Source organism: Tiliqua scincoides, chromosome 10 (assembly GCF_035046505.1).
Source record: "Tiliqua scincoides isolate rTilSci1 chromosome 10, rTilSci1.hap2, whole genome shotgun sequence".
Lineage (NCBI taxonomy): Eukaryota > Metazoa > Chordata > Lepidosauria > Squamata > Scincidae > Tiliqua > Tiliqua scincoides.
In genome coordinates, this window is record NC_089830.1 from 63601 (window position 1) to 345490 (window position 281890).

At 50.6% G+C, this 281890-nt stretch overlaps 8 protein-coding genes and 1 long non-coding RNA gene across 15 annotated transcripts in view; 5 read left to right on the top strand and 4 right to left on the bottom strand.

The window, feature by feature from the left end:
* Positions 1 to 6740, bottom strand: part of C10H1orf232 (chromosome 10 C1orf232 homolog) — a 16778-nt gene extending 10038 nt beyond the window's left edge. The window contains exons 1-2 of the mRNA XM_066639078.1: positions 6679 to 6740; positions 3678 to 3764 (exon numbers count right to left, since the gene is read on the bottom strand). Of these exons, the coding sequence (XP_066495175.1) occupies positions 3678 to 3746 (69 nt within the window). The 5' untranslated portion in view covers positions 3747 to 3764; positions 6679 to 6740. The remainder of the gene's footprint in view (positions 1 to 3677; positions 3765 to 6678) is intronic.
* Positions 6741 to 8964: 2224 nt separating this feature from the next.
* ZNF593 (zinc finger protein 593) lies at positions 8965 to 11466 on the top strand. Its single transcript, XM_066638682.1, has 3 exons — positions 8965 to 9196; positions 9379 to 9441; positions 10907 to 11466. The coding sequence occupies exons 1-3, from the start codon at positions 9006 to 9008 to the stop codon at positions 11088 to 11090; spliced, it is 438 nt and encodes a 145-aa protein (XP_066494779.1). The 5' UTR covers positions 8965 to 9005; the 3' UTR covers positions 11091 to 11466.
* A 27518-nt stretch (positions 11467 to 38984) lies between these two features.
* CNKSR1 (connector enhancer of kinase suppressor of Ras 1) lies at positions 38985 to 66659 on the top strand. The gene is made up of 21 exons (XM_066638698.1): positions 38985 to 39355; positions 39447 to 39669; positions 40185 to 40387; positions 40817 to 40901; positions 43892 to 43933; positions 46143 to 46262; positions 47498 to 47557; positions 48081 to 48149; positions 50102 to 50230; positions 52512 to 52597; positions 53063 to 53196; positions 54644 to 54831; positions 55269 to 55299; positions 56250 to 56422; positions 58145 to 58218; positions 59779 to 59850; positions 60492 to 60565; positions 61282 to 61346; positions 62359 to 62497; positions 63571 to 63752; positions 65099 to 66659. Exons 1-21 carry the CDS (start codon positions 38985 to 38987, stop codon positions 65288 to 65290), a joined length of 2712 nt encoding a protein of 903 aa, XP_066494795.1. The 3' UTR covers positions 65291 to 66659.
* Positions 66660 to 68279: 1620 nt separating this feature from the next.
* Positions 68280 to 90537, top strand: CEP85 (centrosomal protein 85). 4 transcript variants are annotated; one of them, XM_066638474.1, is made up of 13 exons: positions 68280 to 68327; positions 69858 to 69959; positions 72816 to 73474; positions 75314 to 75447; positions 76285 to 76402; positions 76596 to 76781; positions 78071 to 78223; positions 78428 to 78582; positions 79217 to 79334; positions 80081 to 80131; positions 80217 to 80324; positions 89184 to 89409; positions 89735 to 90537. In XM_066638474.1, exons 2-13 carry the CDS (start codon positions 69905 to 69907, stop codon positions 89896 to 89898), a joined length of 2127 nt encoding a protein of 708 aa, XP_066494571.1. In that variant the 5' UTR covers positions 68280 to 68327; positions 69858 to 69904; the 3' UTR covers positions 89899 to 90537. The 4 variants fall into 4 exon arrangements, with proteins under 4 accessions (XP_066494571.1, XP_066494570.1, XP_066494574.1 ...); XM_066638473.1 differs by lacking the exon at positions 68280 to 68327 and adding an exon at positions 68579 to 68841; XM_066638477.1 differs by lacking the exons at positions 68280 to 68327; positions 89184 to 89409 and adding an exon at positions 68579 to 68841 and having other exon boundaries at positions 89735 to 89863.
* A 1879-nt stretch (positions 90538 to 92416) lies between these two features.
* Positions 92417 to 95722, top strand: SH3BGRL3 (SH3 domain binding glutamate rich protein like 3). Its single transcript, XM_066638646.1, has 3 exons — positions 92417 to 92550; positions 93060 to 93227; positions 94941 to 95722. Exons 1-3 carry the CDS (start codon positions 92503 to 92505, stop codon positions 95004 to 95006), a joined length of 282 nt encoding a protein of 93 aa, XP_066494743.1. The 5' UTR covers positions 92417 to 92502; the 3' UTR covers positions 95007 to 95722.
* A 2370-nt stretch (positions 95723 to 98092) lies between these two features.
* On the bottom strand, positions 98093 to 118440 carry UBXN11 (UBX domain protein 11). 4 transcript variants are annotated; one of them, XM_066638644.1, is made up of 15 exons: positions 118422 to 118440; positions 116951 to 117040; positions 116097 to 116134; positions 114706 to 114816; positions 111462 to 111562; positions 109622 to 109676; positions 109171 to 109250; positions 108351 to 108465; positions 106782 to 106999; positions 105159 to 105236; positions 102884 to 103004; positions 101835 to 101938; positions 100529 to 100599; positions 99749 to 99895; positions 98093 to 98298 (listed from the first exon to the last, which is right to left on the bottom strand). In XM_066638644.1, the coding sequence occupies exons 2-15, from the start codon at positions 117013 to 117015 to the stop codon at positions 98139 to 98141; spliced, it is 1464 nt and encodes a 487-aa protein (XP_066494741.1). In that variant the 5' UTR covers positions 117016 to 117040; positions 118422 to 118440; the 3' UTR covers positions 98093 to 98138. The 4 variants fall into 4 exon arrangements, with proteins under 4 accessions (XP_066494741.1, XP_066494738.1, XP_066494740.1 ...); XM_066638641.1 differs by lacking the exon at positions 118422 to 118440 and adding an exon at positions 118084 to 118194; XM_066638643.1 differs by lacking the exon at positions 118422 to 118440 and adding an exon at positions 117529 to 118061.
* Positions 118441 to 120321: 1881 nt separating this feature from the next.
* On the top strand, positions 120322 to 122951 carry LOC136661651 (uncharacterized). Its single transcript, XR_010794942.1, has 2 exons — positions 120322 to 120456; positions 121956 to 122951. It is a non-coding gene; the product is annotated as an uncharacterized lncRNA (long non-coding RNA).
* A 7570-nt stretch (positions 122952 to 130521) lies between these two features.
* CRYBG2 (crystallin beta-gamma domain containing 2) lies at positions 130522 to 159843 on the bottom strand. Its single transcript, XM_066638700.1, has 19 exons — positions 158080 to 159843; positions 155841 to 155885; positions 155584 to 155702; positions 152700 to 152853; positions 147820 to 147959; positions 146104 to 146230; positions 145385 to 145420; positions 143393 to 143529; positions 142794 to 142920; positions 141837 to 141979; positions 141111 to 141237; positions 140290 to 140322; positions 139255 to 139367; positions 137166 to 137295; positions 136267 to 136406; positions 134528 to 134651; positions 132072 to 132230; positions 131590 to 131749; positions 130522 to 131015 (listed from the first exon to the last, which is right to left on the bottom strand). The coding sequence occupies exons 1-19, from the start codon at positions 159841 to 159843 to the stop codon at positions 130927 to 130929; spliced, it is 3867 nt and encodes a 1288-aa protein (XP_066494797.1). The 3' UTR covers positions 130522 to 130926.
* A 44325-nt stretch (positions 159844 to 204168) lies between these two features.
* LIN28A (lin-28 homolog A) lies at positions 204169 to 237819 on the bottom strand. Its single transcript, XM_066638951.1, has 4 exons — positions 237789 to 237819; positions 237420 to 237619; positions 207502 to 207686; positions 204169 to 204382 (listed from the first exon to the last, which is right to left on the bottom strand). Exons 1-4 carry the CDS (start codon positions 237817 to 237819, stop codon positions 204169 to 204171), a joined length of 630 nt encoding a protein of 209 aa, XP_066495048.1.
* Positions 237820 to 281890: the final 44071 nt, after the last annotated feature.

The following is a 281890-nucleotide window of genomic DNA, read 5'->3' on the forward strand; positions in this document are numbered from 1 at the left end:
AGACTGAGGATGAAATGGGTGGCCAGAGGCATACCTGGGGCGGAGCAAGTGGGGTAAATGCCCTGAGTGCCGACCCTCGAGGGGGCACCACAGCAAGCCTTGCCCCCTCTTCACCAGTCTGTCCTTTTTTCCAAAAGGGAAAGAAGTCAGCAGCTCCGTCGGCTTTTCTCCCATTAAAAAAAAACCAAAAAGCCCTCCTCCCAATGGAGGAGGGCAGCCCAGAATCGCTGCTGGAGCAGCAGCCAGCTGCTGCCTCTCTGGCAGCGATTCAGCAATGGACTGGGCCGCCCCCTCTCCCCTCCTCCTTTATAGGAGGAAAGAAAATAGGGGCCCTAGAGAGGCAGCACACCAGGAGCTGCAACTCCTGGCACACTGATGTTCTAGGGTGCCCGTTTCCTATCCTCTACAGGAGACAAGAGGGCACCCTAGAGTGTCAGCGTGCTGGAAGTCACAACTACCAGCACGCTGCCTCTCTAGGGCATGGTCTTGTCTCCTCCTATAATGGAGGAGGGGACAGGGAGCAGCCCCAGTCCAGCGTTGAATCGCTGCCTCTCCAGCAGTGATTCTGGGCACCCTCCTCCGTGTCTGAGGGTGTCCCTCAGAGAGGCATGCGAGAGGAGACACGCGCAGCTTCCCAGGCCACAACGGAGCCTTCCGCACCACTTGTAAGTGGTGTGGAGGGCTCCATCGGAGCGGTCTGAGGCTGCTGGAAGTGGTGCCCAGCAGGGAAACGCTGCCCACCTACTGGAAGCGGCTCTCGCCTGTCTTGGATTCTGCTTCCAGCGCCTCCAAAATGCTCCAATGGGGCCCTCTGCACTGCTTACAAGTGGCACAGAAGTCTCTGTTGGGGGCCTTGGCTATCTTCTCTATTCCCCCTTTCTTCAAAAGGGAAGTATCCATGCGGAAGTAATTGCAGTGACAATGACATCACCACAATTACTTCCTGGTCAGAGGCGGGGCGTAGAAAAGGGGATATAGAGGGGCAGAAAATGGGGGGTTGCCCCAGTTGCCAGAACCCCCAGGAACACCTGTGTGGGTGGCGTAGCTTTGGTCTGGGAGTTGGACTTAGACCCAGAAGATCCAGGTTCAAATCCCTGCTCAGCCACAAAGCTTCCCGAGTCACTGTCCTTTAGCCTCGCCTACCTCACGGGGTTGTTATGAGGACAAAAGGAGTGGAGGAACTATGCACACCAACCTGAGCTCCCTAGAGGAAGGGTTGTAAAACAATGAGGAAAATGATAAATAATAATAGATTTACAAGATGCAGAAATTCCAGCTTGGGTGCTGGAAAAGCCCCAACTCAGATCTTAGCAAACACACCACAAGCAGTTGCAGGCAGGAGAATGTATCTTTGCTCCCTGGTCCCGACCTGTACTTACTCAGGTGTCAGTTTTCTGGACTCCAGAACACTCCAAGCCCGGAGAGGTGGGTGAGCTTCACCACACACAAACTAATCCTGAGGCAGGCCAGTGGGACACACATGCATCTCCTCAAGCTGGGCCTTAAATAACCATGGTGAGTTTACAGTCTTGCCTGGTGTTTGCTGACTACCGGAGTAACCCACATCACCCCTTTCTTGGCAGGACTGGGTAGGCTTAGATGCTCAAGCTGCGTGCAGGAGGTGGGACGAAGAAGGGGAAAATTTTGCTCATCAGTGTCTGCTGCCAAAAAGATGTTTGGTGCCAAACAAGTCACCTCAGGGAAGCTTTCCATAGATAGGGGGCCATGACTGAAAGGCCACTCTAACCCATCTAACCACCCATAACCACCCATCTAACCATGGGGGGGCAACAGAGAAAGGCCTCTGAGGAACAGCAGGTAGCTGGGGGGGCTCACATTGTAGAAGATGGTCCTGCAAATTGGAATGAAGAGTAGTTTAAAAAAAAATTGCAACAGGAATACAAACATCTTAGAAAGTGCCCAGCCAGGTGACTTGTTTGGAAGCATCCCCACAGCATGTCTCTGCCCCAAAACTATGAATAACGCACCTCTTTGCGAAAAAATTAAAAGCCAGTCACTTCATTTTGAGCAGTTTTTGCTTCGTGCCATTTCACCTTTGAGGGCTGTGAGCTCTTCCTCTCCAGCTCTCAAGTCCACACCTCCCACACAGTGGCATAGCTAGAGGGGGTGCAACACACTAAGGTTTGCAGGGAGCCTCTCCACAGTGTGCAAGAGACACCTCCCCCTCCCCTCCCCTGATTTTAGAAATGGGCTACGTCAGAATGCCAGATGCAAGGGAGGGCACCAGGATGAGGTCTCTTGCTATCTGGAGTGCTCCCTGGGGCATTGGGTGGGCCGCTGTGAGATACAGGAAGCTGGACTAGATGAGCCTCTGGCCTGATCCAGTGGGGCTGTTCTTACGTTCTTAACTACAATTCCCAGGAAGCCTTGCAGGTCTCTTGTTATCTGGTGTGCTCCCTGGGGCATTTGGTGGGCCGCTGTGAGATACAGGAAGCTGGACTAGATGGGCCTATGGCCTGATCCAGTGGGGCTGTTCTTACGTTCTTAACTACAATTCCCAGGAAGCCTTGCAGGTCTCTTGTTATCTGGTGTGCTCCCTGGGGCATTTGGTGGGCCGCTGTGAGATACAGGAAGCTGGACTAGATGGGCCTCTGGCCTGATCCAGTGGGGCTGTTCTGATGTTCCCTTTGGAGCCATTCCAGGCAGGGGGAGCAAAATGGAGGCATACGCCTGGCTCTGAAGGGGAGGGGAGGGGCTGCTTGCATGCTGCGGTGAGGTTCCCTGTAAAACTTAGTGCTTTGCACCCCCTGCAGCTGCACCACTGCTCCCACAATGTTTTTTTTAAGAAGTCATTTTCCACCCCAGCAAGTCCTTCCAGTGTGTGGGACGGCACTGTGGTTGGCTGGCAATGCTAAGAGCTGTGGGCGCAAGCTGTTCGCCCCAATGGAAAATGCTCTTCTCTGGGAACATCTTCAGGCAAGCTGAGCCCTTGCTGGCTCTGCATAAAAAGGAGGTGCTGAGGCTTGCCGAGAGTTCCACCCCTTTCCCAGGAGCCCCACCCTCGCATTCAGGCCTGAAGAAAAGCTCTCCACGTCCACCCATCAGACTCTCAGGCAGAATCACACAAGCTGTGAGCTGCCGGGCTGACACAGCCAACTAGGGAAACAGTAAACCTCCCATTTCTGCTGCCTGCCTCCGCTTGCACCAGAAACCTGTCAGCCACCTAGCAAGCCACACAATTCGGCAATCCCTTTACTTTCATCCACTTGACTTTCGTTGCTTTGCTCTTTCAACAGTTTTCAAGAATAACTACATTTCAGATTTTGTCCATGTCCTTCCCCCTTTTGTCCGATTTCATCCAACTCTCCATGACCTTTGTTGGTATTCTTATTTTTTTTAAGATTCCTGTTTACTTAGGTTTTGCACACATTCACACTTGTCACATAGTTAGTTATTTACGCTTTTGCTGGCTGAAAGAAATTTGCAAGCCAAACAAGGCTGTGCTTCCACATTCATCCATTTTTGACTTTCATCCATGCTCTGGTCCTTAACCAGACCAAAGTGCCAGGGTATAGCTGTACCTGGTGAGCGAGTTGGGTTAAGCTTGGTGAGCCAAAAATCCTACAGGTTTGCCCTGGAATCTCATGCCATTCTGAAACAGCCTTGAGACTCAAAAGCCACTGGGGTTCCAGTATGGAATCACAACTGCTCCTTACCCGCCGTGCTAGCTGTGAAACAGAACTTGATCCTTCCTCTGTTAGGAGTGTGGAGTCCGTGGTTTCCATCAGCTCGGGGATCTCTCTCTGAAACAAGAAAGCGATTCTGGGAGCGGAGCCAGCAGCTCCTACTGCTCTTCTCTCCTGCGCTGCCCCCTTTGCTGGACTGAGACCACAATATCATCCTTTCCTAAATCTTTGTCATGTCCCCACAAGTTATCTTCTTTCCAGAAGAGCTCCTGCTTTTTGTAAATGCAACAGTTACATGAACCATTTTTTAAAAAAACATTTTGATCAACTGAAAGTTTACCCTGATTAATCAATCGGCAGATTTTTTTAAAAAATTATGATTATTAATAAAAAGACATATAAAAATGGAGATGGTGAGTGCCCCTAGAAGAGCATTTCCTGTTTGCTCTCACACTATCATAGGGAATGCCTCTTCTCAGGTCATGTTGACTGCAACCCATTAGTGAATCATCTACAAAGAATGTAGGCCTTTTTAAAATTATTCCTTTTAGAATTATTCCTTTATCTTATAGGCAAATATATATATATATATATATATATATATATATATATATATATATATATATATATATATATATATATATTCAAATTTAAATTAGTTTGTTAATCACTTAATTAAGAGCCAAATCTGATGCATGAATTAAGAGCCCAATCAAATGTACTACTCAGAAGTAAGTCCCATTGAGTTCAGCAGGACCTACTCCCAGGTAAGCACATATATGATTGCACCCTAAAACTCATGCAACAAATGTCCTTCTTTAAGAGGGTCCCATTTAGCCCAGTTTTCCAGGCTAAAAAGTCCCTTTCCCAACTCAAGTCCTGCTGCTCCTCCCCTGCGCTTAGTGGCCAGGTGAGGGAAAGGGACCTGGCTGAGAAGCTCTCTACCTCATCTTGGAGGTCCTCATCCTGCAACTCTCCGCCAAGGGTCTGCAGCACTTTGGCCTTGTAGACCTTCCAGAACCCCTGAGTCATCCTGGCAAGCAGCTGGTCAGCAACCTCCGTCTCAGCTGACTCAAGTTCTTTTTCCAGCAGAAGGAAGAGGGGCAGGCAGAGTGAACTCCTGAGGTCCCAGAAGCCCCCAAGTCTTTCAGCCAGTGCCCGACTGGTGTGGATCAGGTCCCAGTTGTCATCGTGCCTACACACCCAGCTGCTCCCAAGGCTCTGCAGGGAACCAGGGGCTCAGACAGATGCTTGAGTGCCTTGCAAATTCACACCTGTTGCTGGCGGCTGCTGCCTCCCGTGATCTGGTATCTTCATTAAAATTTCAGGAGCCTCCAATGTACATCTCAGACAACAAAGCGGAGCCAGATCCATGCCTGACCCAGAACTCCAGTGGACTACTTCGGTGAAGGCCCTGGAACTGAAGGGGGCTCTGTGGTCCTGGATTCCAGGGATCTGTCTCCTTGCGCTGGGCCTGCATCTCATCTCCCCATTCATTCTCCAGAGACACTTTCAGTTGTCTTCTCCATCGCACCCTTGGAATAAAGATCCCCACAGGGTGGTTACCTGTTAACATCTCCCTTGTCCACGTCTTTCGTGGAGCCCCTTCATCTTCAGGATAGTGATGTCCCCACCCAGCCCAAGAGTCGTCGTCCCCACCAAGAAGTCTCTGCTCCCACTTTGAAGCTCCAAGGAAAGCTTCACTCCAGCATCGCTTAAGCTCTTGCATTACACGCCATTGTCTGTGCCCTGTAACCGATCTCTTCCCAGAATGGACCTTGGAACGTGGTCTCTCAGCAACAGGCTCAAAATAGTCCCTGGCCGCTAAATTATTTCTTAGGGCCGACGGCCTCACAGACCTGCTTCTTCTCCGGCATGGATTTAGTTTCCGCCTGAGGCTGAGAAAGGTTTTTCCTGGAGCTAATTTGTGCAAATTGCAAGCGGGGGGGGGGGGGGGTTCAACTCTATAAGGAAGGAAATGACTCTTCTGCCTGCTGCACCCCAAATAATGCAGGGGGTGTGCAGGAGAAGGAGTGGAGGGCTCTTGTTTCCATTACCCCCCTTGTTTCACTTGTCACTGCTGCCTTTCCATGTCCGTATGCATTATTGATTTTCCTGGCGAGTGCAGTAATGTGATCATGAGTAGTTCACTGACTGGCAGCTGTTCCTTTGTCCCGTACCAACAGCCACAGCACAAATGCAAAATCCATACTTGCCACGCTCGATGCGGCCATGATGCTCCAACATGTGACTCTCACAGAGCTTTGTTGCGCTGCAGTGCTCAGGGTTGGATGTTGGATAGAAATCTGAGGGCTCTCACTCTTCAAGCCTTATTCAGAGTGAAACGCCTGTTGCTGGGTCAGCACTAACTCAGAGTTAGAGTTAACCTAGAGGTGAGCCAGGGCTGGAGCCAATCTATGTCCCGGGCTCCCTTGTGGCCCAGGGCAATTCTTCACACACACACGTACCCAGATGACCATTGATTTTACTTGGCCCAGCTCAGCGTTAATTCCTTCCAGGTCAGAAGCGCTGGGTTTCGTCTTGCAGCGCAATCCTATCGAGATTCCCGCACTGCAGTGTAGCAGAGCCAAAATGGCCTGCGCTGTATCCAGCACGGGAATGGTTGGCAACCTTCAGTCTCGAAGACTATGGTCTAAGCCTACAGCACCCGGTATTCCCAGGCAGTCTCCCATCCAAGTACTAACCAGGCTTGACCTTGCTTAGCTTCCGAGATCAGACGAGATCGGGCATGTGCAGAGGCTGCTAAAGGTCTCCCTGAGGTAAGGGGACTTGCCCCTTTTCCTGGGGCAAGCCCCAGCACTTCTATGGGGCAACTTGATCTAATGCCAGCAAAATTGCTGGTGCAAGTCTGAGCAGATTTGTGTTGGTGGCTCAGACCTGGAAGAGGTGATAGGATATGATGGAGGCCTCTGCCACCAGTCCTGCCTCCCTCCTGGGCCCAATCCTTGCCCTCCCCTGCCCAGTTACCCCATTCCCTTCCCACCCCATCCCCATCCTTTCATCAGCTTACCTGCTCCAGCACACGCTGGTCTTCCACTGGCACCGGCAGGCTGGCACAGGCCTTTCTGCTGATGCCAGGAGCCTCCATGCTGCTGCAACATGCTTTCTCGTACATTGTGTGATCGCACAAGTGCTCGTTCTGCAGGTGCTGGGCTGGTCAGAAGTGGGCTGTTGTTTTGTTTTGTTGACTAGTGCTTTCCCCAGACTAGACTAGACTCAGCTCTCTAACTTGAGGTGGTGGCAGCAAGAAGTACCCATTCCAATGGTGATGTGGAAGCAGGGAAATAGGTGCTGCTTGCTGGACATTCAACACTGCAGCCAACACTGGTCCTCTGTTCCTGACATGCTTACTTGCTTTTAGTATTCATTACAGTGTTTTTTATCTTGCCCTTCCTTCAAAAAGCTGAAGGTGCGGAACATGCCATTTTATCCTCTATGAGGCACTTTAGGCTGAGAGATCAGGACTAGCTCAAGGAAATTCAGGAAGTGTCATAGCTCAGTTTGGATCAGAACTCAGGTCCTTGGGCTAGAACAGCGCTCTAAGTGCTGTATAATACTCACAGCACAATCTAAACCACTGCCTGAGCTGGCACAGCCATCCCTGACTGACTCAAACATGCTGTAAAGCAAGTTTGTGACTACTCATGAGCTGGCAGCACCAGTGCAAAGGCCTGTGCCTGCCTGCTGGTGCTGCATTCAGGAGCAGCACCTGACAAGGGAGGTGGGCTTGCGTCAACCAGTACAGGGGCACGGGGAGGGTGGCGGGGAGGGTGTATCAGGGCAGGGGAGGGCATAACGGAGCATAGATTGGGCGCAGGAGGGGGTGGGATCGGCAAAGGGACTGAGTGCTCTACTCGGCACTCTCCTCCACGATTCCTCTTCCTTGTTTGGGACTGAGGAGAGGAGGAGGGTGAAAAAGTGTTTTGCAAAACTGTTTGGCTTTTCTTGTGAAATTTAAAACTGCTGGCCTCGTTTCCAGAAATCATCAGGATGCTTCAGTCTAGCTGAGAATCTGACTTATGTGGAGAGTCTGTCTATGCCGGACTCACAGCCCCCAAACTTGATCAGGCCACCGTTTCACAGGTGAAAGACCGTGTTTTCAAGAAACCTGGGAATTTGGCTATCACCCAGGTCTCTTTAAAGGCAATCGAGAACACGTAGGCAAGAGACCTGTGTGACAAAGCATCATCCAAGAACCACTGTTGTCAAGTATGAGCAGATTAGGAAAAGTCTGGGGAGGGGGTTAACTTCATTGCAGGAGGAGCCCCAAGAAGAAGAGGGACTCTTGATTCCAGCCAAGTCCGCAGGCACTTGCTGTGGAGCAGGGCGTGCCTTAAGGAGAGCAGCTCTTGCTCTGCTGAAGTCTCAAAGGGCTTTTCACTCCATCCAAATCGCTGCTCACTATTTTCCACGCTCATATCACCTTTCGTGCCACAGATCCTGAAGCCTTTCTGGAGCAAACGTCAACGTGCCGGTCCCTGGGCAGTCGCACAAAGGACGGGCTGCGGCTCTGGAAACAAAGAGCCCCGTATCCGATTCTCACTGCAGGGAAAATAGAGGTCAGCGGCCTCCGGTGACCAAACCGACACCCGACTGGGACACCGGTCGGGGCCTCTGCGCGCAGGGAGGGCAGCGGATCTTCCCAGCGACCGGCCGGGGCTCCGAGGTCCTCGACAAAGCGCGAGCGGAACGCCAGGGAGGAGAGCGGCAGCTGCCAAAGCCTCCCTGCGGCAACCGCACCCCCACCAGCGGCGAGGGCTCCGCAGGCTCCGGGGAGCAGTCCCCTCAGAGGCACTGCTGGAGCTCCGGGGAAGAGAAAGGCTGGAAGGGGGTCTTTCGCTCCCAAGCCTGCGGCGAGGCCTGAGGAAGGCCCTTCCGGGCGGGAGCCGGGCCTGGCTGCCCCAAGCCTCAGGCGTCCTGCCCCACCCCGCCCCAAAGGGTCGCCCGCGGCTTCCTGCCTCCGCCTCGCTGGCCAGGCGGGCCTGGGGCCCAGCCGGTGTGGCGCGACGGCCGCCCTCCCCCGAGACGGGCGCAGGCAGGCAGGCAGGCAGGCAGGCGCTTCCGGGCCCGGCGGGCTCTGCTGCGCGGCTCTCCCGGGCGCAGCCGTCCTGGCCTCGGGAGCCGGTCGGCTCGCGCCTCGGCACCTCCTCGCGGCGCCTGCGCAGGCGCGCCACGTCCCGAGCAGGGCTGCTGAGGGCGGGCTGCGGGCGGAGCCGCCTGCGGGGGGCGGGGCCTCCTCGGAGCCGGCCTCCGACTCCCCCCCGCGGCCTGCGCTGCGCTGCGCGCGCTGCCCTCCCCTCCCCTCCCCGCCGGAAGCGCGCCCTCCCCCTCCCCGACATGGCCCCCGGGAGCAGCCGCAGGACCGGCGCGCACCGGGCGCGCTCGCTGGGCCGGCAGCTGAAGGCGAAGCGGCGGCGCCCGGACCTGGACGAGATCCACGCCGACCTGCGGCCCGGGAGCGCAGCGAGGCTGCGCGAGCCCGACCCGGACCTGCCCGGCGCCGGCCGGCACCGCTGCCTGCACTGCGCGTGCGTGCGTGCGTGGGGGGAGCGGGCGGGGGCTGCCCGAGAGGGGCTGCGGGCCGGGCTGCGGGCGGGTCCCCGGCGAGGAAGGGCTCCTTCCCGGGCAGGGTCGCGCGCCGCGTCGCGGCCTGCTGCCGTCACGCGAGGGTTTCGCGGAAGTGCCGCTCAGCCTCGCCTTCTCCCCGCAGGCGCTGCTTCGTGGACGCCAAGAGCAGGACGGAGCACCTCCGCTCCAAGGCCCACAAGAAGAGGTGAGGCGCGCTCTGGGCTCGCGCTGCGCCCGGGCATGCGGAACGCGCTTCCCAGCCCGACGCTGGGGTGGAGCGGAGCAGCGTTTCTCCGGCTGGGTCGGGACCCACCAGGTGGGTCGTGAGCCAATTTCAGGCGGACCCCGTCCATTGCATCAGACTTGACGTGGCTGCATGTGGGGAAACGCAGACCTGCGCTTTCAAGCAGCCGCTGTGCGTATTCTTCCAGTGGAACCTGCTCCTGGGTAAGCGCAGGGAGGATTGTGGCCCAGGATTGTCACAAATGCTCCTGCTTGATGATGACGCTTCCGGTCATGACCTCACTTCTGGTGGGTCCTGACAGAGTCCCATTCTAAAAAGTGGGTCCCGGTGCTAAATGCGTGGGAACTGCTGAATAGAGGGTGGCTGCTGGGACTTGTGTTCCCACCACATTCTCATGAAAATCTTTATCGAGGAAATACCTGAGCCTTCTATGGAGGGGCTCTGCAGTCCCCTCTGAGAAAACACAGTTTAGGAATGTGGTCCCAGGCAGTCCTTTGGAAAGCAGTTCTGCAGCTCTCTTAAGACAACTCGCAGGAAAAAATGCCCTGTGCAGGTATTAAGTGCTCAGAGCCGCCTTGTCTGCATTCTCAGCAGTCCTTGAGGGAGGCCAACGTGGTTTGCCCTTCGGTGGTGGAGGAAGGCTAAAGTCGAAAGGGTGTCTGCTCCTGGCTGAGCTGATACAGAGCCTTGCAGCTCCTCGGTCCTGCACTGAGCTGCGCTGGCTTTGAAACGTCTGTTCGTCTTTGGAGGGCATATTTTTTAATAGCTTGCTGTGCCAAACTGTGGCCTTTCAGACTCAGCTGAGTCAGTCTTAGACTCGCTCACTTGTTCCTTATTAAAGCTGGACTTTTCTGATCTTGCTGTTGGAACTGATGCTGATACGAAAGAGCAAGTACATTGTGTCTTAAAAAAACACATTTCTCTTTCTACAAATACATTGTGTCTTACAATTAACATTTGCTATTAATTACTACTGTACCAGACAAGCTGGACAATTTCAAAGTTGTGATTAGTAACTGCTCTAAGTGTGTGTTGTTAACTTTTTTTTCTAAACCAGGTTTTCATTCCAAATATTCTGGCTACAGGAGAAGCTTTTGAGATGTATGCAGTGTGTGTCATGGCATAGTTTTTGTTTTCTGTTTATAGTACATTTGCCAAACATGCAAAATCATGTCTTGGAGAATTTAGGGCATCAGAAACTTTTCCTGTTCAGAATTTCCTGAGCAACCACTTCACTGATAAGCAATGATCCTTGGAAGTCTGTGCCACTCCGGTGATCAAATGTGTCTAGCAGTAGCAGAGCAGACGCAATTGCGGAGTTAGCCCTTGTGTAACCCTTGTGTAGATGGGTTTGAAAGAGAGACTGAAGGCTGCATGCTGGTTGGACTGAGCTGACTTGCGTGTCTTTTTTGTTTTTAATAAAAAGATTGAAACAGCTGAGTGAAGAGCCGTATACCCAAGAAGAGGCTGAGAGAGCAGCTGGAATGGGGTCCTACATTCCTCCCAAGAAAGTTGAAGTCTGTATGCAACCCCTTGATGAGATGGAGGAATCAACTGTGACTTTCACAGGCCAAGCAGGGCTGCCCTCTGGTCCTTCTGAAAACCTTTGACAGAATTGGGACCACCGTGGCGGTGCTGGTGTAAGTGACATGGGGGGGGGTTGCATGTCTCCAAACACCACTGTTACACAGCAAATAATCTTCACCAAAGAGGGGAGCTGCCTCAGCTGCACGTTTTGCTTTTGAAGAAGCCGTTGTAGAGGCTCTGTTCTCTGACAGTCATCAGAGTTCATCGGGAGGTCTGAGAAAGGGCAAGCAAATGTCCTGCTGTCATATTGGCCTCGTTATGTAACTAGTCAGTCCTCTTACAATGGCTTGCAATTATAAGCAGTGGCCGTGGATTTTCTGCAGTTTGTTCTGAACGTGACCTTTGCTGCTTCTCGTGTAAGTCCTTTTAAAATAAATGCTCTGGCAAGTTCCCAACTGACCCCAGGCTGTCTGCTGTGCCGCTTTCATTAAATGCGCTTAAAAGATGCTTTCTGGGGCCATGAGTGGCTGGTGCCACACAGGGTTTCACATTAGTGAGGATGATGAGTTCCTCCTGGGGAAACTGCCCTGGTTCTGCACTGATTCCAAGTACTCTGAAAATGGTGTTTCTCTGAGCTATCCAGATTCAGTCACTTGTCGTCACTGTCTAGCAGCAAACCATCGGGAGGGAGGGTTCTCTGATCCAATTTGTGGCACTGGTTCTTTTGCCCTGAAGTTTGAATGGTAGACACAGAACTCTTGGCACAGCCCAGCTATCTCAGGTGAAGAGAGCAGCTGCGGAAATGACCTCCAGCAAAGGCTGACCATCCCTTCTGTGCCTGTTTTGCACCGTGTCCCCTGCTGGTGTGGATCAACTTACACGTATTGGGATATGCGTAAAGGAAGTGGTCTTTAAGTACCTAGATATACAGTGGACGCTGCATTTGAGCCTTCCAGGCCACGCAGAGCTTGCTTAACGGCCATTCTAATGCCTCTGTGAGGCAATCATGCCCAAGTGTATGTATAATGCACACCTCTTGTGCATGCGAATGATCTATTTAGATCTTATAAAGCACTGGCACAATAAGGATAGAAGAAATCCTTTGCGGCTGTTGGTCATACATCTTCCTGCAGGGTCGACAGGCACGTGATTGTTGTGGATCAGCAGAGACTAAGGGCGCAATCCAAACCTGTGCTGGAGCAGGCAAGCCAGGAGGCTTGTGCTGCATCCAACGCAGGTTTGTTGGCTGCAGCGGCTCAGCCAGGAGCAAGGGGAAGCTCTTCTCCTTAGGTAAGGGCTGCTCGCCCCAATGGGTCTCCTCGGACCTGCGCCACCTCTGGAGGTGCTGCAAGTTTGAGGAGAGCGGAGTGGCTTGGAGCGAGGAAGCCGCTGTGGAGGTTTTTGCCGGCCTCTGCGTGTCAGCGCATCTACGTGCACCGACGCAGCTTCCTCCTGTGGAGGGACAAACGTGCTTGGCAGTTGATAACATGAGCAGTATATAGCCACGGTCACCTTAAAATGAGCAATGGCCAGTCTGATGACCAGGCAATAAGTGAAGTATTGCTTGTGCATCACAGCTGTGGTGGGCAGGTGGCATGTTTAGACAGAATCATACATGACATACAATATTTCATGACCATTTGGCTCCACTATTCCAAACTGTCTAAAAATATCCTCCATCTGCTGACTGCTGGGTATTCTGCTAAATGGTAATAGACCCTCTGAAAACGCAGGTTTGCAGCACAAGCTTAGGCCTGTCTGCTTAGAGGCAAGTCTCTGGAGTTCAGCAAGACTTACTCCTAGAAACTTGTGTATAGGATTGCAGCCTTAGCCTTCTGTTACCAGAAATTCCAGCCCTACCTGGGCATGCCTAGGATGGAAGCCGGGAGTGGGGCCTTATCCTTGTTCTGCACAAAAGTACCAGTTCTGCATATGTAGTGAAATCCTTATTTTGCATAATTTTTCCTACTTTGCATCACTTTGGTTTTGCAGCAAACTGCTGTCCCTCCTTAACGACAAGAAAGCTTTTTAAAACTGATGTATTTTAGACAATGCAACGTAGATCATCCCAGCATTGCTGGTACAAGCTGAGATGGCAGAAGGCCTGTGAGTAGAATCCAGGTATGATGTCATTTGTCAGGAGCCTAATCTGGAGGGCACAGGGGCCGAGTTTCCTTTAGACGCCTGGGTGAATCAACCAAACCCCCTTGAAGGAAATATTTAATTTGCTTCCCCCCAGGGAAGGAACATGCCCCAAGCCACACCCTTGGGTGCTTTTCTGACCATTGACCCATTTTTAAAATGGAAGAACGTTAGGCTTAAAAATCCCCTTTTTCTAATCCTGAGCTATGAAGGTGAGATTTAGGTCACAGCTGTCCAGCCACGTGTTCTGTTATGTAAAAAGCTGTCTGCAGCTTCAACTACTGTCCCAGCCGAGTGGGGGGAGCCGAAAGCAAATGGACTCATTCAACCATCGGTAATACAATCGCTTTGCTGTCTGTGCAGCACATTCCGGTCCTCCCTCTCCCACCCCCCGCCCCATCTTCTCCAGTTGGAGGGATGTGTAGGGCCCAGCAGCCCCTCTTTTTGGGAACCTTGTAAGGCAGTGATCTTCAGCCTTTTCAGCCCCAGCCTGCACCTTTTTGTAATACATGTCTACTTTTGGTCATTCCTGTTGTTTCCTCAAATTACCTTCCATTGACTGAAAAAAAAAGTTGTGGCCACTGGAATGACCCATCTGAGGACGGGCTCACTCGTGGGTCCTGACCCACCTGTTGAAGAGCCAGTGCTGAAGGCAGCCACCTGTAGGAGGCTGTGTGTAACTTGTTGTCTAGGAAGGGGTGGATTTGGACCAGAAGGGCAGCTCCCTCCTTCAAAGCTGAGCACCTACTCATCTGTGCGTATACGTAATGGAAGAATAGGCACTGTTTTTCCTTCTCCCTGCTGTGCCCTGTTCTGCTCTCACTGCCATTTCCTGTTCCTCTGCAATGATTGTAGGACAGCAAATCTGCTTTCCTGGTTTGGCAGAAAGCTTCTGGGCTGGTTACTGCGAGGTGGGACAGGACCTCAGCCTTGCAACCTGCAAAAACTGTTATCCCCCCCCCCCAATGCAAGCATCTGCCTCTCATGACAGATGTACGACCTGAGAAAAGAAAAGCTCCAAGTCCCTCCCAATGCCTGAAAGCTTCCTTGCTGGCTTACTCGCCCAGGTGTCGGGGCAGGGTTGCAAGGCAAGGGTGGCTGACTCCTCACTCCCTTTCCATGTGCCCCCAGCTGGCTTTGTCCAGCTCTCAGCCTCAGATCAGGAGGGAGATGTGAAACCTTGCCAGGTGGGCAGTGGCCCATCAAACGAAAGTGATGCATGTTGGGAAACAGATGGGTCCAGGAAAAGAGAACGCTAGTCGCTGCTGGATGAAGGAGCCCAACACTGCCACAAAAGCAGGAGAGGTGACGAGGCAGCTCCTGGGGAACTGGCCCAGACAAGAACGTGCCTGAGTGTCCATAACAGACATCACATGCGCCACAGAGGCAGTGCCAGACTCTCCTCCCCCAGAGCCGAGCATCAGGGTTCTGGGTCTGGCTTGTCCTCCTCGCTCATTTGCCGGATGCTGTAGTAGGACAGGCTCAGCCCCATGGCAGCCAAAAGCAGTGCCAGCTGATTCATCAGTCGGTCTTGAGGCTTCAACCTGCGTCCACTGGCAAGCTGCATCTGTGTGGGTGGAAAAGAAAGGTGTGTCCTTAACAGAGCAAAAGCAGCCTCTGGGGCTGAAGCAGATGGGACAGGTGCGAGGAGAGGCTGATGCAGGTGGGGCTGGAACTTGGGAGGGGGGGAATGTAAACTGAGCTTTACTGCAGCAAAACCGGATTGCCTTTCACAGCTTTGCAGCTCTTCCTTTCTAGTAATAAAGTTTCTAGACCTCATGGGAGTAATGGGATGGGAGGAGCGCCACTTCTTTTTTCTTCATTGTATATCAGTGCCCCCTTCCTCCAAGGTGGTCAAGGTGGTGCACACAATGCAGACTCCCATTTTTTTCCTCCCAACTACTACATGAGGTAGGGAGGCTGACACAGTGGGAGAGTCAGGACCAGCTTCATGCTTGGGGGGAAACTTCAGGAGGTGGGCATCAAGTGAGGCCCCTGGGTGGTGGGCTTCACAGGGGGGCCTGCCCTTTAATGGCAGATGGGGCATTGATGGACAGCTGTGCAGGGCTGCTGTACCTGTACCCAAGGGAAGGGGCTGTCCCCACCCAGCTGCCCATGGTCACGTGACAGTGCAGGGTGCTGGGTGGGTGAATAGGGGCCTTCCTCTCCCTTTCAAGCTTGAGCAGATGAGGAGGTTTTGCAGCAGCATGTCCACTCACTGCTCTGATTATAAAAGGAGGGTGGGAGCAAGAGAGCAGTAGAGCAGGGCACTGGGTCCTGCAGTGTGATGCTTCCTGGAAGGCAAGGGAAGGAGGCCCACTCAGCTACCAGGTGGGTCAAATTCTCTTGGGGGGGGGGAGTCAGGGGCAAGATGGGTATCTGCAGTGGGCACTTTCAGGTGCTGTGCCCTTTGGCAGCTTCCCCATATTGCCCCCATGTGGTGCTGGTGACAGTGACATGCTAAAATGTCCCCTCCCTCCCAATGCTCACTGGGCAAATTTGTCCCAGCCACCACACCAGGCTGGCTCTCCAGCCCTTGTCCCTGCCCTGCACCTGTGATCGGGGAGAGCAGGTGTGCTGGAGTCGAGCTGAGGCTGGATTCAAATTCCCAGCATGGGTGTCCTTGGACAAGCCAAGATCTCTCAGCCTAAACTACCTCATGGGTTTGTCATGAGGATAAAACAGAAGAACTACAATTAGTACAGAATGCGGCGGCCCGTGTGGTCACCGGAGCCAGGCGGTTTGACTCTGTCAGCCCGCTTCTCCGGGGGCTGCATTGGCTGCCCATTCGTTTCCGGGCCCAATTCAAGGTGCTGGTTTTGACCTTTAAAGCCCTATACTGCTCTGGGCCAGGATATCTTAGAGACCACCTACTCCCGTACAATCTGGCTCGCCATCTCAGGTCATCAGAGAAGGCCTTTTTGCAAGTGCCGCCACCCAAGGAGGTCCGGGGGGTGGCTGCAAGAAATAGGGCCTTCTCGGTAGTGGCACCAACATTATGGAACTCCCTTCCCCTTGATTTGAGAATGGCTCCCTCTCTTGAGAGCTTTCGGCGAGGCCTGAAAACACTGTTGTTTAAACAAGCCTTCTGATTTCTGGCCTTCTTAACTTTTTATACATCTTTTAGTTTTACAGGCTTGATTCCTCGGTGATCTGCTCTTTTACTCTTTTAATCTGACTACTGTTTTTATGGCCCTGTAGTGTGTTTTTAAATGTTTTTATCTGTTTGTATTAATGTTTTTTAAATTCTATTGTTTTTTAATATGTTGTTAGCCGCCCTGGGTCCCGTTAGGGAGAAGGGCGGGATAAAAATAAAGTTTTATTATTATTATTATTATTATTAACTTGACTGTGTGCTTCAGGGAGGGTACAAAGAATATAGGAATGAATGTGGTCTGTTGCATTTCCACAATGCACTTTTTGGCTTCTCGTTAGCCAGGAAACCAAAATAATCCCTGTTGGGGCGGGAACCTCCTTAAACTTTAATCTGTACTACAACCCAGAACTACACCTCTGCATGGTATCCCCTGGCGCATTAAACATGGCCCACTCGGAGCTGCAGAAACCAGTTGCAGGCCCCCTTCAGCTTGGATGTGCTCTCTCTTGGATCCCAGTCAATGGCACACTTTGTTCCGGAAGGGTGCTCTAGGAGTGCAGTTGGCCAGTCCCACAGGAGGGGCAGGGGCTGCAGCCTTCCTCATCACCGTAGAGCATTTAAATCAGTGTTTCCCAAACTGTGGGTCGGGACCCACTAGGTGGGTCTCAAGACCATTTCAGGTGGGTCCCCATTTATTTCAATGTTTTAGTTTTAATATATTAGACTTGATGCTACCATGGTATGGGACTGCATTTGGGGAAATGTTGCAGACCTGTACCTTTAAAAAGCTACTATGTATATTCTCTTAATATTGTATTGGCAACCTTCAGTCTCGAAAGACTATGGTATCGCGCTCTGAATGGTGGTTCTGGCACAGCGTCTAGTGTGGCTGAAAAGGCCAATCCGGGAGTGACAATCCCTTCCACACCGGGAGCAAGTGCAGTCTGTCCCTGGTCTGTCTCCCTGACTATGGGCCTTCCTTCTTTGCCTCTTAGCCTCAGACTGTTGGCAAAGTGTCTCTTCAAACTGGGAAAGGCCATGCTGCACAGCCTGCCTCCAAGCGGGCCGCTCAGAGGCCAGGGTTTCCCACTTGTTGAGGTCCATCCCTAAGGCCTTCAGATCCCTCTTGCAGATGTCCTTGTATCGCAGCTGTGGTCTGCCTGTAGGGCGCTTTCCTTGCACGAGTTCTCCATAGAGGAGATCCTTTGGGATCCGGCCATCATCCATTCTCACGACATGACCAAGCCAACGCAGGCGTCTCTGTTTCAGCAGTGAATACATGCTAGGGATTCCAGCACGTTCCAGGACTGTGTTGTTTGGAACTTTGTCCTGCCAGGTGATGCCGAGGATGCGTCGGAGGCAGCGCATGTGGAAAGCGCTCAGTTTCCTCTCCTGTTGTGAGTGAAGAGTCCATGACTCGCTGCAGTACAGAAGTGTACTCAGGACGCAAGCTCTGTAGACCTGGATCTTGGTATGTTCCGTCAGCTTCTTGTTGGACCAGACTCTCTGTGTGAGTCTGGAAAACGTGGTAGCTGCTTTACCGATGCGCTTGTTTAGCTCGGTATCGAGAGAATGAGTGTCGGAGATCGTTGAGCCAAGGTACACAAAGTCATGGACAACCTCCAGTTCATGCTCAGAGATTGTAATGCAGGGAGGTGAGTCCACATCCTGAACCATGACCTGTGTTTTCTTCAGGCTGATTGTCAGTCCAAAATCTTGGCAGGCCTTGCTAAAACGATCCATGAGCTGCTGGAGATCTTTGGCAGAGTGGGTAGTGACAGCTGCATCGTCGGCAAAGAGGAAGTCACGCAGACATTTCAGCTGGACTTTGGATTTTGCTCTCAGTCTGGAGAGGTTGAAGAGCTTTCCGTCTGATCTGGTCCGGAGATAGATGCCTTCTGTTGCAGTTCCAAAGGCCTGCTTCAGCAGGACAGCGAAGAAAATCCCAAACAAGGTTGGTGCAAGAACACAGCCCTGCTTCACTCCGCTTCGGATGTCAAAAGGGTCTGATGTGGAGCCATCGAAGACAACAGTGCCCTTCATGTCCTTGTGGAAAGATCTGATGATGCTGAGGAGCCTGGGTGGACATCCAATCTTGGGGAGAATCTTGAAGAGGCCGTCTCTGCTGACCAGGTCGAAAGCCTTTGTGAGATCTATGAAGGCTATAAAGAGTGGCTGTCGTTGTTCCCTGCATTTCTCCTGCAGTTGTCTAAGGGAGAATACCATATCAGTGGTGGACCTGTTGGCTCGGAATCCACACTGCGATTCTGGATAGACGCTCTCTGCAAGTACCTGGAGCCTCTTTAGTACAACTCGGGCAAACAGCTTTCCTACAACGCTAAGGAGAGAGATGCCGCGGTAGTTGTTGCAGTCACCCCTGTCACCTTTGTTCTTGTACAGCGTGATGATGTTTGCATCCCTCATGTCTTGAGGTACTCCACCTTCTCTCCAGCAGAGACAGAGGATTTCATGCAGCTCAGTGACGATGATCTCTTTGCAGCATTTTAGGACTTCAGCAGGGATGCTGTCTTTTCCAGGTGCCTTGCCAAAGGCAAGGGAGTCCAGGGCCACGTGAAGTTCTTCTAGGGTTGGTTCACTGTCAAGCTCTTCCAGCACAGGCAGGCACTCAATGTTGTTCAGTGCTTCTTCGGTGACTACATTTTCTCTGGAATATAGCTCAGAGTAGTGCCCTGGGTGCTCAGTGTCCCTGGGGGCTGGGGCTAAGAATAGGCCCTCAGTTTGGCTGTACTTGTCGTAAGAGGCGACTAAACAGCCACCGGGTAGATGGGACTCGTCAGCCTAGGAAGGCAGCTCATCTAAGAGAAGGAAACTCTGACCTCAAACCTCCACTGCCTTGTGGCTATATCCAGTTCTGGAAAAGGCTTCAGGAGTCAACCTCGAGGCAAAATCAGGAGCCGGAGTCTCTTAATAATAATAATAATAATAATAATAATAATAAATGAGGATAACTCCTGGGTAAGTGTGGGTAGGATTGTGAAAATGTTTCCTGCTTGATGATGTCACTTCCGGTCATGACATCACTTCCGGTGGGTCCTGACAGATTCTCATTCTAAAAAGTGGGTCCCAGTGCTAAATGTGTGAGAACCACTGATTTAAATGATGCTTTACTTTTATATAGTTCTTTAGGACATCCAAAGCACTGTATCTACATTAGCTCAATATTGCAACAGCCCTGTAATCAGTGCAATCTTCACAGTGTGGAACAGGTTGCTGTGGTGGCTTGTCTAAGAACATGGAGTGAATACAAGGCTGCGAGACTGGAAGGAAGCAAGGACTCTCTCGCTTGCAGGTGATGCTCACCAATATGACCTCACAATATTAAACTTTGCAATTTGGACCACTTTTTTGGTTGCTTTCCAAGTGGGAATGGCTATATATGGATGTAGCTGACCAGGCAGAACTTAAGGGAGACAGGTGGCACTTTGGTCTAATTCTTGAAAACAAGAAGTCTGGATTTGCCTATCAGCCATTCTCAAAATTTTGCAAGTGGAATATTTTGGAAAACTGGAATCCAGCTTCTTCCTTTGATTTATTTAGTCTGATTAAAAAATGTCTGATTTATTTAGTCTGATTAAAAAATGATGTGCTTCCAGAATTTGAGAAAAGTTAGCAAAGGGGACACACTGTTGTGGGCACAACATGGATCTTTGGGTTCAGCATAAACCTCCATTCAGACTCCCTTTCATGCCCAAGACCTTTAGTATTAAACATTGCAGAAGAGAGAGAGAATCGCACCCAAATGAGGAACCTTCATCTCAGGGGTGGCAATGGGAGAGCTGCAGCCCCATCCTATGAGGCAATACAGTGGCACCAACGCAGTTCTCACTGTATCCATGGGGGAGTTCTGGCCTCTGGAGGTGTCCATTTGTCCCCTTGCCCTGGGGTAAGCCCCAGCAGCTCCTATGGGTCAACTCAGATCTGTGCCAACTCAATAGCTGGCACAAGTGCACATTGAGCCATGCAGGTGGATCGGGCCTGGGAAGGGGGTTAGGATTTGGCAGCAGTGCCACCACTAAATTCCCCCCACTCACCATGCCTGATCTGCCCATCCCCTGCCCGTTGCCTCCCTGCTCCACCTGCCCGTCACTACCTCGTTCTACTCTTCCCCGCCCCAGTTCCGCCCTCCTGGCTTACTTGCTGTGGCACATGGCCAGCAATTCCCCAACACATGCAGGAATGCGCCAACCTTCCAGCAGGCACTCGGGCAGTGTGCTACTCAACATGCTGGTGCAGCATGCTTTATGGCTGCTTTGCAGCAGCCAGTGCTGGTGGGACTCTCCGCCACTGGGGCAGCCCAGGAGGATTGGGCTTAGTACAACTGTCTGTCCTGCACAAAACGGGGTCCAGAATTCCTTCTACAATGTTTTTAAAAGTCAAATAGAATTGTTCATCTAACAATAGAACTGACTGCATTTGGAGAGTACTGTGATTGCAGTTCAAACTTATTCAGCAATTGGGAATGTGCTGATAAGGGGGGAAAAATCCCAGCACATTTTTTTGTCCATGTGCATTGAATGCCGTCCACGTGCTGACACTCAAAATGCATCTGCCCTGCTCCCTTGAAGCTGAACTCTGACAGACCCCCGGAAAGAAGCTAAAGGTGCCCGATCCATCCACCGCCAGGTGGACGCGGCCTGGCACATGCGTGCACAAAAGTGTTTAAAGGCCTTTTCACCACATCTCCCAAAGGCAGAACGAAGATAGCAACTTACAAGACAGGTCCCAGAAAATGGACTTTGGCACATGTCGAGAATGCAGGTTTGGCCGGTGCTGACAGTTCCATTTGGATGGCCCAAATTCTGCACAAAGCCTTGAACTTTCCGTCAGCATCTCCTCATGTGGCGCTGCACGCAGTGCCCTCCCCGTCCCCAAAGCACACAGCGTTACTCAGGCCGTGGGCTCTGTTGCTCCACATGGATGAGCCGCGTTATGACACATGAGTTACCAGCCAGCATGTGTTCGCCGGAGCTGGGAGAGTGGAGAAGACGGCTTGTTGTGAGGGCAGGGCTCCTGCGTGTGAGCTTGCGTGGAGGCACAGTGGGACGAACAGAGGTTCAGATTTTGTTTGGCAGAGCTGCACAGGTGGGCAATTTAATAAGCCAAGCCATGGAAGGCTGGTTCTTAATCTAGGGAAGAGGGTGATGTCCTGTTCCCCTCCCACTTGAAACCCTTCTCTTGATTTTCCTTTCCCTCCTGCCAAGCCCTTTGCACAGGTAACCTCTTCATCCCTCTGCTACTTCATGCCTCTCCCCTCCCTCCCAAGCTCCTTGTCACCTTCACCAGAGACAGCCTCACCACCAACAATGTCAGAGTCTTCACCTGTATTTACTGTTTGTGGCTGAGAAGGGGGAAATAAAACAACCAGGCCAGGGGAACGGTCTAAGGATCCCATCGGTCTCCTTAAACTGGATGCCTTCTTTGGCTGCTTGTAGTCCTCAGGCAGCCCCGTCCTAACTAGTCCCCAGTGCCAGCGTGGGCTGCGCTGCATCCAGCAAGTGATTTTTGGCAGCTGGAGGTCTCCTTGGGATAAAGGAACATTTTGTTCCTGTGCCCCAGGATAAGCCTCAATGGGTCACTTTGAACCTGCATCAGCAATATTGCTGGTGTAAATCTGCATTTATCCATGCCAACAGATCAAACCCAGTAAGAGGGATAGAATACAGTGCGCTCTGGATCCACTGATCCCACCCTCCTCCCAGGCTCGATCCATCCAGCCTTGCCGCTGCAGTCTCCCACCCCGCTGTACCCCCCACCCCATGCCAGGCTTCCCTGCTCCTGCAGGCATCGGTCCATACGCTGGTGCCTGTGGGAAGGCTCTGCCCCCCCCTTGGCATGGCTAGAAACACACTGTCACAAAGTGCTTTACAGCACTGCTGGTGCTAGTAAGGGGTCGGGCTGGGTCAAACAGCTGATTCCCCATACTTGGCCCCACTGGTCCATGGGACTGATTCATGTCGGATCGAGCCAGGCTGCTTCAGCCTCTGCCCACTCATTTCAGTGCCCCGCTTCAGAGTTGAAAGAGGGCTTGGAAGCCGTCTAGTCCCGCCCACTGCTCAGTGCAGGCAGCATCCCTAACAGGCAGCTATTCCACCCATTCCATTTTAATTTATTTGGGATATATCTCTGGGATTAGGCTGCACAATGCCTGCATTCGGGGTAAATAGTAGGTGCCCGGCCTGCTTGTAGGCCAGTGGTTGGTTTAAGCTGGCGAAGAGATGGAGCTGCAAATCAGGAGGTCCCCTGTTAGAATCTTGCCTCTGCCATGAGTTTTTATGAGGTGGCCTTAGGCAGGCTGCTCCCTTCGAGCCTCACTTTTCCCCGGCTGCAATATGGGAATAATATTTACCTTACAGGGTTGATGCCAGGACTTCTGCATCAAGATAATTAACACAAAACCCTTTCCACACTCAAAAATGGTGTACAAATGCACAGTACCACTATTACTGGTTCTTGCATGTCAGGATGAATACTCTGCCACCCGCGCAGCTTAGAAGCTGATGGGAGTGGTCTTTGACCTGGCTCTGCAGGGTTTGGAAGAATCCTGTGACGTGCTCTGGAATAGCTGTTACCTTTCGAACACTGGAGAGGACGGTGTCGTTGTTCTGGAGTTGGACTTAGAGGTGGAAAATTAGACCTGCTCAGCCATGAAGCTTCCTGGGTCCAGTAACTCTCTCTCAGCCTCTCACAGGGTTGTTGTGAAGACAAAAGGAGGGGGTGGAACTGCATACATCACCCTGAGCTCCTTGGAGGAAGGGTGGTATAAAAACGTGCAAAATAAATAAAATTGTGGGATAAGGGAGAGCTACATCCTGCCATGACTGATCTTCCAGGCTCTGTGTGTTTTATTTGTGTGGAAGTCACCCAAAGAATTCCGCCTGAGAAGCTCAGCCTTTTAAAAAGAAAATCAATTTTCCAGCCCTTTGAGTGCAGAGAGAGGCTTGAAAGTGTGTGAGTAACACCAGTGCTAGGAAGGAATGGGGACACCTTCCCTCTACAGGAAGTCCCAATATCTTCACTGGACTTACTCCTAGGCAAGTGTGCATAAGATGCAGCCTGAAATTTCATGTGAGTGTAGCTGCCTTTCTCTGCACTCCAACTGCCCCACTGAGAAAGGGCATGACTCATGTTTGTTACCTGCGTGCAACAGATAGCCACTCTTGGTGAGCACCTGCCATGAACACCCTAAGTAATGCTTTTCTTTCACGGTGACCAGGCTGGTCCAACTGAGTCCGCTGTGTCAGGCAGCAGCCTGGGAGTCTGCCCACTCACCTTTGACCTTCCCCCTCCCCCTCCCCCTCCCAGGATCGGGAAAAGAAAGAGGAAGAGTGAAGGAGAGGTGGGCTCCTTCCCTCCACATTTCCCCTTCTGCTCTGTCCACCCTCTTCCTTTTCCAACCCAGGGATTGGGAAGGCTGACACATCACCAGGTAAGAGGGCAGCATTCAACATCCCTCCCCAGGCACCAGAAGGTCTTGGCTCAGCCCTGCATGGGAATCATAGGAATGGCCCCCTTCACAGACCCTGCGCAGGGGGAACAGGGCAGGAAAGCAGGACAGAACACCCACTTCTTCTGCACGCCAGGCCTGGCCCACTCCTGTGCCACTGCTGTCTCCCCAACTCCCAGACAAATGGATAGCCTGTTCAACATCACATCTAGTTGGCTAAGAGTCTCAAAAGATTGTGACTATTATTAAGATAATTTATATTCTGCCCTTCAAAGTCAGAGCAATTTACGTAGAAATGGCATGTCAAAAGAACAGTAATGACAATCAAAACTGTATTCAAGAGGCAGCTTAAAACAAAAAGATATGAACAGTCAGATTATGTATTATTATCAGTGATAACAATAGGTATTTGTATAGGACTTTTTGAGTGTTCAAAGAACTTCCTGTACATGACCTCACTGTTTTCCTTCCAACAACCCTGTAAGGCAAGTAGTGGTGTCCCGTTATTGACTGAGGCTGAGTGGCCTTCCTACTTGGGGTGTTCAAGGCAGAGACAAGGCCCAGAGATTCTCAGCTCAGGCTCTCAGCGGCTCTGCTACGTCAGACAAAAGCACCCCAGAAAAGACTCAAGCGCCTGCTGGGCAGGGAGAAGGGCCTTCGCCTGGCTGCCAAGAGGCACTGGGCTGAGTGCCAGCTGAGCCTCCCTGGGGAGAGTATGCTGGACTTGAAGTGCTCCTACAACTGAAAAGACCCCCTCCCTGCCACCATACCTTGAAAGAAGAGAGCCTTTGGAGAGATCCTAACAGTCAGTCACCTGCTAGCCTGGTCGCAAGTCATTTAGGGCTTTAAAGGCTTTAAAGGTTAACCCCAACACCTTTACTGAGCCCAGAAGCAGAACTGGAGCCAAGGGAAACAGGCAGTGCCTCTGAGGAAGGCAGGTGCTTGGCAAGGAAGAAAAATTTCAGCTTACCTGTAGCAGGCGGAAGTACCCTGGGGTGAGTCGCCGGAGGTGGAAGATCATAGTCTGGAGGGGCAGGAAGGGTGGTGGCAGGTGCCCTCTTCCAGTCTCTTCCCTCACACCTTCGACCAGTGATCCAGGATGATTTGGGCTATGGGAGGAAAGGGGGTCCTGGTTAGGGAAGCACAGTGGGTGGGTCCTCGGAAGGCATCTTGGAGGATGGACCTCAGCACCAGGCGCCAACTGTACAGGGTTTCAAGTTAATGGGATGCAATTAGCATTTCAGCGCTCCACTGCAGGGCAGCTCACCAGGGCACCGTTAGGAGCAGTGTTTGGTTGGCACTCACTCTGCTGCAATGCCCAGCTCAATTCCCGCTGGCCCCTGCCACATTGGGCAGCCCCACCTGCTAGCCTAGTCTCACCGCCCATCCATTTCCTCCTCAGGTGCTAGGCAATGGGGGGCATAAGCATACGTACTACTCACCAAGTTCAGGACCCCACTTTTTGCGTGCCCAGTCCAGCCAGACTGCTGGGTGACTGCGTGCTGCGGAGCGTTTAAATATCGCCCTCCTCCCATCCCTGCCTGACGAAACCCCGCCAGCCCCAGGAGCAGCTGTCACAAGAGATCAGCATTGGCTGTTCTGCAGACCGCACACGGTGCACACATCAAGAAGAGGGTTTTTTTCTGGAAGAGAAAAAAAAAAACTTGGGAGCACTTTGGGTGCACATGCCCTGCTCCAAGTGTTTCCACCATGAAGCTGCTGAGATTTCAAGTCAGTCTCCTTGTCCCGCTGCCAACAGCGGTTGCTGTCATTAGTATGGCACCAAATCAGGTGCATTGTGGGAAAGATGCGTGTACACTCAGTGACTATAAGGACAAGACAACACAGAAGGCACATTCGTTTCTATTTCATCTTCCATAAGCTGCACACAAGGATTCATCGCTACATGCTCCTTGAACCTTCCTTTTATCATGCTGTAAGAATGTGGAGGCTTTGGAGTTGCGCAGTCCTGTTCATCAGGCACAATGATCAGTTTGTGTCGCCTGTGCAGAAAGCAACGTTATGTACAAGCACAAATCCTCCACACTTCCTCTTCTGCTCCGACCCCTCTTCCTTTTCCAAGAAGGGAGGAAGAGAAGGAGCAGTGGAGGTGAGTAGGTTGAGAAAGGTGGGCAGCCCCCTCAGTCTGCTGCCTGAGGCAAGCAGTTGTTGGCCCTGCAGATGGGCTGGCCCTGGGGGGGGGGGGGAGCGGAGGTGTTCCTTCCACTGAAGCATAAAAATGGGTGATTTTCTTGATGACACAAATGGCTGGAGATGCAAGAATGAAGCGAGGCAAGAGGTAAAGTCTTGCTCTAGCACAGCTTTTCTCAAACTGTGGGTTGGGACCCAATTTTGGTGGGTCCTATGGAGCCTCGATGAAAACACAGCTGATAAAAAGATCAGATAACACACTGACTCAAGCCCTGAGGGTATTCAAAAATCAGATCGCTGCTAACTGCCCTGCAAAGAGCTGAGCCCTTGCAGTTGGCAGGCTTGTGGGAGGGAGATCCATGTTGGAGCATATTTTTTCTGGTGTGTGTTTTTTCCCAAGTCCCTCAATGACAGATCACGGGGGCAGGCGAAGGCTGGGTCACAGAACGAAGCCCTTCAAACCTTAAGGCTGCTGGTTTGGGCTGCCTTGTTATGAGAAATGAGTTCACTTTTTTTCTTTTTTCTTTTGCAAATAAATGAAATATTACTTGAAAGTAAGTAAGTAATTTATTTCTAGATCATCTTTTTTTGTCTCGTAAAATGAGGTGTGTCCCGATATTGGCATTTTAAAAAGCGGTTCCCAGTGCTAAAAAGTTGGAGAACCACAGCTCTAGTACATCTGCCCTGCTTCTGGGTGTTTCTTATAAACATTGGGTGTGATGGTTCTTCAGACTTAGAACCTTCTCTTCCTCCTCTTGGGTGTGTCAGTTTTGTTTCCAAGCAGCTGCGCATGAGTGGTGCCAGGACAGCCTGCTTGCAAAGCACACTAAGAACATAAGAACAGCCCCACTGGATCAGGCCATAGGCCCATCTAGTCCAGCTTCCTGTATCTCACAGCGGCCCACCAAATGCCCCAACGAACAGCTTCTGGGAAGCAAGCCCAGCCTCCTGGGTGAGCCGTCCACAACGGACAGAGAGCCAGAGAAGATTGGCCCCGCTCGAGAGCCGTAGGAAGGGTGAGAAGCTGCAGAAGGAAGGGCGGAAGGGCAGTGGCTTCAGCTCAGCTCCACGTGACGCGTGCAGGTTCTGTAATCCCGCCCTTCCCTTGGCCCAGGGGCGGGGCCAAGGGGGGCATGGGCGTGTCCTCTCAACATATCACCAGCTGGGAGCTGGTGAAGCAGAGCCTCCTCCTGTGGAGTGGGGGGGCAGAGCAGCGTCCTTCAGCAAGCATAAGAACAACCCCACTGGAGCAGGCCATAGGCCCATCTAGTCCAGCTTCCTGTATCCCACAGCGGCCCACCAAATGCCCCAGGGAGCACACAAGACAGCAAGAGACCTGCATCCTGGTGCCCTCCCCTGCATCTGGCATTCTGACATAGCCCATTTCTAAAATCAGGAGGTTGCACATACACATCATGGCTTGTACCCTGTAATGGATTTTTCCTCCAGAAACTTGTCCAATCCCCTTTTAAAGGCGTCCAGGCCAGTCGCCATCACCACATCCTGTGGCAAAGAGTTCCACAGACCAACCACACGCTGAGTAAAGAAATATTTTCTTTTGTCTGTCCTAACTCTCCCAACACTCAATTTTAGTGGATGTCCCCTGGTTCTGGTATTATGTGAGAGTGTAAAGAGCATCTCCCTATCCACTCTGTCCATCCCCTGCATAATTTGGTATGTCTCAATCATGTCTCTCTCAGGCACCTCTTTTCTAGGCTGAAGAGGCCCAAACGCCATAGCCTTTCCTCATAAAGGAAGGTGCCCCAGCCCCGTAATCATCTTAGTTGCTCTTTTGCACCTTTTCCATTTCCAAAATGTCCTTTTTGAGATGCAGCGACCAGAACTGGACACAATACTCCAGGTGTGGCCTTACCATCGATTTGTACAATGGCATTATAAAACTAGCCGTTTTGTTCTCAATACCTTTTCTAATGATCCCAAATATGGAATTGGCCTTCTTTATTGCTGCCGCACATTGGGTTGACACTTTCATCAACCTCTCCACCAGCTCCCCAAGATCTCTCTCCTGATCTGTCACAGACAGCTCAGAAACCATCAGCCTATATCTAAATTTTTGATTTTTTTGCCCCAATGTGCATGACTTTACACTTACTGACATTGAAGCGCATCTGCCATTTTGCTGCCCATTCTGCCAGTCTGGAGAGATCCTTCTGGAACTCCTCACAATCACTTCTGATCTTCACCACTCAGAAAAGTTTGGTGTCGTCTGCAAACTTAGCCACCTTGCTGCTCAACCCTGTCTCCAGGTCATTTATGAAGAGGTTGAAAAGCACCAGTCCCAGGACAGATCCTTGGGGCACATCACTTTTCACTTCTCTCCCATTGACACCCACCCTCTGTTTCCTGGTCTTCAACCAGTTCTCAATCCATGAGAGGACCTGTCCTCTAATTCCCTGACTGTGGAGTATTTTCAGTAGCCTTTGGTGAGGGACTGTGTCGAACGCCTTCTGAAAGTCCAGATATATAATGTCCACGGGTTCTCCCGCATCCACATGCCTGTTGACCTTTTCAAAGAATTCTATAAGGTTCGTGAGGCAAGACTTACCCTTACAGAAGCCATGCTGATTCTCCCTCAGCAAGGCCTGTTCGTCTATGTGTTTTGAGATCCTATCTTTGATGAGGCATTCCACCATTTTACCCGGTATAGATGTTAGGCTGACCAGCCTATAGTTTCCCGGGTCCCCCCCTTTCCCTTTTTAAAGATCAGCGTGACATTTGCTATCCTCCAATCCTCTGGCATTGTGGCCGTTTTGAGGGACAAGTTGCATATTTTAGACAAGAGATCAGCAAATTCATTCTTCAGTTTCTTAATAACTCTTGGGTGGATGCCATCCGGGCCCAGTGACTTATTGATCTTTAATTTATCAATGAGGTCTGAAACATCTTCTCTTTTAACCACTATCTGACTTAATTCCTTGGTCAGAAGGAGCCGTTCGGACAGCGGTATCTGCCCGAGGTCTTCTGCCATGAAGACAGATAGATGCAAAGAGCTCATTCAATTTCTCTGCCATCTCTAAGTCTCCTTTTATCTCCCCTTTCCCTCCCTCACTATCCAGAGGGCCAACCACTTCTCTGGCAGGTTTCCTGCTTCTAACATATTTGAAGAAGCTTTTATTATTCCCCTTAATGTTGCTGGCCATGCGTTCCTCATAGTCTCTCTTGGCCTCCCATATCACCTTCTTACATTTCTTTTGCCACAGTTTATGTTCCTTTCTATTCTCCTCATTAGGCCAAGACTTCCATTTACGGAAGGACGCTTCCTTGCCCTTTACGGCCTCTCTAACTTGGCTGGTTAGCCATGCGGGCACCCTCCTGGACTTAGTGGAGCCCTTCTTCCTTTGAGGTATACACTTCCGCTGGGCCTCTATTACTGTTGATTTGTGCAACCTCCATGCTCTCTGTAGAGACTGGACTCTTTTTACCTTCCCTTTCGACCTCCTTCTAACCAGCCTCATTTGAGGGAAGTCCGCTCGTTGAAAGTCAAGGGTTTTTGTGAGAGATTTGCCTGGTATTCTTCTCCCGACGTGCATGTCAAAACGGATCACAGCATGATCACTGTTCCCCAACGGCTCCCTAACACTGACATCTCTAACCAGGTCCTGAGTACCACACAATATTAAATCCAGAGTCACCTGTCCTCTGGTGGGCTCCATGACTAGCTGCTCTAAGGCACAATTTATCATGTCAAGGAATCCGGTCTCCTTTTCGTGACCAGAACACAAATTGACCCAGTCAATATGAGGATAATTGAAGTCCCCTGTGATTACAACCCTATCCCTCCTTGTCACGTCCCTGATCTGTTTCCTCATTTCAAGGTCCCCTTCCGATTTCTGGTCTGGAGGATGATAGTACGCCCCCAGTATTACATCGCTCCTCAGGCCTGGTAATTTAACCCACCGAGATTCTACGGTGGAGTCGGACCCACCTTCAATCTCTACTGGATTCTATCCCTTCCTTAACATAAATGGCCACCCCACCTCCAACACGCCCCTCCCTGTCCCTCCTGTAGAGTTTATAGCCCGGAATTGCGGTATCCCACTGATTTTATGCATTTCACCAGGTTTCCGTTATGTCCACTATGTCAATGTTTTCCCTTCTCACCAGACATTCCAGTTCTCCCAACTTTGCTTGGAGACTTCGGGCATTTGCATAAAATCATTTGTACATGGAATGCCCCAGGATGGGCTGCTTATTCGCTCCTTTATCCCTGAATCCTCTCATTGTGCCAAACCATCTGTTGCATCCCATCACGCTACCATTCCCAATTTCTTCTCCTATCTGCCCTTGTTGTTCTCTAACCTCCCCATCCTCGTCCCATAGGGATGAGAAGTCCCGAACCGGATGCCCCTCGGCTCCTGTTGGCTTTCCCCAGGGGTCAGTTTAAAAGCTGCTCTGCCACCTTTTTAATGTTATGCGCCAGCAGTCTGGTTCCATTCAGGTTCAAGTGAAGGCCATCCCTCTTGTACAGGCCCCGCTTCTCCCAAAACGTTCCCCAGTGCCTAACGAATCTAAACCCCTCCTCCCTACACCACCGTCTCATCCACGCATTGAGACCCCTGATCTCCGCCTGCCTAGCTGGCCCTGTGCGTGGAACAGGTAGCACTTCAGAGAACACTACCTTTGAGGCCCTGGCTTTCAGCTTCCTACCTAATAGCCTAAATTTGGCCTCCAGGACCTCCCGGTTACACTTGCCCACATCGTTGGTGCCGACATGCACCACAACCACTACCTCCTCCCCAGCACTATCTACCATCCTGTCTAGACGAGAAGTGATGTCCGCAACCTTTGCACCAGGCAGGCAAGTCACCATGTGGTCCTCACATCCGTCGCAAACCCCCTCTCTATGTTTCTAATAATAGAATCCCCCACTATAAGAAGCCCCCAACTCCCCTCCCGCTGAGGAGTATCCTGAGTGCGTTCGGATACGGGCCCATCCCCTGGAGAAGGGGTCCCCCCTAGGGGATTGTTTCCCTCCTCTCCAGGATGACATCCTCCAGCCCCGAGACTTCCCACCCAGGCAGCTGAGGAGCTGCACGCCTGAGGGTCGGACGAAGCGGATCATCCCCGGAAGTCTCCCCACGGTCCTTCTCTGCCTGCTCCTGCTTCTCCAGGTCAGCCACCAAGGCTTCAAGGGAGTGGACACATTCCCTGAGTCCATGGAGCTCCTTGCACCGAGGACACACCCATGACTTATGCCCCAGAGGCATATAGTCATACATGTGGCACTCAATGCAAAACACTGGATAGCCCCCACCCTGCTGCTGGCTGTCTGACTGCATAGCTCTTTTATTTTGTTTGTTTTTGTTTACGGGTATGTAAAAACCCGTGCGGTGCCTTACCTGGCATTTAGTTCCCGAAGCACTGGGTGTCCCAGAGGCCACGCGCGCTTCTGCAGAGAGGTTCATGAGGTGGCAGGCACTAGCTTTATACTCCTAGCTAGTTCCTCCTCCCTCCCTCCTTGCTGATTGAAAAGGGGCTGGTCTTCCCAGGTGAGATTTCCCTGAATGGGGTGCTTGGATTTGCCTAATGGGGCTCTTATCAATGGCAATTAATGGTCAATTGCTATGACCTAAAGGACAATGACTATGTTAAATTGCCCTGGTTGGGTGGCAACTGGCCCTTCCTAGGTTCTTACCCTCCTACTTCAGTTCTCTGAGGCTGGTCTGTTTTTTAACCTCAAGCTGGTTTTTTATTTGAGTTTAAACTGCACTGGTTTAAGAGTTTTTTGGCTTCGCAGAACTTACACACTAAGGTTTAAAGCCTGTTTAGCCCTGCTAAAATCCTGCTTTTATTAAGTGTGCACCTTTATTTTATTTATTTATTGCTCTCACCTAGATCCTGTGTCCTAATTTACTGAACCTTTAGATTATGTTCTTAGATTAAGTTTAACTTGGGTTAAGCATAGGGTTAATTTAAACCAAATAGAAAAACTTGTTTTCCACTTTATCCTCCTCTGTTTTATTTATTTTTCCAAGTGTCTGTACCTTGGGCTCTTACTCACAAGTAGGACTCTGCTCCTGCTCAGAGTAGACCTCTGTACGCACTTACGTATTTATTTTTATTGCCCTCACCTAGCTCCTATGCCCCAACTTGCTGGACCTCAGAATCCCTCCCTCAGGTTTGATTAGGTGCTAACTTAGGTAAAGCTTAGGTAAAGCTAAGCTAAAGGTAAAGCTAAATTTCAATGTTGATCTAAGGTTGATTTAAGATTAGAAGACAAAGAGTTAGAAAGAGTACACTTACCTTCTCCTTCTCTTCCTCCTCTCCTCTTCACAACTCAGGGAGTCTTCCCTCTACTTCTCCAAAACTCAGAGGTCCACTTGCCTTCCCCTTCTCCTCACACAGATGCTAAACTCGCGGTGCCTTACCTGGCACTTTGTTCCTGAGGCACTTGGTGTCCCAGAGGCCACACGTGCTTCTGCAGATAAGTTGTGATAAGTTGTGTGCATGCAGCCCCATCAGTGTGAATGCACCAACATGACAAAAACTGCCAGTAAACTGACAAGCTTTTCCCCCCAAATGTTCGCTGAAAAAGCTTGTAAATGTCAAGCTGGTTCTGAATTTACTCAAGCAGAGTTTACTCAACATCTGCCAGTTTCCAAAAGGCTTTGCTTTTATGTTTTTGGAAATACAGGTCATGCCTTGTTATCCACTAGGGTTATGTTCCAGAACCCCCAGTGGATTAAAAAAATCAGTGGATACCTTTTGTATTGGCAACCTTCAGTCTCGAAAGACTATGGTATCGCGCTCTGAAAGGTGGTTCTGGCACAGCGTCTAGTGTGGCTGAAAAGGCCAATCCGGGAGTGACAATCCCTTCCACACCGGGAGCAAGTGCAGTCTGTCCCTGGTCTGTCTCCCTGGCTATGGGCCTTCCTTCTTTGCCTCTTAGCCTCAGACTGTTGGCAAAGTGTCTCTTCAAACTGGGAAAGGCCATGCTGCACAGCCTGCCTCCAAGCGGGCCGCTCAGAGGCCAGGGTTTCCCACTTGTTGAGGTCCATCCCTAAGGCCTTCAGATCCCTCTTGCAGATGTCCTTGTATCGCAGCTGTGGTCTACCTGTAGGGCGCTTTCCTTGCACGAGTTCTCCATAGAGGAGATCCTTTGGGATCCGGCCATCATCCATTCTCACGACATGACCAAGCCAACGCAGGCGTCTCTGTTTCAGCAGTGAATACATGCTAGGGATTCCAGCACGTTCCAGGACTGTGTTGTTTGGAACTTTGTCCTGCCAGGTGATGCTGAGAATGCGCCGGAGGCAGCGCATGTGGAAAGCACTCAGTTTCCTCTCCTGTTGTGGGCGAAGAGTCCATGACTCGCTGCAGTACAGAAGTGTACTCAGGACGCAAGCTCTGTAGACCTGGATCTTGGTATGTTCCGTCAGCTTCTTGTTGGACCAGACTCTCTTTGTGAGTCTGGAAAACGTGGTAGCTGCTTTACCGATGCGCCTGTTTAGCTCGGCATCGAGAGAATGAGTGTCGGAGATCGTTGAGCCAAGGTACACAAAGTCATGGACAACCTCCAGTTCATGCTCAGAGATTGTAATGCAGGGAGGTGAGTCCACATCCTGAACCATGACCTGTGTTTTCTTCAGGCTGATTGTCAGTCCAAAATCTTGGCAGGCCTTGCTAAAACAATCCATGAGCTGCTGGAGATCTTTGGCAGAGTGGGTAGTGACAGCTGCATCGTCGGCAAAGAGGAAGTCACGCAGACATTTCAGCTGGACTTTGGATTTTGCTCTCAGTCTGGAGAGGTTGAAGAGCTTTCCGTCTGATCTGGTCCGGAGATAGATGCCTTCTGTTGCAGTTCCAAAGGCCTGCTTCAGCAGGACAGCGAAGAAAATCCCAAACAAGGTTGGTGCAAGAACACAGCCCTGCTTCACTCCGCTTCGGATGTCAAAAGGGTCTGATGTGGAGCCATCGAAGACAACAGTGCCCTTCATGTCCTTGTGGAAGGATCTGATGATGCTGAGGAGCCTGGGTGGACATCCAATCTTGGGGAGAATCTTGAAGAGGCCGTCTCTGCTGACCAGGTCGAAAGCCTTTGTGAGATCTATGAAGGCTATAAAGAGTGGCTGTCGTTGTTCCCTGCATTTCTCCTGCAGTTGTCTAAGGGAGAATACCATATCAGTGGTGGACCTGTTGGCTCGGAATCCACACTGCGATTCTGGATAGACGCTCTCTGCAAGTACCTGGAGCCTCTTTAGTACAACTCGGGCAAACAGCTTTCCTACAACGCTAAGGAGAGAGATGCCGCGGTAGTTGTTGCAGTCACCCCTGTCACCTTTGTTCTTGTACAGCGTGATGATGTTTGCATCCCTCATGTCTTGAGGTACTCCACCTTCTCTCCAGCAGAGACAGAGGATTTCATGCAGCTCAGTGACGATGATCTCTTTGCAGCATTTTAGGACTTCAGCAGGGATGCTGTCTTTTCCAGGTGCCTTGCCAAAGGCAAGGGAGTCCAGGGCCACGTGAAGTTCTTCTAGGGTTGGTTCACTGTCAAGCTCTTCCAGCACAGGCAGGCACTCAATGTTGTTCAGTGCTTCTTTGGTGACTACATTTTCTCTGGAATATAGCTCAGAGTAGTGCTGCACCCAGCGTTCCATCTGCTGCGCCCGATCCTGGATGACCTCGCCTGTGGCAGACTTCAGAGGGGCAATTTTCTTCTGTGTTGGACCTAGGGCCTGCTTGATACCATCATACATCCCCTTGATGTTGCCCGTGATGGACATCGTTGCCGTGATGGACATCGTCGCCCTTCAAGAGACTAGGCTGCCAGATTCCGGATCTATCAAGGAGAGAAATTTCTCATTTTTCTGGCAGGGAAAACCACCAAACGAAACCAGGGAACATGGCGTTGGCTTTGCGGTCAGAAATACCCTGCTGAAATCCATCATCCCACCTACTGTGGGAAGTGAAAGAATTCTGTCCCTGCAGCTCCAGTCATCAGCAGGACCTATCACTCTCATCAGTGCTTATGCACCGACTCTGTCGTCTCCAGCAGAAGCCAAAGACAAATTCTATGATGACCTGGCCACCACTGTCAAGAAAATCCCTGTAAAAGAGCCATTGTTCATCCTCGGCGATTTCAATGCTAGAGTTGGTGCTGATAACAGTTCATGGCCCACTTGCTTAGGTCAGTTTGGCACTGGGAGGATGAACGAAAATGGCCAACGCCTGCTAGAGTTTTGCTGTCATCACGGTCTCTGTGTCAGCAACACATTCTTCAACACAAAGCCCCAACATAGAGTCTCTTGGAGACATCCAAGATCAAAGCACTGGCACCAGCTCGACCTGATCCTCACCAGACGCTCCAGCCTTCCCAGCATCAAGATCACACGCAGTTATCATGGTGCTGCCTGCGACACTGACCACTCCCTGGTGTGCAGCAGAGTGAAACTGCAAACAAAGCGACTGTATCACACGAAAAAGGAAGGAAGACCTCGCATTGATACCAGCAAGACCCGGGATCAGAGAAAAGTGGAGGAATTTGCACAAGCGCTTGAGGAATCTCTTCCAGGCCCGGCCGACGCAAACGCATCCAGCAGATGGGAACATTTCAAGAATACCGTTTACAACACCGCCTTGTCCATATTCGGCAAGAAGACCAACAAGGCGGCAGACTGGTTTGAAGCCCACTCTGAGGAGTTGACACCAGTCATTGAGGAAAAGAGGAGAGCTCAAGCAGCATACAAGGTCTGTCCCAGTGAGCGCAACCTGCAGGTCCTCCGAACTGCTCGCAGCAAAGTCCAACAGACTGCCAGGAGATGTGCTAACGACTACTGGCTCCAGCTCTGTTCCGAGATACAGATAGCAGCTGACACGGGCAACATCAAGGGGATGTATGTATGTATGCAGTGGATACCAAATCAGTGGAAAAATAGCTTTAAAGAACCACTTCCAGGTTTCTTGCTTCTCCATTGCCAAAATGTATTGCTTCTCCAGAATGTATTGCTATAGATGCTATACCAAATTCAGCCACTAGATTGGGGTAAAGAGTGGATTCTAATGGAATGAAATTACAATTATTTAACAGTAGGAAGGAAAGAAATTGGATTTTGGTGCTTTTTTTCCTTGTTAGAAAGTATTTAAAGTGGACCCTGGTATCAGTGGTGAGCCAAATCAGTGGATACCAAGGTCCCACCTGTAAATACAACAAAGATACCACCCAATGGCATAGCTAGCAGGGGTGCAAAGCAGTAAGTTTTGCAGGGAACTTCACCAAAGCATGCAAGGGATCCCTTCCCTCCCCTTTGGAGCCATTCTTGGTGAGGGGAGCAAAATGGAGGCATATGCTTGGCTCAAAGGGAGGGGGAGAGGCTCCTTGCATGCTGCAGTGAGGCTCCCTGCAAAACTTAGTGCCTTGCACCCCCTCTAGCTACACCACTGATACCACGGGTACCCCATCATTTGAGGAGAAGGTTGTGACATACATCTTTTAATGAAATAAACACATCAATCTCCAGCACTCTCTTTCAGAGGAACTTCTCACCGCTCAGGGACGCGAAGATTGCACATTTGTGGGAAATGCTCTCCAAGCTGCTGAGCCTAGTTCTGCTGATATCCTCCTTGTGGGATTTCTGGCTGTGGGATTCTCAGGCTGGTTGTGAAATTACTGGATGCTGTCCTGCATGTGGGTTTCTGGCACTGAGCATCAGGATAATCTTTTGCGGTTGATCTCAGGCAGCTGCTCCCAAAGTCATCTGTAGCTGTCCACGGAATTTGCATTGGGAACTTTCTTCTCTGGAAGTGGGTCAGTGTGCTTCAACTGTTACCCTGCACATGCCTGATCTTGTCTGATCTCGGAAGCTAAGCAGGGTCAGGCCTGGTTAGTATTTGGATGGGAATACTGGGTGCTGTTGGTTTATACCATAGTCTTTCGAGACTGAAGGTTGCCAACCAACCATGTGCTTCAACTCTTCTAGCAGGCTTATCAACCTGGTGCCAAAGAGACATGACACTGACAAACCATCGCCGTCAGTTGCTTGCTGCCTGGTGTGCATCACCGCAGCTCAGAGGTGCTCCACAAAGTGGCACCTCAGCAGAAGGGTGCTACTGAAAGAGTGGCCTATGAGATCAGTGGGCTCTCCCAGTACCACCCTTTAATCAGTGCTGTTTCTGCCGTGTCACTTCACAACTCAGCAGTAGACTGTGGTGCTGGGAGAGCCCGACTATTACGAGGGCCGAATAAAGAGTTTTCGCAGACCATATCTGGCCCATTGCTCTCCTGCCTAAACCCAGGCCCGGGAGGTTATTTGTGGCCCTCAGGGACCCCTAATCTGGCCTGCAGGGAGCTCCCAGACTCCAATGAATCTGTGGCCCACTGGACACTTGCTGAAGCCCACATTGGCCCTACATGACTGCTCTCAGCATGAGAGCTGACTGTTCGACCTCTCGCACAAGCTGAGGGCTCCCTCCACTGCTTGCTGTTTCACGTCTGTGAAGCAGCAGCAGCAGTGAAGAAAAGGCCGGCCTTGTGTGGCACAAGGCCTTTTATAGGTCTTCAGCTATCGCGAGACCTTGTCGTTCATATTAAATGTATTCAAATTTGAACTGTGAATTAATTCTTTTTTCCTGCCCCCGACTCAGTGTCAGAGAGATGATGTGGCCCTCCTGCCAAAAAGTGTGGAGCCGCCTGCTCTAGCCCATCGCCCTCCTCTCCCCCAAGCTGCACCTTCAGTTCCGTCTTCCTTGACCAGAGAGTGGGAGGAGCAGCAGTGGCAGCAGAGGCAAATGGGTGGGTGGAGGCTGGTGCCCCCCTCAATCTGTTAGCCTCACGAATGGGCTGACACTGCCCAGAATTGTTGCTGTTCTTGTTGCTGGAATCACACATCGGCCTCTCCTGAGGTGCGTATGATATTGTTATTCTGTATGGTCTGGTGCAAAAGGAGATCCATCATGGGGATGACACAACGAGCTCTTGCACTGGGTGATGCAAACCCCAGTGACGCCTCTGCTGAGCTGATCAGGTCAACTCGAGGAGCGAAACATGCTGAGCGCCCACAGCAGTTCCCGATTCCAGGCCTGCGCCAAGGAACACAGTGCAAGGCTGCCTGTAGGTTCAGACCCCTTCCATTTAGGATGGCCAGAGGGTCTCAGCCTTGCTGGTTGTTCCTGAAAGCGGCACTGACTGCAAACCGCGGCTGGCCTTCTTCAACCCAGGCTGCATCTCCCTCCAGTGACTGTTAGAGGGAAAGAGCCTTCTGAGCCGTGGCAGAGGGACGGGAATTGTTCCTGAGATGACTCCATTAAGCCTGCGGAGCAAAACGGCAAAGGAGGCTGCCTCAGAGGCTTCGCGATGACCTTCTCCTGTACCAGCCCATGCAGACAAGCGACAGAGTCACAGGCGGCGGCATTGTGTTCACGGTTTCTTTTAACAGAGAGCAGCGCAGGCCGCCCAGCAACTTGGGAGCCAACCTGAAGGCTGCCACACACCTGCAGGCCTAGTCTCAGCTCCCACACTGGCAGGGAGACTGGCGTTCCCCAAGAAGGCCTGCTGGCTCTCGGAAGCGCCAGGCTCCCTGGTCAGTTCGAGTTCTGGAAGTCCCAGCAGGAGGTCGACCCTGAGGAGGGAGGCTCAAGCAGAGAAAGAGGCCGAGGCTGGCCGCTCCAGGGCTCTTCCGGAGCCAGTCAGGGCGGGCAAGGCAGAGCCTGGGAGGGGGGCCTGGGCCAGATCCTCTCCCGCTTTCCAGCCCTGGCGCAGCTGTGCCAGTGGGTCTGTGCTGCATCCTGTGCTGGGAGGCCGTCGCGGAGGCCTCCAGGACTCCCCTGCTTAGGGGCTGCCCTGCAGCTGCACCAGGGCTGGAGAGGGGGAGAGGGCTGGGCCCTCCGCCGCCTGCCTGCGCGCCTCCCGGGGCGGCCCGCCGGAGCTCGGGCTGCTTCCGCCAGCAGGCCCGCCGTGCCGGGCAGCGGCGGGCTCCAGGGAGCGCCCCAGGCTGGAGGGCCCCGCGGCTGGGACGGGCCGGGCCGGGCCCCGCCGGCACCGCGAAGGGCGGGCCCGGCCTGACTGGCAGGCGGGCGGCCAATGCGCGGCGGGCGGAGGCTACCTGCGGAGGCGGGCAGGTGAGCCGAACCTCGCCCGACGTCCCGGGCGCGGCGCGGCTCGGCATGGAGCCGGTGGCCGCCTGGGGGCCGCGGACGGCGCTGGCCTGGCTGCGCGGTGAGGGGGGCTCTGGCTGCCGCGACGGGCGGGGAGGCCGCGGCTTCCGCGGAAGGTGCCGGGCGGGCCGCCTCCCGCTGCGCCCCGGGGCCCGGACAGCCTCCTCCGAGCCCGGCGGGGGCGCGCCTGCTTCGCGCAGGCCGTCGGGGGCGGCCGGGACTCGCCCAGGACTCGCGGGCAGCAGCGGCGCCCTCGGAAGGGCCGCGGGGAGGCCTTGGCTGGCTCGCCCGCCCGCCCAGGTGCTGCCGCCGACTGGGGGCGCGGGACCTGCCGCCGGCTCCGGCCGAGCCCCTCCTCCAGGGCTGCGCAGGACGGGCAGGTGCGCCGCCGCGCGGGGGGGCCGTAGGAGGGCGAGGTTTCCAGCCTGGCGGGTCGCCCCCCAGCTGCGCCCCTCCTGGCTGCGAGCGCAGGTGGCCTTCGCGGGACGGAGCCTCCGCGCGGTGCTGCCCGCCTCACGGCTTCCCTCCCCCGCCAGGGCTGGATCCGGCACTGCAGGACTACCAGCTGGAGACGTGGGGCCTGACTGGGAAGGGGCTGCTCCGCTTGTCCTCTCGCGACCTGGAGGCGCTGGGCGTGCGCCGCGTCGGCCACCAGGAGCTGCTTCTGGAAGCCGTGGAGCAGCTCTGCGCGCTGGTGGGTGCCTCGCCTGCCCCTTGAGACCCAGCGCAATGCGGCCACCAGGCCTCCTCCCTGTGGCAGTGCGGGGGGAGTGCGGGAAGGGCAGGCTTTTATTGGGGAGAAAAGCAGCAGGTGACATCATGCTCCGGTGGCCGCTGCCCCGGGGAACTCTGCGCTGGTCGGGGATGCTGAAGAGGGTCCGAGCACAGCGGCCCCTGATCTCCTCGGGGATCCTCCCCCATAGATACGGATAATCAAATCAGCAGCTGGAGGACCTGAGAACACCTCTGGACGTTGCTCGCTCAAACCGGAAGTGACTTCCGGGTGCGTCCAGGAGGTCCTCTGAGGCCCTCCTTACCCGCCGGCTTGGCATCCGCAATCCACAGATTATATTTTTTATGTCTATGAAAGTGCCTTTCCTGCAAGCATCCAGGGGGCCCCCACCCCAGCGCTACCTGGGCATTGTAGGGCTTCTGCAGTGGCTCCTCTGTCCCTGACTGGGGTAGCTTGGCTTGTCCCCTCCTCTCTAGAACTATGAGCTGGCAACATCCAATCTGCGGACGCGGACGGAGAAGCTGCGCGGTGCTGCCTGGACGGTTCAGGCCTTCATCCTGAGCTGCAGGAAGAGAAGCACCTACAACGGGGAGGGTGTCGAGAGGCCTTCCCCGGACCTCCTGGCCTGCGTGGTGGAGCTCATTGGGGCTGCCAAAAGCTTGTTCTTGTGGCTCAACAGGTATTGGTGCTTGACTGTTCACACCCCCCTTCCTGCCAGCTAAGTGACGACTCGAGGCGCTTGTGATAGATAAAAATGTTTGCTGAAACAAAACACAAAAGGCAGCGCAAGCAGCCTCACCAAAAAGGCCAGTCCTAGGCACGGCTGCTCTGAAATATGTCCTTGAGAGTTCTTTGGGGCCTGGGTGGTCAAAGTGACCACCAAATAACAACACACAAGACCTGTATGGATCTCCATAGCTGCCTTCCGAGTCAGGCTCTTACTCCATCTGGGTCAGTATAGTCTGGCGGCAGTTCTTGAGGCTTTCAAATGGGGTCTTTCCCAGCCCCCACTGGTCTGCCTCAGTTTCGCTTATTTCACTGCAGTGTTGTAGTAGTCTGCCAGCGTGTTGATTCTGTAGCAGTGAGACTTGCTGATCTGTTCTTCCAGGTATCTCTTTTCCCACCTGAATGATTATTCAGCCAGCAGGGACATCATCTGGCTCTGTGGAAACTTGGCGGAGACCATGCAGGCGGTGAGCTGTGGGGGTTGACCAGGCTGCCTCCAAGGGGAACCCTCTGGCTCTCTTTTCTTGTTTGAGAGGTTTTCATTGTGTCGACTGCTTAACGGAATAGGAACAGGTCACCACAGTGAAAATGCCCCCAGTGTTTCTGAGCATGCTAAAACACTGACAGTTTCACTGAACCTTCTTTGGCTTTAGCTGTTCATCTGCACTGTACTCTGGTGTGCACCATCATGTGTGAATGACAGGTGCAGAGTTGATGTTGGGTTGCACTGGGCCCTGGAGCACAACCCGTTCAGAGCACTCATCCATGCGCAGCCCTTCCCCAGCTAGTATTGTCCCTGCTACTGCCCACCTTTTTCTCTCCTCCTGGCTTCTCCTCACCCTGCTGCGGCTTCTCTTTCTTTCTGCCCCCTTTCTTCTGCGGGGTGCTCTCCAACGGCAGTGGCTTCCCCTGTGATATCTCAGTTGGCTGCTGACCTTGCTCCCCTTCCAGTGTATGACTTGTACTCTTTGGCATTTGTCTACCCCACCCCGTTTTTCCTCCATTCCCAGTAGGCATCTGACACACTTTTTTCCTTCTGCTTTCCACGTTGTTGAAGGCAACTCCCTCCCTGACGGCCCCCGTCCCCTTATCTGTATATTGGGTGTGGCAGCAGACAAGGATTTCTGTCTGTATCCTGATGCTTCCACCCCACTAAAGGGAGGAGAGTCCCCACAGCTGGTGCCCCTGGTTGCTGCCTGGACCCAGTCCTCTCCTGGTGGTGGGCCCCCTGAGGTGCTTGGGGCCCCAACAGCTACCAAAGGGTGCTGTTGCTGAGGTGACACTGGCCCTGGTTTCCTAGGACACGACGAGTCCAGATGTGACCGTAGTGGCAAGAGCATCAGTGTGCCCTGAATCTGCCAGAAAAAGGGCTCTAAGCTACGGCATGTAGCTGTGGCTTTCATTGAAGTCCAGACCATAGTTGGAGCTTCCCCCAGTGAGCCGCAGGGTCTCTGGGTTTATAGGGAGACGGTTCCCCTCTTGGAACACATTTTGGCCACTGGGCGCAAAGTTCTCTGGCTTAATGCTGACCGATGGGAACTGAGAAATCAGCTTCTGAACTTGAATGAACTGAGGGAGGCGGCATCCAAGCAGAGAGGGCGGGAGGGGAAGAGTGAGGACAGGGAGGTAAACAAAACTAGAAGAGGAGAGAACGAGTTCCCTCTTGCACAATTAATAACCTATGAGTCACACTCTGGAATCAGAATTGGGGTCAGGCATGGGTGACGTTGGGGGATCTCCGCTGTCAGCTGGACGTAATCTAGCAAAAAGGGAATGACCGAGCTGAGTGAGGAGCGGAGCCTGTTCAGAGGAGCTCTTGCAGGTAGGCTTCTTGGTTACGTCTGCAGGTGCTGGAATCTGTGGAATGAGCTGGAGGGACTGCTTGAGGGTGATAAACGACCCTCTTGAGAGAAACCAAACCGCTCCTTCTCTGGGAGACTGTGCAGGTCAGGGATAGAGAATGTGTGGCTCTCAATGGCAAGACGCTTTCACAGGCCCCGAGAGAGGACAGGCGTTTGTCAGCTTGCAGGACCAACTGCATGGACCAGCCTTGTGTCACAGAAGAAGACATTTGGAAGGCACCTTAGCTGTTTTTTATTCAATGCTGTACATAGATAAGAGGGCAAGGAAGCTGTCTTATACTGAGTCCAGCCATTGGGCCATCTAGCTCAGAATTGTCAACGCTGACTGACAGTGGCTCTCTGGGGTTCCAGAGAGGAATCTTTCTCTGTTCAGACTGAAGATGCTGCCAGAAGTGGAGCCTGGAACTTTTGGCCTGCCTTCCAGGTGCTCTTGGACCAAAGCATTGGCCCCTCCCAGGCCCCTCCCCTTTGTTTTTCATGCTGTTCCTGCCTTTGTGTGCCATTTTTTTATCCTATGCTATTTAGGAGCTGGTCTATCTGTTTTACTTTTGCATGTACTGGTAGTGGGTGTGGGTGTGTGAAAACACTTTCAGACTGTGGGTGTGTGAAACGAAATATAAATGACCAGTACGGAACAGTGTGCCAGGCCTTGACCTGACAGGTAGAAAGGAAAACACAGACCAGTGTGGGAAGTTGGGGTGGCTGTTGGGCAGCAGTTGGACCACAACAAGGGAATATGTGTGAAGTGCTTTGCAAATGCAAATTGTTGTTGGCAGAAGAGGACAGGAAGGGGGACTGCTTCTGCCCCATGGGTCAGGGCTGAGTTGTATGCCAAACATTTCCACTGCTGCCTTAAGAGCAGTCAGAAATTCCTCCTGCCGCTGCCTTCCCTTCCAGGTGCAAACACACATGCTTCTCGGTCTGGTCTTTTTGTGCCTTCCCTTGGGATGCTGGTCAGTGTCAGACAGAGCCTGCTGCTGCCCCATGGACAGGGGATGGCCCCTGTTGAAGCTGGACTTTACCTTTTCACAACTGACTGCTGTGAACTGACTGTTTCACAGCTGAGACTGACTGTTCTCCCTTGCCAGATTTTGGTCCTCTTTCCATATCTTTGTGGGGTCTGTCTTGGTTCTGCTCTTCAATCATCCTCTTCCACAGAAGAAGAGATCCAGGCTGGAAATGAGTGCTGTAGTGTTTCCCTGGGAAAGGAGGCTCAGGGTGGGCACTGTAGAAGACGGCTTCCTTTACTCCTCCCTGCTGTGTAACTGCTAACTTCCTTGCCTGAGGCTTGATTCTGACCCCTGGCATTTGAGATTGGGTGAGACTCTGAGGTTTCGCATCTGTGCCCACTCTTCTCAGCTGCCGCATGTATGAAGTGACTTGGATGCAATTGGTGTGCAACTGGTGCTCCTCGAGTGTGGGTGAGCAGGCTGCACTAGTTGCTCATGAGCTTGGGGGGGGGGGGTTTGCTGCTCCAGGGACAGACTGAATATAAATGGCCCCTAAGTGATATCTGTGCCCCACCTGCCACTCTGGCCCCACAAGGCTTGTGGGGTTGCCCATCAGCTAAGGCTTGTTTGCTCTTGTTCCTGTAGGACTGCACAGTGTCTGAAAGAGAGAACCGGATTTTACTGATTGTAAGTATTTGTGGATTTAACTTAGGGGAGGGACAGGCCTTTAGGGGGTAGGGGCTGCAGGGTTTTCCTTGAGCCTATTTTGGCAGGTCCCCTTAATCTTTTTTTTTTTTTTGGGGGGGGGGGGTTCTGAAATAAACAAAACCAAAGAAATTCACTATGGGGGTAGCTTCTGTTCTCTCCGCTCTGTGGCTTCTGAGTGTTCCTGCTGTGTATGTGGTAAAGCTCTGCTGTCAGTCTCACGAATGTCTTGGGATGTATCAGGTTTGTGCTCCTGGCTCCTGGGGAAAGCTTTTGCGATGAGGGCTGGACCACGAGGTTTTAGTGTAGCGAAAGATGACTGGGCAGGAAATGATCAATTGGTCTGATGTCATAACTTTGTGGAGAGGGACGTTATTCCCGCTTTCAAACCCTGAATACGAATCATCCAGTGAAACCGATTGGCAGGTCATTCAAGAAAAAACTTCCGTATCAATTAACATGGGTAGAGGTGAGAGAAAATGGTTTTATTTTTTTGGCCTGTTTTGGTGTTTTCCAAAAGTTAGAAGTGCAGAAAGTGGTGTTATATGTTTTTATTCAAAATTTATATTCTAATTATAATTGCTTTAAAATTGTACTAGGTAGGTGATATAGGTGGCATTGTATCAGTACAAGCAGCCACAGTCATTACCTTTGCTCCCTGTTAAATAATAAATAACAACCACATAAAACTGTTTTATTTTATTTTGCAGATTTTTTAAAACAAAAATGAGAAGTACAGAAAACACTTACTTATTTTATGTAAATGTTATGTATTTTGTTGTCACCTTTTTCTCCCACCTCTACTTATGATATTTTTTTGCCGCTCGGTTAAGGGTTGGGCAGACTCCTGACTGATGGCTCTTTCAGTGGCTAGGAGCCTTGATCATCACATCTGTCAGAGGGCCCATCTGGTGGGACAGACCCCTGAACCCTCTGCCCTGGTCCAGTGGGAGCACCCCACATGCCATTGAGAAGGGGTGGCATGCACCGTGGGACAAATCCTACATGACCCCCGCCCCCGCATGACCCCTAGTGTCCTGGCATCAGCACTTGGCCTTCCATGTATATTTTGGATCACTGTATGCTGGGGACACATGGGCAATGCCGTCTCCTTCGCTTGTGATGTGTTGGCACAGGAGCAACCAAGGTCTTTTCCAAGCCTATGGCTTTCCTGGCGCTAATTGGATCCACCCTGTTATGCCCTGTGAAGTGAGAAGTTGGGCAGCAGGGAGGGAAGGCCAGATCTGCAGTAGGGAGGCCAAAGTTGTGCCTCGGGCTTCCCAAGTGCTGGCAGACGGGGATGCTCTCTTTGCCAAATAGCAAGATCAGGGGAACTTTCTGGATCTGTCTGGCCAAATTCCTACAGTGGGTCTGATTTTGACCCACAGAACTGAGTGCAAGCTCTGGATAATTGTGGAGTTGGTTGGTATCTCTAGAGCAGCAATTTTCCATGTTTTTCTTCATCCTGATGTTCTCTGACACTAAGTCGGAGGCTGGGGAAAAAATTAAGTTACATTGAAAATTTGAATAAATTTACATAAATCAATACATTAGAGATGGAACTTATATGAATGAATGAAGGTCTTGCAGTAGCTCAAGGCCTTTGAAAGGCCTTGCACAAAGCAAGTCCAGCCTCTCCTTTGCTGCCACTGCTGCATCACAGACATGAAACAGCAAGCAGTGGTGGGAGCCCTTGTCCCACAGCTCAGGTGAGCAGTCGAAGAGTCGTCCTCACACTGAGAGCAGTTGCGTCGGGCCAGCACTGGCTACAGCAAGTCTTTGGAGAGCCAGAGGCTCATTTGGGGCTCCCCATGGGCCAGATTGGGAGCCCCCAAGGGCCACAAGTGGCCCCCGGCCGGGGATTGGGCACCCCTGCTCTAGAGCAAGGTTTGTTGAGTTACCAGAGGGTTTCTGAGTCCAGGGGAGCAGCTAGTCCATGCCCAGAAAAGAGGTCGTGGGCAGTTGTACCTCAAGCCAAGCGCAGCCTTTTGTGCAAATGAGTGGGTGTGCTGTCTGGAAAGCGGTAGTGGGCAGGTCCCATGCCCCTGACCCAGCCAGTAAATAAGTGTCTAGCAGGTGGGGGAGGACTGGAAGCAGCATGCAACTCCCCGGTGACTCTTAGGGTGCCCTGATGGCTGCAGGAACCAACTGTGACTCCATTGTGGTTTCCGTCCCTCTTTGTGCCCCGCAGGGCAGACACATCTTCGGGATCTGTGAGCAGATCTTGACTTACAGTCCATCCAACCTCCTGAATCAAACGGCCGTCTTGGAGTCTGTGGAACTTATGCCAGCCGGGCCGGATGACAGTCTGGTGAGTCTGGCTGGGGAAATGGCAGAGTGCCAAGTTTTCCAGCTGGCGGTTGGCTGCTGTGCTTGTCGCTGCAACTCTTGGCCACTGCATAGAGCAGTGAGTAGGAAGTCGGCTGTTGCAAAGGTCCAGCATTTTATTTGGTACTTCAGGGGTCTTGGAGCCCCCTGTGGCAAGTCCTTGGAGATCAAAGGCCCCCTCCTGAAACTAGATCTGGGGTCTGGTTGGGGAGGCTCTCCAGGGTGGCAGGCAGAGAAGGGTCTTTCAAGTTCTGCCTGGAGGTGCTGCCAGCAATAGATTTTGACTTGCAAGACTTTCGAGTGCTCTCAGCTGAATTGCAGCTCTCCCTTTCCTGCCAAAGGCCAAGCTATTTGCATTGCTAAAAATGGGCTCAGCACAGAAGGAAACGGTTTTTTCTCTACAAAAGATAGCTGGGGGGGGCGGCTTTGATCTGGCCTGAGAGTGAGGTGCAGTGAAGGGCACAAACCCTTTCCCCTGTGCTGTTTTTGCCCCCAGTCCCCCCAGCAGCTCTTGACCACTGCTCATTGTATCCCTCTCTGCCTTGTGAAGGCGCTTGGCAGTTCTGTGTCCTCTTCTTGCCCTCTGGCAGCATTCAGGTAAAGAGCCTCAGGCTGCAAGAAGCACCAGTGTTGTCCCAGACCGGGTGGCTGATCTTGGGCTTGCCGGTCCCGTCCTGCTCCCGTCGTGGAGGGCTTTGAGATGACAGTTAACCACGGGCGGGGTGTGTGTGTCTGTTTCTTGGTGGAACGGATGGAGGGGTTGGATGCCTGGCTGTTGCCCTCCATTGGCCTGAGCATAGCAGGTGCCAGCTCCTTGGCCCTGCTCCTCTTCCCTGTGCCTGGGGAAGAACTGGGCGGCTTCTGCTGGCCTTGTTGGTAGAGCAGCCTCCTGCCTGTATGTGCAGCGCTTTAAGAAACGGCACTGGCAGGAAGGGAAGGGCCTGCATTGAGGAGCCTTCAGCCTACATGTCCCCAGCAGGAGAGTCACCTGAGGTGGGGTGCAGGAGGGCTCGATAAAGGGCTGAACGTTGCCTGGTCCCTTTCAAACAAAACTGCGATGCCTCCTCAGTGGGCGTTGGTGCTGCTTCCCCTGCATTCATCGGGGGGGGGGTCGGTTTTCTGGGACCTGGTGGGGTCAGGCCATAATCTCCGTGCCTGGGGCTTGCACCATCATTCTTATTTTCATAACTGCATCTCTCTGCACCCTTTTCTCTTCAGGGCATTGAAATAAAGTCCTCTCCCTCCTGCCTCCATTTCATATCAGGAACGGCCCCGGAGGTGAGTCAGGAGGAAGGGCCTTATTTCTCATGTTGGTCTCACATCCTCCTTGTGACTTTTGTAGCATTGACTTTGCGCCTTAAAATAAATCTGCACACAAACCTTTCAGTGACGCTGGTCTACGGAACAGGCTGGTGAGGGGAACTTGGCAACTTAGCCGGGGCGTGCAAGTCATCTTCCCTGCTGCCACTGGACCAAGTAGAACATGGTTGAGCCCACCTGGTTGCTCTCCTCCCCCCCCCATGTCTGCGTCAGACTGAGTGCAGCCAGCCTGGGACTTTTCCACTCCTCGGCACAGCTGATTCCTTCGTTCAGCTCGAATTGCACAAAAGGTCACAGCCCGAAGTTAATGCTTAATCCCCTCGGCAGCCAGCCTCCCCCCCCCCACATCTTGACTTTCGCTGTCCAGAAAGCTTCTTACTGGGATTCTGCTGCTAGTGGGGATTCCCTTGCTGGGAGGGCAAGGAGGCAACCTGGGCACCCTTGTCGCTGACCCTGTCCTGTCTTCCCTCCCCTGCTCCAGTCACCCGTTGAGCACTGCAGCCAGGTCCTCCCAGGAGACGAGATAGTGGAAGTCAACGGCCAAGTGGTGGTAAGTCCAGGCCTCTTCCGTGCACAGCTGGCTGCCGAGTCGGCTGTGCGTGGGAGGCCCCTGCCAGACCTGGGCTTCCACTTCACAAACTGGGAAGTGCCTTGGACTGCATGGATTCTCCCTGCCCTTTGGCTTCCAACACAGTGGGTGGGCTTTCCGCACCTGATGGAGGAGCCATGCACCTGTTCACAGCTGTGGAGAAATGCAGAAGACCTGAAACTCCCTCTCAGGGTGTGATGCGCAGAGGCCTGCTCAGATTGGCAGGTTCCGGGTGTGAAGGAGGGATTTCTGTCTCCTCTGCCTGCCTGAGTGTTGGAATGGAGCTTGTCATCATGCTGACCCCTTTCTCCCCCCTCTTCTCGGGGCTTATTTTTGAGTCTCAGCCTAAGTTCAGCACCCAGTGGCTTAGTGGGGAAAGTGCCTCTGAGCATGTGTCAAGTGTCACAGAGGAGGTGGCCATGGAGAAGGCGTCAGCCCTGCCACTGCTGTGCTGAGAACTGAATTGCTCCTCGAGCCCTTCCTCCTCCTCTCCCACCTCAGCCACCACTCAGGTCTCTGTTGTTTGTTTTTTAAATATAAATTGTGAACTTGTTTTTGTTTAAAAGTAGCATAAATACTTTTAATAGTGAGCTGGTTCCCGCTGTTTGCGTTTAGAAGGTTGGTTCCATTGCAAGGCAAACAAGAGCTCTTAGAGTTGGGTTCAGTTCTGATTCGCTGAAACACACACTGACAGAGACCAGGTTTGGACATCCTGCTCAGAAGTCTCTCCAAGTCATACTGCACTACCCGTGGCCAGGGTGGCCCACCCGTGAAATTGACTGGTTGGGGGGGGTGTCTAACTCCAACCCTCGCCTCCACTGCTCTTCCTCCACTGAATTGAAAAAAGAAGAATGGATGGAGGAGAGGAGAGGAGAGTGATGGGCCAGTGTCGCATGACACTCTAGGACACCACTCTGCTCCACACTTGCTCCTTTCCCAATCTAGGAGGAGCAGAGGCTGGCACATCACTGGGTAAGAGGGGCCGCATTTGGCACACTGCCTCAGGGACCAGGAGGCCTTGGACTGGCCCTACCCAGGATTTGTGTGTGTGTTTTGAAGCAGAAATGTTTTCTGTTATGAAACAAAGCTGAGCCTTTGTGCTGTTCCTAGCAGCAAATCTGCTATTTTACGTAATTCTTGGTGAACCCCAAAGTGATACAAATAGGTTTACGATTGGGTCAAGATATCTAAAAGAGTGACGGAACCATTGCATCTTGGAAAACGGTGTCCTGGTCAAATGTGTCCCAGTACTGGACACTTGTATCCCTTCTTTTTGCACCCCAGACATTTATTATTATTATTATTATTATTATTATCATCATCATCATCAGTATTTATATACCGCTTTTCAACTAAAAGTTCACAAAGCGGTTTACAGAGAAAAATCAAATAACTGAATGGCTCCCTGTCCCAGAAGGGCTCACAATCTAAAAAGATGCCAAGGAATACCAGCAGACAGTGCTGGGGTGAGGTGGGCCAGTTACTCTCCCCCTGCTAAAAAAAGGAGCACCCACTTGAAGAAGTGCCTCTTACCCAATTAGCAGGGGACACATTTGTGTCCCAATATATGTGTATATTAGATGTACTTTTTAATTTTTTAATGCAAAGATAGTGTTTGATTGTGTCCTGGTCAAGTGACTGTGACTGGGATGCACTTGACCAGGACACCGTCATCCAGGATGCAATACCTTGTTGTGTCTCCAGGAGAAAGGAACAGAGGCAGAAAGTCCCACGGGAAAATGATTCCAGGCCTCTGGCACCTTCGGAGGTGGGATTAATTTGAATCGGGAGGAAGGGCACGATGGCTTGAGTGGCTCCTCTGCAGCAGAGTCCTTTGGCCAGAACTGGAGCTACACGTGCCCAAGCCCTGAATATCACGACTCTAATGGTACACGTTTCCCTTGACTGTGCAGGTGGGCTGGACTCGGATGAGTCTGGTGAAGAAGCTCCTTGAGACTCCAAGCCATGTAACTTTGGTGCTGAAGAAAGTCCCACTTGATACTTCAGGGTCACCCAGTTCCCCCAGATCTCCCCAAAAACTGGTAAGTGGGGCTGGGAGTGATCCAGACCTGAGAACATGTGAGGCTGCTTTGTACCAAGACATGCTGTTGGCTTGTCTCGCCTAGCATGGTAGGAACATAAGAAGAGCCCTGCTGGCTCAGGCCATAGGCCCATCTAGTCCAGCTTCCTGGATCTCACAGCGGCCCACCAAATGCCTCAGGGAGCACACAAGACCACAAGAAAACCTGCAAGGCCTCCTGGGAATTGTAGTTAAGAACCTAAGAACAGCCCCACTGGATCAGGCCAAAGGCCCATCTAGTCCAGCTTCCTGTATCTCACAGTGGCCCACCAAATGCTTCAGGGAACACACTAGACAACAGACACAGCCTGCGTCCTGTTGCCCTCCCCTGCATCTGGCAATCAGAGGCAGCCTGTCTCTACCTTGCACATACCTACCATGACTTGTAACCCATGATGAACTTTTCTTCCAGAAATGGTCTCCTCGGGTAGGCAGTGGCTGCCATCTGTGACCCTTTTTAAATGGCGTTGCCAGACCTTCTGCATCTACACGGGCATGTGGCCCAAACAATAGTCCTTTCTCTTTGAGGGTGTCAAAGACTGAAGGAAAGGACAACTAGGAAGGTGGTTGGGCTGTGTGTGGCTGGTGGTTTCACACAAGCAGCACACATAGGCTTTTTAGTTTTGGGGAAAGATGAAGTGGGGGACATGATTGAAGTTTAGGAAATTCTGCACAGCATGGAGTAAATGGATAAAGAGAACTTATGGGAGAGAGAGGGGAATAACCCCCCCCCCCACAGGCCACTGTCTGAAAGTAGTAGGTAGTAGTGTTGGAATGGACAAAGGGACAGATCTCTTCACAAAAGACAGAATTTGTGAGATTCACCACCACAAGGTGTGTAAATGGCCAAGGGCTCTAGACGGCAGTTAAGCTCTGGACACTGTGGGTGGGAGGCTGTTGCTGGCACCAGGCTGTTTGCGTCCTGGATGATGGCATCCCAGTCAAATGCATCCCGATCCCTGGCATCCCTGGAAGCTTAAGTCTGTGTTGTTGTTTTTTTGCATCCCACTATAACTGGGCAACAAAACCTGTTACATATCCCAAGCCTCTCATCTCAGTCCTGACCCTGCCTTTTGCGTTTTAAAAATAAAAAAGTATGTCAGTATAAATATGCACATCTTGGTACCCGAATGTCTGGCACACAGTAAGAAGCAGGTGCAAATGTCCAGCACTGTTGGGATGCATTTGACCGGGACACAGTTGTCCAAGATGCAGCGATCCCGTCACTGGCTGTTGCCTCCCAGCAACTCTGTGAGGCGGGCTGGGCCGAGAGGGAATCGTGAGGCTTGGTCAAGGCCACCTTCTGAGAATGCTGGCTGAGCCGAAACCGGTGCCCAGCTCGTCCCCATCCAAGCCTGACCCTCTTGACCCAGGAACCAGCATGGGGATGCAGGGGAGTTTGTACACTGGTACAGATGCAGAGTTGGACGTGGTGACGAGCAGGCACGCAGAAGGCTCCTTTTCCTCTTCCGAACAGACGGGCCTGGTGAGTGGGGAAGGACTTGGCCCTGGTTCCCGGGAACTTTCAAGGAAGGACCCACGTTCGGGATCTTTGTACTTGCTTCCTAACCCATGTTGGGTACATGTGCCATTTGTAGTCGCCCTTCCCATTTTTTCCCCCAAGTCTGCACGGCTTGCCTACAGCTTCCAGGTGGATCCTGAGGATGAGGCTGAACAAAGTTTCAGAACAGAAAATGGTTACTGGGCTGGGGGGGCACCACCCTTATGAGGAAAGGCTGCAGCGTTTGGGGCTCTTCAGTCAAGAAAAAAGGTACCTGAGGGGGGACATGTGCAAAATTATGGATGGATAGAGTGGATCGAGGGACGTTCTTTTCCCTCTCAGGCAACACCAGAACCAGGGGGCAGCCACTAGCATAGAGTGGCAGGAGATGTAGAAAAGACAAAAGAAAATATTTCTTTACCCACAGAGTCGCATCTGTGGAACTCTTTGCCACAGGATGTGGTGATGGTATCTTGACCTAGATGCCTTTAGAAAGGAATTGGACAGATTTCTGGCAGAAAAGTCCATCACGGGTTCTAAGCTGTGTCTCCAGGAATCATCCTGTATCTCTCAGGAAGCCTGTGACTAATCTTGTGGCGCACGCTTGCCTGCGTCAAGGCTTCTTTATGGCTTTCTGCTGTTTACTTCTGACTCAACAGGAACATCACCTCTCGAGAGTGCCTGTGATCCGTGGCGTACCTGTGACATAACGGATTCTCTGCCTTGTCTGTTTGCTCCGTAGGACCCAGGCAGTTTCTTGAGTGCGGAGGAACCCTTGAGCTCGAGGAGCGATGAGTCTCCAGCCAGTGTTGCTTCCTTGTCGTTCAGGTGGGGAGTTCTGCATCTGGAGCCTTTTTGTAGACCAGCCTGAGGAAGGTTGGGGTAAAGGGAGCTGCAGCTTACCTGTGAAAGGGCGAGGTGCAAGCCTAGAGTTTGTAACTCCAAATATTTTTAGTCTTTTTTTTCATCCCCAACGAGCGACTCCGAGTGAAACAATATACAATAAAAATGAAATCAACAGCAAACAAATCAGCAGCACAGTACAAAAAACAAGTTATTATGAGTTCACAAGCGTAACAATCAACTGAACGCTTACTAAATGGACCCCCCCCCCCGTGCTAGTAGAGAGGGGACAGTCCTGATCTCAGTTGTCCCTCAGTGGCATTGATGAGTCTCCCTTCACTGCTGGCGCTGATGTCTCTGGCATTGGCTGGCAGGTGAGCTCCTGGAAAGCAACAGGCAGCTGCCATCGTGGGAGATGGCAAGGCAAAGGTGTGTTTGTTTCCCCCATAGCATGACTGCTGAGCTGGAAGGGAGCCAGGATTCTGCGCTGGATCTTCCTGCTGCTGGAGAGGAACAGGAAGTGATTGATTTGAGGCACCTGGCCAGCAACACCACTGAACTTGGAGAGGAATTCCCCAGTGCAGGTAAGGACTCAGAGGCTGCCTGTGCGGCGGCAGTGAAGACGGCCAATTCTGTGCTTGGGATCATTAGGAAAGGTATTGAGAACAAAACGGCTAGTATTATAATGCCGTTGTACAAATCTATGGTAAGGCCACACCTGGAGTATTGTGTCCAGTTCTGGTCGCCGCATCTCAAAAAAGACATAGTGGAAATGGAAAAGGTTAACAAAAGGGAAGAAGTACTTTTTAATCTCTCTCTCTTGCACAGCATCAAGCATGAGGATATAGTGGAAATGGAAAAGAGAGCGACTAAGATGATTACGGGGCTGGGGCACCTTCCTTATGAGGAAAGGCTACGGCGTTTGGGCCTCTTCAGCCTAGAAAAGAGACGCCTGAGGGGGGACATGACTGAGACATACAAAATTATGCAGGGGATGGACAGAGTGGATAGGGAGATGCTCTTTACACTCTCACATAATACCAGAACCAGGGGACATCCACTAAAGTTGAGTGTTGGGAGAGTTAGAACAGACAAAAGAAAATATTTCTTTACTCAGCATGTGGTTGGTCTGTGGAACTCTTTGCCACAGGATGTGGTGATGGTGACTGGCCTGGATGCCTTTAAAAGGGGATTGGACAAGTTTCTGGAGGAAAAATTCATTATGGGGTACAAGCCATGATGTGTATGCGCAACCTCCTGATTTTAGAAATGGGTTATGTCAGAAGGCCAGATGCAAGGGAGGGCACCAGGATGAGGTCTCTTGTTACCTGGTGTGCTCCCTGGGGCTTTTGGTGGGCCGCTGTGAGATACAGGAAGCTGGACTAGATGGGCCTATGGCCTGATCCAGTGGGGATGTTCTTATGATGTTCTTATGCCTTTCTGATGGATAGTTGCAGGCAATGATAGTGTGTTCGGCTCTAGTCATAGCCACTGCTCTCAAAATAATGCTTAGAATTTGCACAGCACTCTTGAGAGTTCAGGGCTCTTTGCATTAATAATCTTTTTGTCATCCTGACTTGCCTTGCAGGGTGGGTGTGTGAGTCTTCTTATCCCCGTATTGCAGATGGGGAAGGTCAAGGCTCATAGGAGAGTGGCTTGCCTTGGGCTACCTAGTGAGCTCAAGGCAGGGGTGAGATATGAACCAGGGAAGTCCTGATTCACAGCTCAGTCTCGAACCCGCTACACTGCACCAGCTGTCTCATTCAGGCAAGAGGTGTGGGTCTTCATTTGCTGTTTCTTCTGCCCCTTCCCATCTGCCAGCATGGATGGCTGAGCACTAAAGCATCCTTGTGCATTCTCCATGCTCTGCTTCCCATTCTGAAATTGCATGCATTTCTGCATATGTTTCTGCTCCTCACGCTTGCCACAACCACATTGCCATACGTTGTCTTCCCCCTGAGTGGAGCATCTTGCTAGTAGGACATATTTATTCTTCTGTCCTTTTTTTGCCTGATTTCCCCCCTCCCCCAGGAGCATCGTCTGATCCAGCATTGGAAGGTCAGGGTTCTGAGGCAGACTCTATGGGGCACGAATCCCCAGGTGCCTCCACCCCTATCAAACCCAGTACTCTGGAGCTTGGATCTCAGGGCTCTTCAAGCCCTGAAATTGGATTTGTCCGAGGAAGCAGGGGTCCGGGATCCACAGACTCTTCCAAAGAGGTGAGTGTTGACATGCAGCCAAGCTGTGAGTTTCTTATGCCTCAACCCCAGGCTTAATCCTGCTCTGAGAGCATCACACTGTCTTGCAACCTGCTTCTCCTTCTTCCACCACAACCCCAAGCCAGCTACAGTTTATCCTCTCATTTTAGTCTGAAACCCTGTGTGATCTTGGAGGAACTTTGGTCTCGTTTATTGCTTAATTTGCTGGGTCCCTTTGGGGAGAAGGGCGGGATAGAAATAAAGTTTTATTATTATTATTATTATTATTATTATTATTATTATTATTATTATTATTATTATTAATAATTTGGGACTCCGTGGGTTAGTCCTCAGTAGAATGATGAACCTATACAGGAACTGCTTCTTAATAAGGCTATGAGACTCAGTTTTGCAGCCAATAACTATCTAACTTGTATCTCTCTAAACCATTCTCTCAGGGCAGCGTTGAGTATCGACGGAAGCAAAAAGGTGAGTGGTACCCTCTCGTTCTTCATCCACCTCTGCTAAAGCCTTAGAAAGTTTTCATAGATAATGCCCAGATTGATTTCCCCTTTTCCCTTATCTTAAGAAACACGTATGTTAAAAATTGGAGAAGAATAGTGACTTCCAGAATATCCAAAAAGCCTTATTTTGACAACAGTAGTCAGCCTGTTCTGGTACTATTGCACAGTGCAGGTTGGAGGCCTCTGTGGCTGGCTTGTCTTCCAGGCAACTCCACTGTTTTTTCTCCCTGAGAATCCAGTGCTGTAGGATTCTAGCCTAGCCTTCTTCCTGATATGCTAGCTTTCTTCATGAAGGTGGTTTTGCTTTCTTTAGAAGGAACACTAGCGCAAGCCACCCTTTGTGGTGGGGAGTGTGACGTAGTGGTTAGAGCATTGGGTTGGGCTCTAGGGTCCAATGCTCCTCTCATTCATAAAGCTCCCTGAATGACCTGGGGCTAGTCCTGTTCAGAAGTTATTCTTCATGCGGATTGTGTAGGCCAGGAGCACACTGGCAAACCCTGGTCCTGAAGCCCCGTCCTAGTCTGGATACCGGAAATGTTCACAACCAGGGAAGACTCTTTCCCAGGGAAAGCATTTGCAGATTTGGGGACTGCTCCCGTGCTCCTCCCCCAACATGTGGGACCACGAACCCAAGGAATGACATCTGTGCAGGGTGTTCTTTCTCAGCCTGAACTCCCTCTCCAGGGTCTTGGGCTGGAAAAGCAGGGCAAGCAGTGCGTGCAGCCCTGTGCTGCCGCCTCTCATTTTGCTGCCTGTGTGGACAGGTGGGGTGTGGCTGGCTCCAAACCCAGAGTAATGGGCACACGTGCTGCCTGCACATTTGAAATCCCTGCTGTGAGGTTGCATTTCTGCTGAGTTCACGCACACATCCCAGCTCCAGCCATGACTTTTTTCTCGCTTTGTGCTTGTGGCAAGGAATGAGTACCAGGCTGAGCCGACGGCGCATTTCCTGCCAGGACCTCGGGCAGGTGGACTGTGACGGCTGGCTCCTGAAGAAGAAAGATCACGTGGGCTTCATAGCCCAGAAGTGGAAGCGGTTCTGGTTTGTGCTGAAGGGCCAAGCCCTCTACTGGTACAGCAACCCAAGCGTGAGTCTGTCCTTGTTGCTGATACAGTTTGTTAGTAGTATCCTGCTTTTCAAGGCTCTTAGAGAATAGGGAAAAAATAGCAAGGAGACAGTTCTGTGAGCCACACCTACCTGTGGCTGGCTGGCTGGCTGGAAAAGCACAGCAGAGCCAGTACTCGATGATGATGTCACCATGGAGTTCCTGGAAGTGCGGCTCTCGGCAATGACATCATCACCAGGCACTGACCAGCTGAGAGGTGGCAGGAGGTCAGATGCTGGCAGAGCCCCAGCTGCCAGTTGTTTGGCAAATGTTGCGCTCAGCAGAGGGCCAACAGGGCCCCTGGGGGAGGGGCAGGGAAGTAGGAAAGGGGCAGATCAGCCAAGGAGAGAAGGAAAAGGATGTAAAGGTGATTGGGGAGGTGAGGCAGAGGCCCAGGCAAGGGGCTGTGGGGTCCGAGGAGGCCTAAGGGCTGACTTAGGAGGATGAAGCAGTGACCCAACCACTTCATCCACTGGGCAGTGCAGCTGGGGAAGATCTGTGGCAGAACTTTGGCCAGCTAGCCCCTCTCACTGTCACGAGGAAGGTGCTGTCCTGGAGTAGGGAGGGGCGGTTACTGTCCGCTGCTGAATAGAAGAGGGCAACCTGGGGGGCCTTCGTGCCCCATTATTTGTATTCATAGCCATCTTTGTGTGCAGCAGGGAGGGGGGAGAAGTTGGACAAAACCAGCATAGCAGGTACAAGACCAGACAAAATGCCTGTGAGTTTCGCTTGGACAAGCTGCTCGGACAGCGACTGAATGGGCCGAGGCCCTTGGAGACCAGTGCAGTGCCGGACTTGGCATCCGGCCTTGCTCTGGCAGATGCTTGTGGTCTGACCGTGAACGAGCCCTTCCCTCTCCGCTTCCCTCTCCCACTGGGGGGGGCCCCCCCAGGAAGGTTGTTGAAGACAGTGACAAAGAGTTCCCAAGCTCTTTGAATCCTGAAAAAGTGCTGTAGAGGTGCTTGTATGTGCTGTGGTTTTACTCAGAAGGAAGTCCAATTGATTATAGTCTAGTAAAAGAGGGTTTAGGGTGGCGGCCTAATGGTAACTCAGTGAGTTTGTCCAGTTGGAGCCTTTTATCTCTTGGTCATTTTGATGGATTGTCCTGCCTGTCTGGGGGTGTGGGGGGTGGGGCTGTCCTGGTGTAGAAGCTCCTTCCATCTGTTCTTTCCAGCTGTAAAACAGACAGTTGTGGTTCCAGAATGATTTCAAGGAAGACGGAAGCTGCACGAAGGGGCTGGTAGCTCTTGCAGCCTTGAGGGAGAGGAGGAACTCAGTCGTACTTTCTATGGGAGAATTGGGTCCCTGTACTGGGGGGGGGGGAGGTGGGGGAAGCTGTGGCATTTTTTCCGCTACCTTGCTTTCTTTTGGTACCCTCTTCTCCATATAGCTTTTGGTTTGGGCATAATGGGACAAAGCCCCACTGCCCCTCCATGTTTTGACCAGTCGACGCAGACAAGAGGGACCCGGATCTTCCACCTTTCTTTTCAGCACCTGTTGCAACTTAATTCCCACCCACCTCCTGCACTACCTGGATCCTGAATTTGTCTAACAGTATCTGTTCCCAGAGGGTCACTGTGTGTTCTGCAGCTGGCTGCAGAGATTAGAGGTCTCCATACCCATTTTCCTCTGTCCAAGTGGCAGCAGTCGGAGCTGTTCCGTGTGTGACTTGCTTCTCTGTTTGGTTTTGTCCCTCCCTCCCAGGATGAAAAGGCTGTGGGCTTGATCAATGTGTCGACCTACAGACTAGAAAGCACAAGGGAACAAAAAAAGAAATAGTAAGTGTGTGTCTGTGAGACAGAGTGAGTGACTGAGAGGGCCTGTTAGGGGCATCACTGCAGGGGGTGGGGCGGACTGCACCTGGTGATATCCCAGGGAGGGATGACACCAAAATGACTACAGTTGTTACCTGTTGTGCAAAAAGTGGTCAAAAATGGTTAAAAACACTGATTTAAACTCAATTATTAAAGCACCAAATAGTATATAACAGTGGTCTTCAACTTCTTTCGTGCCGTGACCCCAATATATAAAGTATGAGAGTGGGGACTCCATGGTTGATCCCACACCACTCCCAGGACCTTACCCACCTACCCCATTCCCATTGCTGCCCACCCCCATAATGCCTTCCTGGAATGGTTCACTGTAACCAAATGCTCTTAGAGTGAGCAGAAAAAGTTACCAGGAAGCCTGGCACTAGTGGAAGCTCTTCTGGCACCATTGCTAGGTACCTGAACAGACTCCTGGTAACTGAAGGGGTACAGCAGATGCCTCCCCCTTTACCTGGTGGGGCTCTAGTCCAGTAGACTTCAACCTTTTTCATTCATGTAAGTTTCTGCAACCCCATTGGGTCCCAACCCCAAGGCTGAAGAACACGGGTTTATGACAATGGGTTTTTTGTTTTTGAAAAAAAATAGCAAATTTGCATCATAAGTTGCAGGAATTATGATCTGTGAGTAATATTAGTACAAAAAAATTACTAAGGATTTTATATGACCTGGTATGGAAGGAGGTCCATGAGGGTGACACCATGACTTCTTGCCCTGGGTGACACCAACTCTAGTGACACTCCTGGTGCCTGTTGATCTTGGAGTCCATTTCCTTCCCAGGAATACAAGGATCAGCTCAGGGTGTTCAGTGGACAAGCCTGATGTGCATGCAAAAGAGTGTGGCTGGAATCCTTGGCTGCATCCCCAGGTGGGGCTGAGAAGGACCACTGCCTGGAGAGCTACTGACTGCAAGCACTAACTAGACAGATGAAGTATAAGAGCAGCTTCCAGTTGCCTCTTCTGGGAGGAAGCTGTGCACGGAGTGCATTAAGAAGCGGATTTTGCTAGACTAGAGTATCCTTCTGATGGGTCAAGGGTAGGAGCCCCACTCGTCACCCGAGGCCTGGCTGAGGAGCATCTTCCCTGCAGTGGGTTAGGGGGAGGTCGGAGGTCAGCTGGAATCCAGGAACTTTAGGTCTTCGCTATCAAGTGATGGAACCCCCTCCCTGGAGAGGTTAAAAAAACCCAGGCAACCTCATTATCGAGTTTTCAGTAGGGTAGCAAAATAGTTTCCTTCTGACAAGCTGCTGGTTGGTTGGTTGAAATTTCTAGTTCTTCAGTTTGATGTGATTATATGACTTTACTTTTGAACTATTTGGACAGTTGGCTTAAAAGTGTGCTTGGTACTAATAATTTCAATACATTATAATACTAATAATAGTATTGTAATACTAATAATGTAGCCACCTCTGTTTCTCTCTCTCTGTAGCCATATATGACTTCTGCTTATAAGTGGGTGTTATTCACAACAGTAAAAATCGAAATAAATCTCCCACTACCATTTTTCCCCAGTGTTTTCCAGCTCACCCATGAGAAGTACAAGCCCTTCATCTTTGCAGCAGAGACTCTCGCTGATCTGAGCATGTAAGTAACCAGATGGAGTCAACATGAGCAATCTTGAGATTTTTCCCTACAAGTATCTCCAAGCCAAGAGCATCAGATGCATCCCACCCAGGCTTAGAGATGGTGTCGCAATCCTCTGCAAATGCTGCCTGATTTCCCTAAAGATCCAAGAGTGCTGCTTTGTGGTGGCGCTGTGAAGGGAGTGTCCTGGTGCCGTTTCAGTTAGGCTTTGCAAAAGACATGGAGAAACCTAGGAGGTATCCGATATCAGCATTTGCTGTGCTGATAAACTTTGGAGGAAGTGATTCTCTTGCAAATTCCACAGGACCCTGTTTTGTGGGGGTGGGAGGAAGGGCAGAGAGGTGGAATTGGAGCAGAGGTTTGTTTTCAGTGTTCCTGAGACAGAATACAACAGTGGGGAAAACATCGGGCCAAATCCTATCCAGCTTTCCAGTGCTGATGCAGCTGCAATGCAGTCCCAAGGTAAAGGAACAAATATTCCCTTATCTTGAGGAGGCCTCTGTGACTGCCCCCCCCCCCTCCTGCAGGATGCAGCACACGCCCCACTGGCACAGTTGCATCAGTGCTGGAAAGTTGGATAGGATTGTGCCCTCAGTCTGAATCCTCAGGGGAGTCTTGCCTTTTCTCTTTTCTCTTCCTAGGTGGGTTAGCCGTTTGATCACCTCAATGATGAAATACACATCGGTCCATAAACCTGTTCCACACAGGCCAGAAGGTGGGGCATCTTTCTCTAGGAACCATCTGTTTTAATTATACTGTTCTTCCTCCAAGCGCTCAGGGTGCTGTCTGTGGTTCCTCTCCTTCTTTTGTCCTCACAACAATCCTGTGAGGTAGGTGAGGCTGAGAGAGGGTGACTAGCCCGGGGCCATCCAGGAAGCTTCATGGCTGAGCGGGGATTTGTTCTTCCGGGGCTAAGTCCAAGACCAGAACCGCTACACCATCCTGGTTCAAGTTTTATATTTATATAAACAAGTTTTACTTTATATTTTATTTTGTATTTATATTATTTTTAAAAATGTGCATTCCCCTCCACACACTTTTTATAATGTGTAGAAGATTTCCAGGCAGCCTCCATGAATTAAAATCCATAACCTTAAGCTTGCACCTTTGAAAGCTCTTTCCCAGAGAACTTCTCCACTGAGGGAGAAGAGCCCTTTGGTATCACCTGTTTCAAGCTAAACTGTGTGAAGGTGAAATGGACACCTGGTTTCCCAGTAGAGGCAGTAATGCTTACGTGAGCCATTGTGCAGAGGCAGCCTAGCGTGAGTTGGCCCTCGAGATGATGGGCAGGCACCTGAGCTCTGGCACTCCCTGCGGGGTTGTCTGGTGCAACGGAGCTGCCAGTCTAGTGGGATGCAGTTAGAAGACGGGGCAGTCAATACCCATTCAGGGCTTTCTGCTGAGAATTCCTGTCTGGGCTCCTTTCTCCAGATTGCTACAGTGAAACAGAAGCTGAGGACCCAGAGGACGACTCCCCCAGGCACAGCTTTGATCTGGTGAGTATGGTGTTGATGGACTTAATCAATAAAAGGTGTGGGACATGGGGGGAGCCCCACTGCAGTTGTGAGCTGCTGTTCTGAAACACAAGTTGATTGGAGCTGGCATGAGAAGGCCCAAGGGGAGGGGCATCTTTTCCAGCCTCCCATTTCTCACAGTGGCCAACCAGGTGTCCCAACAGGAAGCTGACAAGCAGGAGACAAAAGCAGACCCCCTCTGGCTCTTGCCCCCCCCGCCCCCACTCCTGGTACCCAAAGGGCAGGGCCATCTCTTGTCAGGGAGATCCTGTTGAGCTGCCATGTCTTGTAGCTGCTGTTAGAGTTCTCTCCTCTCTTCTGAATGTTAGTCTTTCTTTAAAGCCAGTGGCAGTGAGTTCCATAAATGCCTATTTGTGTGTTTCATTATGAAAGGGGGTCTCTTGTCTGTCCTGAATCTGCTGCTAGTTGGCTTTGTTGGGTGACCCTACATTCTTTCAAGGGAGAAAATAGGGTCTCTTCACGTTCTTCACATAGTGTATAACTTTATCATGTTCTTCCATTGTCTTCTTTTTCTCTCTCTCCTGTCAAACTAAAACATCCCAAATGCTTTTAGCCGTTCTGCTTGGCACAGATCTGCTAGATTACTTTGGTTGCTTTTATTGTTTGCCTTTCCCACCTATGGCATCTTTTTGGGATGCAATGGCAAGAACGGCACATAGTATTCCAAATAAAACTGCACCAAGGATTTATACAAAGGCATAATGAGACTGGCCATTTTGCTTTCAGGCCCTTTCCTAGCATGCCCCCAGCAGGGGATTTGGCGCTTTGTGTGCTGCTGTGTTGAGTGGACAATTTTAGTTACCTCCAGGCCCTGTCAGTGTATTTAGGAAGTCAGGGAACAAAATAGTCCCAAAATGTTTACATTTACCTATGTTGGGTCTGTGACTGTAAATAAAGAATGAATGAATGATGCATTTACCTCCCTTCTCCAAACTCAATTTCTGGCACTTCTAACACAAATCTTTTCTTGCAGCCAAAGCTGAGGGGATTGGAGCAAACTCAGCTGCCAACAGGTGCGAGACGTGGCAATGAATCTCCAGCTGAGAGCTCCGGAAGCCCGCTGTTGAGACAAAAGGCAGACGAGAGTACAGCTTCCCCCTGCGCTGCCTCAGGTGAGCCCTGCTTAAGTCTTCCCCCCACCAGGCTGTGAGGAAAAGTGCAAAAACCACAATCACACAGTCAGGTGTGAGTCTGGAATCACAGTTCTGGACCCCAAAGAGAATGAATCGGAGGGTGGCGAGGAAGCTGTGCAGGTTGATTTGGGCCTGGTTCTCACAGTGGTAGTCAACCTGGATCTGAACTGTGTCCCTTTGGCTTCAGGTAGTGGCTCACCTGACTGCCCCTACCTATTTAAAACAATAACTTTTTAGGGAGTTCCTCTGCCTTCAGGAGCAGTTGTTGCCCCGGCAGTGCTGGGAAAGGAAGTGCTCTCTTATCAGCTCCTGCAGTCTCATTTGCAAAGGGGAGTTGTTTAGTTGGCCAGGGCTGGCCTTAGGGCAATTTGGCCAAATTTGGCCTCTGGAGATGCTCCACACTGGGGTGGTGAGCAGAATGCCCTCAGCCAGCACCTTGCTATGCAGCTGACGCTCCGACATGGAATCTTCCATGCCGAGGTGTTAGGAGGAGAGTGTGGTGTGTGGAGCATTGCTGCTGGATGAGCCGCCTGCCTGCCCGCCCGCCCCTGACTCTGACTGGCTTGAAATCATTCCCCCCAGAAGCAGTTGGCAGTGATGCCGCTGCCAGGTGCCTTGCTGGTGAGTGGGGAGGGGCACAAAGATGTTTAGCATTAGGTTCCGTAGATCCTCTGTGCATGTTCTCCCTGTGGTGGTGACCATGGTGACTTGACAAGGTGGGGGCTGGGTCATGCTGGTGAACCTGGAATTGGGGCAGTGGAGAAGAACACCCCCCCCCCAGTAACTGGAGCCCCATCCCAGCTGCCCTCCAGTGAATGAGCATTTCTCAAAGCTACCCCACCCTGTGTAGAGCTTATGATGGTTCCTCCCCCCCTTATCAGAGGGTCTGAAATATTTTAACACTTCTGTGGCATGCTGTAGAAAGATTTCCCGCCTAGAGGCAGCAGTGTGTGCAGTGGGGTCCATTGGTAAGAAGGGGTCTGGGCCACTATCTTCATTACCTTGAGATATGGCCCACCCCTGTTCATATCTTCAACTTGTGTCTTATGAAGATCCTGCAGGAGAAGAACTTGAGTCACTGATCGCATGTCTGAAGCAAGGCGGGGTCTCTCTCATTGGGAGGCAACAGGTGTTCACCCGAGAACAGTACCAGAAGTCCTTCATCAAGCGCAACAAAAACCCAGAGATCAACGAGAAGGTGCATCTCATTCGGACACTTCAAAGCACACTCAAGGCAAGTGGAGCATAATGTCTCCCTGGAGGGCAGCTCTGTTTCTGGGGCAGATGGTTTCTGGGGCATCAGTTTCTCGACGCTTCCTAAAAGAGGTCTCGATGTTCCACACCTACAGATGTGTACAGCTACATGCATTTGTGCCACCTCTTCTTCCAAGTGGGATTTGGAGAGCCGTGGCATTTGTGTGAATGATTCTAAGCAGTCAGTTGCCTGCCCTAGATCAAATGAGTCCATCAGCAAAGCCTGGTCTAGGGCTGTGGGACAAAGGGTGAAGAGCACACAACCCACCCATCAGCAGCAGCTCCAATTTCAACTTTCTTTGTGCCCTGATACGAAAATGCTTCACGTGTGAGGCTGGCCTAGTGACGAGGCTGACTGAGGCTTTCATTCTGAGTGGCAGGTGGGGGGGTGACAAGTGAGTTGCTGAAAGGTGCCCTGCTTTCCATGTCAGCTTGCTGCCTCCCCCTAGCCTGTTATCTGCTGAGCCGCTTCACTCGGGTCTCTGATAGGCCCAAATCCTAACCAACTTTCCAGCACTGGCAAAGCGTTGCCAATGGGACGTGTGCTGCATCCTGCAGTTGAGTGTCACTCACGGAGGCCTCCTCAAAATAAGGGAATGTTTGTTCTCTTACCTCAGAGTTGCATTGCCCTTACGTCAGTGCGGGAAAGTGGGTTGGGATTGTGCCCATAGTCTTCCTGCTCACTGAGAGTGAATGGGAAGAGGATCAAGGTAGCAGCAGCTCTCCTTTTCCTCTTAGGGGGTGTGAGGTGAGATGGAGAGATCTGGAGCCCACTCCCTTGTCCTTGGCTCCAGTGCTGCCTCCTTCATCGGTAAGGTCCTGCTTAGGATGAGTGGACTTTCGGCATGCTCTGCTCATCTTGTTTACAACAGGACTTTGTGGAGGAAGGAGGCTGAGGGTCATGCGGCAGGAGCAGGCGCTGGACTGCCAATTCTCACTTTCCCCCCCCTTCCTTACCCACCTGGCTAATTTCCTAAATGGCCAGATGGACAAGGAAGAAGTGGTGGCAGTGGTCGTGGGGCACATGCAAGATGGGTTTCTTGGGTGTGTACTAGCAGGGCTGCCCCAATTCAGGCAGCAGATCTGCTCAGGCTGCTCCTCTTAACAAGTAATAAATAAAGGGTTCCATTTTGACACTTTTATTCAAGGCAGCACACGTGGTTCTCCCCTTGCCCTGCAACAAGCACGTGAGGTAGGTTAGGCTAAGAGAGGACCACATAAGAAAAGATAGTTGCTCCCCACTGTTCTGCGTAAATTATCCTTTAATGTTGGTATACGATTCACTTTTAATGCCTTTAAATGGAAAACGTTCTGTTCTTTGCCTAGGCAAAAAACACAGAGCTCCAAATGCTGGAGAAACTCCTGGATGACTCTGAATTGACCTCTGAAAAATTCAGACACTGGAAAGACGAACATCAGGAATTGTACCAGGATATACAGGCCTGGGGAGCCCAGAGGGCGGGTCAGGACGATGGGGCAAGAACAGACACTGCCACCCCAGATGCTGATACTCTGTGACCTCCAGCCAGAGGACAGATGTGCCCTCTTGAGATCCGCCCATGTGCTGCGCAAGAAGGTCCTCTCATTCTGGAAAGAGGAAAGCTCTTGCTGAGCAGAGGGTGTTTATTCACTGCTTGATGGACTTATCGGTTGTTAAAACTTCAGCAGGACAAAAGGAAGCCCCCAAGGGCCCATGGCTGCTCTGTATGAATTGACAAGGGGGCAAGATGAAGCTGTCAAGTTCAGAGTTGTCTGCCTCTGGGCACACCACTTCCCTTCACGTCGGAGTTTTTATAAAGCAATTCCTGGCTTCAAGTAGGTACACAAACCACCTGAAGGGCATCTGACATAGCGAGAGTATTCCTCAAAATACGTGTGTTGTTTCTAAAAAAGCACTGGGTATGGTTTGGCAAAGATATTGCCTCCATCTTTGCATACAAAATCCTTGAGGTGTATCCTAACAGCTCACTCCTGTGCAAGCCTCCTTAGATGTAGATCCCACTATGTTCAATGGGATCTACTCTCAGGCATGTGTGTGTTGCAGCTACTTAAATTCAGAGGCATCACTGCTTGTGGCTGACTTTAGTCCAGTTTATTGTGATGGTGCCAACTCCTAATGATTCCTTATTTCTATCATGATAAAGAAAAAAAACAAGAGCAGAAACTCTTACTCAAAATTGCTGGTACTCTTTGATACATGCCCTCTTTATCAAAGGATCTTGTTTTTCTCTGCATATTTTTTTCTGCACAATAGGAAAAACTACATCTCCTACTTTGTGTGATTAAAGGGAATAATATTAATCATAATGTCATACTTGAGTGGTCGAATGCCTAGTGGCAGGGAAGGGAAACCAGTAGAGTATCTGATGCAAAGTGCTACGTTTTGCAGGGAGCCTCAGTGTGGCATGCAAGCGGCCCCTCCCCTTCAAAGGCAGGTGTATGCCTCCATTTTGCTCCCCTTGTCCATAATGGCCCCAAAAGGGAGGGCTGCTTGCAAGCCACGATGAGGCTCCCTGCAAAACTTAGCTCTTTGCACCCCCTCCAGCTATGCCACTGGATGAAACGGAACCACCTCAACAATAAGGGAGTCATTTCTGTACCCCTGATGAGTCTCAGATATGCAGAAATATTCACTGACTTTCCAAAACTGAGGGGAAGTTGAGGATTGCGCCACTGAATGTTTAGTGCAGGGCTGGGCACACTTTCAAGTTGAGGGATCCTGAAGCTTTACCAATTGCACAGAAGAGGAATTTCAGCAGGTGCAGCTTCTCTCACTGCTGACAAGCTGCACCTGCTGGAATTCTCTCTCCTAGGGCCAGGACCCCTCAAGTGGAAGGTGTGCCAAGCCCTGGTTTAGTGTGTCAATTTGCGATCTGTTAGCACTGCAGTGAATAAAATGGTACCAGGCGCTAAAATGAGTACAGGCTGGTGAGTCTCTTTTATGCAGCTGAAATGGGCATGTCCCTTCTCCTCATAAGGCCATGTGCTCCGTGGGACCTGTGGGTCGGCCATTCATGGGGCACTCATGGGAGTGCATGGGTGGTGGGTGCTTTGTGTTAACGCTGAGGTTCTAGGGGCCAAATGAGGTCCTGGAGGCCAAATTTAGGCTATTAGGTAGGAAGCTGAAAGCCAGGACCACAAAGGTAGCGTTCTTGGAAGTGCTACCTGTTCCACGCGCAGGGCCAGCTAGGCAGGCGAAGATCAGGGGTCTCAATGCATTGATGAAACGGTGGTGTAGGGAGGAGGGTTTTAGATTCGTTAGGCACTGGGGAACGTTTTGGGAGAAGCGGGGTCTGTACAAGAGGGATGGGCTCCACTTGAACCAGAATGGAACCAGACTGCTGGCGCATAACATTAAAAAGGTGGCAGAGCAGCTTTTAAACTGATCCCTGGGGGAAGGCCGACAGGAGCCGAGGGGCATCTGGTTTGGGACTCTTCATCCCTATGGGACGAGGATGGGGAGGTTAGAGAACAACAAGACAAAGGCAGAGTAGGAGAAGAAATTGGGAATGGTAGCGTGATGGGATGTGATAGACGGTTTGGCACAATGAGAGGATGCGGGGACAAAGGAGCGAATAAGCAGCCCATCCTGGGGCATTCCATGTACAAAGGCTTTTATGCGAATGCCCAAAGTCTACGAGCAAAGATGGGAGAACTGGAATGGCTGGTGACTGGGGAAAACATTGACGTAGTGGGCATAATGGAAACCTGGTGCAATCCCAGGCAGTACAGGACTCTACAGGAGGGACAGGGAGGGGCGCCTGTCCCTCCTGTAGAGTTTTCTGGGCCGTTTATGTTAAGGAAGGGATAGAATCCAGCAAAGTAGAGATTGAAGGTAGGTCCGACTCCATAGAATCTGTATGGGTTAAATTACCAGGCCTGAGGAGTGATGTAATCCTGGGGGGGCGTATTATCATCCTCCAGACCAGAAATCGGAAGGGAACCTTGAAATGAGGAAACAGATCAGGGAGGTGACCAGGAGGGACAGGGTTGTAATCATGGGGGACTTCAATTATCCTCATAGTGACTGGGTCAGTTTGTGTTCTGATCACGATAAGGAGACCGGATTCCTTGACGTGCTGTCAGATACAGGAAGGCGCTGTGAGATACAGGAAGCTGGACTAGATGGGCCTATGGCCTGATCCAGTGGGGCTGTTCTTATGCTTGCTGAAGGACGCTGCTCTGCCCCCCACTGCACAGGAGGAGGCTCTGCCTCACTAGCTCCCAGCTGGTGGTAGGTTGAGGGGACACGCCCATGGCCCCCTTGGCCCCGCCCATGGCCCAAGGGAAGGGCGGGACTACAAAACCTGCGTTCGCCACGTGGAGCTGAGCTGAAGCCGCTGCCCTTCCGCCCTTCCTTCCGCGGCTTCTCGCCCTTCCTACGGCTCTCGAGCGGGGCCAATCTTCTCTGGCTCTCCGTCCGTTGCGGGCTGCTCACCCAGGAGGCGGGGCTCGCTTCCCAGAAGCCGTGCGTTGGCTCGCAGGTGGCCAATGGCGTTCGAGGGGGCTGTGGAAAGGGGCGTGGCGCGGCTCGCATCTGGCGCGGGGGCTGCAGGTGAGCGCGCGAGGTTCCAACGGTCGCTGCGCCCTTCTTCTCGCGGCCGTGGCCACTGCCTGGCTGCGCTGCGCTGCGCTGCGCTGCGCGTGCTGGGCGAGAAGAGCCTGCGCTCGGCCGGTCTCCCTGCCGCCTCGCGAGTGTCCTCTTCGTGGCGCTCCAGCCCCCGCCAGGGCTCGGGGGCGCAGCCTCCCTCCGGGCCTGAGCCCCGGGGCGGCCCTGTGACTCACGCCTCCGCCTGGGGCTCGCTGCCCGGCCCGGGGGGAGGCTGGGCCGCCTGAGGGACGCGCGGCGGCGGTGCCGCTCGGAGGCCGGCCGGGGCCTGGCCAGAGGGCAGGAGACCCTCCAGGGAGCCGCTCCTGCAGGCGAGGACCGCCGCGAGGGCCTCCAGGGCAGACGGGCGCCGCCTGGAGCTCCGAGACGCGCCGTGTGCTGGAGTCGGCGGGAAGGCGGTGCGCAAACGGGGCTCCAGCTCGGCCGCTGCCCGGAGTGCGCTGAAGTCTCCCGCTAAGCGGTACGTGCTCAGAGCGCTGCTGCCTGGACGCTCCTGCTGGGACTTTGTGCTGCCAGTCTGTGACACCCTCAAGCAGCCCTCTTCGGCCACTGTGCCATGGCACGCTGGTGTGCCCCGAGTGGTCCACAGGTGTGCCACAGGAATTTGGGGAAGGTCATTTCTTATTAGGGCCAATAGGGGTGTGAGGCCCCACTGGCAGCATGGTGGGCCTTGGCAATTATCCGGAACCTGCTGCTGTGCCTTGACAACGTCCGTGCCTCGTCGTGTGCCCGGAAGCCTCGCAAGTTCATTTCGGCATTGGCGCTGTTGGAAAGATTTTCAGATTCTTTTACTGACGCAATGCCAAACAGTCACAGACCTTTTAAAAGGGTTTGGAGGCTTTATTTCTGCATAGTAAGTGAATTACACAAGCCAATTGATTCAGTTTGGACTCTTTGTTTCCCATCCTGTTTCTCAAAGAACCACACCCAGAAAATCACATTAAATAATGTGGAATAAACAAGTTACCCATGTGACACTGTATGTCATTTCCACCTCCTTATTGGGCCTATTATGACAGGTTTGGTGCATGGTCCTGGCTCTAATTAGGTGGTCATACTGCCCTGCATCTTAAATATTCCTGGCCCACAACTTTAGTTATACAAGATCCTGGAATTCTCCCTTTGGGAAAGTTATGATCTACATGTTCGGCCAATCATTAGGTCACTTTGACATAATGACCCTCCTATCCTGTTTTTGAGGGGAACTACAGTCATTCTCTTGACTTCAATTTCAGTTATTTTTCTCAAACTAGAGAAAATAAGTTAACCCTCTAAAATCTCTATCAGCCGGATGCCCAGCTCCATTCCCAGAATGGTGAGGTGCATCAGCAGGGGCTGATCTGGGGTGAAGTGTGCTAACAGCAAGTCCTGGTGAAGAAGGTGGCAAGTGGAAGGCATTTGCAGTCTGGAGAGGGTGTGGGAATTCCTGTGTTATGATAACACAGTCTTGGGGTGTAATTCTTGTCTCCCTTTCAGGTTCCAAAATCTGTCTGAAGTCCAGATACTCTGGGTGGAGTCCAGGTATGGCTGCGAATGGAGGTGCACTACCAGGGACCTCGTCCTCAAGCAGCGCAGATGGTAAGCTTTATTTAGGTTCTTTTTTTGTATTTGGAGCCAGCACAAGAAAGGTTCCTCTTCTGCATCAGTCCACTTGTCCCTTTTGTTAAAGCAGTTCATAACTTCAGGTATCTCCCTTTTGCTGATAACTTAGGCTCTCAGACAGGAAAGGGGCAGTTCAGTCCTTTCTGTTGTATGCAGTCTGTGAAGTGTTTTGAACTGAGATTACTTCTTGTTGTGGAGAGTGTCTGAGTTTGAAAGCAGCTGCTGAATTGGTAGCTTTAGATACTTTCTGGCTGTAAAAAGTGATTCCTATGTGGGTAAGGAAGGGCGTGTACCTTCTGCCTCTTTTCAACTCAGGGTCACTTGCATGTAGTGTGTTACCTGCATGGGTATATGGGGGAACCATGCTAGCAATGGGGGAACCATGTTTGCTTCTGTATACACAACTGTCATTTGGTACATGAACCCTGTTTCTGTTAGTCTAACTGAAAAGCCAGCTAGTGGTAGGAGGGTCCCTGATAGTCTGCAACCAACCCTGGAAGATACACCTTGATTGGACTCTGAAGCCCTCAGGCTCTTGAGAATTCCCCGAGGAAGGGAATTTGCTCCTTTACTGACTCCCAAATTTTGACTTTTGGGCACTGACCTGCTAGCCAGTGTCCAGCTAGATGGTGCTTTTGTAGGAGTTCCGTGGAGCAGAGTCAGGTGGTTCAGGTGAGAGAAAAGGGGTTGCACTAAGTCTTCTGTCCCTGTCATCCATACCAGCAGCACTACTTTCCTCTTTCTATCCCTTAGGTGGTATAATGTAAATGTGCAGGATCCATCAAAGAGGTAGGGTGTGGTGTCAACAATGGCCCCTTGCTCTGGCAGGCAAGCATGGGATTAACACCGGGGCCTTAGATTACAGTAGTGTGCTGCACAGCTGCAGCCACTAGAGGCAACAAGGTCCTCAGGGTTAAAAGCAGCCTCTGCAGGAAGGAAAAGGGTATGAGTAGTAAGAGGAGGAAAGAACTGATGGATTAATGGACTGATGAACTAATGGCTGATGGACTGCTGGAACTGCTGATGGACTGACTAAAGGACAAATGGGAGAATGGACTTTGGAGACACTGGAGGTTGGTGTGAGGCTGCCACACCCAAGTCCTGCTGAGGACCAAGGTGTTGCTGTAGTGGCTGGAGAAGCTGCTGTCAGGAGAAGGGAGGAAGGAGGACCTCTGCAGGTTGAGCAGGCAAGCTACCCTGGTGGTGGGGTCCAGCAGTGCTGCAGGGCAGAACTAGGGCCATTGTTGGGGAGCACAGGAGAGCTAATTAGCTAAAAGTGGGAATAGGTTCTGTAGGTAGAGCTGGGCCTGGGAATTTGGCAAAACAGGTGGTTGTCTTCATCTTGCACAGAAGTGCTGCACTGTTTGCACCTGTGCAAGACCCATCACACTTTTCTTACATACTGTCAGGAGAATGGCATATGTGATTACTAGATATGACCCCTAAGTACGTATGTGAAACTTCCATTTTCAGTTTTATTTCTGTAAACATCACTGAATGGAGGGTAAGTGAAACAGTCACAAATGGTAGTGATGGAGCTTTCATACTTTGTCCCCACTATGGCTTTAATTTGATTAAGCAGTTCGGTGGTAGGAGGAACAAGCTTTCATTGGTTTTCAGCTGAAACTTTTTTCCTTTTAAAGAGGGGGGGCAAACTGTGATTGGATCTAGATCTTGGGGGGCAGGTTCAAAAGGCCCCCTCCTGGTCTTGAGCCATTTCATCCCTCCCATGGAAAGATGGAACACAAATTTCTAATAATAGAACATGTGGGGCTTGATGCATATCGGTTAAATTGTAGCTCCATCCTAGATTAAATTTGCCATCCTCATTTCCAGTACCCTGGACCCTGTTGGCTCTTTGCATGACTTGCTCACCGAACAGCTACAGCACTATGCCCTCTTGCCTTTGAAGTGTGGCCTGTTGCGAAATGCATCAGCAGTGCTAGGCTGACCCCGTCTTCTGGTGTGTTTACTGTATACTGGCAGCTATGTCTGCAGATTCTTAAATTTACTATGTGGGAGTTTATTCCTGTCATTCAAATTGGCCTCTATAATTCAGCCTGGTTTGGGTATTATAGACATTTGACAATATGAGGGCATTATCCTAAAATGGGAAAGAAACAACATGCCACAAAGGCAGGCTTTAAATTATATTTTTATTGATTTTGCTGTCTCATATTGGCACCTAAAATTCATGCAGGGATACTCAAGAGTCTGGAAAGGAGAGAACATTGTTGCAAAATCAGGTGCTTTGCCACTTGTTTATGATGCTGTTTTTCATCTGTTGAAATCTGAGAGTTACTAAGAATAACTTCACACTTCCAACTAGTCAGATCTGGTATTTCTGTGTTAGGATTTTCAGTGTTCAGCTCTGCCTTGTTCCATACAGCGTATTTATTTGGGGGGGGGGGGGTCTAATGCCAAAGAGGGGCATCAGTCTCCATAGTTACCTAAGAGGGGTTCCAGACTTCTACTGCTTTGGGTAACATCCAACTTCACTTGATTTGACCAGCAGCAAAGGAAAGTGGCAGTGCTATGGTTTGGAAACGTACTCATGAGCTCAGTTCCTGATTGAGTAAGTTGTAGTCTCTTTTTTAAAAGCCAATGTTACAATTTGTTTGAGCAATTAAAAAGCAATAGTTTTGTTACAGGTTCTCATCTGGTCACAGCTAATCTAGTTGCTTATCTGGTTTTGAGTGTGATCGTATTTTGCATACTGGGAAAGATTACTGTGCAGGTACAGGTGAGTCTTCTTGCTGCTGAGTGAAAAGCTCAAGGTTGGCTTGTGCACCATCTCTTGGTTTTAATGTCTTGATCTTGCTCCTTTCCTAGCATTCGGCAGTTCCGGAGATAGTACTTCATTTCAGCCTATCAGAACCCAAGTGGCCATCCCCACAGCCCATGTCATGCCTTCCATGCTGGACAGACCTCTTGGCTCAGCTGGTGAATTAAGTGCCTCTCGAGCAAGCGCCCTGGCTTCCTTCCTACCAAGATCTTCGGATGATGTCAGAGGGCTGGTGACAAGTCACAACCCTGATGTTCTGAGGGACTCCCAGGTGTTCACCAGAAATCACCTTCATCTGAACCAGACTTCAGTGGAAAACGGCAGCGATCAGTCCTTATTTCTTCCTTCTAGTCGGACAAGCCTGGAACATGCTCAGAAATCTGGCAGACTTGCAGAACTCCCTCTTAACCAGTCTACTGGTCCTTGGTCCCAGCTCCAAATGTGTAATTCGTACATGGCTGCTACTGTCCTAGATAAAGAAACATGTAGAGGACCGGATGATAAACCAACAGCGGAGGCCAGTGGGGTGTGTGAAAGCCAGATATCAGTGGGGCTTCATCCTGCTAGTAAATATTCCAACCCAACAGCTCTTCAGTCTCAGGTATGGAGGCAGGAAGCTTGTGTGCTCCATCCATATGAGTATTGTGCAGCCGGAACCTGGAAGCAGCACTTGGACCACATGCAGCTGCAGCTGGAGCAGATGCAGGTAGAAGGTCACTCAAACAATTCTGTGGTATTGCTGTGTTCTGGCATGTTGTTGTTGGCCTCTTGGTGACTTTAGTGAAAGGTGGGAGAAAACCAAGTTCAGCCTGTGTTCAGACAGCCACTTGTGCAAGAACAAAACACTCTCTAGCCATTGTTCACAGTTGCATATTCCTGGAGTACTTCTGTGACTCTGTGCACATGCATGGCTTAAGCATTCTGCTTTAATTTTAAGGGGAAGTGGTCTAGACCTTAAGGAAGTGTGAAGCGAGGGTCCAGTTGTCAGTCACTAATGCTGCATAGCAGGGGTGGGCAAACATTTTGGCAGGAGGGCACATCATCTCTTTGACACTGTCGGGGGCCAGGAAGAAAAGGAATTAATTTACATTTCAAATTTGAATAAATGTACATAAATGAATATATTAGAGATGGAACTTATATGAATGAATAAATTTTACCGAGCTTATTTATAATACATATGAGAACTATAATACAGGCATGTAGAACCACATGAGAACTATGAACTTTGCCGCACGCTTCTTGCGCTTTGAAACATACAGATCAAGCCAGAAACACATGGAGACATAAGTTTTCAGAAGCAAGGGGGGGTAAAATAATGCCCAGGGAAAGGCAGAAAACACATGGAGACTATAAGTGGCTAACTTGGCCCAAAGTTTGCATCAGGTGGTCGCGACTGGCAGTCCCAGGCCAGTGTGAGTTCCAACAGTCTCCAATGGACCAGAGGCTCATTGAAGACTGGGGGCTCCCTGTGGCCTGGATTAAGTGTCCCTGAGGGCCACAATTGGCCCGTGGGCCGGGGTTTGCCCACTCCTGCTATATAGCGTGTGCTTTCCACTCTTGAGCTTTAGTGAATTGGGTGAAATAAAACAATATATGTTTCCTTGATTCTTGCTTAGTGAGGAGGGAGTTGGTGACAATGCTGGGTTTTGAAGAGAATGGCACCATGCAGGTCTTAAACGGAGGGAGTGCCAGGCATTCATTTATTTGAAAAATTTGTATTCTGCCTTTCCCATGCTGACACAAATGCCCAAGACAGTTTACAGAGCTCCATAATAAATGTACAATGCATCAAAACAATAAGGGAGAAAGAGAAAAAACACATCATAACAAGCCATTAAAACATTAATTTTAATAGTTAAACACTAAAGCATTTTTTAAAAAGAAAGCATTAAAACAAAGCAAAAGCCCAACACGTGTTGTCGAGCCATGGGGAGGGGGGAACAAATTAGTCCAGGGAAGCAGTCAAGCTACAGTGCTATCACAGAGTTGCAGATGGCAAACAACCACCTAGTGTCCAAATGCCATATGAAACAGGTATGTTCTGAGCCCTTGCTGAAAAGCAATGAGGGAAAGAGCTAATTCCTCTGGAAGGAAATTCCTTAGTTGTGGTAAGAATTCAGTATTCTTAGTCTTTAGTCTGTGATGAGTTTGGGGATTCACCAAAGTGCTTATTGAGTCTGCCTTGTTCACTTCTTGCTACTGTGCATCATTAGTTTCCATGTTTTCTTCTGTCACTGTGTGGAAAAACTTGCTGACAGGTAACTGAATTGGCAAAATGAGTGTTTCTTGCTTAGCCTTTTTTTGTTTTAAAGAGACTTGCCAATCCAGTGACTGTTTTAGTGACTCCAGGGAGATGTGTTCTTGTGACATACACAGTGGTCTAAAGTTATCCATTACCTTCTAGCTGTTTTTTCCCCTATAGTGTTTGGATTGGAGTCTGAAAGAGCTATGCATATGTTGAGCCTTTTTCTGTGGCTCAAGTATGCAAAATGGCCTTGGTGGGGATGTGGCTACCTCTGATTCTTTTCTATCATGATTTCAGCTGCAAAATAAAACTCCATGCTACCATCCCTTGGCGAACATTGCTTCCCTGTGCACCCTTGATCCAGCTCAGTGGGCTGGCATTGTGAATGCAAATGAGAGCTTGCTCAGGGAGAAAGAAATCCTCATCAACAGGTAGGAAATGGAGCCAAAGGAATCCTGAAGGAACTAACAATCCTGATGCTGAATTTCCTGCTAGAAGAAATAAACGGTGATAGCCAAAGTAAACGGTTTTAAGGCCTTAGAAGTACATGAGCCTTAAAAGTTAATCACTTTTGCTTCTGTTCTCCTTCAGTGTACTTAATTGACTTTTATTGGTTAAGGTTAGGCAGGGAAGGATAGTTTTTTTTTCATTGACACTTTCCTTCTTTCCATCCCATGTGAATACTATCCTCTGATTATAAGGCATTAGTAACACAGTTAAGAAATAAATGGTGTGGCATGCTGGTGCCCTTCCCTGGGTCAAATTCAAAGTGCTGTTTATTGACAAAAACCCTATATACTTTGGTACCAGAATATCTGAAAGAATATTGCATCCTGCATGCACTTGCTTGCGTGCCGTGATTGTTGTTGTAGAGTCCCTTAACCTGCCAAGATGCATCTGGCAGAGACTCAGGACAGGTTTTCTCAGTTGTGGCACCCGTGTCATGGAAGGCCGTTGTAAGACCTGGCTGGTCTCTTTAGGGATCAAGACACTTCTGTTTGACTTTAGTTAACTGGATCTCCCTTGTGGTGATTCTTGGTCTTTATGGTAGTTATGTGTGTGCTTCATTTTTGAATTTACTTGTTGTGTTATCTGTAAGCTGGTAGTCCCTTTTAGTGGGACGCAATGGTTACAAGTAACCATGATGATTTTAAACATTTAAGTGCAGCATTAGTTGTACAACGTGTCTGTCCTGGCTTCTGATCGTGTTTTGTTGAAGTCTAGATCTGCCTGATCTGGTAAGTGTTGGGACTTTTCTCTGTTTGAAGGCAAAGACAGCACATCTCCCAGCTGGAGCAGCGAGTACGAGAGAGTGAACTGCAAGCTCACAGTGCTTTCTTTGGGAATCCCTCCCACTGTGGAGACCTCTGCCTGGTCCGAATGCAGGTAAACAAGTGCACCGTGGCTTGAATGTCTGTCTGGGAGAGCTGATAGTCCCTGATCTGGCAGTTTGGGCTCCCGTTGCTCATGGCAGCCATAGCAGACCTATCCTATGACTTTAGTGTTCTGGTGTCAGAGTTCTGTGGGTGGTGAAATTTTTGTGAGAGTTGCAGTGATCTTCACTGAGTGCCTTTTGCAGGAGTTGCAAAGGGAGAACATGTTCTTGCGTGCTCAGTTTACTGAAAAAACAGAGTCGCTCAATAAGGAAAAGATTGAATTGGAGAGAAAGCTGGCTGCTTCAGAAGTGGGTGTCAAAGAGATCCAGGAGGCCCACAAGGAAACTGTACAGAAGCACGCAGTGGAGGTGAAGAAGCAAGAAGAAAGGGTAGGCCATCTGCACAAATATGGATTTTTCAGTTTCTGTCTGAGATTGTTGATTAAAGGCAAAATTCTGCCATTCCTCCAGAGAACGTTTTCTGCTTCAGGCACGAACACTGCAGGTAGGAAGGAGAAAGGGCTTCAGATTTATTCAGAGCCCACCCTTGCTTTCTTCTCACAACAAGCAGTGTTTAGATACGGGACCCTGCCCAGCATACCTCTGGGCTTGAAGAGAAGGGGCTGCTTTCTGCCCTTTCTTCTCTGCTCCTGTTTCACCCCTTCATTTTGTGGCTCTTCTGGCACCCATCCCTAGAGCCTCAGAGCATGTGACACGTGCAGATATGTGTCCTCAGCATTGCTATTGGAGACAAAAGGGCTTCTGTGTGGAAAGCTCTGAACAGGGACGGTTATTACATTTTTTATACCGCTGTTCCTCCCAGGGAGCTTGGGGTGATGTACATAGTTCCTCCCCTCCTTTTGTCTTGCAACAATCCTGTGAGGCTGAGAATGACTGACCCAGGGTCAGCCAGGAAGCTTCATGGCCTAGTGGGAATTTGAACCTGGATGTTCCAGGTCTTAGTCCTACTCCCAAACCGGGACTGAAAGCTGAGAGTGTTGGTTTCCAAAACTGTTTCACCAGAGCCGTTCACAAGGCTACTCTGAGCATCAAAATCCACTTGCTGTTCAAAATAAAGCTGGCTCACTGTCAGCATGTCTCGAGGTGGAAAACTATTTTGACTTGGCTGTTGTTTGAGCAGCCTGGAATAGAATTTTTAGCATGCTGTATATGTAGAGGTGGGAGAAAACCATTTTATTTTTTTGCCAATTTTTGTGTTTTCCAAGTTAGAAGTGCAGAAAGAGGTCTGTGATGTTTAAGATTTGCATTATAATCATAAATTATGATCACTTTAAAAGTGTGCTAGTTGGTGATATGGGGGCATTGTGTCAGTAGATGCATCCACAGTCATTACTCATGCACACACCCCATTAAATAATGAAAACCATTGTTTTGTTTTTGCAGATTTTAGGTTTTTTTACAAAAATGAGAGGTGCAAAAAGTGGTGAAGTATTTTTATTTATTGCAATTTTCTCTCACTGTCTATATGACTCTGTCTATATGACAGTCCATTCTATCTTGGAGTGCTGTACTCACAGGTCTATGCATGGAACTTCATTAATGTGCTGCTTGAAGGAGACCAACTCTTGCCCCCAGCTTCAGGTATTAGAGTCTGATGGTTCTCCTTGCATGGAAAAAACTACCATAAGTGTCCAAACATGTGCTGTCTACCTGTGCAGGTAAAAGCAAGAGACAAACACATAGAGCACCTGAAAAAGAAATGCCAAAAAGAATCTGAGCAGAACCGTGAGAAGCAGCAGAGAATTGAGACCCTGGAACGTTACGTTGCTGACCTCCCAATGTTAGAGGATCATCGGAAGCAGTATCAGCAGGTAGACCAGCAACTTCTGGATTTGAGGAAACACTTGGTGTGTCTCAGTGTGTAGTTTTAGGTTTGTGTGGTTAATAAGAATGGCCATAGGATCTGATGATTTGCATTGCTTGCTCCAGCTGTGTAAGAATTCAGTTGCTAACTATGTGAGCAAGAGCCAGGGAAGGGGTCCTCTGTTTGGTTCTGAAGCTCTCTGTACTTCTAGTTAAAGGAATCTCAGCAGGCAGTTGCAGCTCTGCAGGAAACGGTGGTGACCCTTCAGAGAGATCTGGGAGATGTCCGTGCGAGTTGCAGAGAGAAGGAGCTGCAGTTAGAAACACAGAAACGCAAAGAAATGGAACTGCTTTCCACTGTGCATAGGTAACATTCCTTGGAACTAAGGGCTGAAAAGCAGAGCGAAATGGAAGGACTCTTGTGATGTTGTCTAGTGTTGTGCTTTGCTTGTGGCAGTGAAGTCTTGCTGGGAGCCGCATATGCCTTGTGGAGAAAGAGGGAGATAATTGTGGGGAGCTGTTGTTGGGCAGGAAAGAATAATCTCACGTGGGACTGGAAAAAGGCAAAGTGGGCTTTGAGGTTATGTTTGGGTGCAACACAGGATCTGAGATAGCTGGAGGAGGAAGAGTGACTGGGAATGTGAGGGACTACCAGCCACTCACATGAGGGAAGGATTTTCTTCCCAGCCAACAGACCATGTGAGATGTCTATGAAGCGTATCGCCAAAATATTGGCTGTCTTGAGACTGCTTCTCAAAGAAGCTTTTAACAATGAAACTGTCCATTTTGGCTTCCAGGCTAGCAGAGAGAACAGAGCTTAGGGGTGCTTATTTCACCTAGAATTTCTTTTTGGTCAAGTTAGCAGCAGAATTGTCCAAAATTGCTCTGCTTTCTACAAGTCTAGGGAAGAGCAAAAGTGTTATCTGAAAGCAGTGTGCAAAACTGAGGGGCCCCCATGTGACTTTTTGCCTCAGAATTAAATGGCTGTGTTATGTATTTAGCTTACAAGGTAAGGCACAATATGGGAAGACTTCAGCAGCAGACGACTGTGCACAGGAGATGGAAAAACAGAGGGAAGAAAAGAATTCTCTGCAAAAAGAATGTGATCTCCTCAGGAAGGTAACTGCTGCAAGGGCAAGACTGGGCAGTATGCTGGGTCTGCTGCTCTGGGCTAAGCTGAGCACCCGCCCTCCCGTCCCCTCTTACTCCAGCTGTTCTGGCAAAAGCATCTTCCTGACCATTTCAACATGCTTGGCAGTCTAGCAATCTGTGCTGCTGGGCTAGTGCCCCATTATGGTGGCTGATCCAGTCCCAGAGCAGCAGAGGAGTCCTTCATCAACAAAGGATTCTGATCAGAAATTTGGCTTTGTGTGTGTGTTGGGGGGGGGGGGGTCAACAAGAATGCAGTTTCTGCAGTGTCCCACATTAGTGCAAATGCAGAGCAGTTGGATGTTTTCACTGTAATTCAAGCAATACTTTGCTAGTTGACTGGAGAAGTGAATGGAGTCCTTCTTTGGCTCTTTCCATCATCCAGAGGAGGGGGGGCGTGGGAGGCTTTATTCCTTGCCTCCTAGGATGAATATCACACTGAGGATCACTCTACCCCCCCAATCAGCAAGAGAACACACCAGCTGTAAGAAGTCTCCTTCCCCTCCTTGCCTGAAAAGAACAGCCAGTAGCTGTGGACTGGTGAGGTGTTGGCCAGGGGACTTGAGGGCTCCCTTGGAGTTTTCTGTTGTATTGGAAGCCCTATGCAGATCGTTTTGCTCTCAAAAGACGGGATACAAATATTTTTAGTTCATAGTTTTGGCCAAGAGCTGTAATGTGTACATATAGAAATTTTGGGTGCATTTATTTGTTTTCAGATCATTGACAGTCAGAAGAAAAAAATGGATCAGTTGTCTTTGCAAGTAAAGGTGAGGGATTCTCATTGATTGAAGATGAGGCTTGTTTGAAGTTGCCTATAAAGTGATCTGAATTTGTTCACTGTCTGTCTTCCAGGATCTGGATGAACAGATTGCTCAGGAGGAAGGAACCAGCCAGGCTCTGAAAGCAGAAGCCTTGAAGCAGGAGAGTGGGCTGCAACTGCTGCGCATTGCTGTGAAAGAGGTACTTTCATCCCATTTCTTGAAACACCCAAATGAGTGGAACTTGCTTCCTGCAGATCGTGAGCCAGATATGGCCGCCTTCCCTAGCTGTTCTTGGACGCTCTATAACTAACCAAGGAGTTGGAGCACTCTATTGAGGGGAAACTTCTGTGGCAGTCTCCGTACTGTGTAGCAGGAGGTCATGCGAAGATGGGAATAGCTTCTCTGAGATTAGCACAGCCTTCTAAACTGGGCAGTAACTTTATTGTCATTAAAATTTAACTCTTCCGTTTCAGAGTGAAGGTGCTTAAATTCACTTGTGCCTCCAAAAGGGTGGCAGTTGTGCAGCATCTTTACTGTTTAGATAGCACAGAAATAAGGTATCTTCACTGAAAATCTCAAATGGTGTGTTTACTCACAACATCCTTTAGTCTTTCATCCCTGGGCCTCTTCCTCCATAGGCTAGAGCAGGGGTTTCCTCCATAGGCTACAACAGCCTGGGAAGCCCTGTCTGCAGCCCCTTAAGGGGTGGGGAAGGTGCAAAGGCAGTGAAGCAATCCCCAGGATCGCACCGCTGCCAGAGACAAGGGGGGTTAAACTTGCCTAAAGCCAGTATGGCCTCTGGGAGGTGCAGAGAGCCCCACGTAGCCCTCTTTAGTGCTCCCCAAGTCTCCAAAACACTAAAAATAGCAATCAGAAGCCACTGCCGGTCTTTAATTGCAAAACTCCCTGAGAGTTTTTGAACTGCTGGGCTATAGGCATAACTGAAGGGGGGGCGGGGCGTCAACACTCTATTCATGACTGTGACTTTAAGTGACTAATTCTGACATCCAGTCCCTCACATAGATTGACTTAAGCTGCAGAGTGTTGTCTTGTGTTCCCTGCAAAAATTCTGAATGTATCACCCCTGTTAACTACCCTCCATGCAGAGATTTATTAGAGTTATCTTCACACCAATCTTGTGCGTCACTAACCCATAGTCAATACAGACAGGTAATTCAAGCATTCTCAGCTCAAGTTTGCTCTGATTAAAAATTCTATACATTCAGTTTAAAACCAAGCCCAGCCTGTTGCAAAAGACCTCTCCCGTGCATACTGGTGGCTGGAGAACTGGCCTGCCTCCTTTCTCTTACTGATGCGTGTGCGCCCTCTCAGAAGACATAAGAACATAAGAACAGCCCCACTGGATCAGGCCATAGGCCCATCTAGTCCAGCTTCCTGTATCTCACAGCGGCCCACCAAATGCCCCAGGGAGCACACCAGATAACAAGAGACCTCGTCCTGGTGCTCTCCCCTACATCTGGCATTCTGACTTAACCCATTCCTAAAATCAGGAGGTTGCGCATACACATCATGGCTTGTACCCCATAATGGATTTTTCCTCCAGAAACCTGTCTAATCCCCTTTTAAAGGCGTCCAGGCCAGACGCCATCACCACATCCTGTGGCAAGGAGTTCCACAGACCGACCACACGCTGAGTAAAGAAATATTTTCTTTTGTTTGTCGTAACTCTCCCAACACTCAATTTTAGTGGATGTCCCCTGGTTCTGGTGTTGTGAGAGTGTAAAGAGCATCTCCCTATCCACTCTGTCCATCCCCTGCATAATTTTGTATGTCTCAATCATGTCCCCCCTCAGGCGTCTCTTTTCTAGGCTGAAGAGGCCCAAACGCTGTAGCCTTTCCTCATAAGGAAGGTGCCCCAGCCCCGTAATCATCTTAGTCGCTCTCTTTTGCACCTTTTCCATTTCCACTATGTCTTTTTTGAGATGCGGCGACCAGAACTGGACACAATACTCCAGGTGTGGCCTTACCATCGATTTGTACAACGGCATTATAATATTAGCCGTTTTGTTCTCAATACCCTTTCTAATGATCCCAAGCATAGAATTGGCCTTCTTCACTGCCGCCACACATTGGGTCGACACTTTCATCGACCTGTCCACCACCACCCCAAGATCTCTCTCCTGATCTGTCACAGACAACTCAGAACCCATCAGCCTATATCTAAAGTTTATATAACCCATCAGCCTATATCTAAAGTATATCTAAAGACGGGTGCCTGCCTGGCTATTTGTGTCTCTTGCCGATCAAACCTTGCCCCCCCCCTTGTGCAGTGCATCACCATTAATGTTCTCTGTAATCTCTACAAAAGAGGAGGGTTGGGGTGAAAGTGTATGCGCGAGAGGGTGCCCAGCACAGGCGTGGGGGAAAACTAAGTGAACACAACACATAAGGCTGCAGAACTTGTTTCCTGCTTTCATACTGCAGAAATTAAGGTGGTAAAAATTTTTGGTTGTTGAGTGACTTTTTATATACATAGACATCTCAGAAACAAGCTTGATTTAGGGTATTTCTCCCCCCCCCAGTACCTTCTCCATGCCAGTTGTCTTGTAGATAGGACAAATCGTCCTGATATGAGAAACAGAATGCTGCTGCTTCTTCTGCAGAGAAAACTGGTACAGAAATCTGGAGCTTGCGGCTTTCTTAGTTGTGAAAGCCTAGTATTAGAAGTCTGGAATCCAGTCTCTGGATTGGATTCTACTCCCTAACCACTCTCCCCAAAGTAACCTTTAGTAATTTTAGACTTGAGATTATGTGGTGTAACCTTATGCAGGTTTACTGGCTCTCTGTCTCTATTGTGGAGCTGCTATTAGTCTCTTTGGAACAGTGTTTGAGAACCTAGAAAGCAGATGTTGTCTTCTAGTTTGTAAAGTTACCCTGCAAAGCTTTGAGTACTAATGTTGCAATCTCCAGAGGCTGTGTAGCCATTGTTCTTCCCACTCACTCCAAAGACAGAACCCTGCTATCTAACCCTGCTAAGTTCCCATGGTGCTGTGGGATACAATTACACTTCCAGTTCCAGTCCTGACTCATTCCAGAACAGATGTGTTTGTGGGTGGTGTTGTCCTAAATGTCCCTTCTCTCTCTCCTCTCCCCCAACACTTCCTCTTAGTGTTTGGATAGAGTGGAAGGAGCAACGGACTCAGGGTAGGAAGAGCTGAGCCTGTATCCTGAAGGCTTGCTCTCTGAGAAGTCCACCCTGTTCTCTAGTAAAGGACCTGCAGTCTGGTGATGTCAGGGAAGAGAGTGAAGACCACAAACAAGGCTGATCACAAGAAGACAGGCAGCAGTAGTGAAACATGAGGATGCTTTGGCACATCACTGCTATCCTCTCCCTGCCAGCTGGCTGCAAGATGAGCAACAGCACAGTGTAAGGCCTAGGAACACTGGCAGTAATGTGGTATAGACTTGTGAGAGGCACTGCATCAGAGCCTGGTAGGGTCCTGAAGGCTGCACTGCCGTATAAAGGGGTGCTTTGTTCAGTCACCAGAATCTCTGCCACCAAGCAGGTCTCCCCCCCATAGCTTTAATCTGGGAGGGATAGTCCCAGGCTCTGCAAGGGGGACACATTTATCATATGATACCCACCAAGAGGCACTGCACTGGAAGGTGGTGCAGGGCTTTTGAATATGTTGAACCTGCATTATGACCTTAAGCCCTCCCCCAGCGGCAGGAGAAAGAATTGCATGAAGGGAGCTGGTGGCTCCAAGAAGCCACCTCTGGAAGCAGGAAGCTGGCTAGCCCATCATGGCCTTTCTCGATATGGATATGTCAGGGGGAGGACCAGGATCCTTTGGAGGTTTCCCACAGAGCCGAAGGGAGGTGGCTGGATGTAGAACAGCCAGGTGCCTGTTCCATCAAGACCAGTGGTTCTCAGACTGGTGGGTTGCAACCCACCAGTTTGTGTAAAGGTCCCCTGTCCCTTTAAGGGGCAGGGGGAAGGGGAGAGGCAGGGAAGTGATACCCAGGATCATGTCCGTATTGGGGGGGGGGGGCAAGTGACTTACTTTATGAAGGCAGAGCTGCTGCAGGAGGTGTGGGGAGCCCTGCGCAGCCCTCTCAGTGCTCCCCTAAGCTTGGAAGGTTGAGAAAAAGTGGGTGCAAAGCACTTCCGTTTTGCAGGAGTTGCTTTGTGCCTGCTATTACAGAACATTCTGAACCTTGGAGTGCTGCAGAAGGCTGTGTGGGGCTCTCCACACCCTGCAGTCTGCTGCAGCTCTGCCTTCATAAAGGAAGTCACAAGCACGGTTCGGGACTCCTCATCCCTTCTTGTCTAGACAGGCTGGTAGACAGTGCTGGGGGAGAGGTAGCGGCTGTGGTGCATGTCGGCACCAACGACGTGGGCAAGTGTAGCTGGGAGGTCCTGGAGGCCAAATTTAGGCTTTTAGGCAGGAAGCTGAAAGCCAGGACCTCAAAGGTAGCGTTCTCTGAAGTGCTACCTGTTCCACGCGCAGGGCCAGCTAGGCAGGCGAAGATCAGGGGTCTCAATGCGTGGATGAGACGGTGGTGTAGGGAGGAGGGGTTTAGATTCGTTAGGCACTGGGGAACGTTTTGGGACAAGCGGGGCCTGTACAAGAGGGACGGGCTCCATTTGAACCAGAATGGAACCAGACTGCTGGCGCATAACATTAAAAAGGTGGCAGAGCAGCTTTTAAACTGATACCTGGGGGAAGGCCGACAGGAGCCGAGGGGCATCCGGTTCGGGACTCCTCATCCCTATGGGATGAGGATGGGGAGGTTAGAGAACAACAAGACAAAGGCAGGGTAGGAGAAGAAATTGGGAAGGGTAGGGAGATGGGATATGATAGACAGTTTGGCACAATGAGAGGATGCGGGGACAAAGGAGCGAATAAGCAGCCCATCCTGGGGTATTCTGTGTATAAATGCTTTTATGCGAATGCCCGAAGTCTACGAGCAAAGGTGGGAGAACTGGAATGTCTGGTGACAAGGGAAAATATTGACATAGTGGGCATAACGGAAACCTGGTGGAATGCGGAGAATCAGTGGGATACCGCAATCCCGGGCTATAAACTCTACAGGAGGGACAGGCAGGGGCGTGTTGGAGGTGGGGTGGCCCTTTATGTTAAGGAAGGGATAGAATCCAGCAAAGTAGAGATTGAAGGTGGGTCCGACTCCACTGTAGAATCTCTGTGGGTTAAATTACCAGGCTTGAGCAGCGATGTAATACTGGGGGTGTGCTATCGTCCTCCAGACCAGAAATCTGATGGGGACCTTGAAATGAGGAAACAGATCAGGGAGGTGACAAGGAAGGACAGGGTTGTAATCGTGGGGGACTTCAATTATCCTCATATTGACTGGGTCAATTTGTGTTCTGGTCACGATAAGGAAACCGGATTTCTTGACGTGCTAAATGACTGTGGCTTAGATCAGCTAGTCACGGAGCCCACCAGAGGACAGGTGACTCTGGATTTAATTTTGTGCGGTACACAGGACCTGGTTAGAGATGTAAACGTTACTGAGCCATTGGGGAACAGTGATCATGCTGCGATCCGTTTTGACGTGCACGTTGGGGGAAGAATACCAGGCAAATCTCTAACAAAAACCCTTGACTTCCGACGGGCGGACTTCCCTCAAATGAGGAGGCTGGTTAGAAGGAGGTTGAAAGGGAGGGTAAAAAGAGTCCAGTCTCTCCAGAGTGCATGGAGGCTGCTTAAAACAACAGTAATAGAGGCCCAGCAGAGGTGTATACCGCAAAGAAAGAAGGGTTCCACTAAATCCAGGAGGGTGCCCGCATGGCTAACCAGCCAAGTTAGAGAGGCTGTGAAGGGCACGGAAGCTTCCTTCCGTAAATGGAAGTCTTGCCCTAATGAGGAGAATAAAAAGGAACATAAACTGTGGCAAAAGAAATGTAAGAAGGTGATAGGGGAGGCCAAGCGAGACTATGAGGAACGCATGGCCAGCAACATTAAGGGGAATAATAAAAGCTTCTTCAAATATGTTAGAAGCAGGAAATCCGCCAGAGAAGCGGTTGGCCCTCTGGATGGTGAGGGAGGGAAAGGGGAGATAAAAGGAGACTTAGAGATGGCAGAGAAATTAAATGAGTTCTTTGCATCTGTCTTCACGGCAGAAGACCTCGGGCAGATACCGCTGCCCGAACGGCCCCTCCTGACCGAGGAGTTAAGTCAGATAGAGGTTAAAAGAGAAGATGTTTCAGACCTCATTGATAAATTAAAGATCAATAAGTCACCGGGCCCTGATGGCATACACCCAAGGGTTATTAAGGAATTGAAGAATGAAGTTGCAGATCTCTTGACTAAGGTATGCAACTTGTCCCTCAAAACGGCCACGGTGCCAGAAGATTGGAGGATAGCAAATGTCACGCCTATTTTTAAAAAGGGAAAGAGGGGGGACCCGGGAAACTATAGGCCGGTCAGCCTAACATCTATACCGGGTAAGATGGTGGAATGCCTCATCAAAGATAGGATCTCAAAACACATAGACGAACAGGCCTTGCTGAGGGAGAGTCAGCATGGCTTCTGTAAGGGTAAGTCTTGCCTCACAAACCTTATAGAATTCTTTGAAAAGGTCAACAGGCATGTGGATGCGGGAGAACCCGTGGACATTATATATCTGGACTTTCAGAAGGCGTTTGACACGGTCCCTCACCAAAGGCTACTGAAAAAACTCCACAGTCAGGGAATTAGAGGACAGGTCCTCTCATGGATTGAGAACTGGTTGGAGGCCAGGAAGCAGAGAGTGGGTGTCAATGGGCAATTTTCACAATGGAGAGAGGTGAAAAGCGGTGTGCCCCAAGGATCTGTCCTGGGACCGGTGCTTTTCAACCTCTTCATAAATGACCTGGAGACAGGGTTGAGCAGTGAAGTGGCTAAGTTTGCAGATGACACCAAACTTTTCCGAGTGGTAAAGACCAGAAGTGATTGTGAGGAGCTCCAGAAGGATCTCTCCAGACTGGCAGAATGGGCAGCAAAATGGCAGATGCGCTTCAATGTCAGTAAGTGTAAAGTCATGCACATTGGGGCAAAAAATCAAAACTTTAGATAGAGGCTGATGGGTTCTGAGCTGTCTGTGACAGATCAGGAGAGAGATCTTGGGGTGGTGGTGGACAGGTCGATGAAAGTGTCGACCCAATGTGCGGCAGCAGTGAAGAAGGCCAATTCTATGCTTGGGATCATTAGGAAGGGTATTGAGAACAAAACGGTTAGTATTATAATGCCGTTGTACAAATCTATGGTAAGGCCACACCTGGAGTATTGTGTCCAGTTCTGGTCGCCGCATCTCAAAAAAGACATAGTGGAAATGGAAAAGGTGCAAAAGAGAGCGACTAAGATGATTACGGGGCTGGGGCACCTTCCTTATGAGGAAAGGCTACGGCGTTTGGGCCTCTTCAGCCTAGAAAAGAGACGCTTGAGGGGGGACATGATTGAGACATACAAAATTATGCAGGGGATGGACAGAGTGGATAGGGAGATGCTCTTTACACTCTCACATAATACCAGAACCAGGGGACATCCACTAAAATTGAGTGTTGGGCGGGTTAGGACAGACAAAAGAAAATTTTTCTTTACTCAGCGCGTGGTCGGTCTGTGGAACTCCTTGCCACAGGATGTGGTGCTGGCGTCTAGCCTAGACGCCTTTAAAAGGGGATTGGACGAGTTTCTGGAGGAAAAATCCATTATGGGGTACAAGCCATGATGTGTATGCGCAACCTCCTGATTTTAGGAATGGGTTAAGTCAGAATGCCAGATGTAGGGGAGGGCACCAGGATGAGGTCTCTTGTTATCTGGTGTGCTCCCTGGGGCATTTGGTGGGCCGCTGTGAGATACAGGAAGCTGGACTAGATGGGCCTATGGCCTGATCCAGTGGGGCTGTTCTTATGTTCTTATGTTCTTAAGCAGCTGCCCTCGCCCCCCCCACACAGACACGATCCAGGGGTGGCCTTGCTGCCTGCCTCCCCCACAAAGACTTACTGAGAGAGTGAGATTCCCTCAGTTTGAGAACCACCGATCTAGACTCCTGCCTGCAGAAGACTTGGATGCTCTTGGGAAGGCTGCAGAATTCTGGATCCAGACGCTTCTGAGCCATACAGACAGGGGCTGCAAAAGATATTCCAGGCACGCAAAGGGGAGCACTGAGGGTTCCCTGCCTACCATTACTTCAGAGTGTGATGTCCTTCAAATGATGAGTGCAACTGCAACAGCTTCATGCTCCCCTGAACTGCAAGCTACAAGCTCCAGGTTCCCCAGCAGATGCTCCAGCTGCCACCTCTTGTGTTGGGAGTGCTGGTGGCAAAGGACGACAAGAAGCATTAATATTCAGGGAAATCACGTGAGGTGTTGGCCTTGTCCATAAGCAAAGCATCTACATCAGTGCCTCAATCCTGTGAGTCACAGTATCTCAAGAAAATGGCCAACTCTACCAAAGCCTTAAGCTACCCAAGGCTGTGATGATTGTGCCCTGGATACTCTTCAGCTTAGTGCTAGGGTCATACTGTCTGACATGGATGCATGCAGGGCCATGTGGTTTATGACTTGACAAGTGGACTTTGCATCTCTAATCACCCCCTTCAAGGAGGAGGAAGTCCTAGTGGCCATGAAGGATGAGCAAAATCTATGCTCTCAAGCACCAAAAGCAGGAGAGAGGACATTCAGAGCAACTCTTTTTCCTGTTATCCCTCTGGATTTTCCTTTCAATGTGTGAGGAGATCCAGCAAAAGCCCTCCTGGGGATGGCACCACTGCTGAACATCCCTTTCATGAACACCCTCCTCCCCTGGAAAACAGAACACTGGGACTTGTTGGATAAGTTCCCTCTCTGCAGTGAAACAGAGGAAGAGTCCCAACGTTCTGTTCTGTGCACAGTTACCTGGGAATAAATCCCACTGTTAAATGGCAGTGTTGGTCACCAAAGGCTTTAAGTCAGTAGTGCCTTTATTGGACACTGCCTTTAGTTTAAGTTCCAAAATGCATGACTGTTAATCTCAGCTTCACACCAGAGGACAGTGAGTGCCAAATGCTGGTTGGTCTCTAGTGTGCCAGCACTTGCATGTTCTCTTTATTTAGCTGTCGGCACAGAATCAGGAGCTGATGGAGAAGAACCTCACTCTTCAGGAGCAGCTGCGGCAGACTGAGCCAGACCAGTTGCTGCCTGGTGATGCAGCTTGTGTTGCCCAAGAGCTGCATGGCGAGCTGGCCAGCTGCCTGCAGGACTTGCAGTCTGTGTTCAGTCTTGTGACTCAGCGTGCTCAAGGAAAGGATCCCAACTTGTCTCTGCTGCTGGGCATTCACAGTAAATAATGTTGTTGTTTTTTTCTCTCTCTCTCAACTAGCTGCTGAGAAAATGTAAAGCCTGGTCTGGCTTTCTGGCTGCCCATTCAGATGTTGGTTTATAGCAGGCCTTGGGGTTTGCAGCGAGGGGGGGTGTCAAACCTAAGGCCCATGGGTTAAATGCAGCCCCTAGAAGCAATTTATCCAGCCCAAATTTATTCATAAGAGCTAGAGACTTGTTTTAAGGGGAAAGGAGCTGATCTTCCAGTAGGTGGTAGTATTTTTATTATTGTATATTCTTTGTAAAGTGAGCTGAGGCTAACTTCTGTTTCATTCTGACCTTGCAGCTCTGTCGTGCTCTGCTAAGGAACAAGAGGACTTTCTGAAACCAGACATGCTTGCAACCAAGCTAGATGATGTTAAACAGCTGCGCAGAGAGATTGAGGACTTGCGGACCGCTATATCTGACCACTATGCACAGGACATGGGGGACAACTGCATCACGCAGTGAAGGCAGACAGATGGGGGTAGGACTGAGGTCCAGGTGAGGGACTTGGAAGTGCTGGACAACTTCTGATGCAGGGCCTGGTGAATCAAGCTTCCTGCAACAGGAAATCCAAGTGTGCCTCATGCAGGCAATGCCTCCTAGCAATGTGGCAACTTCCCTTTTGCTTGCTAGACCTGGTGAGAATGACACATCGGGGGAGACTATGGAATAACTTGCTCAAATGTTGGGCTTAAATGCAGCCAGAGTAGCAGTTTTGCTGAAATTGGTCTGTTTCTCTGAAGTCTTGTGGCATAGAAAGGATCTAGCGAGAGCTCTTTGCTGGAACTCTAACAGACCTTGCTGCCTTGACAGATCTCTAGGCTGCCACCCCTTCAGAAGCCTCTTAAATCTCCTTGTAAGGGCTCCCATTTTCCATAAGCTGAACTAGCCTTTCTTCTGTCTTTGGGGGGGGGGGGGAGAAGCAACATGACCTGAGCTGCATGAGTGAAACGTTTCCAGGTCAACAGCACACATTTAAGTGGGACTAGTTCTTATGCAAATGCACCTTCTGGACTGCATCTTTTTGATTGTACAAATACCAACTTGACACTGTGGATATGTGGATTGAGTGCCTTAACTTCTTTCTAGAAATAAAGTATTTGACAGAGCTGCTGCATCCTTCAGAAGTGCCTGTATCGATGCCCTTAATGGATTATGCTGTCCCCCACCCCCACTGAGTGGTTCTTGGTACCCTTTTTCCATTCATCTACATCAGGGGTGCTCAATAGGTGGATCGCGATCTACTGGTAGATCGCGGAGTGCCGAGCCCCCCCTTCAGGTGCCTCTGGGAGGAAATGCTGGGAGTAAGGCCCATTGTACTCAATGGGCCTTACTCCCAGGTAAGTGTGGCTAGGATTGCAGCCTCACAGCCTAATCCTAGGCATGTCTACTCAGGAGTAAGTCCTGTTATACTCAGTGGGGCTCAAGGTACACCAACATACATTGTACACATAAATGTTATATGTTATGATGGCGCGAACATTGTACAAAAAACTCTGGTAGATCTCCGGGCCTTGCTGGGTTTCAAAGTAGCTCTCGAGCCAAAAAAGTGTGAGCACCCCTGATCTACATGGATTGTAGATTAAAATGTGTGTTGATTTCCATGAGTCAGAAGTTAATACACATTCACTGGTTAGTCATGACTGAGCTGATCTATAGCTCAGGAAAAGGTTACTGAAACAGTCACCTATTTAAAGTGTTCCTCTGTTAGAACAAATGGGGGAAAAACCCTCCCCACGCTTACTAAGGATCTTGGCAAGGAAGGTAGGTGTTGACCCTTTTCACTTGACATTAACTTTCACATCAGTCACTCCCTGCTTGGAGGTGGAAGTTTGTCATCCATCAGCATTGTGAGCTAGTACATACCTGGCTGCTTGTACAAGTTCTGCACTTTCCATAAAGTATAGGATATGTGTTGCCAGATCAGTTCATAGTAAATGAACCCAGTATTTATTGCTTGTATCACCCCAGTTCTTCTCCTACCTCAGTAGGCAGAAATGTAGAACCACTTGCAAAAAACAATCTGTTTTGTTGCTTGCATCCATTTCCCCTTCTTGAGGGGATGGGTGTACCCTGGTATTTATGGGGGTTCTGTTCTGGAACCACTGTGGTTAACTGAAACCAGGGAACACTCTCACCTCCAGTGGGTTCTCTAAAGGCAGCAGAGGCTACACATGTCCTTCTGTGGCCTCTGCCATGCTCAGACTGAGCCTTACAGTTAAAAGTGACTTCCAGTTTATCTGTGAAACCAGAAGTCACATTTTTAGCAGCGTAAAGCTCACTCCGAGCCTGGAAACCCTGCTGGGCTCAAAGGAGCCTCTGGAGGGGGTGTGCATGGGGGCCCTATGGCCCGATCCATGACAAGTGAATCTGCGGATTCAGGGGCTCTCCTGTACTTCCTACCAGCATGTCCTTGTCTGAATGGAAGGGGTGTGTCTCTGGAATCCTGAAAGTGCACTTGGCTGTCTCAGGGAGCCCTCCAATAACTTAGATGCTGCCTGGGGAAATAAGTAGCATGAGACGAAATGGGGCTGCGGTGGGCACTGTGTCCTCAGCGAACAAGCCCTGGTGTGACGGGTCTGTGCCTGGCCACAGTTACTCCTGGCCCCACTTGGAAGCCCAACAGCTGCCCTGCTGGCCGGAAGGAAGAACAGGGAAACGACACTGCGCTGAGTCCATCACCTCCAGCCCCGCGGCAGGGTTGGTGTTGGGGATTCTGCCCCCAGGAGCGGGGGGCGCAGAGCTCAGGAAAGGAGGTCTCCGAGGAAGGCCTCGTGGGGCTCACAGGAGGCTGCAGTCCAGGGAAAGGCTGCCGAGGGGCGCGCAAGCGGAAGCAGGTCCCGCCGGGCCGTGCCGGGGCAGCGTCTCCTCCTGGCGGGCGGCGGGGCGGGCCTGCCCCAGCCGGAGCACCTCCAGCCTGCGGCGCTCGCCCGACTCCCCCGCGCGCTGCCTGCCAGGCGCGCTTCCCGGAAGGAGCCCGCGGCGCGAGCAGGAGGGCGGCGCCCGAGCGCGCTCCCGCCGACGTCACGGGCTCGCCGGGCACACGCGGGCGGGGGCGCATTCCTCGCCATGGCCAGCCTCACGGTCTACAGCACGTCGGTGACCGGCTCCAGGGAGGTGAGCTCCGGCCCCCGCCCGGCATCCCGGCCCCAGGCGTCCTCGCGCCCCCGGGAACCCCGGCTCTGCGCCTGCAGCAACGGAGCAGGCGAGGCCCCGAGCGGCTTCCAGCTCCGGCAGGCGGGAGCGCCAGCAGCCCCGGCCCCCCCCCCCCGCCCACCGGGCGCGGCGCTTCTGCAGCGCCTGCTTCGGCTCTTTGTCTTGCAAGAGCGCCGGGAGGGGGGGAAGGCAGGTGAGGCGGTGCCTCCCCGCAGAGTCCCTCCGAGTGCGCCGCGCCCACAACCCACGGCGGGCAGGTGAGGCAGTGCCTCCCCCGCAGAGCCCTTCAGAAAGCACCACCGTCCTGGGAGGTGCCCCGCGAGGAAACGCCTCCCCACCCACCTCACGTCCCTGACTAGCGCATGCAGCCCACGCCCGACCCGGCATGGTGGTCTTTGCATCCCCGGCCTGGGTGGACAATCCCCGTTTGAAATGGGGTCTGGAAGCCTCCCTTTTGCTGTGCCTCGCAGATCAAATCCCAACAGAGCGAGGTGACCAGGATTTTGGATGGCAAGAACATCAAGTACAACCTGGTGGACATCTCCCAGGACAACGCCCTGCGGGAAGAAATGCGGACCAAGTGTGGCAACCCCAGAGCCATCCCTCCCCAGATTGTGAATGGGGACCAGTACTGTGGGGTGAGTGAATGTCACGGAAGAACGTCTAGACCAGAGCAGTGTTTCTCAACCAGTGGTACAGGTACCACCAGTGGTACTTGGTGGTGTCTGGTGGTACTTGTGGCAGAAAGATCAGGAACACGACGACACAACGAACATCGGTGGGAGGTTCAGCTCAGTAGACAGAGCTCCAAAACATGAGCTCTTCAGTCACCCTGAACCTCTTACCCGTGTTTGTCATGTCACATCTGGCCTCTCAACACAGAAGTAACTGGTTATGATGTCATCCCCAGTTGCTTCCACTGGTACTTTGAATAGGTGGACCACATGAAGTGGTGCCAGTAGCGGACAAAGCAGCTGAGAAACACTAGAGGAAAGCTGCCCAGGAATAATCATGAAGACGTGTGAATCTGGCTGTACTCCGTGAAGGATTTGACTGGCTTCAGTGGGAGCAGGACATTTCTGAATCTTGCTAGATCCAAGCTCACCAGTGGCTTGTAGAGCCAGAGGGAGGGGTGCAGGCAGAAGGCTTAGTTTTGAACACACAATTTGGAAGGTAAGCCAGGCCCTAGGCACATCAGTGCACATGTGAATAGGCCTCTAGTCCACCACAAAAAAAAGCACACAGGCAATGGGTTCAGCACTTTAGATGCCTTCCACAAGGCACACTTAAATGTCTGTCTTCAGGTGAAAAGGCTACAGTGATTACTTACAAACACTGCTTAATAGGGTGACTGCTGTATTGTGACAGTCCTGGACCGCTGCCCCTTTAAGCTGGAGAAAAGAGCCTGCCATTTCCACACACTGGGCTGGAGGATCTCCCCACAGCATCCTTCTACTGTCTCTCAGTTGCGCTAAAATTGGTCCTAGTGCAGAAGGCTGCGAGGTGCATGGTGGATGAGCGTTCTCTGGCTGTAGGAACATGCTGACAATGGAAATCTATAAAGGCCATTCTCGCCCTGCCCTTCGAGGCAAAGGTAGCGCAAGATACAATGGCCAGCATTTTCAAACCACTTCCAGATGGGGTGTCACTGGGGGCAAATGGGGATGCCTGTCTAACAGCCCCTGGGACATCTCTAGGATTAGCTTTCTCTCGCTGTGTCCTCATCTGTTCAGGGGCCCTTGCAGAGATGGTAGAAAACCTCAGCTGTTGGGCTTAACCTTGTGAAGTGCCACATTAATGCAATCTGCAGGTGCCTGAGCTGAGCTGACCCTAACCCTAAGGCTTTGATTAGCTGACCAGGACCCAAACACAAGCTGTAGCACTATGTTAAAAACAGCCACACAAATTAGTCCTCTGTCCAGTAATAGCTTTCCAGTGGCCAAGTCTTGAGAACCAGTTCTGTACATGGGGAGAGGGTTTGGTTTATATGAAGTTACTTGTTTTACATCCAGTGGAGAGGGCTTTTTAGCTTGGTTGATAACCCCCCAGCTTGATTCAGTGGCTCTATCCTCACTCCACAGCTGCCCTTTCTGGCTACACTTCCTTACTTGTTCTCTCGGAAATTCTCAATTCCACCAAGCTCTGCAGATGGGAGGCAATGAACAGGGCATGTGGGTGTGTAGACAGCCGGGGCTCCTTCCTGCTTAACTGGGGTCCCCCTTCTTCATTTTGAGCTTGCTTGCGTGAGCAGATCAGACAGGAGGGAGGTGCTTGTTGCAGTTGTGTGTTGCTTGTTACTTTGTTCTTTTCCTTGGATTTGAGTTTTGCTTCTTGCTTCTCCCACCTGGCAGGACTACGAACTGTTTGTGGAAGCAGTGGAACAGAACACCCTGCAGCAGTTCCTGAAGTTAGCCTGAGCATGTGTCTTCCCCCTCTCCCCAAAACCTGGACTCTGAACTCGGCATTCCAAATGGCTCCCGCCTGACCTCGTAAGTCGTCGCCCTGGCCTTGTACGACCAACTCCCTCTTCAGCTGCCTCCCTCTCGGAATCCCAGAGGCTTCGCACATTCCTTCAGACACAGCCAGGCCTTGCTCCTCGTGCCTCTCTGTACAGAGACCTATTTCCAGGCAAGGACCCTGGAAGGCAGCTTTCCCCAAATTGCCTCTCCCCTTTCAAAGCTCAGCCTCCCCTTGAGAAGCAAAGGGCTGGGTATGGTCTCCTCTCCTCATCGGTTTGGTGATGCTAATTTCTGCACTTCCTCTTCTGTTCTGACCCAAACTAGAAGAGCCACGGGCTTCTGCATTCCTGGCTTTAAATGCTACGCAGGAGCACAGCACAAGGCTGTGAGCTGAAACATTCTCCTTGGCCAGAGAGAAAGGGCAGGGCTGTGCATGTCTTAAACTATTCCCGTGCAGTCCAGACTCTCAGGAAAGTGAGTTGACAGCCCTTGTGTTCTGTTAGTGCAGGTCCATTCCAGTACAGTGGTGAGGAAGTGACCAGGGGAGGGGGGCGTGCACATGACTCGGCTGTCTGCTTGCAAACGTGGACCATGCGCATCTTCACTCTGTTGTTTTCTTGCTCAAAGCAAAATTTGTCAGTGGCTGAGATGCTATTAAATGTTGCTAAAACCTCTACTGTGACTTCCTGTGGCTTTAAAAAAACATGCATTTACTTGGAAGCTGCAAGTTGAGTGCCATCCTTATTGATTCAGAAACCCATTTTTAAGCCCTTAGTAGCCATTGCCACAGCTCAGCATAAAGATGCTTTGCTCAAGCGATGGATGCCAGAGACCTCGAGGCGCTGCTCTCAAATAAAATGCATTCTTAAGGTGGATGCTGTGCATTTGGCAGGAATGTCAAGGGCAGCTATGGACCAGCCATTAAAAGGAAAAGAACACCTTGGGTTCCTGAGCCAGTGCAGTGGCCATGTGTCAGAAGCACAAGTTGTCTTAATTAGAGAACGGGGGGGGGGCGTGACTGGCTATGTTATGACCTATGGTGGACTTCAGGGTGAGATTGCTTCATGCTCTTCTCTGTGGCTGGATGACTTTTAGGCACGAGGTGCCTGGCTTAGCAGAGGGAGGACAAGAGCGAGTCATCCCCTACATAGGGCAGCCTGCTGACAAAAATACTATACCAGAGTGGCTAGACAGCAGAGAGGGATTCCCAAAAGAAGCTCTGAATTCATTGTGTGTTTTTGAAACTAACACCAGGTTCCCTTCATCTCCCAGGAGTTGGCAAGAGGCCAAAAATGTCCCCCTCCTTTGTTCACTGCTGACGTGTGAAAGAGTGGGGTGGGGTCTCCCATCTCTCACCCTGGGTTTGGAAAAGAGCAAGACCATCTTTCTGCAGCTCAGTGTGACCAGGATAATCCCCCACTTCTCCAGCTGAGCTGGGATGCAGGCCACAGGTTTGCCCCAAAGGCTTCTTGGGCCTTCAGTGCAGTCTTGCCCTAGGCTGCCCATATCCTGTGTCCCTCCCCTTAGGAAGGCTTGGGGGAGTATTGGGGTGGTGTCAAGGGTGATCCCTTGACTGTGGACAACTCTAGTGATTAGATGGGCTGTGTCTTGCACAGTGAATTATCTAGCCATGATGGAGCTCCTATGTGGGAAGGGGGGTTCATCTATTTTGTGAGCATCGCTCCTTGGGCTGTTCAACCACTAGTAAATTAGTAGATGAGGCAGTTATGAACCTAGCACCAAGAGCAAGTTTAAAAGATCATAAAGAGCATGTGGTGTGTACATATAGTCTTCAAAGAACAATACAACAGAAGGACGTGGGAAGGAAAGAAGGGTGGTACTGCCTTGCGTGAGCCCTTCCACTGCAGCTAGTGCTAGGTGCAGAACTGGGGCTTTGCAGGCAACCCCCTCTCCCTGAGCAGCTAGATTTCCTCATCTCGAGAGAGCATTCAAACATGCAGTTGCATTCCCTCTCCAGGACTGCACATACATACAAACTAGGTAGCTGTAATTCAGTGCTTTTCAGGGGACTGGACAGAGTCCTGGAGAGCTCCAAGAGCTTCCTTTATATGGTTCCCCCAAAAACGTAGGGTTAGACTGTGATTTATATCCTAAAGAACTTCCCTGCAGACTCCAGTCTTAGGAGGAAAGAGACATTAACACGCAGTCAAAAGCCGTACAGGAGAGCAATGGTTGAACTTGAAGCTTGGTGTGGGGAATGTGTGCCAGCTCCTCTTTGAACCACATGAGAGCAGGCCTTGGTCGGAGAGACACGCAGTGCAGAAGACTAGTTGAACAGTTTGGTCTTCTGCAAAAGACTGGGCCAGGTTGGCCCACAATTGACCAAGAGTTGAGAAAGGAGTTGAGGTTTGGCCCCAAAAGCAGCTGGGGGGTGATGTTGCCTCCCTTAAGTGAGTTAGATTTATTTTTGCCTTTGCTCTGAATGAGGGCGCTCTGGGGCTTCAGCCATGTTGCAGACAGCAGTGTCCTCGGGTAAGCAGGCAAGGGAGAAGGCATGATGCAAAGATGACTTTGCTCTCCTCTTGTTTCCCTGGTCCCATCCCACAAGCAGGATTTTTGGGAACTCGGGCCTCTGCTTCCAGTCAGGCAAACCACCTTTGCCCAGCCTGTCCCTTGGACTACTTGGCTCATCAGGTGAAGGGACTGCAAGGCATGGCTTAAGAGCCCATTCGAGGGGCTGCTTAGCAGATGACAAAAGCCACGTGGCCCAGCTGTGTTTTCAGGGAACATTCAGCCACTACAGAGGACAGTCTGGCTCCAGCCCTGTGACATTTTTCTGGAGCAGTCAGGCTCCACCCAGGGGCTGAATGCAGTCTGCGTAATGGATGAGACCTGTGTTCGGTCACCAATCCAAGCCTAAAGTTCTCGTCCTCATTCTGCCTATGGATTTTGAGAGTAGCCATTAAAACCCTCCCTGTGCTCCTGTTTTGGACCTCCTCTGCCTAGTTCTAGCTGACCACAAAGCATGTCTTTCTCTTGTGCGATAGAGGCTAGGTGAAGAAAGGAGAACACGGCACTGCATCCTAGCTGAGCGACAAGCCAAGCCTGATAAATCAGCCACAGGAACCATTACAGCAGCTCCCCTTGCAATTTTTTCAAACGGGGCTTTCTCTGCAGCAGAAGGGACGTGTTGGGGACTAGCCCACATTCCTCCAGGGTCAGAGAGTTGTTGTCATAGACCCGATGGGGGAAAGTGCTGAGGATCTCATATGGCTCCAGTTCTCCTCCCCTAGAAGAGAAAATGAGTCTTGTAAGTGAACCAACATGAATGTTCACAAATAGTCTTACATTTAAATTTACACTTTGAGTTTCACTTTGAAATTCAAATGCTTTCGCCTGAGTAGTTTCTCTCCGTTGTTTTGACCTTGGGAGACACTGAGTATTAAATCTAAAACTGCCATTGCTGAGCTTGATCTATCAAGTTCCACTCACAGGTGCACATCAACTACCAAATATAGAAATAAAATGATTGCATATCAAATATTGGACAAATACTTCTCATTTCAGAGAAGGCAGGACATTAGCATTTGCAGAACAGAATTTTGTGGAACGAATTAGTTTCAGCTCAACTCTAAACCAGAAACTCACATGACAATATCCACAAGCTAATTAAAGTAAGGAAGAGGGCAGAATGCAAATTAAATGCCGCACAATTATTCAGGAAGTCAAAAATATCACGAAACCAAAGGGAAGCCATTGCCGCAGAGGAAGTTGGGGGAGATGATGGGGGCTCCTCACACTGCTTCCACTAGGCCAAAAACTAGTGTTCTTGCATGAGTCAGATCTTTTCCACAGCCCAGCTATGAAGCTTGGTTCTGTGCAGCCCAGCTCAGCTGCACCTCTAACAAAGCAAGCCAGTGGAACCTTCTCTAGTCAGCTTCTGTAGGACCCTCAATACGTCCTGCTTTTTTGATGATGTCATCATGATTCCAATGATAAGTGGAAGGGGCTGCCTTTAGACACATGACTGCACATGGTCACCCTTTCTGCATGACATGAGCAAAGTTCAACTCCAATAGGTCAAGTCTGGAGGAGCAGGAAGTCACACAGGAAGAGAACCAAGGCAAAGGCAGGTAAAATGCACGAAACGCTGTACTGATAAGCAAAAAATGAAGAGGGAGAAGGCAGGTTTGACTCACTGACATACGGAGGCCTGCATGCAACAGACCTCCTCCTCCAGTGTCATGGGTTTTTGACCATAATACAGGTGGGACCTCAGTATCCACTGATATGACTCACCCCAATGCCAGGGTCCTAAATGCCTTGTAACAAGGGGGAAAAAGAACCAAAATCCAATTTCCTACTTATAATTTCATTCCAATACATTCCATTACTCACGCCATCTAGTGGCTGAATGCAGTACAGTATCTGTACCAATGCATTCTGGGGTGACAGTAGAGGAGCAAGAAACCTGGAAATGGGTCTTTAAAGCTATTTGTCCACTGATTTGGTATCCAATGATTTTTTTTAATTCACTAAGGGTTCCGGAACAGAACCCCAATGAGGCACGATCTGTAACTGCATCTTGCTCCTCAAGGCTTAAGCTTGATGCTTTTAGCCCTACTCCCCACATGTGCTCCAGCCCCCTTATTGCTTGTGAAGCCCCCCTCCTCCAAGGCTCATTTTCCAGTGCTCAGTACTGCTAAAGTCAACTTCTACGGAACGGTTCCTCTTCCTACCTGACCCGGTCCAGGTTCTGTCGCAGGGTTCCAATGGTTTCTGTGACTGGCATTCTAACCACATACGTCTTCTCCCCATTCTCAGATCTTATCCGAAGAGTTGTTTTGCTCTGGTCAGGTACTGACCCTTGCCTTTCCTTTTTTGTTCTAAGAAGAAGAAACAGTGCCCTCTTCAAAGGTGGCAGAGGCCCAGGCAGATGGGTCAGCATGACCAGTGCTGGTGAGGAGGGGACTGGAGGAATGGAGTATTGCTAGCAGTGTGAAGAGGCTTCTCAGGGCTGGCCTTGCTCATGCCGAATGCACTGCTCCGTGTCCTGGCACACAAAGGCCCCCCCCGAGTACCTCCCCTCTCTTCAGTCTCACTGCTTGCAAGCGATACACAGCGTGAGATACAGAACCACACAGCAGTGGGCCACTGAGTGCACAACAGCAAGATATGGGAAGCCACAGCGGGTCAGAAATGGCCACCCCTGGTGTAAGGCTTGCATGCAGGTGGTGCGGGGCAGCCTGCCAATTGCTGCAGGGCAACAGTGTGGTTGGGACAGGCAGCCACACCCCCAGTCTGCATGTGGAAAGGCAAACGAGCCATGGAGGCCCCGAGCTCTGTCAGAGCTTTTCCACTCAGAACTGGGGGTTCATCCTCCGAACGTAAAAAAGAGGGTGAAGGGCTGGAAAGAAATCCTCTGTGCTCTCACAGCCCTGAAGGGATTCCAGAAGCTGTGTCTGAGAGGACCTGAAGACAACGCAGCTCCTGGGAAGGCAGCCAGGGCGCTCTCTTACCTCTTCTCCACGGCTGCTGGGCTGGGCGGCTCCACCAGAATCACTTCATGGGTCTGTGTCCCACCTGAACCCTGGAACCAAAGAGGAAGATCTGGGCCAAGGTTCCGCTGGCCGGCCTGAGACACAGCCCAAAATCAAGCAAGAAGCAGCCCAAGCCTGTGCTCCTGGCTGTCTCTTCTGGGGTCCTGCTTGCCACAGCAACTTCCTCACTCACAAGCATCTTTTCTAGAAGCCGGTGGTTTATCCCCCCCCAGCCCTCATCTCTGCCCTAGAGGTGTAGATGCCTGCAGGCAGGCAGCCCCCATCACCCTCCTCTCTCCAATGGACCAATATATGAAACAGCCTCCTATGGAGTCAGAACAACCAGCCTTGCCTCTTCTGATTGGCTGTATGTCTCCAAAGCACATGTGCACCATCAAGCTGTGGCCTCTTCTCATTGTGTCAGAACCCCTGCTGTCAAATTGAGAGAGAAGGGATCTGGGCTTTCTCAGAGAGAGTTCGGGAACCAGTAAGGATTTGCAGGGGAGGGGAGTTCAAAGGCAGCAATGTGATTGGGATGATTGTGCTGCTGCCAGGTAGGGAAGGGTTTTTAAAACTTACCTGGGGTCACTATGGCTGTCCGGAGGGTCTGGGGAGCCTGTGACACCCCCCCCCCCCCCGCAGCACTCCACAAGCCTTCACAATGTTGTACAAAGGAAAAAAAACTTCCTGTTGTGAAATCAGGAGTGGGGTTTTTTTCCTTTATTGCAGGACTTTGGGGGCTTGTGGAGGGCTGCAGCCATAGTGACCCCAGGTAAGTTTTAAAAACCCTTCTCTCCCAGCGACAGAGTTTCCCTGGCTGGGGAGTCATGACACCCCAGTTTGGAAACTTCTGCTTTAAACCATCATTCACATGGATGGCACTGTATACAGAACAGCATCACCACAGCAAGTCGGGAGGAACTGTCTGGCAGACGTTCAAAAATTCCCTGACACTCAGAGGTCGAGCTGCATGTCTCCTCAACATGATTCCCAAAGAGGCTGGAGAACATCTTTGCACGTCAGTTCCTGGCTTCTTGGAGCTTTTTGTGGGTCTTTAGCCAGATCTGGGGGGGGGGGGGAGGTACAAAGCACACCCCAAAGGGCATGTTCTCTGCACAAGTATCTTATTTTGTATGGTTTTGGGGGGAAGAAACTGAGAGAAAATTCTGAAGGGCGGAAGGGAGGTGTACGTACCCAAAGGTCCAAGCAGTTGTAGACAGTTTTAGTAGAACTGCTGGCAGCCAGCAGAAGTTGCAAAAGGACTGGTGAGAGAGCCTGGTCCTACCTGCAAGACATCTCTGATTTCTCTCTGAACTTCAATCACATGCCCATCTCGGATCAGCGACTTTGGAAGCTTGTTCAAAAACTGCTCCATGGTTAATTTAGCACCTGCAGCAAGAGAGGATTCCGGGACAGATGCTTTATAGAATGCAATGTAAGGCCCAGGACAAATGCTGTCCCTATGCATTAATCTTGGGGGGGGGGGGGGGAATCCTGCTTTCAGCTGTCCTGGTACTTTCTCAAGCTCATGATTGCACAAACCAGCAGGAATTTGTGGGTGGCAGGGCAGAAAGTGAAGAGATGAAGGTGATCTCTCCAGGATCAGAAAGTGTGACATTAGATTACTGTCTAACAATTAGATTAGGTGGAAGGTGGATTACCTGTTGGAAACTTAACAAGAGATGGAAACTTAACAAGTTAATAGTTTGATCCTATTTGCTTAATTGCCCAACTACAACAGCAACATTGCATCATTTCCACGCCCTGCTCTCTCTTTAAATTTGTTAGTAAGCTTCTTACATTATATTTGTATCACTCCAGACCAGTAAACTATAGATAAATATTGCAATAATGATCAAACTAGCTTATAATGGAGATACCTGTAATATATATACCACCTGAGGTTCTTAACTAATGTGGACATTCTAAGCACATTTACTGGGGAGTAACTAACTCTCAGTGAATGAGATGAACTTCTGAGTGAGCACACAGGGGTTCATATTTGTTGACCACACACACCTATTTGTTAACTAAATGGAACATGCAGGCTTCAGATCTGCCCCAATTATTTAGTTTTAGATATACCAGCTTCTGGACCGAAGAGTGCCCCAAAGCAGATCGCAATTGCCTTAACATACAACTTCATTAAAAATCTTACCATTTAAAAATGTGTTCAGATGCAGCAAACCAGAAATCAGAAAATAAATCAGAGAGAGTGGGGCTGGGAGGTGAGGAAAAATTGAGGAACAGGTTGAAAAGCAGAATCTGACATCTGTTTGGCCTCAAAACAATTCTGAGTTCAGCTCTGGACCAAAACAACAGCAGTCACCTCACCTGGGATTTCATTGGTCTCTTTGACCCCTCTTGGCTTGAAAGGGCCAACAACTTGGCCTGGGCCAGGAAAACTCTCTGGCAGCTGCCTTTCCTGGAAGAAGACGTCTCTCTTGTCTGTGACCTGTTGAACAAACCGCAGGAGCCATTCAGTGCCCTGCCTGCCACCAGGCTCCAGGGCTCGGCCAAGGTCGGCAGCGGCAGGAAAGGCCTCGCTCCTTGGGCTGCACAGACTGTAAGCTCAGGGAACTGTTGTTGTTGAAAAGCAGCAGGGTGCCCAAGCAGGTGACAACCGTAACAAGCAAGAGGGATGCCTCACAGGGACTGCACGAGTGTCCATCATTAAGATACTTCCCTTTTTGGGCAATGCTTCTGATCGCGAGCTCATCATGTATTTATGTTCTGGTACATATCAGTAATTTATAAAAATTGCAACCATAACAATAAATACTAGAATGAAATTGGAAAAACTAAGACTAAAATAGAAAATACACACAGGTGCTGCAAGGTTCTCTCTCAGGAAGAGAAAAGCAGCTTTTGATAGTTCAATTATGTGCCTGCGGCCTAACAAGAAAGACAGGGACTAAGGGCCCAATCCTGTGCAGTGTGCCCTGGCTCACACGCCATCGCATCTGAGCAAGGTTTTCTTCCTGCTCCGCAGACGCCACTTCTCAGAGCTCTGCTGCCCAGTCAGTCTTCAGTGTCAGGTGCAAAGAGGCATTTCCAAGCCTGCATGTAGCAGCTCAGGCAGCGTGACTCGTCAAGCAGGCAGCCTGTTGGGGTGGAACTAGGCACTAAAGAAATAAATGAGGACTGCGCCTCGGGTGCAACTGATACGTCATCTTTCCAGAATCCACAAATCACTGCACAGCTCCAAGAGACGCGTGGCTAACTCTCCACATCTCCAGCAAGCAAAGCAAAGGCAAAGTTTGTCTTCACAGAAGTGAGAAAAGGCCATTATGTAAGATTAGCACAGGTGAAGCCCAATATCAGAAAGTAGCCCTAGGGTAACATCTGACAGACTGGATGTTCACCCATCAAAGGCATGCGAGGAAGAGGGAGCAGCTGATTTATGCCATACCCCAACTCCTCTTCCAGGTGACGGACAAACCCCCAACAGTGTGTTCAGGTCTGAGCTGGCACAGATCTCTAAACACAGGTGTGGAAATCAGTGGAGAGCAAAACACCCTCCAATCTTGCAACATTACCCACCCCTTCCACTCCACCCCACCGTGGCAGAGCACAGGATACAGACTACACTCTGCACACCCAGACCAGCACTTAAGCTTTGCCATGGATACCAGAACTCAGATGATAGCGCACATGGATACACCTCTCTGGCCTCACTGGCACTGAGAGTATGTAAAGAGGGCTGCCCTCAGAACAGGCATGGGAAGAGCAGTTCAACGCTTGTCATCTCAGGATTCTCATTGCAGTGACTCTGCCCCGGGAGGACTACACACAGCTGGACCTCCCACTCCACCAGTCCAAAAGGGGCAAGAACACTGCACCCCATAATGCTGCACAAACCCTGTTGCCTCACAGTCCCTTCCGTCTGCAACAGCGAAGAGAAGGGAGTATCTGCCAGGGATGCCAACCATTGACACTCCTGGCCAAACACGCAGTTGGGGCCCATCTGCTTTTCAAGCCACATGTGGCAGAACAGGCACTTCTCACCGAACCCTCCTCCGGCAGAGAGAGAAAGGGTTAGATTTGGAGCTAGCTTGCCAGTAAGGTCCGGCAGGGAACCACCAAGTTCAAAAGGGAGCCAACAAGCTCCCAACATGTGATTCTATGCCTGCATTCACATTATATTGCTTGCCGTTTTAACAGAGTCAAAAAAAGTATTCATTCTGCCACTGAGATTCATAAAAATACACGTCTTTTATTTAAAAAAACACATGCGTTAGTGGGTAACAAACGACAGTCACAAGATACAAAAATAAGGTTTGTAGAGCAAAAAACAGAAGAGAAACAGGAAGCAGCCTCAGTTCTCTAAAGAGAAAACTATTTTAGTTCTTCAAGCAAGCCAAAAGCAAACATCTCACTTCCTTGATAAGAACCATCAGTTCTCTGATCAGAAAACACACATCGTTCTTTACACAGAGAGCAGTTTTCATTCTACAGAAATCAGGTCATTTGTTGAAACAGAAAACAAGAACTCCGTTCTTTGAACTGAAAGCCAGCCCAGCTTCAGACCACCCTCTTGGCAAGTAAATTAAACTTCTGCAAACCGCACTGATAAACAGGAAGCTACAGAAGAGGGAAGGTGGCTTACCTGGAACGGGATGCCGTCGGGGTAGCGCCTCTGCAGCTCAGAAGGGAAGTAGCCATCCATGATGTCTCGCAGGCATTGCTGAAACCAGAAGCAGGGCCAAGCGCCTGAGTTCCCTCTCTTAGGACCGCACCACAGCAGTAAGCAGTCTGTGTGCCCTCGGTGAGGAGCACCTCTTATTCATGCAGGCTTCTAGAACATTCTGGGCCATGGTCGAATGCCCCAGCTCTGGCTGAAGCAACACTGGCCAATATCCACAGCCCAATTTTGATGCAATGTTTCAAATTGAAGCTTGAATGGGAAATGGGAGTTTCCAATTTGACTTCTTTAGGGTAGAACCTCTCAGTATAAGGACACCAGGATGCCAGTTCTGGCAGCAATCCTGGCCCTGCCCCTTTGAGTACATGGAGCACATCCTTCTCTGTGTGACATCAATACAATACATCAGTGGCTTCTCCAGCCCCACTCATCTCTGGCAGAGTCTACAGCACGCTCAGCGTAACATCAAAAAACAGGGAAAGTGGCGCTTCTCACTACAGAGGAAATGCAACTCAGTGCTCCAAGCTGCTTCTGCCACAGAGGCGTGCACTCTGCAAACGAGGGCCAACCCAACCATGCACAGAACAAGCACCTGCAGAACTCTCCCACCAATCAGCCCAGTCTCTCCAAGCACTTTTCTCCCAGCTGGGATCCCCAACCCAAGAAATGAGCCTGGCTGAGAGACACGTGCTTGGGGAGAGGGGCTGTGGGGGAGACTGCGCCTCCTCCATTCACACACCCACTCTTCTTTGCAAACAGGAATTCCCCACACCTGTTCCTTTTGGGGCTGGAACTGTGCCCCCATCTCCTGCCAGATAGAGGCTAACCAGTTCCCTTACAGACTAGTTCCTCACATCTCATGATCACTAGTAGATAACTTAGCTTGCAGCCCATTTCCCCAGCTTCAGCAGTGGAAAGGCAGTCTGGTAAGCTGCAACTCTGAACCTCTGCCTGCTTCCTTCACCAGGTTCCTACCCTACTGGGATCCATCCTTTTCTTGCAGTATTCGAGCCCTGCTCTCCCTCACCTAGAAAACAGTGATGACTTAAATCACTGAGAGGACATCCTTGCACAGGCCCCCAATTCATGCCTGCGATCAGGATTTAGGTGAACAGTAACCCACTGCTGAATAGTATCCCACCATTGCACATTCCACCTGACCTAGACTGGGGATATAGGTACCTTCCACCTTCACTCCTCAGAGGACACATCTCAGAAGCAAACAGTGACTTCACCCTTTCCCCACACATTTTGGGCAGGGTGTCTGCCTTTTTTCATGCTTGCAAGGGCCTTCTAAGCTTATCCATCTGTTTCATGCTTCATTCATGCTATGCTTTTTAAAACTTGAGAAGTTGCTCTGGGGAGGAGTGAACCGGCAGCTTCAGGACATCACAAGAACCAGCCAGTCCAAAGCATCTGTTGGAGACTAACAGGACCGGTTTCTCAGGTCTGCCTCAAGCTGCACTGATAGGAGATCCCCCAAGAAACCCAGGTCTCTTCCTGAGAAGAAGGTGGACTCCCACAAAAGGTCCTCTTTATATCATGCAGCTAAGATACCAGCCTGATGTTCCAGGAACTGATCCATACCTGTGTGGAGGGCTCCTCGTAAGACCTGAAGGGTCCATTGAACATGACAATCCCATTCTGATAGAAGGTGAGGGGGATGGCGTCCAACTGCTTCAGGCGAGCACCCCCTGCAATGTGTTCAATTTGGGACATGCCCTCCCCAGCCAACACATTTAAATCCTTCAAGTTTTCAAAAATCAAATCAAAATTGATGGATGATGCGGAAACTATGGAGTTACCTGTGACAAAGAAAGGAGAAATGACTCTGGGGAAGGCATGGTGAGGCAGCCCCAAAGTAGGAAGCTGCACCTTGAGTTCCAGCTGCATAGTTTTTTCATCTCCAGTCACAAGTGGGTGTTGCGGGAACCACTTGCACAAAACTCAAGAGAAAAATTCCACTTTATGCTGGCAGTCAAATGGAAAATCTGGCTATAAGACCATCTGAGATGAGAGTCTCATGGAGTACCATCAGCCTATAGCAGGGGTGTCAAACATAAGGCCCGGGGGCCAGATGCGGCCCATGGAAGCTTTATATCCGGCCCTCGGGCTCTCATCTGTTGAGCAGTGCTGTGGTGTTACTGCTGAAAGGACAGCCCACGTGAAAACTGGGCTCTCTCATATCTTGAAATATGATTTGTGTATCTTGATTTGTGTATTTTCTCTTCTGTTGTTTGCAGCTAATGAGTTCCTAAGTAAGAAAAAAGTGCTTATTTTTTATTATGACCTGTTTAATGACATCACCTCCTGCCTAATGACATCACTTCTGGCCCTCAGCAGGCATCATGAATGCTATTCAGCCCTCGGTATGAAACAAGTTTGACACCCCTGGCCTATAGCATTTCAAAGTGTCATAAGCAAACAAAATTAAATTGTCTACAATCTAAATTTCAGCATTGAGGGAGGGCAGGAGAGGCTAAAGCAACTGTACATTTACTCTACAATAATATATATAACTGTATATAAAGTGCAGTGGGCCCTCCTTGTGCGTGGGCTCAGCATTTGTGGATTTAAACACCCATGGATGCCGAGCCCGCAGCTCAGAGGGCCTCCTGGATGTGACCAGAAGCCACTTTTGGTTTGTGTCTGCAACTTCCAGTTGTGCCTGGGAGGGGTTCAGAGGTCAGGGAAGGCCCACAGCCCACTCCTCAGGCCTTTCCCGGCCTCAGAACACCTCCTGGACACAACCAGAAGTCACAGAAGCGAAGCAGAAGTGGCTTCTTGTTGCATCCAGGAGACCCTCCGAAAAGATTGGGAGGCCGGCGCAACCTCTGGAGGGCCTGGCACAGACCCCAGGCGAGTTCTTGCAGCGCCGCAACTCTGCCCCCTGTGTATTTCATTATCAACAGATTTGGGGGTAGCAGAACCAATCTCCCATGAATTCCACGGGCCAACTAACTGCATTCATTATATAACATATTATATTTTGTTATCTAATTGAGGATCAGACCTCTTGCAACTGATGGAGTTTAGTTCAGGACAGCATATGCTAAAATAAATGTGTCAGCCTTCCTGGCGCTACAACAGACTGCTCCTTGGAAGCTGCATGTTTCTGATGTATCAAAAATGGGACAGGCATTTGTCCCAACAAACCTGGTTTCCAGAGATTGCTTGATGGCTTATGCCTTTCTTCCTTCAGCAACTCCAGATCTGTCATGGAGTCTGTCCCTTCACCAACCCAGATCAATCCATAGTCGTTCAGAAACCGCTGCATGGGAGACAACAGCAATTTGGGAAAGAATGGCAGGAAGGACAATAGTGTGAAGGACAACAGGGGAAAAAGATACATTTAGGATTTTCTTTCACAGCATGGTTCCTGAGCCAGAATGTGAAGAAGGGGACTGCTCAATCCTCCAAATCTGTCTCAGCAAACACTTCATTGCTCCTGATCTTAGGGATGTAAAAAAGGTTCCCCATGCTAAGCGTTGCCAACAATCCTCTTTGATGAGGGAAGTAAAGGCTCTCCTGATGCATTTCCCACTGTTGCTATAAATAATTCTCACATACAATTCCCAGTCCCACAAGGAACTAACTGTTGTCAATGGATCTAAATCCAAACATATACTTAAATGCCTAAGCAGGACACCTGATTGGTGCTGGATTCAGAGGGAAAGGAGAAAGTGGCAGCTGAGCTCTCTTTGCAGCAGAAAAAGAAGTGCAGCGACACCAGCTTTTCCGTGTGCCTGGAAGCAGCCACCGTCAAAAGACCAAAGGAACAGAGTGGGGGCATTCATCTGTGAGCATTTGTACCCCTGAGGCGATGTCCGTCAGTCCCTAATATGGTCTAGAATGCAAACATCAAAACTACTTTGAACGTCAAAATGTTCACAGAACAGAAAACCTCAACTGGGCTGAACGAAGGGGAAGCTCAGATCCTAAGAGAAAGACTTCTGGCCCTTGTCCTTGATCTCACCTCCATTTCCCAGATCTGACCCTGCAGTCGAAGGCATGTCACTTCCAGTTCCTCTGCTCTAGTCATTCCTGAAGATTCCTCTAGGCCAGGGAAAAAGGCAACAGAGATTTAGGTTCTAGCTCATGTCAAGCTTCACAAAGAACAGGTAATTCAGATCTCTCTGATCCATTCATCAGTTAGTGACTCAGACTGGAAAAGACTAAGGGTGAATTTCAGTTCTGACCTAGGCCCTCCAAGAGGTCAATCTTCCCTTTAGGCCTAACCAATTCCAGGTTTGTTTGAGGCCTTGGGCCAGAGAGCGTCACGTAGATCTATGATCTCGTCATCTTTAGTAAGGCATATAAAAGTGCTCTCTGAACATGCTCAGATGGCCCCCACTGAGAATCCCTGTCTCTCCAGTAGGACCCAGCTCCCACCTCCCATTATGGGCAGAAAGAAGGAGCAAAGTTACCTTTTCCTTCCTTAAGAATATGCAGCTGTTCCTCAAGTTCTTTGATCACCTTCTCCTGAAGAAACAGAAGCAAAATGATCATCTTCTGGAGTAAGTTCCATCATGATCATTAGGAACTAAGGGTCCAATCCTATCCAATTTTCCGCAGCTGGTGCAGCCATGCCAGTGGGGTGTGTGCTGCATCCTTTGGTGAGGAGGCAGTCACAGAGGCCTCCTCAATGTTAAGGAACATTTGTTCCCTTACCTCTGGGCTGCTTTGCGGCTGTACCGGAGCAGGCAAGTTGGATAGGATTGGGCCCTAAGCCAGTTTTTTGCTTGTTGGAACCTCACCAATATAGTTAGTTCTCCTCAAATGCGAATTTGCTTCTCTGCAAGGGGCAAAATTACCCCCTACATCTTATTACCTGCAACTACTGTACCAGTAGTTGCAGACAGGCGGGGACAAAAGTTGCAGGAGAAAGAGGGGGAAAGGAAGAGACTCCTATACAGTATACAGCTGATGGGGGAGGGGGTTGCAGTAATCATGTCCAGCTGATTATATTCCTTGTTTTTAAGAAAGTTGTCTGGTTAGGTCAGTTTTCTGCATCAAACAGGCACTGGTATTGGTCCATGGAGAATCGTCGGACACGTCTGTGTCAGCTTTCAGACTTGCCCCATCATCTTGTGCACCATATCAGGGACTACAGCTGAACCTTACAACCCTCCTGATGAGGCAGGGCAGAGACGGCAGAGGCAGGGATGAGAGGTTTCTAGAAGGCTACTTGAGGATTGTTCTGAGGTTGAGGCAAGCCCAGGGAAGTAGATAAGAGACAGGTGGAGAAGGAGGATGGGTGAAGCAGCTCCCTCCCAAAGAACACTCTCCGAGGCTTCGTTGTTGGGCCAGTAACCTTCAAAGAGTCAAGGGATATCCAGCATAGTGGAGGAAGCATCAGATGTTGGAGACATTGATAAACACTCAATATCACCAAGCCCCCTAGACTATGAACCTGAAGTTAAGATTCAGGTTCATAAAGTCCATAGCGTGTATGGTAGAGGGTCCCCTAGAATCTAACCCCATTTTCCCCATATGCTCACTGAATCCGTATCTGCTCATTTCATATCCACTAGGTTTCTTAGGAACCTCACCCTAGCGGATAACAAGAACTGACTTCCATCTGCTTATTTATTTGTCTGACTATCCAGGTATTTATATCCCCCTTTCAGCATCTGAAAAAGCCCCCAAGGTAGCTTACAACTTACATCTTCAGGCTCATCATGTATAATTTGGTCTCCCCAAAACTGGGGAAAACAGTTTGCCTGGGTAAAACATGATCCCAATCAATCAATCAATCAATCCAGTTTCACATGGCCATTATCAATACTGATCCATTTCCTTCAGCTTACAGGGACCAGTCACATGCTATGATAGAGTATCTACCTGGATTATTACACCCCAAGCATACATGCAAAATTTGTTCCAGTTACAGAACTCTGACCTTGTGGTTGGAAACTATGCTGGGGTTTTTGTGTTTTTTAAATTATGTATTTATTTAAAATATTTAGATCTCAATTTTCTGTCTGACACAACAGATCTCCAAGGTGGCCTATGGTAAAAGCAAATTAAAACACAATAAACATCAATTTTTTATAAAGAAGGCACTTGGGGGAGGGCCACAATACATTTGTTGTCTTTGAAGTACCACAAAAGTCTCTGCCTTATGTGTATCATTCCAGAGCCTCTGTCTGGAACAAAAGTGAAAACATCCCTCTTGGACTAACAGCTCGAATTGTTTCTGCAAGGGCTTACATCAGCATTCACTAGGTCGCAATCTTAACACAAAGTGAAGTCTGGACTTTTAACCTTTTGCTGGATCGCTTGTGCTTGGCTTTTGACTTTCTGTTCCAATGAAACAATCTTCTGCATCATGGAGGTCAGCAGGTCTGTGTCCGTGGGGGCAGCCCCTAAAGGCGTGAAGTCAACACATCAGGGGAACAATTCACAAATCCCAAGAGTCATTCAGGCCTCTGGTTCCACAATGGCACACTCTGGTCCTTGAAAACAAGGCCCCCTGCCAGAAGGCCCACCTGGATCCCTGGCAGAACTAAGCACCCATCTGTGGATCACTGGTGGCAGAAAGAGCAGAGGGGCTGCCAAACAATGTCTCTGCAACCATTTGAGTTACAAGGGTTGTGGCTGGACCTGACATTTCAGTAGGAGGCACTCAGGCCCTGTGCTGACAGCTTCCCCACTCACCCCACACAGGCTGCAAACTAACTCTCTCTCTCCTCCCCATCCTTTTCCTCTCAGAAGAGACTTTGAGTTAAAGAAAAAGGAGCATACATAGAAATAGGGCTACTCAGAGGTAGCACCAAACATTTGCTAAGATTCTGCAGCAACACAGGAAAACACAGAAAGTGGGGCTGAGGTCAGATTTCTGCTTCCTGAGAGTCTCAATGTCATTTTTCAAAAGTACGTTTGCCGTTCATATCGTCTACAAAGATACAGATGGCAGGCTGTGAACAGAGCCTGCCGAAACATACAAGAAATCACAAGAGGACTGGGCGACTGAGATTGCCAGCAGTTGGGGACTGACCCTCAGTAGCTTTCATTGCTCCTCCCCTTGACTCACCAAACAAGAATATGCAAAATAGCAAAATAGGCAGAAATAATGATAAAAATAAAACCAATCAGAGGAGCAACGGCTGCCACTGCCATGTCAATAAGGCTGGGACAAAGAGCACTTGCACCCGTCGTAGCAGGATATCAGGACCACCCACTGACCTCCTTCCTTCATGGCTTTTACAGCTCACAAGGAGACCGAAAACAGCAATGTCCAGCCATGGTTGGCAGCATGGCCAATACCTGGGGACATTTCTTGGTGACTTCCCTCTCAGAGCTCAGCTCAGGGGAGGAAGAGATGTGCTTGAATACAGCAACAGCACTTCCAGAACAGCTCTAAAAAAGGGGCTGCTTCCCAAGCCACAGAGCAGGGTTTCAGCCACACCTCCCTTCTCAGGGAACATAAAGTGTCCCCTGCTCCTGTATCAGCCTCTTTCAGAACTCCCTGGAGTTCAAGATGCAGGAGCTACTGCCTTAGCCCAAGAACAGGGCCTGGGTCTCAGCTGCAGACATCTTCACTGCCAGCAGGGAGAGGAGCAGAACACAGAAAAAGCAACTCAGCAGGAGAACAGGGGAACGGGAGGAAATCTGTGTGTCTGTGTGCATGTGCATGCATGTGAGCGAGCGTGCCTTCACTGGGCAAGTGTGCCTTCTCAGGTGTAAGGAGAGCCTCCTCGGGTGTAAGGAGGTGGGGCAGCTGCGATGCCTCACCTGCTGCCCACACTGCATGTCCCTCCTTTAGGTTGGCTAGCAGTGAGGGGCCATGCAACATGTGGTGCTTTGCAAGCTGAGGTGAGGCTCCAGAAAAAAGTGCTCTGCATTCCCAGCTACGCTACTGGAGCCCACAGGAGCCAAAGCGCTGTTGCCACAAGCAGCCTCCTCCCCCTCCTTGGGTCTCTCCAGCCAATTCAAGGAAAGAACCCCCTTGGGCTCCTCCTGCCCTACTGCAGCCAAAGAAAAAAATCAGCCTGCCCATCCTTCCTCCAATGAGCATTGGAAAAAGAGAGCATCTGTTCCTATCAGAGACAGGCAAGAGAGCCCACTCCCAACTCCCCCCCCCCAAACACAAAACATTAACCCTTCCCTGACTCCTAGCCGGAACTTCCCTGCTGCTTGTCTGACCTGAATGATGGCTCCACAAGGTCTTATACGTGCCAAAAAAGGTAAGGAAGCACACCCAGACACACACAGGCTCTGCACATGCAGGGCAATCAGAACTGAGAGGTGGCACCAGACTCGAGTCAATGCTCAAGTTAACAGCACAGATGACTCAAGTGTACACAAGTCAGGAAAATGTGTTTTTTGAAACTCAGACTTGAGTCACTTGACTCAAATTCCCATCGCTGCCAAGCTGTGCCTGTCCTAGATGGGAAGCAGACTCACCTTCATGGGCAGTGCTGTTCATATTCTCCATATCAATACATTCTACCTTCTGTGCAAAGGAACTGTGCAATGGAATCCTATTGCTGCATTAAATGCATTAACACACCAGAGTCATCTGGGCTCAGGTGCTAACTCTGTAGTCAGTTCCTCGATGCACATGACTGAGAGCTGAAACTGGTTTCACTTTTTATGATTTATGCCAGGTTTTTCAAAGGCCACCCAGCCTGTTGCAAAACCCCCAACCAGATGAGAAAGTGGGGTGTGTGTCCATGTTTGCAACAGGAGCAACAATGCCTCTTTCAGACTGCCTCCAACTCTCTGAAAACAAAAATCAGCTGCAGTCTGGCTGATTTTTATCTCTTTCTAAACAAGGGACTGCTTAGTGGGGCTTGCAGAAAAACGTGGCTAAATGAGAAGTGCAGGAGTGTATTCATCACAGACCCTAAAAAGGGAACAGAAAGGTCACATGAGCTGCAACCCCCACATACAAAAACTTTTACAGAAACTGGCTGGGATCCAAAGAGCTACTGTGGGTTCACCCAAAGGTCTGCAATGCAGCCACCTGCAGAGCTTTGGGCTTTTTTAAAAAAAAGCACATAACCCCCACCCCATGCCACAAACTGTTTTAAAACTCCTCTCAGCCCCAAAAGCAGTTTGCTATGTGGCACAGATGTCTACTGTGGGAGAAAGCAAGTACCCCCAGGACCCCTTGGCCGGAGACACGCAGGCAAAATTAGGCATCTTCACAGTTACAATATTGGTCTTTCAATTTTGGCCATCGCCTGCACATTCTCAAACACATCTCCACTACCATGAGGACCAGAAATGTGGGTTTTTGATCCAACATTCAATGCTGAGGTTGTCAGGAATTCAAACTCTGTGCCCAATACACAATTTGGTTCTATACATGAAGAACCACGCAAGACACAGCCCTCTTGACAGGGACACAGGACAGGCACTGTAGCTGCTGATAGAGAAAAAGGAAAGTGGCACTGCCCTTGTCTGCCTCAGGTCTAGGATCCTCATGTTAATAATATCCCTGATGAGAGCACTTGGCATGATCCAGAACCCTGACCGCTATCCCCAAACCTCCCACTCATACCAAGGGTAGTAGTCTTTGCCATTGGTCCATTTGAGCAGGAAGGGATACTGGTTCGGACAGGAATTTGGGCTCCTGGCCCAAGGATATCATCCATCAGAGCAAGTTCATCCTCTGTGAACCAGAAAGATGAAAAGATTACAAAGAGTAAAACAAGGCTCTCTTCTTGTACCTTGGCAGGAGAGGAGGAAGCCTGTTAGTCTTTCAGAATTCCATGTCATCCGGCTGTGGGAACTGGGCTTAAGGCCAAACTACACATTATGACAAAGGGGGTGTGAGTTTGGCCCATTTTTCCTTTCCCTTTTTGTAAAGAGCTAGTGGGGAGGGGGCCTACAGACTGCTGCAAAGCCACAGCTGCAAGAGTTAAAGGGAACTTAGCACCTGCCAGAGTTCCTATCCCATGCTTTCTGAGGATTTTTAAAACTGCTTCTCCCCACTTTTATTGAAGACTTTTTTAAAAAATTGCAAATAATGTGCAGAGGAAGATGGAATGGAATAGGGAGACACACAATTGGGCTAGGGATCGCAGTGGAGGAGCTAAGCAGTAAAGTTCTCCTACCATGGTTACACAGCCCCTCCCCCAATTATTTGCAAAAAAAACAAAACACAGCCCTTATTCGCACTCCTTTGTTTGTTCCCTTACCCCAGGGCTGCACTGCAGTTGCACTGGTGCTGGAAGGTTGGATAGGATTGGGCTGTCACCCATTTTCCAGGGAAGGCTTAAAGTGGAGGATGCAACTGATTAAACAAAAGTGACCCAATTCAGTCGACCCAGAACCAACGTCAAATCCATTGCACTGGCCTGTTCTGTCTCTTTATAGGCACTCTATACTAATAAACAGTACTTGGGAACTGTGGGCTACTAGATTTTTTCACTAGACACACAGCAACTATTTCCATATACTACACAACAGTGGTTTCAAACTTTTAACACTGGGGACCCATTCTAGCTTTATGATACATTTTTTTCAAAAAGATAATCTAGAAAGGAATATTTTTATCTATTTACAAGTAATATATTATTTATTTGCAAAAAAACACTCAATCCATCTCTTGTATTGAGGCAGCCCTTGTGAACAGCCTCAAAGCCTCAAAGCCAGTTATGTGACCCAGCCTTCACCTACTCCCTCTTCCTGTAATTGATGCTTGGGGGAAAAAAACATACTCCCCCCCACCCCAAAAGAGAGGGTAGCACTGTATTTGCCTTATGGCACATTTACAACAGTGCATGCCAGCGGTAAGCCAGCATTTGGTGCTCAGAATTGGACTTTAAGTGAGCATAGGATTGTAGCCTTATTTTGGAAACCAATGAAGTAAGGATTAAGACAATCTCACAGTGCTATATAAACTATTATTTAGAATAAGAAAAATGAAACAACTAAGATGCCACTTACCACTCTGGAAACTCCCATTGAAGGGTGTTGCCCTTTTCCTGAAATCCAGGAGATGGGAGATGTAAGCCATGAAACACTCAGGAAAGCAATAACTAGCCTTGTATGGTAATTTACGGTTTAAACGTAATTGTTGGGAAAAACGTGCAAATTTACAGTTTAAATCTTTAAACATGGACATACACAGTCTACGGTTATTTTGGAAGTCACAGAAAAATGCCAATCAACCCCATTGGTGTTCCGATGTAAGCACACTTAGTGAAAGTTGTAGACAACCAATTAAGAGGTGACAGCAACAGCCATCACACTGGAGCAAGAGTAAAAGCCACAATGCCCTGCAAAGGGTGGACAGATAGGTGTGCAGAAGCCAGGCAATATGTGATGCAAGTCCAGATGAAGTGGAGCCCAGTGTGTCAAGGCCGTGGAACTTGCTCTGCCAACAGCCACTGCACACAAAATCCCTCCCTTTTTCCCACTTGCACCGACTCTGTTTGACTTCAGCAAGAGCTCCACTTTGTTAGTGGAAGGGTGAGGGAGACCCCTTTAGCTGAACTGAGCTGAGCCTGGGAATCCGCATCCTACCACTTCTCTGCTACAGAGGCCAGCCTGAATACAGTGCCACAAGTGGAAGGTTACCCCCTCCGCTCCGGCCCTTGACTTTGTCCACTATAAACGAATGGCAGCATCTCTGCAAGGAAGTTGGTACAGACAGGCACACCACCAGGACAGACATAAAGAGTCTCGTTTCACCAAAGCAAGAAGGATCCTCGGGGGGGGGGGGCTGCAAACTCAGAAGCACAGACTTTTCCTTTGGCCACCATTGGCCCATAAGACTGTGTGACAGGGCCCTTGCTTACCCTGGTTTTTGCAGCTGCAGTGGCACTCTGCGATTCTTCCCCAGAGAGGAGAAAGGAGAAGACATGACTCAACCTGAACAGTTTTAGATCCTAAGAGAGAGAAAAAAGAGAGAGAACTAGTGCAAGATGTGAAAACTGAACTTGCACCTGAGGCTACTATATGATGGGTACATGTGATTGCACTCATGCAGCATATCAGATCCAAAGGTTCCAGGCTGAGGGCACATGAGCAGCCACCTTGCTGAGCTAAACAGGTCCATAAGTGCCTGGGTAGCAAAAGCAATACAAAAACACCTTAACAATATGTAGAGTTAGGAGGAGACTCTGAGCACCAGCAGTGCTTGGTGACCAGCCCTTAGAGAGGCCCTTAGAGGACCAGGGACCGGAACAGGAAAAGGACAGGGCCGCAGAAAGCAAGCGTATAGTCCCGTAAGAGACACGCGGTGAACCAGATCGGTGGCAGTTATTGACAGTTGCTCTGGGGCGAGATGGACGGTCTCTGGTCCCCACCTCTAGTCCTTGGAAAATGCCCAGCAAAGTCATAAGGGAAATGTTAGGAAATGAGAATCTCCCCTGACCGGAGTTCCTCGAGGTCTACCCTCTCCACGCGGCCCCCCATTCGAAGCACCACCGGAGGTGGCTGAGGATGCCGTGATCGCCAGTTCCTTCTGGGCTGGAGGCCGGGGAGGTGCAGCAAACGCCAGTGGACGGAAGGGCTTCTCCCAGCACAGCACAGCAGGCCTCGAGCTCTGCCCAGCCGGGCCTCCCGCCACTCACTGCTTGTGCCCGTACGGGCTGCTCGAGCAGCACCAGAGGAGAACCGCTGCAGGCGGGCAAGGAGCGGGGCAGCTCCCGCTGCAAGGCCAGTGCCTGGTCCGCCTCGCACTTCAGGGATCGCGCGCGCGCGGGCGGCCTGCGAAGGGAGGCCCAAACGGCTCGGCCTCCCTCCCGCCCGAGGGAAGGCGCAGAGGCCCCGCGAGTCCCGCGCCAGAACCGGGCTTCCTGCTGCGGCCAACCGACCCGCCAGCGCCCGGAGGGAGCAGCGCGGGGTGTGCGCGGACTCCCGCGGAGGCTGCGGGCGGGGGAGGCACAGCCCCCGGAGCCCTCTGAGCGCCCCTCCTCCCGGCTCTCACCCGCCCGCCCGCAGGCCCCGCGCCTCGGGCCCCGCCGGCGCCATCTTGTTTGCGCCCGTCGCTAGGAGACGCCCGGCGGGGCTCGTTCGCGCGGCGGGGCGCGGCCCACTGAGGCCGCCGCGGCAGGCCGGAGCCCGGAGCCTCCCCGCGGGCCTTCGAGGGCCGCTGCGCGCGAGGCTCTGCCCGGCCCGCCCCGGGCGGCTTGGGGGCCTCGAAGTGCCGCGAGCACCGCCGGCAGGCCGCCCAGCAGTCCCCAGCGGTGCTGGGTCGTGACTCCTCGCGGGAAGCTCCGCGGCTGTCTGCGGCGGGAGCAGCGCCTGAACACGACCGGGACGGACCTGCCGCCCCTGCGCTGCAAGCAGCTTAGAAAGTGGGCGTGAGGCGAGGAGCAGAAGGAGCTCAGCACGTGTCAGTGCACAGCCGCCTGCAAGACCAGAGTGGCCGCTCAGGGCCCGCTCAGGCGCAGGGGCCGGCTGACCTCAAGCCACCCGGCTGGGTCGTAAGCACAGCCCCACTGGATCAGGCCACAGGCCCATCTAGTCCAGCTTCCTGTATCTCACAGCGGCCCACCAAACGCCCCAGGGAGCACACCAGATAACAAGAGACCTGCAAGGCCTCCTGGGAATTGTAGTTAAGAACATAAGAACAGCCCCACTGGCTCAGGCCAGAGGCCCATCTAGTCCAGCTTCCTGTATCTCACAGCGGCCCACCAAATGCCCCAGGGAGCACACCAGACAACAAGAAGACCTGCAAGGCCTCCTGGGAATTGTAGTTTAAGAACATAAGAACAGCCCCACTGGACCAGGCCATAGGCCCATCTAGTCCAGCGTCCTGCATCTCACAGCGGCCACCAAATGCCCCAGGGAGCACACCAGACAACAAGAGACCTGCAAGGCCTCCTGGGAATTGTAGTTAAGAACATAAGAACAGCCCCACTGGATCAGGCCACAGGCCCATCTAGTCCAGCTTCCTGTATCTCACAGCGGCCCACCGAACGCCCCAGGGAGCAAACCAGATAACAGGAGACCTGCAAGGCCTCCTGGGAATTGTAGTTAAGAACATAAGAACAGCCCCACTGGATCAGGCCAGAGGCCCATCTAGTCCAGCTTTCTGTATCTCACAGCGGCACACCAAATGCCCCAGGGAGCACACCAGATAACAGGAGACCTGCAAGTCCTCCTGGGAATTGTAGTTAAGAACATAAGAACAGCCCCACTGGATCAGACCATAGGCCCATCTAGTCCAGCTTTCTGTATCTCACAGCGGCACACCAAATGCCCCAGGGAGCACACCAGACAACAGGCACATCAGTCTCCAGCTGACTCTTGCAAGCAAGCCTGAGACCAAGCCCTCAGAGTGTTGTTAAATGCACATTGAACATAACGGGGTAGTTTGTTCTGTGGGGAAGGAGCTGGGGTGCAGGGGGCTCCAGATCCAAAAGAGGAATATCTGGTTTTTACTTGTGCCAAGACTTGGCAGAGGGCCCTAGACGAGCCACAATCTCTCAACTGTGGCAATATTAGGAAAATACCGGCCCGCCTTCCAGGAGTGTCATAAGAATTGCGCCCAAAGAATGACTATGAAACACCTTGAATGCACTGGCATAGCTACACCAACTGGCACCCGGAGGCACAAAATTTTTAACACCTCCCCCTGGCCTGCTACAGTCCTTAGAAAGGCACTTCCTGATTTTAAGAACATAAGAACAAGGAGTTCCACAGACCAACCACACTGAGTAAAGAAATATTTTCTTTTGTCTGTCCTAACCCGCCCAACACTCAATTTTAGTGGATGTCCCCTGGTTCTGGTGTTATGCGAGAGTGTAAAGAGCATCTCCCTATCCACTCTGTCCATCCCTGCATAATTTTGTATGTCTCAATCATGTCCCCCCTCAGGCGCCTCTTTTCTAGGCTGAAGAGGCCCAAACGCCGTAGCCTTTCCTCATAAGGAAGGTGCCCCAGCCCAGCAATCATCTTAATTGCCCTCTTTTGCACCTTTTCCATTTCCACTATGTCTTTTTTTGAGATGTGGTGACCAGAACTGGACACAATACTCCAGGTGTGGCCTTACCATCAATATGTACAACGGCAGTATAATATTAGCAGTTTTGTTCTCAATACCTTTTCTAATGATCCCAACGATCTAATGTCACATCCCATTTGAATGAGCTAATGAGAGCTGCGCACCAAAACCAGAGGGGGGTGTGTTCTGTGCGCTCTTCTTCCTCTTGCACATCTGAGCTCCTTCCCTGAGAGGAGAACATATCTGCTCAAAAGTCACATCTGTAGCAGCCCAGAGAGCTTCACCATGAAGGGCACAGTGCTGCTTGGGGCTGTCCTGCTGATGACTGTTGCTGTGGCTCTTGCCCAAGAGGTAAGGACCGGTGGAGTGCAGTGGGATGGCTTGCCATTTAAGGGTGCTTTTTGCACAGTCGCTGGCCGCGTTGGACCCGTGGTTGCAAAAGGGACAGGTGGGCGATAGGTGTCTTAAAGTAGAACTGGAAAAACCCCACTGTGGCAATTGTGTATGAAAACCTCAAACTGCTTTGGAGGATGATCAGAGCTGTCTGGAGGGCTGCCTCTTCCTAGCACCCATATCTGCATCCTGCTGAGTTCAGCAGCGCTTAACTAGCAAGCAAATGTGCGTAGGATTGTGGCTGAGCTGTATGTTATGACTGAGAAGGAACTTCTGCATGGTCAGTTGATTTTAAAATGTATGCCTTGCCTTATCTTAAAAAATAATAAGATGCCCAAGGCAGCAAGGTACAGTTCCAACAAAGTTTAGCTACCTTAACTGATTCCATTGTCAAGAGCAAAACACACTTGAATTTCCACTTAAAGCCAATAGGCTTCAGAAGTGTGGATGGTGCAGTCTAATGCCCACTGACTTGAGTGTAAGCCCTGTGGGATGTCCTTCAAAGTAAAGATCCACCCCAGGATCGCTTGGCTTGAGTTTTGTTTTCAGTTCTCAAACAGCAAAGCCGGTTCCCAAGGATGTGCTGTGCCCTTCTCTGGCCTTAATATGCCTGTTTCTCATATGTTCTTCTATCACTGCAACATCATACAGTCAATATTGTATATAATAATTATTCAGTGAATGATGCTCAAGAGGTGACTTTCTCTGACATGCTCCATATCTCCTGAAGTTCCTCAATACTGTTCTGCTTTTTCGAAGCATGTCTGTCTGCCCACTCACATTGCCAACTTGCTGGAAAAATACCCTGGCACCCTGTGCCTGTATTTTTAGCCAAAAAGATTGTGCAGCATTCAGGAGGGGGAGTTTTCAGGGTTAGAGATCCGCAGACTGTGCATCAATGGTGCTGTCAAAGGCACAATGGCTAGCAGAAAAGTTGGCAGCCCAGGCACCTGCTATCCAATCTTGTTTCTGCAAGAACCCAGTTACCTAGCAATAGTGAATTATCCCCCCCCCCCCGCAATGGGTACCTGCCTGACTTGCAAGGTCTTCCTTGTAAAGATGTGGTTGTATTTTGTTTTTTAGCATTTATTGTTGGATATCATACTATCCATTATGATTTTTATGGTTATTGCACTTTATATTTTGTTCTTTTTTGCATTTGTTTGTTCGTCTACATTGAACGCCACCTTGAATGGCGGGAGGGTTTATTTGGAGGGAAAGGCGAGATATGAGTGATTTAAACAAGTCATCTCAGGCTGCAGTCCTATCCACATTTACCTTGGAGTAAGCCCCCTTGACTATAATTGCACTTATTTCTGATTAGATACGCATAGGATTGGGCTCTCACTCTGATTTCCTGCATTTGTGCATGGCCTGAACAGCAAGGGTCACACATAGGCCTTTGAGTAGTTCACCTCTGACACTTTGTCAAATCCTGATCTCAATTACTCTTTCAGGATATCAACCAGAAGGAAATGAAAAATGACCCGGAGCCTTCTAGCCCAACAGTAGCTGCCAAGACACCTCAGAATGCTGTGGGCTTCGGCAGCCCAACCTTCTTTTTGCTGCCACTCATGTTAACTGTGGTTTATTTCCTTCAAGGATGGTGAGTCTGAAGTTTTGCTCTGGGGAGGGTACTGCTAAGAGGGCCACTCAGCACCCCCACATGTCTACCCTTGGAGAGGGAGAAGCCTCCCCTTCACACTCCAGCAGCATCTCCACTCTAGCCGTTCCTTCTTCTGCCGAGCCATGCGCTGCTCTTCATGGTCCAAAGTTTCTTGCCATCATCCTTGCCACAGCAGCCACTTACAGTCAAAATTAAGAATGCCCAGAAAGGCTTGCCTAGCCCAGATCAAGAGGCATGGATTCATCCTCAGATGACCTTCAGTAGCAGATGTATTTGGAGCAGAGATGGTTGCCATGCAGAAGACTGACACCCAGATGAATCTTCTTGAAGATATTTTGGTGCTGGAGTTAGAACAAACAGATGACATCTCCCCACACCACGCTTACTAACCTGGGGCCCAAGACACAAAAAAGTTCTTTTGCACTGAGCAGGAGCTGTCCCCAAAGCACAAACTCTCTCATGCAGCTCCCATTCATTTCAGTGAGGAGACTGACATGGGTCAGATCTGCCCCCCATGCATGGCATCCAACGTCCGCCTGGAGACCACCACAGCATCTCTTGTGATAAGCCTCTGTCTCTGTAAGTTGACTATGAATATTGTCCTGAGTACAGTCAGTCCTTATGGCACAAGAAATACTTGGAGAAGCAGCCAGACTGGATGCCATCCCTGTAGGTGCTCTGGCAAACGTCCAATACCTGCAGAAAATATTCTAAGACCTGCTGAAAATGATGCAAAAAAATTGGTTTTCTTTGTCCCCTCTTCCAGACAGGGGTTCTCTCGGCTTGCTGCAATGAATGAAATAAAGGCTGCTTAGCTCATAAAATATCCATCATACTGTCTCAATTACTTTAGTAATGATTAGGGCAGTGATTTTCAACCTTTTTCATCTCACAGCACACTGACAAGGCACTAAAATTGTCAAAATTTTAAAATTGTCGAGGCTCACCTTCAGTTTTTTGACAATTGGCAAGGCACAGCGCACTGACACCAGGGGCTCACATCCCCCAGTAGCCCTACTAACTAGCCACTTTGGGTTCCTTTTGAGGAGAAAGGCGGAATATAAATCTAATAAATAAATACTAACAAATGATCCTTCCCCAAACTCTTGCAGCACACCAGCAATCCATCTATAGCATACCAGTGTACCACAGCACAGTGGTTGAAAATGGCTGGATTAGGGTGACCTATCACTAAGTCTACAATCCTAGCCACACTTTCCTGGGAGTAAGCCCCATTGACTATAATGGGTTTTACTTCTGAGTAGACAGGCATAGGATTGGGTTCTAAGTTGCACTCTAGATGTGTCAGGCAGGAATGCATATGTTGTGGCTGCATCCAGCAGAAATTCACTAGGAGAATTTATATCAAATAGTTGGAGCAGCTACTCCTGTAGAATTTCCTCTGGTGTGCAACCATCCCTCCTGCCCAAGTGGAGCTGAAACACCAAGGCAAGGCATGGGTGCATGGAGTATAATTTGGAAGCCAGCAGAATATGCAAGAATGCACTGTGGGTTGCTGCTTTCCATGGGGCAGAAGTTAACATGGGTACCTAATTTACAGGTCCCAGGTCTTTGGGAGCACAAGTGAAAGTTGCAAGTGCCTTAACTCTTCAATGGAAGGGGGATTTTTGATAATCAAATACTTAGTCTAGAAGGGATCTCCTTAGTACAATGCAGGATGTGGGATGAGGTGTGAGATTGTACCAGCTGCCTTAAATCATCACTTGGGATTTTTATATCCTGGCATTGAGCAAAATGCTACCCAAGAACTGTTGATTAGGCTGCAAAGCTAATAAAAGGAGGAAGTGGGGGTGTGGATGTGGGTGTAAGTAAAGACACAAAACTGACGGTTGCTCTTTTGCACCTGAACATGCGTGAAGTTTTCTTCGTTGAAAACAGGATGCTCCTGGTGCAGAAGCAGGCAGCCTCAGACCACACCATGAAAAGGGCATTTCCTGTTGCACGCCCAATTGAGCTGCACAGTAGTGTTCATAAAAGATGATTGAAAGTGGAGTTGATGTTGACTCCTTTCGCAACACATTAATTCGCTCCCCACATTTCACCTGGTGAAGGAAAGGCATTTTGCTTTTGTTCCTCTGCAGGACACTTCCTTTGTTCAGATACTATGCCCAAGTTTAGGTCCACGGAAAAAGTCAGCAGCAGCTCCTCCTGCCCTGGTCCTAGTTTATTCTTCCCTGAGCTGTTGAAAGGGGCATGAAATGTGGAAAGTCTCCAAGGATGCCCAACCCAGACTCCCAGAAAGGAGACTTTGCCAAATGCGAGGACAGGTAGAAAGGGAACTGAAAGGGAAAGTCAAGGGAGTTGCATCTTTGTAGAGCTCTTGGGGTTCTTTAAACCAACAAGAGCAGAAGCTCACCTAGCAGGTCTCCCTCTAAGTCAGGGAGGCTAGAAAGAGGGAGGGGGCTTCCTTCCTTTCGGAAGTCTTGCCCAGTGAGTGTTTCTGGCTTTTTAGCTTGGGTAAAAGACAATTAGGGCAGGAGGACATGGCTGCAACTTATAAAATGTTGCATGGTATGGGGAAAGATTTTTTTTTCTCCCTCTTTCTCAATAAAAAAGATTAGAGGTCATTCAATGAAACTGATGAGTGGGAGATTTAGGACAGAGAAAACAAGGTATTCCACACAGCATATCATCAGTCTGTGAAATTCACTGCCACAATACGTGGTGATGGCCACTAGCCTGGATATCTAGAAAAGTGAATTGGGCACATGCAGTGAAGCAGAGAGGACTACGAATGGCTACTAGGCAAGATGGCTATGGCTGCTTCAGGTTAGCAAGGTGGGAAACAGTATGCTGGACTAGGTGGGGCTAATGCCTCATTCAGCAGGACTTTACTTACATTCTTAATTACCAATTCTCTCCTGCAATACCTCAATAGCAGTTACAGTCTCAGGGTAAAATATTTGTAAGAAAACTGTTCTTCAGGAGGTGCAGACTTCAATTCATCCATATTTCATATGTTCCATAGATGAACCCTGCTATGGAAAACCAGTCCCAGGGTTCAGGCACTGTATGCCCAGCCCTGGCAACCAAACAAGCTGTGTTCATGCGTTGTGTTTGCTCCCCACACCCATCCTGCTGATGGAGAGGAAGTTTTGAAATCTCTCTTCTTTCCAGTCTTATGGAGAAGTAAGCAGCTGTGCAAAATTCATGGAAAACCTCCACAGGCATATGTAAAATTGCACACAACCCTTTCAAGGGAGACAAAGAAATAGAAGCCAGGTGAGCTTACTTGCTCCCATGGACATATGTTGACCTGGTAGCACTTCCAGGGTCAAATATCTGGAGATTCCCAGGTATTTCCATTATGCAGTTGCAGCTTGGGTGGCATTTAATCAAGCACACTTTTAGTAGGTGTGCATTCAAGAATTAGCAGGCATCCACAGTTAACTTCCTTACAAGCATCATGTGTGTGATGTATATTGCTTTGGGGATCCACAGCTAGTCCTGGCTCCACAGGGCTTGTTTTTTTAAAATATAGACTAGCAGGCACCTCACTTTGGGTCCAAACTTGACTAACTTTCCAGTACTGATACAGCTGCAATGTAGCTTCTGTGACTGCCCCCCTCCCCCACCGCAGGATGCAGTGCATGCCCTGTTGGTAAGGCTGCATCAGCACAAGAACATTGAATAGGATTGAACCCAATTTGATATGCAGAGAGGTCTGTAGTCAAGCCTGCTGAGCAATTGGGGGGGGGGATCCATGTACGATATGCATTAATTTGAAACAGTGGCCTCTCCTGGCTAAAAAGGAGAGTGGCAGGCATAACTTCATATTGACTCTGAGGCCATGGCAGAAGGGAAAGATGTCTTGAGACCCATCACAGGGGTGAAGCAGGAGAATCAATGGCTGGGTAGCAACCAAACTGCTGATTTGGAATTAGTTAGTTCCCTAGAGCCAGGGCTGGTTGGGTAGGTATTCACAGCAGAAGACTTCCGGCAGATGTCGCAGCCCGAACAGCCCCTCCTGACAGAGGAATTAAGTCAGATAGAGGTTAAAAGAGAAGATGTTTCAGACCTCATTGATATATTAAAGATCAATAAGTCACCGGGCCCTGATGGCATCCTCCCAAGAGTTATTAAGGAATTGAAGAATGAAGTTGCTGATCTCTTGAATAAAATATGCAACTTGTCCCTCATAACGGCCACGGTGCCAGAGGATTGGAGGATAGCAAATGTCACGCCTATCTTTAAAAAGGGAAAGAGGGGGGACCTGGGAAACTATAGGCTGGTCAGCCTAACATCCATACCGGGTAAGATGGTGGAATGCCTCATCAAAGATAGGATCTCAAAACACATAGACGAACAGGCCTTGCTGAGGGAGAGTCAGCATGGCTTCTGTAAGGGTAAGTCTTGCCTCACCAACCTTATAGAATTCTTTGAAAAGGTCAACAGGCATGTGGATGCGGGAGAACCCATAGACATTATATATCTGGACTTTCAGAAGGCGTTCGACACGGTCCCTCACCAAAGGCTACTGAAAAAACTCCACAGTCAGGGAATTAGAGGACAGGTCCTCCCATGGATTAAGAACTGGTTGAAGACCAGGAAACAGAGAGTGGGTGTCAATGGGCAATTTTCACAATGGAGAGAAGTGAAAAGCGGTGTGCCCCAAGGATCTGTCCTGGGACTGGTGCTTTTCAACCTCTTCATAAATGACCTGGAGACAGGGTTGAGCAGCGAGGTGGCAAAGTTTGCAGACGACACCAAACTTTTCCGAGTGGTGAAGACCAGAAGTGATTGTGAGGAGCTCCAGAAGGATCTCTCCAGACTGGCAGAATGGGCAGCAAAATGGCATTAAGTTGAATAGAAGATGCGCTTCAATTTTTGCACATTGGGGCAAAAAATCAAAACTTTACATATAGGCTGATAGTTTCTGAGTTGTCTGTGACAGATCAGGAGAGAGATCTTGGGGTGGTGGTGGACAGGTCGATTAAAGCGTCGACCCAATGTGTGGCGGCAGTAAAGAAGGCCAATTCTATGCTTGGGATCATTAGAAAAGGTATTGAGAACAAAACGGCTAATATTATAATGCCGTTGTACAAATCGATGGTAAGGCCACACCTGGAGTATTGTGTTCAGTTCTGGTCACCGCATCTCAAAAAAGACATAGTGGAAATGGAAAAGGTGCAAAAGAGAGCGACTAAGATGATGACTGGGCTTGGGCACCTTCCTTATGAGGAAAGGCGTTTGGGCTTCTTCAGCCTAGAAAAGAGGCGCCTGAGGGGGGACATGATTGAGACATACAAAATTATGCAGGGGATGGACAGAGTGGATAGAGAGATGCTCTTTACACTCTCGCATAACACCAGAACCAGGGGACATCCACTAAAATTGAGTGTTGGGAGGGTTAGGAGAGACAAAAGAAAATATTTCTTTACTCAGCGTGTGGTCAGTCTGTGGAACTCCTTGCCACAGGATGTGGTGATGTCATCTGGCCTGGACCCATTTAAAAGGGGATTGGACAAGTTTCTGGAGGAAAAATCCATTATGGGCTACAAGCCATGATGTGTATGCGCAACCTCCTGATTTTAGAAATGGGTTATGTCATAATGCCAGATGCAAGGGAGGGCACCAGGATGAGGTCTCTTGTTATCTGGTGTGCTCCCTGGGGCATTTAGTGGGCCGCTGTGAGATACAGGAAGCTGGACTAGATGGGCCTATGGCCTGATCCAGCAGGGCTGTTCTTATGTAGGTTGCAGAGTCTGCAAAAAGAAGTAAGAGCCATGTGGAACCTTAGACACTCACCCATTTATTGATGAAGCAGCTTCTGTGGGCTTCAGTCCTCTGCTTCAGATGAGGAACTGAAATTCTCAGTGGGCAACTTGCACACACGCTACGATGCACTGCTTTGTCTTCAAGGCGTTCCAAGACTACCCGTTGTTTTATATGGGCAATGAATATGGACATATAAAGCCAGACCATTGCTCTGACTGAGCTAGGACTATCTGTGCTCCAGCAGGGATCTTTCCCAGAACTCGCTACCTGTGCTCCTTTAACCAGAGATGCCCAAAACCAAGGATTTGCAAGCCTTCCATGTACAATGTGTGCACCTGCCACTGAGCTGCAACCTCTCCCCGGCAGCAGGGTGGGACGGGGCTATGCAGCACATGTGTCCCCCGATTCCACACATCTATGTTGGAGAGAGTTGCCTGCTCAGGATTATTTTGTGCTACAGATGCAGTCCTGGCACTGGGCTGCTGGAATCCCAGGGGCAAAACCCTGCAGCAGGTTGCCCCCATGACACTTCTCACCCAGCCCAAGATTGTGCATGGGGTGCTATGATGACTGCAGGGAACAACCCAATTTGGGGGGGGGGGGGAGAGACCCTTGGCCGGTGCTTGACCTGGCTGACCCTCAATGCCAGCCCAGCATCAATACCACACAAACAAACTCCTCTGCAGTTACACAGATTCCGGGATCCTTTTCATACTTCCAGCTGCTTTGGCATCGCTGCTCCACCACAGGCTAGGAAAACTAAAGCTCCCGGACAGTACTGCATGGAGGCTTCTCTCCCTCTCTTGCAACTGCTTCCAAAACTGGTCCCCACCACAAAGACCAACCAAGAACCTCCAAATACCATTTGCTCATTAATTTTTTGTTTCATTTTTTATGAATTTACAGGTGTTCACAGGGGATAGGTTCTTTCTGCTCCCACGGATACCAGAAACTGTGGATAGTAGCGAACCCTACAAAGAAGCGGTTCACAAATTCTCCCCCCTTTGCGCAAATGACGTATCTTTGTCTGATTGCACTTGTGCTATCAGTGTCTCCTCTGTCTCTGTGCTTCCTGCAAACGCTAACAGGGCCAGAGGAGCCAAGAGGAAGCAGACTGGGGGGCTAAAAACAATGTGACACTAAGCATTGTGCTGTTTTAGCCATCCAACCTGCTTCCTGTTAGGCAGCACAGAGACACAAGAGAGGGGGCAGGAGAAATGCAATTAGACAAAGATGTCACTGGCACAATGGGGGGAATTGGTGAACCACAGAAAATGAAACCACAGATACAGGACCTGTGGATTCGGGGGGATGCCTGTACTATTCTTCTGTGCATGAAGGTTTTGCACATTTTTAAAAGTCATTTCTGCCCAACGTTGCATATATGCAACAGGGATCAGATGTGTACACCTGTGGGCTGGGCAGAAATGGGTTAAAGGCATTTACTCCCCCCCCCCTTTCTGTGAAAGGGAGAGGGGGAGCCTTTGGAAAAAGGGAAGCACAGAAATCTCTTTCCATTGTTGGAGAAACTGCACAAGTCTGTCCTCCGCTTGGGGCCATAGACGAAGCCACTGCACTCCTCTTGCCAACTTTTGCTGAGCAGACCAACAAGAATGAACGGGCAACATTTTATTACTGTACAAGGAAGTGGGAGAGCGAAAACAAGCACAACTGAGCTTTCCGTGGAAGAAGGAAGAAGCACAGGGGGAAGTGCCTGCCCACAGATCAGGAGTGATCGGCCAGTCTGCACCCAGAGCAGCTGACACTGTCATTTGCAAAAACCCAGCCACAAGTCATGTCTGCCCAAAATGGCAGAACGACACGGAAGCCCTGCAGTGCAGCAGGCTGGCCTGGCTTCTCCACAAGGTGTGCGTGAAGAGGACTAGAGTGGGACTGTCGCTCTGTGAGAGATATACTGCTTGGCACACTGGGCTCAGGGCCCTTACCTGCAATCCGGGAGAGCCACTGCCTGGTAGCTTTGGCAGTAACAGGCCAGACAAATCACGGAATGGACTGCACAGAAGGCAAGCAAGGCAGTTTGGGCTTGAGAGCTCAAGCAGACGCGGCCCTGCCTTGTCACCTGAACAGACGAAACCACCCTGCATCAGGTCAGATCACCAGTTCTACCCCGGCTCTCCAGCATCGCAGGTGGAGGATTTTCCCAGCCTAACTACTGGAAACTCTTTCAGTGGGATGCGCCTCACATTAGAAAAGGGAAAGGAAAGTGTTGCCTCCCTCTTGGAGCAGACCAAAGGCAATGCAAGAGAACTCCATGAACCTCCACCCCCCACATTCATTAGCAGTGCAGAACAGCCCAGGTGAAGCACAGATGAGAGATCCTCCAACTCACAAGGGCCAGGTGGCTGTCACTGTCCCAGACCCCAAGACAGTGGCCTTTACTGACATGCAGGGATGCTCTGCACTGCCTCTCTGGGCTAACGAAGGCAGCTGGTGACACACGTTCCTTGGGAGGCACTGCCTAGTGGCAAATCACATGCTCCGACCAACCCGCCAGAGAGACGGATATGTCAAAAGGAACATCTGGTCGTACACAAGCCATAACCAGAGCTCCAGGGAGCCTTTCCCCTTAGAAAGAAGAGAGACAGGACAAGTGGGCAGAACTGTGTGTTCATTTCAGATTTTGCCTTGAAGCACTGAGCCCGAAGCAGGGCTGGGACTTCCTGTGAGCCATGGGGCACTGGCTTCCTTGTGCCTGCGCAGCTGCCACATGTCCTTGACTTTGCGAATGACTCCCCTCAGAGTCCCCAACGGCTTCCATCTGGTCAGGTTTAGCTCTGCACAGCCGACATGAGATCCGCTTCCTCCTCCTTCCCCACACAGGTCAACCCTGGAATAGGGAAGGGGCTCAAGAGGACTGATCTCCGGCTCTACAGAACATTGTACTTTGCGGAGCTGCAAATGGTGGGAAAAGGTCCTGCTTCTGCTACCAATGCAGCACCCACCACACACCCTTCTCAGGAGTTAAGCCCCAGCTTGGTCACAAAAAGACGAACGTCTGTGACTTCAAGGCAAATGACACGGGTCTCCCATTCCTGCCTTCTTCAGAGCACCTGCACATCCCAGATCTGTGTGGGTCTTTTTTCCGATAACTCCCAGAGGATAGCATGATCCCGGTCATAGGTTCTGCCACCTACATGGAGAAAGGAAAAAAATGAGTGAGTGTATGGCACAAAAAGTACTTTTCCCCAAATTCTCTTTCTCACTGTTCCTACCCTCCATTCCCTCTTGAAGATCTTTGTCACCAACAGATGGATTTGGGGTCCTATGCTCCTAACCCCCAGGGCAGCCTGCTGAAAGCTCAGTCTCCTTCCAACAAGCGCTTGTTCTTGGGCCCCAAACAGCCAAGAAATAGCCAATACATCCAAATAGCCAAGAAGCGCCAGCCCCTCTTCTTTGGCTCTGATGGATGAGCTCTTCACTGTCCCCAGTCTGGCTCAGGATCAGTGAATGGATCATGCCCACCTCTTTTTTCTTAGTTCTGTGGCCTAACTGGGAGGTTCTCGCATGTGCATTGAACACACGTGTTTTGTTCCCATTGACAAACCTAATGTCTGCCCCTTTTGCAGAAGAAGGCTGCCAATCCCTGCTCTAGAGACATACAGAGCATATGTCTGCCTCTTCCCGACTTCAGAAACTCCCTCCGGATCTCAAATCTGAATTCTTCCCCAGTGCCCCCCCCCCCCCCAAGAAAACCACAGTTTTACCTTTCACATCTAGGACCTTGTCCTCAAACATTTGGCTGCAGATTCGTCCAAAGGAATCAATCTGCCAGGCCTGCCGGGGCATCCGGCTCTCAGACCATAAGACCACCTTGGCACCCTTCCCAGCTGGACCAATCACCTGCAAACTCATGCTGGGAGCAACCTGAAGACCAAAGCAAAATAGTCATGGGACAAATCTTCATACTCACTGCAAAGACTCAAGAGTGTGGGAGGGCTGAATGCCGTTCAGAGGCCCGAGTACGTCTTTGGAGCAAAACCGAGGAGGGCAAAGGGGCAGGGAGGCAGCCCCACCCCGCCATCTGGCCCTTATGACCTGAATCACTGCTGGACGTTTTCCCCTCCTGTTACCTTGTGCTATGTGAGCACTGGGGGAACCAAACTGTTTTAATCTGCTGAGTCCTCCTGAACCTGAAGTCTTTCAACAGTGCCCTGCAAGCCACCCTAAGGAAGGAGAGAGGCCTTACCTGGTTCTTCAGAAGCCCCTCCTCATAATACCAGATGGAACTGATCTTGTCACTGAGCTCCGAGACCAGCACCCGACCTGCTTTCATGTCCTCGACATCATCCGGGACAGACAGGAAGGACTTCAGCTCTTCATTTTTTATTTGGAAGTAGATCCGCTTCTGTGGGGAAATGTAGGTGTGAGAAGGGGGCAGGAAGGGGGCAGTGGTGCACTTACTTGATCTAAACTGTTTCCTTGGCAGATGGCCAAAGGTGGAGAAACTTGCATCCAAGGTGACTTGCTAGGGCTGCATGTGTTGTGATCAAGGTCAGCCCATTAAAGCTGGCAGAGGGGAGCCCCACTGTCCACTCACTTCCTGGACTGGAAAAGTCAGAGGAGGTTGGCATAGGGGAGTCGGAGAGAGCAGTGGGTGGGCAAGAGCTTCTGCTGCAAATAAAAATTAATGATGCAAATAAGAGAAAACAGGCCAATGGACTTAGCTTGTCCCATATGCCGAATCGTATAATGTAGTAACCCGGAAGTCATGCAGTCCAACCTCCTGCTCAGTGCAGGCAACAGACTACAAGAGCTGGGCTGTTCCGGATGCAACATTCAGACTGCCCAGCTGCAGAATTTTCTCTCGCCTGGAACAGCCTGCAGCCTTCATGACCTTGTTGGTCTTTTCCCTCTTCCGTCTGGTTTGTTTTGACTCTTCGTTGTTTTCTCCAACACAACCACTGACCTTTCCTTGTGGCATCCTGGGGACTGGGTTCTCAGGCTCATTTGTAGAGGTTTCTATTGCCTTCGGCATACGGCTGGACTGTGACAGCTGATGGGGTTTTTAAAGGTATTTCTGGGGAGATCCTTAGTAATGACTAACTGGGATTCATGTTCTGATGAAAGCGTTTTGATTTCTTTTCACTTGACCTGTTCCAGCATGACCCTTGTACTATTCTGAGACCAGCAGACTCAGCTTGCAGACAAACCAAGTGTCAGCATCTCCTCTTGGAGAGAAACCACAAGGGCTGTCTGGAGGAACTCTTCTCCTGGGCTTTTATTGCCAGAGCATGTTCAGAATGGCTGTTTTTTCTTTCTTATATTTTTTTGCTGCAGCTTTAACTTCAACTAAAAATTGTTAATGTTGTGATTTTTGGAGTTATTTGGGGAGTTATTATGCATAGCAGAGCCTTAACCTTTGGATGAGAAACTGGTCAAACCCTCTGGAGACATTCAGGAGCTCTGGTCACACTCTACCAATAAACCTTGTTAGTCTTTTCTCACCTCAGTTTGTACTGACCCTTTACGGATTTCTCCAGCACAGCCCTGGGCACCGTCTTCTTCTCTCATTCCCACCTTTTCCACAGCTTCACCACCTTCCTGCAAGGGCTACCTTCATGCCTCTGCGTGCAGGGGCTCCTTATGCATTAGGGAGATCCCTCGTAAGGGTCCTTCACTCTGGCAGATTGTATGGGGGCTTTGTGTGCATGGGGGTATGTGCATGGAAGGGCATAATGCATCGTGGACTAGAGCCGTGGTACTCACTCCCTCCTACAAGAGTCTCAAACGCCCTCCCAGAATTGGCCTCGGAGGAGTCTGAGACAGCAGGCATGCTGGAGAACAGCAAAGTTGGTTCTTTGAAAGGTCCCACACCTTGCCAGCCAACATGCCACGATGGGAGGCAGCTCTTTCGTCCCAGGGCAGGAGTGACAGAGACACTATGCAGGGCACATCGCCCAGAGCTAGTTTCTCCCTTTTGCTGGAACTGGTCATTCTGACAACTTTCCTAGGAAAATTCTGTCCAGTCTCACCAAACACGACCACGCAATCCACCCGCCCTGGGAACAATCTCAAAAGCATTCTCACAGCAGCAAAAGAAACATGGGGATTATTCCCAGACAAGCACATTCAAATGACTTTTTCTGCATGCGTGAGGCAGTGATGAAGACCTTGGGAGTGGGAAAGCAGCTGGTGACTCTTGACACGAAGTCTCTTCGTTTCCATTTGGAGGAATTAACTGAGGGGTTGATTTTTACAGGATCATCTGGATTTGTGTTCTGAGAGACGCTACCTACACTGCACTATTGTGCAGTTTTGCACCTCTTTGTTAATTTTTCGTGCCTTTAAATTCTACATTGGACTTTTAACTGACCTTGGTTGCTTGGGTTCTCTTCTGCATTGGAATCACATAAGCCGGGTCATGCCACACATCCTTCGGTGCAACATAATCCATCCACAATGTGCAGCAGATCCATCCACACAACATGAATGGGATCAGCACAATTGCAGTGGCCCCAAACCTGCCTACTTTGCCTCTTTTTAGAATTAGGATTCTTGACCTGTGCCAGGACCAACTTGCGAGGAGCCACAGAGATGGTCAGCCTACCACACACCCCTGACTACGTGGCTTCTGCTCCCCCACAAGCACAGAAGGAGTGCAGTGTTCTTGTCACTCAGCAGATCCAAGGAGTGGGAACCCACCTGCCTGATGGGATACAGGGAGCCAATGTGTTGAAGTCCGCTATACGTCAGCCAGTTGGTAATCTCCATACAGTTCAACAGCCACTGGCGGCCGCGAAAGTCACTGTGTTCGCACAACACCCATCTGTCCAGGAGAGAACGAGAATTTGCTCAAGTTATTTCTCTCCCTCATGTGGGAAATAATGTTTCTCAAGGAGCACAGGCCACACCTGTTGCTTGCAGAAACTGGCAGTGTAATGCTGTGTCTGTTGGTGGATGGACATCTATGCTGGCTGTTGGTGCACCAGCAGACAAGAAGCTATCTCGGAGTATTTTCAGGATAGGACTGAGCCTTCAGATTGTGGGGACGTTTGTGTGTATGCACACACATTTATTTATTTATTTGTTTGTTTGTTTGTTTGTTTGTTTCCCACCTTTCTCCCAGAAGGGACCCAAGCTGGCTTACAATACAACTTGAATAAAAAAATAGAAATCACAATTAAAACAGCAATCAAAGATTGATACAATAAAAAGATTGTTGTTCCTGTGCACATATGCAAAGGGTTTTTTTGGAAGGCAAGGAGGTTTGGCGCATTGGGAATGGACAGCAAGGGGTATTCTTACCACCAGCACTTACTCTTCTGCCCCATGAAAACTGGTGATTAAATGTTGGGATGTGGCCCCTGGTGATCTCCCATTGGTGAGAAATTGGGCTCTTCAGCCCATACCTGACCCATAAGGAGACACCAGCTCCCAGACCATGGGTACAAACATGGAAGCATATGGCGCATTGTTTGTTTAAAACAAAAGACAAAGAGAGCATCTTAAAGACTACTGTTGCATGTAGGTAAGATTCCACTAAGCCTGGAGCATGCCAGACTGCTTCTCCCTGGCTCCTCTAACCTCTGCCGCAGCCAGCACAGCACTCACTTTCCTTCAGCCACAAATTGCACCCCGGCAGGCTGGCCGGGACTTTGAAAAGTGGGAAGAGCCCCTTCTAGTTCCTCTGTGAATGTTCCACCTTGAATAACCTGAGCACCAGAGGCAAGGTGAGGCCTCCAGAGAGTGACTGTGGTGGGCATTATTGCCTTGCCATCAGTATGGGCTTCTCATTAGCATCCATGTGATGTTGGTGTGGCATCTAAATAGGATTGTGCCTATTTTTGTCTTCTTCCCACATGCCACTGTCAGGCCAGAAGTCTCCTTCCAGAAGTCAAAACATATGCCAGTGTGGTGTCGTGGTTAGAGTTCAAATCCCTGCTCATGGGGTGGGCCGGTTGTCAGATAAAGCAGGCTAACCACACCACATACACCACCTGAGCTCTGCATAGGAAGGGTGGGATACAAATGTGACTAATAGTACTAATAATGTTCTACTAGTACTACTAGTACTACTACTACTAACAACCAGCCCCCACCCTCAAACACATGAGCTGCTTTCCTCCTGCCATGTGTGACTGACACCCTCCCTTGCAACCACTCCCCTCTGGCTTCCTACAGGTTGCAGATTTCACAGTCTCTTCTGAGCATCTCCTGGGCATCTGAGCTGGGAACTGTGGAGAATGGTGGAGACTCTGCTTCTGGGACGCACAGCATCAGCCATTGCCAAGCCAGACTGTTGCCCGGTCAGAGCCCTGCAGGCGAGCCAGCAATACACATGGAAAGCAGGCCTCATGCCAAACCCGAAGGGGCCAGGGCAGGGTCCCGGGCCTGAAGCCTGCAAGCCCAAGTCGTAGGTGGCTGGCTTTGGGGTTACTTACATTCCGCCTTTTACCCGCACGGAAAGCACGTGGTTGTTGAATCCCTCGGCCTGCAGACTGCGCACTTCACTGTTCAGCTCAATCTCCTTCCCTTCAAAGCACTCCAGTCCGTGTAGGAAGATGGAGGGCTCAGAGAAGAACTGCGAACAAGAGGGGAGGGGCAAAGGCAGGGAATGGAGATGGTCTTGCTGTCAAATAGTGCAACTGGAATGATAATCTCCGCAGCCAAGAGGTGGTAACCTAAGGACAGAGTCCTGTAGGAGCCGACTGACGAGGGTACCGTCTAGCTCAGCAAGGTGGCCCGGCAGGAGCTTCCAGAAAGTCTACACGCAGCAGGGCGTGAAGCCAAGAGTCCTCCCCTGTTACGTGTCATTCAGCCCTGCTGACTGGACAAAGGGGCACCTTTTAAAGGGATGGTCCCCTTCTAGTTAGAAGAAGGAGAGCTGCAGCCCTGATCATTCCAACACAATGTCTTTTCCACTAGTTGCTGGCCAGTGTCTCCCTTGGGGTTCTTTTGAGACTGAGAGCCCCTATGGGACAGGAAACCAGCTTCTCATCTCTTTTGCTATGTAACCACTTTGAGAACTATTTTTCACTGAAAAGTGGCATTTGAATATTAATCATCAACATTAGTGGTAGACTGTCCCGAACCTGGAGGCTCCATTTAGTTGTAATGGAAAATATCCATTGATAGATCGTTCCTCTATGCAGGAGTGTACCTAATTCTTTTTCAAGGCCATCTAAGCCACTAGCCATCACCACAAGGGGTGGCAGTGAGTTCCGTGAGCCAGTGCTGTATGGAGTGAAGAGGGAATCATTTGTCTGTCCTGAGCCTGCTGCAGTCTGAGAGGATTCCTATGCAGAGCTGCAACACCATTTGTCAAAGGGGCACAACTTACAATGGGGACCTTCTTCAGCGAGCGGACAGCTGTGGTGAGGAGGCAACCCATGGAAGTCAGCGAGGGATACTCGCCTTCAGAGAGGACATGCTGCTCTCCATCGAACTGGGGGCGGTCATAGAGAATCCAGCTGGAGGGAGAAAGAGAGGAAGCACTCAAAGGGGAGCAGCTCACGCTCTGGGCTCCAAGGCGGGTTCAGCAGTTAAGACCCCACCCAGCTTGGATTTCAGAAGTTTGGGTGCCCTCAGAGGCTGAAGGCAGACAACAGTTCCTCAGATGACAGGAGCACAAAGGCCTGTTGCCACTCCTCTTGTGGCCCGTTCAGTGGGTTCTGCAGGTTTTTGAAGCAACTCAAATGCCCAGAAACTTATAATGGGACCAAAACAAGAGGCCACAAACGAGGATGCCTCTGTCTGCCACTTACACCAACTACTGACTGGTTCCAGCTGAACAGGGGACCAAAGACATGGTGCCCCCCCAGCCCAGGCATCTTGGATGCCAAGGTCATGCCTCGCGTGGCAGCAGCTGGCACCAGGAAGAAAGCGCAAACACAGGAGTGGAGGCGGTTCTAGAGCATCTTCAGCCTCTTGCTCTGCCCATAGGCAGAAACCAGGTGGCAGCTCATTTGTGTCATAACACCTTTGTAAAGTGAAAAGCAGCCATAGAAGGCTGCAGTGTAAGGGAGGAAGAGTGTGGCAGGAAGGAGTGCTTGATCTGGTCCCAACCCTCCTGTTTTTCCACTCTAATCACCTCCAACCCTTTTCCACAAGGAACCATATACTTCCCCCAGGATGAAAACCAGCTTGATGGAGAGGTTCTGAGCAAGAAAATGGCCAGAGGGGAACTCCCTGCTGCTCTCCTGCTCCTGATCAAAACCCTCCACAAACAGGTGAGGCTGTTGCACATGCCTTCCACTGTCTTCCATGTATCCCACCTATCCTGACACACTTGGCTGACAGATTGCCTATCCTGCTCCACAAGTCTTCTCCACCACCACAGTCCTCCTCTGGCTCTTTCCCATCTGAACCCAGCTCTTCTTTACAATTAGCTCAGGATCAAAGTATGAAGGTTCTGACAGCTTCTGGCACACACTCCCCGGCCATACTGGGTGAGCTTCTCAGGCTCTAAGAGTTACTCCTGTTGGAGTAACTACAACCCTCTTCATTCACCAGGGCTCATGCTCTGGAAGTAGAACTAGTGAGGTAGGACCAGGAGCATACACAGTGGGCCCTTGGTGTCTGTGGGGGATCTGCTGCAAAGCTTACCTGAGGGCTGCTGCATCCAGCCCTCCAGAGGTCGTGCATGGTCGCCCACCCTCCTCAGAAACCTCTCAGCTGCAACCAGAAGTCACTTTTGGGTTGTGCCAGTGACTTCTGTGCACTGTCTCCTATGCCTCAGAACCTCCTGGACCTGCCCAGATGTCACTGGCGCAAAACAGAAGTGGCTTCTGGTCATGTCCAGAAGGTCCTCTGTGGCACGGGCTTAGCATCCATGGATGCCAAGCCTGTGGCTAAGGAGGCCCACTGAATTCCTCCTGAGTGCCCTGGAATCCTTGCGCATGGAGGCATCACCAGAACAGAATCTCTTCCCAAGGACCCTGTGCAATCTCTTGAGGAACTGCTTTGCTCAGTGCCCCCTCTGACCTCTTGATCCTCCTCCCCGCCATCTCTTATTCACCCTTCTTGTCCTCCTTCTCCATCTTCTCCTCTGTGCTCCACCTTTGATTTTCTGCTCACCACACAGTTCTTGCCCATCCTCCTCTCCCTCCGTCTTTCAGCTTTCCCCTCAGGCCTTCACCTCCTGTCCTGCTGACTTCTTCCCTGTCACACCTTTCCACCTTGCGTCCTCTCCCCCTCCCCGTGCCTGCTCCCTCTCTGCTCTTAAGGTCTCACACTCCACATGGCTCCACTCCCTCCCATTTGCTGGCATGACCTGGAGCCAGGCACTGGAACCCCTCCTCCCTTGGGCAACAGAGCAGGATGGCACAAAGGCGCAGACTACCAACTCAAGGAACCCAAATGAGCTGCCTCCATGCTCTCCCACCTACACACACGTGTTCCTAAATGTGCTCCTGGTGTGCCATCATTACCTGCCTCCGTGGACCCTGCAGGAGTGTGGGATGAAGTTTTCCGGCAAGGATGCTTGGTCCTCTGTAAATGAGATGTGTTTCCCTAAGAAGTCTGGATCTGAAAAAAGCTGGAGCTGGGGAGGCAAGTGTTCAGGCATGAGCAGACTGGTGATATGAGAGGCATGGAGTGTACAGAACTGGGACAGACTGGGGGATACCAATAGATAGAAACTGGTTCAAAAATCATTCGTCCTTCCCATGGAATCCTGGGAATTGTAAGCTCTGTGGAGGGAGCAAGGGGTCTCAGAAAGAAGATTATCAGCACGACCTACAATTCCCAAGGGAAGTTTGGGAAAACCATGACAGAGAACTGATTAAAAAACCGAAATGAGTGACAAAGGGTGTGATGAAATCTGAGGGTCCAGTGATGCAAGCCCAGCTGCATGTATGGGCAAGAGTTGTTTGTTTTCATTCCCCCAGGTATTCTAGGCAGGTTCTTAGATTTTAAATGTGCCACCTGTACATTTATTTGCTTATATATTCAGTCTTAGATCCATTTAAAAAAAATTCGTGCAAAACATTTTGATCAGGTCTGACCAAAGAGGAAACGGCACCTGCAGAGCTGCTGAAATTTTGCCACCTCCCCTATAATTGCTGCTGCCGCCATCATATGGGCACCCTGCCCCCCATCTCCTCCACTTCAGGGCAAAGGAAACAGCAGAGGAGGCAGGGACAGTGGAACAGGATCACTGCAGCCACTGCTTCCTCCTCCGCCGCCCCCCAAGCCCAATGCAATCATTTGTCTCTCCCCACAGTATAAAAACCAATGCACTCCGGACTGATTCTACTCTAAATTGGCACAGACCAATTCCTTGTTGGCTTATATGGTAACAAACTGGTTCGTGCCAGACAGTGTGCCAGTCTTTGGCATGTTTTATGCCTTTCCATGGAAAATGGCTCAGTATGCCAACCCTGAGCACCTAGACCACCCTGCTACCCTCTTGGTCCTGGAATGGGCCACCCTCCTTGTCCTTCACCTCAACTCCAGCTTCTCACCTTGGAAATAAAGTGCAGACTGTGCTCCCCAACCTGGAAGGGGGAAAAAAAAGAGAGTGGCAGATAATACAGGCTGAAACTAAAGCAAGGAAAATGTGTGTTGCACACTGGCTCTGAATGACACCCTCCTCTCCTGGTTTTACCCTCACAGCAAGCCTGAGACGGAGCTCCTCCTAACGGCCCGCCAGCCCTGAGAGCATCACAGCCAATCAGGGATCTTGATCCTGGGCCTCCTCGGTCCACCTACACCGCACTGGTACTTTCAAGTCTCCCACCAAGGCACCTGTTCTCATTCCTATGCATGCTCCAGAGCACAGAACCTGCACAGGTGGACCCACCACTGGGCAAGGTCAAGCAGCCTCCCCAACAGTGGCTTGGTTGCTGTTGAGGGTGGCGGAGTGAGAATATACCAGGAGGTTCTCCTGAGCAAGCTCTGCTGTGCAGCTTCTGGCAACATGATGGTATTTTTTTTTATTTTTTTTAAATTTAAGAGGCAAATTATGTTTGGGGCCAATATCACTTTGGCTCTTCAAGGCTGTGAGTTTTTTGCAGACTTCTCTACACCTGGAGGCGTAATCTGTGGCTCCTTCATCACTTCATATGTCCTCGGGTGTGCTGCTCTCACAAAGGCATATGTGGACATAAGGTTCACACATGGGAGCATGGAGGTGCAGGCCTGATATTTTGCCCTGGAATGGAGCCATTCCATGGAGACAAGGCAGGGGCTGAGACAGGAAGCAGGCTGGCAACACCAGACTGTGAAGGAGGCACCAGGTGGGCTTGGGGGCACACTTCCCTAGGTGGGGACCGATGATTCTCACCTGCAGGATGGGCTGCAGCGAGGAGATCTGGCAGTTGCTAGCCCCCCAGTCTTCACAGTTGCGGTACACACCTTTCTCCAGGATGTACTGCTCCCCAGTGAAATTCTTGTCTTCATAGGCCACCCACCTGGGCACAGAAACGGAGCTCCGTTATCAGGGTCCACAGCCCACTGTTTACATTGCAATGGAAATCATTTTTCCCCGCCTCAAACAGCCCTGGAGCTTGCCGGGCCTTGGTCTGCTGTGTCTCCAGCCTGGCAGACTGCCTTGGGGACAGCATCCAGGTGGCAGAATCAGTCACCCTGAGCACTCTGCTGGCTGAATGTCCCCCAGGGCCAATGAAGCCATGAGCTGACAGTTGACTATCAGTTCGAGTGACATGGCTCACAGGTGAGAAGCTGCCTAAGCCAGCTCCTGCCCCAACTGGTCTTTCATTGCTGCTCTGGAACTCAGCCCCTCACTGGTTTTGAGAAGCCTGATGAGGCTTGATTGCTTCCTTGGAACTGGACCCCTGTCTGCCTGTCCTGGCCCACTTGGGCGAGACCCCAGCCTGACCCAGAAGGAGCCTGACCTTGCCAAGTCTTCCACATCCTCCCTGACCTCTTCCACAGTTTGACAGCCACTACCATTATTCACCCAGAGCTTTATTTTCAGGTTGACTGCTGCCCTCTGCCTTAGACCACCTTCCAAACTTGGAGCCCCCTCCTCCTCCCCTAGGATACTCACACGCCACTGAGCACATGGATGGACTGTGTTGTGCTCCCATAGCTGGCCAGCTCAACATCTGGCAGTGCCTCACACAGCTCCACACTTGGGCCGTCTTCAAAGTCCATTGCCTCAAATAGCACAAGGGCGGGGTCCAAGAAGTCCTGCCCAGGTGAGAAAAGTCAGAACCAAAACGTGTGGCCTTCACTTGGGACCCAGGAAGAAGAGACCACTTGATAATTGCTAAGCAAACCAGCCTTTTCAGTGCTCTTGGAGGGGAAATGAATGCCCGTGGCCAGCAGCAAGGCCAGGGGCAGGAGCCTTTGGGGACCCTGAGTCCTCCTCTGTTGAGGTGGCCAGTTCAGCCCAGTGCTGAGTGGAAAAAAGGACTCTTTTTTACTGCTGCAGGGACATTGCTTTCTTCTGTTATGAACTGGGCAAGGACAGTCATAATTAATAATGATAAATTAACAAGGATTAATTCTGGAGGCCACAGAGACCAAAGGGGTTAATAACAAGCCGACCTTGCTCCCTACAGGAAACAGGATGTTGCTATCTACAAAGCCTTTCAAGAATGCTGCAGCTGGGAGGGACACAACTAGTTCAAGACGCAGCCGCTAGAGAGGCCACAAGAGAGCTCTGGTGCTGCTCACTGGCACTGTGGCTACATCCCCAGTCAAAAGCCACTGCCAGAAATTAGGCCAGTGGCCAGTGCCAGTTAACTGGGGCCTTGAGAAAAGCCCAGTGCTAGTCCTCCCCATGGCACCCCCCCTGCCCTCCCGACTGCACCTTGGGGGTTCAGGGATCGGCCTGGCTAGGTGGCCCTTGGTCAACCTCAGATGCCAGCCCTGCCTGTGACTTCTAGGTGGGCTCGAGGCTATTGGCTCTTCTTATTTTGGAAGTACAGGACTGGCTAAAGACAAGCAGATTTTCCTCCTTCCCTGTCCCCAAACACTGTAAACACGCAGGTATTCTTACCGTCCGGATCAGCCGAAGCGACACCAGCTGTTCATTGAAACCCCCCCACTGTGACCAGCTGCGATACTCCCCCTCCTCCAGCAGGTACTGGTGGCCACGGAAACCTTCCTTCTCATACCCAACCCAGCTGGAGGAAGAAGCAGACACACAGAGAAATTGCTCTCCCTGATCTTCTGGACATACAATCACCTGAGGCTTTTCTCACAGCCCCTGGGAGAAGAGGCAGTGGTGCTCATGCCAGGACACAACACCAAAGTCTTCTCAGCTTTACACAAGTCAAGAGACAGCCCTCTGCAGACCGTCATGCACACCACACCAGAGCCTCCTCCAGGATCAAAACCTGCATCAGGCAGTCTTACTGATATACAGTAAATGGTATTTAATGGCAACAGCTTCAGATGGGGGGGGGGGGGTCCTGTAAAGATTGCAGGAGACTGAGGGTTGAGTCTCTCTGTGATGAAACCCTCCTTCCCCTGGAATGGTTGGCCCCACCCTCCGCCCTGTCTCCCATGTTCATCACCCTTCTGAGGTGAGGCAGCTTCCTCCGCCCAGGGAGTGGCTGCAGCCTCAGGCCTCAGCAGCTCCTTTCAGGCACTTACCAGCCTCCCAGGATTTTCAGGGAGCCCACAGTGGGCATCTTGGAGTCCTGGCTGCTTTCTGGTTTCTTCACGTTGTAAATATCTCGACTGACTTCCCAGCTACGGCCCTGGAAATGTGGCTCCTCATAAATGAGGGCCTGCAAAGAGACAGGCAATGTAGGGAACAAGGAGAGCGAGGTGGTGGCACACTTCAAGCATTGCCCACATTCTAGAGCTTCATTCTGCAAATATTAACTAGAAGGTGGAAACAGATGAGAGCTGGGATTCTGAAGAAGTCGGGGACACTTCCAGAAGTGACCTGGCTTCTCTCTTCTGTTGACATAAGACTCTGACTCCAGAACAGATCTTTCCCTCTTCTCTTCCCGCTATAGACAGGCACATCCTTTTCAGGCATCTGATGTATTTTACTTATTTTTCTTATTTAAAAGATTTATATCTCACCTTTCCAAAACTCAAGGTGGCTACCAACAGTTCATAATAAAACACATCAATAAGCATAAAGCACAATACAAATAAATGTCAAACAATCAACACAATCCAAAAAACATCAGCGCACAAACCCCACTGCAGATTATAAATTAAAACAAAAGTACAGTGGACTCTGGTAACTGCAGATATTGGTATCTGCGGGGTGGGGGGCTGTAACTGAACCTCTGCATGTACTGAGGGACAGTTGAAATGTTTAGATTACTAAAAACAATCATCTAGAACAGGGGTCTCTAAACTTTTTGGCCGAAGGGCCGTATCAAATATCTGGCATCTTGCTGAGGCTGGAAAAAAAAAATTAAAAATAAATACATTATATGTATTTAAATAAATACATTAGAGATGGAACTTAGATGAATGACTGAAAAGAATGAATGAATGGGCTCAAATGTCCAGGATTTCTCCAAGCACCAACACAGCCCAAGAAATAAAGCACACACACTTAAATGGACCCCCATTCCCCCACCCCACAAGCACAACTCTGGTTGTGTTAGTCAGCTGGGCCAGAGGCTCTCAGGGGATCAGAGGCTGGCCACGGGCCAGATAGAGATACTCTGTGGGCCACATCTGGCCCCTGGGCCGGGGTTTGGAGACCCCTGATCTAGAATAAAACAGCAGGATAGCAGCCTTGAAAGCAATAATAAAACCAAGGACAGCAAAAGTAAAAGCAGCTCATCCCCCACACCCTCAGATAAGGGGACTGTTCTTAAGGGAGGAGGTTCTACAGTTGTGGTGTCACCACAAAAAGGCCCTGCTTTTTGCCATTGCCCATCTGTTAAATGCATCACACAAAGCAGGACCTACTCAGATGATTTTAGGGGCTGGGCCAGAATATATTGAAGCAGATGGTCCCTAATGTACCCCAGTTCCAGGCTGTAAAGGGTTTTAAAGGTTATCACCAGCACCTTGAATTGGGCCTGGAAATGAATCAGCAGCCAGTGCAGTTGCTGGGGCAACAGCCCCATAGAGCCATACCACCAATCCCCAGTGACCACATGAGCCACCGCATTCTACAAGAAGTGCAGTTTCCGAACCATATTCAAAGGCAGCCCCATGCAGAGTATGCTACAGCAGACTAGCTGAGATGTCACCAAGGCATGACCTGCCACAACCAGGTCCAACTGACTCAGGTATAGACACAATTAGCACACCAGCCAAAGCTTGGCAACGAAAGCTTGGACCAAAGCTTGGTGGTCCAGGACTAGCTGTGGATTCAGGAAGACTCAAGCTGTACACCTGTTGCTTCAGAAGGAGTGCAAACTCATTCAGAACAGGCAGATAGTCCATATATTTATCCAACCTCTGCTTCTTCCATTCCCTGAAAAGTGGCAGATGGAGGTGGGCACCTCCTCACTAATCCTGCCTGAGGCCACCACCTCAGTCAGCCTCAGGGACAGGCTTGCCCTTAGCACTACTCTGCAGTGTGCTGAGGGGGCTCTTTGTCCCTCCTTCCTGCTGGAATGTGTTTCTGCCCTATGGCCAAACTCAGCAAGCGCTTCCTCTTACCTTGGGCTCCCCGGGTTTTTCTACAACTGGACAGCCCTGAAATGAGAACAAGCCACAGTGAGAACACTTATGAAGAGGTCTGCCCACTTTGCCTTCTTTCTTAATTCATCAATGAGTGGGATCTACAAGCATTTTCTGTGACCATTCACCAGGCACTTCACAAGGTGAAACCACCAGTCAACAACTGCTATGTGCCAATTAAGGGATGGGAAATTCCTGCCAAGATTTTGCAGCAGCCCCACACTGCCTCCTGGTGCCAAGTTCAGGAATTTCCCTTACCCTTCAACGGTTGCACACCAGCAGCATACACAAGTAGCTGGTTCTCCCAAGGGAAGAGTTCCATAGGCCACTGTTACTGCTTGTGCCCACAGGCATTCAGACGCTACACTTTTCACACATTCGCTGCAGGACAGTAAGTCATAAGAGGTACTGAGTAATTAAGTGATGCCCGTGCATGTGTAAAGCAGCCTTTTCTCTTACGATACACAGACTGAATGTACACAAAGGGGTTGCCTGAAGGAATCATGCAAATGAGTCGGTTCCTTCGATATACCAGTGGAACACATCTGAAGATACTTCCATTTTGTGAAGACTGATTTGCTGTTTCCACACAGACCACACCTCTTCTCTAGACAGCAGAATTCTGCAAGGACACTACTGCCCAAATACGGGCAAGTGGGTAAGTTTTGAACAGGAGGAAGAGGCTGCCAAAGACTTACTAGCTTAATTGGATGCAGGGAGCAGACGGAGGAATCTTTTGCCCCCCAAGCTTGCAAATTGGGATAGCCGCCGGGTTCTAAGACATAAGGGTCATCATCAAAGAACGGTTTTGAGTAGACAAGCCACCTGCAGAGCAAAGAAAGAACAACAAATGACTGGCAGACCTTGGGAAGTGATGCATCTACCCCCTGCACTGAATGTGAAGGCACACCCCAAGGCAGCCTGGAAGAGACATGGATCTGCCACATCAATCTCTGCAGGCGCAATCCTAACCAACTTTCCAGCACTGGCATAGCTGTGCCAGGGGGGCATGTTGAGAGGCCTCCTCAAGAAAAGTCACAGAGGCAATGTTTCTTCCCTTAACTCTGAGTTGCATTGCTCTTATGTCAGGCCTGGAAAGTTGGTTAGGATTGCGGCCTAAACCTAGTAGACAGCAAGAAGTTTCTGGATTGGTCAGGTGGACCAAGAACAAACGAAATGAGCCTGCCCTCCTGCCTTTGCCTGGTGTGACAGACACAAGGAGGGGGCTCTGCACCCCTGCCCCAGGTAGGGGATGGAGAGAGGTCACCTTATGCTAGGCCCCCCTCTCTCCTCCTCCCCGAATTCACCCTTACTCCAGAATAAAAACACAATCATCACTGCCACCCACCAAGGCTAAAAGCAGACCGCCTCCTAGATGCAAGACAGGAGCCCCACCTTCTAAGGGCCCCCCACAATGGATCCACTCTCAGTTTTGTTTTCATGAAGTAAAAAGCAAACAAAACACACTTCCTTATCTCATTGAATTTATGGTTTTTCAAGCCCCATAAAGAATGTTTGCTGGGTCCATCCCCCAATGTCCAAACTTCATATCGTAAACCTTTCTCTCCTACCCAAGAAAGAAAGCTTTGAATTTCCCCAAGAGGCAAAGGGAGCTGGACTGAATTTTGTTTCACTTGCTCCTTCCCACCTGTGCCCCTAAATGCCTTTCTGCACGATTACACAAAGTGTGCCTACATCAGTCTTTGCACAAGCCTCACTGTAGTGCAAGGAGTATTGGCCTGTCTGCCGCCAACCACCGACAGAGTGTGACTCTGGAAATCAAGAGGGGTGAATCTTCCTGTTTGCCTTCATCTAGGATGTGGAGTGGGGCAAGAAGTTCGGTGGCAAAGTCCCTGCCTGGCCTGCAGGAGGTCCCAAGCTCAGCACAGGCAGTATCTCCAGGTAGGGCTCAGGAAGGCAGTTGCCTGAGGTCTGGGAGAGATGCTGCCAGCACAGGGGGGTGGATCGACCAGCACCCTGACTTGGAGAAGGTAGCTCCCTGCACAGAGTTGTCAGGCCACAACCTGCCATGGTGTTGCACTTACTGTGTTTCCCATCCCAGTTCTAAAGCAGGCCCTTAACTCCCCACCTTGCAGGGATGCCCAGGTTTTGCTTTGGTCTTTTGTGGCAGACAAGTAAGGAGGGTGGGCTAAGAGCCTGCACACCTCCTGCTTGGGTCAGAGGCAAGTATTCTTCCCACTGAGATAGACACATTGTGTTCTTACACAGCTCCTGTTCTTTTCAATGGGGTTCGTGCAGGAGAACATCCCGATAGGTGATGCCCCTCAGTCATCCGTGGAAGGAATGGGTTTGCCTTTTCCATGTTGGGCTGGCCCTGGCTGAGGTCTCCACAAGGCAACCTCCTCCACCTCTTGGATCACAAGAGCTCAAAACAACTGAAATGTATTCCTTACAGGCCAGAGTGCACAATGATGGAAGCGGCTTTCAGGGGCCGGTTGTGAATCCGCGTGTCCTCAGCGGAATCTGTGAACTTCCACTTTGCGCCTTCTCCATTCTCTTCTGAAAACAAAGCAATCTCAGGGATCTTGTAGTCCTGCAAAACAGATACACAGCCTGTTAAGAAGAAAAGGGCTCCAGTACTCCTGATGTGTTTCCAAGACCAAGTTGGTTTCCAAGACCCAAAACTGGCCTGTGTGTTCACTGGAAAAACTGTGGCAATGGCCTCATCTTTTCTATTAGCACAATGCAGCAAAAGGGAGCAGGGCTAAGTGAAAAGCAAGAATGAGACAGGGACTCAGTGATGGGGGGCACAGCACTATACCAGTGCGATGATACCCTGTAGTTCAATGGGCCCGGTGCTGCTACCAAGTTCCTGGGGACCCCGAAGCACCTGCCATCTGCCCAATGGAAACATTTTATAAATTATAATTAATCACTTTATAATTTATATTAAGCAGATCATGACCCAAAAAAGCACTTTTTCTCACCTAGGAACTCAATAGCTGCAAATAGAAGAGAAAACATGCAAACCTGATCATACTTTCAAGACATGAGAGAGCCCAATTATCATATAGGCTGCCCTTCCAGCAGTGACACATCAGCACAGCTCAGTGGCTGAGAACAGCTGATGGTGCTGCTGGGAAGGGCCGAAGATCAGATAAAGAACTTCCACGGGCCGCATCTGGCCCCCCGGCCTAATGCTTGACACCCCTGATATAGGTGGTATAGTGTCAGCAGATGCAGCCACATGCATGTAGAGGTGTCAGAGAATATGAAGAAATGTAGAGAAAATGGTTTTATTTTTCACAGATTCCAGGTTTTTGTGTTATTTTTTACAAAAATAAAAAGTGCAAAAAGTGGTGTATGTGTTTTTATTTCCTTATCCCCGAAAAAACCTGCTTCCACCTACAACACTCTCTTTCTGTCAAGGCAGCTCAATTAAAGCAGACAATAGCAGGACAGCTCCAGTAAGGCCTCACAGCAGCGGCAAAAAAAGACCCCCTTCTGATGAAGCAGGCCGCTTGCTTCTATAGAGCTCCTCAGATGGTTCTAGAGCAGCATTTCTCAATGTTTGTACCCCACCATACCACTTTGCAAGGTCCACCTACTGGAAGTACCACCGGAAGTAACTGGTAATGATGTCATTGCCAGTTACTTCTGGATTGGGATGTCAGAGAAATGCAGTAAACGCTGGCTTAGGGCAGATGGGAGGGCTTTTCGAGCATGTGCAAAGTGCGCACTGGAGCCCTTCTTGCCAAGCCTGGCTTCCTGCTACAGTTTGTTGCATTGCATTGCTGGTCTCACTGCCAGGTAGCGGGTGGTCTGGGGGTCTCACGAACACCACCAGACACTACTTCAAGTACCACGGGTGGTACAAGTACCACAGGTTGAGAAACACTGTTCTAGAAGCTTTTCCATATAAGGTGAGGCCTTTGCAGCTGGACCTGACAATGTGAGTTCTCCCTCTGGTCCTGGGCTTCTGTAACTGGGTTTCCTGCCTTTTTTCCTGGCCATTGGTGATTATGGTTCACTCTGAGGGGATTTCAAAATAATTCTGAGGTAAAAGTTTCAGACGCTGCCTTGACACTTTCTCTAACTAGTCACTTTATTTCTCTAGCTAGTTTCTCTAGCTAGTCACCCAAAAGCCAACACTTGCTCTTTGCAGTGGCATAGCTAGAGGGGGTGCAAAGTGCTAAGTTTTGCAGGGAGCCTCACTGCAGCATGCAAAGGGCCTCTGCCCTTCAGAGCCATTCCAGGCAGGGGGAGCAAAATGGAGGCATACGCCTCTGTTTTGCTCCCCCTGCTGGAATGGCTCTGAAGGGGAGGGGGAAGGGCCCCTTGCACGCTGCAGTGAGGCTCCCTTCAAAACTTAGCACTATGCACCCCCTCTAGCTACACCACTGGCTCTTCGACATGGACAAGGGTGTGCCTTCGCTTTGGCCTCTTGAACAGTGGCAGTGGGTAATGTTTTTACCTCAGAGTTAAATGGTGACATTTTACCTCAGAACCCCAATAAAAATGGGGGGGGGGAGTCAGGACCAGACAGAGCACTTTGGTTCGAGGTGCAGCACTACAGTTAAAAGAGTTTGCCAGGAACATTCTAGAACCTTCCAAGGCTGCCGACAGAAGGAGGGCCAGCCCTGCATGAGGGGCTTTGGCTTGGCAGTTGGGCATGAGGGAAAGAGCTGGCAGTTGGCTGTGAGGCTTAGCTGTTGGTAAGTCTCCACCACCTGGTAGGGTGGCAGTTGAGGCTGTGCTATAACCGCTTGAGAGGACTGGTAACACTGGTTCTGAACCGCTTGCCATCCCTCTCAGTGAGTCTGTTCTGCCACCTGACAACCCCACGTCCTCTGAGAAATTCAGGCTGCAGACAATTTGCACAACAGCAGTGCCCGGCTTTTTAATGGGCACTGGAAAATGTCACGTTTGACCTCGATAAACAGGGCCGGCCCATCCATGAGGCCAAATGAGGTGGTTGCCTCAGGCAGCAGACTGGCAGGGAGTGGCTGGCCTAGAGCCACCTGTGAGAGTCCACAGCAGAGGCAAGATGTGAGCTGCCAAAGTCCTGATTTGCTGCTCAGTCTCAGCCACTACGAAAGAGGCAAAAGAGGCACCTTTTAGGCAGCAGCTCTCTAAGGTTCATCCCAACACAAATCTTTTCCAGGATCTATTTGCTGCTCTCCTCCTTATATCCTTATGTCACACTACATTTCTGGATTTATACCCTGCCTTTCCATCAAAACGATCCCTAACGGCTTATCAGAATGCCACAAGAGGGCCTGGGGGAGCCCCTTTGACCAGAGGAGGCCTCCGCTCGCTCCTCCTCGCCCAGGGCAAAGTGGCAGTTGGGGCAGAGTTCTTCATCAGGCATGGAGGGGGAAGCAAGGTCACTCCAGCCGCTCCATTCTCTGGCTGATGGGGGCGGGCGGGCTGATCTTCTTCACTCTCTGCTTGATGGAGGGAGAAGGGCTGGTCTTCCCCTTGCTATGGTGCTCATTCCAAGAGGCACAGGGTGCAACCTTCCAGGGGATGCTCCTTAGTCCTCTGGCAGAGGTCAGTGTATGCCTCCACTTGCTTCTCCACCTCTGGGACAATGTGGCAGTTGGAGCAGCGTTCTTTGTCAGGCAGGAAGGGGATGTGAGCTCCCTTCCAGCCGCTCCATTCTCTGGCTAATGGGGAGCAGGTTCGCTTCCCCCCCTTGCTACGGTGGTGGGGGGTCTTCCCTGGCTGATTGTGGGGGCCAGGCTGGTCTTCCCCATTCTCAGGCTGATGGGGAGGGGCAGGCTGGTCTTCCCCTTGCAATGGTGCTCATTCCATGAGGCACAGGGTGCAACCTGCCAGGAAGAGCCCCTTAGTCCTCTGGGCAATGGCAGAGGCCAGAGAAGGTATTCTTCTTCACCCCTGGGCAAAGTGGAAGTTGGGGCAGGGACAGAAGTAAGCCCCTTGCAACTGCTCCATTCTCTGGTTGGTGGGATGGGGGCCAGGTAGATCTCCCTCTTGCATTTTTTTTTAACATCATGAACCCGTTGGACAGGAAATGACATTCTCATTCCTTTTGTAAGTTGCCTTGAGAAAAGCACTACATAAACACTAATCAGAATAGTGTAACTGAGTGTTCGGTCTACCTCAGCCCTTGTCTGCCTGGACACAGCCAAGCTAAAGACCTGTCCTTGAATTCAAAAGTTCCAGAATAGCAGATCTACACAAACCCCACACACTTCTCACTTTCACATGCTTCCCCAACCAGTTTCCTGTAACAAATGTGCTCTTCAGTCAGGGGGCTTCAGGGCTGAGAGAAGACTCCCCACCCCAACTAGACCAACCCAGCCTGGTGCAGGTTCACCAAGGTGGCCAGGACTCTGGTTCAGAAAGAAAATGGAGACTTTAAATGCTGGGAACTCCATGGAGACATAATGGATTGTCATGAAAAGAGGAAAGCCAACTTAAGGTTAAGAGGGGGAAAGGCATGATGGTTGGCCAAAAAAGAGTTGGGCTGAAAAATCTCTAAGTAAATTGTTTAACCTCCAAATAAATGTTTTCCATAGGGGTTATGAGCAGGAAAAGAGTTAAGTAAGTTTCCCACCAAAAGTAAAGGCTGAGAAACAGACTGAAAACTGTCCTTCAAAGGGACTGCAAAGGTACCTGTTGTACCATATATGGAGATTGTACTTGAAACTTCTGAAGCAGGACTAAATAAGAAGAGGGATAACCTCAAGTGGGGCTCAGCTGAGTCCTGGCTGCAGGTGAGTCAATCTGAAGTCAAACCTCAGTCCCATGTTCTGCGGCCTTAGTGTAACAAAAAGGTTTACCTTTGGGGATCAGTCCTATGGACTGATTCCCTGTCATATGTTACATGGCTATTGCCTCTTGAAGCCACTACTTGATGTTTATTGCCATATAATTTCATGGGTTATGAAGGCTAAGGTCATATAATACCTTTTACAAGAATAAAACCCTAATTTTCTGTTAAATATAGCCCAATGTCTGTCTTGAGTTCCTTCAGGTTTTCATCCTCTTCATCTCCTGGGTCCAGAGATCCATGGAACGGGCTAAGATTTTTGCCTAACACTTGTAAACAGTAAAAATTTGCCTTTGAGGTGGAACTGTCTGTATCTTAGCCATTTCTCAATAGGTCTGCCTGAAATATGGACATATTCTGGAAGTCAGTACATAGATGCTCCATGCCCAATTTCAGGCATTTTTGTCTAAATGATCTGGATTTTAGGATGCTCAGGGTTCAGAATGATGGACTGCTGTTTTACCTGTTCACCTTAACTGTACAGACACTAACAGGCTGGAACAATAATCTTAGATGGGTCTCAGTCCCCCTTACCCGCACAATCCTCTTGAGGGAACCAATGCTGAATGGCGTGCTCGCTGTTGGCCCCTTTTTGCGGTACATCTTCCAAGGGTTGGTGATTTCCACATCCCCTTCTGCCAGCACGCATTTCCGCCCATGGAACCGTGGCTTCTCATACATCACCCACCTGCAACAGACAAGAAGGTGACACTGGGCCAATCCCAAGCAGAGTCATAAGCTTAAACCATATTCTGTGGCTGGGTTTGGTGTACATGCAGCACGACAGCTGTCCCACCCACTCTCCACAAGGTCAAGAGCCAAGTCATGCTGAGCTTTGCATCTTGCCCACAGCACCAGTTCTGCATATTCTCTCCTTGGCACATACTCAAATTGGAAAAACAACATTGAGTCTTATAGCACCTAAAAACTAACATGTTTATTTCTGGGCAAGCTTTTGTGGGCTGCTTTTGCTGCAACTGACGGGGACCAACATCCCTCTAGATCAGTGTTTCCCAAAATGTGGGAGGGGACCCACCGGTGGGTCGCGAGTCAATTTTTGGTGCTCACAAAAAGTTTTTGAAATAGTTTTTTAAAAAAAACATTGAAAGCGCCCTTGCTTAGTTTACAGAAGAAAATCATTAGCTGGAATGCTGACCTGTGGTATGAGGTGATCTTCAGTCCCCCAAATTAAAATATCACATTTTTTGATCTTCTCTAGAGCACTGTAGATCATGCGTGAACCCAGTTTCAGGTTTTTGTCTAGTCTGGAAATCCCTAACTACACATCTTGCTCTCTTCTAGGGAGAACCTACCAAACGTCTTCACACACTCATACTATACATAAGGTCTCTAGCGGCCTCAGAAGCACAGGACCCCAATTATTATTAATAATTTTCTTCTTATTATTAATAAAATATTTTTCTAGATCTCCTTTTTTTGTCTAGTGGGTCACAATAGATGTCATTTTAAAAAGTGGGTCCCAATGCAAAAAAGTTTGGGAAGCATTACTCTAGATGTTAAAACCAGCAGGAGTCATTTCTTCAAAGGCAGAGAGCTCTCCCATCGAGCTATCCAAGTACAAGAATACTCCTGAAAAACAGGTGGAAATAACAACCTGATTTGTGTTGTTGAAAGAACAAAGAGCAGTTCTTTCTTTCCTAAAGACCTGACTCTCTTCCTTTCCAGTGCCCTCATTTTTTGAACAAGGGAGAGAAGGGAAGATTTGTTAAAGCTGAAGAATGGAAGAAGCAGTGATTTCCATGACATGCGATTAAGATGGAAGGAGGAGCAGGAGGCAGGTGGTTGGGTGTGTATGGCTGATATCAGGATGGGCATGTATGGACAGCTAAATGCTAACTATGGGGATTGTTAAGTACAGCTGCATACAGCTATAGATGGAAAAAGGGGTGAGAGCAGAAGTTTTTGTTATGGGGTGAGCTCTCCTCTCCCCTCTGCCTCCCCCTCCTCAAAAGATGCTCACAGCTCTGAACTGAATGTCAAATTTTGCCCCATAACCTTTGGGCAGGCAGCCCACGGTGCTTTGCTTGGTTTCCAAGCAAACGTTCCATTCGCACATTTTTTTTCTTCCTGTTTTTTTTTTAAACACTTAAAAACCTGCTCTGAGAAAAGGAGGTGTAGGCTTTATGATTGACATGCGGGTCGGCCAATAGCATTGCCCAAGCTTGGCTACTGCTACAAAGAAGAAAAGCAGGTTTCCCTAGAGCCGGAGGCAGGAGGGAGATGGGACTGTTGTTGCAAATGGGCTCACCACTAAAACCATGCAACATCTTTAAGCACCCTAATAATTAACTTAAATATTTATATTACACATTTGAAGCATTCATATACATCGTAAACAATTCTCCAACAAGGTGATTCCTTCTGTTAAGCGCTGTAACTAGCACAGCTTCAGCAGGAAAGTCCTTCAACTTCAGCTCCCAAGGTGCACCATTTGTACACCCACTCACCAACCCAAGTATCTAGGCAGGAGCAAGAAGAAGAGAGACAGGAATCAGAGAGTGCAGGAAAACAGAGCTGCTGGTGACAATCCTGCCCTCTGAGTTGGAACAGCATTCCTCAGATGTCTGAGAGTGCGTTGGGACCAGTCTCTAGCGATACAAGTGACCCACATGTTCACCAGGACAGTCTCTGTCCTTATTTCTGTCCTCTACATCTTCCAGGTTGCTGGGGCCCTGTAGGGCAAAACCTTGCACTGCGCTCCCCATCACACCCCCCACCTGACCTCTGATGGTGCACAGCACTGGTGCTGGGGTTTCGGGGATGGCCTAGCCAAATGGGTCCTGATACCATAGGTGATCCCATGTCTGATGTGGCCAATCCCCAATGCCAGCCCTTTAAGAGCAGGTGGATTTGTGTCCCAGGTTAGCTCAGTGCCATGGAATGTGGCATGTTCTTACTGAATTTGGCAGGTGAGACCTCTCTTGAAACCCTCCTGACTGGCTGAGGTGGGGCACCTCTTACACACCTTTCTTGCAAGGGGACAGCAATCCTCCCTCTTCACCCCATGTCCCTCCCAGAAGCTCTTTGCTGGCACCTCTGCTGGGTTTTTTTTTTCAGATTGCAAGCCCCTTTTGGGCAGGGAAACCATCATTCCATCCCTTGTGCTCTACAGGACTTTTTGTTGTTGCTGAGTAGCAGTAGAAGCAGGTTAATCTAAACAGCAACAGTGGGACACAAGAACAGTGTGGGAAACCCACGCCCCACTGAGTCCCAGTTCTGAGGATGGCTTTTTACACTCAACTTTGGGATGGAAAGGAAGCAGCAGCAGCAGATTGTCTCACATTGATGCATTTGGGCAGACTTCCTTCCACCTCCACCTGCTTTTCTGCCCACCTATGTCACCTACCACCCTCCTCTTTCACTTCAGTCATGAGAAATCAGCCTGAGGCTTCCTTACCCTCCTCGGACCACCCGGATGGAGATGGTGTGAGAGAGCTCCCAGGAAGTGGCATCTGTGATATCGCCCCAGATTTCTCTTTTCTGACCCCCAAAGCCTGACTCAGAGTACAGAATGATCTAGAGTGGGAGAGAAATTGGGGGGGGGGATAGGAGATTACCAAGAGTACAATATTGTCCCTCTTTTCTCCCCCTTCCAACAACTTCCCCTTCTCCAAAACCTCAGAGAAAGCTTGGCTTCCATTTTCACCTCCATACCTTTCCAGGCCGGACATTAATCTTCGGAACTTTCTTTTCCATGTGCTAGAATTCAAATATAAATGGAAGATGAAGTTAGAATCAGGATGAGGTGCAGAGAGCCTGGAACCCTGGAATGTGACTTATGGAGGGTTTCTTTCGGGGTCTGGCTGCCCCAGGTGGTCTGCTCTCCCACCGTCCCTCCTCTACCACCAACCACCACCAGGAGTCTTCCAAAGCAGTCTTGATCTACCAGTCCAAGTGGAGAAGTTTCTGGTTAAAAGCACAAGCCGAAGCATGCCTGTCAGAAGTAAGGCCTGCTGGAGTCAATGGAACTTACTCCCAGGTAAGTGTGTGCAGGATTGCAGCCTCAGTCTTGTTACTTACTGGACGGTACAATGCTTCTTTTTAAACAGGTAGACAGATTTGATCACAAGTTCATTCGTGCACCCAGAAGCACACTAACTGTTGCCTCCGTTAACTCTCATGCCATGAAGTCTCGACTCACACATTGTGCTTGGCAACCACTGAGCCTCCACACAGGCACACACTTCCCCTGGTCGTTAAGCAAATACCTGCTTTTGGCAACTCTCAAAATGTGGGGATGGGTCAGAAGAAACATCTCTCTTTCAGGCCTTTGCTCCTGCCAGGTGCTTCCTTCCCTGACAACAGCTAAGCCTGTCCGTGTCACCAGCTATGCTGTCCTTCCATCCCCAGGGACCTATTTCCGTGACCCATGACCTGGTAGCTGCACAGTTTAGCCTTGTGGAGCTCTTGCAAATGGGAGAGTAATGTGGGAGGGGGGTTGATCACCTTTGGGCGGGGGAGTTCAGGGAGTGACCATGATCCTGATGCACTCAACCCTTCTCCTTGCACCATCTTCCCGATGCAAACCACGCCCTAAGAGCTGTCATTGGTCTGTGGTAGCCACGCCTTGCCTCTTCCCCCCTCCAGCCCACTGTCCCCTGCCATGTAGCTGCAGATGTTTGTCTGAACCACACCTCAACTGACAAGTTAAACCTTACTGGTGTTTAGTTATTAAACAACTCTTGGAGGGGTGGTTTGGACAAACCGCCCCCCAACACCAGCTGCCATACTGGATGGGAGGTGAAAGGCACACATTCACTTCTCCCCCAGTGATGAGGAAGGGTCAGTAAAGGTGCTGCCAAAAGAAGTCCAGAGATGAACCAGGACTCTCCCGTCTGAATGCATGGTTTGACCCTAAGACGGCTGCTGGCGCTGGCACTCTTTTTTATCAAAGATGTGGCTGGCAGTGTCACAACTAGCAGAGACCACTGGCCATATGCTGGCAGTCACAACCTCCAAAATGCATCAGTCCTGACCTAAAGTGGTGGTGCTGACAGGTCCAGCCCCCTGTCCTTTGTGTGCAGCAGTCTTTGAGAGAGAGAGAGAGAGAGAGGAAAAAGAGAGACAAAGAGACCGAGAGGGACAGAAGAAAGATGGACACAGGTGGTATCACAGTCACGTGGGTGGGCTTCAAGCTGGATCCCAGGTTCACAAAGCTTGACAATTACAAGTGTGGGTTAACTGACTGGGGCCCAAATCCTAACCCGCTTCCCAGCACTGGCATAGCTGTGCCAATGGGACGTGTGCTGCATCTTGCAGGTGGGTGGCACTCACAGAGGCCTCCTCAAAGTCAGGGAATGCTTGTTCCCTTATCTTGAAGTCGCATTACCCTCGTGTCGATCCTGGAAAGTGGGATAGGATTGGGCCCTGGGTCGGCCTATGTGGGCTTCACCCACATCCTTTTCCTAACAGAACTCTTGGCTTGCCTTCAGTTTCTTAATGAGCATCGCTAACTCCGACACAGTCATTAAAGAACATCAACAACAACATAATAAAGGCAAAGCTCTTACATCTTTCATTCGAGCACAACACCCAATGACTTCAGCGTAAGCTGTGCACTTGAGTAAAGACCATGATCATTTATGGCCCTATAATCATCTACCATCCTCCTGAATGCGGGCTCAGTCCACCCTTGTGACATCATGCGGGTGCTGCTGCAGAAAGGTGATGATTCTAGCAACAGAAGCCCTGTTTGCAGGGGCTGGGCAATAGCAGCCTTTCCTTCTGCACACACACAAAACAACTGGCTTCAAGAACTGCCCTTCTTCCCAAATGCCCCAGAACAACCAAGAGAAGGTCTTTTGCTGGGACAAGAGACAAGCCACTGCTTTGTGGCTGAAGCTTTGACTTGGTTTCAGTTCCTCAGCTCACTATGCAGTATGCACGCACTCACCTGAGGAAGAACCTCGTTGGACAGCAGAGAAATCTGGCTGGAGCTGCCATTTGCACTTGGCACCTCGGAGGAAGGCTCAGCTCGAGGCTCTGACAGCGAAAACATGGAGCGCAGCTCTTCGGACACATTCACCTGAAGCCCATTGGGAGACGTCTGGCATTCTCTGTTGACTTTTACGACAGCTGGGATCAGTGGTGTGGGTGAGCATCTGCCTTCTTTCCCATTCTCCACGGGTCTGAACTGGGATTTCTCTGGGCAAATGAACTTGCTGTAGAGGAGGCTGTTGTCCAGGCGAGAATAAGGCTTTTCTTCTGGAACTTTCTTGTCTGCAAAGTCAGACACCAGGGAGAGCCCTTTGAGAACGCTGGCTCTGATGAAGTTGTTTGGACTGACTGCCGCTTTCACGGCAGTGGCTGTGGAGGTCTTCTGATGCACAGAGCCTTGCTGCAGCTTGCCCAGGAAAGACCCTATTTCCTCTTCGGTTTTGTACAGCTGATTTTCCCAAGGGTATGGCTTTCTGACCTGGCGGTCATACTGCAGCATTTCATCCTTGCTGGGGTAAGGGTTCACTATCACCTCCACCTCTTCCGCAAGCTTGCCGTCCTCCTCCTTGCCTCCTTTCTCCTCCTCCGAGTTCCTCTCCTCTTCAAGGGCAAAGAGTTCCCCAAGAGCTGCTGGAAGAGGAACCTTTGACTTGGGAGTAGCGTGGTGTTCATGGATAGGGGGCAGAGGGACATGCTTGGAGAGCTTAGAGGGACGTGGTGGCCTGGTGGGGAGCTTCAAGGGCTTCAGGAGCTCAGGGGGCTCCATGTTGCGGAGGGTGTCTACAAAGAGCTCCATGTCCACAGCTTCCTCGGGTTCCTCTTCTGCTGTCTTGCTGCTACTTCCTGTTTTCTGGCGCAGAGGGTCATGGGAGGCGTTTGACTCAGCAATCGGACTGGTTGGCTCCCACGCAGACACCTGGGAATCTCTGGGGGGATCACTTTGTTCTTCCCTGAGGACAGTCCGGGTGGTGGTTTTTGGGTCCCCTGGAGCACTTTCTTGGGATCCAGCCAAGGCTCCCAACATTCTGATTTCTCCTGCGGGTCCACCAGCATCACTTTCAGACCAGATCTTGGGGGACCCAGAGGAACAGGTCTTCTCTATCCTTGCTTGGATCCTTTCCAGTTCCGATCCACTTTCTGCAGGGCCACTTGGCTCAGGCATGTTTCTTGCCCTTTCAGACCTGCTTGCTGTGAATGGTTTGCTGAGCCTCTGGGATGTGGCTTTGCTCTGCGTCCCGCAGTCTTCCCGGAGTGTGTTCAAAGACACAGCTTCCTCCCGGAGTGTGTTAGCATCTTCTTTTGAAGTGAATGCAGGGTTTGGCAGAAGCACACACCTTTGCCTTTGGGTGTCACTCACAGTGGCACTCCTGGGCTGAGTCATGCAACTTTCTAGCCATGACTCCACTGGGGAGCTGTTGGAAGCATCAGGGATGGCTGTGAGGCTTCCTTTGGGAGACCTGGCATCGGTGAGGCCATCCTGAAGCTGCAGGAAGTTGTCTCTGGACAAGGCATTACTGGCAGAGCTAGAGAAGGGAGGCTTCTCTTGCTGGGGTGTTTTCCCCACCCCAGCACTGGACATGATGATTTCTCGCCCTGCTCTGTACACTGTGGCCCTCCCAGCGTGGGGTAAGACAACTTGCTGTTCAGATCTAAACACAACTGTGCCACTGCCCTTGGAGTCGTACCACTGAGCTTGGGATTCCGCGACGGTGCTGACCATGTGGGGCAAGGGATTCAGTACAGATGGTCCAACAGAAGGTTTGGTGCTCACAGTGCTGGGTGCCTCATTTTCTCCCATGGACCCACTGAATGAAGTGATGTGATTAGCAGCCCTTGACGTATAGCTTTCTGTTTGGAATCTAAGGACTGTAGCACTTGGTGGGTGGCTTACCCTCAGGGATCCAGGGGTTGCACCAGAGTTGGCCCCACCAAGCACCTGGCGTTCCTTCTGGGATTCCAGCATCTGGGTGCTGATGGTGGAGGGAAGGAGCCCTTGCGTCTGGGATCCATTGCTGCTGGCCGTGTGGCTCTCTCTCTGAATCCCAGCAGTCAGGGAGGCAGCTGAAGCACTGAAAGAGGAGCTTTCTTCTGCGGTGCCATTAACATCCTGCACCTCTGTTCCTGTGAGGCTTTTTGGCTTTGAAACTGGGGAATAGACTTGAGCAAACACAGGCCCGTGACTGGTAAACTCTCTCCGTGGGCTAAGTGAACGGGAGCGCCTCCCATCTGATACGGGAGAGAAACTTCTAGAATTTCTTGGAGAAGAGGAGCTCTTGGCATCCGACAGAGAAGACAGGGGTCTGACATCTGCTATGGAAAATGGGCTCCTGGATTCCGCTGGGGAAGACAATGGGCTTCTGGTTCCTGCTGGTGAGGATGAGCGCCGCCTGGCATTTGCTGGGGAAGATGAAGGCCTGCTGTCTTCTGGGCAATACAAGCGTCTAATGTCTGCCACAGAATATGAAGAGCTGCTGTCTGGTAAAAAAGAGGAATATCGCTTATCCACCGGGGAAGATGAGCCATGGTTATCTGCTGCAAGAGATGAGTATTGAGTCTGCACTGGAGAAGATAAGCTTGGGGCACCTGCTGAGCAAGCTGGACAACTGGGATCTTCCAGGAAACAGGGCTGTAGGCTGTCTACTGGAGAATGGGGTCTCCTGATATCTGCCGGAGAATGGGACCGCCTGGTGCCTGATGGTGAAAATGACCTCCTGGTATTTGACAGTGAAAAGAACGGCTTGCTATCTACTGGGGAAAGAGGCCGCCTGGTATCAACTGGTGAAGAAGACCGCCTAGTGCCAGATTGTGAAAAAGATGACCTGGTCTCTGCTGGTGAATGGGACCGCCTGATGCCTGATGATGGAGACTGGCTGGTGTCTGCTGAAAAAATGGACCGCCTGTCATCTGCTGGGGAAAGGGAACTCCTGGTACTTGCTGGAGAAAGAGGGTGGGAAGCACCTTTGGATGAAAGCAAGCGTCTGGTGGGTAAAGGGGAACGGGAGCGCCTGATGTCTGCAGAGGAGGATGAGCCAGCGGACTCCGTCCCCACCAGACCCTTCTCCCAAGCCTCAAGCAACATGGACACTTTAGAAGGGCTGCTGCTTCTGGCACCCACTCGTTCTTTCGTTCTTGACACTGCAGACCCTTTGCCAGAGGGAGGTTTGACTTCATCCTTCGGAGACTCGGCTGCCATTTTCTTCCGCCCAAACAAGGCGCTCACAACAGATACACCTGCCTTGCTTTGACGGGAGCGTGAGCCACCTGTGCCCTTCTCCATGTTGCTTGGAACAGGCAACAGAGCCCTTTCAGCGTCACACAGTTCCTTAGATGGGATGTCCTTGTCGTTTGAAGCCAGATACAATTCACAGGAGCTAGAGATGGGGACAAGACAAGACAAGACAAAATGTAAGGACTGAGACATCAAGGCTCTCTTGCACTTACAGCCCTTTCTAGTCTTATGTCCAACTGAGGGGCAGAAAAGCGTTTTTCAAAATTTTTGGTGTTTTTATATGAATTTCGGGTGCTGATTCAAAAAATGGCATTGGTTTTGCCCTTTTGTACTTGGGTTCAGACATACAGCATAGCCTTTTGGTTAATGCTTCAAGGGGAGGAAGCTGCTGGAACCATTCACTAATGAGGCAATGCCATCTCTCTGAAATTAGACATGTTAGGGCAAAACTGATGCCATTTATTGAATCAGCATCCCAAATATACACTGCCGAAGTCTGCAGAAGTCACATAGTATTCTGAGAGACCCCTTCCATCTGGCTCATAAGTTCTTTGAACTGTTGCCTTCGGGTAGACGATACAGAACTATGAGAGCAGCACCACACGACTCCTGAACAGTTTTTATCCCACAGCCATATTTACGCTGAATAAGGTGATATAGTTGTTACTATTCTCCTGGGCATTATGGTCTGTTATACTGTTTTTATATTATGATGCATACTGTATAGAATGTGGGTGAGTGTGCAGAGTGTGACTGTTGGAATTGTAGTATATATTTATGCTTGTATCTCAAAGGTGCATAAATTTCGTTGTGCTGTAGCACAATGACAATAACTACTACTACTACTACTACTACTACTACTACTACTACTCAGGAATAGGTCTAACTTTTCAGATAGCAAAATGTGTGTTGGCCTGTGTTGTTTGCCTTTTTTTTTTTTAACCACTGTGAAACCTTCTCATCTTGGTTAGCCAATATTTTGACAGCTCTGTGCCTTTGTGCGCGTTCCAACTGCCTGCTTACTTGGCCAGTTGCACACTAAGCCTCTTTCAAGTTGCTGAAGCATTACTCTTGAGTCATGGGGTGGTACTGCCTCAACAACTATGTCTCCACATGGCATCTCATGTAAGGCTTTGCCTTCATTAACACCTTGCAATTCTCACTTTCATGGCAGAGCCAAAAGTGGCTGATGCTGCTGAGCTAGGATTGCAGCCCCACAGCAGAGCGATGGCGCAGCCACTGCCTGACCGTCCCTTTCCCACCCTGTGCTGCTATCAGCAGTTATCAGCAGTAGGCTGCCCATCCCTCACCCCTTTCCCTGCCAGGCCTGTTTCTCTGTTGCTGTGCTCCAAGTTTCCACCTACTGGGGAAGCAGCAGCTTAAACCTTCCCTCTCCCTTCCGTTCCAGGTGAGTTTCTTGGCTGCTGTGACCCCTGGGGGCTGGGGATAAGAATAGGCCCTCAGTTTGGCTGTACTTGTTGTAAGAGGCGACTAAACAGCCACCAGGTAGATGGGACTCGTCAGCCTGGGAAGGCAGCTCATCGGAGAGAAGGAAAACTGATCCCAAACCTCCACTGCCTTGTGGCTACATCCAGTTATGGAAAAGGCTTCAGGAGTCAACCTCGAGGCAAAATCCGGAGCCGGAGTCCCTGAGGCAGTTCACGGCTGAACACAGTCACGTTCTGGCAACTCCTGTGCCGCCGCTGGAACCAACCGTATTGGCCTCTGCCTTTCCATTGGACCATTTCAGCGACGTGGAGAGGGGGGATTTGCTGCATGGGAAACAGCCTATCCTCCATACCTACTTTACCCAGGCTTCGCGCACTGGAGAGGACACTCTGTTCCAGAACCACCATTCAGAGCGTGACACCATAGTCTTCCGAGACTGAAGGATGCCAACATAGCTGTGCCCCAGGTCTCCTCCTTCCTGCCTACTAATTCAGGGGCACCCTTGGGGCGTCACACATTCTTCACTAGGCAAATCAGTAGCACTTGGACAGGCCACACCAGACGGGTTAGCACAACAGTGCCAGCCAAAGACAAAAAGAATGCTCCAAATCAGGGTCGAAAGAGAGAACTCTGAAACTCAGAAGCTGAGGGCACATGACTGGCTGGCTCAGAAGCACTCTTTCAAAAGTGGGTGAATGAAGGACAGACATTCCAGGTTGAACTCCAGTGAGCATGGAACTAGACTCTGCTGGCACCGCTTACACAGTGTGCTTTGGGCATGGGTTAAGAAGATCTGCCAGAGATCAGGAGAAAACTTTATGGAAGAAACCATAGACACACACACACACACAGAGAGAGAGAGAGAGAGAGAGAGAGAGAGAGAGCGCCTATCTGTTTATCTGAGCATCACGAGGTAGGGAGGGGGAAGGAAGTCAGTCTGAGAGTAGTAATCTGCATATTACAGGAGACTTACTAGAAAAAAAAAACAAAACCAGACAGGTAACCTCTTCAACTAGCTAACTAACTCTATTGCTCCCTCCAGGTCCAAGGTGCTTGGGCAGAGTCATTGCACCTTCTTCTCTTCCAACAGGTTACCAGTGGTTCTCACCCTTTCTAGCCCGGGACCCACTTCTGAGAATGACAATCTGTCTGGGACCCACCGGAAGTGATGTCAGCAACCTGGAAGTGATGTCATAGCCAGAAATGACACCATTGAACAGGAAGTGACATCACTGTGATGTCAGAGCCGGAAGTGATGTCATCAAGCAGGAAGTTCTTGTCTTGCAACCCCAAGGCAGCCCATCCCATCAAGGCAGCCAAGCTGACGAAGGTTGGTGGGGAAAAGCCTGGCTGGCTTGTCCACGTCTCTCCCAGTCCTTCTTTGCCTGCAATCCAAGCCTGCACTCCACAGTTGGCCCCCCTGAGGGAAGCCTGCAAGTGCAGAGGGAGGTCCAGCTGGAAGGCAGCAGCACGCTTTCTGGGGAAAAGTGGCACGCTGCTTTCTTTGCACATGTGCAAGCCGCTCTTAGTTACATCTCAATGCCGGGAAGCTTAAAATGGCGACACCCAGGCTTTGCCCACTTCCAAAATGGTGCCACCTAGGTCTTTTGCCATCTTCCAAGATGGCTGCCGCCAGCTTCTCGCGGCCCACCAGAAATCAGATCGCGACCCACCAAGTGGGTCCCAACCCACAGTTTGAGAACCATCTGGGTTAAACCATCTGCTTTGGTCCCTGCTTCTGGAAAATCCCCATTCTGCTTTTGCTCCCTTCTTTACCCTTTGGGGACACCTTCTCAAACCATTTTTGCCCAGCCCCCAGGTGTACACATTTGATCCCTGTTGCGTATATGCAATGCTGGGCAAAAATAGTTTCAACAGTTGCTCGTGTCCTCTGTTAGAGCTGTGATTTCTGAGTGGCTGTGTGCACCTGCATTTGTTTCTGGTGCACATGCACATAAATGCATGAGCATCAACACTAAGGCATTGTGGAGTAAGCAGGTTGCCATTTTGTGCGCTGCAGGTGCTGAGGCATATTTTGAACTGAGATCACAGACTGTCAGACAATCATGTTTTTCAGAGTATCTGCTACCCAATAAAGGAACTCCATTGTGGCTTTGAAAGCAGCAGAGGACAGACTCTTGCAGAGTTCATGAATGCAGCAAGTGCAGGCAGAGAAAGGCTTCAGTAATGCAGGGGAATTTGGGCAGTGGATTTTGGAAGGAGAATTGGGGTGGAAGGAGAACAAGCACGTCCCTAGTTTTGTCTGTGAGACAGTGGAAGGTACAAACATGGGCCTCTAAGAACATGTGCTTCATTTTTGAAAATCACAGGACATCACATCCGAGACCTGCTAAGGGAGCTTTCAAAGCCAACCAGCCCAGTGGTTGCAAAAGAGCGGGTTGGGACCAAACTAGGGGCTCCGCGCCTTCCGACTCTGCTGCCAGACTGCCAGGGGTTGGAGATCAAAGGAGCCAGTTGACACCCAGTCAGAGCCTGTTTGTCAGCTGGAAGTTCATTAGCACCTGCTAATGTGGATTGAAGAGGACTGTGTGGTAAGCAAATTAACTTTGGCATAATGGCATGCGGTACATATATATGTATATCCTGAGTGCCAGAATTTCTAATTCTTTCTTTCATTCGTTTAAACAACTTTATGAGTTGCTTTCCTACTAATTTGTCCAGGTGACTCAAAACCATAAAAAGAATGGCACGTAAGTTGAAACAGAAACAAATTAAAATACAAAAATCATTTATCAATTATGAAAGCAAGCAGCAGCAGAACTCAAGAAGGCAATAAATAAAAAGCACTAAAAGAACAAAGCCAGAGAGCAATTGTTTAGGGGCCTTGCTAAGCGAGAAAGCGAACCTACTGCCTAAGTAATACTGGTCAGCACACCTTGCCAGGACTGGCCCCAAACCTCCCGGTGCCTGAGGCAGCCTGCCAAATGCTGCCCCCCTTACAGAGGGGATGTGCCAGTCTCTGCTCCTTGCACACCCGGGACTGGAAAAGGGGGGTGGAGTGGGAGGAAGCGTGGAGGAGAGCAGAGTCTCCACGCTCAAGACCCCCACTCCCCTTCATGACTCCTCTTCCCTTCCACATTTTACACAAAGTGGTTTCACAGGCAAAACAAGAGGGCAAAAACTAAAATAACTTAAAAGAAAAAATACCCCCCCCCCAAATACCTCAGTCCCAGATAAAACTCCACAGCCCCCAGTACAATCCATAACACAGCAGAAATAAAAAGCTAGAATCAATTAAAAACTGAGTTTGTGAAGTAAAATAAACCAGAACAAATATGAGATTAAACGTCCAATTGGACACCCTTGAATTCTGAAGCCAGATTTTTAAGGGTGGTCGGTTTAACTGACGGCAAGCAGATAAGAGTTTCAGCCATGCATTGGGGAGGGCGCTCAGTGATGCTCTGCTTGTGACAAGCACACAAATCCTTCCTGTTGTGATCTGTGAAATGCTGGAGGGGTTGAGGAGCCAGCAGGAGAGCCCCAGTCCCTGAGCTGCTCAGCTTCTACAGCACTCAGGAAGTCCACTGAGTAGGACTGCCAGGCTAGACGATTGAGATTTCGGAGGCGGGACTGGCGATGCCGCAATCCTGGGCCAAGAAGCAGCCCAGCCCCAGACCTGCTCTGGCCTCTGGCCCCTGCGAGAGGCTTTCTTCCCTCTTCTGCCCAGAGCAGCCTCTGGGGTTCTCACAAAGCTTCTGGCAATGGGCAGGGCAGAGGCAAGTCTGATTTTGTCCTCCTTCAAATTCTAATGCAGGAGGATTGCCAGCTCTTTTCCTGTCAGGAACTGGACTTGCTGAATTTCTGCCTTTCACACAGGGGCACAGGAGCCGTGCTGGAAAAATAGGTGGCAACCTTCAATGGTGGGCAGGTTGCTGAGTCATGCTAGCTCAGCATGGAGCCCTCTGTTCTGGAGTCCAGGAACAGACATTTGTGTCTTGACATGTTTTTTTACCAGAAAACCCCCACCCGGGTGAGTCACCCTTCCGCATTTGGCCTTGTCAAGTCACTGGCAGCACCCAAGCAGGTTGAAGAAGGCAGTGAAATGGCACTCTCTGTTTCCCTCTGTGGAAACAGGAAGGAAGCTTCCTCTCCTGTGATGCGGGTGGATAAGAAAGCACATGGCAAGGCTCGGCTCCCGCAGGCCCCAGCCCGCTGCTCAGGACTGCCTAGAGAGCCATTCAGGTTTGCCCATGAGCTCAAAGATACATGCGCCAAACAGAGAGGGTGCAGTGAGAGCATGTGTGTGCTGATATTGTTCCTCTACACATCTACAGGTGTATAAGTGGTAAACAGCAGGTAAACACCTTTAAGGGTTGACTCGAAGGTCACACAGCCACGAACAAGCTTTTAAGGTCATGGAAATGCGGCCTTGTGCTTGGTGTGAAGCAAAGAAGGGGCAGGGAGTGAAAGACTGTTGCTTGCTTGAACAGGATTAATGAACTCAGAAGGTTCTTGCTTCTTGGCCGCTGTTTGCTGCACTCCCCAGGGGTGGACACTTCCGGGAGCAAAGCACCAACAGGATTCTTGCCTCCTTTAGAGGAGTTTATAGTTGACCCAAATGCTGCCTTCCTTGCCTGGGGATGGGCTAGCCTCCCATTCCCTGGTTTGGAAAAGAACGGGGGAATGAGGCAAGAGAGTGGGGGGCTAGAGTGGCTCCTCTTCTGTGCCACATCCCTGTTCCTTTTCCAATCCAGGGAGAGGGAAGAGGAGCAGTGGAGGTGAGTGGATATGCAGAGGTGGGGGCCCTGCCAATCTGCTACTCGAGGCAACTGCCTCAGTCAGCCTCCTGCATGGGCCAGTCCCATAAAAACACGTCAACATAAAAGCAAAACTCACAATGCAAGATCATCAATAGAACAACTTAAATACTCCCCCCAACATCAAACCAGCAGGGAGGCCTAGGACCTTGGGGCTGCACTGAAAGGGTTCTGTCCCATACCCCACCCTCCCCACATAAGAACATAAGAACAACCCCACTGGATCAGGCCATAGGCCCATCTAGTCCAGCTTCCTGTATCTCACAGCGGCCCACCAAATGCCCCAGGGAGCACACCAGATAGCAAGAGACCTCATCCTGGTGCCCTCCCTTGCATCAGGCATTCTGACGTAGCCCATTTCTAAAATCAGGAGGTTGTGCTTACACATTATGGCTTGTACCCCGTAATGGATTTTTCCTCCAGAAACTTGTCCAATCCCCTTTTAAAGGCGTCCAGGTCAGATGCCGTCACCACATCCTGTGGCAAGGAGTTCCACAGACCAACCACACGCTGAATAAAGAAATATTTTCTTTTGTCTGTCCTAACCCTCCCAAAACTCAATTTTAGTGGATGTCCCCTGATTATGGAGTTATGCATCTCTCTATCCACTCTGTCCATCCTCTGCATAATTTTGTATGTCTCAATCATGTCCCCCCTGAGGTGCCTCGTTTCTAGGCTGAAGAGGCCCAAACGCCGTAGCCTTTCCTCATAAGGAAGGTGCCCCAGTCCCGTAATCATCTTAGTCGCTCTCTTTTGCACCTTTTCCATTTCCACTATGTCTTTTTTGAGATGCGGCGACCAGAACTGGACACAGTACTCCAGGCGTGGCCTTACCATAGATTTGTACAACGGCATTATAATACTAGCCGTTTTGTTCTCAATACCCTTCCTAATGATCCCAAGCATAGAATTGGCCTTCTTCACTGCCGCCGCACATTGGGTCGACACTTTCATTGACCTGACCACCACCACCCCAAGATCTCTCTCCTGATCTGTCACAGACAGCTCAGAACCCATCAGCCTATATCTAAAGTTTTGATTTTTTGCCCCAATGTGCATGACTTTACAATTACTGACATTGAAGCGCATCTGCCATTTTGCTGCCCATTCTGCCAGTCTGGAGATATCCTTCTGGAGCTCCTCACAATCACTTCTGGTCTTCACCACTCGGAAAAGTTTAGTGTCGTCTGCAAACTTAGCCACTTCACTGCTCAACCCTGTCTCCAGGTCATTTATGAAGAGGTTGAAAAGCACCAGTCCCAGGACAGATCCTTGGGGTACACCGCTTTTCACCTCTCTCCATTGTGAAAATTGCCCATTGACACCCACTCTCTGCTTCCTGGCCTCCAACCAGTTCTCAATCCATGAGAGGACCTGTCCTCTAATTCCCTGACTGTGTAGTTTTTTCAGTAGCCTTTGGTGAGGGACCGTGTCAAACGCCTTCTGAAAGTCCAGATATATAATGTCCACGGGTTCTCCCGCATCCACATGCCTGTTGACCTTTTCAAAGAATTCTATAAGGTTCGTGAGGCAAGACTTACCCTTACAGAAGCCATGCTGACTCTCCCTCAGCAAGGCCTGTTCATCTATGTGTTTTGAGATCCTATCTTTGATGAGGCATTCCACCATCTTACCCGGTATGGATGTTAGGCTGACCGGCCTATAGTTTCCCGGGTCCCCCCTCTTTCCCTTTTTAAAAATAGGCGTGACATTTGCTATCCTCCAATCTTCTGGCACCGTGGCCGTTTTGAGGGACAAGTTGCATATCTTAGTCAAGGGATCAGCAACTTCATTCTTCAATTCCTTAATAACTCTTGGGTGGATGCCATCAGGGCCCGGTGACTTATTGATCTTTAATTTATCAATGAGATCTGAAACATCTTCTCTTTTAACCTCTATCTGAATTAATTCATTGGTCAGGAGGGGCCGTTCGGGCAGCGGTATCTGCCCGAGGTCTTCTGCCGTGAAGACAGATGCAAAGAACTCATTTAATTTCTCTGCCATCTCTAAGTCTCCTTTTATCTCCCCTTTCCCTCCCTCACCATCCAGAGGGCCAACCGCTTCTCTGGCGGATTTCCTGCTTCTAACATATTTGAAGAAGCTTTTATTATTCCCCTTAATGTTGCTGGCCATGCGTTCCTCATAGTCTCGCTTGGCCTCCCGTATTACCTTCTCACATTTCTTTTGCCACAGTTTATGTTCCTTTTTATTCTCCTCATTTATGACTTCCATTTATGATTTATGAAGACTTCCATTTATGGAAGGAAGCTTCCTTGCCCTTTACAACCTCTCTAACTTGGCTCGTTAGCCATGTGGGCACCCTCCTGGATTTAGTGGAACCCTTCTTTCTTTGCGGTATACACCTCTGCTGGGCCTCTATTACTGTTGTTTTAACCAGCCTCCGTGCACTCTGGAGAGATTGGACTCTTTTTACCTTCCCTTTCCACCTCCTTCTAACCAGCCTCCTCATTTGAGGGCGTGGCAGGTGGGGATGGCAGGCAAATTTGTGACGCAAAAGCCAGCTTCTCGGATGCCCTGGTCCTGAGGCAAACAAGGTCCTCAAAGCCAATTCCTCACACCTTGACTTGAGCCTGGCAACACACTGGCAGCTGGCACAGGTGCAGCAGTAGGGGAGTCGTGTGGACCAAGTGCAGGTGCCAGGAGCTGCCACACTCTCAGCCAGGTGCGGAGTCCCATGGTTTCCAAGGGCAGCCCCACAGAGCGGCCTGACGGCTGATTGGGTAGCCTGCTGCTGCCTGAAAGTGCTCCTGGGCACAGGCAGGGTCGGATCCAGGAGCTCCCTCAAAATGCAGACCTGACCCTTCAAGGGCAGTGCTGCCCATCAGAGCCTGTACCCCCCAGTACAGCAGCGCTCCACCGAATTCAGAATCTCCGTGTTGGAGTCGCTGCCTTACATGGAGGCTCCTGATTGACCGCCGAACTTTTGGTAGGCAGTGAATTGAGTACCCCATTGTGGGGCTACTTCCTTTCCCTGGGGGAAGGCAACAAAAGTCCCTTTCTCCCGGGGAGCCACCAGCGGCTGCCCAAAGTGTGCAGGATGCGGCGGAAGCCATTTTGGCGCCACCACAGCCACACATCCTGGGCAGCTCAGGGTTGGGCTATCAGGCAGAGGAAAGGTGGGGGTAAGAAGCTTTGAAACAAACACCGACGCACCCCCAACCCCATTCCGAAAGGTGACCAAGGGCACAATCCTAGCCAACTTTGCAGCACTGACATAGCTGTGGCAATGTGGGCATGACTGCATCCTGCAGTGGGGAAGGAGTCAAGGAGGCTTCCTCAAGGTAAGGGCCTGTTTGTTACCTTACCTTGGGGCTGCATTGCGGCCAGGTCAGGATTGCGCCCCAAGAAAGGCAACAAATTGGTGGAGGGCCACTGACAGGTCCAGTAGACTCACCCAGTGTGCACACCCCCGTCCAAGGCCGGCCCAGGTCACCTGCCGCAGCTTGAAGGACCGCCTTCTAGATCCACTCGGTGATGCTGATGAAGGTGGCTGCTGCCTACAAAAATCTGAGTCAGAGGAAATCATTCTGGGTGAGTTTGAGGTGACATGAGGAGTCATCGCCATTGCTGTGACATCAGGCTCCAGGCCGTTGCCTCAGGTGGTAGACCAGCAGGGGAGATGCTGCCGCCTACGTCTGTCCGGGTTTCCTCTTCCTCCCCTGCCACCGTTCCTTCCTGGATTTGAAAGAGGGAAACGGAGGAGAAGCGGGAGCTGAGGACAGGAGCCTGGCCAGCCAGAGCATCTCCTGGGAGGGGCTGCAGTCCACCTCTCCCCTCCACTGGAGGCCTCCAGACCTCTACCTCTGCTCCATCTGCTTCCCTTTCAGTCCAGGGAATGGGGGACCGTGGCAGTGGAGGAGGAGAATGCAGACAAGGATGTGGGTGGTGGCAGCCATCTAGTGGGGTGTGTGTGTGTGTGGCACTTGGCACCCTCCTCTTGAACAGATCCTGGCTGTAGTCATGCTGAGAAAGGGAAGGCATAAGATGGCAGGTGACTTAGCTGTTCCCTGGGCTGGGCTGCCAGCGCCCACACCATCAACTCCCCCCACAAGGTCTCCCTCTTTAAATGTTCCAGAGTCACAGCTGCAGGAACACAAGGGCCAGCCCTAACACAGCCCTTCTCCTGCCTTTGCAGATCTCACGGCACACACATCTGCCCTTGTATCTATGCCGCCTGCAAGTCAAGATGTCCCGATAGGTTTGCTCCTCACCAGAGCCTTCCTCGGCAACAGACAGTCACATGGAAAACACATCAGAAAGTGTTTTGTGTGAGGATCCGGTTGACTTTGAACCGAGCAAGTTTCAACTGTCCATTCGCAGTAAGCGAAGCAGTTTCTTGTTACCAAATTGAATCTGGAGAAACTCAGGCCTGCCCAATTCCCAGTGCAGAACAATGCAGGCACCATCCCAAGTTCAGAGCCTGTTTGTCTAATGAGGACATCTCTCTGCCACTCCAAATCTCAGGTTGCTGACAGGAATCTGAACCTCTGCTCCAGCACATTCTCAGCGCCACTGTTTCAGCTTTGACACGTTCCCGTCCAAAACTGCTGGCAAGGCTGGGCACGGAGCACTAAGCGTACTGCACGGGTGAAGCAGAGGGGAGCCCAAGCACCGGCCCCAGAAGGCAGGGGGATAGTTACTACAGCACAGAGCTGAAGTAACGTGTCCTTAGAAAACGATACATGCAATCCACTAAGGTCTCATGTCGCTCAAGATTTCTTGCATTTTCATTCTGCACCTCCACACACCCAACAAGAGAAGCCCCACATCAGCATTGCACAGTAAGACCCTCTCTTCCGCGCACTGACCCACAGGCAGCTGCATGAATTGGCACCTGCGAGTCTGCAGGGAGCCACTTGCTCCACTCCTTTGTGTGAGCCTGAGAGGCAATGCTGATCACAGAAGCAGATTAACCCATTTTTGCCCACAGGTGTACACATTTGATCCCTGTTGCAGGTTGGGCAGAAATGGCTTAATAAAAGCAGGACAACACTTAAAGCTAGTCCCTGTTTTCTGTCTCAGGGCAGATAGACCAGGTGTCCTGGGTGAGACCAAAGCAAGGGGCAGAAGCAACTCAGTACAGAGGGGGTGCTTCATGATGTGCGAGTCTGCTCAGGCTGTGCCATCTCTGTAGGTTGTGTGTGCCTCAGGCAGCAGCTGTGCAGGGGGTGCTGGCTGCCTATTTCTGTGCAGATTGGAAGAGGACGTAGCAGAAGAGCAAGTGTGGAGGAGAGGTGGGCGAGGACAGTGGGGGGGACCGAAGAGCGGCAGCAGCTGGTAAGCCAGCAGGTCAGGGGGAGGCAGCACTGGGTGCAGTGCCTCTGGTGCCAGAAGGTCTTGGGCCAGCCCTCCAGGGACTTGTCATCTTTGCTGATGCCATTCCAGTCGGCCCACACGTACATTCATCGTGCTGTATACATATCCATATATAAAATACTGATCAGATGAGATTCATCGCACTCATCAGACTCCTTAGGCTGCTGCTGACAGAACCAGCCTGGCTTTTATTTACTTGTTTATTCATTAAAATGCAGGCCCTTTTCTTTCCAAACCAGAAGGCTCTGTATAATAGGATGGGCTCCCTTTAGGCAATTTGTTTCAGTGTCTAACCCTGCAGATGAACCAGTCTGACAGGTGTGTGTGAGTGTGTGGACAGGTTGTCCTCCAAATTCCTCACCCCCTTTCCAAACAATGTCACTCTTGTGTTCCTTGCATCAGAGGAGGGCACCACTGTGCCAACTTGCTGTGAGGGGGGCTATCGAAGGCCACACACTCGTATACATACACCCTAATTGGTCCAGCTTCAAAAGGGAGATGTTGATATAGGACTCGCCCATCCATGAGTCTGACCATGGCAGTCATCTCAGGTGGGGGACTGGTGGCAGTGGCGGGGGGGGGGGCTCCTCTAAGGATTTGAAAAGAAAAAAAGAAATAGAGCAGAAGAGGAAGTATGGAGAAGGGAGGTTGTCGCTTGGAGACTCTCTAGGCACCACTCTTCTCTCTGCCATGCTTCCTCTTCCTACTCCTTGGACTCAAAAAAACGAAGAGAAGAAAAGTGCAGAAGAGGAAGTGTGGAGGAGAGAACAGTGATGGGTTAGAAAGCCTCTGACTCACTCATCCTTGGCTGCTAACACCGGAGTCACTGAAAACCGAGCCTCCTCGCTGGGTCCCCATCTGTAGACGGCTTGCCTGTGCCACTACGACGCAAACACAGCGCATCAGAAACGAGCAAACTGCATTGAAAACCACATGAGAACAAATCCCACTGTTTCTTCCCAGCTCATTCTGGATTCTTGCTCCTGCTCCAGTCACCTGTGCCTGGCACCCCAAGGGGTTGAGGATGGCTCTGCTTCTCTTTTAATTAAAGCAAAAATTCCCATGCTTTTATCCAGGATCTCGGGGTCATGAAAGATGAGCTTGCAGCCTGTGTCTTTAATCATCCAGCCGGCCATTATAAACCCACAATGCGTTCCTCTACTTGAGCACCCTGCCCTCTTAGCAGGAGCAGTTCTCCAAAAGAACTGTGCCCAAGCCTGGAACTTTCAGAGCTCATGACTGGGCAGGATGCACAGATTGTGTACCCTTCATGGGGTTCCAGGTGGGTTTACCTCACAAAGATGTATCTGGAACCTCGTGGTGGGGCAAAATGTATGGCAGGCTGAAGAGGCATTAAGTGCTTTCTTCACTGCCAACTGCCCCCTTCTGAAACTAGTTTTTTCCAGATAATAAACAGAGATCAAAGTTTATTACACACAAAATCAACCAGTGTTAGAGTTGGAAGGTGCCTTGGAGGTCATCTAGTCCAACCCCTGCTCAGAAGACAACTACAGCATCCCGGTCAGGTGGAATCTTGGCACACAGCTTTTCTGACCCTTGACCTCAAAATGGCAAATGCCATTCATCTATGCATCTATGGCGTCAAAGAGGAATAGGCAACACAGAGCTGGCACCCACTCACTAATTCACAGCTTCTCAACTTCTTTCTTTTGCAAGTGCCACCTTTTGTAGTTACCACTCGGACCGAAGACAGCAGTTAGGTATAGGAGTGGGCAGCTTGCACCCTCCCCCATGCTGTGCATCTCCTGAGGAGCCGTGGAAGTCACATGGAATCACTGTGAGGACCCAGCCTCCTATGTATCTGATCGGCTAGATTCATTGCTACTTCTCAAGTCCCTAGTTCCCCTTGACCACCTTCGCTGACTGGGCTGGCTTAGAAGATCTCAGCTTCTACCTATGATAAGCTGAGTACTCAGGCAAGACTCCTGCCGGGTCTGGTCAACAGTTCAATTTCTCATGATTTTCCTGGCAAGAATAATAATTTCCATCACAAACAGAATCGTGGCCCACTCAACCACAGCACTAGAATAGAATGTCCCACCAGGCTGACTACGGGGGTGTTCATGGTGCCAAGCACTGCAGGTTTATCACCCAGCCCTGTGATGGTGGCAGTAACAATGACACAGAGAACCAGAGGTCCATCGGTGGCTACTAGTCACAATAGTTAGGCACTCCCTAACCTGCTCAGTAGCAGCAGACAGCCTTGGTATATCAGCTTTAGCGGGGCAGACACCTGCATCACTCTTCTGCTTGTGGGCTTTCCCACTGGGGCCACTGAGGGGAACAGGATGCTGGTCTGGACGGGCTCCCTTGGGCTGATCCAGCTGCCAGGCTCTTCTTGCCTTCATGGGCAAGAGTGGCCGCCACAGGCAACAGATGCAGGGCAAAAGATGTGCCTGGCAAGCTCTTCCTGCAAGGCACATGGGGAGGGGGGCCTGCCTTGTCTTTCTTCCCAATTGTGCACTTTATCCAGCAAGCTCAGAGGCTGGCACTGCCCTACACGCACACTTCCCTAGAAGCAAGCGCCATGGAAATCAGTGGAATCCACTTCTGAGCAAACAAGCATAGCATTGGTGGGCAGTCAGATTATCAGCCTACAGTTTCAAACAGCAAGGGCAGCCCATAAACTTCACGTTAAATAGAAGAAGAAGAAGAAGAAGAAGAAGAAGAAGAAGAAGAAGAAGAAGAAGAAGCAGCAGCAGCAGCAGCAGCAGCAGCAGCAGCTTTTATTACGGTCACTGACCAGTACAGACGTTAAATAAAATAATAAAAAATAAAAAATAAAATTCTACAAGGATCCCAACTGCACTGAAAAAGTACTGTATGTCAATATTATAGAAGGGTAGGAGACTAAGCAGCCACACTGTTCAAGACTCAGCCTATGATCCTCACTAAGCTCTCTCTCTCTCTCCCCCCCCCCAAATAAGCCCTGCAGCTCCTTCTACAGCCGAGCTCTGCTCCCAAGGCTATAAAGTAGGCTACTGGGTCCTAAGGAACAAACCTCAGCTCTCCCTCTCCATCAATCAACCTTTACTACAATCGCAGTCATTTCTGCTATTTCCATTTCCCCCCAGCCTCATACAGAGGGGGGACCCAGGCCCCTCTATGTTCCTGCTTCCAGGGCCCATGCTTGTCTCATCAAGAATTTGGTTATGGAAGACTTAGGGCTGGCACCATGAAAGCTCTTGATTGTGCCAGCTGGCTGGGAAGTGGTGAGAAAAATGCATTGCCCATGGCATTTGGCATCTGCCAACTGAATGCCAATTATGTGCAAACAAAATATGGAAATGAACCAATAGCCTTTTCGTGCATATCACCTATTTAGTCTGGTCTCGGCAGTCATGTTTACTGCAAGTTGGTAGGTGCAAAGGAGTCAGATCCCTTGTGGGGCGTTGGAGGCTGTGAGAAGCGCAAAGGAATAATCTGCTGACAGTGGTCATAGCCTGGCTGCTTAAAACAGTGGGGGAGGCGGGGAGAAAGGGTGCCATGAAGAGTGGAGTATCATTCTTGAGGTCCGTGGTTGTCAGACTTGTGTTCTTAGGACAATGTTTCCACGTGGACTCAGCAGCTGAGGAGCTCCTAAATGCCAGTGCACAGGGTTCTGGTCATGTGCTAGATACATGTGCCGGAGCTCTTGGACCTCATTTTTGCTCCCCATGAACTATGACCTTGAACATCCCCAGAGCACGCTCTCTTGTGGTTACATGTGGCCAGGGAACACAAAAAGGTAGGAAGTTGGCCCTCAGGGAAGCTTACCTGCCACTCCTGATCTTCTCACTGAGGAACCCACACTGAGCTGCCAAGAAACTCCAGGCTTCTCTGTTTCAAGCCACAGCTTCAGCACGTACTTCTGCAGTCTTGGGGGACGTGCCCCAGTCTTGGGACAGGGTGCCCTGAATCAGCTGCATCTCATTTCCATGGCTGCTGGTGCCAATTCCCACCCTTGTTTGTGAGCAATATTATAATGCCCTACTCTGCCATGCAATGAAGCCCAAGACAAAGTTTTGTTTTTCCATATAAGAGTGCCTCATGCATATGCAAGCCAAAGCATGAATATTGAGCAGGGTGGGTGGGAGCAGTGGCCAATGAAGATGCCAAGGAGCCCTGGCACAACTGTCGAGCAACATCTAATGCAGAATCACCACATCAAGGAGGTCATCTGGATCAACGCTTTCTCCAGGGAAGGAGGACTGTATGAGTCCTGAGGTCTCCTTCCTCCCTGCAGAAGTCTTGCTCCTTGAGGAAGGACTCCTTCTGTAGGGCAAAGCTCCTCTCACAGGAAGAAGCAGAGGCCAGAATGCAGTCCAGTGCCATCCACACAGCACTCTCTGTCTCCTCCTCACCGGTCAGCATAAGAACCTTGAACCTCAGAATGCCAAATGCAAGGGCGGGCACCAGGATGCAGGTCTCTTGTGGTCTTGTGTGCTCCCAGAGGCATCTGGTAGACCAATGTGAGATACAGGAGGCTGGACTAGATGGGCCTGATCCAGTTCAGCTCTTCTGATGTTCTTATGAGCACAGTTATTATTATTATTATTATTATTATTATTATTATTATTATTATTATTATTATTATTATTATTATTATTATTATTATTATTAATGCTTCACTTCTCCAGAAATGGTTCCCCAAGTAGTTTACCCAGCAAAGAACAGGGTCTCCCTGTGAGCCACAGGGGCTAGCGGCTAGCAATCTAAAAGGAGACCCAGGAGGGCTGTCAGTGCCACTGGGAAACCACTTCAGCCTGCAAATGTGCTAGCACCTGAGGCACCCACACTTTTGTCTTACGTCCGCAATAAAAATGCCAGCCCTGTTTGAAAGTATGACGTTTGAATTGACAGGTGACATCCATGGGAGAAAAAAAAAATCCTAAAAAAAGTAACCCAAGTTACTGTAGGGTTGGGCAGAGGACCAGGATTGATTGGTCCCAAAATCCGATGACCCTGGTCTCTGCCCCTTGCAAGCCACTGGACCAGAGTGTTTCCTGCCATGGCTAATCTAGATAACCGAACCTTCCTGCTCCGGCTCACATAATGTGTAGGCAACTTAATTAGCTCTGTGGTTGACACGGAGTCTTGGCAACCAGCTAAGAAGACAAACCTGAAAGGCAGAGTTCACACTACAGCAAAGGCTTTCCCAGACCTGGAGAGCGAGCTGGATCCCTGAGGAATCAGCCAGGGAAACATCCTGTACCGCACTCCCTTCCAGGTCCTGGGACATGGCGGAGTCATTAGCTGGTGGCTTTTATGAGATGTTCCTGATTTGGAAGGACAGGCTCTTGTTTCGGGGACGTTATCTTGTCCAGCTGCCTCTTCAAACACAGACTCAGAACAACTCTTTTGTTGTTTTGACTCCACACTGGCTGTACTTTGGAATTCCTGAACTGGAGTGCGCCTGAAGATGCAACCACAGCAACAAAGGCAAACACTGCCTCAGATTCTGCTGTGGCTATTCAACCTTCTGCACCATTCACATCTGCCAGGGTGTGTTGGCTCAGCGGCAGGCAGAAGAGGGCAGGAGACAAGCGGAGAACACGCCTGCCTAGTCAGCCTGCTTTACTGCTCCACAATTTGACAAACAGAAGCAGAGATAAACACGGGGGGAGATTTGGGTTAACGTAGCTTGAGATCCTGAACTGAGTCAGGAACTGGCATTAGGAGCAGCAGTAACTGGGATGGTTGCAGGACAGCCACCCTAAAGCATTGCAGTTCACGCTGCTTGTACCAGGTAACCAACGTACTGACTGAGTAAATCAAAACACATGCGCGCATTCGCAGCCTCCCAGTGTCTCTTCAGTTGTGCAAGAAGGACAAGAGAACTTGCGCATCGCAGAGAAAAGGTGCTGTTCCTTCTGAGACAAGGGCCGCCTTCACTCCACTTCTCCATCCCCTTTGGCCAGAACAAGGGGAGCCCAACCACAATGAAGGAGGCTCTGGCCTTGCTGTCAGCCTGCCTGACTTACAGCTGCCCCCCCCCACGAGTCAGCAGTTGAGGCTGCAATCCAAGGCCTGTTTACGGGGGAGTAAAACCCATTCAATTCAGCAGAGCAAACGTGCAGCACAGCTTCAGCTCTTCATCTACTTACTGACTGAAGCTCTCAAGATTAAATGTTTCTCATGACTGAAATGCCTTGGTCAGCTGTGCAGGAAAGACCCCAACAATAATGGGGTTCAGCCAGCCAGCCAGCCAGCCAGGCAGGCCTCAGCACGGGGGGGGGGGGCACTGCAGCCTCATCTACCTGCTGACCACTCTCCATTCCTCTTGGCCCAGAACTCCAGGACCTGCAACAGCTCCTCTCTCTCTCTCATCTTGAGCTTGCTGCTCATAGGGCCGGCTGAACAGACACCACAGGTTCACTTGCCAACCCCCCCCCCCCATCGTTGCTGACTGAGTGATGCCAAGAAAGCAGGGGCACTGAGAAGACTCCCAGCTGGGGAGCAGAGAACAGGCAACTCCCTGTCTCTCCGCCGAGGTGCGTCTCTCCGCAGCCCAGGGCTGGCCCAGGCAGCACACCTTCTCAGACCTGTTCCCCCACATACCTGTTGGCCAAGGATCCTGGTCCTACAGTGCTGGGAGCTTCGGCCAGCAAGCCATCCCTTGAGCACAGCTGCTCCGTTCCACTCCGGTCCTCACTCTGCCTCGGTCTGGGCTCCGATCCCTCACGCCGTGCCGCTAGGCTCCCAGTGGCAGGAGCAGGTATCAGCCTGCACACCTGAGAGGTTCCCACCCTCTGCAGCCCTCTGCAGCCTTGGCATTCCTTGTGTGCTGGCAGCAGGGGAGCTGGTCTGGCTGGTTTCTGGTGACGTCGCTCCGCAGCTTTCTCTAACTCAGCAACCCCCAGAGAAAGTGCTGCCTCCCCAGGCGTGTGGCTCAGCAGTCCTCTCCCTCCGCCACTGCCTGCAGGCTCTCCTCGCCCATCCTCTTCCTCTGCCTTGGTCAGGGTGATCACAACCGCATAGCAGACCTTTGAGGCATCCTTGGGTGGACCCGTTGGAACAACTGAGGCAGCACCTGCGGCCTGGGGAGTCCGTTCTACGTGAGGGCTTGCTGCAGCTGCCATAGGTCTCTCTGCCCCACTGGACTTTCTGAGGCTGCTGCCAAAGCTAAGACCTTCCAGTCCTCCTTCAGTGGCAGGGCAGGAAGTCCCTGAAGTCAAACACTCTTCGAACACATGTTCAGCCCACTCTGACAGAGGCTCTGGAGTCCTGGTTCCCTCCTGGACTGATGGACATCTTGCAGTTCCTGTTGGTTCAGGGGATGTTGGACAATGCACAGAAGGCATACTGAGGAAGAAGGACCCTGCCTCTGACTCCCCCTCTCCCCAGCAGAGCAGAGAGTCGAAGGATGTCGACGGTGCCAGGCTGGTCCCTGCAGAGTCTGTTTCACAAGGGTGAGAAAAAAGCTCAAGGTCCTCCTGCTCCTGAGATTGACTTACAGTTGGGCACGTGTCAAACCTGCTCCTCATATCGAGGTCACTGCCAACAGCTGGTCTCTGAAGTCTCCCCCAAAGCCAAGGATCACTTGCGGGGAAACGCTCTGAGAGTTCGAGGTGGCTGCCCCGTCGCTTGCGCCAAACAAGGTTCCCAAACCTGCGCAGGAAACCGTTCCTCCAGAGATTGGGCTCTGAGTAGCTGAGCGCATGGGTCTGTGGGAGGAAAAGGAAAGGGTGAGAATACCAGGAAGAAGAGCGGTCGCGGCAGTCTGGGTCCAGCAGAGCAGCCATCTCTCAGCAGATCATCCAAGCTGAGATCATAGGAGCAGAGATGGAGCAGCACTGATACGCTTCCTCGTGCGGTTCTTTCTGGAAACAGGAAGTGCTGAATTTCCTGTTTTATTTAAAGGGGCTGCATGAGGAGGAGAGGGTTGCGGGAGCAGGGAAACCACTTTGCACTACCTGAATGGCTCCATTTGCAGCGGGCTGGAGGGTGAAGAGTGCCCTGAAACCGCTGCACCCCCATCTTGGGAGGCACATCGTCTGCTTCAGGGATGGGCCAGACCTGTTGACATCTACAAGACAGGAAGTACGGTCACAGCAGAGAAGCTTGGAGCGCAAGTCGGGGACACCACTTTAAATGCAGTGCTTTTCCCACACGGAGCACACTTCCGTTTAAGGAATACTTGCTCATGCTATTCATGTGTCAATCACCATGCAGCAGGAAAACACCAGAACCCTGTAATCCCTGCGCAACACTATTCACACATGGATTGCATGCAGTCTTGCAAATAGATCAGCTCAAGAGCCCCCTCTCCCTGGCAGGCGTTCGTAGAATCCCACGTAGCTGCGGTCAGGTGTGCACAGGCGCCAAAAGAAGGCACATGCACACCAGGGTAAAGGAACATGAGAGTCACTGCCCATTACTACAGGTTGACAAACCAGCTGTGGCTGAACACTGGCAAAGGCAGGCCGTAGGACAGCTTTCCAACGTGCACAAGTATTGTCTACAACTCCCAACACCACCCTCAGATTTACAGGGAAGCAAAGAGATACAAGAACACCTTAACAATATAAACGTTTCTGGCCCAGACTGGGCTTGATGACATCTTCCAGCAGCACTGCCAAAATGCTTCTACTCTGCCTTTCCGAGCAGATTCTCAGGATAGTTTAACACAGTAAAACAGTGTTTCCCAAACTCTGGGTTGCAACCCACTCGACTGGCCTCCGTGGGCTTCAGCATGACTTGAAGAAGCAACCAGAAGCGGCATTCTGGGACCCATGGAGGCCAATGGGCCTAGTGCGACCTGGAAGTGCCCTCTGGAGGTTCCCAGTAAAGCTTTGTGGTGTGACAGGGAGGGTTGTGACTCCCCCCGACCAAAGATGAGGTGGGTCGTGGCCACTGGAAAGTCTGGAAACCGCTGCACGAAAATGCAACTAATAAAATAACAACTGAACAACCCCAAAACAGCAAGAGCTTAAGAACAGCAGTAAAAATGAGGAGAGCCATGAAGCCGTTCAGGAGCCATTACAAGCCTGAGAAAATGACACTGTCTTCACCTTGTGCCTGAACAGGGAGGACGGGGGCAGGTGCGAGTTCCACAACTACGGCAGCCACGTCCTTCCTGCCAGTGGGCAACTCTCTTTTTGGAGTCAGAAGCACTAAGCACATCAACGGAAAAAGCGAAAGCGGTTCATGGATGACACATAAGCAGCGTGAACGATCTCAGATAAGTAAACAGGACTGGTAATATGCTCACACCCCACAGCTGTGGGAGCACCAGTTCAACAGCAAGCAACTCTTACAAGCCAAGGTGAGCATGGGGCAGACCATCATGAAGGTGCGACGCACACACACTCCACAGCCCACAGGAGTCGCTCGCATCATCAGTGAGCATCAGTGCAGACCAGACCTGCGGCAGGTGCAACCCACTCGGCCTGTCAGGTGACCTACTGTTTACTTCCCGGGTGCTTCCGACGGCTGACGGGCCATAAGGCTTTCTGGTGATTCTGCCTGCCTGCCTAAAGACGGCTTGCATTCCAGCTTCAGCTACAAGCCCTTCTCTTTTTACCCACTGTTTTTTGGGTCTTTTCAAACCACGCTCATCACTTCCTATCTAAGAACCACCTCTGGCAGCCAACCAGCTCACTGGAGAAGGTGGGGCGACCACAGCCAGGTCTCCAGCCACAAGCAACATCCAAAGAGGGGCACAGAAGGGGGAGGTACTTCATCTCTCAGACTCTGTGGTCCTGGTCCACTAAGAGCTTTAAAGGTCCGGTCAATGCAGCCTTTCTGTTACAGCTACAAGTTGCACACACCAAATGTGTCTATTTCTGTCTCACTGCAAATATGTCAGGATTTCATCTCCAGAGAGCCACTGGAGGTGCCCAACCGCCCTTCCACAATTGGACCATATTCAACTTTGCAATTAATAACTCAGTTTGATTATGAACCCTTTGCAACTCGTACACTCCACATCCGTCCATTCGCCATTTAACAAATTAAACATGAATGGAGTGGAATACCTGCCTCGTTATTGTTTTAATTGGAGGCAAAACACATCTGCAATTCTTTGAATGGTGGCAGGGCCGTCATACTGCATGGGGCCCTTTTGAAGCAGATGGATTTCCCAGGTACATATTTGAAATACCAAAAAGGGAACTGACAAAATGCCAGAAGGAAGCTTTTGTTATTTATTTATAGTAAAGCGCACATGTGCCACCTTGTACAAATTGTACCAAGGCAATGTATAGGAACACCTTGAAAACAGAATAAATAATACACAACCAAACTGTTTCACTTTTGGTGGATTCTGAAGGTGTTTGCTATTACTGGATTGCACAGGCCTACAAAACTGAGGGTCAGAAAAGTTTTTCCCAAACTTTATGGTGGTTTGATATGAATTTGGGGTGCCGATTCCAAAAATGGCATCTGTTTTGCCCTATCATGTCTAGTTTTGGAGATATAGTATAGCCTCATTAGTGAATAGTTCAAGCAGCTTCCTCATGAGGAAGCTGCTTGAACCATTCAGTAATGAGGTTATGCCATGTCTCCAAAACTGGACATGATAGGGTAAAATGGATGCCATTTTTTGGAATTGGCACCCCAAATATACCCAGCAATTGGTGTAACGTTTAAGGAAGCAAAATGTGTGTTGGCCTGTGTTATCAAGGTGAGTCTATGATTTTTAAAGCTAGCAGCCTTCCTTATACGGTGCTGCAAGAGAACCTCTCTATTTGGCTCTTCAAAATTCTTCTAGCGACCATCTTCAGGGCTCGTGTCCATCCAGTCAACATAATAGGCAACTGGGCAGAATAAAAATACAAATGAACATGAGGTGCATTCCTACCACCTTTAGCCGGTACCTATTTTTAGTCCCAATGAATTCATCAGTTAATTTTTACATGAATTGACACACCTAGGAAAATACTGAGGAAGGATTTGGGGAAAAAACAGCAGATACACGCCTTTGCCTGGTGACTGTCCTTCCAAATCATTCCCCTCCAGTTCCTTTCCATTTGGCCATTTAAGGTGAATCCTTTAAAGTGGAGAATAATTCAGTGTGACAAGTTTTTGCTTTTTTAAATACTAGCAGGAATATCGATTCCAGGTGTGTCACTGATGAGTTCAATTACTTAAAGGGATATTGAGCTTGAAAAGAATCCTCCAGCTCTTCTCAGGCTGCTTTTTTATGTTTTTTAGGTTCTGCTTTCTTGTTATTACGTATATACCCTGAAGCTTCACCACAGGACATGATTTCCTTCACAACAGCCAATAAGGAAGGAGGTGGAAGGCTCACCCACACAGAGCCTTAGTTGGTGTGGCATGTTCAGTCCATAATTGCTCCGAGGCTTGATTGCTGGTGCAGACAAGGATAAGACCAAGGGCATCCTTGTTGTCTCCCAATAGAAACAGGAATGCCAAACAAATAACCATTATCTCTCATCCTAACATCAGGGTTCTGGAAGTGCCTTTGAAAAACATGGGAACCACCCTCAGCCTGCCCTTGGGAGAGGATATGATTTTGCAAAGAGTGCAAGGCTTATCTTCAGGGCCATTCATATAGTCAGCAGGGATAGTTTTGTCCTGGGCTGGGCTGGGACACGTCAGCCTCCAAATGGAAGTCTGCACAGCTGAGTGATAACCAGGAATGGGAACTCAAATCAGGTGACCTGGACTCAAGTCACGGAAATGCACATTTTCCGGTGACTCGTTGACTCCTGAGTTGCAGGCATGGAGGACTTGGAAAAAACACTCATGTCCAGGACCCCCCCCCGACTCGGCACTTGTCCCCACGCAGCCTGACTCAAGTCTGCCTGTGCCTACTTACTTTTTTTGTGGTGTGAAAGACCTCATGGGGCATCCATCAGACTGGCAAGCAGCAGGGAGCTCCAGTGCGATTCAGGGAAGGGTTAAGGTTTTCCTCTTGCAGTGAATAGGAGGGGGAGGCAAGAGCGGGCTTTGTGCCAGTCTTTGACAGGAGGAAGGAGCAGATGATAATTGGACACAGGAGGAGCCCAAGGGGGTTCGAGCCTTACTGGACTGGCCGCAGAGCCCCAGGGAGGGGAGAAAGGAGGAGGGAAGTGGAGGGGAGGGAGGCACCTTGTAGCAATCAGCATTCCTCCACATGGCTGTTACTTGGCAGGAGGCACCCTCATTGAATGGCCAGCACAAATGGGACTACTTCTGAGTAGAGCTGCAAAACATGACCCTTCTTCTTGCCGTCTATTTCCACTCTCTCACAGTCTCTCCCACCCTCTTTACAGATGGGACGGGACAGCAGGCGAATCTTTAAAGTGAACTACCACACAGAGAAAGAGAGAGAGTCCAGCAGCAGTCCTGTTTTTCCATGGCGGGCTTTTTAAAGGGGGGAGCGACTCAACTCGACTCCAGTCTTTTAGAGTTGTGAACGGGCGACTTGGAAAGCACCCCCATATGACTTTCTCGAGTTGAATCACAGAGGGACTCAAGTCAAGCTCTGCTGGATTTTCCCATCCCTGGTGATAACTCCCACTTCTAAACCCTCCCTGCACTTAGACAGCTAATATACTCAAGATCTACTGCAGCCTTCTCCCTGACATACTGGTTTTCTGTGTTCAGGATTATTTTTTTTTAATATGAAGAAGCAATCAAACATTTGATCCCACAACTGCAGTGAGAAGAGGGATGCCAGATTTGAGCTGGATGTATATGAGTCTGTGAGCCAGGTTCTTAGAGACAAATCACACATTATTGCCAACGTATAATGGGGCTGGAGTTACCAGCTCTGGCAGAAGCTATTTATGGAGATTATCTTTTCAACATGAGGCAATGCTGCAAGTTCTTGGAGGCCCTGTGAAAATCTTCAGGATTTCAGTTGTCTCCTGCGAATTGATGCCAATTCCTACAAACTCTGGACCCACTGGCGTACTGGGAGGGGGGCAAGTGTTGCAAATGCCCCAGGGGGCACAGGGAAGGGGGCAGTGCCACACCCCTATCCACCCCCATGTCCCTGCCCCCTGCAGCAACCTGTGCGTCCTGTACTGAGGCCTCCGGAAGGCCTAAAACCCCACTTCTGTTTTTCGGGCAAAAACCAGAAGTGATGTTTTAGGCCCTTAGAAGGCCTTTAGAGGGCCGGGGCCTCCCCAGTCCTTCAAAAGAAAAAAAGTCCTCCTGGGTTTCACTTGAAAACCAAAGTGGGGTTTTAGATCATCAAAACAACAACAACAACAGTATTTATATACCGCTTTTCAACTAAAAGTTCACAAAGCAGTTTACAGAGAAAATCAAATAACTAAATGGCTCCCTGTCCCAAAAGGGCTCACAATCTAAAAAGATGCAAAAGAATACCAGCAGACAGCCACTAAAACAGACAGTGCTGGGGTGAGGTGGGCCAGTTACTCTCCCCCTGCTAAAAAAGGAGCACCCACTTGAAAAAGTGCCTCTTACCCAATTAGCAGGGGTGGCTTTCGGAGGGCTCTGGCCCTTTGAAGTCCCCCCAGATGTGATGGTGGGGGGCAGGGCAGCGACACTTGGGGGGGCAGCACACAGGCAGTGTTTGCAATTGTCTGGACCAGTCCTGGAGGGTGGGCAACTCTAAACATGGCCCTTTGTTTTTTGTTTAATTGTTCTGAATCATACACTAGAGGGGGTCTGAATGGCACAAAACAGGGGTTAAGGGGCTTCAGCTTTTTGCCTCCCTGAGAGTGTATGTGTGTGTGTTCCTCTTGCATGTCATTTTTATCAAAAATACTTTAGTGCAAGGGTTTTTTCAATAGAAATAGTCATGGGGCAAAGGGCTAAAGCCCCCACCCACACCACACTTTTGTACCGCTCAGGCTCACCTCTGGGGCACGTTAGAAAAATTAGGCTGCAATCCTAACCTAAACTTTCAAGCACTGACATAAGGACAATGCAACTCCGAGGTAAGGGAACAAACATTGCTTTGCCTTGAGGAGGCCTCCCTGACTGTCCCCCAACTGCAGGATGCAGCACGTGCCCCACTGGCACAGCTACGCCCCTGCTGGAAAGTGGGTTAGGATCACACCCTTACACTAAAAACAGCAGGCCACCTGACGTGTTTGTGGGAGTGTGTCTTGAGTGTGTCTTGTCGTCCTCGTCCCCCCACAAAAGATTAATTCTGCACATAAGGAAGCCCACATGCTATGCCAAGAAAATTCAGATGCTGCTCTCAAAATAAATCATGCAAGTAAATAAACTAAACAGGCTCTGTGTTGTTTGTTTGTTTGTTTCAACCTGATAATCATCATGCTTTATTCTGACCTTGATATTCAGAGCCTGTAATTCTTTCCAAGAGCTATTTGGCAACCGGGAAAGAAAAACAGGGCAGTGGAGCTGCAGAGAAAAGACCGGAAGTCCCAAGGAGTACAGAAGCTCCACCCTGGATCCTATAGCAATATGCTGCTTGTATATTGTCACGCATCTCTTCCTGGCCAAGAGGACTAGCCACTTAGCTTTGGCAGTTTTAAAGCGGAGGATCTGAGGAAACCAAATTCTGTGCTTCCAACAACCTGTTTATGCAGAACTTCTGGTCTCTTGGCTCCAAAGATCAAACATTCTTGGGGAAAGTTCATGGTGGCATCTCAAGCTTTTAGTGGCAGAGAGTTGACATACAGTAAAAGTGAAGTGATCCTCACCTGCCCCCCAGGTAGTGGGTGGTTTGACATGTAAGCATGTGAACCATGGAGGAATGTGGGGCCCTGCCCTCTCTCGAAGTGAAGTGCCAGCTGTTCCAAAAACAGCCCAGGGGACTCCACCCAGACGAGCTGCTGATGAAGCAGGAAATTGTTAGACAATATGCAGCCAAGCAAGCACATTCCACACACACCTGCTGGCCAATCTGCTTCCACCAGGCCAGCTTCAAGAGGCGGCTGCCATTGAAACGGGGTCCCTGGCACATCCCCAGAGGAGGCGCTTCTCTAGTCTGTCTACCCGCAGGCTCCCTCCACCCAGACTTGGATATATGTAATTGCTGGTGCTGGTTCAATAGAACCATATCCAGCAGTTCAAAATGTCACCTGTGGTAGTGAAACCTCTGATTGTGATTGGCTGAGATGCTGCAACATCACAGAGAGGTTGTGCTGGCAGAAGGTCACTGGCTGCCCTTGGCAGACTGCGCAGGACAGAACCTAGGAAATAAGGGTTGGAAGAAGCAGGGGCCCAGGAAGGAGGAGCAGGAGGCAAGCCAAGGGGGGCACAGATACGGCCTTCATTTCCTGCTTGTGGGTCTCCCCATTGGGAAAAGGGAGACTGGGCTAAATGCCCCCCCCCCGGTCATGATCCAGGAGGGCTCTCCTCTTGTTCTTATGAGAAGAGAAAGAAAACTGGAGGAGGGAGCGCAGCCAGCGTGGCATCACTGGCCAGAGAGGAGTGCTGCAGAATGAGCAGCCCCATATTTGGCTGGACAGACTCCTTGCTGCAAAGGCGGCTTGTGGGCTTCTCTCAGCCGGGTGGCTTCCTCCCCAGACCTGCAAGCACTCATGCTTCCTTTTCCACCAGGAAGACACTTCTGAAGTTGACTTGATTGCTTTCAGTTCCCTCCCTGAGGTCATCTGCAAGTGGCCAGCCCTTCTGTAAGCCCCGGGTGGAGTCTGCCTTCCCAGGCTCAGGGCCGCCCACCCCAACAAGTTCCTACACCACCTGACTGGCGACACACACACCACAGAGACTCTCCCGGGGTCCTCTGACTGCCAGGTTCCTTCAGCAGCAGGGCAGCTCCAGCCGTGGGCACACAGCCTCCGGCAACAGAGCTTTGATCCTCTGCCGAGCCTTCTGAACAAATGGCAGTGGGCAACCACTGCAGCTCAGCAGTGCAATGGCAAAGGGCCGCTTCACAGACCACCTTCGTGTTTTTGCTTTCAAGCAGCCTGCTTCACATCGTTCTCTCTTCCGCCGGCCTCTAATGCTGGCAGCTGCAAATACTGGAAGGCTGGCAAAGACCTCCTAACACCTGAAGTGCAGGACCAAATGCTCTCCCCCCCCCCACAGCCCCACTTGCTGATGCAGCAGCCTCTGCCGCTCTCAGCCCTGGATGGGAAAAGGAAGAGGAGGACAGGGCTGAAGAGGAAGAGCAGAGCAGAGGGCGGCAGCAGGCTGGAGAGGCAGAGGCCCTCCTCCACACTTCCTCTTTCACACCATCCCACCAATGGTGGAGCTAGAGGGGGTGCAAAGCGCTACGTTTGGGAAGGAGCCTCACCGAGGGTGCAAGCAGCCTCTCCCCTCCCCTTTGGAGCTATGCAGAATGACTGTGGAGGAGAGGAGGAGGAGTTGCAAGCACACCGTGCTGAGGCTCACTGCAAAATTCAGTGCTTTGCCCCCCCTCTAGCTATGCCACTGCATCCCACTTTTTTCTTTTCCTGTCCAGGGCATAGAAGGAGCAGCGGAGGCAGGTGAGTGGGTGGTGGTGGTCACTCCGCAGTCCGAAAGCCCTGAGGCGTCTGCCTCATAGACAGGTCAACTCTGACTACAGAAAAAGGAAGCTGCGGGCGGAACACAAGCAGCACTACTGAACTGTGCAGTTACTTCCACGTTATCAAATGGCTGTGGCTTGGAGCAGGGGCAGGGAGGGGGGCAGGGCCCCTTTGCTGGGGTTCCTCAGAACCATTTCCCGCCATGGAATCACTTCTTTCTGGTTCTCACTGCAAGTTCCTCTCACAACTGTTCTCAGAGCGAGTCCCTGGGACTGACCACCAACTCACCTTTTATGGAAAACTGTTCTGCTTTACTGATCAAAGAGGCAAGCAGAGAGCTGAACACACTTAACTCTATTGACTTCAGTGGATTTAGAGTGCCCAACTGCACTGGGCCGTGGCCTAAACGATCAGGTAATAGCCAATCAATCTAAGACTGACATATCTGTCTGTTTGGTGGCACTGCAGAGTGGCCACTTAAATTGTAGTGTTCTAAGCAGTGTTAATGGTAATCAAGGGAAGCAGAACCATCTCTGCAGGAGCCAAATTTGTAAATACTTCACCCAACAGTAGGCAGGATAGACCTGCAAGAGCTGAGCTGCAGACATCACAACTCCTTATATGAGCCTCTGTATGTTAAAATCCGCAAGAATGTAAGATTCCCTTTCCAAGGCATTTAGGAGTAGGATCTGTTGACCAAGTCTTAAAATAACATTACAGATTATCTGAATTTTTTTAGCTGTTTGCTCTGTTAAAGTGAAGTTATATTTGGTGTGAAGATGATATGAGATAAAGTAGAACCCAACACTCAAGTTCACATTAATTTATCTGCTGTGCTGGAATGTTTCAGCTGTTTGGTTTGATGAGGTTCACTGTGTGGCAGGCAGGCTGTCTGAGGCTCACCCCAAGGCAAGGGGAGACCTTTCCCCTTACCCCAGGGACAGCCGCAGTAGCCCCAATGGGACTATTTGAATCTGCACCACTGAAATCAGTGGCACAAAACCAAGCAGCCCGGGACTGCCCCAGGCTGCCCAGGAACGGAGACAGGCTCTGACATAAGTGTCGGATCCTGGCCCTGCCTCCTGCTCTCTACACGCCCACCCCCGGGAACCCCTGCCACCCACTCTCCCCCACACCGAAACATCTCCCTCCCACCTCCTTCCACCCTCCCCGACCCCTGCACCAGCCAAGCTCAGCCAAGGCAAACTCACCCATCCCTGGGGTCAGCGTCGGCAGGGGGAGGTCAGTGCCCAACCGTGCACTGGTCTATCTCCCTGAAGAGTGTTGCTCACTTTTGTGAAGAGAACACTTTTGTGACACTGGCGCAAGGGGTCTTTGGATTGCGCCCTTAGAAGTCTGAATCTAAGAAGCCTTAGAATCTTAAACAGTGAGGGCAAACAGCTTGGAACGAATGAGAGCAACATGCACCGAATGGCAGGAAGGCTCCCTCTCACCACTCGTTAGCTATGCTGATCGTGACTCCGAAAGAGCATTTAATGGTTGGCAACCTTCAGTCTCGAAAGACAACTGCCATGAATACCATGGCTCAAATACAGAAAAGAAGTGGCTTGCCCTGCATGACATGCTGCGTCTTGCAGTTGCACTTGACTCCCAGAAGAGGGCAACCTCATTCCATGCAAAGCCAAGCGGCATTCTGTTCTCCTGCACACCCATGCAATAGACGCTGGGTTGCAATGAAAATATCTCAGACTATTAGGGAGAGCCAGGGAGCAGATTGCCAGACGTGTCCGTGAGCAGGTGTGTGTCAAAATCCCTCAGACACTAAGATATTTTGAGCCAGCCATCACACCTGGAGTATTGTGTCCAGTTCTGGTCGCCGCATCTCAAAAAAGACATAGTGGAAATGGAAAAGGTGCAAAAAAGAGCGACTAAGCTGATTACGGGGCTGGGGCACCTTCCCTATTAGAAGGAAAGGCTACGGCGTTTGGGCCTCTTCAGCCTACAAAAGAGACGCTTGAGGGGGGACATGATTGAGACATACAAAATTACGCACGGGAAGGATAAAGTGGATAGAGAGATGCTCTTTACACTCTCACATAATACCAGAACCAGGGGACATTCACTGAAATTGAGTGTTGGGCGGGTTAGGACAGACCAAAGAAAATATTTCTTTACTCAGCGTGTGGTCGGTCTGTGGAACTCCTTGCCACAGGATGTGGTGATGGCACCTGGCCTGGACGCCTTTAAAAGGGGGTTGTACAAGTTTCTGGAGGAAAAATCCATTCTGGGGTACAAGCCATGATGTGTATGCGCAACCTCCTGATTTTAGAAATGGGCTATGTCAGAATGCCAGATGCAAGGGAGGGCACCAGGATGAGGTCTCTTGTTATCTGTTGTGCTCCCTGGGGCCTTTGGTGGGCCACTGTGAGATACAGGAAGCTGGACTAGATGGGCCTCTGGCCTGATCCAGCAGGGCTGTTCTAATGTTCTTAAACTACAATTCCCAGGAAGCCTTGCAGGTCTCTTGTTATCAGGTGTGCTCCCTGGGGCATTGGGTGGGCCACTGTGAGATACAGGAAGCTGGACTAGATGGGCCTATGGCCTGATCCAGTGGGGCTGTTCTTATGTTCTTATCACCCTCACCGCCTCCACAACGTGACACACTGCCTTGTGCCCTGGATAAACTCAATGAAAATAGAGCTGAATTTGGCGGTAGAGATCAGAGGACAGGAGTCTCTCTGGTGCACCAGTGCAAGGCCCAAACTGCACAGTGCTCTCTCTCTCTCTCTCTCTTGTGATGCAGGCAGGCACCTGAATCACGAGGCCTGCTACATTCAGCAGGACAGAAGGTAAAAGTAGCAAAGTGGCATCTTGTCCACCCTACTAAGAATTAAAGGATGATCTTTCTGGAACAGGCCAAAGTCCGCTTCTGCTCACATGTGTCAGAGGCAGGGTCCAGAACACAGCGGCTGTACTTATGATTGAGTAATTACAAAATTAAATTAAAATGTTATGTTACAGCTGTCACAATTAGAAGGACTGCTTCCAGTCCATTCCCTATTGGTCAGTGACTGGCTGATTGCCACCAGTGGCTTCACTAGGGGGCCGCGAGGGATGCAGCCCACAGCGAGTGACACTCATGGGGGGTGATGTGCACTGGGAGGGTGTCACGCGCTAAAATCGTAGTTTGTAGGAATGATACCGTCATGTTACGTACCCTTCAATGTGTAATTTACAGCAGAACACAAAGGAAAAAAACGCTTTGAAATATCTCCATTTTATTGAAAGGTCTGGCCAAAAAACCAGCAGGGGTGGGGTGAGGGTACATCACCATGCCCACCACCCGGGATTTTGCCCCATCCACTGCCTGGAAGTGGGTCAGTCATGTGGGTGACATGCTGGCTTCCTGCACTGGGTGACAGTGCTGATTGCCACACATACTTTGGTCCCAAGAGGATTCCTGCCACACACTGAGTGGGAAATATTCACAAATCTCAAATAATTACTCCCTTTAAAAAAGTCTGCTGCCAGTTCACTGCTCCTCCAGCTCCAACTCTCCTCAGCCCTCCAAAAGGCTCTCCCTTCCTCCCCTTATGCCCACAACTCCCTCCTGGATCACTTGTGGGATGTCTCCTCAAAACCTGCATCTTCCGTGAAGCCTGCAGCACGACTGCCTTGATGCTGTTACAACTGAGCGCAAGTACATGACAAGAAATCCTATTCTGCTCCCCCGACCGTCACTCCCCTCCTCCAGTGCTTCCCTTGTGCCTCTTGCTGGACTCAAAGCCCTTCGGGGCAGGGCTCCCTGCCTGCTGTAAAGCACAAGCCACTGATGGCACAACCACAAGGTTGCAGACCTTCTAGAGATCCTGAGAGAAGGAGGCTTCCTGCAGGCCAGAGCCACCCTCAGAGGACCCTGGATCTGGCTGGCCTGCAGCGTGACAGCGAAAGGGCTCACCTTTGGTGCTGATTTCTGTGGAGTGCTGGGACCAGGAGACTCACTAGCATGGCTTGCACAGGCGGAGCCTTCCTCCTCCTCCTCTTCGCTCACCCTGAAGTGAAATGAAGAAAGAGGTGTTGGAACCAGAAGGAAGCAAGCAGGGTGGAGATCAAAGGCCAAGGGCAAGTGAAGGAGGCCCTCGGCAATGAAACACACCTGCGGTTCCTCAGACTCTCCCTCTGCACCAAGAGCTTGCCCACCCCAACATCTTCACCCCCAACCACCACAAAATCTAAGGAGATGCAGCTGCCACCTTGCCTTGCCCCTCCCTGAACCCTCAGTCCCGACTCACTACCATCTTAGAGCCCAATCCTGTGGTCCGTGGCACGGCTGCGTGCCACAGACCACAGTCGCAAACTTGCTGTAAGGCACATTTGCAGGGCTCACTGCTGGGCTCCTGCCAGTGCTAGCCCAGCGCCAGCTGGTGCTGGGCTAGCGCTGGGCAGTGGCCCAGGTTCCACGGCTCAGTGGTCTCCTGGACCGCAGGGCTGTGGAATGGGAGGCGGGGCGTGGACAGGGGCACGGGGGAGGCGTTCCGGGGAGGGGGGAGGTGCGCCAGGGGGTGGGTGGGAGACGTGTCGGGGGAGGGAGAGAGGCGGAGCTGTGCTCCGCAGGATCCAGGGCGCTTGTGCAGGTCTGCATGCCCTACACGAGCGCCTTTACTTTAGCGCGGACCTTTTGGTCAGCGCTAAAGAGAGTAGCCCAATTGCAGGGCTGCTTCCCTTACTTGGGGGGAAGAATGTCCCCTTCTCCCGAGGTGCCTCCCAGGTGCTGCCGGCAGCTCAGGATTGGGTTGCCCGAGTCTAACCTTTTATGTATGTCGGTATGTATAAAGCAACAGAAATCTTTAGAAAAATCCCCTGTCCATTTATTTTGCTTTAATCAAAATGACGTGGGTGTGATTGTGCGTGTTTAGAAGGTTTCACGAAGCCTTTGGGTTTTTTGCTTCCCCTCCTAGCCTGGCACGAGCAAGGCAGCATTCACGCGGCTAATTCATGCCCATCAGCTTGGCATGAGAATTCTTGCAGGGAAGTTCAGAGACCTGCACGCAAGTTACGCCCCAAACGGTTCACAGGTCCTGCCTGCTTCTGGAGGCAGAATTCCCCCTCGGGGCCTTCCCCAAAGCCAGGTGCTTCTCTTCGGGGCCCTGGCGAGCCCCGTGGCTTCCCTCTCACCCTCCACAGCTGCCAGGCAGAGCCCATGAAGCGAATGCTGTCAGGGGGAACAAAGTTTCTTGGGGGCCCTTTTGCAAAGGGGGAGAGATGAAACAGAGCGGGGGAGGGTGGTGACGGGTGAGCAGAAGGGGAGGGGCGAAGCAGGTCAGGGGAGGGCAGACACAGCTGGCAAAGTCTGAAACCCCCGTGTGGCTTCAGCAGTGTGCCCAGCATCCCGTATGGGCAACAAGTCTGACAGGAAAATGTCAGATCCCAGGAACTTTCTGGGTCCCTCCATTGGCTCCTGGCCCCCTTTTGACCCTGGGCCTGGGCACCAATTACCCCCTTTCCCCCCCTCTCCAGGCCCTGCTGCCAGGCGCTGCCCCTCCACCCTGAGACTCTGCCCCTTGCCCCTCAAGGTCTCAGGATGCTGAGCCACGTTAGTTGGCCTTCAGTCACCGCACACTTTGGCCACGCCAGGCTGGCAGGGCACTCAAACCCCTGCAGAGCTTGGTGGGTTCAGGGTGGGGTCGCCCTTGTGGTCCCCTCCTGGGGCTGGTCCAGCAGAGCAGGGCCTCAGGCTGCCAGTGGGGGAGGGGCCACTTCACCCTGTCCCTCCTCCTCCTCGGTGTTGGACTGGCGCTTCCAGCTCTCTGGTGGCTGCCCCCGTCTGCCAGCACACCTCTCCCCCCTGCCATCACAGGCCCTCTCCCTTCTGAGGAAGCCTGGCTGCCCCACCCCTTCCTCCCTGGCGGGCTCCAGAGGGGGTGGGGGCTCCAGCCCACCCTCCCATTCCTCTGCCTCTCTAGAGGCCCTGTGCCTGCAGCCAGGCTCTCCCCGGGGCCCCAAGCCCTGTCTGGGAGCTTGCCCAGTTGCCCCCTGGGCTAACCTGCTGCACCCCCTCCCTCCTTGGGCAAGTCGGGGGTTGGGGCGGGTGGCTGGGCCCAACCCCAACAACTGGCTACCTGAATTGTACAGGCTTCGAATTGTTGAGTGGCAGAAAAGGCCACCTGGCACCACCCCCTTCTTTCTCAAAGGCAGGGCTGCCCACCCACCACCTGCCCCAGATATCTCCCTCTGCTGCCCAGCTCACAGGGGTCTCCAAGTAGAGGGCAAGTTCATGACCCAAGTTGAGCAAGAAACCCAAGCCACCCATTCAGCAATAAATAGCTCTGGAGCCTCCCTTCACAGGTGCCAGCAGTGAGGTGACAGCCACATTCTCATGTGACAAGCCCACTCCCCTACATGGAGCAAGCCCAAAGCCTGGGTCATTGGCTGTCCCGACTGGGAGGAAGGCAACGTTTGGGTGGGAGGAGCCACCTCTGGCCCACTTGGACACACCTGGTGCAGGCCGTGCGCTTGTTTCATTCATACACACCCAGCAGCAGCATGGGTTCGAGCCACACGGAAACATCTCTCCCACCACTCTGTGCCTGTGGCCATCTGATCAGGAGGCCATGCGCCATATGGATGCTGTCAAGGCAGAGGGCGGCAGGCCGGGTATCCATGTGGTACTTCTGTCACGCATGCAGCAGGAGACAAGGGCTCAAGTTGCACTTGCTCCGAGCAAAGAGGAAGCACGGCAGAAAAATCCAGAATAATTGTTCATTGAAAGATGATCTCCTGCACTCCCAGGGCTGACTCAGCCACTTCCTGAAACAGCTCCTGTTGAAATGCAAACAGAGGAGCACACTCCTTCACAGAGCCTGCGGCCTCTTGCACTGAGGAGGCGACGGGGAGCACACACACAGGCCGACAAGTGTCCATAGAGCACATCACAAAACCCGCTGCACAAATCCTGACTCATGCCTACTCAGCACGTGTATGTGTAAGACATCAACAGAACAAATCTAAAAAAACAGGGACAGCAAATGAAGTGGAATTTTGGTCAGAGGTGGTTTGTGTACATCTACTTTTGTCTTTGACAGGATAAAGCCATCAGCCCCCACTTTAAACTAAACAGCCCAAGCCTAGGCCCTGCTAGTGAGCAGGATTGAGGGCTGCCAGTGCAGCCTCTGCTGTGTCCCCCACACCAGCAGGGAACCAGGCAAGCCAGGAGAGATCAGGAAACAAAAACTTTACTTGCCTCTCCAGCTCTTGCCTGGGCCCCTACGGCCCTACGCCAGCTCTCTTCCCGGCATAGGCCAAAGGGGGCCCGGGGTGGAGGTTCCAGAACTGCCAAAGAGATCCTCCCCACCCTGCCCCTGATCCGGCCCAGCCTGACCCAAACTCTGCCCCCATCACCATCGTGACCACGCCAATGGATGGACTGCATGGTCTGCGCTGGTGGCCACACTCTGCAGATCAATGGAGAGGCAGCCACAATGGCGGACCATGTGATATGCTCTCCGATTTCAGGAGCTGCCAGTGGATCACATGGATAGGATTGGACCATAAGACTGTGATCTCTAGCAGATTTACCAGTAAATAAAATACACTGAAATACATGCGGAAAGGGTATGCATTTAGGATCAGGATAAGCTCAATTTGAAGCCTATATAAATCAGTAGGGGAGGAGATATAAAAGAGGGCACAATTCACCTTTGCCTCACTGGAGGCAGCTCATGCACATATGTTCACCATAACTGTGGCGTGCACATGTAAAGGTCCCTCAACATAAACATGCCCACATACTTGCTCCCTGAAGCACATGTAGCAACAGGCATTGACTGCACAGAAGTTCACCTGCCAGTCCCAAACACCAATGCACCCATCCTCAGGCACACATGTGCTCCTGGCACACCAATATCGATACATATATGTGCCTTCCTTGCAATCAGACCTGGCATTTCTACACAGCTTCAGGATGTTCAGAGCACTTCACACACACACCATCTTCCTGGGATGACAGCCCAACAGAACAGATTCCAAGCTGCTTCCATGTCACAACACTGGCACGACACCACTCTGTCTCATGTGCTTGTAAGCAATCTCCAGTGGGGTAGTCGTGGCCACCTGCCACAGCAGGAAGAACAATGAGCCTTGCGGCCCCTTCGAAGCTGACCCCTCAACTCCAGCAGACGCTTCACTCAGGCTCATGAGGTCGTCCCCAGTCAGTGGTCCACGGATGAAGCGTCGGCTAACTCGTGAAAGCTTCTGCTGAAAAAAGTGTCAGTCTTGAAGGTGCCACAAGATGCTTGTTGTGAGCGTGTGCTGCTGACGGGCCAGGAAAGCATCTGAGTCAGCACCAACATTACAACCCATTTGACTCTCCTGACCCTCTCCTGGAAGCACACCTGACCCTGCGTGCACACAGACTCAGGCACCATCAGTTACAAACACACGCCTGCTCATCTAACACAAGAATGCGCACCAAACACCCTCACCACACTTGTCTCCCCCAAGCCCCTGGTCTGTTCCCACCCTGGAGACGCCTCCCATTCCATCCCGAGACTCACCTGCCAAAAGTGCTCTGCTCCCTGCTCCTCCTCTTCCTCCTCCTGCCTGTGCCGCATCTGTCCAGAGGGTCTTTGGGTGCTGCCACCCCGGGCCAGTTCGCATCACTCCTGACGCTCTGCAGCTCATCCAGGCTCATCGCACTCCTCGAGAAGAGGCGAGAAAGTCGTCTCCTGATGCCCCTTTTCCTGGGCACTGGGGCAGCCCCTGGCGGCCCTTCAGTTCTGAGGGCCATTTGGAAGTTGAGAGCGCAGGCCCCACCTGCCCACCTGCTCCCGATCTTTCTGTCGCCAGAAGCGCTTTGCTTTCAGCTTCACTTCCTCGCCTGCCTGGGAGGAGCCGGGTGTGGCAGGAGCAGCACCTGCTGACGGATCCAGGCGAGCTGCTTTTGGGACCAGGGCCAGCAGCCCATCTGAGGCCTGGCAGAGAAAAGAGGCCGGTCGCTTCACAGCCGACACCTCTTCACAGCTGCTCTCACCTGCAACTGCAGCCCAGAGACAGGTGTGCAGCTAAGACACAAGTGGGAATGCGGAAGACTTTGCAACAAAGCCAATCCTGGGGAGCGGGGGGGGGGGGCAGGGAGAGCCTCCAGCAAGGGCCGGGTGACACCTGTGCAGCAACCCGAGCTCTGGAAAGCAGCTTGACTTGAACCAAGCTGCAGCACAGAAGGCTGCGAGCTCCGTGGAGCTGACACACAGCCATCTGGGCAGGAGCAGATTCACGGGGGCCGGTGCCAAAGCTTTTTAGCAGATGCCCCAGAAAACCAGAGGCTCTGGCAAAGGGGTCTCCCCTCCCCCTTCTGAACAGCAGCGGAAGCATCAGAACAAGAGGGGCCACCGAAGGGGCCAAGTACATTTCTGAAGGGGGGCCTGCACTTAACCCTACGTGTTAACCTACTGAACAAAAGACAGCAGTGCTTCATGTTAGCTCCATGATTTTCAACCAGTGTGCTGTGGCACACTGTGTGCCACATGGTCCACTGGGGTGCCGTGGAAGTTTGGGAAAGGTCATTTCTTAGCAGGGCCATTGGGGGATAGGAGCCCCCAGCAGCAGCACGACGTGCCTTACCTGCTGGCATCTCACCCCAGTCCTGGATGCCAGTTGAGGAGGAGGCCCTCAGGCCGTGCTAGGCTCTCTGGGGTGGGGCTGGAGACTGCACTGTGGACCAAGGGCTCCCCCCAAGTGGCCGGCAGGCTCCTCGTCCTCAGTGGGCACCCAGGGGCCGTACGAGATGGGCAAGGGATGCTGAACTGGCCGGGATGGGGACCGCAGAGCCTCTCGCGTAGCATGCTGGGTTGCCGGGTGACAGGATGCCGGCAGGTCCGGGCAGGAAGGGGGTGGGACCAGACCTGCTCAGGTGGCTGCGGAGCTCAGGCTGCAGCTGGTCCCCTCAGCAGACACCAGGCTGACGGTGGGGCAAGGCACGTCAGTGTTGGAGGCAGAGCCACCAAGTGGAATCCTGACATGACCCGTCCCCTCCGCACCTGAGGACATCCTGCTGGACAAAGGAAGGTCTCTCCTGGCAGAAACCAGAGACCCAACGAGCCCACATCCCCTTTTCCACGGTGGCCGACAAGATGCCTCCGGGTCAGGGTTCAGGGGTTTCCTGCTTGTGCCCAAGGCAGTGGGCCTCATTGTGCCTAGCGGGGGGAGGGGCAGTCATATGTCTGCATCCCACTTGGAGGCTTGATATGGGAGGGCATTTTCTGCAGAAACTGCCCTTGCCCAGGAAGTCTGTGGCAGGGCCAGAGTTTGAACCCACAGCCACTCCCAGCACCCAGCCCAGCCCAGCCCAGCCCAGGGCCAACACGCATCGCCTTAGCCTGAAATGAAGAGGCGCAGCGGGAACCATCAGCCATCAACTTTATTTCTTTCCATCATTTTCCATCATTGTACAAAACTGAAAACCGGAGAGGGGAACTCTTTTGACTTCACTGCAAGACATAAATCAGTAGGAGCGGCTGCTGGGACAGCGCCCTGCAGCCCAGGCACGACCCCTCTCCCAAAGAACCCCCCCCACAATCACCCCCACACTCCCCCCTCCCTCCCACTTCATAAAAATCCAAGAGTTTGACATAAAACACACTTTGGTTGCTAGCAGTAAACATGGAGTTACATTCGCTTGTCTTCCTGGTACACAATCACGTTGCCACTCAAGCAGTCATTGCCCCTCCCCTCCCCTCCCCACCCCACTACATTCAGTGCTCCCACTCCACAGTGACCCTGAGTGCAGGCGCGGCATTTGCCTGCATGCAATTCACACTGTTACCCCCCCCCCCCCGCATAGTGCCCCCCTGGATCATCAGGCACGCCATGGCCTGTTCCAAGCAGCTATTGTTTGCAAAACAGAGCAGAAGGAGCCCCAGGAAGCCTGGGACACGTCAAAATAAAGCTGCTCCAGAGAGCAGGGCTGCCCCCTTGCAATAGGGCTAAGCTGGGAAGAGTCATCCTTGTTGCCCAGCATTGCTTACAGGCAAATTGCTGCTATTCTAGAAGACTAAACTCTCCCAGCAGCTGCAGCAAGAGGCTCCTTAGACCCCCATCAGCTCCCACATGGCAAAACTGCAAAGTGGGGAGGTGCAAAGAGGGTTCCGTGTCCCCCCCCCTTCCCTTGCAAAATGCCCCTCACATGCTTTGGTTATTTTTCTTCAGTCTGTAAACAATTGTCAAAGAGGAAACTGGACAGAAACCAAAAGACTTACATATGTACACGTACTAACCACCTAGAAGGGGACAGGAGGAACACGCCACTTGATTCTTTGGGACAGATCTGAAGCTTGAAGGGGCAGCACTCAGCATTGGCACGGTCTGGGGAAGCACCGCTCCTCGAAGCAGGCCGGAGCAAGCTCTAGCCCGACTATTGCATTTGGCCCCATTGACACAGAGGAGCCATCCTGAGGTAGATACGCAGAGATTCTCCAGCACCCCCAACACTTGCAGCCTGCAGGCTCCCGGCCACAACTCCCGCCAGGGAGGAAACAGAGCCTGGAGCCCCTACAGCCCCTGGTCTTTGCTATTCTGACTGGAACCTGCAGCCAGACTTCTCTTCACAGGCACAAAGCCTGCAAGTGGCCCTGAAAGGGAACGTATGCAGGACTCCAGGGGGAGCAGGCTCTTTCTTAAGACACTGGCAATGCAGTTCCTTGAGGAATGGAGGCCCCTCCCCGGCTGCTTATTCAGAGTCAGAGAAGTCGGGGAGGACTGTCTGCCGCAAAGCAGGTGGCTGATGCACCACCAGAGATCTACAGTCCCCTTGACCTTCTGCTCCCCTGAACATGGTTCACTAAAGTTGGTCACTTGGATGCCAACCAACATGGCTTTGCTCCTGCCTGCTGGTGGAGCTGGGCATCTCCAGCCCTTCTGTGCCCCCCACTGCAAGAGGCCCCCCATGTGCTTTTCCTCCCTGGGGCCTCCTCTTCCCTGCCCCGCCTTCCTCCAGCTCTCGTTAGCTGTGTGGAACTCCACCAAGCAAAGTGCCCCTCACTTCTGTCACGGGACACTGGCGGGCACAAGCTGAAGCTGGCTTGGGCTGGAGCCCCAACTGTACTTGACCAGAAAGGCCAATTAGTGCAAAGGGGGCTTGCGGGTCTGGGGCGCCTCTTGCTGTAATCACAGAACCCTTAAAGGTCCCCATTTTGGCACAACTAACCAGCAAGACCCAGGCAGCCGTTTTCACACCGCAAGACCAAAAGGAGCGGAGCGTCGAGGAGCCACAGACTCTGAAGCCGCAGGTGGGCATTCGGACTCCTGTCTCCCTCCTGCAGCATTTGGTTGGAAGAAGCAAAGGCCTCTCTGGAAAATTTCTTCGTGCAGTTTGCACTGCAGGCAGATGCACAAGAAACCCAGACTTTTGGGCTAACTTGGGAAGAGAAGGAAAAAGAAAAGGCCAGGATGATGGGAAGAGCCACGGCCATCCCAGGGGATTTTGGTGCTGCCTGACGTGCCCTAACCTTGAGGCTAATTAAGATGGGACACAACCCAGAAATAAATGAGAGCCAATAGCCTGTGACTTCAGTCATCTCTGCAACTGACTGCCTGTGGGTCAGATCCGACCATCTCCCATCCTGCTGCCCTTCTGTTGCACCTCCAACCTGCCCTTTCCTCTTGCCACACAGGAGCACCACTCTGGTGGAAAGCACACCCGGAATGGACAGATATTTGGGAGCAAAGACCTGGGTCCTGCCCAGAAACTGAGACCGTGGCGGGGCACAGATGGTGCTGTCAGACGTCCTGCTCTGTGGCTGTGCTCTCCTCCTGTTCACCAGACTGCAAGGGCAAGACACTGTTTTTGGAATGCTTCTGTGTGCTAAAAAAAGAAAACACCCTCCCTGCAAGGAAGCATGTAGAACATCAAGTCTCTAAAATAGCCCACAACCTGCTGGACTAGTTTTCTTCTTGTGGGGATCATTTTACTGAAGGGAGCATTCAAAAATGCAACTGACTCCCCTGCAGTCTAATAGGTCTACAGTTTGCTGGACCACCTCATCACTGTTACTGGACAATGTGGGCAGCAGAATGCGGTGGTAGGACTGCACCACTTCAGACGAGTTTAACTCTCAAAGAGGTTGTGTTTCATGCAGGAGGATTCAAAAGAATCCATCCCCAGCAGTCCAAGTGAGGGATCCATCTGGCCACTCATTTAACGCGCACGGTGTCTTGCACAGGCAGTTGTTGGCGGTTTAGCTCTTCATGCACAAAACAGTCTAAGGAAACTAAGGGTTAAACACCAAACAGTCCAAGGCCAATCCAGAGGGTGCTGTCCTGCAGAAACCCATTTAAAGGGAATGGGAGTCAGACAAGAGCAGACACACACAGAAAAATGTTCCACTGGATTGTGCCCCAAATTCTTTTTAGACTAAAGTGAAAGGGAAAAAAACGACTTTGTTGAAACACAGTGCCTAAAACATCAGCCCACCTCAGCACACAGTCAGCAAGGTCAGGCTACAATTTGCAAACAGGCTCCTTGTTCCTTGTGATGTTTAAACGCCACAATACAGAAAAGTGAGGCCCCCCCCACACACACACACACAGAGTTCCAGTCTAGCACAAGAGGTTGCGGAGGTTCTTCCATCCCTGAGATGTACAAGAATACCTGAGAATACACTGCAGGACGCATGTCTTTTTCTTCTTTTTCTTCCTTTTTTCCCTCTGACAGATTAAAATATACAAAAATACAAAACAGAATATTTATACTTCAAAAATGGCCTAAAACAAAGTAAAGAAAGGAAACCCAAAGATACGTCATTCACGCACATCGTAGTGCAGGTTTCATATCACGGCTTCAGAGCAGACAGGGAGACCGCCCCCCCCTCCCCATGTCTCGCACGGCAAGTCCAGCTGTCCGCGGGAACAAAATAAATTAAAGGCAAAAGTGGGGGGACAAGGCAGGGCAAAGGAGCAGCAGCTTTTACCTGATTTTTTTTGGGGGGGGGGGGTCAAAGCCAGAAACACAGGAAAGACTTGACCTCACAGCCCTTGTGCTTAAAATTGGCAGAAATGTGGAGGTTTCTCCATGAGACTCCTGGAATCCCAATCATGTTCAAAGTTACCTGAATGGCACGCTGTGAGCACTTACTTTCAAACTGTACCCCCAACACAGGCAAGGGCAGTGACATCTGGCCTGTTCCATGTGCGTGTTTAAGACCCTCCTGGCCCCATATCTGCACCATAGGCCAGCTTGCATTTTCTCCAAAGCTTGAGGTCCACATTTTTCAACTTGGACAATATGGATTCCAACTCGGGTATGGGGGGACAGGCTTTGGGTAGAAAGTCTAAGGTGTGGCATCTTACTGTTTGCAATCCTAGAGGCCTGTAAAGGACAACATGGAGCTATGAGCTGAAGGCAGGAGCCAAGCCAAGCACCATCCCCATTCTTGCCATTTCATTGGGTGGGGGTGCTCCCAGCTATTTTCGTGGCTGGCTCTAAAGTTTCCTTAAGGCCTTAATGTTGCCATCCTGTCACATTAGAGCATTTCCTTAGGAATTCAGCAACTATGGCTGGAGGGCACACAGAGCCACAGGTCTTGACCCCCTGACCCATATGGTACCACCACCGCCCTGAGATCCAAATTCTTTAGCTTTGGTCATTCTTCAGATACCTTGGAAAACACCTTTGGATTGATGGAGCTGCTGCTGCCTCCCCAGTTCTTGGAACTGACCCAAGAGGACACACAGCCTCCTCCTACATGGGAAGGAGGGGAAGGGTCCGGTTGGGCCGGGCTTTCCCTGTGCCAAATGTTCCACGCAAGAGCTGCTGCCCCCCTGCCCAGTACCTGCCCCCTAAGCCTGGGGGGTGAGGCTGTTTACTGCTCCCTGTTGCTGCTGACTTGATGCTCTGAAGCCTGTGGACCCAGTTGCCCCCCACTGATTTCCAGGCGTCACTCCCGCGTCTCGGGAAGGAAAGATGAACTGTGCATTTCCTCCTCCTCCCGGAAGTAGGCGGGCTTCCCCTGAGAACCGGGGGACTGCTGCGTCTTGGCCGGACAGTTAGCCACCATGTGGGCAGTGCTTTGGCAGAAGTGGCACTTCTTGGGCTGGGGTGGGAGCTTGCATTCCTTGGCATGGTGATCCAGGCCACCACAGTTGTAGCACCTGGGGGAGGAAAGAAGGCAAGAAGCATCAGGAAAAGGGAGCGTGTTGGCTGAAGGCCACAGTTAGCCTGGCACTGTCTCTTCAAGAGCAAGGCCCTTCCAGTGGCAGCACCCTCCCTCCTGGAACGCCCAGCCTGAGGCTCCACAGTCCAGCTCCTGCTTCAGGTCGCAAGGCTGCTTCATCCCAGTTCCTTCGCATCCTGGGAGGAGTGGTTTGTCCGAACTGCCCCAGGAGGGCACCTGCTCAACCTACTTTTAAAGCCACCCTAACAGACAAAGGCACCCCCGGTGTGGGCATGCCCTCCCCATGCTTTGGGGATAGTTTCCCTAATTGCAGGGAGCACACCTCTGTTATTGTGTGGGGCTGGGCCTGGAGGGAAGTTAGCCACCAAACCGGCCTGTGTACCATGGTCCTAAATGAGCATGTGTAAGGAACAAAGAACATGCATCTGAACACCACTAGGGGGCAGCTCTGCTCTGCCAAAACACAGTCAGTGGCACACAAGGGGAGATCCCAGCTGTTCAACCACCACTATAAAAGGAAAAGACAGATATGTGTGGGGTGGGGAGACCGAGGGCAATATCTGTGCCCTCCCCATGTGCTGGTACTCATTCCACATGAGAAGGCACCACAACTCACTGGAAGAGCATGTAGGAATGAAATGGGGGGGGGGGGAACCAGGTCACCGTTTGGAGGCGGAGGGGGTCTGCCTGCTTTCTGTGCAGGAAAAGGCCCTAAACGCACTCCCTGGCAGCATCTACAAGCAGGGCTGGGAAAAGGCTGGGCTCTCACATGACCCTCACCAGTCAGAGCACACCAGGGTCTGACTCCGCTCATGGCAGCACCACACGGTGACACGCAAACTCTGTCACATGAGCCACACGCAGCCCATGGGCCCAGGGCCACTGTCCTGGGGTGCCTCCTGCTCCTTTCTCTTCACCTGCCACCTCCTCCTATGTGAAGCAACTGCTGTCCTGGGTCCCAGTGAAAGAGCGAGAGCAAGCAGGCCTGCAGCTCCAAAGACCACAGACACTCGTCTCCCATTGTGAACATCCTCAGAGACAGGCACCAAGTGTGTCTACTGCCTGTGATTGACCTGCCCCAGGCAGCTGTAAGACCGACAGAGGCGGCTTCTCATCTGAAAGTTTTGGGTCCCTGATTTGGGTCCCTAGGGAAGGTCTCTCCCCATACACATTCCTTCCTGCACTCAGTGCCACGGGGTGGCATCGATCCTCATTTCTGAACTGCTGGAGCAAACACAAAGGCTTTTTTTTATCAGGGGAAACCCACTGACTGGCTGCACAGCTCCACCCTGCAAACACATGTCCGCAGAATGAGGGCACTGGGCCGTGCTATTCAGCCCCGGGTGCTTCTGACCTCTGCCCTTTCATTGGAGCTTCTGCCCTTTCCCTAGAAATCTGCATCTGTCTCTCATTTAAAAGGCTGAGGGGAGCGTCTTGGGCCCTGCAGTCCAATCCCAGCCACAGGCAAGTCAAAAGCCACCAGCCTCCATGTGCTGCAAAGCTCTGGTCTCAAGGCAGCCAGCTCCATGTGGCTGCAGTTGTCAAGTCTTGCGCATCTGTGCACATGTGTTTGTCCAGGTCATTCCATCAGGCATATGAGAAATTTAGCATCCTCCCTGAAGGCAGCATTCCACAAATTCTTTGTTCCACCACATCTGAGCAAGTTTCTAGCTCTCAGGGAGATGGAGACAAATGCGAGGACAACGCGGGTTGTGTCATAAGAAACTGATGACAACTCATCGACATGAGCAAGATGTCTCACTGAATGCCCTGGTGCTTAGTCATGCTGACTCAGTTGCACTCCTAACCCTTCTGCAGCCCCATGACCAGGAATCCACATGCTGCCCACGGCCCCCGATCCTGGAAGTAATTGTGGCCACATTACTTTCTCAAACTGTGGGTCCACGGCTCACCAGTGGGTCACAACCCAATTTTGGGTGGTTCAGGAACTTGACAGGGCAGATAAGGATATGTGTCTCAAGGGTTAACCAGGCTGCTGCTTGGGAGGGGGGAGCACTGCTGCACAGAGACTTAAGTGGCTGGAAAAGTGAGACATTTCTTTCAATGTGTCTGATGCTAAAAAGCTTGAGAACCGCAGTCACAGCCCCTTCAAGACTTAACAAATGTGGTGGATGCTTTTGTGGACTGTGGATGCATGGAGTGGAATCCTCAGTAAGGAGGCAAGGCACATGCATGCACACACAGCCACAGCCAGAAAAGGGGAAGCCATGGAGTCAGGTGTTGCAAGTTGATAGTTAATAGATGCGCCCAAAACCAGTTCAGGTCTGAGATATACTTAAGAGAAACTGACAGTGTTGTTCAAGTCTCTGCAGGCTTGCTCAGTTCAAAGAGGACAGTGAAGGAGGATGTGGTTGGCGTGTGACCGATCTGAGGAGAAGAGGCAGCAGTGGCAAGGTGCGTGTGGGCCCGAGAGCCGCTGACTTTGCAGAAGAGGAGGGAGGCCAAACCCTCACCTTGCAGGCACAGGTTCCCAGGTCAACGCCTAGCACCTCGGGCGAAAGAACAGCAAGGCCAGGAAGGGTCTCGGAGGACTGCCACCCAGCAGGATTAACACTATTGCTCTAGATCAGGGGTCTCCAAACCCCGGCCCGGGGGCCAGATGCAGCCCGCAGCAAGCCTCTTTCCGGCTTGCAACCAACCTCTGTCCCCTGAAAGCCTCTGGCCCACTCAACCAAACATGACCAGAACTGTGCTCTGGTTGTGTCTGGAGGGTGTTCTGAGGGCCGAGAGGTGGAATGAACCAGCCCATTCATTCATTTATTCACTCTAAGTTCCATCTCTAATTTATTTATTTAAATTTTATATTTAAATTTTTTTCTGGCTCTTCACACCACGCCAGATCTTTGATGCGGCCCTCTGGCCAAGAAGTTTGGAGACCCTGCTCTGTATCAACCAGAAGGTCCAGCCCTTACAGGGCAGCAAACATCTTGAGATCTGTTCACAGTTAAAAGAGCTCAGCTGTAGCGGGCACTGACCCTGTTGCACCTGCATGACTTCCCTACCCAAAAAACAGGAATGACCACAGGCTTTTGTGCAAACCAAGCCCACCAAACAGGTGCTTGGGGAAAGGCTTACCTGTCTCCCTTCGACCTGCGCTTCTGGAGGTTTTTCCCCTTTGGTCTCCGCTCACTGCCAATGCAGAAGACGCCCCCTGGACCAGTCACTCGGATGGACTCGAGCCCCTTAGAGGACTTCTTGAAGGTGAATTCCACGGCCTCTCCTTCCTTCAGGCTACGGAACCCTTCCATGTGCAGTTTGCTCTGGAAACCAGAAAAGCAGCAGAGGGGCAGGAAAGATCAACCACAGCAGAAGGTTCAGGGGAGGCCCGCGAGGCAAAACTTGGTCCTCAGCACTGTGGGCTCACCAGAGCACAAGCCGGACTCTGGATCTGTTTGGGGCTTCTCAAATTACATGATGGTGCAAACACCAAACATTCAAAGATAGGCACAAAAGACAAGGGGTCACCTATTCCACCTGTGGCAGACCTGGAGAGATACATCTCTGGTCCAATGCTCTGCTCTTCAAGTTTCATCCACCACCAAGTGTTCCAGGGAGAACAGACACAGAAAAGCTTCCAAGCAATGCTTGCTTAGAAGGTGAGTGAGAATCACCCTGCTGGATCAGGCCACGGTGCTTACGCTGACATCCCATCTGTCTTTCATCAAGGAGCTCAAGGTGGCCTCCTTGGCTCCCAGGTGACTGTCAACCCAGGCACTGACTAGTCCTGCTTAGCTGCAGCAAGATGGCTCTTTTGTGCCCCGAGACCCTGACCTGGGAAGTGGTTAGATCCACAAGGACATGCTCTGTTGGGAGTGGAGTGGGGAGCGGGGAGAGTGGCAACATGTGGCCAACTGGAGAGTCAGGTTATTCTTTCTGCTAAGCTCTCACATGATTAAGGGCTTTCTTGCCAGAAGCCTGCAAAAATAGCCCAGAAAAGGACATCACCAGCTGAAGAAGTTTGCTGCCCAAGGTTCAGATTCCTTACCGCCGTGAGAAGCACTGCCATTTTCAAAGAACTTCACATTGATTATAGATCCATAGAGTTGGAAGGGACCTATAAGGTCATCTAAGGTCACCTGCAACAAACCCTGCAGCGAGAAAAATCAGTGCTCACCTAATGAGTGAAGTGGGGATTCCATTCTGCTGTGGTGACTGCAGGAATGTACGGAACAGGCGGGCAAAGGGGAGCGGAGCGTGAGCGAGGAAGAGCAAGAGATTGTCCACACGTCCCTGGGGTTGAGGTCTTTGCTGGTGAGAAGTCTTCCCATAACCAGCTAAAGGGATAGTGCAGGACAGGGGACTGAGTCTTGTTAACTTTAGCCGACTGAAGGAGCAGTGCACACGCATTCTGCAACCAGAGAGGTCAGGCCTGCTAAACCTTGCTCTGCACAACCCAGTGGCATAGCTAGAGGGAGTGCAAGGTGCTTAAGTTTTGCAGGGAGCCTCACTCCCCCCTCTCCTTTGGAAACATTGCAGGCTGAGAGAGTAAAACTTTGGCAGCCCAGAATGGCTCTGAAGGGGAGGGGCTGCTTGCACGCTAGGGTGAGGTTCCTTGCAAAACATAATGCTTTGCACTCTCTCTAGCTACGCCACTGGTGCAACCATTTTGCCCTGCCCCCTTCCCCTCTCCCCATCATTCTCCCCTGGATTTACTCAGGTATCTAGAGACAGTATCTTTAAACACCCACCTCTGACAACCCATGCCTTGAAACACCCATGCAACTGACAACAGAGGTTTTTGCTGATGGAAGGTGCTACCAAGTTGTAACTTTTATGGACTTTTGGGTTCCACAAGACCCTTGGCTGTTCAGTTGTATGCAAGGTCCAGTCCTATTCAACTTTCCAGGACTGAGGCAGCCGTGCCAACAGGGTGTGCACTGCATCCTGTGGTGTGGTGTGGGGGGTAGTCATGGAGGCCTTCTCAAGGGGGTCCATTAGCGCTGGAAAGCTGGATAGGGCTGGGTCCACAGTCTCTATAGTGTCTACTGCAGGGATGGCCAAACGTGCTTAATGTATAGGCCACATACAATAAACTTCAGATGTTTGAGAGCCACAATATTTAAGAAGCATTTAAATTCTTATATATATATATATTCACTGTGAACAATAAATCTATGTTTTAATCCAGTGGACTCTCAGCTTATAACTGGTAAATAATTATAAAAACATTTTTTATTTACCTTTTATATTAATTGTGATGCTGAAAAGAGCTCAGCCAACATATTTCCATGAGCTGCACATTGTACATCAAAGAGTTGCATGTGGCTTGTGAACCACGGTTTGGCCACCCCGGTCTAGTGCATCTGCACCGGCAGAACCCAAGACAATCAGAAACAGCAGGCACGCACGCACGCACTGAGTTTTAACTAATTAAAACTCAATCAGCTTCATTGAAAGTCTCCATTGAACTGCCCTACTTGTAACATCTGCAGAGGGCCCAGATCAGGTCTCTAAGGGCCGTTCCCTAACGCTTCTTAAAAGCTGATCAATGACTCTCCTTCCCCCCCCCCTTTTTTGCCATGGGGCTTTCAGTTTGCCAGTGCGTCACAGCTCCCTTGGGGCTCTGTAGAAAAGCAGAGCTGGTTAAATTCTGTGGCTCAGTTCCACCATAGTTTCTTCTAACCTTTTCATAGAGACTGATTTGCCAGAATAAGATTCTGCTCCCCCCCCAAAAATCAAAATCTATACAAGTTGTGTTTTCTAAGCAGAAACTAATTAGGATAATTAGATTCAACAGTGAGCAAAGAATACTCTAGCCCTGCAAATAAAGCCATTTGGCTCAGATAGGGTGCATTCTTTTCTGTCCAGTTGAGATACACTACACATTGAAACAGTTATCCCCCCAAATTTTAGTTACATCATTAAATTAGTCTTAAGTGCCTAAACAATTAAATTCACACTATTTGCATATTTCTACGGTCAGTTTTGAAAGAAAAAGGCATGCTTCTTTGATAGGTACGCATATTTCACAGAAGGGCTCAATTTAGAAGAGTCATTCCCTAGGTGTGAGAGCCGAAGGGGAACCCCTCTTCTAAGGTGGGAACTGCCACTTGCAGTTTCAACTCTTTGATTTTAAAATGTAATAAAGTGGTACAGGAAGATTCCCTTATCTGGACTAATCTGAAAGACCTTTTTTTAAAACTTTCTGTAGTGTGAACACCAGGAGGTCTTGTGCTCTTTCCCACACACATCGCAGGTACAGGTTGTGGTGTGTCCCTGTACAGACTGTTGCAAAATGGCAAACAGACCAGCAGACACCCATATGGGGAACAGTGAAAAGAACCAGAGGAAGCAGTTCTCATGATAGTGATGCAATTATTCCAAAATCCAGGCAACTTCCTGTCCAAGCAGTCTGGATAAGAACATAAGAACAGCCCCACTGGATCAGGCCATAGGCCCATCTAGTCCAGCTTCCTGTATCTCACAGCGGCCCACCAAATGCCCCAGGGAGCACACCAGATAACAAGAGACCTGCAAGGCTTTCTGGGAATTGTAGTTAAGAACATCAGAACAACCCCACTGGATCAGGCCATAGGCCCACCTAGTCCAGCTTCCTGTATCTCACAGCGGCCCACCAAATGCCCCAGGGAGCACACCAGATAACAAGAGACCTCATCCTGGTGCCCTCCCTTGCATTGGCATTCTGACATAACCCATTTCTAAAATCAGGAGGTTGCGCATACACATCATGGCTTGTACCCCAGAATGGATTTTTCCTCCAGAAACTTGTCCAATCCCCTTTTAAAGGCGCCTAGGCTAGACGCCAGCACCACATCCTGTGGCAAGGAGTTCCACAGACCAACCACACGCTGAGTCAAGAAATATTTTCTTTTGTCTGTCCTAACCCACCCAACACTCAATTTTAGTGGATGTCCCCTGGTTCTGGTATTATGTGAGAGTGTAAAGAGCATCTCCCTATCCACTCTGTCCATCCCCTGCATAATTTTGTATGTCTCAATCATGTCCCCCCTCAGGCGTCTCTTTTCTAGGCTGAAGAGGCCCAAACGCCGTAGCCTTTCCTCATAAGGAAGGTGCCCTAGCCCCGTAATCATCTTAGTTGCTCTCTTTTGCACCTTTTCCATTTCCACTATGTCTTTTTTGAGATGTGGCGACCAGAACTGGACACAACACTCCAGGTGTGGCCTTATCACAACGGCATTATAATATTAGCCGTTTTGTTCTCAATACCCTTCCTAATGATCCCAAGCATAGAATTGGCCTTCTTCACTGCTGCCGCACATTGGGTCGACACTTTCATCGACCTGTCCACCACCACCCCAAGATCTCTCTCCTGATCTGTCACAGACAGCTCAGAACCCATCAGCCTATATCTAAAGTTTTGATTTTTTGCCCCAATGTGCATGACTTTACACTTACTGACATTGAAGCGCATCTGCCATTTTGCTGCCCATTCTGCCAGTCAGGAGAGATCTTTCTGGAGCTCCTCACAATCACTTCTGGTCTTCACCACTTGGAAAAGTTTGGTGTCGTCTGCAAACTTAGCCACCGCACCAGGGATTAGTATCCCTGGATAAGGGATACTCAACCTTTGGCACATTTTAATCTCAGGGATGCATTGATTTAAAGGGCTGCAGTCCTACTTTTAAGTGAGTAGATGTGTCCATGGAAGGAACAGCATTGCAGAATGCCAGCCTCACCCGCCACCACTCGTTTCTGCAGGGCCAACTAAAGCATGAGGATAACTGTTGCCTTAGGTGCTAAACTGGGGGGGGGGCTCCACCAAGCACCCACTTCCACTGCCCCTCCACCCCCACTCCCTAGACTCTGAAAGGGAAAGGGGGACAGAGCAGAAAAGGAAGCATCTTCCACACTCTCACCCTCCACCCTCTTCTCCACTCTCCCTCTTCTGTTCCATCTTCCAGTCCCAAGAATGAGAGGAAAAGGAGCAATGGCAGCAAGGCCTGCCTGAGGAGCTGCGGGGCCCAGTGGGAAACATTTTTGTGGGCCCCCACCTACACGGGGCCCTCCTACTCAGCAGGATGAGCATCCATAGCAAGGCACCCATAGAAGCATCACCAGCAACTCCTTGGGGTGGGGGGGGGAGCAATTTCAAGCCAATTTGACCCAGGGGTAGGCAGGTGGGCCACCCAGTGGCAACGCTCCACTCACCACACACTCCTTGCAGCACCTTAGCATGGAAGATTCCATGCCATAGCATCAGCTGTGGGTGCTCTGCTCACCACCCCAGTGCAGAGCCCAAATTGCCTAACACCAGCCCTGAGTGGCAGGCAGCTGGTGTGTTCCCAGGCAGGAAGTGGAAGCTTTTTGCATGCTGGGTCAGGGCCAGGCGAACCTATCTGACCTGTTGCCTGCACCAGGTTTCACACCCCACCACCATTCACTCCATGGACTGGGAGAGATTTCTCAGCTGCTTGGGGGATGCCTTCTCACAGGGCAAGGACCTCCAAAGAGCAGCACACAAGTCAGGTCTCTAACTTATGAGTGAATGCTGATTATAAAGACAAGAATTCCAACTGCCCCATGAGAACAGCTGACTTCTTGGTAAGCTGTAGAAGGAACCAAGGGGATGTGAAAACACCAGAATTCATTAAAGTCACAAACAGTCTAACTACCTTCTGGGATTGGCTGTTTTTGTGTATACAGGCCTGTAGATAATATCCATATTCTAAAACAGAAATAAACACAAGCTAAAAATGTTCTAGCTCAGTGTTCCTCAACCTTGCAATCAGGACCCCAACGGTGTCACAAAGCCTTAGTTGTGGGGTCAAGGCAACTTACATACATGAAAAAGGCTTCCCTGTAATAGAACACCACCAGGTCAAGGGGAATGTATCTGGTGAAGACCCCTTCAGGTACCAGGGGATGGTGCCCAGTCCTGCTCAGGTTCTCAGCAATTGTGCTAAAATAGCTTCCACTACAGCCAGGCTTCAGGGGAATTTTTTCTGTTCTCTCTAAAGAATATTTGGTTATAGTGAACAGTGCAGAACAGTAAGAGTGAGGGGCGATGGGACGGGGTGGGCAGATAGCGTCCTGGGGATGGGTGGGATTGACAGTGGGCTCCCCTGTTTCATATTTTAGAGATACTTACTTATTATTATACAGTATTGGGGTTGTGGCACGAAAAAGGTTGAAGACCACTGTTTTAGCAGTTAAGATGGTTCTGCTCAAAACAGCATAAAAGAAGGTAAGGGGAAATGCCAAAAAAGTCAGATATTGAGTGCCAGGTCAGCTGATCATTCTTTTGGGGACTATCAACCAATTAAAATATTTTGGCTGATTCAACATCAGTCTTGTAATGGATCAATCACATTTAAATAAATTTACATATACTGAAACCTCAGTATTTGTGCCACCATGCAGTGGTGGAGTAGCTAGAGGGAGTGCAAAGCACTAAGTTTTGCAGTGAGCATCAGTGCGGCATACAAGCAGCCCCTCCCCCTCTGAGCCATTCCAGCGGCAGGAGCAAAATGGAGGCAAATGCCAGAGAAGATCCAGAGAAGAGGGGAATGCTTCTGTTTTGCTCCCGCTGCCTGGAATGGTCCCAAAGGGGAGAGGAGGGGCCACTTGTACGCTGCAGTGAGGCTTCCTGCAAAACTGAGTGCTTTGCACCCCCCTCTAGCTATGCCACTGCCTTCATGACAATGAACCAGAAGCTGCTGCTCTTTGAGGAAAGGCAGGCTGTCAGCCTTATGATCTTATCCGGTTCCTATTCACATTAACACCACAGATGCAAAATAATATGGAGCAAAGGACACTGCTGCTAACTTGTAGCCTCACTGGTTAGAACCTTCTCTCATCAGCTAAAAGAGGCCCCCACAGCTAAAGCAACTGAAGCTTTAGTTGATCAATCTACCAATTAAACTCGATTAAAGCTTGCAGCTCTTTATTCTTGGGGGAGGCAATGTACGGCAGCCCCCAAGCCCAGATTTCCAGGAAAACTGGGCATTGTGAATCACTCCCACAACTCCTAAGATAGTCATACAAACATAAGAACAGCCCCACTGGATCAGGCCAGAGGCCCATCTAGTCCAGCTTCCTGTATCTCACAGCTGCCCACCAAATGCCCCAGGGAGCACACCTGATAACAAGAGACCTCATCCTGGTGCCCTCCCTTGCATCTGGCATTCTGACATAGCCCACTTCCAAAATCAGGGGGTGGCACATACACATCATGGCTTGTAACCCATAATGGATTTTTCCTCCAGAAACTTGTCCAATCCCCTTTTAAAGGCATCCAGGTCAGATGCCGTCACCATATCCTGCGGCAAGGAGTTCCACAGATCAACTATGCGCTGAGTAAAGAAATATTTCCTTTTGTCGCCCCAGACCATGTCACAGCAAAGTCCTGGAAAACACTGATAGAACAAAAGGTTGACACTGAACTCCAACCAGCATGTCAAACCACACACACAACCCTGCAGAAGTGCCACCTCCAAAGAAAAGGGTTTGTTAGAACTGCAAGTGATTGGCTCAGATGCATCGCTGAAGTTTAGAAAACCAACAGTTTGCTCCTGGGGCTTCACAGCACAAACCCCTGCATGTCTACTCAGGAGGAAGCTCCACTGAGTTGGACTCACTCCCAAGTAGGGGTGTTTAAGGTGGCAGCTTTGTGTAATGATTGTTATTAATAACAGCATTTATACAGCACTTTTAAGCGTACAAAAGTGTTCCCCCCACTGATTGTCAGAAGACACTGTCCAGCTCTTTAAATCTGGTTATTGTTTATTATTTGCATAATTAAAGACAGGGGCATGAGGCCCAGAGAGCAAAGGGGAGGCAGTTTCTCTTAAGGCCACTTGCGTTGCTGGCTAAGCTTAGATTTTAAACTGGGGGCCTCTCAGCTCCCACCTCTCAGAAACTACAGCCATTAAGAGCCAAAATACTGCACTTGGGGCAGAAAATGACATCTTACTATTAAAGTGATCCCTGTGGTCACCCTTTAACCTGCGCTGGAGATGCTAAAACAATCTGGTTCTGCCTCTCCTAGATTAACCATTCCAAACCCTACTCAGAAGATTCCCACTATCACTCCTGGGTACACAACAGTTGCTTAGAAAAGCTTTTTTTTCTGAATGGAGAGGGCTCACCATTCATTAGTTGCTCAGTAACCCCTGGTCACGTGACCACACTAGGATTCCCTCCAGTCTAATTGGAGGAAATGCCATATTTTGACATGGGCTTGCCTGGTCTGTACTCCCTTCCCAGCAGAAGATTAACCCCTTCCAAACCTCCATGACCACCCTCAGTCCAAATTCTAAATGCCTGGGAATGCTAGATAGAGCAGCTGGACAAGTGGCAGCCAATTAACAGTCCATTCCTGAGCTTCCCGGCTGAGAAATGCTGCAAAGCGGCTACCTGTGTCAGTGGGTCCCCTGAGGGGAAGGGGAAAGCCCCAAGCCCTGCAATGGGGCTTCTCAAGTCTGCACAGACTATTTTGCCAGCACAGAGCAACTCTGTGTTAGGCCCTAGTTCCTCCGCCATCCCCCACCCTCATTCTGCCCTCCCCCCTCCAGAGACCACGCAGTTGCATTGGGGCTTCCTGCTGGTCCCCTTCCTGCTGCAGGGCACCTGACTGATGCGGGTCTAGCACCAGCTCTCCTTCCTTGCCAGGTGCTGTGAACCTGCTTTACGTTTACCCACCACCAGCGCTAGGGCTCAGCATCGCACTGGGCGACTTTAGGATTGGGCCCGAAGGCTGCAATACTATTCACATGTACCTGGGAATAAGCCTCATTGATTACAGTGGGACTTGCTCCTGAGTAGACGTGCATAGGATTGGGCTCTCAGTCAGGTGCAGGCTGATGAAATGAACCCAAATGCACAAAAGTGGTGTACAGTGCACAAAAATGCAACTCTGTCCTAAACATCAATCCTAATTGACTCGGGTGGATGAACATGTTTTCTAGCCTGAAAAGACAAAATGTTTCAAAACGGGAGGGGAAATCCAGTTCAACCCTGTGCTGGTTTCGAGGCAAATTATGGTTTCCAGAACCATAATTCATCCAGTGTGGATGACACGGCAGACCAGAGTTACCATGAGAAGAACCAAGAGGGATGACAAAGGAAAACACCAGAGGGCACGGAGCAGGGATGTGCAGCGGGTGGGGAGGCAGGTGAGGCAGAGCCTCCCACTGGAGTCCCTTGAAAAGCAGCGCCACCGCAGGAGGTGTGCAGACACTCCCAATCCACACACTCGGTCTCGCCTGCTTCTCCACCCAAAGCACATCCCCAGGGTGGACTCGGAAATCATTCTGAGAATTTCGCTTTCCCAGCCAGGCAGCAGATTCCAGGCCTCCGAGCTGCAGAGGCAGGCTGTGCAGCTGGACGGCCAGCGAGAGTGCCTGCCCTTCGCACTGCCTCGCCCTCAGACAAGCAGGAGGAACACAAATTAATGCAAACCAGGAAATGGGTGTGAGCTGGACAGGCTGCAGCATGTTGTCGTTCTGGGTGCAGAAGTGCCTTTTCTCAGCCCAGAGTACAAGCTGCCTAGAATTGCACCTGGTAACCATTTTCAATATCAGGACAGCCCCAGAACCAGTCACCTAATTAGAAAGGCGCTTCTGAGCATGGGCAGAGCGTATTCTCACCACCACCCAGTAATTACAAACCTTGCCCCATCATCAGGGATTTGAGTTCTGCTTGTGCATGTGCATGTGGCACTGCTTGGCGGGTACGGCTGCTGGCAGTGGCATAGCTGGAGGGGGCGCAAAGCAGGAAGTTTTGCAAGGAGCCGCACCACAGCCTCTGTCTTGCTCGCATACTCCAGAATGGCTCGGAAGGGGGGGGCACTTGCAAACTGCGGTGAGGCTCCCTGCAAAACTTAGTGCCTTGCACCCCCTCTAGCTATGCCACTGGCTGCTAGAGCTTGTGGTACCTAAGCAGAGGACGCGAGATCCTAGGGGTGGGGGGGCAGAGTACAACTATGTTGGGTGGTGCCGGATGGACACAACTGCTGGGCTTTAAACAGGTCCTATACTTCTGAAAGCATATCATTAATTTAGACATTGAAATGGTGCCAGGGGGGCAGAAATGCATCATTTCTCAAAGAGCAAAAGCTCTCATCAAGCCACGCAGAAACAGCTGCGCCCCTTGAGCTTGGCCCTTTGCCTTCAATTCTGTCCTTGCGTCGGTGGTTGGTTGATTGCAAGGGGCCCGAGAAGGTGGCAGACTCAGGGTGCCTTTCTCCTGGTCCGTCAACACTGCTTTCCTCCAACCTGCCACCAGAGCAAGCTGGGATGACCTGCTTCCCACTTGCTGCTCCTCCTCCATCAACACCGAAACTCCCACACTTCCCAGCAGCGTGCGAGAAGCGTGGCAAGGGCTTTTGAGGCCCACAGGCAGCAGGCCTGAAGTGGCATCAGGTGGTGTTCCGGGTCCCTGCTACCGGACCCATCCAGCGGACAACAGGCAGGTCTAATTTGCACTCCTCCGTATTGACTGCTCCATGAATCGAAACGACAGAGTGTCCGTTGCAGCACTTCCAGGATGGCTGCCTTCCCTCCATCGACCCGTGATGACACCCAAGCCACGCCCCACTTTGCAGAGGTGAAGGCAGGAGGGCACCTGTGAACCTCCATTACCACTCCACATTCCCTGCCTGCACTTCCTCCCAGCAGCTGCTGCTGCAGGGTGCACACTCTCCTCGCTGTCACAGGCTGCAGAAGGGTCTTCTCTGCCTTTGCAAACAGACCGCCTCACATATCAGTTGACTATCATGACTGTGTCAGGAGCCAACTGCAACTGTTCACTCAGAAACAGAAAGCAGAGCAAAAAGACTTAACAGTACGTGTCTTAACAAAACGCTGACTGCCGCAGGGATCCAGCAGAGCTTATTATTAAGGACTGGCGATCTCAACCAGGAGCGGATTCAAGGGGGGCCATGCATGCGTGCCCCCCCAACTGTCTGCCAGCAGGCAAGGGTGCACGCCGAACTGGGAAGTGAAATCAGGCACCGGGGAACACACCATCACTTGGGTAGGCGCCGGTGAGATTGGCTGAAATGGGAGCCCAGGTCTACCCAGCCGGTAGATCTGGGCTCCAAGGCCAGATGGGAACCCAGGTCTACCCAACCAGCAGACCTGGGCTCCAAGACCAATTAGGAGCCCAGGTCCAGCTACCCAGCAAACCTTGGCCACAGAGGCCATCAAGTTCACCCAAATTTCAGATCCACCCACCTGGTTGACCTGGGCTCTGGAGTTGGTAGTGCACATGCCTCTCCAAATGCAAATACTGGATCCACCCGGACCCCAACACATTCAGGACCTGGATCCCAAAAGGTGTGTGGAGGAAGGAAGCATCCACATGCATTCATTTACATACGTGTGTTAAAGTCTTTAGAAACAGCCAGAATCCTTTGCAAAGATTCTGGGCCATGTGCTTCCTCCATGAGGAGTTTCACATCACCTGCTGCGACAAGAGAGCAAAATGTGCATCCTTCCGCACATCTCCTGACCGCGCACTGGGTGATAATTGTGGCAGGCAAGCTGGCTAGCGGGGAAGCAGGCCTGCCCTGACCAAACCCCTACGGGAGGAAGCTGGTGCACTTCTCAGAAGCCCCTGCAAGATGCATCTCCCCATCCCAGCGCACAGATTTAACTCTTAGAGGCCCAGAGAGACTAATACCGAAACATGGAGCTTGCGTGCAGTGTGTGCAAATTGTAAGAAGCCATCCCCCAAATTGGCCAAATGGGGAGAGGCACCAGAATGTGGGGATTGTCTCCGGAAAAGTTTGTGCTGCTGGATTTTAATGCTGCCTCCGAGGAAGCCCTTCTGAGTGAAATTTGCCACTGTTTATTTTGAGGAGCGCTGGAGAGATTAGCCAAGCAACACCAACAAAAAGCCATCCTCTCTTCCCCAGGGGGAAAGGGAGGGAGAAAACTGCAGGGAAAGCTGTCCCCCTCCCCCTCCCTTGGGCCCTGGGCCTTTTGAAGTGACCTGCAAAGAAGCTGGTGGTCTTCAGAACATCCCCTTCCCCCTCCCTCCCAAAACACACACATTGTTCAAATTCCTCTGTTATCAGATAGGTAATCAAACTGAAGCCCTCTGAATTAGTCAAATAGCCCCTTGCATCTGAAAGGAAGAGGCCCAGAGCCCCATCCCCACACACCACACACAAAGCGGGAACATTCCCAGGCCTTCGCCAAAAAGTGCTCTACCCCCTCCTCTTTCCCCCAAAAGGAAAGAAAACACACACACATGGGGGGGGCTGCTTTTAGCCCCCAGGACTGGGCACAGAGAACAAAAGCAGAGTCCTTGTCCGCAGGGATGACCAAATTCCAGGAGTTCCAGGGACTGGGGAGGGTGGAGCCCCAGTGCAGTAAAGAAAGCCCCAGCTCTGCTGCCCTACTGCATGGGGCACCCCCTGCATTCCCCATGACTCTGGGGCCAAACAGGGACATCTAATCTGGCAGCCACCAGGTGCAATTGTGGCCATTTCATTTCATTTTTTAAGCTTACTGCTATATAACTACAGACGTCTTGATCTGCTAAGGGAGATGTGCACACGGAAGGCAGGCATTCACCCACACAGTAGATCCCCCCTCCTTGGACACACGAGTGAGCAAATATTTCCATTTAGGAGTCTGGGTAGCACTGTGGTCATCAAGACTTTCCTGCTTCAAAGGACACCTCTGCCATGTACTCAGCAGGGAAGCTCCTCAGCCTTGGGGCCCAAACCTATCCAACTTTCCAGCACCGACGCAGCCCGAAGACAAGGGAACAAACATTCCCTTAGCTCGGAGAGGGCTCCACGACTGCCTCCCCCACCTCTGGATGCAGTGGGTGCCCCACGGGCACAGCTGGAAAGTTGGCTCGGATTGGGCTCTCAGTCTTCCCCATCTGCAACATGGGGATAATAACTTGACCGAGATGTGGTAAGGGTTCCATCATGACAAGGCAAGTGAAGCACTCTGCAAACTCAGGGAGCCTTGAGCCCAGAGGACAGTTTTGCTGTCTGAAGGCCAGGCTGCCAGGTTGTTTGCCTCCAACCACCACCACGTGTCGGCCACGGACACATCCCACCCTTGGTGGGCTCTCTGCCTTCTTGCAGGCAGGGCTCCGGAAACACGAGCAGTTCCGAAACACCCACGAGAGGCAGCCCTGCTGCGCCATGCGGGCCTTTTCCCTTTTCAGCTACAGAGAGATGAAGGCAACCTGAAGACTTCCGTTCCTCTTTCTTCCCTAAGTACATCCCTGCAATACTCCAGCACGAACGCTCCTTTCAGTTCAAGGCCCACCTCCCAGTCCTTAGAGACTGTGTCAACCTTGGAGGAGGGCGGGCACGAGGGGCTCGGACCCCTGAAGCGGCAGCAGGAGCTGCAGCCCTTCAGGGTGTAGACGGACGCACCCCCCCATCACTAAACCTCCAGGCAACTCAAACACTGGCACAGCCTGCGGAAGGGCAGACCAGAGTCCTTCTGCCTGCTGTGCTTTTTGGGGGCTTTCAGGGGCACTAAAAAAATGTGCCTCCCTCCTGAAGTGCGGCAACCCGGCCAGGGAGATGCCAGGCTTCAAGCCGCCTGTCCACAGCAGAGTGTGTGTGTGCAGCCCGCAGGTTTCCCCAAAGACTGGAGCTCACATTCCCAACGAGCCTGCTTTGGCCATCATGACAGGCTCTTCCTTGCATTGCAGATTTGATTTCCTAAGGCAGCTCACAGGCCATCTGTGGCCATTGGGGACCCCCCAATCCAGCCTGCAGAGAGCCCCCAGTCTCCAGTGAGCCTCTGGCCCATTAGAGCCACACTGGCCCGCAACTGCTTATGTCTCCATGTGCTGCTGGCTTGGTCTGCATGTTTTCACTGTGGCAAACAGTTCACAGTTATGATGTGGTTCGACTTGAGAACCACCTGTATTATCATGCTCATGTGCATTATAAATATGCTCAGTAAAATTCATCCATATAAGTTACATCTCTAATATGTTCATTTATGTAAATTTATTCAAATTTGAACTGCAAATTCTTTTTTTCCTGGCCCCCAACACAGTGTCAGAGCGATGATGTGGCCCCCCTGCCAAAATGCCTGCCCACCACTGCCCTACAGTGAAGACGATTCATTCTTGCTAGCAGGGCTAGGCCAAGACCACCTGGGGCCAGAGGGGCTGTGCAAAGTCCTGCCCCCCTTACCCGATGCACCAAACTCTGTTCCTGCCACATCCTGAATGGGAAAAGGAAGAGGAGGGTGGAGTGGAAGAGGCAGAAGAGAGGGGAACACCCCCACTGGCTGGTAAAGCAAAAGAATGGCGGGGGGAGTAGGCAGGTCTGCGGAAACCTCCACCCTCCTCCCGCCTTCCTGCACAGCTAGATGAAGAGGCAGGAGATGTGGTCAGAGAAGAGCCGGTGGGTTGTCACCTCCTCCAGCCCATGCAGGCAAGGCACTGCATTGCCACTTTTGATGGGTCACAAGCTGGGCAGATGGAGGAAGCCAAGCTGGAGCAACTCTTGCATAGCTGCTCACAATGGTGTTGGATGGAGGGCGGGCAGCACAGGAAACCCTGCAGGTGCCACCATGTACTGTCACTGCCCGGAATGGCTCTGATGGCGAATGGAGGCACCACTTACACAGCGCACTGCGGTACCTGCAACACCTCCCTGTAGCTACGTCACCGGCTGCTCACAAGCAGAACTGATCACTCTGAACCCTGTCTTCATTTTCAAAGGATGCACAATGCATCAAGCTCGCCTCTGCAGAGCCGTTCCCACCTGGGTGAGGACAGAGGGGGCATCCCAAGCACGTTGCTCTTGTCTTGACAAGAACTGCTGCAAATAAGGGCAACACCTGCTACCCAGTGAATCAACACTGCTTTTCTTAGTGGATGACATTTTTCAAACCGTTAGTCCAGCAGCACAATCCACGAAACACAGCAGCCCCAGGAAGGACGTTCATCCCAACTCATCCGCTCTTCATCCTCCTCCTCCTCCTCCCAGCTTTCATTTTTTCCTGCTCCTCCCTCCCCTATCAAATCTGGAGATCTGTGGAATTCAAAGCCATTCACTGAAAATCTGACAATTTTACAAGGGAGAGCTCCATTGGCCGACATCTGCACAATTCCTTCATGCCTCGTCACCTCTTGTCTAGTCCATTTACTTCCAGCCAGCTCTGGGATGCTGCACAGGGGCTAAGAAAAGCGGCATTTTCTCCTAAATTACCTCTGAATAACCTCTCCCCCACCCCTGCATGCCACTGCAGCAACTGGGGAGGGCCCTTGTTCAATTCTCACCTCGGCCGCAAGTTCACTAGGCGGGCGAAGGCCTCAGTCCCCCATCTCTAAAATGGGGATAATACAATGGCCTGCCTACAAGGCTGTTGGTAAGAACAGTGATAACATACGTGAAGGATGCACAATATCCATGCTGAGTATTGCTGTTCCTGAACCTTCTCATCTTCAGGGAACTGTGAAGTGAATCTACTGCTTGCCATTTGGACCGAGGGCTGCTCCATACGGGGATGGAGACAGCAGCTTCTGGAGAAACGCTCAGCTGCCAGCCCAGGCTTGAGTCTTCACCAATGTATTTTCTAGACTTAAAAGTTGAGTCCCCCTGGGAAATGGGGCATTGGGGCCCCCAATGCACACCCTCCAGCCCACTCATTGCACTGGGCACTGCAAGGCCTGTTGGACCTCCAGACATACTCCCTTGTTGTTGTCCTGCGGCAACCAAAGCCTTCTTCAGCAGCCCTCCCCTGGTGCATCCTTTTCTGGAGGTCAGCTGGGTGGCTACCAGATCCAGGGCCTTTTCTGCAGTGACACCCAAATGATGGAACTGCCTTCCAAGGCCTGGTCACCTGGTGCTGCCTCTCTCACGCCTGAGGCCCCAAGCAGGTTGGATGCATCCGGAAACCCAAGATTTCTGATGAAGGGCCTGGTGGCATCCTAAGCTGGGGCCTGGCAATGTCACAAGGCACTGAAGTTTGAAGAAGTTTGAAGTTCCACAGATCTCCAGATTTGATAGGGGAGGGAGGAGCAGGAAAAAATGAAAGCTGGGAGGAGGAGGAGGAGGATGAAGAGCGGATGAGTTGGGATGAACGTCCTTCCTGGGGCTGCTGTGTTTCGTGGATTGTGCTGCTGGACTAACGGTTTGAAAAATGTCATCCACTAAGGCACACAAGCTTTGAAGTTTGGGGAAAATTATAGGGTACTGGGAAGGAACCCACTGATAAAAGGAGCAGAGCCCAGTGACAGCCCCCAAACAGCCAGAGATTAATCTTTGCCCCCATCCATCTGGGAGGAACAGAGTTGGCAAACTGTCCCGTCCCCCCCTCCAGCACTTGGTTGTCTCGCTTGGCAGCTGGCACAGCACCCATTGCATTCCATGTGCTGATCTGGAACCAGTCAGTCACCAGTAGCAAGACACGAAAAAAATTAACTTACCTTCCTGGCTGCTGCCTGGTTCCCAGTGGGACTGCTTGGATCTATGCCAGCTCGTTTGCTGGTGTGTGCTGAGAAGCCTGCCAGGGGTGTGTCCAGGCCAGGACTGGGAAATGATGGGTGCTGCTGCCACAACTCACCCTAACCCCCCAGATCCATCCACTGGTGGCTGGTGTGTACTGCACAGCTTCCTGGATGCTACACCAGCAGCCACACAACAGCTGCTGGCAGAGAGGCTGCCATAACGGAGGGGACCTTGTTGCACCAGTGTGCCTGGCATTATGCCAGTGCACCCAGGGGACAGGATTGGGCCGTTAATACATGATTTAATGGTCATTCCAGGTCCCCAGGGAACCCTACAGGCAACTGCAGTTCTACGAAATAAGTGTCTAGGGACCCCTAACAAAGATTCTCTGCACCCCTCATCAGACTACAGTTCGCAGGACCCTCTGGGGAAGCTCCACTGGTACAAAGCCAACAGAATGAAATCCTAGCATGAGAGGGAGAAGAGGGAAGAGGAGGCTCCATCGCTGCTTGTACGGCAGGGTCAACACCAGCGCAGGCTGAGCATCAAGATGCTCGGACAAAAAGCGTTTTGGATTTTTTCAGAGTCTGGAATATTTGCATAGACATAATGAGATATCTTGGGGGTGGGACCCAAGTCTAAACATGAAATTCATGTTTGTATTGGGGAAGCTGGGAGCACATGGAATGAAGTATCACAGCTGAAGGTGGGCTGGGAGGGTCTTTTTTCCCTTGGGAATGCTGAACACCTGCGCTGTGACTGTGACCTGTCACATCGAGTCAGGTGTTGAATTTTCCATTTGCGGTGTCATGTCAACACTAAACAATATTTCAGATTTTGGAGAATTTCAAATTTGTGGGTTAGGGATGCTCAACCTGTAACTGAGGCTGAGGCGAGCCTGGAGCCACTGCATTTCGGAAGTCTCTCCTCAGTCTACTAGAACATGCTTCCTAGTCACAAATTGCAATCTTTTCCATAAAAAAAACAGTAAAGTGGTCTCTTGAGACAAGAGCAGCCACTGCAGCCCACTCTTAGAGCTCAAGAAAATTAGCAGAGTGGAGGGTTGGTTACAAAAACTGTTTACCATCCAACAAGCAACAAGAAAGCCTCCTTGGTGGCGTAGCTGGAGGGATGTAAAACCCTAAGTTTGCAGGGAGCCTCACTTCGCCCCCTCCCCTTCGGAACCATTCCGGGCAGTGGGAGCAAAACAGAGGTGAATGCTTGAAATGGCTCTGAAGGGGAAGGGCCACTTGCATGCCGTGTGAGGCTCCCTGCAAAACTTAGTGCTTTGCACCCCCTAGCTATGCCACTGGTCCACCTTCCCCTTCTCTTTCTCTGGGTTCAAGTCCACCAAATCTCTCTCTCTCTCTCTCTCTCTCTCTCTCTCTCTCACACACACACACACACACACACACACACACACACACACACACACACACACACACTGACCTCACAGGATTGATCCAAGGATCAAGTATATGAGGTGATAAACCTTGTATACTCCTTGGAGGAAAGATGGGAGAGACATTTAATAAGCAATCTGGTTGAAGAACAAATGCAAAGAAATTAACTTTGCATTAATTGATGGTGTCACTTCTGGCTATGATTTCACTTCCAGGTTAATGACGTCATGTCACTTCCAATGGAACCAACAGACTGTCGTTCTAAAACATGGGCTAAAACGTTTGAAAACCACTGGAATACAGGACTCTGCATGTGGCTGCGCCATAGATCCGTATCAGGGTGTTATAATATTCGCATGATATAATATAATGTGAGAATCTAGTATTATTCTCCACCCTTTTCAAATGACTCCTAGCATGAAATTTGTCTTTTTGTATCTGCCACATGCTGGGCAGATGTTTGCCTTGCAATCTCCACCATGAGCCAAGATCTCTTTCCTGGGTCACCAGAGGCAGCTCAAACCGTATCAGGGTGTCTCTGTGAAGCAGGTCTCCAGATCTGCCACTATTTCTTTCTGTTCTGATCTGACTCCTTCTCCATCCCAGCACGTCCACACGCAAAGCCTCATCCCCTAAAAGGAACTGCAGACTTCAAGCATTTTTTTCTCCTAAGAATTACAAATCAGAAAATTGAATTGGGGTTTTTCTGCCCCAACCTGCAAAGATCCCCCAAAGACAGATCTCCAGGGGGGTTTTGAATTTCAAAGGCAAAGGAGCCAAGCTCCTGACATTTGCATTTCTCCCACAGGTAAAGGAAAAGATTCTGGATAACTCTTCAGAGTTGGGGCCACATCAGCTCTCAAGTACTCAGAAAGGAGGAAGTGTCTTCCTTCCCAACAATCCATTTAGTGCCCAGATTAGGGGGAGGGGGACCCCTGCTAATTGTTCACTTTAGCATATGCAGCTTTGGAGGTGGGGAAGCAACATTCCAGGACTGCTGGGGTGGGATTTTTTCATAGCCCCCGGGGAATGCGCATCTCTGTGGCAAGCCCTCCCTTCCAGAGCTGCACTAGCCCCCAGTGGATCATCAGAACAAGCAGTCAGGCAAAAAGGATGCTCAACAAAGACTTCACCAAATAGCTGCAGCACATGTCCAGAAGGCCCCATGCAAAGCTGGAAGCTCAGCAAAGAACCCTCCAGGACAGTATCTGGCAAGGAATGACCAACCCTGTGGAGATCTTCTCCCCCTCACTCTTCATTTGGCAGAGTTTATATTCTGATTAGAGGCTAATATAATTAACTGCCCATTAGCCTTTAAGGTACATGCAAGTCAATCTCAGGCATGTTTTCACTTTCAAAAGTCCCAAGATGCTAATCTCACCAACAGATGAAGAATAAGGCCCCATTCAGATCAAACAGAGTCCCACCCCAGTCAAACAGAGCTGGGATTGAATCCCTGGTTTTGCACATGTGTCCCACCCCCAAGCACTTCTACTCTCCCCCTACTTCACGCAGGAAGGAAGGGCTTTTTCTTTATTTCAGAGGTGTGTAAGTATCATAAATATAAATACAAAACATCAATAAGAATAATAACAAGTAAACACACCAAAATTGACAAAACATCTGAGTATAGCATGGCCCAAATAATCCACAACACATAAAGCACCAACCAAAGCAGCAGCATAAACCATCAGTTAATACACAACAGCATAACACTGATGCAAAAAGCACAACAGCACACAACAAAAGCAGCCAGAAAACAAATATAATAAAATGTGAAATACACAACAAACCCCCAGCCCATTCAACTGCTGAGACGTCCATCTGAATGGCAAAATCTTCTGTCCCACCAGAATATCTCTAGGGAGGAGGCAGCTCTTAGGTTGCAGGAGATGGAGCTCCATCACTGCCATGCCATTACAGAGAAGGCCCTGCTTCTTGCCACCACTCCCTTAACTTCCAGTAAGGTTGGCATTCACAACAGGGATCCTGGCTTTTGCTAAGCAAAGTTTGCAAATAAACCAGGACATGAAGCTCGGATAATCCTGGTTTTATTTGCAGACACTGGTTAGAATGAACCCATCTAGAATAAGGGTTGCCCAGTCTGGATGTCACAACACAGCTTCTTAGCTGCTTTGTCCCTTGCGTCATCCTTGTCCATGCGGTGTCTGGACCAGGTCTAAGAGTCCCAAAACCTATTTGCAATTCTGGGTGCCAATCCACCTTCTTAACAATGGAGACTTTGCAATGGAAGTGGCTTCCTCTGCTGCACTATCTTAAGAAGTGCAGTGGCTGGAGATACCTGCAAGATCTACTTTCAGATCCCCCCTCAGCCATGAAGCTTCCTGGGAGACCTCGGGCCAGTCAACGTCTCAGCTTCACCTACCGCACAGGGTTGTTGTGAGGACAAAAGGAGGGGGGAACTAGGTGCAGCACCCTGAGCTCCTTGGAGAAAGGGCGGTATGAGTAGGTGAAAGTAACACAAATAAGAAACCATGTCAATCATGATATTAAGCTCAAAATCTTTCAGAAAAGCAGTCATGGAAATGCCTTCCTGAAGCATCCAGGAGGTTTCTGAGACCAGAAGGCCACTCACTTTGACCTTTGGAGGTCAGCTTAATTGCAGCAGCAACCCCCTCCCCAGTGAATTTCACTATCCATGGAATTTGGTGTCTGTGCGTGTGGGTGGGTGGGTGGGGGTCCTAGAATGGATCCCTGCAGATACTGAGGGCCCACTGTAGATTGCAGGGACACCTGGCTCTGTGCGTGTGTGTGCAGTGTACTATTCTGCGCCTAGAGTCGTATTCCCCCCCCCCCCGTGGCATCTCTATCACTCCGTGTCAGGGGACAGCTTTTGCCAGTGGCGTAGCTAGAGGAATGCCTCTGTTTTGCTCCCACCAACTAGAATGGCTCCAAAGGGGGGGGTGCTTGCACAGCATGTTCAGTCACCTGCAAAACTTAGTGCTTTGCACCCCCTCTAGCTACGTCACTGGCTTTTGCCCCACCTGCAGTGATGTCCCCAAATACAGATGGGACCTTGGTATCCACTGATTTGGTATCCACTGATTTGACTCACCACTAATACCAAAGTTCACCTTTAAATGCCTTGTAGCAAGGGGGGGAAAAAACACCAAAATCCAATTTCCTACCTTTGCGCTGTTAAATAATTTTAATTTCATTCCATTAGATTCAATTATTCACCCTGTCTAGTAGCTGAATAAGGTATAGTGTCACCAATGCATTTTTGGGTGACAATAGAGGAGCTAGAAATCTGGAAGTGGGTCTTTAAAGCTATTTTCCCACTGATTTGGTATCCACTGGAATGGGACCCCAATGCATAACGAGGCACGACCTATGGATCGCTTTTTAATTTCCCCCACAGCAGTGAATGGCTATGACATTCCCCAGTCCTTTAGATTGCAAGTCATTTCTTTAAAAAGACACCTGGTTTGAGTACTGCAAATCCTCACGTAAAGTTGTTGGTCGGTTCTTGGAAACTACAACTTTAAGTGAAATGACTTATAACAAAACCAACTGTAGGCCAATGGATATACGTAAACCAGAGTTGTATTCCCACAGCATGTTTCTGGTCACAAAGACATCACCAAACTTCTACATAAATAAAGAGTCTAAACACTTCTAATAGTAAACACTGAAATAAATGTGAGCTTTCCAGGCCAGAGGAAACCCACACAGACATGGGGGAACATGTGATCCATACACAGAATCTAGCCAGAAATGGATTTTTTTTCCTCAGCTTTAAAATGAAATGACTGTAAGTGAGGACTTGCTGGACTTGCTGGAAGAAGAGCAGCTTATAAGAGTAGTTCGCACACACGCACCCCTATCTGAAATAGGGGAAATTTGCATCTGCACCCAGTTCAGGACAAGCAGGGCAGGATCAGGCAGCCCTGTGGCAGTGAGGCCAAGTCGGTGAAGTACAGCCAAAAAAGTGTACTCACAAAAGTGGTACTCACTAAAGTGATGGGGGGGGGGAGAGGTTGGGAAGCCCTGCACTCAATGGAGGCCAAATGACAGAAGTTAAACAGAACTCATCTCTAGTCAAGGCGATGATCCTGCACCCACACCAACAGGAGTCCGACATCAATATCCAGTTATTGGTGAGACATGGCACTTGTATAGCACTTTTACCTGTTAGAAACCTTTGCACACTTCTCTTTCCCCCTGATGTTTGCAAGGGCAACACCTCAAGATGCAATGACACACAGTTCACTGGGGGGGGTGTTAGCAGCTAAATGACACCTCCAATGTTTCTTGCGGTGAAAAAGACCAAAGACCTCACAGAACTAAGGCTGCAATCCTATACACAATTTCTTGGGAGAAAACCTACTACACGCAATGGGATTTGCTTCCGAGTAGACATGCCTAGGTTTGAGACAATTGCATCTGCTCCCCCATTTCACCCCACAGAGAAACTGGGGATGGCAACAGCTTGGAGAGGCAGCATTTGAGATGCATCATAGTGTAGCTCTCATTCCCAGCGTGCCCCACATTTCCTGCTTCATTTAAAGAGCCTGCTCTTTCCTCATCCCCAGTTTCTCCGTGGCACAAGCCAGCAGGGACTTCAGACTTGGTGCCTTCTTCCCTGCACTGGCTTTGAAACGAGAAATTGCACTGCGCAGTCACCATTTCACGTTTGGCTTGTTTTTACGATACTCTTGGTTAGCCATCTTGGGACCAAGCGGGATATAAATGAAAATAAATCTACTGTAACCACAATTTATCCTTCCATCCGGGAATGCAAATTTGGTTACTTTTACTCATTCAGAGAGTAAAAAAATACAATATAAGTATGTGAAGGTGACACTTCCTGGTCATGATGGCAAACTCCAGGGTCCATTGCAACAGCACCACAATCACAGGGCTCCTCAGTCAGTGGTTTCATGGTGGCAGAAGCTTGCACAGGACAAATCTGTTAAGCCCTTTGGGGTGCCATAAGACTTTGTATTCTTAGTGGTCAGCCTGTGTTGGTGTAGGAACACGTAAGCTTCAGTGTTAGACATGGTTCTTCAACAGACAAATACCCAAGTCATCTCAGGTGGGCAGTGGTGTAATCACAAAAAACCTTGAGTACTTCAAAGCTTTTTAATACAGAATAATTTTAAAATAATTAAAAGGCAACAATCCTAGGCAGGTGCTCCTTTCAGGGCCCCCCCCCCAACTCCATCACAACATGCAGGAGCAACAGAAAGTGCCTTCTTTATGGCATATCTATACACTGAGTCTGAACTCTTGGTGCTGGCTGTGATTCACTAGGATGGATTTTCCTTTCCCTTGAGGTCCATCAAAGCCCACACCTGGAAAGCTTGCCTCATCAGGGTGCGCTCAATGGATCAAGATTGAGCAGGTGCAGAGGAAGTTTAATCAAATGAGGTGGAAATCAGTTGGCCTTAAATGACGCTGAAGCAGCAGGAGATCTGGTCCATTTGTTGCACCAAAGTGGCAGCAATTCAAAAAAATACCCACCCTGGCTTATCCAGATGCAATTCTCTACATCCCACCTGAACTCAAAGCAGCCCCCTCCCCATTTCCATGTCCACAGAATGATTCTCCATTTTAACACCCAAGGTTGCAGCCCAGATATCATCTACTCAGAAGACAACTAGGGATGGGGGAAAAGGCAGAAAAGGAAGGCAACCCTGTTGGTGGCTGATGTTGCTAAGATATTTTAATTGCTTTGTTATCAGATGAGAAGGAGGGAAGAGCAGAGATGGAGTCTAGCCCCCTGCCAGGAAGGGCCATTCAAACCTGGTTCCTGTAATAAAGTGATTTAATAGATCTGAGGAGACCAATTCCCATCTCTCTCCCACACTGACTTCCTGTGGGTTATCATTCACATATGTAAATGACCAGGAGAGGGTAATCAATGACCCTGGTGCAGTTAAAGGAAGCAAATCACCTCTGGTCTGAGGCCATTGTGCATGGACAAAGGAGTACACACTTTTTGATGATGCTCTTCCAAACAATTTTGCACTCACACGTCCATTTGTCCATCCAACTCTGGCCTGCCCAAATGACATGCCACAACAGGACATGGTCAAACAACTGCAAAATCTCAAATAATGGTAAACAAACAAAGTGTTTTAGCATTTATAGAGCCCTCCACAAGCACTATTTCCACTAATCCAGGGTCAAACTAATCCAGTAGTCCTGGGAAATCGGCTAGTACCCAAGTTCCTGGTTGAGGTAACATCTGAAGGGGGGCAGCTTTTCAACCAACATTCTTAGCGCTACCTACTCTCAAGCAATCAGGCAGAAGAAGGGATCCTGCCTCTTCCTCTCTCTCTTCTGAGCCAGGACTCTGAAAACTGAACAATGAGATGGGAATGAAGTGGAGTCCTGAAGTGACTGGTGAGACCTTCATATTGCATGTGCTGGGTGATGTTTTAAGACTCCCTGGCATTAGAAAAACTTGTATCTATAGGTAATTAGCCCAGCCCAGCCCAGCCCTCTCCCTTGCTGTGCTAATTACCTATAGATACAAGTTACCTACAGTTACAAGATTGCTCCCAGTTCTGCTGGTTTACTACAGGCACAAAAAATACTCCAGAATGGTGTCCCTGCTGACAGAGGTCCAATCCACACCACTGCCTCTGGACCTCAGCCCAGCCTCAGGATGCATGTCTGGATCTGGCCTCCTTCTGTTGAGGAGTGGCAGTGGTGTGTGGGGCTAACCTTTCACACCTCTCCCAGCCACCACTGTCTCCACTGGGGGGAGCTGGAAGAGCTCCCACTCAGTAATGATTTTATTGTCAACTTCCTACCAGGAGGGTCAAACTCGCAATCTCAAGAAGACAAAAGCAGCTCTGTCTTAAGACTCAAACAACCACTTCCCTTCCTTTCCCTTCCCTTATGCACAGAGTGAAAAGCTTACACACAATCAAAGGCTGGCTGTATAGAGAACTGGGAGAACTCAACTTCTCCCAGAGAAAGGGATTCAGTTGGTTCACTCCATTCAGCCCTCATTTTATGTGACCTCAGCCTATGCGGAAACCCCTAGAAAGATGCTGTGGGGAAGGGACCATAGCTCAGTGGAGGAGCCATTGCCTTGCATGCAGAAGCACCCCAGCATTTCCAGGTGGAACAGAGAAAAATTCCTGTCTGAAATCTTGCAGAGCGTGTTGGTTAGTGTCAACAATCCTGGGCTAGAGAGACCCATTGTCATCTGGCTCATGTTTGGACACCATCAGCTGATGGACTCAACCACCTTCTCAGCTGTCTTCTTGTGTACACCGTAGGTGTTCAAACACCTTTCTTCCATAGTGAAATTCAGGGTAACATTCACATCAACACTCCGGGGGGGGGGGGGAGAATCTCAGCTTCAGTAGGATGGCTAAGTGTAACTGAGGATTTTCCAAGGTGGGCCCAAAAGACAACAAACATGTTGACATGCACAAGAGTTTCAGCTCATGTCTCTTCATGGCATACAACAGCCACTCTCCCAGAACTACTGAGTCTTGATCTGTACACTCACAACAGCATCTACAATGCAGAGGGCCAAAGTTTACAGAGAAACTTGAGTTTATTAATGAAAACTCAGTAGTCTATAAAATGGGTTAAAAAAAAAACCTTGGTGGTTTTCAAACTTTCTCTCACAACTTATCTGCTGAGGAATCCCCAAGTACCTCCCATAGATTCCCTGAATGGTGCAGGGTACACACCATTAGCACAGGCTCCTGCAACTACACATTGCAAGGAAAACTTGTAGTGGCAGACAAACTTTCAGGGAAGCTTGTCTACCATTACCTGTCTTCTCTTGAGACAGACAGGTAATGTCTAACCCTAACCCTAACCCTAACCCTAACCCTAACCCTAAGGGTTCTCCTCACAGATTGGCTGTGACAGAAATAACATGAACCCATCGTGCTTTATTAGCTATGGCTAGAAATTAGTTTGTAAACCATGGTTTGCACCAACTGTGGTTTCCAGTTAAACATGAATTCACAGACCACTGGCAAGCCACAGTTAAGACCATTGAACTGCTTCAAGAGTCTGCTGTTCTATGGAGATAGGACTGAATTTATGAGTCCTGAGCTAATGGGAACCAAACTGAACAAAATTAAGCAACTGTAACACGTGGTTTGCTGTCTGTATGCCTGGAAGCTCAAACCATGCCATGAGTTCTTAACTGTGGATAACACAAAGTCATGGTTTGCATTATGTCTGAACAAAAAACCAAGCTGGAGAAGGAAGCACTTTGCGCAAACATGAAGGGCTGCATCATCATAATGAATACCTCAACCAACATTATTTAGGTCTGGTCTACTACAGAAGGAGTGGGCAGGCTGGGCTGTACCTCTTCAAACTGCTGTAAAGATGTAAACATCTGCAGTAAACTTCTTGAATGCTCCCCACATAACTACCTGCAAGTAAACAGCAAGCAAGCCGCCAGCACAATTCAAAGGTTCCAGCCCCCTCCTCACTGTTCTAGTTTGCATGGCGGTGCCTAGAAAGATGGGTGTTTGACTGCATGTGTGTATGTGTTTTAAACACAGGGAGGGAGGGATTTAGAGCAATTATTGGGCACGTGCATGAGACAGGCCATGTGGTCATCTTAAGCTCCTGCCCAGTGACACAGCTGCAGGGGGTGCAAAGCACTAAGTTTTGCAGGGAGCCTCACCGCAGCCTGCAAGGGGCCCCTCCCCCTTGGAGCCAGTGTATGCCCATTTTGCTCCCTGGAGTGGCTCCAAGGGGGAGGGGCCCCTTGCAGGCTGCGGTGAGGCTTTGTACCCCCTCTAGCCACTCCACTACTTCTGCTACCTTGTTGTGCTGCACCCTCAGCAAATTGCCAGTTGGATCAGGACAAGAATTCGCCCAGCCCGTCCAAGAGCAGCCAGCCAGATCCAGCCGCTCCTTTCATAGCAGTGGGTGGTGGCAGAGGCGTGAAGGCTCACAATGGCCAGACACACCAGGGCGCATTATTTTTTGTGCAGTCCTATTAGTGCGATCAGAAAACTAGACTGTCTGGGGGCAATAACACTGGGAGAATGGAGGGCTCCCATCCACTGCCTCCAGTACTTGGGAGGGGGGGTCACACTGAATTCCCCCCACACACAAGTACAATGGAAACCCAGACACCTTCCTTACTACAGAACTTGGGATTTCTGCAGATCCTAGGCATGGAGCCAGTTTCTCTGCGGCTTCCCTCCATCTGAGCGGGCCCCATTCCTCCCCCCCTTTCAATCCCTGCTCTGTTTCAGCCACATACCATTATGACCAGCAGAGCAGTTACAACAAAGCCATCCTCCTTTTCTGTTACCAAGTCCTGCCACAATCTGCATCCCTCCCAGGAGGAACAGGGAAATCAGCATTCCATGTTTATTCCCTCTGGGCTTTTCCATCAATGTATCCAAGCCCTGACCTGAGGAAAACCATTCTCTGGGTGGAGAGAGAGAGCAGGACCCAGAAATCTGGGGTCACATCCATTCATTCTTGCAGATTTACCATCTGCCTGGTGGGAAGAGGAGGAAGACCCTGGGGAAGTCAGAAGAGCAGTTGGAATCAAAAGGATGCCTCTTTCTTCAGGAGCCTAATTTGTAATACCACATGTATAGCTCAATCCACTTACTCTAGAGTAAGGTCACTGCAACAAGTACAAAGCCAGGAGTTTCAAGACTCCAGTCTCTTTCTCTCTTATATGATGATTTAAAAAAAATCTAGTGCTTCTCTGCACAAACAGCATTACACTGGATCGCATAAAACTTTGCATACACACACCACACATGTTCTTTTCCTCTCCAGAAGAATAGTACCTCCTACATATGAACACTCATTCCCTCCAAACTCACTCCCCTTGAGCTTCCAGAAGCCACTTCTAAACCATTTGTCCACATCAATTAGGCCAACTTCGTTTAGACCTGTATCAACCCAAATCTGATTCTGATGAAGAAAAACTCAGGCTCTCCTCAACACTTTGTGTGCACAGCAAGGGCTGCAAAGGTAACCTGGGACCAAAAGTGGCATCTATTATCAGGGTCTCCAGTAAAAATAGGCTTGGAGCTTCTCCCTAGTTTTGGGAGTTGCTAATGTTTAAGGGCCTGATCCTATTCAACTTTCCAGCACCAGTGCAACCACATATGTTCCCATACTTTGAGGAGGCCTCTGGGACTGCCTCCCCACCACAGGATTGATGAGCAGGTGCTACTCATTTCAATAGGGTTACTCATGAGCAAATATTTAGTAGCACATCTTCCCTCTGAAATGCAAACATCTTTGTGCACATTACGCCTTCTTTCAGTTTAGAGCAAATGCTCTAAACTCAAGTGTAAACTGCAATCATGACCAAGATGGTTGCTGTGATCACAGAGTCTTTAATCAGTACAAAGAAGAAAAATCAGCTCTTGCCTTCACCAGCTTCCCCCCCCCCCCAAGGGGACACTTTAATGGGAGGCTTCTCAGATAGGCAAAGAGCCTTTCTCCATCACTGCAAGAGCGCTTGTGATGTGGCCCCGCAGAAACTTAGGCTGGATCCAAAACTGCTTCCACAATATTATGTTTGGGAAGAGGCTTTAGAGCTGCAGGAATCCAAGCAGCTGAAGTTCTGGGGCCCTCACCTGGTCCAAAAGATGTCATCACATGTGGACTACTAGAGGTGCTTGTTTCTGGTGAGTAAGATTCCTATCCACACTCACCTGGGAGTAAGCCCCATTGTACATGATGGAACTTGCTTCAGAATAGACATGGGCTCCAAGTCTTAATGAACACAACGGGCTGAGTAAAATCAAGAACACTGTTTCCAAGCCCCTCTGCAGGACTTGAGCGCAGATGCACCAGGAATGCTGAACCTGCTGTGAATCAACAGGCACTCCTGGAGCACCTGCAGGAAATCAAGAGCAAGCAGTCCCTTTCCAACAAGTGGCCAAACAGTCCTTGCTTGTTGTTGGGCTTCTTCCTAGTCTCTGGTAGACTGAGGTATACTGCCTCTGGACATGGAAGCTCACTCACTATCAAGGCTGATGACTAGAGGTGTTTGAAAACACTCAGCCCACTGTGTTCTGTAAGACTGAGAGCACAATCCTAACAGGTCTATTCAGAAGTAAGCCCTATTGTGTTCAATGGAACTTACTCCCAGGAAAGTGAGCCTTAGGCTGTAATCCCATCCTGCTCACCTCTACTGATAACCACTGAGAGATCTCTCCTCCCCTAATCCTTTCAAAAGCCACCAATGCCAGGGGCCACCACCACACCCATCAAGTGACCACAACCCACTTCAGTCTCTCCCCCCCCCCCGATTTCACAGATCTGAGGTCCCCCCCCCCCTCAGTCATTTTGTCCTCAGGCGTAGAAGGAGGCCACAGCCAAGTCCCGGTGCGGAGACCCTACTCAGAACCTGTCAGCGCCTCATTGACTGTGATCGGCCAGCATGTCAACATCCGGGAGGTGCAGTGGGCGGAAGGCCGGTGAGGCAGAGCCTCCCCACTGGGTGCTCTGGAAAGCGAAGCACCGGCACCCCCAACGCACGCATTCCGCGGGCTCTGAGGTCACGGCCTGCACGTGGGGTGGGGCGCTTTTCGAAGGCAGCCAGAACACGCTGAGGGTCCCCAGAACTTGGGGGGGGGGTCTCAACAGCGAGCTCCTTGCGGAGCAGGGCTGGTGCGAAGCCACGTGCTGCCACAAACAAGTCTCCCCACGGAGGGAAGCCTTCCCCACTACACGTGGCTTCCCCGGCCTGACGGGCTCCTGCTACGCAGTGGGTCGCAAGCGGGAGAGCCAGGGGCTTTCTCCTCCGGAGGGAAGGGCGCTCTCCGCCAGCGGGGTCCTGCGGCCTCGCCCTGCTGGGGGGGGGCAGCCGGTGAGCCCCCCACGGGATTCGCCCTGGCGCTACCCACGAGGCCTGCGGGCGGCTGCCCCCTCCAGCCTGCGCCCAGGAGCCCAGTCCCAGCCTTGTCTACTCAAAAGTAAGCCAATGGGAAAGTGTGGGCGCAACGCAAGCCTAGGCAGGTCTTCTCGGAAGTAAGTTCCATTGTCTTCAATGGAGCTTACTCCCAGGAAAGTGTGGATCAGCTTGTAGCCTAAGAGCCCAGTCCCGTGCCTGTCTACTCAGAAGTAAGCCCCATTCTAGTCCATGGGGCTTACTCCCAGGAAAAGGGATGTGTTGGCAGCCTGAGCCCCATGCCACGCTTGCCTACTCAGAAGTAAGTCCCACTGTAGTCAAGGGGCTTGCTCCCAGGTGAGCGTGGGTCCCGGCCCCCCCCGCCTACCTGGTGCACGAAGACGTCCACAGGCGCGTCCAGGGCGACGCCTTCGCGGGCGGTCATGGCCAGGAAGCCGAAGCCCATCCGCACGTTGAACCACTTGCAGACGCCGGCGCCGCGCTGCTGCGGCTGCCCGCCGCCCTCCTCCTCGGGCCGCGGAGGCTCCGTCGCGGGCGCCGCCGCCTCGCCCGCCTTGGCGCAGCCACCTGCGGACACAGCGCCGGCTCAGCCCGGACGCCCCAGCTCCCCGCTCCCGGGAGAGGCCCGCCGCAGGAGTCTCCCCGGAGCCCCCGAAAGTCTTCGGCCCGGGACGCCCCCTCCCCAGCCCGGGACGGGGAGGGAAGGAAGGGGAAGCGCGGGGGGGGGGCGCCTGACCTGCGAACTGCTGGTTGGAGACGGAGCCCATCGTGCTGCTCCCCCGGCAATGGTGGACTGGGGCCGGCAGCCTCCTCTGGCTGGAGAGGGTGTCGCGGCGGCTCTGGGTCCCCAAAAGGCGGGGGCGGGAGGGCTGCTACATCTTCCCGGCCACAATAGCGGTGGGAGGGCCCGGCCCCCGCGAGGCTGCCCAATTTCAGAGACAATGGCCGGGCCGCCCCTCCCCCCTTAACTCTTCCCTCCCAGGAGACAAAAAAGTTGCCTTCTGCCGTCCCGCACGCTGGAGGGGAGAGCCTGGCCGGAGGGCCCCCCACTCTCCCCCGCGCCCTTTATTAATCTGGCTGGATTTGGAGCCTGTATAACGGGGGGGGGGATCCCCCCAAAGAGATCTGGAGCCCAAGCCTAGGCATGGATACTCAGGACCAAGTCCCATTCGTGTCAATGGAGCTTACTCCCAGGAAAGTGAGATTAGGATTGCAGCCTATCCGCTCAAACCTAGGCATGAATACTCGGAAGTAAGTCCCATTAGTTTCAATGAAACTTACTCCCAGGAAAACGTGGCTAGGATTTCAGCCTCACAGCCCCAGCCTATGCATGTCTTCTCGGAAGTAAGTTCCATTGTCTTCAATGGAGCTTACTCCCAGGAAAGTGTGACCCAGATGGCAGCCTTCAGCCCTGCCACATGAGCTCCACGTGACTCCTGCGCTCCTCCGGGCCTCGCTCCCCTTTCCCCGCTCGGTCCGAACTAGACTCTCGCGGGGGGGCTTTATTTTTCAAAGTGAATGGGGGGGTCTCCCACCGCTTCTCTCTGCGTGTGGGAAATTACCTGCCATGGAAAAAATGCCCTCCCATTTGGACTGCCCCCCCCCCACTTTGAGGGTCGTCCCCCTCCGATGGTCTCCTGCTTCATAAACTGGGCTGGGACCAGACCAGGCGCGACCTGTTTCCAAGGCAGCCCCCCTTTTCCTCCCCATTCCATGTCGGCGTGTTAAGCCTCTTTCCTGAGCTCCGGCTTTGGGTCTGCGCTGGGAGGGGGTCTGTTCCTCGCCTTCTCCACTCCGCAGAACTAGCAGAGAAGCGGGCTGGGATCTGGGGTTTGGAGACCCAGTGAATTCCAGTGGAAGCCTGAAGCAGAGGAGGCGGAGTCTGGCTTGCGTTTTGGGGGGTTTTCACCGTTTTAATGTTTGTAGCGCTGTGTTTCGGGTCCTGCAATACGGCTGTCAGCCGCCTTGAGGGGTGGAAAGGCGGGTCAAGAAAGAAGGAAATCCCCACCACACGTGTTGTCTGGCCATGAAGACCCTCCATTCATCGTCCATCTCTGGCGAGAACGAAATCAATTCAGGGGGCGCGTTGATTGCAACCCCGAATGTCCCCCCACACACACTCAGGCCACAAAGAAAGAGGACTCCAGGTCTTCTGGACGCGTTGAATCAAAGTCCCCTTGGAGAGGGGACCGAAAACGGGTCCGGGGGGCAGGAGTGGCGTAGCCAAAGCACTAAGCTTTGCAGGGAAGCTGTGCAAGCCGCCCCTCCCCCTCCCCTCCGAGCATTAGCCCCCGCTTTGCTCCCCACCCCGCCTGGAACGGCTCCGAAGGGGAGGGACCCCTTGCACGCCGCGAGGAGTCTCCCTGCAAAACTTGGCCCCCCTCCGGCCGCGCCACGGGGTAGAGACAACTCCAGCCGTTCGTTCCTAAGGAAGAAACAAAATTCACCGGGGCGGGGGGGGGGGCTGTTAAGAAAGCGACAGCCCAAGCCTATGCACACTTTCCTGGGAGTAAGCCCCACTGACTCCAATGAGACTTACTCCTGAGTAGACGTGCACAGCCTTGAGCTCCGAGTCGAGAAGTGGACGCAGGGAAGAGAAAGGGCGGAGCTGTCGATCCGGAGCTGGGCCGCGTGGCCCGAAGAAGGCGGGGCTCCTGCGGTCCGGCCTGAGCCTGGAAGCCTTCGGGACTGCTCCGGGCCTGGGGCTGGACTTTCCCTCCCCACGGAAGGCGGCTGTGGGAAGGAGGTCAGGCTACAATCCTCTGCACGCTTTCCTGGGAGTAAGCCCCATTGAACATAATGCCACTTACTTTGGAGTAGACCCGCTTAGGATTGGGCTGCCACCCCCAACCACGCGTGTATGATGATGTCTCTATCACCCCCCCCCCGCCACACGAGGGCTGATTGATTGCGGGGGGGGGGCAGGAGGCGGTGCCTGCTTGCGGGTTAAAAAGCAATCAGAGAAACTGGAAGGCGATCAATGCCCCCCAGGTGCTGATGGAAGGGGGGAGGGGGTCTCTGGGAATGTGGGCGTGCAGCCAAGGCCAGAGAGAGAGAGCCCCCCCCCCGAGGGATTCGACCCCCCTCCTCTGCTGCCTTCCGGATGCCACATGCTTTTGGCGTCCCCCTTCCTAATTGGGGAGGGGGCTCCTACCCTGCCCCCCATGTAAACTTTTGAAACTGCCTGCTTTATCTCCCTGGCTCGCCCCCCCCCCCGCATTCGTGTGTCTGTCACTACATGCTTTGAGCGGAAGTGACCCTTTCAACTCCGCTGGTTTGGGGGGGGCAATCCGAGAAGAAGCAGCGGGTTTGATCTCCAAGGACGAGCCTGGGGTGGGGGTGGGGTGGGGGGTCGTGGCTTCTTGAGACCCGGGAGGGCCTCTGGTCGTCTTGGGACAGGAGGCCGGGCAGGGCCTGGCCGCATCCCGCCCTCCCCCCCTTTGGGGAGAGATTTCACGGCTGGCCGAGAGGACAATGGCCGAATGACCACTGCGAGCTCGGAGGCAGATCGCCCCTCCATTTCCGGTGCTCAGTTCAAACTGGACAATGCAGCCCGCCGGCCGGCCGGCCGCCACTCTTCCCTGGAGCCGGGCGGGCTGCAGGAGGCGTGAAAGGGGCAGCCGCCGCCCCTTCGGAGAGAGAAAGGGCGCAGCCGGGGGCGTGGCCGGGGGCGAAGCGCGGAGGGTCCGGCACATCTTCCAAAGCTCGAAGCCCTGCAGGAGACCACTCTCCCTCCTCTGCTCCCCCCACCTGGAATGGCTCCGAAGGGGGGAGGGGAGGGGAGGGGGGGCTGCCTGCGCCTGCAAAACTTGCCCCCTCTAACTATGCCACCGGGTGGATGCCAACGCCCCCTGGGTGGGAGTTCCCGCGTGGGAAAGAAGGCTGGGCAGAAATGAGCGCCTCGGGTTTTGAGTGGGACCCACCTGGCTCCGCCAGGCAGAGACACGTTTGGTCCCCATGTCGTAGGGCCCGATCCTCTCCCACTTCCCAGCACCGGCGCCGTCACGACGCAGCCCCGAGGAAAGGGATCGAACGCTCCCAGACCTTGAGGAGGCCTCCCCACCGCAGGCCTCGTTGGCAAGCTGCACCGGCACTGGAAAACTGGGTAGGATTGGGCCCTTCGTGGCCGCTAGGACGTGTAGAGGCCCTGGAATAAGCAGAGCTACCTGTGAAGACCACCCCACCCCACGCCTGCGAGGGCTTCCGGGTTTCCCATGCGGGTCTGGGTGGCGTCCTGCTTTCTGTCCCTGGGTGTGCCTGCAAATGTAACTCTGGCTCACTTCTCCACCTGACCCCCCCCCCCCGTCTTTGGGGCTTCAGGGACCGACTCCTGTCTCCTCCAAAGACTTCTTTCTTCCCCAGGATCCATTCAGACCTTTTCGGATTGGTGATTCGTGTCCCCGCTTAAATACGCTACAAGAGGATCTCTTTTGTTGGGCAATAGAATCCCAAAGCCCTCCAGTGAGTCCAAAGTTAGGAGTTGGGAGAAGGGAAGTGGTTCTGTTCAGAACTAACAGGGATCCCACCGCATGTAGCTCCGATGGAAACCCCTTCCCCACACCCCGAGCCTTCCACTTTCAAAATATTGCGTGCAGCTCTTGAAGGGAAGACCGAAGGGGGCAAAGTAAACCAACCCCCAGCTCATCCTGGTCGCTCCTCCGTGACATCTAGATCGACACAGACCTCGCAGCCTTCCCACAGGCGCTGGAGGACATCTCAGTGAAAGGAGAACCTGCCTGCCTGGCTATTGGGAGAGCAGGCACAGGCTGCCATCCTAGCCACACTTACCTGGGAGTAAGTCCCAATGACTGTAAGGGACTTACTTCTAGGATTGAGCTCAGGGAGGGAAACTGGCAGGATGATTCTCAGGGAGGTCAAGGGTGGTCGTACCTGCCAGGCAGATTAAAATCCATCGTCCTTCATTGTCATGTCTCAGGGAGTCCCACAGTCCTCTGGTCTTCCTACCTCCCTTCAGTCCCTTAGCAGGCCGAAGAAGAAGGCCTCTTGCTCGCCCCGTGGATCTGCTCTCCGTGCAAAACACACCAAGCCCAATCCTAGGCGTGTCTACTCAGAAGTCAGTCCCATTATAGTCAATGGAGCTTATTCTCAGGAAAATGTGGATAGGATTGCAGCCACCGTCTCCTCTCTGACGGTGCAATTTAATAATTAACCATTATTTTGGTAAAGCCAGAACAAAACTTTCTGGACAGAACGTAGCATGAACTGACAGTAAATGAATCGATATTGATCTGTGATTTATATTGCACTTTTCTCTGGTCAATCTCTCTCTCTCTCTCTCTCTCTCTCTCTCTCTCTCTCTCTCTCTCTTTGTGTGTGTGTCTCTGTGTGTGTGTGTGTGTAAGGAGGAAACAATGACATTTTGAAGAGAGCTGGAGGAAGGAGGAGGACAGATTAAGGAACTGGCGAGAGGCGCACGCTCTGGCCAAGGTGCTGAACGGCCCGCTCAATGGAGCTCTGCCGCTCTCCAGGGTGCTGAAAAGACACGGGGATTCGGGCGCGCTCTGGCCAAGATACGGAGCGAGGACTTACAGCAAACTAATTAAACTCAGTGGCTTGGCTAGAGGGGGCGCAAGGCAGGGAGTTTTGCACTCACCTCCGTTTTGCTTTAGCGGCAGGAATTGCTCCAAAGGGGAGGGGGAAGGGCCGCTTGCACGCTACGGTGCGGTTCCCTGCAAAACACAGTGCTTTGCACCCCCTCTAGCTATGCCACTGATTAGACTATAACCACATTTGGCTTGTCTTCCTCCCTTTAACTAAACATGTTTTCAGAATTTATGCATGCAGAAGTATTCAGCATTAACAGTCCAAGATCACCAGCCTTCTTTTGTCATTTGCACACTAATATCTGGCCAGTCTTTCTCAACCAACCCACCTTCCTGGCGTTTGTTTTGTGACACTGCCTTTCTTTGATCCTTGTGCAAATCTCACGCTGTGATTGGTTTGTTCAGTCCTTTATTAACTTTTCCTCCCCATCTGTTTTACCTGCTTGGTTCAAGTTCTTTCCAGAGGAGGCTGGTTGCTATGATTCCCAAACCATCATGTTCTGCTACTGTTTGTTTTCAGAGTGGACCCCTCGGAGTTAGGGGCTCTTTGAGAGGCCTTCCTGAGACAGTGTCTTTCTTCTGGGCTCTATGGGCTTGGGTAACGCCAGTGAAGAAATGACCAGTCCAATCCCAATCTGATCAGGAGGAAGAGTGCAGCAGGGACCAGGCAGAAAGGGCTATTGCTGCCTGTTAGGTGCTATGCCCCTTTAGCCTGCCTGCCTGCCTGCCTGCCCCACCTCAGGTCCTTCACAGGAAACATGCAGTGGTGACTCAGGAGACGGCAGAGCTCCATCTGGGTGACTTCTCAGTCCTGGAAGGTTGAAATTCTCACTACAGGGAAATGTGACGAGGTGCCCTTTCTCCATATTTATCAGTGACTTCCTGCCTTCAGGAAAGAACAGATCAAAACATCTCCCTGTCCTCCCTTCCACCAGGCAGTGCACTCTAACCTGTTGTATCAGTTCTCTTGTTTAGATTATAAACAGGGGACCAACTTATTCCACACGGCTTTGGGAGTTTTTTGCTGAGAAGCAGTTGATCAACATTCAACCAAATGACACAAAGCCTTTCCTCACCCCCTTGCCAAAGTGCTTGGCTGACCCTTCTTGGACTTTTTGTTTTCCAGTTGGCTGGAATGATACAAAGCACAGTTCCTTTTCAGAGTGATCAGAAGCATTTGTTATATTGTTTGTACTCACACTGCCAGCACTCAAGGCAATGACAATAGGGTCCCTTCTGTACTCTGTCTGAAACATAGCACACCATCCATGCTAAGTAAATGTTACATTGCTGTAGAATGGGGGGGGGGCAGCGAATGCCTGTCTGATGCACCAGGCATGAACTGGATGCAAGGGTGAGTTCAGCTGGATTGCCTTCTATACCTTGGTAATAAAGCTAGCCCAAGAGTCTGGCCCAAGATGCACAGGCTTCAAACATGTGATCTGTGCACCACAAAAATTCTAGCACATCCACAGATATAAATGGCATCCATGTGCTTTGTCACCTACGTATATAGGTCCCTATGCAGATTAAATTTTTATTAGAGAACGTTTCAAATTTATAAACAAAGAAAACAACTGAGTAGCAAATATAAGGTCCTGAAACCTCTGTTGCATACATTGAGAAGACAATATTATGTGCTGGTGGAAACCACTGCGACCATTATGAGTTCATCAACCACCATGAGCGTCGTACCACCTCTACAGCGAACACCTGCTCAGAGCTCTCATGGGTGACCTGCCCCAGCTCTCAGAAAGAGGAGGAGCCATTGCCATTGGTGCTCCTTACAAAAACCCGTTTCCCATAAGAATTGAGGTGGTGTTGTGCCAGCAGGAGTTTCACATCTGCTCAGCCCATGGGCCCTCCAGGGAGAGCTTCAACTGGTGTGGGCTGGTCAGGGGCAGCAGCACCAGGTCCTTCTCCTTTCAGGTCTCCAAGAGCCATGGATGAAGCCAGGAGTGAACAAAAGGGCTGTCCCATATTGACCCATCCCTAAAGCCTATCCCGGTCCAGATTCTGGTGCACTGAAGCACCATTCTCATCTCACAATTCCAGCAAGTTCCATCTCTATGATTGCAGGAATGCCTGCAATGGACGTGTGGATTGTCGTTTCAGACCGGAAAGTATCACCACAGCCATGATGTCACACATGGCCTTGGGCAAGCCACCGTCTTTCAGCCCCAGCTCTCCAATTTGCAGCTTGCTCACTCCCTCACGACTCACAACTGCGCACCTCCCTTGCAGAGTTGTTTGGAGGAGATGATGTTTGTGAAGTGGTCTGAACACTCTTCAGGCACTCGATGAATGCCACTTGTTATTACTACTAAGAGGCTTAGTCTATACTTACTAATAATGATACTTTTTACTCGCAATCATGTAACTCTTCACTCTTTTGCCCTATTCACCCCACCTCTCCAGCAGGTTTTCTGAGCTCCTGAGTCTGCTTTTCCAGGGCAGAAGGACCGAGATCCTCCATGCAATTGGATGAAGATTCTCTGTTTCAGATGAGATGGTTCCTCGGCACATTTAAAATAACAGCAAAGAGAGTCTTCTCTGATTTCTCAGACTATGACCAAGAGCTGCTGCCCTCCTCCACACATAGCTCAAAGCCTCTGACCACTGTGTCATCTCCCAACCCTGTACAAAGCGATTCCTGGCTACTTGCCCAGACAGCTGATAAGATTGCAGCAACATCCTCCTCCAAGGAGCAAACAAACTCTCAGAGCCCAAAAATAATAAAAAAACACGATTGAATTCAGCTACCCTGCACAGCCTAACTCTCTGCCTAGAAGAAGCCTTAAGGAAGCAGAATCATTCTTCCAACCTGCGATACACAGGAACTGATAAAGACGTATGTGGAAAGCTTCCCCTGGCTTTCCCACCAGAGCCCCACCTGATGCATATGTGAGCCACATGGCAGGACAAATGAGGGAAGCTGAACCTAAGTCAGTAAGTTATCCTTTGAACGATGATGAAACAGCCGATGCTGCTGTGGGCACAATGCCTGAAGAGCCCAGGGAAGACTTTTCAGCACAGCTCGAGGTTGCTGAGATGGACACTATGGAAGTTGTTGAAGAATCCAATAACTCAGGGAACTTGGAGGATCAGTCTGCACCTCTGGATTTTCCTCTACCTACAGAGTTGACTGCTAAAAGGGTATCAACCTCCTCTTCAGGTTTGAACCAACAACCCCTTGAAACTCCAAATGACCAACTGGCCAGGAGGGATCATATGGAGTCACTTTCTACAAGGTACCCAGAGCGGGTTATTAACTCACCCACAGAGCTACAGGATGAGATGCTGAGGAGATTAAAAGTACCAGCGATGTTCCTCAGCACCCATCTAACAACCCTCCTCAAACTATGATGTCACCTCAGAAGGGCTTTCCCAGCCGTGACACAAGCCTCCAGTCTTTAGATTTACTGCTGCAGTTGGACATGGATGAGGACACACTGACCAGGGAGGCCCTGGAGGCATTTAGAGTTCTTCCCGAAAGAACAGGAGCAGCTGCGGATGGTCAAGAAGGTGGAGATGGTCTGGCAAGAATTAACGGACATCGTGCTGACCCCCTGTTCTTCTGCACCACCCAAGAGCTTACCTCCTTCACAAGACTGTCCAACATCTTTCTCAGATGTGGCCCCCCCTCAGAGGTGGTCTCTCCTGGCTGAGATCCATCAAGAGTCCCCAGCTGGGAGAGGTTTGCCCTCCTCCCCTTTTTATGGGCGCTCTGCCTCCTCAGGGTCATCATCTGTCAATGTGGCTCGGATCCCTGAGCCTATTAAGTTTCCTTATAATCCTATGGACTTCCCATCTAAGATGTCCACTGTCAGCGGCCCTTGCCAACTGGATGTGGTGTTGGAGGAAGCAGCGGCAGAGACATTCAAGTCAGCTTTCGATTCTATTGATAGACAGACTCTGGGAAAAACTTGAGAAGATGGGACTCGATAAAAGATTATTAGAATTAATTTGTGTCCTTCAGCTAAATACCTCTTGCCAAGTGAAATTATCTCTGCAGGGTCACCTTTCAGCTCCAATCCCAATCCACAAGGGGGGTCAAGCAGGGTTGTGTGCTGGCACCCATTTTGTTTATTCTTTTCATCAACGACTTGGCCCCCTTCCTAACAAAGTTTGACACGCATTGTCCCAAATTGGGATCGGTGGACGTTCCTTTACTTTTATATGCTGACGACATGGCTCTAATCTCCCGTACAAAAATAGGCCTGGTTAAAGCCTGTATTGAATATCTCACAACTAACTCTCTGCAGATAAATTATGAAAAGCCCAAAATAGTGGTTTTTGGGAACTCATGGAAAGCACAGTCTTGGCTTTTCAATGGAAAACTAATACAGCAGGTCAAAGAATTCCAGTACCTTGGCCTTCAGTTTCATTATAAGCATTCCTGGTCCTCCCATCGTTCGATTGCAATTAATTCATCCAAACCAGCTGTCCAAGCCATCACTCATTTTTTCTTTTCTTGGGGCAATTCATTTGTACCAGCTGCTTTGCAAGCTTTTAATGCCAAACTCATACCTCAAATTTTATATGGCATCCCTGTATGGATGCCGGCATTAAATGATACAATCAAAAGGGTCCAGTCTAAATTCCTTTATATAATTTTTGGCTTACCGCATTGTGTTCCATAGGCAGCACTCTGTCTGGAGTCAGGTCAACATAGATTGAAGCTACATGCATGGTCCAGTTTTTTAAAATACTGGGCCAAAGTCTTTTTCAGGGGTGATCGTGATTTGCTGCTAAAGGGGCTGTTGGCCGATCCAATGATAACTCCTTGCCTAGCCCTATTCTATAAAAAAAACCCAACAAATGGGACTTGAGGTTGATCTACAAGGGGCTCCCTCTCCTGAGGTTATTATCAGGCTTATGACAACCAGACTACACGACATAGAGATGCAAGAGATTTTAAGCGCAGCACCAAAAAATGTTCCCCGCTGAATTTCCAACTTAAAATTACGTTTGGTCAACAACCAAAATATCTGTCCCTCCTAATACGCCCCCCCCCCCGGAGAGGAGGGCTTTCACCCTGGCACATTGTAATGTGACCCCCTCTAATGACCTACTCGGCAGATTTAGAAATGCCTCCAGGGCAGAACGTTTGTGTAACTGCTTCTTAGGCAAAGTAGAATCATCTATACACATTATGCTGCACTGTCCTAAATATCAAGCGCTAAGACATCAATTTCTCTCTCCTTTGCTCAGTGCTAAAACAGGGCTTTCAGAGAATGCTATAATTCAATACCTTCTGGGGGGAGACGACGAGTATATAACCCTTTCAGTTGCACTGTTTCTAAACCTGGTTAACTTGAACCGAGCCAAGCTATTGGTCCCAAAAAACCATTGAGTAGATCACATTCTGGCAAAGTCTGTAATTGGCTGTTTGTAATTTGGCTGATCTATCTATCTATCTATCTATCTATCTATCTATCTATCTATTGCTTAGGTCTCTATTCTCGTTATGGTATCTGTTCAGAGACCTTATTTACCAAATATTTATGCCAAATAAAGGTTGAACGAACAAAACGAACGAAATGAAGATTCTCCCATCAAGCACCTCTTGCACTGGGGGTGGGACAAGGGTGGTCTCTGAACTAACACACTTGTTGGTCTGGCTGTTGCCATTACCAGTGAGGATGGCAATTAATGACAGTTGCAATAATGACTTTCTGCATGTGACATAAAGCCTTCCTCATCAAGAACCTTGTTCTGCCAAGGCCAGCAGGACACTTGCGACTTCTGACCTGGGCTCAGTGTGAGCCAGCGACCTGGAGGTGAGACGTTCCATCTCTCATTAGCAGTCTACTGACACTCACTCTCTTAATGAATTCTGCACTCCCATCAAGAACTAAATCAGAGCCTGAAATATCATTTCACAAAAGCTTCTCTTTTTTTGACAAAATAGAGAACAATCAAATATATTTATTAACAAGTTCCACCAAACCATTTTCATTAATATAATTAGCAACTACATTGTGCTTTTGAGCATTAAGGACTTCACATAATGACCTCAGCAGAACTTACAACAACCCTAAAAGGAAGGTTAGTATCCTGTTCCCATTTTGCAGATGGAGCGAAGCACTGACACCGAGAGAGGTGCCTTGCCTAGCAGGATCATGGCACAGAGACGATGTGGACCAGATGCTGTCCAGATTCACAACCCAATCCTATAGAGCAGGGGAGGGCAAACCCTGGCCCCTGGGCCATTTGTGGCACTCGGGGATCCCCAATCTGGCCCTCAGGGAGCTCCCAGTCTCCAATGAGCCTCTGGTCCATCTGAGACTGTTGGAGCCCAAACTGGTCCGTGTCTGCCAGTTCCGACTGCCAACACAAGCTGCGGGCCAAATTAGAGCAAGGCCTTTGATAGTCTCCGTGTGTTTTCTGCTTTTCCCTGGGCATTATTTTAACTCCCACCCCCAACTGCCTCTGAACAACTTACATCTTCATGTGTTTCTGGCTTGATCTGCATGTGCAAGAGGTGTAGTTCTCATGTGGTTCTACATGCCCATATTATAGTTCTCATGTGTATTAATAAATAAGCTTAGTAGTATTCATTCATTCATATAACCCCTGCTAATTGGGTAAGAGGCACCTTTTCAAGTGGGTGCTCCTTTTTTAGCAGGGGGAGAGTAACTGGCCCACCTCACCCCAGCACTGTCTGTTCTAGTGGTTGTCTGCTGGTATTCATTTGCATCTTTTTAGATTGGGAGCCCTTTTGGGACAGGGAGCCATTTAGTTCTTTGATTTTTCTCTGTAAACCGCTTTGTGAACTTTTAGTTGAAAAGCGGTATATAAATACTGTTAATAATAATAATAATAATAATAATAATAATAATAATAATAATAATAATAATAATAATAATAATAATAAAAGTTCCATCTCGAATGTATTCATTTATGTATTATTAATGTAGAATGTATTATGTATTCAAACTGAAATGTAAATTAATTCTTTTTTCCCGGCCCTCCTGCCAAAATGTTTGCCCACCGCTGCTCTAGAGGGCCAACGGCAGTGGTTCTCCTGATCCGCTGTTGTAAGTCCTCTTACAGTGTCATAAATGTGACACCCCCATCGTTTGTGTTGGAGTCACTGGTGCAAATGGTGGAAGGTTCAGTGCAGTAGCCAGACCCAGGCTGCCAGGTGAAGCTTCCTTTGGAAATGTTCAGGGGAGGAGCAGAGTGGAGAGGGCAGATCTGGCAGCCTCCGTGCACAATGGGGTCCTGCCCCCATTTTTCTGCCTTCTGCCTCTCCTCAGTCTTATGCCAGCAAAGTAGTTGGTGTAGATCTGAGGAGACCCATTGACAGCCAGGAGGCCTACAAAGAGGAAAGTAAAAAATTTTTTGAAAGAGACTCACTGGTCCATGTGATGCTGAACCAGGGACACCAATTATTTCTTCATAGACTGGGTTGAATTTGGTCTTTCGAGCTCCCCATTCTTAGGCTGCGCTCAAGCAAGAACCACAGGTCAGAACTGGCAGTCTGGAGCACAGCCACATCCAAGGCAGGTGGGCAAGAGGCCTACACAGAACAGGTGAGCTGCTGGTGGGAAAGCAATGAGAGCAGCGTGAAGACAGGCAAGTCTGCTGATCAACGACGATCATTGTGGCAGTGCCAGACCCCATTGGTCCCTACTCAGCAAGAAAAGTCCTTCGAAAGTCAGAGGCGGGCCACAGTCTCAAGTCTTTAGAGGGTCAGGCAAAACCCTATTGGCTCCCTGCTATCACCTGACAACCACCACATTTTGCAGAACTTCCTTTGGCCAGTTGGGCTGGAGGTGTTGAAGCACAGCCAGGAAGAAGACTACAGTTCCCTCTTGTGGTGCACTGCCACAGGGCCTCGCACAACACTTGTGGAAGTTCATGGACATGTTCGGGATTTGTCAAAACCACTAAGGAAGATGAGCTTCACCCAGACCAAGGGTGCCCAAACCCCAGCCCTGGGGCCATTTCCAGCCCTAGAGGCTTCTCAGTGCGGCCCTCAGGGAGCCCCCAGTCTCCAATGAGACTCTGGCCCTCCAGAGATTTACTGGAGCCCGCACTGGCCCGACGCAACTGCTCTGAGCATGAGGGCGACTGTTTGACCTCTTGAGTGAGCTGCGGGCTGAGGGCTCCCTCCACTGCTTGCTGTTTCACATCTGTGATGCAGTAGCGGCAGCAAAGGAAAGGCCGGCCTTGCTTTGTGCAAGGCCTTTTATAGGCCTTGAGCTATTGCAAAACCTTCATTCATTCATACAAGTTCATCTTTAATATATTCATTTATGTAAACTTATGTAAATTTATTCAAATTTTAAAAGTAAATTAATTCTTTTTTTCCCCAGCCCCCGACACAGTGTCAGAGAGACGATGTGGCCCTCCTGCCAAAAACTCTGGACACCCCTGACCCAGACCCTCATGCAGTACACACAGCAGTGTGCGTGCATGCATGCGCGTGTGTGAGAGAGAGAGAGCGAGAGAGCACAGAGGGTCTGGAACATCTTCCAGTTTGAATATTTCTTATTCCAAGGTTTTCCTTCCAGCATCTGACCAATGAAAGCAAACCTCAGAACATTGTCTGTTCTTTTGCTCAGTGCCTTCATGTTAAAGACTCTGTTACAAGAGGAAGGCAATGAGATCAAGGTAAACTGGGTGGAAGCCTTTGCATTGGGTGACCATGTACCATTCCAGTACATGGCCCTTCTCCCCTCTTCTGGTTTCCAAGGTGACCGAGCAAGCCAGAAGATGGAATGGAAACAAAGAGCATCCTTCTAGAAGATTCCATCACCTCCCAAGCTCCCCCTCCTTCGCGGCTTGTCCTTGGACGTGTCCTGTTCATAAGCACACATTCCAGACAGTGAGCATGAACTTGTTCAAGAGAAGAGCCAAGGTCCAAGCGTGCGTGGCTGCATTTGCTCGTATCTGTTCCTGGTTATGCTTCCCTGACTCCCTAGGGATCCACTTGGATTGTGCACTTCTTGGGGCAGCAGCTCCCCTTTTGCTTTCATTACTCTGCAAAAGCAGCCTGTCAGGTCAGCAGGGGAGGACATCCCTTGCTTTCCCAATAGCAGAGTGGCTTGGGAGCGTAGGAAGACAGCACAGGAAGCAGGCAGTCCCAAACAGAGCCAAAGAAGCAGACACAGGCTTGTTTGTGGCAGAAGCAGGTATTGGAAAAAGGAGCAGGCAGAAGAGTAGTCAGTCATACAGACCAGAAGTCAGGTATACAGCAGGTCACAGTCACAAGAAGGCAGTCCAAATCAGTACACAAACCAACAGCACACAGAAACTCCACCACACACTTTGGTGTCTGTGCTTGCTCCATATATACTGGGGCCAGCCAATCAGAGTAGGGCGACCTCATAGTCACGAGACAGTCTTGTGACCCACTCTGATTGGCTGTCCAGTGCTGCATTGCACCACTCCACCATAGCCTACATGACTCTGCACACCTCTCTCCCCAGAGACAGGTGACTCCCACCTACAACAGGTGCAGCTGATTGCTAATCAGCAACATATACAGTGCAGCTGCTGTTCCTTTAAGTACATTTTCTTCCAGGCCTGGACATCAAGGCCCCTCCTGCCACATCCTGGCTTACAACAATTCAGGGCCTGGGATGCCAAAAGCCTGACACAGCCTGAAAAAAGATGCTGATAACAGCCTTGATACTACCAGCACCCAAGCAGGCAGTTAGATGCACGAGGTCCTTCAGCAGTGGAGATTCACTTCCAAAATAGTGGAACTGAAAAAGCTGCAGTCATAGCACAACCCACCCATGGAAGCTCCTCTCACTTTTCCAGGTCTCAAGTCTGGCCCCTTCACCCTCCCGAGCTGCCTCCACTCTTATCTATTACATCAGATAAAAACAAGAACAGAAAAGAGGTGGATAAAGAAGCAAAGACCCTTATGACCCCACCCCTTTATTCTAACATCAACTATCCATTTCATCATCAGGGGGATGAAAGACGCATCAGGGGGAGTCTAGTCATCCACAAAGCTCATGTGGCAATAAACATGTGAATCTTCAAGGTACCAAAACTGTTTAGGAACTTCCAGCGTGACCTGTGTTGTTCATGCATTCTTTACAGGGGGGGTTCCCAAGGCACCTCGTCATCCATTCATTGTGAACCTGAATTTGTCCTGTTTCAGTCGTGCTTCTTTGAGAACAGCACAATTACCACATATGTGGATTACTTTCAGCCAGAGGTGTCACCAGGGTTTTGTCACTGAGGACACCAGCCTAACCAGGTCTACTCAGAAGTAAGTCCTATTGTGTTCAATGGGACTTACTCCCAGGAAAATGAGATTAGGATTGCAGCCTCAGTGCAAGAGCTCATTGCATCACCCCCACGATGGACCTCCTCCCGTACCAGACCTTTCAGAATAAATGGCAATATCATACGCACAGTCCAAATGCAGTGGCATCACTGAAGTCGGTGTCTCCCCCACTCACTTTATTTATTTATTTAAATCCATCCCAGTACAGGTCACCCAACAAAGGGAGGTGTTCTGGGGTGGGGGGAGGTGGGCTGAGGATGGGCGGAGGGTGGAGAGGAGGCGTGGGGGGGAGAGAGCAGGAAGGAAGGGGTGGGGCTGGTGGGGCTCGGCTCCACCAGATCCAGAGTCCCGCATCGCGCTTCTCAGCTCAACATGGAACTCTGTTACTCTGCACCCACTCAATTGTGGGCGCAGAATCAGCAGCCCCATTGCAAGGTTATGTTCCTTATGTGGGGGAAGGGGACGAAAGTTGTGGCCGCCATTTTGTGCTGCGGCAGCCCCTTGCTCTGGGCAGCTCAGGATTGGGCTGTAAGGCAGTTGTGTTTTCTTTTTTGGTTAATAGAATAGAATAGAAAATTTATTTGTCATTGTACCCGTATACACAAGTACAACGAAATTAGGTGCTTTCGCAAGGTAAAAACAAGACCCAATATAACAAAACAACAATATAACAAAGTCAGACAGACCACATATACAATCACCACGTTGCTAAAACTCTGTTCAACATATCACTGTACCCCCACATTTAATCTAGACACTGCACTGGGATAAAAACTGTTCTTTAATCTACTTGTTCTTGTTCTTATCGCCCTTTATCTTCTTCCTGATGGCAATAGTTCAAAACACTGATAACCAGGATGCGAGGGATCTCTCAGAATTTTTTGGGTTTTCGACATGCACCTTGCGCTATAAAGCTCCTCCAAAGAAGGAAGGGAACAGCCAACAATCCTCTCAGCAGTGTTGATAACCCTCTGGAGCGCTTTTCTCTCTGCCACTGCACAACTCACAAACCAAACACAGAGACAATAAGAAAGAATGTTCTCTATGTAGCTGCGATAAAAAATTACCAACAGTGTCTCAAACAATCTTTGTCTGCTGAGGAGTCTCAAAAAGTACAACTGTTGTTGGGCCTTCTTGACCAGAGCCGCAGTGATTGCACTCCATGTCAAATCCTTCTTCATGATGATCCCCAGAAACTTACTCTCGTCCACCTGCTCTACAAAAACGCCCTCAATACACAAGGGCCGAATATCAGATTTTCTTTTCCGATAATCCACAATAAACTCCTTAGTCTTATTGATGTTAAAAATAAGGTTATTGTTTTTGCGCCATAAAGACAGCCGTTGTACCTCTTCACGATATGCAGACTCATCATCTTCAGAGATGAGCCCCACTATTGTGGTGTCATCCGCAAATTTAATGATTTTGTTGCTGGACTAAATACTGGTGCAATCTGAAGTGTAGATGGTAAACAGTAGTGGACTCAACACACAACCCTGTGGGGTTCCCGTATTGAGAGTCTTGGCAGAAGAAACTAAGTCCCTTAATCTCACCCTTTGAGGGCGATTTGAAAGAAAGTCCAAGATCCACATACAAATTGGATCTGGTCAATTAATCTGGTTAATTGGTCATAACTTTTGATAGAATACAGATAATTCAACATGATCGTTTCATTACATTGTGCATGAACTTACCTTTTCCATGATGTATAACATGATGGTATTATTCATAAACACAAATTTTCCAATAGGTTTCCAAAATTATGGTCTCCATGTGGTTCCAAATCTTTTGAGAGACGTGTGCCCAGACGCCATGGCCACAAGAGGGGTAAAAAGTCCGGGGCAGTCTCCTTTGTCTCCAAAGCAGGCTGTGGTTACCATGGTATGGAAGAAACAGTGCACGTGACTGCAAGTGGAAAAGCCACAGCTGGGCAAGAAGCACATTTGGAAGGGCCTGTGGCTGGTTCTGTTGCAACAGATGAGCTCAGCCACAAGTGTAGTCTTCTGCAGAGTGTTCTGCAGAGTGTTCTGGAATGCTGTGGGGGAACCCACATAGCCTTGAATAGTCAGCCTGTGGTCTCACCCGAGTTGAGTGATTGTTGGCCACAGATCAACATGCAAGCCTCACATGAGAGAGAGAGAGAGAGAGAGAGAGAGAGAGAGAGAGAACAGTGTGGCTGTGGGACCAGCCAAGTGGCAGACACAACCACTTGACACCCCCCACCACCACCACAGCAGAGCTGCTCTCTTCCCAACGAGTGGTTCAGGGTGGGTCTGTCAGTAATAAGAATGCATGTGTGTTCAATACCCATGCGCGGATTTTCCAATTAGGACACAGAGCTAAGAAACAAAGAGATGGGCACAATGCAGAGAATCACATGCCCAGTCAGAGATTGATGGTCAAAGGAAGCTTCTGCCCTTGGTCTGCTTACAGTGTAAGCTTTACAAGATAGAATTACAAACTGGACTTCTTTTTTTAGGACCATTATGGCTGGATGGACATATCTTTTTGGGACTATAGGCCAGAAGACTGTGTGTGGCAGGCCCCACTGGACCCCCAGACCATTAGGTTGCCTACCCTGATCTACTCTGAGAAGTATGAACCATGCCAGTTTCCTCATGGGAAAACAAACAAGTTAGCAATCAAAATGTGTCCTTGAGGTTCCAAAATGAGATTAGGAGACCCAGTCCTGGCTTCCCCCACAATTCAAGAAGGCACAAAGGGCAACAGAGAGCCCTTGGAAAGATCTCTTCAAGGCACAACTGAAAAATAAGCTGCAGGCCACCTTCTAAATGTTAAGTTAAAACAGGATCCACTGTGGCTGTGGTGCCTCCCAGTCCATCATTCTGCAGCCCTGCTGTCTGTACCTTCCTCCAGCTGTGTGGAGAGAAGATTTCCACAGGGGCCACTCCGCAGGAGCTGGGAGGGCACAGCCAACAGACCACAAAATAGTGTCATGCCAGGGTTTGGACTGCGCATTGCAACTTTTCAGGAAAATCTTCATCTGTTGAACTCGCAACTGCCAGGCTGCTGCTCAGTGCCCAGGAGCAAGACTGGGGAAAAAAAACTGCCTCAGCGATTGAAATCCTGCAACACTGAAACCGTTTTCGAAAGAGCCCTAAAAACCTAAGATCACCCTTGTTAAGTTCTTATTATAGACCCCAACAGGACTATTCCGAAGTGAGAAATGTGTTGGATACAGTGCCCTCTTCTGGTCGTGAGGAGAAATGTCCGGTCCAGTTCCTTAATTCTCGTCTTCCATTGCATGGATCTCTGAAAGTGAACTGGGTTGTTTTTTTAAATTATTTATTTATTTTATTTTAAGAGATTTATACCCCGCCTTTCCCATGCCAAAGTAAATGTCTAAGGCGACTTACAGAATGTTATACTCAAGTACAAAGTATCAAGCAAAGCATTAAAACCATTTTAACATTACATGGTTAAGAAAAAAAAATGTAAATTTGTATTTTTTTAACATTATGTGGAGCAAAATATAAGGAAAAAAAACTCATTGAGCCAATGGGGAAACAGTGACATCCAGGGGGGTAGTCAAATTACAGCAGTATAAATTGTCACTACACAGTCTGATATACAACAGTATACAACAGTATATCAGAGGGCAACTATCCACTCAGCAACCAAATACCAGATGAAAAAGGTATGTTTTGAGCCCTCGCTGAAAAGCCATGAGAAAGGGAGTCGTTCTCAGTTCTCCTGGGAGGGCATTCCCAAGTTGTGGCACCACTACAGAGAACGATGGCCCCTAAGCCACCACCCCGGGATTCCCCACAGCGGCTCTGCGGGAGGTCAGCAGCCCCTCAGCTCTGACCTGCCTCTGTGAGCCTGGGTGAGATGGTGGCAAGAGTCTTGGGCCCAGGCAAGTGATGAAGAGGAAGGCAGCTCCTTCCCATCCTTTCAGCAGTGGTGGTCACTTGGAGCTGGCTGGCTTCAAGGACTTGAGAAGCCCAGTGGTCACTTTCTCAAATAATGGCTTCATTAGGTGGAAAGAAGTGGAGAGTGACCTCTCTGAAATGGACTTCCTGACCCTCGGTGACCTTTTGCCCTCATGCTGACAGACTCTAAATCTTCTGCCTTGGGACTTCCCACTCCCAGGTAACCAACCACTGCAACACAAGGAGGAGTGGACAAGTGAAGTCAGTACTGAGCAAGCATTCCAGCTGTAGCCAACAGGAAAAACCACTCTGTGCTGTATGGCAGACTACCAGGAGCAGATCCAAGTCACCAGTAGTTCCTCATTGCAACTGGATAGGACTTGTGGGATTTCCCAGCTGCCCATGCAGGGCCTTCTGGTGGAGATGCCCCATGGAGCAGATCTGGCTGCCACTCTTGCTGGCACATGGACTGAGAAGCATTTTTCCCCTCCTCTCCTATAATACTAGAACTCAGGCCTCACCCAGCAAAAATGCCTGGCAGGAAATTCAGGACAGACAAAATGAAGTACTTTTGTTACATGCTCCATTTATGGGACTTATTGCCACTGACTTGCCTATTACCTAACCCCTGGGGGCTGGGGGCTAAGAATAGGCCCTCAGTTTGGCTGTGCTTGTCGTAAGAGGAAACTAAACAGCCACCGGTAGATGGGACTCATCAGCCTGGGAAGGCAGCTCATCTGAGAGAAGGAAAACTCTGACCCCAAACCTCCACTGCCTTGTGGCTACATCCAGTTATGGAAAAGGCTTCAGGAGTCAACCTCGAGGCAAAATCCGGAGCCGGAGTCCCTGAGGCAGTTCACGGCTGAACACAGTCACATTCTGGCAACTCCTGCGACGCTGCTGGAACCAACCATATTGGCCTCTGCCTTTCCATTGGACCATTTCAGTGACCTGGATTGGGGGATTTGCTGCATGGGTAACAGCCTATCCTCCATACCTACTTTACCCAGGCTTCGCGCACTGGAGAGGACACTCTGTTCCAGAACCACCATTCAGAGCACGATACCAGAGTCTTCCGAGACTGAAGGATGCCAACATGCCACTGACTTGGGTGCCTTGAAAATGAGCTGGGACTTACTAAGAACATAACAACATGAGCAGAGCCCTGCTGGATCAAACCCAAGGGGGTACAGCATCTCTTTCCCACAGTGGCCCCCCAGCTGCCCCCCGGGGAAGCCCACAAGAAGAAGGGGCTTGTGTCTCCCCTATCACCATTTCCCAGCAACTGCTGGGCAAAGCAGACTGACACTGAACCCAAAGGCAGTGCACAGCTGGTGGCCATTGGTTGACCCCTGATCCTCCATGAATGTGGCCACTCCCTTTTAAAAGCCACTCAAGATAGTGGCGAATCCCATAGACAACTCAGAGCTGGGGAAAAGGTCTGTCAATGGCAATCAGCAATGATGGCTTTAAATGGAACCTCCATGTCCTGAGGCAGTCTATCACTGAAAAGCAGTTAGTGGAAGAGTCCTAGCACCTTCAAGCCCTGCTCTTGGGGTCCCCATAGACACTTGGTTGGCCACTGTTGGAAGCAGAATGCTGGGTGGGCCTCTATGTTCTCCTGCCTTGTGCTTCAAGGGCTTCTCTGGTGGTGCTTCATCAGCAGCAGAAGTTGAAGCTAAAATGACAAGAAAGCTCCGTTTGCTGGTGGTGCAGAAGGGACTGTGCGTTGGGGGAGAAGCAAAACTGCAAGCCTGACCCTAAACAATCAGCTGAGCAGCCCCCAGAGAACCCTTCATTCTCAAGGGCCTTTTTCTAGAATGCAGAACAGAGGCAGGCTGCAAATTAATAAATAAAACGGAGACCAACGAAGGAGGCAGATGCAATTAAGCAGCACAGTTTGGATGTGCATTTCAGCTCATCCAGGGCTGACAGATTCCATTTCTGTGCCAAGTGGGGCTGCCCTTAGGAGCTGTGGGGCCCAATGCAAAATGTTTTTGCAGGGCCTCCGCAGCCCCGTGGTGCCCCACTCACCAGGATGAACGGCAGTGGCAAGGCACCTGGCATTAGGGTCGCTGCCAACTGCTTTGGGGGAGGGGGGCAATTGCAAGCCAATAAGACCCAGGGGCAGGCAGGAGGGAGAGAGGTGCAGCAGCAATGCTCTGCTCACTGCGCTCTCCTTGCGATGCCTCAGCAGGGAAGATTCCAAGCTGGAGCACCAGCCACAGGCTGAGATGCCCGCTGCAGGTGTTCTGCTCGTCACCCCAGCGTGGAGCCCTTCTAGGCACAGGGCCCAATTTGGCCAAACTGGTCAAATCACCCTGAGTTTGGCCCTGGTGCCAAGGGACACTTCTAGGCCCTGCCTGAAGAATGGGTGCTCTCCCCCAATGATGCATACGTTTCACTACTTTGTTCATTCCACCTTCATTCCAGCCTTCCTCCAAAGAGGTAAGGGTGCCACTCAGGACACACACACAAACACAGGGTGACATGCAACAACCCTGTGAGGAAAGGTTAGACGGGAGGGACGGACTCAGTGCCTGCCTCTCACCACCGTGGCTCATCAGTAGCTGGGCACCATAATCAAGGTGGTGCTGCTCTTGTGGTCCTGCCACAGACTTGTCTTGGGCCTTCCATGCACAGCCTGATCACTGTTGTCCCTCTTGCCCCCAAAGCCAAAGCTTCCTGCTACCACATGGGACCTTCTGCTGGCTCGCCCAGTTGCCTGTTGTTGTTTTTTCCCTGCACTCTGCCTTCTCTGCTGCTGCTGACCTTTACCTAAGAGAAGGAATCCATACTGGAGTCCAGGGTCCGCCTCTCGGCCACCGCCTGGGTCCCCAAGTGACCAGTTAGTGTCTATAATGACTCTTGGAAATGATTGAGGAGCTGTCAGGGGGCAATGGCTTGGTGTGGGTATATTGAGCCATCGTAGGCACAGGTGTGTCTCCAAAGAGCCTCCTAAATAGGGTATTTGGCCAGGGCCAAGAACCTACTGCAGCCAAAAGCACCAACTGATCAAGCAGCCATTGATTTGTCACCTGTTACCAGGGTTATTTTTGGCAGCATCACCTCAAGAAGTTCTAAGAAGTGACTAGAAATTGACTGTGATCCTGACCTGCAAATCTCTGGTGGCTTCTCAGATCTGCTCTGTTCATATGCACAGATGTTCTGGCTTCTGTTCACACACGGCAGAGGCACTGGCTAGCCCTGCCACATGGGGGGAGGTTGTGATCTGTATTACAGCCCCCGCCCCCAACAAACCAACAGGTACTCTTGGACCTGGAACTGACTATGGAGCTGAAGTCTCATTCGCTTGCCAGGAATGCCTTGGATCTGCTCTGGCCCTCCCTGGGCATGGCTGGCTTAGTCAGTCTGCCACATGCTACCCATGTCTAAGTTGGACTGCTGCAGCAGCAGTTGCAGTGTCTGTGGGGCTGCCACCCTAGACAATTGCCTGGAGTGTCACAGGCAGTACATGTGACTCTGTTCTGCATCAGCCCCATTGGGGCTGGTTTATTGCCGGGCTCAGTGTAAGGGGCAGGCATGGAACACAGTCTGGGAGCAGGTGAGCTGCGGCCCTGCACTTGCCTGTGTGCAGCCGCCAGAGCGTTCAGGTCTGCTTCTCAAAGCCTCCTCACTGAACAGCCATGCACTGAAGTGTGTGTTGGGAGGGTTCCATGGACCGGACCTTCCAGGTGGCAGCTCCACAGTCCTGCAATTCTCTTTGGAAGGATGCGGGCCTGAGAAGAGCTGGGCGGCTGCGCCAGGCCCAAGGAGGTGCATTTGTCCAGAGTCCTGTTCCCCAGCGGCACGCCAGCTGCCTCAGTGAGGAACCCCCCAAGCAGGAGGGGGAGGCACCTGCTCTTCCCTCACCATTGCTCCCCTGCACAATGCTGCTGGACTCGGAGATGACTCACAGCCAGCAGGCCTAGCAGTCGCCATTGGTAGAATTTTCCTCTCTCCTGCACAGCACTGCAACCTGGCTGGAGCATCCAATGAACTTTGGTGGGAGATTCAGGATGGATCGTGGGAAGTACTTCTTTTGACAACATGCTATTAGTCCATGGAACTCATTGCCACAAGATGCGATGATGCCCACCAGCTTCGATGGCTTGAAAAGGGGATTGGCACATTCAAGGAGGACCAGAGGCCTATCGCCGATTGCCAGTCATGCTACAGGTTCCGTGCTGCCCGTGGCACAGCCAGGAGGAGGGCGGCCTGGCAAGCACGGCAGGTGCTGCAGTGTCCTGTGCAAGCCTTTCTGGGCAGCGACAGCAACGCGCAGGAGATGTGGTTTGGTGCAGCAAGCGCTTGTGTTTTGCCGTCACTGCTCCAGCGGCAAGTGGAAGGGGCTGCTGAGGAAGCACATTGTGGCACCTGTACTTACCGTGCCACCCTTCCCCCAGCCAGGCTACAGCTTCCTTCGGGTTTTGGGGGCTCTGCCTTCCAATACCAGCTGCAGTGGCCCCAGTGATGCAGGGAGATGGGAACAAGTCCATGCTCTGCAAAGTACAGACTTCAAGCCCTGAGGTGTGTGCTGGGAACAGAAGCAGAAGAAAGGCCAGTTGAGGCCTTCTTTTAACAGAGAGCCTGGAATTTTTCTTTATGGCCCGCAGAGGGAGACAAACTTGTGGTGAACAAACAGGCTTGCCCTGGACCAAGAGGAGTTTGTGGAAATTACAGCCAGCTCTGAATGGGGGGAGGCCAATGACTCAGTGGGAAGACCAGTTCTACAGCTGAGCTTGCTGCCGAGGGTGGGGTGGGTGGGGTGGGGTTGCCCTCCTCTCAAGCAGCCAAGTACATCTGCTGGGAAACCTTGAGGGGGCCAAACAATGTACTGTATGCATAAAGCAGGCGGCGCTCTCAGGTCAGCCTCAGGACCCTGGTTGCCGGCCTCTCTCCCACTAGACCTCGCTTGGTGGATGACAGAAGCAGGGCTTTTCCAGTGGCGGCCCCACAAGTATGCAGTTGCTCCCAGAGTGCAATGCCAGGCTCCCTCATCTGCTCTGTGTGAATGGCAGTTGAAGACCCTTTATTTTCACCCTTTTTTTGCTTGAAAATCTTACTAGATCAGCAAACCTTTTTGAGACAGCTGCTTTCATATTTGCGCATTTTTAGATTGCTGGTTTTATACTGGTTGTATTGGTCTCGTTTATTGCTCTAATATGGTTTCATTTTGCCAGCTTCGTGCCTGTTCTTTATCAGGGAAGACAGGATATAAATCACTAGAGCAGAATAAATTAGATAATGCTGCAGAATTCTACTACTTGGGGGGCCTTACTGAAGTGAATGCAACCCAAAGTCTGGCATGGAGTATGGTGACAATCCCAGATTTCCCCGGTTTTTCACCTGTTTTGGACCTTTATGGCACTCTATGACACTGTTGCTGATCTAGCCCAGGGGGAAGAACTGAGGAGCTCTGCAAGTTGTAGGCCGGGGCCAGAGTGGACTTCACCCAAGAGCTCTCACACCAGCACTTCCAGGTCATCAGACGGAAGCCGCCAATCCCACTCCGAACTAGCTTGTGACTGCGACTTAGCCTGTGCGATGTGGGTGAGAGAATGAGATCCTGTCATTCTTTCAATTTGAGCAGCTACTGCTGGAGGAGGGTCTAGTGAAGTGGGAAACATGGCGCTAGAGTCATAGACTCTTGAAGCTGAAGGAGACCTACAAGTTCATCGTCCAACCACTGCAAGAGCAGGCGGTCCAGAGCTATAATAACCCCACTACTGGTGACTCTCCAGCCTCTGCTTAAAGACCTCAAACAATGGGGTGGGGGGTCACCCACCTTCCGAGGCAGGACAGTCCCCTGCCAAACGTTTCCTGCCATCAGGAAGTTCTTCCTAAGGTCCAACTGAAATCTCCTTGGTGTAACTTGAACCCAACTATTCTGGCCCGAATCCCCAGAGCACCTGGACACAAATCCACTCCCTGTTCTACATGGGGGCTCCTCAGGTACTTTCAGGTAGTTATTTTCCCTCTTAACCATCTCTTCTCTCTAGTTGTTCCTTTACTTCTGTGTAAAGGGACTGTTTCCTCAGGAGCATCTTCCTATAGTGAGTGGTTAGAATTTATTCTTCCGTCTGACACTATCTACCAGTGGTTCTCAAACTTTTAGCACCAGGGCCCACTTTTTTAGAATGAGAAACTGTCAGGACCCACTGGCAGTGACATCATCAAGCAGGAAAATTTTTAACAACTGTAGACTGCAATCCTACTCACACTTACCCAGGAGTAAGTCCCCTTTACTCTCATTGTTAAGGAATATGCATAGCAGTCCGTCAGAAGTGCAGATGCTTAACATGTCCCCAAATGCAGTCACATACCAGAGTAGCATCAAGTCTAATATATTAAAAATAAAATATTGAAATGAAGGGGACCCACCTGAAATTGGCTCGCGACCCACCTAATGGGTCCCAACCCACAGTTTGAGAAACACTGATCTACATAATTCAAAATGCTGACATGCCACATGTTACATTCAGCTTTGAGTCTACAGTCAAAGTACTATAAGAAGCTAAGAAGAGCCCTGCTGGATCAGGCCGGGGCCCATCCAGTCCAGCTTCCTGCATCTCACAGCAGCCCACCAGACAGCGCAGGCGGCACACAAGGCAACAAGAGACCTGCCTCCTGGCGCCCTGCCTTGCACCTGGCACGCAGAGACAGGCTGCCTCTGAGACCTGGTCCTTCCATCCAGTCGTCAGGGCTTCTAACCTGTGATGGACTTTTCCCATCTGTTCTAAATGCCCCGTACCTTGAGGAGGCCTCTGTGACTGCCGCCACCACCACAGGATGCAGCACACACCCTTTTGGCACTGGGAAGTTGGACAGGACTGGGCTGCCTGTCTTCTGCTGATGTGCCTTGCACAGCCATCATAAGGCCTGCGTCAACATGATGCGCATGAAGCAGCTGCAAAAGTGGTTGTGGGGGTGTTTGGGTTCAGTGGGGTGAATCCCAGAGCGGCCCTGGGGCAAGGCCTCAGCTAGTAGCAGGGGAGGGGCTTGTGTCACCCTGGTCCTCCTCCCTCTTGTGGCTGCAGCTCTGGTCTTGGGCAAGGGTGGAGAGGAGAACCACCACCTCCTGCCTCTCTCCAGCCAGCCAGCTCATCGCTGGCCTTCTCCCTCTTTGCAGGGCCGCTCTGACTTTCCTGTGCCCGCCTCTTCCTTCCTGGGGAGGCTGAAAGGGAAATCCCCTGGCCCCACCCAGCATCCCGTCTCCTCCTTCCTCACACCTCTCAGTTTGCCCCTCAGGTGAGGGGTTGCCCAGCACCTCCTGGGCCTCCATCCAAGCCCCTGCCTCGGTTGCTCTGTTCTCCCCCTCTACCTGGGGTTGCCCCCTCTCTTCCCTGTTGGGGTCTCGCAGAGCTGCATTGGATGGCGGCTGCTCTCCCCCACAGAGGCTTGGGGGCTCTCCTTTGGACCAAATGGCCAGTCTGCCCTTCCAGGGACACCCCCTTGAAGGCCCTGGTTGGGTTGGGGGTCCCTGACAGTGGTCTTCAACCTTTTCTCGTGCTACAGTCCTATGAGACTGGGTCCCCACTGCTGGTCCCGCCCCCTCCTGGGTCTTGACCCACCCGCCCTCTGCCCTGCTCATGCTGCTTCCCCCACTTCTTGTGACTTCACAACAGCCCTGTGAGGTAGCAGCCTTAGGAGCAGGACGGTGAGAAGAGGCTGTGCAGGATGACCTCAAGAACTATGTTTTGATCAGGCAGAGCCATGACTGTACTGGATCCGAGCCCCCTCTTGCACAGGCCCAGAAAGGTGGCCATGACCCCCCAAATGCGCCTTTTGGGTCCCGACCTGCAGCTTGAAGAGCACTGCACTAGAACATGCTGACTCTCACAGGCACTGCTTAAGTTCTCCTTTTCCCTGCCTGGGCAGGAGGGCAGGGTGGCCCCCCTGTCCCGCCCCACCTCCTGGCCTCAGTCCCTTCTAAGTCCCCCCTCTCGCAGCCGCAGTGTCTGCCACCCACACGCCTCCAGGCGGCCTCTTCCCCAGGCCTTCACTAGACCCAGCTGAGCAAGGAGCTGGTGCAGCGGCCAGTCCCGCCCCTGGAAGAATGAAGGTGGGGGCTGCTGCTGAGCTGGGAGCGCACAGACCGCCCTGATCCCACCCGGGAAGGCCTCTGAGTTGAGGTGGGGAGGAAGTGGGGAGCGAAGGGGGGTTGCTGAGCTCTCCTGAAGCAGGCACCCCAGCGGGCAGGGTCTGTGTCTGCTTCTTGCGTTTGCACTGTGTCTCAGGGTGTGCTCACACCCAGCGTGTGAACCACTTGAGGAAACCGCCTGGGCAGGGAGGGGGGAGTGGCAGTGACCAACCCGGCAAGGCCTGCGGTGCAGCGAAGAAGCCTGGAAATGGCCTCCCTCCTCTCTGCCCCCAGCACATCAGCAGGCAAATCTGCGGGGGGGGGGCATCTTCACTGCTTCAGAGTTCCTCCAAAGGCCGTTTCTGACCCGACTCCAGTCCCCACCAGCTCTTCAAAGAGGCAACAGGAGGTGCTGCGTCTGGAACTTGCTGCAATTCTGCACAGCACTTCACATTCATTTTCCACAGGTGGCATGGGGGGGCACGGGGGCAGAGCTCCCCAGACAGGCAGGCTCAGCCAATTGCTGTCTCCCCCTTCCTGTGGAAACCCTGAAGAGAAGACCAGTAGCATAGCTGTAGGGGTGCGGCAAGTACTGTGGACACCACATAAGTGGCCCCTCCCACTCACCATCAGAGCCATTGGGTAGCGAAATGCAATGTGCAGGGGGCACCGTTGGCCCAGAATGTAAGGGACCCTTACATGGCTCGTTGCGGTGCTTGCAGTACTCACCGTGCCGTGTGGTGGGCCACTGTGAGATACAGGAAGCTGGAGCAGATGGGCCCTTGGCCTGACCCAGCAGGGCTCTTCTGATCTTCTTCTTTATGCCTAATAAAGCTTGACTTGACTTGACTTGACTATTCTTCTGCTGTTAATTCCATGGGGGCGAGCCTTAGGGTTAGGGTCGGGCCAAGGGCCCATCTGCTCCAGCTTCCTGTATCTCACAGTGGCCCACCACACGCCTCAAGGAGCACAGAAAACAACCTTGTGTGGCCCCCCCATAGTTTTCTCTCAGGCTGCCACTGACATTCCCTCCATCGCCAACCTTGCAGCAACGTTTGTTCTCTCCTCCATCACCTGCATTACTGGAAGGCCCTCTTGCCAGTTCCACCTCAACAGCTGCCCTGTGCTCCTTGCAGTAAGGAAGACCTGTCAGTTTCGCCTGTGTTTACCAGAACTGTGTTTACCTGGGAAAAGTCCCGCGCATAAATCTTAGCCTGGTTAAAAGAAAATAAACACCAACGTATCTGTGAACTTCCTCAAGCTGCTAGTCCATCTGGGCCTAAGAGGATCCCAGCTGCTCGCACAGGTTTGTCCTGCAAAACTGAAAATGTTGTTCAGACCTTCCCCCCTCCATTTTCTTACATGGCCTCCCTCCTCCTGAGGACATCTAAACTGGGCTCTTAAAGACCGAATACACAGGGAGAGGGAAGTAAGGCAAAGTTCTTCCTACCCTTGTCTGCCCTGCCATGGTCTCGGTCTCCTTGGACCTGCTTCAGCTCTTCAGCTGGTGCAAGCCCAGAAGACAAAGGCAGCATGCCAGCTGGTATCGGAGGGGATGGCATCTGGCACAAGTTGCCCGCATGGGATGCCATGACCTTCCACCTCTGTCGTGCACCAGCCCTCCCTCTTGCCTGCCCATTCTGCCCTCCCCTCCACCTTGTTCCACCTTCCCCACCCCATGCCTTTCACCCTCAACCTGCCTGAGTCGGCAGGCCTTCCTCGACCCATCAGCACCTGCAGGGCTGCTCCAGCCTCCCAGCCTTCATTCCAGAAGCAAGTGACTTTGTGTGCAGCCCATGTGCCTTTTGCAACTGCCGTGAAACCCAATAGGATTGGGCTGAAAATCAATGAAAGTACACGAGGACAAGACACTTTTCTAATTTTCTCGAGTTGATACAAACTTACCTTTTTCTTTGTCTGCAGGAATCATTTGTCTGATAATAATTGAATGTAACAAACACTCTTATCTTGTGATGCAGCTGTCATTTTTGCATTTGTTCATGTTCCAGCCTTCTGGAGTGTGCAGGGACAAAGTGTGGTGTGCTCTGGTGTGCTCCCTGGGGCATTTGGTGGGCCGCTGTGAGATACAGGAAGCTGGACTAGATGGGCCTATGGCCTGATCCAGTGGGGCTGTTCTTATGTTCTTATGTTCTTATGTAAAGCCCCCGAGGCCCCTGGGAGCCCAAGAGCCTTGGCCTGCTCCGTGTCCTCAGCCACTCATGCCAAACCAAGGCTCAGGGAGGTGAGCTTAACATGTGAGAAAACCCCTGCCCAAATGCTGCAACTCTGTGGGAAAAGTGATGGGTGGAGGACTGGACGTGCCCTGCACAGAGAACATGGCTTTTCCGGGTGAGACACAGGTATTCACTTTCCTGCATGGCCATCAATCAACTGAGCAGTGGAAGCAAAATGCTCAGATGTGTTTAGAGGTGTGAAATCAGGCCTGGCCTACGGTCAGGAAGGGGAGCAGCCAGGGCCAAGGTGGGCCGCCGCCTTTGCAAAGCCCCCGTTGCCAAGGTGCTGTTTGCAGCCTCATCTCCCAACACAAGCCCCATGCGCCACTCTGAGTTTCGGTGGTTTCTCACTGAGGTTGCTCTTGCCGCTGAGAGCACAGCGCCGCTCCCCTTCCCGCAGCGCTCTGTGGCTGTGGGGAAGACACAGTGAGGGTGGCGGGGGAAGGAAGTCAACAACTATCTGTAAAGACAGCAAGTGTCGCTTATGAGAAAAGGCCCTGCAAAAGAAGCAGCAGCAGCAAAAGGCCCAGCTCTTAGGAAGCAGGTGCCGCCTCAGGCACTGGACTTCTTCAGGAAGGCAGGATCCTTGTGGGTCTGGTCTGGCGGAAAAATCCCATATGGCCTTTTAAAGGACATGTTTCAGAAATCCAGTGTGCATCATTTATTTATTTATTTATACAGGTATTTATATACCGCCTTACTTTGGTCGTCAGATTTCTCCTCAGACTTTAATCCAAGGCGGTTTACATAGGCAGGCTGTTCTAAACCCCCTAAGTCCCCCCCTAAGGGATTTACAATTGAATAGTTCTAGTCTTTCATAGAACTCCTCATTCCAGCTGGATTCCTTCCCGGCCCGGCCTCTCTCTGGCCCTTCGCCTCCCACACTCCACTTGACAGCAAATCTTGACGGCATACAAGGCGGCAGCTCTACCAACTGAGCCAGACCTCCTGCCCTCATGTTTCAAAAATAAATCGCTCTGCAATTTTGTCCAATTCCCAGCAGGGAACCCCAAATGGGCAAGAGCCACACAAGATATTACCATTGTGGAGGCACCTGGTGTGGTCAAGGAGTGTGTGTGTGTGTGTGTGTGTGTGTGTGTCAATGCCATCATTTGTTGTTGGCAACCTGCAGTCTTGAAAGACTCTGGTATCGCGCTCTGAATGGTGGTTCTGGCACAGCATCTAGTGTGGCTGAAAAGGCTGATTCGGGAGTGACAATCCTGTCCACACTGGGAGCAAGTGCAGTCTGTCCCTGGTCTGTCTCCCTGGCTATGGGCCTTCCTTCTTTGCCTCAGACTGTTGGCCAAGTGTCTCTTCCAACTGGGAAAGGCCATGCTGCACAGCCTGCCTCCAAGTGGGCCGCTCAGAGGCCAAGGTTTCCCATCTGTTGAGGGTCATTCCTAAGACTTTCAGATCCCTCTTGCAGATATCCTTATAGCATAGCTGTGGTCTACCTGTAGGGCACTTTCCCTGCATGAGTCTTCATAGAGGAGATCCTTTGGGATCCCACCATCACCCATTCTCACGACATGACCAAGACAACACAGGCATCTCTGTTACAGCAGTGTATACACGCTGGGGATTCCAGCTCGTGCCAGGACTGTGTTGTTTGGAACTTTTGTCCTGCCAGGTGTTACCAAGGATGCGTCAGAGGCAGCACATGTGGAAAGCGTTCAGCTTCTTCTCCTGTTGTGTGCAAAGAGTCCATGACTTGCTGCAGTACAGAAGTGTACTCAGGACACAAGCTCTGTAGACCTACATAAGAACATAAGAACAGCCCCACTAGATCAGGCCATAGACCCATCTAGTCCAGCTTCCTGTATCCCACAGCGGCCCACCAAATGCCCCAGGGAGCACACCAGATAACAAGAGACCTGCAAGGCATTCTGGGAATTGTAGTTAAGAACATAAGAACAGCCCCACTGGATCAGGCCATAGGCCCATCTAGTCCAGCTTCCTGTATCTCACAGCGGCCCACCAAATGCACCAGGGAGCACACCAGATAACAAGAGACCTCATCCTGGTGCCCTCCCTTGCATCTGGCATTCTGACATAACCCATTTCTAAAATCAGGAGGTTGCACATACACATCATGGCTTGTAACCCATAACGGATTTTCCCTCCAGAAACTTGTCTAATCCTCTTTTAAAGGCATCCAGGCCAGACACCATCACCACATCCTGTAGCAAGGAGTTCCACAGACTAACCACATGCCAAGTAAAAAAATATTTTCTTTTGTCTGTTCTAACTCTCCCAACACTCAATTTCAGTGGATGTCTCCTGGTTCTGGTATTATGTGAGAGTGTAAAGAGCATCTCCCTATCCACTCTGTCCATCCCCTGCATAATTTTGTATGTCTCAATCATGTCCCCCCTCAGGCGCCTCTTTTCTAGGCTGAAGAGGCCCAAACACCGTAGCCTTTCCTCATAAGGAAGGTGCCCCAGCCCCGTAATCATCTTAGTCGCTCTCTTTTGCACCTTTTCCATTTCCACTATGTCTTTTTTGAGATGCAGTGACTAGAAATGGACGCAATACTCCAGGTGTGGCCTTACCATCAATTTGTACAATGGCATTATAATATTAGCCGTTTTGTTCTCAATACCTTTTCTAATGATCCCAAGTATAGAACTGGCCTTCTTCATCGACACTTTCATCGACCTGTCCACCACCACCCCAAGATCTCTCTCCTGATTTGTCACAGACAGCTCAGAACCCATCAGCCTATATGTGAAGTTTTGATTTTTTGCCCCAATGTGCATGACCTTACACATACTGACATTGAAGCGCATCTGCCATTTTGCTGCCCATTCTGCCAGTCTGGAGAGATCCTTCTGGAGCTCCTCACAATCACTTCTGATCTTCACCACTCAGAAAAGTTTGGTGTCGTCTGCAAACTTTGCCACCTCACTGCTCAACCCTGTCTCCAGGTCATTTATGAAGTGGTTGAAAAGCACCAGTCCCACGACAGATCCTTGGGGCACACCGCTTTTCACTTCTCTCCATTGTGAAAATTGCCCATTGATACACACTCTCTGTTTCCTGGTCTTCAACCAGTTCTCAATCCATGAGAGGACCTGTCCTCTAATTCCCTGACTGTGGAGTTTTTTCAGTAGCCTTTGGTGAGGGACCGTGTCAAACGCCTTCTGAAAGTCCAGATAAATAATGTCTACGGGTTCTCCAGCATCCACATGCCTGTTGACCTTTTCAAAGAATTCTATAAGGTTTGTGAGGCAAGACTTACCCTTACAGAAGCCATGCTGATTCTCCCTCAGAAAGGCCTGTTTGTCTATGTGGACCTGGATCTTGGATCTGGATCTGAATCCAAGACCTGGATCTTTCGTTGGACCACACTCTCTTTGCGAGTCTGGAAAATGTGGTAATTGCTTTGTCTGTTTAGCTTGGTATCAAGAGAAAGAGCGGTTTTCACCCTAAACCCCATGCACCATGTGAGGTTAACAGACTGTGGCGAGGCAGCACTTTATTGGCTGGGAGCTGCCCAGCTTAAGGCGGGTGGTAGCTGCCCAGTGAGGTGCAATGATCTCTCCCATCGTCGGAAGCAATCCCTGGCATCATGCTCTATGCCAGTCGAGCAAAGACTTATAACCAGTAAACTGCTGCTTCCCGTGTTGTGCCGACCGCATATGGCGAAGTTGGAGTGTCCTCTCCAGTGCGCGCCTGGGTAAAGTGGGTACGAAGGATAGACTGTTACCCATGCAGCAAATCCCCCCTCTCCACGTCGCTGGAATGGTCCAGTGGAAAGGCAGAGGCCAATACGGTTGGTTCCAGCGGCGTCGCAGGAGTTGCCAGAGTGTGACTGTGTTCAGCCATGAACTGCCTCAGGGACTCCGGCTCCTGATTTTGCGTTGAGGTTGATTCCTGAAGCCTCTTCCATAACTGGATGTAGCCACAAGGCAGTGGAGGTTTGGGATCAGAGTTTTCCTTCTCTCAGACAAGCTGCCTTCCCAGGCTGATGAGCTTCATCTACCCGGTGGCTGTTTAGTCGCCTCTTACGACAAGTACAGCCAAACTGGGGCCATCATCAATTCTGCATTATGATAGAGAACTCCAAACATGCAGGAAAGACGCTGAGCACAGGCTAAAGGCATTAATGAACCACTCTAGGTCTTGCTTCATATTTATTTATTTATTTATCAAAAAATATGTACCCTGCCTTCCCTCTGTGATTTCTGGGTTTAATCTGGAAATTTCTGGAATAGAAGAGACCTGAACCCAATCCAGACTTGGTGATTTACGGATTACAGTTACAGGTTCCCCCCTCCAGAAAGGCTCTTGGCTGGTTTATTTTCCTAGTACAACTGGACCCTAATACGATCTGGGCAGGGATCACTCCTGAGAGACAATTATGGTTTGGAAGAAGGTCTCTGAGCAATGTTTCCTCACCTTGTGAAGCAGTGGAGGCAGGGCTGGTGCCGGAGTGGGGGATCAGGCACAAAAACCGAGTCTTCTTGAAGAAGCCGTGTTGAGGGAAAGCCGTGATTCTGAGGTTCTGCTTTGCATCTGTGAAATGTTGGAGGGTGTGAAGAGGTTGTGGCATTGCCCAGCAACCACTGTGGACAAGATGCCCCGGCAGTGCTGGCCATGACATTTTGCTGCCTGAAGCAGAGCGACAGCTCCCCTCCCCTCCCCTCCCTCTTTATGTTAAAATGACACCTGGGTTCCTTCTTTCTTTCTGTATCAGGAAGGGAGGTGGAAAAGAGGCGAGGGGCTATTTCGCCTTCCTTCCTCAGAAGGCCGTTCGTTGGGAGCGGCTGTGTTGCCCTGAGAACTGGCCCCCAGCCTGCCACGCAAAGCGATTCATTTCCCTTACTTCATGCTACGTGCCCAGGGTGAGGGCAGAATTTCCTGCTCCCCTGTCCAGTGTTCATCAGAGGACTGAGGCTCACTTTGGACTGGAGCTCAGTCCCAGAAACTTGGAACGTATCAAGCAACGAGGCAAAAGGCTTCTGAGCCTGCCCTAAATGTCTTCTGGCCGCTCCGTCACATCTGGGCTGAGTGGAATCACTAGAGGCAGCGGCACGAGGGGCAGAGACAACATCATCACATCATGTGACAGCACATCACTTCTGGGTTCTCCTAAAGATGGAGAATCCAAAAGTTCTAAGAACTCTGGAGCGCTTGCAGACCGATGTTTTAGTAAAGGGTCTCCCACAACTATCAACCAGTCAGTGAGGTGGCCTCTTGTGCGCTCCAGAATCTTAAAGAGTCTCTGGCAAACAAGTAAGACACTTTAGACCTCTGGAGTACACGTCACTTGCCGGCCATGTCGCTTGCCGGCAGACGCTTGATGGAGACGCCCCTTCTGGCCTGTTACCTGGGACGGATTGCCAAACGCCCCCCACTTGCTACCCCACTGGCAGAAATTGCATTAATGTCACACAGAGTCTTGAACTTGGGGCACTCCCCTTCTTAGAAGTTAAGCCCTGGAGAGAATCTTCTCCCCCTCCTCCCCCTCCTCCTTGTGGTGTGGCTGCTTTGACTTTCCTCTCCACATAGAGCAAGAATGAAGGACACTTCCTCTCACTTCAGCTGAAATCATTCATAACGTGCACCAAGGAGATCACAGTGGATTCCCCTGCGCTCTCCAAATGGGTCACAGGCCTTGCCGATAACGGAGCAGCAACTCAGACCAGGTAGGCGACTTTTGGTCCTCCTGCCAGCTTCCTGGAAGCACAGGGCTCTTTCCCCCTGGTCCTCTTTTGCTCACCATGTGGATTTATTTGCAGATTCATTCAGGTACTTGCTGTCATGGTGTGTGAAGTCTTGCTCTGACGATTGCATTCCTCAGTCAGCCGTATCACGGCCACACTGTACCATGAGTACAGCCCACCAGATGTTTGGACGTCTTGGGATGTTTGGGGTTCTCACTAGTTGGAACTCTTCCCAAAGGTTTAAGAACCGATAAGATATTGCCGTTACAGGTTGGCCATCCCTTAACCGAAGTGTTTGGGACCAGAAATGTTTTGGATTTTTCCATATTTCAGAACACTTGCATAAACATGCAAGAGATCTTGGAGATGGGGCCCAAGTTCGAATTCATGTATGCTTCATATACCCTTATACACATAGCCTGAAGGTAATTTTATACAATATTTTAAAATGATTGTGTTCATAAAACAAGGTTTGCGCGTGAAACACAGTTTGTGATTTTATTTCTTTAGGCTAAAAAGTAAAAAAAAAAAGTCATGTTGGTGCTCCAAAAAGTTCTGCATTTCAAAATATTCTGTAATTCGGAATTCCGGATAAGGGGTGCTCAACCTGAATAACGTCTGATGTTCCTAGCAGTGCAGCTCATTGCGGATTTCAGCTGTTATCTTGTCAGTGCCTCTATTGGCTAAATATTTCTTAAGGGCCTGGCACCTACTGCACCAACGACAATCGGGTGCTGGTTGCCTTCTTTCCCCCGAGGTGCTGCATATCAGTGTCCAGGTCTTTGCATTTTGCAGCCTTTTCCCAATGGTTTCTCTTCCATTTGATCTCCTCCTGGAATGGCCACATCAGTAAGCATCACCTCTTTCTTCTCAACCACAGTTATGGTGGGTGTGTTGTGTTCCAATGGATTTTGTAGTCCCACAAGATTTTGACCTGCAAATTTTCTGCCACCTTTTCAGGCACCTGCTCCCTCCATGTCTGTACTAGTGTTATTCCATATTTCTTGCCCAGTTTCCAGTGGAGCTTAGCAGCTACTTTATAGTGGCAATTTTTGTCATCACTGTGCAAAAAAAACCCGCTTACAATGCGACCCATCGTTTCGTCTTTTTCTTTACGGAGCCCGCATCTGGCGTTATTCAAGATCTCTCCCTCTTTTGCCTTCCTGACATCGGTCTGCAATGCCCGGCCTTGACTGCCTCCAGTCCTCCAGGCTGCAGCCACTTCGCCCTTGTCTCCCTCGTCTTCTTCTCCTCTAAGACAAACGTACTGATGCAGCGGTTTGTGATGCCAGGTGTCTAACAGCTTTTTCACAGTTTGCTCCCAGTAGGTTGCTTTTGTTTCCTTAACTTCTATTACACCCTCTTAACAAACTTCTGCCAACAGTTTTTTCCTTACTGTTCTTGATGCAGTCCTTACGTGCCCTCCTTTCTCCTTCCACAGTTCATTTTACTTGTAATAGTCCTTGGCCACCAGTGTTCCTTGGGAGGGACAGTCAGTCAGTGTTGCTGCAAGGATGAAGGGCGTGCTTGGCTGTCCTAGGTTTTCTAGTCTTATGGTCAAGTGCATCTAAGTGCATCCCTATCACGGCCACACTATACTACTACTACTACTACTACTACTACTACTACTACTATATAATTTCAGCAGCAGCAGCAGCAGCAGTAGTAGTAGTGATTATAATGATGATGATATTTATATACCTCTTTTCAACAAGAGCAGCTCACAAAGCAATTTACATAGTAAAAGTTAATCAATAAATGGTTCCCTGTCCCTGAAGGGCTTACAATCTAAATTCTAAAAAATATGCATGATGACACCAGCAACAGCCACTGGAAAAGATGCCATGCTGGGGTGATGAGGATAGTTGCTCTCCCCCTGCTAAATATAAAAGGACACCACGTTAAATTTATTCTGGGAGGACTGGGAAAGGGCAGGTGGCAGGGTGGGTGCTCTGCCCTCATCATCTCTGGGTAACGCCAGCTGATTTCTTAGTAATATGCAACAGGGCAGAGCCCTGTTCACCAGCTCATAAAAGCCAGGTACCACAGGCAAGAATGCAGGTAAGAATGAAAAGCTGGAATTGCAGGATGGAAAGAGGGGTGTGCAGAAAACAGTTCAGCAACAGGAGACAGAATCAAACTGTAGAAATAAAATGAGTGCACAGTGAGTGGAGGGGCGTGTCACAGTTTAAAAGACACATTGCCAACTTTTCTGCTGGATGTTGCTCCTGTGGTCTACATAGTGGCTTCATCTGCAGACATTAACTGGGCAATAGTGGCTGTCTCCATGCTGTGAAAAGCTTCTCCCACTGTTCTATTTTCTGAGTTGCTTTGAAAAGTCTGGGAGGAGGCCCATGTTGTTCCTCGTCTGCTGGTAGCGTCACAAGCAATCGTGAGACATGCAGAAAAGAAGCTATGCAGGAATAAAAACTATTACATGTTTGTTGCGAAGGGGGGGAATACAATGTGATGTACACCTCACAGCCAAAAATGCAGCCAGGAATGAACAAATATCTGCAAAAGCAAAGCATTCACCAGCAAACATAGTTTTTTCTTTATTTTATCTATAGATTTATACCTGCCTTTCAGCCTCCCGAGATGCTCCCAAGGCAGCTCACAATTAAGGTCAAATTACATGTGACACTGAGCATATCTCTAGCAGCTGAAAATAACAGCTGCACAGGGACCTGATCCAGATTGTCCTTGGCTATTTCACTGTGAAGACACCATTTATAATGTTATAATGGCACTTTCTGGGTTAAATAACCTCTTGGAGGGCTGATTTGTTGGGGGGGGGAGGGATGGCCTTAAAGTAAAAGGTTAGAAATTTCCTATGTACACCCGTATGTTGGTCTCAGTTTGTACTGGGAAGTAATGGGGTATTTGTGTTCTGGTCAAATGCGTCCCAGTCATTCCTGTCACTGTCACTGGTCATTTGCATCCCACTGTAACTGGTCAACGAACACCATGTTGTATATCCTAAGCAGAGTGACCTTGTAATGGAGTATGGCACACTGGTGTGCTGCGAGTGGTCCACAGGTGTGCCAAAGGAATTTAGGGAAAGCTAGGACGTGAGCCCCCCACTGGCAGCATGGTGTACCTGGTAAAAACCTGACGGTGTGCCTTGACCATTTGAGTGCCTTGTCAGTGTGCAGTGAGGTGAAAAAAGTTGAAAATTGCTGGGCTGAAGGTACAGGCACTCTGTCCCCCATTGGATCTGGTCACCCTGATCCTAAGCCTCTCATCCCATCCCTCGCCCCAACCCTATCTTTGCGTCTTAAAAATAAAAAAGTAGGTCTAATATAAATATACACATATCGGGACACAAATGTTTGAGGTGCAAAAAGAATTGGATGCAAACGTCCAATCCCAGGACACATTTGACCGGGACGTGGTTACCCAGGCTGCAGTGGTCCCGTCACTGCACTGGGGTCCTGCACAGCCGCTACTTTGGAGTACAAACAGTTTCTTAAGTAGACGCATTAAATTTCTTGCATAGTTTGACACTTGGGGTCAAATAAGATGCTGTGTGAAATGTACAACGTGATCCAGTGATTTGGGGCTTCTTTCTTTGAACAGCAACTGGAAGGGCACAAAATGGAACAGAACCATAGCAGAAGGTGGGGGGTGTGCTAGGATTTTGACCTGGTCATGGCTTCAGTCCCAGCTGCACCCTGCTAAATAGAGGTCAGTGCAAGTGGAGTATTTTTATTCTAGGAAAATGTGAGACGTGGTCTTGGGGAGCAGTGACCTTCTCTGTGCACAGTGCCCTCCACAGTGCGCTACGTGGCTGAGGGCTGTGCTCAGGCTTCCCTGCTCCTGCCCGGCCTCCATGCCTGCCCCCGACCCAGCCCCTATTTTTTGGTGGAACTGTTACATATTTAGTTTTCACAGTCTTGCTGCTGCTGCGTAGACCCTGGCGCCTCTTAGCCAATGTCCAAAAACACGCTTAGGTGTTGGTGCCCTTCAGAGGATGTCGAAATGAAACCAGTTCCTGCCTCTCTGCTGAAGCCCCAAACGGGGAGGGAAAATCACATGTGTGGTTGTTCCTGACCTAAAAACACAATGCAGGACCTTTTTGACACAAGCACTGGGAAGGACTCCTTCCTGAGCTGCTGCATTATCTAGCAATTCCCACCGCAAAAGAGCCATGACTCTGCCAGAAGTTTTGCTGGTCTTCCTCTTCCTCAGCACCCAGAAAGAGACCAACAACTTCCAGAAACTCTGCTTGAGGGATAAAGCACAAACCTCTAGTCTGAGCCCCACCCCTCCTTGGGCAACTACGAGTTCCAGGGGCCACACTTGGATTCTCGCTCCCTTCAGACGAGAATCCTGGAGACTTGCGAGCAAACTCACTGCTAGCAGCCTGGAAGTGCTTGTTCAATCCACAAATAAAGGTGAAAGTGCAGCAGGCCCCTAGTCCTCATCAGGCCCAGACACGAGGCAGGGGAGCTCGGCTTTTCCACTGCATGCCATTCTCTCCCCTTCCCCCCCTTTTGTCCCAAGGCAGAGGTTTGCATCACCCCCCTGATGGCCCTCCTCTCTTACTGGACCATACAGAATAAATCACAATATCATACACACAGCCTCAGTGCAGTGGCATCCCTAGAGGTGGTGTAACCCCCTTTAACTTATTTACTTACTTACTTAGGGCCCAGTCCTACCCAGTTTTCCAGTGCCGGTGCAGCTGTGCCAATGAGGCCTGCGCTGCATCCTGTGGTGGGGAGGCCTCCTTAAGGTATGGGAACATTTGTTCCCTTACTTCAGGGCTGCATTACAGCTACACCAGTGCTGGAAAATTGGACAGGATGGGCCCTTACTTACTCTATTTATTTATTTCACAGTGCAGGTCACCCAACAAATCAGTAGCCAACAAAAAACCAGTGGCCAGCTTGATGACACAACTGAATGAGAGTTCTAGTGTTAGCTCTGATGCATGGAAATAAGAGCAGACTCAGACTAACACCTGATTGGTTCCCGGCTGTGTCATCCTAACACCTCATTGGGTTTCAGAACAATCAGTCTCATTGGTCAGTTTTGAGTGAAGGAAATCCACTTTTTGTGACATAAGCCAGTTGTGTTCTCCTTTTCTGGATAATTGGCCATAACATTTGATAGAATACAGATAATTCAAAGCTGTTTGTTTCATTATATTCCACCTGAAATTCTCTTTGCAATGATATATAACATGGTGATATTATTCATATATACAAATTTCCCAAAAGTTTTCCAAAATTTTGGCCAATGATGGTGTTTCCCCTCCCCAGGAGTCACTCGGTGCTGTCCTCAAACACACCGGCTCCCGCACTAGTGACGCCGCTGCCCCAAGGCAACTCTTTGCTGAAAAATGGAGAAATTGTTTGCCAGGAATCTGTGGAGCAGCATGGAGTCAGATGAGCAGAACAGTGAGAGACCCCCAGCTCTAGCACTGCTGCGCCACCTGCAAGTGGAACCATGTCTTTGCACACAGTGCATAAAAGGACCACCCCTCAATGCCTGCGATAAAGTAATAAGTGAAAGAGCATGCGATTCAGCCTCAGGTCTTCTGTGCAGCTTGTGGCTTGGCTCTTCCCTACACAACACCCATGTAGCAGTGCAATGCTGCTTGGGAAGCACCCAGGGCTTAGAACCTTGGTGCCTGAGGGAGAGAGCTAAAAGCAGAAGCACTCTGAGGGTTTGAAAGTTAGAACTCGAGCAGCGAGCAGCAAGGCGTCAGAGCAATGAATAAAACGACAGACATGTATAGAAGCGAGATGCAGAAGGAAGGCCACTGGGATTCAGCCTTCTCTGGCTTTTATTCCCTCTCAAACAATACACATCAGGCTGGGGTTTTCCATTCTCTTACCTTGTTTACAATACTAAGCACTGAGTCAGAAGTCTGCGGCTTCTACTTAATGAGAACAAGGCAGAGGCTTCTAGATGTGTCCAGATGCCAACGCAGGTGTGCCTGCACTTGTTCCCGTGTCTCTAAAAGCTGAATGTTCTGTGCATTTTGCTACAACCCAGACCAACAGCCCAGTGAGCTGCAGGATATGAGAGTTTTCTTGGCAGGGTTGCCTAGTGGGTAGGCAGTTCCTCTTGCAGAGCAGGTGCTGACTAGTTTTATCCCTGTTGCTGGAGGACAGTGGGGGAAAGGGCAGGAGCACCTACTTTTGTCGCAGATGGCTTCAGTGTGGTCCCTAGCAGTATTTTAAGGTAGGGCTGGGGAAGGCCCCTTCCTAGAGACCCACTGCCTGGCAGCATAGCCCACACTGAGCTCGATGGGCCAAGGCGGACTCAGCACCAAGGCACACCCTGTGTTCTTCACCCCTCCAGGATGCCACATGTCTTTGCAAGCTGCCTGATGTGATGCACATGGTTGCTCTTTGGCCTGCTGTGGCTTCATGTCACATGACCAAGAGACTGGGTGGCAGGTTGAGAAATCCCCAGTTCAGATTTCAAGAACTCAGCAGACGGCCTGGGGCAAGTGGCTCGTTTAGCCTGATGAGGATAATAATAGTGATCAACTTTATAGGGTGACTGTAAGGATTACCAAAGACACAGAAATGCTCTGAGCATTCAGAATCGCCTCTATCAAGATGCTGAGGAGGAAACTGCCATTCAAAATGCACCCACAGCCATCTGCTCTCTTTCAAGGAGAGCACTGCCCACTCAGAAGCAGGCCAGAACCCCGGCACACAGAGCGAGTTACACAGAGCGAGAAGGTAGGTCCCTGCCCCTATAGGCATGCAGTGTAGATACTGACACAAATGAGATGACAGAGGAAGGGGAGTGAAATGGAGGCAGTGGGAGGCAGTGCTAATGTCTCCCATTCAAGAAAGTGAGTCACACTGCAGGCCTACACGGCACACCCGGCTTGCCCAATTCAAGGGAAAACACTTTCATAGGCACCGGGATGTTTTTGTCAGTCAGGACGCACTGCTGCAAAGAGCCCTGGGAGCAGAGGCCTCCTTCGGAAAAGTCACCCAGTTCCTCATCTTCCAAAAGGCTCTGCTTTCCTGCCAGCACAGACCCTGCTTCCTGCAAGACTCTGCAAGAAGCCAGTGTTTGGTTCAGGGATCCAGCCGCCCACCAGGGCTGCACACTCCACAGAGCGGGCACTCAGTATTTCTTGCAGGGGTCACCGTACCACTGAGAAGAAGTGCTCAGCCTTTCCCCTCTCCTCCTGCCCACCCCGTGTTCCATCTGGACCCAAAACAGGCTGCCAGAATGTCAGGTCTGCAGGTGTGGATCCAGAAAGCAGGGAATGTGGATCAGCCTCAAGTCCTGAGAAGCAGGAGATGCACAATGATGACGGTGACAGGTGACACCGTATTTATATACCACATTTCTCAATGAGTGAGAGTCTTGCAGATGGCGCCACGTGTGAGTGGAGAGCAGGAGGACTGCATGGCCGCCCCGGGCTCCCTGCAGCCATGCCAGGAGGAGCGATAGGCACAAAGGAAATGCAGTGCTCCACTGCTCCAGTCTGAATGATCGCCAAGCGTGAGCCTGTGGCAGCACACTGGATGTCAGCCCATCCTTTGGAACAGGGTTCAAGCCAGGACTGGTGCGGGTGGCACCTTGGTGACCGGCACCAGGCAGGCCTCAGTTCCAGCCTGCAAGATGGCAAGTTCAGTGCTCCCCCTCCCAGAGCCTTGGCTGGCCCTCTTCACTTCTGCTGGGTCCAATGCAAAGCAAGGCCTGGCACTGATTGAGGAATGGGAGGGAGGGCAATGCCTGAACCACAGCTTTCTCCCTCCCCTCTGTGCCCCCTTTGGGGCCAATCAAAGCACTTGCCCCACGTGGTCTGTCTTGTCAATCTCATCGCTTTCTTCATTTCACCCGCTCCAGATTCCTGACTGGGAGCCTCCTTAAGGCAAAGGGGTCGCCCTTTCGCTTGAGCTCAGATCGCAATGGAAGCAGCCTGCAAAGAGGCACCTTTCCAGGTGGCTTCACTCCTCTGTTTTGGGGGGGGGGCAGCTGTCCCTCCTGCTCCCCCCAGCACAGAGTCTCTCTTGAGGACTGTTTTGTTGGGGTCTCTTTTCTGCCTCTCTGAAATTGCAGACCCTTTTGGAGATTGGGGACCCTCATTCAGGCGTCATGTGATGTTATCTGCTTTGTGTACTTCTGTGGAAACGTGGCATACAAATATTTTTAATCGTAATCACAGTATCCCTTTTTTTCAAGTGTGCTCCTCTTATGCTTAGCGGGGAGAGAGGAATGGTCCCTTTTCACCCGGCACAGAGTCTTGTCTAGTGGTGTTTGCTGGGGTTTCTTCTGCCTCTTTTTAGATTGTGAGCCCTTTTGGGTTAGCAGGTTAGCTATTTGATTTTTGTCTGTAAACAGCTTTGTGAACCTTTTTTTTGTTGCAAGTGGTATATACATCATCATCACCACCACCACCACCACATTTATGAGAATCTCTGCCAGTCTGACAACAGCACAGAAAAGAACCAGTACTTTGCAGGGAGGTTCGTGCAAAATGAGAAAGGCCAGAAATGACTCAGTTAGAGGACACTTGCAGTGCAGTCCTATTCATGTCTACTTAAAAATATGTTCCATTGTGTTCAATGGGGCTCACTCTGGAGACTTCAATGTCTGAAGTCATTATCTTCACCTCTTGCCACTCAGCGGAAGGAGAGATTTGCAAAGCTGGTAATAGATGATCATTGTTACAGATAGAAGAGATCAAGAGGATCCATGTAGTGTGGCTGAACATGGACAAGACGATATAAACAAAGAGTCTCTCTCTCTCTCTCTCTCTCTCTCTCTCTCTCTCTTTCATTTCTCTGCCCCTTTACTCCCTCGTAGTCCTCCTTCTCCTCGTAAGGAAGGCGCTCCGGCCCCCTGACCTCCTGATGCACTTTTCCCAGCTCTAGGATCTCTTTCCAGAGGCATCTCAGTCTTCCAAGAGCCGCCAGTCTAACCGCCTGTTCCTCCTGCCCCTTCCCACTTGCGCGACTTGGCTTTGCCCTCCATACAGAGAGGAGCAGAATGAAAGAAGAGGCCAGGATGTTGTGGAGGGAGGAGGTGGCATTTGAGGAGCAGTGCGCCTACGTTGTGAAGGACCAGTCACCACATGAGTCACAGCCCCACCTCCTGCGTGCACAAGCCTCTTTGCCCCGGAATCTGGCCTTCCGGCACGACAGCAACAA

What these genes read in the sequence shown, in the direction of transcription:
- ZNF593 (XM_066638682.1), top strand. Translation starts at nt 9,006, where the DNA reads ATGGCCCCCGGGAGCAGCCGCAGGACCGGCGCGCACCGGGCGCGCTCG. An exon ending in CACCGCTGCCTGCACTGCGC is followed by an intron (nt 9,197 to 9,378) that starts GTGCGTGCGTGC and finishes TTCTCCCCGCAG; the next exon opens with GCGCTGCTTCGTGGACGCCA. An exon ending in TCCAAGGCCCACAAGAAGAG is followed by an intron (nt 9,442 to 10,906) that starts GTGAGGCGCGCT and finishes TTTAATAAAAAG; the next exon opens with ATTGAAACAGCTGAGTGAAG.
- CNKSR1 (XM_066638698.1), top strand. Translation starts at nt 38,985, where the DNA reads ATGGAGCCGGTGGCCGCCTGGGGGCCGCGGACGGCGCTGGCCTGGCTG. An exon ending in AAGTCAACGGCCAAGTGGTG is followed by an intron (nt 48,150 to 50,101) that starts GTAAGTCCAGGC and finishes TTGACTGTGCAG; the next exon opens with GTGGGCTGGACTCGGATGAG. An exon ending in TGTTCCACACAGGCCAGAAG is followed by an intron (nt 60,566 to 61,281) that starts GTGGGGCATCTT and finishes TCCTTTCTCCAG; the next exon opens with ATTGCTACAGTGAAACAGAA.
- CEP85 (XM_066638474.1), top strand. Translation starts at nt 69,905, where the DNA reads ATGGCTGCGAATGGAGGTGCACTACCAGGGACCTCGTCCTCAAGCAGC. An exon ending in AAAGAAATCCTCATCAACAG is followed by an intron (nt 75,448 to 76,284) that starts GTAGGAAATGGA and finishes CTCTGTTTGAAG; the next exon opens with GCAAAGACAGCACATCTCCC. An exon ending in TCTGCCTGGTCCGAATGCAG is followed by an intron (nt 76,403 to 76,595) that starts GTAAACAAGTGC and finishes TGCCTTTTGCAG; the next exon opens with GAGTTGCAAAGGGAGAACAT.
- SH3BGRL3 (XM_066638646.1), top strand. Translation starts at nt 92,503, where the DNA reads ATGGCCAGCCTCACGGTCTACAGCACGTCGGTGACCGGCTCCAGGGAG. An exon ending in CGGTGACCGGCTCCAGGGAG is followed by an intron (nt 92,551 to 93,059) that starts GTGAGCTCCGGC and finishes TGTGCCTCGCAG; the next exon opens with ATCAAATCCCAACAGAGCGA. An exon ending in ATGGGGACCAGTACTGTGGG is followed by an intron (nt 93,228 to 94,940) that starts GTGAGTGAATGT and finishes CCCACCTGGCAG; the next exon opens with GACTACGAACTGTTTGTGGA.
- UBXN11 (XM_066638644.1), bottom strand. Translation starts at nt 117,015, where the DNA reads ATGTCTTCTCCTTTCTCCTCTCTGGGGAAGAATCGCAGAGTGCCACTG. An exon ending in AGAGACCAATGAAATCCCAG is followed by an intron (nt 101,939 to 102,883) that starts GTGAGGTGACTG and finishes CTCTTGCTGCAG; the next exon opens with GTGCTAAATTAACCATGGAG. An exon ending in CCAGCAGCCGTGGAGAAGAG is followed by an intron (nt 99,896 to 100,528) that starts GTAAGAGAGCGC and finishes TCTTCTTCTTAG; the next exon opens with AACAAAAAAGGAAAGGCAAG.
- CRYBG2 (XM_066638700.1), bottom strand. Translation starts at nt 159,843, where the DNA reads ATGGTCAGCACCGTCGCGGAATCCCAAGCTCAGTGGTACGACTCCAAG. An exon ending in CGCTTCGGCTGATCCGGACG is followed by an intron (nt 141,980 to 142,793) that starts GTAAGAATACCT and finishes TCACCTGGGCAG; the next exon opens with GACTTCTTGGACCCCGCCCT. An exon ending in CCCTGTATCCCATCAGGCAG is followed by an intron (nt 132,231 to 134,527) that starts GTGGGTTCCCAC and finishes ATTTCCCCACAG; the next exon opens with AAGCGGATCTACTTCCAAAT.
- LIN28A (XM_066638951.1), bottom strand. Translation starts at nt 237,819, where the DNA reads ATGGGCTCCGTCTCCAACCAGCAGTTCGCAG. An exon ending in TGGACGTCTTCGTGCACCAG is followed by an intron (nt 207,687 to 237,419) that starts GTAGGCGGGGGG and finishes TCTGGTTTCCAG; the next exon opens with AGCAAACTGCACATGGAAGG. An exon ending in CGCAGGTCGAAGGGAGACAG is followed by an intron (nt 204,383 to 207,501) that starts GTAAGCCTTTCC and finishes TTCCTCCCCCAG; the next exon opens with GTGCTACAACTGTGGTGGCC.